We start from the raw sequence: 229,670 nt of genomic DNA, 5'->3' as shown, positions 1-229,670 counted from the left end.
CTGGGACTGATTAAACATCACGAGAATTGAGACGCTGCGGATTTTGTCTAGGTCCTTTTGGGAGCCACACAATGGTCCTTTCAGAAGACGACACAAAAAGTGTTTAAGGGAAGATGTAGCGAGAAGAGCGCGTCGGTCAGTCCCTTCCATATGTAGTGCAAGATGGCCTGAGAGAAGGGACAAAAGGCCAGGTGACAAAGAGGATACTAACTGGGAGGGTGGGGGTGTGGTAGATGTGTTGTGTTGGGCCGGACACTGTTAAGAACAAGTTTTATTTTTTCCTTTATTCACCAATGCTTTAAACACAATTAAATCTCAATTTACATATAACATTTACAAACAGGTGCTTTAAAACAGAGCATTATTGAAATGCGGTATGGGCTTAAACGAATCGAAAAGAATGAAGAGAATGCAAGCTGGTGGGTTTCCCTATTTTGCGCATCGTATATTCCTTCCTCAGTGTTCCTCAACCTACTATGTTGAGATTCCTTTCGATAAGCGGGTTATTTGTCTTCTCTGTTGGGTGAAAGTGAACGTCTTAACATTACAAAAGCCACTCATCTCTTGCTGAGCTCTAATTTTCATGTTCTATTCAGTCCGATGCGAGACCAAACAAGAATCGCAAGATTAACAAGAAATTGAACGAATTATCCCAAACAAATGATAAGAAAATACTTATTTGGAGGATAAATGTATTTTAATTCTTTTTATTCTACAATTTAAGAACTTGATATAATCTAACCATCAGTTGGTAAGTTAACAATAACAATTAAATAGAATTTTAAAAGAAGACAAAATGGTTAAACACTTAGAATAAAGAACGAAGACTTTTTGGAATCCAACACTTAAATGTGATGTAGTTTCACCAAACATGGCACAAGCTATTCTCTGATTTATCCGTATAAAAGATAAGTTTTTTCTTAATATATAAACTTTTGATTTAAAACAATACAAATAGTTAAAAAAAGCACTTTCTAGTTATAACACAGTTATACACAAACACCTTGCGAAACGCATCTGATAAAAACAAAAAACGTAAATACACCATACAATATGTGCAAACAGCATTTAACGATCAATTTTACACCTTAAGTAAATAAAAAACAACTTAAATCATGATCAATCCATATACTGTACGTCTATGAAATAGTTCGTGTGCTGACAAAGTCTCACCAAACACAGAAGTGGTGACGTGAGCCCGGTGTGTTGGTGAAGTGCTGGTATGTGGGGAAAAGCGCAAATGGTGTTTGTTGCTGTAACGACTGAAAACTTGGGACGCTGAAGGGTGAAGATGGAACCGTTTGCGGAACGAGGCAGCTTTCTTTTTCTGTCTCGGTATTGCAGTTTGGATACGGTTTGCCATCTCGGACCAAAATTGGCACCACGACCCTGCGGAGCACTGGAGGTTGATTGAGGTCATAAGCGCACTCCATCCGCGCTCTCTTCATTTTATATCTGTGGTTTTGGAACCAGATCTTCACCTGCGTGGGCGTGAGCCGTAACAGGTGAGCCAGTTGCTCTCTTTCTGGAGCGGACAGGTAACGTTGCTGACGGAAGCGCCTTTCCAACTCATACGTTTGAGCCTTAGAGAATAAAACACGACGCTTCTTCCTCTTTTCGTGTTCCTTTGCATCCAAGGAGAGCTCATCAGGCCCCGTGGAGTCTGGTGAAGCCTCGGGGTTGCTCTCGTCTGACGCTAAAAACATGAAGGTAAAAAAGATTAGACTTCTGTAGACCATCTTGCTTATATTTAATGCTAAAAGTAACCATGTGGAAAATATTAATAGGTATAATTGAATAGTCAGTTTGCTAAATAATTAATATCAGCTTGGACATTTTTATTAAACATTTAAAATTATAGGAGAATGTTTTAACAACTCACAGATGCAATGACTTCTGTCATTCTCAGTCCAGGACGAGTAAGGTGAGGCGGAGAACGAACCAACTGGAGAATGGGGTGCCATGCGATCAGTGTCGTTTTCTGGCAAATCCAAAATACTCCTCACCGTGAAACTGAACTTGTTAGAGATAGCCATTTGTACGCTTGTTTTCTGGTAATTCCAGGACTGATCCTCAGTGTTGTAGAGCTATCCCCGGTTGCGCAGTGCTGAAGTGTTGCGTCCGTTTTGAAGAAGCGACTCCAAATGACAATGATGCCGTGGTGTTTATATAAACAGCACTTGGTCGCTAATTTCAGGCCTCTCCTCCTTATAGGTGCTAAGTACCTCAATGAGTCGAGTACTTAAATCCCTGTAATGGTAGGTGTGAACTCGTCAAAGAATAGGCCGTTGCTTTTACAATGATGGTGGGTAACACTCTTCATCATTACTGATTCGTCTGAATTCGTGAAAAGTGGGAAACAGATAATGGTAATTGTTGAGGCTGAATCACGTCTTGGGTGGCAAGTAACAACAAGAACCCCCCCCCCCTCTTCCCCCCGCTCAAATAATATATCGGATATTTGCATACAAAGTGATCCATTAGTGTCCCATAGTTGGTTTTTCTAATACTTTTATTGACGTATTTGTTGCTTATTGTAGGTGTTTTACATCAACACAGGCTAAATGTGCACAATGTCAATCCAGCAATGGGCGGCATTTATGACAATAATTAATTGAAGATTAATACAGGATGTGTAGATTGACTCAACAAAGAAGAAAACTGTAAGGGGAAAGAAACACTGTTGTTTGATATTCTTGCTTACCCAGAATTCGCCGTTTTAACTCAATGCATATTTCGGTAAAATATTACATTACATTATTTGTTTTCTACAAGATAGCCCATCTCTTGGTAAACAACACGCAACGCAAGTATTTTCATTGGGTATATAAAGGTGCAGAGATAAATATTTCATTATGGGCTGCTGCATAGTCGAGTCTTGAACCTCACCACCAAAGTGCACCAGGCATCTCCGACTGCCTCGTCTCAGTGCGCGCACTGGATGACTGCGTAGACCCTCCCAAACAGAGTGGGTATCCGTTCTCGTCTAGTCGTCCTGGGTGGTCGGGCGAAAAAAGGAACACAAATACATGCCAACCAGCGACCGGGAACAAAAGAGGGAAATGTAGCCCCGCGTCCGAGACCCGTTGGAAGCATTTGTTCCAGTCAAGATTTTGCATTTGTTCAGACCCGAAATAATGCTTGATTGACGCCCCTGCACAATGTCCTTTAACTTTGTCGAATAAATCCTTGCTTGTTTCTTGTTGTCATGGTTTTGAATAGGGCCAAACGGGATCTGGACAACTATCTACTGCTCCACGTCTATTTGCTGCCTACGCCAATACTAAATTATCGGTTATGTTTGTAACCAGTATTTAAAAGCTTTGTTTCTCTCTTTTAGTTCCAAATTTCCCCCTGAAGGTTTAATAAAAGCCTTAAACAGACAAATTAAGGTTGCATTTCCTTTCTTTAACTCAGTCATTGCTTATTTGTGTATGATCCATAAGGTCAAAACGAAAATTAAAAGTCATAAATGTGTCTGATTATGTAAGTCAATCATCATGTTTAGTTCAGTAAATGCCAAATTGTTAGCAAGAATAAACATTTTATTAATTGTAACCAAATATTGCTATTCCTGTATAAAGCGAGTTAAATGTTTGCCAAGCTCTTTGAATTTAAGCACGCACTCTCAGAGAATAAATAAAGCCCCGTGTAGGCACACAGTTTAGTTTCTAATGACCTCTCGTATCTCCTTAATCTATTAGACTCCCACGGATAGAAGTATGCTTCAGGGAAAGTCTGCACTCTCAAAGACCCAAGAGCTCTTCAGTGTCAAATATTTACCCTTGTTGTTTGATTTCTTCAACCCAAGGAGAAGGCTACACGGAAAATAATATAAAGGAAAAACAACATTGTACAGTTGTTACAGTGGTTTTCTCTCGTCATTTTTTATATAAATATTCCTTATAAAAATTAACATTTCATGAAATTCACTTAGCTTGAAATGTAACAAATAATAGGTAGGCTAAATGCATATGTATGTGTAGGCTACAGGATCCAAAAAGGCTATACAAATATTTGTAAAGCATTCCAGCACCTGTACCATACACTTTCACTGTAGGGCGATAATTAAAACAGTGTTTTACACGAAACACAAACATGTACATGGTTTGATTAAATGGTTGGTAAGAGTTGCTACTCGTTTCTTTAAAGCATTAATAGGCTATACTTGAAATACAAATAGTTGAAATATGCCTGTTTCGTGCATATAGGTGGCAGACCATATTAGCTGCAGGAAAATGTTATTTTTATTTATTAAGGTTACAACACGACTAAATGACAGTGATTTACATTTTTATTTAAATTTACTTAGACCAATTGAATAAAAATGTTTAGAACAGAAAAATAAAGTAGTAGGATAGGAACTTTAGGTGGACCGTGGACGACCACGTGATTAGTACAAAAAATGCAGTTACATTTTCGGCTAAACAAGTTCCAGTTTATCTTTCTCCTCTTTTGCAAGTTTCTTGTAACATGCATTTTTGGATTAGTAAAAACTGAAATAACTCCGTAACAGCTTTCTGTTAAATTCCCTTATGAGGACATATAGCCTGCTTAAATGTATATAAATGTGATTTATTTAAATGTCACATATTAGCAAAATATCAAAACAAACCTCATTTGTTTGAATAAAAAATACATTCACACTTTCAAGTTTAAGTTTTGACGAATAATGTTTTTTTAGGGTAGTATTAAAATTGGTAAAATGTTAAATTAACTACACTCTACAAAAATCCGTAAAAATAGTGCTCAATAGGCCTACACTGTATTAATATGAAGGATTTTTTCGTATTAATTTCTACTGTTGTATTACATGTATTTTACATTTTGCACTGCATTAAATTACATTTTAGTATAAATGGAAATGTCCTCAAAATAAAGGAAAATGTACAGGTCATTTTCTGCCAGTAGGGCTAATTTATCAGTTTTTTACCGGATTTTTTACAGGGTTCTGTAGTCTGTGGTTATTATGGTATTGTGAACCTGAGGAACTCACTTCATACCTCCATTTAATTATCTTTTGATATTTAATAAAGATTTGATTTTCTGGAAAATTGGATGGCAATTTATGCTAGAGATGACACGCAACCGCTGATACGATTGTTATTTTAACCATAATAGGGATATACATTTCCTGACAATGCCGTTTACAACACTGTTTAGAGCAGAATTTCATGGAAAATTGTCCATGGCTACTGTCAGTTCTCAATGTGTTAACGGGGGTAAAATCTTCCATCATAGTTTTCTTTTACTTAAAAAATTATATATATACGAGAAATTCGTGGATAACCTTACACGCCCCACATTATGCCTTTCCAATATCTGAGAAAAATGCCCCTGGGGTCCAACAATCATTGCACCGCCATTTCCACAGACGAAGTCACATTTGTTCCTCATGTTGATTTAAAAGGGAACTCTTGACCATGTCTGGTAATTTTATGACTTAACTGATAGTTGTAGATGTGGGCATTAAGTTTAAGTATGATAAGGCAGTCGTATTTCAGCAGCTGTTCATCTGTGTGTCAACATGACTGCTTTGCAAACTGAGATGTACCTCATGAAGTCCAAGAAGCCATAAGAGAGTGAAAGGCACAGACCAATTTAGTTTTTACTGGCTCCCTCTGCAGGATGAATCCCTTATGTGCACGTTGTGTCAGATCTTTTGGTTTTAAAGTCCAACACAGATGGAATGATACAGCGTCGACACCGTTTAACTAAATCTGTGTTGACTAACATAAAACGTAAGTCACACGCAATAGGCTAGTAGCCCATAGCAGCTTCTGTAAAGATCGCAAAAACATTAATTTACTAAATTATATTTACTAATTAGACTATGACGTGAAACTCAAGCGAATCTTCCAGATCTTAATTTAAGCTTTTATACAATATAATCTTTACCAATTTAATGTAATACGAGTAGTAGAAGATTCTCATAAAGCTCAATAGTCGATTAGAATGACTAAAAAACCGCTTTGTATATTGTCTTTATCAATTTCTTTCAGCATACAGTCGCAGGAATAAAGATGCTAGTTTTCCTCAATGATGCCATAGCAGAACCATTTTAATATTTTAATAGAACCATATCTTTCTAACCATTTTATAGTGTAAAGAACCAATTTCCACTATATTTTGAGAAAACGTTCAGTGGATGTTAAAAGTTCTTTATGAAACCATCCACCCAAAAGTGTTTTTTTACGGTGTTGCGCTCGGTGCCCATTCTCTGCATGTTCTCTCTTTTGTGTACTAGCGAAATGTAAACAGCAGAGGGAGCTATTTCTCTAATAAATTTGAAAGAATGTCTGGTTATTTGTCTGTTTCAACCTGCATTTAGGTTTTACATGGATCTGCATTCAGATAGCGGTGAAACTGTAATGGAAAATGTTCTTTCTTTACACATATCAAGATCAGATTTGAAAAGAGTACTCTGTAAAATTTTACATTCTATAGGGTACTCTAAAAACTATGGGTAGGCTATGTCCACGGTTTGCTCAAATACGTACCAACCCGACAAATTAGAGTGTAGAAATACAATTAATGTGTTCAACATATTTGTAAATAGAATGTTAAAAACAACATTCGTTTAGATTACCTTTAAAATCATATTGTCATCATTGACAATGGACCAACATTAATGGGGAAACTAAACGCTGCCAAGCATAACATTTTAACCACCCTTACGAAATGTAACAATTGCAGTCAAAACAAAAAACATAGTTAAAGCATGGATTTAGACCATTGTTACTGTATTAAAACAATTCATAAGTACTAATCAATAAAAAAACACCACACTTTGCACCTCAAAAACATGGTTTATTTTTGTAAGAACAATGTTGTTCCACATCAACCGCAACAGTCGTTGAACTAATTAGTTTTAATGCATCTGCACTATTGTATCGCAATAAACCTCATTCTTTTCAAATATGAAAAGGTTCTATTGGTTAGTAATAGAAAACGAACTATATTAGACTGGAATGTAATCTTTAATACTAATGAAGACCACGTGGAGAAAGCAAGAGCAGTCGATGTGATCACTTATTAAAACCATCGTAAATATTGTTGGTTTTGTCCCTTTAAGCCTTAAAACTGGCCCCAAAACACCCATCGTTAACCTACGAAAGTCCTCATTACGTCGGAGTTAAGTCACAAGAGCAGTCAACCTTTTAGAGGTGTTAACCTGCAAAGCAGTTTAATAGTGTCAATTCCAGTGGAAACACTCTCAGATAATAGTCATGCTTTATTGATCCTTGATTCGTTGATCCTTTAAAACTGTAAATAATAACAATTAGGCTAGAGAGTAACATAATCCAGGTGTTTGGAAAATAGTTTAACGGCTAATTTATGACAGCAACAACGCAAACATATTCTGAATTTGCCATGCAACATTATGGTAGACTGAACATGCACACTTTTATATTCAAAGGTAGGCTATAATATGTCGGTTATTACTTAATAACTGCTGTGATAACAATTAATTTAAGATTATTTTTCACTTATATTATTTCCATTTCCAGTTATTTTTCTGACTTGTCACAATTTCACTTCGAATTTCACTACACACAGAGACTGAGGAAAACTGGGTCCACTTTCCCAGACAAGTTTTTCATATAGGTCTTCATTGTGACTCATTGGGAAAATCCTAAACAATCCCAAACAACCTTTTTCCTGAGACACCACACTTATTTACACTTACATTAATGCATTTGGCAGACGCTTTTATCCAAAGCGATTTACATTGCTTTATCCTATAAATTTTGCATAGGTATTTTCAATGCCCTGGGTTCGAACCCACAACCTCTCGTTGTTAACGCAATGCTCTTACCACTGAGCTACAGGAAAGCTCTAACCTCCAGTCCGAATATTTTGATTCACACAATTATCCACAAGTCATTATTATATTTATGATATTAAATAGGTCAAATGAAGATAAAGTAACATATGAGAAGGAACAATAAAATAGTTTTTTATTTTCAGGAAATAGATCAATGCTTAATGCGTAATGAGATGTATAAGGCTTTAAAGTGATTTTAATGGCGATTTTAGTAAGAACCATCAACCAAATGTCTACTGAGAAGACAAAAGTTCAGTTAGCCTTGATAACTTTTGAAAAATTAGCAATAATTTCTTCGTTCATTCATTACAGAACAAACGCAAATAATTCTCACTTGAGTTCCCCATATAGCGATTGTAACTTTATGATAGAATAAAACTCCATTTGCCTTTGCCATTTTTACTTATTCCCCTCAAATTTTGAACAGTGTGCACTGAACCATCGTTTGAATACAAAAATGGCTTTCGTTAAAAATACGTTACTTGAGGGCATAAGAGGTGTGACGACATTTTATTTCTTAAAGCCTAAATTCATAACTTTTTTTGCAACTCATGACTGTCATTAGCGGTGTCTGTGGCATTACACACATTAATCTATCCTTTTCTGTGCATATGTACATTTGGATGATTAATTTATTCCCTCTTTTCGTCATATCAAATTTCAAAATGCCAAACCAACCGTAATAAACACTATTGATAAAAAATGACCAAAAGGTTTTTTTCAGTGCAATCAGTTCCAATACATGAACTTTAGTCCTAACCATAGTTCTCGCTGTCTTTAAAAGCCATTTATTTTCATCACACACCAGAACCAGCATTCTATGTAAAACAAGGTATGTCAAAATAAATATATGCTGGATCAGAAACGGTTTAAAATGTTTAGAATGCTTAACATAGATGGCTTATAAATGACTCCACTGCATAATATTCTGATACGCAGAAACAACTGATTTGGTCTGATGCTTAGGAACAGAGAGGATGACAGTGACTTTGTCTCGAATTATGTGAATATGAGGAATAAATGCCGAAAATGTTTCAATTTTGTTCAAAAGAAAATATACTTTACATAAATGTATCATCCAAAATAATTACTACTGTTTATTCAGTCACTGTGATGGTCGTTGGAGAATCACCTATTTTCTTTTGCATTCATCCATCACGTTTAAAGAATATCTGCACATCATGGCCTCCCACCGTCTGCTGTATCCGTGATTGATGACATCGGCTTACTCTAAAGAACACAGAGAAGAGGGGATGATTAAGATTACTTCCGCATTTAGTGCTCTCTTATTTTCCAGTCCTGAAATTCTGAAAGGCTGCTTCTTGAAATTAGATCTTAAAGTACAAAGTCATGAATATCAGAGGGTCAGATGCACTCAAGATGAAATGCTAATGAGCGTATGGTAATTGAGATGTGTGTAATGAGTCAAAAACTCTCGACTTGCACTCTTTTGGACCATGTTTATTTACACATGTGCAACAAGGCTTGAAGATAAGACATTTCAACGCTATCACTTTACGTGTTTTACACTGCTGTATCAACAACTCGTGTTGACTTTAAAGTATAATAAATACAATTATTGTTATTATTATTATTATTATTATAATTATTATTATAAATGCTTTAAATGTTTGGATTTAAAGCTATGCATGTTTACATAAAACCAAAAAAAAAGGAATTTTTAACCGAATACAAATTCTGCTTTTTACTCCCCTGAGAAAATACTATTTAAAGCGCTTCAGACACATTGGATAGGATGTGATGTGTGGTGCTTCAAAGGTGTAAAATGAAGGATGACCAAAAAGACACATTTCTCCTATATGGGAATATTTTCAATGAAGTAAATTTGTGATTTTTTGCATATTTCCAAACTGAACCACTAAAATAATAAAGGGTGCGTTTGGACCGCGCGGACATTATGAATAGGAATACTGATGAGATAGAAAGTAGATATTCCGACATTTGCAATAGTTAAAGAAAAATTAAAATATTTTTGATGATAACATTTAGGTCTAGATAATAATTAACTATAAATTTTGATTAATGATAAATGACATGCATAAAGTTAATCGGTGCTGTTAAGTGTAGAGTGTTTTGACGCTATTGTCATGATTTATATCTTACAAATAATTGAATAGAAGATTTCATTTGTACGTTTCTTTTTAGTTTTTGTTATTTGGTGAATTGCTTTTACTTTTATAAACAATAAACACTTTATATTTAGTTTTAAATGTTTATATTTTGATGAAAAGCTTATAGGCTAAATGGTAGCTTTCGTGGCTCAGTGGTTAGTGCATGGCACTAGCAATGCCAAGGTCATGGGTCCGATCCCAGGGAATTGCACATAGTCAGAAACAAAAATGTATAATATAATACAATGCAATTCAAGTCGTTTTGGATAAACGCGTCAGCCAAATGCATAAATGTAAATAAATGTATAAAAACAATTAACCCAAAATACCGCTATTGGAGCATGTTGTCTCTAAAAGTAAAAACGTGCGCATTTAAGCGTTTTTTTAACTGTGCAATACCAATGAAAATCTATTATAGCTTTTTATCCCAGATTATGTGCCTATTTACTAATTTTGTGTTCCACAGAAGAGTCATTTACAACAATTTGAGGATGAAAAATAATGAGAGAGTGAACTACCCCTTTAATTATCATCGGGGTACAAACTTACCCGGTGGACAATTTCAATCAAACACAAATATAAGCGACACATCAGTTGTGTTACAAATATACCCGTAGATTAATTAAAACGAAATATCTACGAAATTCAAGTTTGAAACAATTACATAATTACAATGCTGACCAGTTGTGTCACTCCCAGTTGCAGGTAAACAATGTAAACGTGACTTCAATAGACTTCTGTTTGTAAGATTACGTCTTCAAAAAAATCTTCATGCCATAGATGCTCAAAGTAAACAACATTATTCCGATTCGTCTGACCAGACACATACTATGTTGCTGCAAATACACCTCCAGCTGTGGTTATAGAATGAACTTCAAACTGCTAAATTCATGTAGCCTCCTCTCACCTGAGATACTCAGTCATGCATATGAGTCAAATTCTTCCGACCTCTTCCAGGATCCAGCCTATATCTTGACATTGTAGATAACACAACAAAAGCATTAACTTTAACTAATAAATTACAAGTTCAATATTAACTGATACGCATCAATGTAATACACACCCCATTTTGTGATGCCAGCCAAAAAAATAAACAATAAAAACAAAATACAGATACTGTGCATACATCAGGTTATATCATTTAATTAGAATTTCATGCTGTTCTTATACCACCAGTTAATGCAATCAATTAATAATTGTTATTACTAAAGCCACCTATTAATAGCACATTCCGTTACAATTTCCAAGAACTTCATTATGTCTTGAATAATGCTATTCTATCCCACGCAAAAGACGTGGTGTGGTAAGAGCAGGCTGTCTTTCATATCGGTCTTCACACCTCATTAACGCAGTCCTTTCCTATCTTTCAGTGGTCAGTTAGGGGGCTAGATTTATGCTCTTCTTAAAACTGAAGCCAACGAACAAACTATTTTTGTTACCATGCGTTTAAATAAACAATTATTCTGGAGGATACATTACATTAAGCAGTAGAATCGGCTTTTCGCCCTGTCTGTGTCTCCGGAGACACTTCACCTTCGCCCAGCATGCGACCAGTCTTCAATCACTTTCTTTTGGGTTTTCCTTCTCACCAATTGTTCCCGTCTCCATCACTCGATAGAAAAAAAGCCACAAAAGCATGATGTTGACTGTGCTGGTAGTTCGTCCAATAGTACGCGTTTGATTTAGAGCGTGAAAATATTTTGCATCTCCCTGCATGTATTTATTCTACATATTGTTAGTTGTTATTTAAGGCATCTCAACGAATGATTATTTCTGGTAAGTGGCGATACAAAACAGCCAAAAGTGGCAAAAAAGTGGCAAAATCAGTGCAAATGAAACCATTCTAATGTAAAGTCTCGCAAAGCACTGAGAAGGAAAGTCAAATTGAGTATGAACACTATTAATAATTAGCCTGCATTTTGGGCAAGGTGGTCTCTCGCCAAATGCCTACAATTTAATGCTAGTTTCTTCATCCACAGAATCTTTTTGAAACGGATACAGAGGTCTTTAGTTTTTCAAGAGATCCGAACAAAGTAAGTAAAGCATCCTGTGGGACTTACATCAGAAATACTCGGGTAAACCCTATAACGCTGATAAGGTAACCACGAAGAAGCTTAAATGTCTTATGTCAACAGGAAACAACAATACAAATACCTCGCCAGAATCTTTGGCTCTTTGCAGTGGTTGCCAGACTGTTCAAATAGGCCTGACCTCAGCTAAACAATAACGAGCTTCACCTGACCACTTAAAAAATACTTTTTTTGGAAGGCCTGTTTAAAAACAGATTATTTATTAAATTAAAAAGAAGACGAACATCTTAACATATACCACTGTCAACATTAAAACATAAAAAATGTGTTATTCGTTTCAACAGCGTTATTTCAACATTATACTGACAAATAAGGAAATGCCCTTAGAATAAGCATATAAATAAAATTATAAGACTAAGCATATAAATCGTTCACACAGGAAAACAAAACATAACGTATAGAAATGACTGCAGATTACAAATGCATAGGTTTTTGGTTATTTATAGTTTTACTATTATGTTTACACATAATAAAAAGTACGCCTTTTAACACAGCAAACGGGTCGTCGACAACGACTAGTTACATATTTCGCACGAACTCGCAAGAATTTAATGACACAAAAAGTCAATGTCTTATATTAAAACAGTTCGCAATAGCGTTTTATGACATAAAATGCCAGAACTCACAGTAGAGTGTTTCATTATTTCGTTAAATTAAAAAAGCTTTAAATTACATTATAATTAACCCGTCTGACAGTTCCATAATCTGCATTCATGTCTTAATTTATTTCAGATCGAAAACAGCACGTGATTTCTAAAATAAATCTTCAAAATGATAGACTACCACAAGGTCAAAGCATCATTGCAACGATCATTTCAAAGCGATACGTGAAATAGGAAATCAGGCGCATTTTAAATCCAATTTAATTGACATTAGGAAAGAATCACAGGGCCCGTGATTAAACAAAAATACTGTTCCGCGAATTTACCTATTCTAGTAAAGGAAATAATTAGAAGTATGCTTATGAAACAAAATTACAATGCAATGTTGCAAAAAACTTACCATTCTTAGATCTGGCTAAAAAGAAAAGCAACACACGGGCAGCCCTGTCCTCTAGTTCAAAAGCGAGAGGGGAAATTTACACCAGTGCGAACGCCTGTCATGTCAAACTTGTCAGCCAATTAAAAACCAACATAGGAAAAACGCGCAGTGCGATTGGCTGGCAGGACCTCGCCTCGGAGAGCTGTGTAAAGGTCCAGCCCATCATTTTCTAGGATTGAAATGTAAGCCTGTGTTCACAGCCATCAGGAAACAGAAGGCGAATTTTCCTCTCTTACAGCTAATCGCTATCGCATCCGTCTCGGACTCTTAATTTTCATCCAGTTCGGCTTCAGTGCCATAAACCAGCTAAACTGGACTCACAACAGATCAGAGCGGGGCAACATTCTGAAGTTTCTTTTTTAATCGGGAGGCTAAACGCAATGGGTAAGATCCGCGATCCGTAGGCTATTGCATGTATTCCCTCACTTGTTAACGGATATGCTGAAATATATTTGAGAAAACGGTTATATTATTTAGGAATGTATGGTTCAGATCCGACTGGAACTTTTACATTAACTAACGCTTTGGTCGTCTTTTCGGTAAACAGAAACGTTGTTATAAGATACACTATTAGCGCTGCGAGAATGGCACTTTGCCGCGATTGAACTTGATCCGGTCGAAATATATTTGATGTTAAGTTTCTTATGATTTATGATTACTTTTGCTCTTGTATTTACAGAAGTTGTGCACTGAGGAAGTGGAACAATTTTGTTGCCTTCATTGCATAAAACTAAAACATAAAACTGAATCCTTCGATTCAAAATCTAATCTAATCATACAATCATACAATCAACATATACATTTTATAAAAAGTAATCTACAGTCTTTGTACTCCGCCTAACTGGCATTTGTAAATAAGCTTTATGTAGGCTACTTGAGGTCCTAAGTAAATGGTGATGTGTTTTCAGTGTCAATATATATATATTTTTTTCTTACTATCTACTACTAGAGCCAGCCTTTGGCGAGGTGAACCAGCTAGGAGGTGTTTTTGTGAACGGAAGACCATTGCCCAATGCCATCAGACTCAGGATAGTAGAGCTGGCCCAGCTGGGCATCAGGCCTTGCGACATCAGCAGGCAGCTCCGCGTCTCTCATGGCTGTGTGAGCAAGATTCTAGCCCGGTACAACGAGACCGGCTCAATACTCCCAGGTGCAATCGGCGGTAGTAAGCCTAGGGTCACGACCCCTACCGTAGTCAAGCATATTCGGACTTACAAGCAACGGGACCCTGGCATTTTTGCATGGGAGATTCGAGACAGACTGCTTGCCGACGGCGTGTGTGATAAATTCAACCTGCCATCTGTCAGCTCGATCAGCAGGATTCTGCGCAACAAGATCGGAAATCTGTCTCAACAGAGCCATTACGAGTCAAGTAAACAGGGCCCTCATACCCAGCCTCAGCCCACCCTACCATACAACCACCTGTACTCGTATCCTACTGCGATCGCAGCCACTGGGACTAAAGTACCAACTCCGCCTGGCATGCCCACTCTACCTGGACACATGGCAATGCATAGGATATGGCCTTCGTCTCATTCGGTTACAGATATTCTGGGCATTCGATCAATAACGGAGCAGCAAAGTAAGCAACCTATTTGCTTTTGATATGAAAAATCCTTGTATTAAGTGTGTGTGGGCATGTAGGCACTGTTAGGCCTGTGAAAGTGTGTGAGAGAGATTCTGCGTGTATGTGTGTAACACAGAACAAGAAAAGGAGTTTAGAAGTGAGAGAGAACATGAAAAAATTGTGTTTGTGTTGGAAGCGACAAAATTTAACGACATTAACATGCTAAATAATAATCACTACGCGTTTTATTGGACTCAAATAGGCCTATTTTTTATCATCAATAATATGTCATAAGAAAAACGGGGTGCTGTTTGCAGGGTTTTTTCAGAAGCTTCACTGATACATATTTTTGCACCGAAACAGATGGTTCAAGGTTTTAGTAATAATTAGGCAGCGGATGTGGAATATTTTGGACGAAGAAGACTCGGCGCACTACATAGGAAACCAAAAACAAAATAAGGTGTTCAGAGCTAACCGTGTTTTGCATGACTAGGCCAACAGTAAAATATTTTTTCCTCGATGCATTTAAAGTTTGACTCCATTTTCATCACCTGAAGGATGATTTGCACAGCAATGTTGTGATTTTTAATAACCATTGAAGGCATGACTTAAATCCGAACGAATTTTAAATAATATCCGTGACATTATTAAATACTTGTTCATATTAAATAAATCCAGTTGTTTTAAAAACATGCTTATTAACGAAAATTGACTACAGACATTTAAAGATGGGAATTTTCGATGTCCCAGTCATTTTTGATATCTGTTTAGTTTGAGTGGGCTTTGTACAGTAACGTGTGAAGGCCACAGTCTGTCCATATTTCATTGCAGTTTCCTATCTTATTTTCAAAGGGATAATAATGGTTCAAACGCAGGGGAGGATATTGCGTTTCGGCGGTCTTTATGAACCATTAATGTATTTTTAAATGAATACCAGATGTTTAAGGCAGCTTTTAAGAACCGAAATGAAGCATACAGTATTTAATTCAAATGTAGCCTGAGACTTTTTTCCGTTTACAAAATGTTATGCGGCAAACACAAATACATCTCGAGACGCTTAGTTTCGAAGTCGACTTTCAGTTTGTATTGCACTACCTTTTGGACCGTTTGTCATCATTAGAATCTAACCAGTGGGCCTACTAACGCCCTCTCTATCATCCTCTCTAACATCCTCTCTCTCTCTCTCTCTCTCTTTCTCTCTCTCTCTCACACACACACGCATACGCAAATCGCGATAGTTCATATTCAGAATTCATCTGTTCTTCATGCCACATATTTTATTGAAATTTGATCTAATGTAATTGTAGCTGTACCATAATCTTTTTAAATGACGTATCTCAAACAATCTCTTGATTAGTCAGTCTGTTAAGAAAACTGAAACATGCCATCGATTATACGTATTGCTAGAGTACGTTGATGCCGTGAAGGTATGGGGAAAATCTACTTTGTGGCCCTATCGAGTTACAACACTGGTGGGCTTGCTTTTTCCAATTTTAAACTTTAGGAACCGTGTATAATATAATATCCATTGGGCAAAAAGGGGAAACGGTTAAAGTAAATCTAATTTGTCCTCACAGGAAGACGCTTGGTAAATGTTCCTTGTCATTGCATAAAGGACTCCACAACACTTGGAGCTTTATCTGATGAATAAGCCATGCAAATGAACATGTCTGATGTTTGCAGGAAGTGCGCATTGCACTGTATATGTAACTCTTTGGAAGACTCAGTGTTTACTTTACTGGCTTTGTTTAAAACATACGAACATTTCGCCATTATGGTCATAAATTGCTTATGGAAAAGTGTCTGAGTTGTATGACGATGCAGAATGTACACGACTGTATTATCTAGACGCTTGGCACCAGTATTATTTAGCGAGCCCGGTGGGTTTGAGATGGTTGGCAGTGCAGCAAGCTACACAGGCAAAACTGCTGTGGCAGTTCTGTAGCCGACGCTTTTCTCCTATCTGACTGCAGTCTCCATGTCTCTGTTTTGCCCCCAAGTTAGTGACAGTTTGTCCTTCCCCGGTGCCAAACTAGAAGAATGGAGCGTTATTAAAAGGAGTAATTTTTTCACCAGCGAGTTCTCCACTAGTCAATTGCGTGGATAAGCCTCACTTAGAACCTGACGAAAAATACACACAAGTAAAAAAAGCATCTAATGTTATAAGAGAGACACAATCCAATGTAGAATCTGAAAAAGTAGATTCCAGAATTACTAATCATTGTCAAGAATAGATTTTTGGTGTGTGTGAGTTTGTTCAGCCTGTGTATTGTAATGGAGTATTTCTCTTTGGCGAGAGGGGGCATGATTGGCCCTGCACAAAGGGCACGAGTCACTGATTTTGAGAATTTAATTTCAAGTTTATTATTATTATTGCACATTGCTCGATTTTATAACAAATAAGGAACAATAACTTCACGTAAGTTTTCGCACAGAGATCTAACTATGTTGCCATGACTACATGAGGCTTTTTGAAAAATGTAAAGGACATTGTATGTAATAAATTAATTTAACATTTTTAAGTAGCCTACATTTTGAAAGTGTACATTTAAAATAATTGTAAAATGTAGGCATACACTTTTAAAAAAAACATTGTACCTATAGCCTACAACACTTAGACACTGAATAGAGTTTTGTTATCAACTGTAAAGCATAGGCCTAAATATGAATCTATTTTTGCTCTTGCTTTTTCTATGAAGAAACGGTAAAATCTACACGTAAATAATCTACATATTTGAGAATTGACTTTACTTGATCCACTATCCACTATATTATTTAAACATTATATATGTATTTAAAGATTAGTTATAGAAATAAACAATTTCATGTTACTTCTTTTTAATTTTTAATTTCAATGGAGGACATGATTTCAACACGAGCATATCTAAAACGAATCTTTTTAATACAGTTTTAATTTGTAATATGAAATAAAGCATCATTATAAAATCAACGCATGATCATATTTCTCATCAGAACGTTATCAGATAAAATATAAAGGCTAAAAGTAAAAAAGAAAATAATTATTAAACCGATTGGTTTTTGTTATCATAATGCATATTTTCATTTGAATTTACTTGTCATTGGCTATATAAATTTATATATATTTTAAATAAACATGTAGGCCTACACATAGTCAACATATTTTATTCCATCTGATTTTTCAGCAGAACCTAAAGCTTTATGGATTGCCAAACCTCTTCAAAAGAAAGCATATCATATCTTTGACGAGGGCACATCCTTAATAAAACATGTTCTTATATCATCATTATTGTTATTATGTGCTCCAACTCCTTGCTCCAAAGTGTGACTCATGGGTGGTAGCGTTACACACTTCAGCGCCGTGACATCTTGACAAAGGTTCTTACATTGGTCAAGAAGTCATTCACAAGTGTTTGGTTTCTAATGCGCTTGAAAACGGGTGGGAGAGTGAGCGGACAACGCGCGTGCCATCCAAATTATTTATTCGCGCCCCGCTGGGCAGCAACAAACAGATTGAGTAATCGTTTATTGTGGGGTCTTAGAGGTTTATGTATCGTGGAAAACGATGGCATAAATCTTTATAACCGATGCTTATATTATGCGTGTACTGATTGAAAGTCAAAAATTAGCGTGAAGCTTACATAGCTTTTAAGAAATGGAGATTGCAACCTTCAGAAATATGACGAATAGCATTGACTACTGAATTTTTATGTCTGTCATCTTGGATAAATGATCATCGAGTCAGACTAGATTATGCAATAGCTGAGGACAGAAAGTAGATAAATTATTTAGTGCAGTGGTTTAATGCAGTTATTCCTATACCAGAAAGCAAGATAACCTCTGTAAAGAAATAATAAAAGCGTGATTAATATCGAAAAGAGTCAATAATAAATTAATCATCATTCACTCGATTTTATGAGTGTTCAAAATTATATTAAGGATCTCTCCTAACTGAATTAAACATATGCGACTTTAAACACTACCGTGCAGTGAATTTAGCTAAATAGCCTACTAACATTAACCATTGTATTTATTAATAATGTAATTAGTTTACATGATTCTAGTTTAAAAAAAATGTTATTATTCAGATCAAAAGCAAATCTTAATATAACCTTTAATGTCCATATGACTTCGACATTTTTTGGACAGTTTTTGTATCACTTTTATTCGTTGGTTTCTCAGACATAATTGATTTCTACAATGTCGGGAGGCAAAAGGAATAATATATAGCATACACAATTATTGATGAATAAAAAAAGATTTTATTTTCCTGTGAGCAGTCACGTCTCATAGGTTTATTTCCTGCTCCCGAAATTATGTTGGGGTACCAAGATAAATATTAAAATATAGATAATCATGAATTGTATCCTACATCCAATGCAATAACAACAGAAGTTCGTTTAAGATAAGATAACCCGTGCGCTTATAAATTATTATCCAATAATTTTTGCACCAGCATTTCCGAGACTTTTTAGAGAATGCTAGGTAAATAATAACATTATGTTAATGATCTGTGAGTCTGTGTATGTAACATATCCTTTATATTTATGATGTATATTGAGAGCTAAAATGTTCTTTACATTTATATAGGTATCTCTTGCCATGTTCTGACTGGTAGCCTATGTGATTTAGAAAATCGTACAACTGGTTCAAGCTCATGGTCAATCCTTTATTAGTGATCAACAAAGTACATTTTAACAATTATCTTAATTATATAAGTTTTGACCTTACACCTCTGCTATGTGCCCCTGATATTAACAGTTATATAACTGTTTCATTAGATGTGCATTAGTTTAAACTGATTAAAAAATTATATATTTTTAGTATTTATTTAATTTATTTACGGTTATGAAAAAATTGACAAAATATATATATTTGCGTGTTTGTGTACTTAGGACTAAGGGTCTAGTATTTCATAATGAGTAAATCATGGCCAAATCCTAAACTCCTGAACAAAGGATTTCATCTGTGGAAAAGATATCCAGTAGTCCGAGACCACCCTGCATCACATTTTTTTCTCTTTATGTTGAAAAGGCTTGGTGAATTCCTCTCATGCTGAACTGATATTGACATTCTGCCAAAAGCATACAGGCATTCCTGCTGGTGTATTTCTCTAGATATAGCTTTTACTTCAAATGTTTTAAAATATGGTCATCCTCTCCGAGAATCTCAGATTCTCCCAAGAAGTCTAGGTTTCTTCATCTCGCTCTGTTATACTAGCTATCATGATATCTTTATGTTCATCTCTACGACCATATGTGATTTATCTATTCGGCACAAGTCTTATCCTCATTACTTTTTATTTTCAGACGCCGAATGGATTGCTCACAGTGAACAGTTGTGTCACAGCTCCCAGCATCCATCCTTACCACCATCTCACCCAAGTGTCACCCTACATGGCGTACAGCGGCACCACGTCGGCCTATGTGACCGACCCCACATGGCAGCCGCCCAGTGGCAGTGCTCTCTCTCCCCACAGCTGTGACATCACCGCCCCACTGGCCTTCAAGAGCATGGCTGCCACGCGAGACTCAGTCCATCCCGTCACTGCCTCAGCTCTGTGACTTTAGAAGGAGTGTGTGGGGGTCAAAGAGACAATCCGAAAGAACGGAGCAGAGAGAGATCGGGTAACACACAGTAACCCTGAATTTGTCACACTGTCTCTATCTAGATGGACTAATGTTATGCCTTTTTCTATATTTATGGAAGACTTGTCAGATGAGCCATGTACAATTATGAATGCCCACGTTCTCCCACAACAAGAGAGCGCAAGAGTCATATGCATATGCAAAGACCTTCCTATCCGATCTGACCTAAGAAGAGGAATTTTTACTAGTAAAAACATCTTCAGGTGCTTGATGGTGGGGTTTGAACATGGACTGAAAGTGGTGGGCATTCCTCATGAACTCGCTTCATCACTAGTCTGAGATAAAATTTCGGTGCTTCTCTCTGTGAATATATTTTGTATGTTTTCAAGAAAATGATTGAATAAGCAATCTCATGTTAAACTCCGACCAGTTTGCATTTAAATGTTTTTCAGGGTGTTATAAATTGCTAATGTCTAGATGTTCTGCTTTGTTCCTTTTTTATGTTTTTGATAAAAAATCACTTTTTTGTCTTTTTGGATACCCGTTTCACTTCACTAATAATGTATGCCAGAGCTCTTGGGAAAAGTTATCATGTTTATTTATTAGACTGTAAGGTACGTTAAATGAAGTGCAATTGAGACAGACATGGGGAGAAGAGGCACCATGTGGGACATTGAGGCACATTCTGACAGTGGGAGCGAACATTAATGATTGGTGAAACTGCACACCTCCAGACATTGCACATTGAAATTGAATGTATCTTATTAAAAGAGACGTGTAAAACCCCTGTGCAGTATATGTTTTGTTATTTTAAACAATTTTTAACTGAAACTGATCATAATGATAATTCTACACCAGTCGTGGATATGTCAGGTAATAAATATTATAACTGCTTCCAAAAAGAATAATATTAATTTTGATACATTTATAACGTAATAATTTCAACAAAAATAAATATAATTAATAATTTAAAGTATCTTTCATAAGTTTATTACTTTTACATTTATTAAATATATCCTAGATATGATCTGCTACAATGACACAATGAAATCAAATTATATTTATATATCATTTATATGTATTTTTTATGTTATTAACTAACATTTTAAATTAGTTGTCAATATAGCAAAACAGTATCACAAATATAGAAGTATATTTTGTTCTATTGTTGCCCTCCTTGACTTTTGTCAAATATTGGTGTATTATTAAAAGTCTCTGCTATTACAAAGGCTAAGAACAACACAATGTCTTTTCATTTAACGTTAGCACTCCTTTAACAGATATTCTAAAAAAGGACAATATTTTTTGCTTTCTAATATTCCTAATTACATTTTGATTTTCTTGAATATATATAATGTATTACAGTAATACTGAAAACACAAACACAAGTGCAGTAACACGAAAACGAACACGAACACACACACACACACACACACACAAACAAACACACACACTAACCATTGTTTGTCAAGCCTACCGACGCAGACACATTCCTGAGGCCTACTGCCTTTGAGCTTTGTTTAAAACCAAACTTGATGTGTATTGATAAGCTTAAGAGAAAAAGAAAAGCTTAAATCGCTTTGTTCCGCATGTCGAGCTTAGCAACTGATCACCCACCACCTCCTAACTTTTTTAAGTGACTTGAATGCAACAAAACACCTTTGGCTTTGGGAACCCGCACGCAAAAACACACCGCATCTACTGCAAAATGATATACGCAGTGTCCCCACATGTAGCAGTGCAAACAGTCCTTCTGGCACTGCAGCTGATTTGACTTGGAAAACACTTTCACCCCAACCCCGTGGTCACGGACCGTTGCCTCGGGTTCGAGGTGCTGTTTCGAGCACGTATAAACCACCAAAAAGGGCAGACAGAAAACCACCGCACATACAGTGCATCGCTCGTCACAAACCCACCGCACAAACTCCCCAGACCCTATTCTATTCAAATGAAAGCTTTGAATGCCATTTACCTACGAGCTGACAGCACTGATACGGACGTTGGCTTCGCAGTCAATACAAATGCATTTACTGGCAGCGCATATCACGGCCATTCATTCGAATGCGGGGTCAAGAGACGTAAAGCAAAGGCAAATGCGTGGAACAAAAAAACTGCTGGATTTAAAAACTCTGCCTAGTCAAAAACACTATTTAACATATTACACTACATATATCTACATATTACACTATTAAGACGATATTTTCATCACTACCGTGGTCTATGGTCCATCTCAAAAGGTAGTTGGAGTGAGAAAGCATTTGCATTAACGGGTAAATTGTGTTTGTGGGCGCAGCCTAAAAACATTGCGATTAATCTAACACCTCAGCACTTTGATCTTAATGGAACATTTGCAGAACCACACGAAGAAAGTCGATTTTGTCAAGGCAGCACAGCACACATGCAAAGTCATGACAGGAGGGAACATTACAAACACCTTAATCTTAAAGCCACCATTGAGAGAGAGAGGAAAGTGAAAACACACTTGCTCACGCGCACACATCTGTTAAGAATTAATTTCTATGGAAAGTCAAGTCAAATGTCACATGGTTATCTTTAGCTGACTGCGTGCAATCAGGCTGAAGACAGGAGCGTGGAGCACAGTAACACTGCGCAGGGGCTGCGGCGGGACCGGTCCAAGGTGCGAGCTTGATTTTAAAGGGCGGTTGACCATAAGCAGACTGCTTTCACGGGTGTGTTTTGAACGCAGAAAGTTAAGCTCTGTAACCGAGTGTGGATCTGGCCGTTTGACAACGATTTTTCCTTATTAAAGGGATAGTTCACCCCCCATAAAAATATTCTGTCATTGACTTAACCTCAGTTTGTTCCAAACCTGTATAAGCTACTTTTCTTTGTTCTTCCAAACAAAAAGGAAGATATTTGGAATTTACTGCCATACTAGGACAAATGAATACTTTGGGGGATGAGATCTAATTGGTTACTATGAAATTCTTCCAAATATCTTCCTTTGTGCTTAGCAGAACAAATACATCTATACAGGTTTGGAAAAACCTGAGGGTGAGTAAATGATGACAGAATTTTGGGTTGAACTAGCCCTTTAATAAAGTGTGACAGGTATAGTAGTATTTTTAGAAAATAATGGTATGAAATGAAAACTCCAATAACATCAGTAGCATAAAAAAGCTGTTGTGGAGGCCAAAACGTTGCGATCACATCTGAGCACTAGTCGACCCTTTTGGTCGTGGAATAAATGAATCATGGCTAACTGTGAATCACTATTCATGCTTCCCTAATCAATAATTAGCATCGCTAACAGGCAAATTAGTTTACAGAACGCTACATCCACGCCTCCAGGTGTCAGTGCGAGTCCAAGATGACCACTACATCGTCCGGCACCTTGTAAATAAAAATGATCGGGTGCACCTTTAACAAGCCCCATAAGAAACTATTACCATTTACATTCAATGTTTATAAAGGCCCGACACTAAAAGCAAAACTAAAAAACGGAGGGAAAAGATGAGGAGATTACAAAAAACTATAGTTAAATGTCTAGTAGAACGCTTCAAATAACCTGAAAGAGGTTTTTCAAACATTCAGCGCAAAGCAATACAATACAGTCTGAAAATGTGTCTGCATGGTGAAGTCTTCGTTGTCGTGACTCCATGAAATATTTATAGCTGTTGAAAGGATTGACTATGCACAACAATTCGTGATCTGAAGCAGAGGACGAGCAGAGGTGCTATAACAACCCAGACACAGGATTCCAGTACTAAACAGACTGGCTAAACGTTCTCACCCCTCTGTACGTAAGATGGGAACAACAAACCCCTTCACTGTCTAGTGCACGTTCTTTCAAACAAAAAATTCAGCGCCATTGATTCAAACCTACTTGGTAACTTACAACCGTCACTTTTAGTAAATGGGCTTGAGATAAAACATGACCTTTAAAGAGACAGATGGGAACGTGCAAGCAAAGAAATGTAAACTGGTCAGGGTGGAATGCAAAGGATGACTGCCATATTGTTTTAACTCATCCGACGAGTTATCTGTAACCTCTACACAATAAAAAAATGAGTGAAAATTACGGAACTTAGCTGCCAACAAAGACCACATTACCAAGCTTCCATATTTTTAAGATGAGAGAATAGAGAGGGAGTCCTTATTGTTTAGATTATATTTGCATTTTTCAGTTTTGTTATTTCTAGTTGTGCTGTGCTATGTTGACTCACCCTGCAGGCTATAGAGCAGATGAATGAGAGCTTGGCTCGGGTAGCTGCGATGACTGACTTCATTATTATACACAAAACGGTGAAAAAGATCACATCAAAAAAACTTTGGTGACTTATCATCAACAGCAATTGTCATCACAGAGACAAACCACAGAGATTTTCACTCCCACTGATATGTGTCAGCAATGATAACAAATAATTACAAGTTAAACCATTAAATCCAACAAAACCCCAAGAATCAGACTGAATATTACCCAATTGCAGCGTTTATACTGTGATTTTAAAAAGAGCGTGTTTTATTTTTAAAGGCACAAACAATTTTACTGATTTATCATAGTGCAGGATAGTTGATCACCAAAAAAACAACTGTTACATGATATTGACAAAATGTATTTAAAATGTAAAAGAAGAGAAACTTCTAAGTTGCTGCTTTATTGTAATTTTGTTTTTATTTGAAAAAAATATGTTAAAATCCCAACATTTTTTTAAGTCTTTTTGGCTTTAAAAATATTGTATTGTACTTCACCCCAACTTAGCTTTTGTAGCTCTCTTTGGTGCATTATACTGTTTGCAATGATCTGTTTCAATTTATTAACACAAATTCCTGAAATCAATAAACAATTGATATTTCAGATAAAATGCTAACCTTCATAAAAATCTTGTTTGTGCACTTAATTTGAAACACTTTCAAAGTTGTTAAAGGGATAGTTTAACCAAAAATGAAAGCTCACTTCTATTGTATAGACACAAAACCAATGCATGTCAATGGGTATCGCTGTCGATTGTTAACCAACATCCTTCAACATTCTTTTCTTTTGTGTTCTGCAGAGTCATACAGGTTTGAATTAACAAGAGGAAATGTAATGACAGAATTGTCATTTTTTTGTGAACTATCCCTTTAAAGCTATTGAGGTAAGACCTTGAGCACATCAGATATCTCAACAATTTAATACAGTTAAGTCCTGAGTTGTCTACCTATCAATACAGTAGATGTGTTCCTCACCTTCACTGTATTGAAATACTACTTCAAAACAGACACGAGAAATAAAGCCAAAGGTTTAGGCTAAAAACAGCACACTGAATCTGTTTCCTCTATTTTGTGTTGGTGAAGGTAATCCGTTTGGGTGTGGAGTGTTGCTGTTAAGTATGCAGGCATGTGGACAGGTAGCTCTCAAATACCTCTCAGTCCTGTCAAATATAAACATAAAATGTGTGGCAGATCCAGAAGGGTGACCGTGCTATCGTAAAGCGATGGTTGAGAGTGTATACAATTATTCATGCTTGAACGCAGCTGAAAATTGATGTTAAGTGAGCGAACAGCAGTGGATATTGTCACATGTCTGTGGAAACGTAATTGATCTTGAAATGTGATAGGTGACGTGATTGTTAGGAAATGGGGAAGGGATCTGTTTCATAGAACGTGGAGAGGATGGAGTACAGACCCCTGCAAAACAGCTGAGAACATCTGAGATCATCACCAGTTCTTCTGTAGCCACGCAGATACATATTCATACACCAGCAGCATGATGGCACCTCCTGCATTAGAATGTAAACATATCGATCACAATACTGCTTTATTTATTATTAACATAGGTAGATTGTGCAGTTATTTCTTATAACCTGGTCCAAGTCTCATTATCTTGGGAATCAGTCCTTTGTATAAGGCAAGATATCTGTTAAAAAAAAAGAACAATAGATTTGTGAGGAGAACATGTGATTCAAAGAAAAACATTTATTATAATATTTGACAATAGCAAGATAATTCATCCAAAATCAAACTTGAAAGAATTATTCTATTATGGTAGTATTAGATGTTTCTCTCTCAGTCGGTGATGCTCAAACAGGTATCGGGCACTAATAGCTGGCCTAGTTGTGTACCTGCCTTAATGCATTCAAGCTGATATCTGGCAGCAGGCCTGTCGCGGCCCGTGTCCTCTGCTTCTGCTGGTGTTAATAAGGCTTGAGCCACTTCCTTTCTGCCCCGCTGTCTGATTAGACTGACCCGCTGAGCGCCGCGCGCCTAGTTAGGAGCTGCTTAACAATGTCTCCCATAGGGACCACTAATTAGCCAGGACTGTGTCGCGTTAGAGGCCTGGACAGGATGGGGTACCCTCTCAGCACCCCTAAAACTAAAACAGCCTGAGTGTCTCTCGCTCTAACTCACACGCACACACACAAACGCTGCCGTGCCCGAGATTAGGCCTAAATTCTCTGGGCCTAATAGTAAACGAGTTGCTGTTCCCTTCGTACAGAGCGAACCAAGCCAATCAAGACCCTGAAGAGCAGTAAAACTACTGATTCTCTCTTACAACTTCCCGTGAGAAGAGAGGCAAGAGGGAATGTAACAGTCCGTGTTCACAATTATTTACTTAAATTTTTTGTATAATTAACAAACCCATTTGACATAAAACTGTTTTGTTATTGTTGATAAACAATCCAAATGTAACGCTCTTAAGAGTGCACAAAAATGAATAATGCATGAAAATCCAGTCAAAAGTATTTTGGCAATTAAACCCAGTAAGCAGTTTCCGTAACACACAATAACAATAATGCAATATTCTAAACAGTTTAAAAATGGAGTAACATTTTCAGAATGCTCAATACATGGTATACAGAATGTTCAAATGCATGTATTTTGTGAAAGCTAGTTATTAAGTGTTGAAAAAAGAATAGAACATTAAATTAAAGCTTTGTTTTAAGATACACTTAAGCATTTATTGAATTTATTTATCCAATTTATATCATCTAAAATGTTTTTTGTCTGACTATGATATGCCTTTTTATATTAGAGCCAAACAGACAAAAAATAATGACACAACAAAATATTGTCAAAATTCATTTTCATCAATAAGGAAAGAGCAAAAGTATAAGTAAAATAAAAAAACTAGAAGTTAGCACTGCATCAAAATCAACAAAGTGGTCACATGATTGTATGTATGAAATACACTCATAGCTCATAAGCCAGGAATGTCAAACTGAAATTCCATTTTAAGAAAAAGGTATCCAATTCATCACAAAATGCTAACATGCTAATTTAATATAAAACAAAACCACTAAGGAACAAATGACTGCAGGTCACTAAGACGCAGAGGTGTATTCACAATATTTTAAATGTTTGGGCATTTTTTAAACATTAACAGACATAAATCTATATCGAACTTAACAAAAGAAGTAACATATAGCTATTTTTTTAATCTGGGTATTTACTTTAATTGTTTATTTTGCTTAATTCCTACATGGAATACGATCATTCAGGAGCACAATATAATTGCACTGAGATTTAGAGGCAGCTTAAAAAAGTTCAGGGCTCAGGGCAAACATAAAATGTTGTGTAATTTTTCTTGTAGGTGAACGACATATCTGGTCAAATTTTGACACCTGTAGCTGTTCTGGTAGGCCTTACCCCTCCTCACGGTACACGAGGCCCATGGTCTGAAAGCAACTGCGGTATTTGATCTGCCCCGGATCAGTCTGAGGACCTTGGATACGACTTTTGGCGACATCAAACGGAATGTTCACACAAGACGACACCGTTCCCGACACCAAACCGATAGCAAACTTCCTCATTAACTCCAGCGTAGGGTCCTGGTATACAGAAAGAACAAGAATTCAAAGAGAAGAAATAAAAAAAGAGAGTGTGTTGTCTTTGTTTACAAAACATTGATAGTCACCAGCCTACACATTTCCTGTCTGCCACAAACAAGTATTGCATGGTACTGTAATTATTATTTAACATTTTTTTACGTATACAAATAAAACACAATCTTGATTCTGACAATCCCTCGGCATCAGTTTATTTTGCGATAATGTCTGGATGTACCTTAGCCTTTATAAACAGTTAAATGACAGTTTAACAGGTCCAGCCATAATATTCAAAATTCTTAGATAACACACACACAGTTGCTATAAGACGCAAATTAATATGATGAAGAAACAAATAAGGAGAGATATGGAAGTGCAGGTGAAAAGCAAGAGAGAGAGAGGGGGGGAAATAAAGGGAGCTTATATTATGGGATATCATCTCAACAGTTAAATGAAAGCTCAGATCATTTTATGGTAGCAGGGTGCGGATAAGTGTTTCATGAGAGGAGCAAACCTCAGCGATTGGCTGAAGAGGGTCATGTGACCAAGGGCAAACTTTGGGAGAGGATTTATAAACACAGTTCATGCAACCAGACTGGGAGGCATATGGGGACAATTTGGGTAATTGGACTGTGACTCGACACTTGAGTATTACTGTACCGAAAGGAGCCCGAACCGGCGTGGCTCTGACATCTAATTGGCCAGGATATTTTTTATAATTGACAGAAAGGTCACTTAAAGCAACAGACGCCGCGAGCGACATGCTACATCGACAGCTAAACCTCAACGCCGCATTTCATGGGAGGAACATTGCACTTTTTATTGATACAATAGAGATCCATCTTATATAAACACAATACCACTATACACGCATCACACTTTTCTTACATTTTGGCATCTGTGAAGGTTAACGGCTTAATACCAATAGAAAAGCATTATTGGTTCAAGATCAATCAAAATGGATCTTAATTCCTTTTAAAATGACGGCTGCTTTGAAAACACCGGAGAAAACGACATGCTCCACCTTAAACCGCAAAAACAAGCCCCCCCAAAACACCCAGTCAAATCAAGCTTGGTCAACTCCGGCCTGTCACGTGATTGATCACTGGAGGCTTTGAGCTTCTTAGGCAATGATGATCTTAGCACCAGATGAGAGAGGAATGGCAATTTTGGTAGAACTTCAACTGTAATTCTCCCCCAACAAATACCTCAGTCTGCTTCCAATTAGTTCATTTGAGTAAATCTAATGCTCCAGTTTATACATGTGGAGCGGGCGTATGGTAACGTTTCCATTAAACAAAATTAACTTTTGTTTGGGAGTTGAGCCCTGCCGGATGTGTAATCTGAACCTTTGAGGATGTGATGGAGAGCAAACAAGGAAGGTATTAGCTAGGTTTATCTTAGCAGCTCCTCTCTCTCTCTCTCTCCCTCTCCCTCTCTTTGTTAATGTGGTTAACTGATGCTCAAAGCTAATTCTGTCATCGGCATAAAAATATATATAATGGCTGTCATATTTTCTTGAAACAAAACATTCCAAATATTAAGAACCTACAAAATAAACGTTGCCGCCAATTGTACACATGTATATGTTGTACCATAAATGCTATACATTACAGTTTTTTCATGAAAAAAATGTTTGCCAATTGAAAAAATGTCGAAATACAGTAAATAACCGAAATTAAGCCTCTTTTGTATGTTTACCTGACTGGCAGGAATAGCGTCTTTAACGTTGAAGTAGAAACCAAAATAGATCATGTTGAAGACACCGTGTCGTCCCAAAGTGGAGGTTAGCCCCTTGTTAAGGCCACGGAGACCCAGGCCATCTGCGTTTATGATAGTTCGAGCTTGTGCAAATGTGGAGGGTTGCTGCATGGAGTAAGAAAGAGAGCAATAACATTAGAAACGTCAAGCTTAAAATGAACTTTTCACATCACAACGGCACAGGTGAGATTTCAAAATCAAGATGACAATTATAGAGCCCTAGTCTCTTACCACTTTGAATGAATCCCTGTTGGCCTGTAGGCTCACTTTCACCACTTCGAATGGATTTACAACCAGCGCCTCGGTTAGCCCGGACCCCAGGCCAGCCACAGAGAGGGCCTAGCACATTAAGGAAGCAGAATGACATTACAAGGAAATGTGATGCCAAATTTCAACGAAAAAGACATGTTAAAACTCCAGACAAAGATTATAAAGAAACAGCTTTGTGTATTTCTAAGATGACCAGTCAACATTGAAGTCATGTCGCACAAATGCCATAAACCGTCGTGAACAATGCTTCAGTGACGTGCTGCCTTTTCGAAACGTGTTTGGCCAGACCGAGAGCTTGGCTTCAATCCGCCAATGAATGAAACTGCAATCATCAATCAAATTAGAAAGGAAACACAGACAAGAATCAAGGATGGATGATCCGGCTCAGACAGATTGACTTTAGACAAAGATGAATCGCTTCATGTGTTGCAACAGCAGATTAACTGTACTCTGTGACCGGGAAAATGTTCAGATATCATAAAAACTCATCACATTAGCATTGGAGGTCTCATGTTCAGACTCAAATGTGGTTGGCATCTGTGTTATGGTTTCTTATGCCCATTCCAAGCACTTGACATACATGGCAGGGGGATTCAGGCCTACTTGTAAGGTGACAAAGGAGATCTTTGAGTATGTTTGCATAAGGTGAGCTAGGGATATTGCACACCCACGCCTTCGATTAAAACCTCTGAATGTCTCTGGTGCACATGTGTGTGTGTGTAGTCATGTACAGTATAAAAGCTATGCTGGAAGACAGCGTGCGAGTCTCATTAGTCCATGCTGGATTCCTCCAACTTAAACAGAAAAACCGCACATCAATTCTAGTAAGCCTGCAGCATGTTAACAAAGCCAGCCATATACTCATTCATTTTTTATTTGTCGTATTACTGCTCGTCTTCATCAATCATATCGAATTGTTTCACCTGGGGCTCGGAGGGGGGCGGGGCTACGGCTCAGTCACTCTCCTTAATTTGCTAATTCCCATGTAGATGATCTCACTCAACCTCCCGGCCTCGCACGCTCCATACATCACTCTGCCCAGCACCCCCGGGGCACCGTACGGAAAGACATCTCTAGTCAGGTTGGACGGAGACTGGGGTGATTGATAGCGCAAGTGAATGTTTCTCTCCAAAAAGGCTGTGGATGCGAGACGTGCCATGCATCAGAGGTCACCCGTCAAACCAGATGCTTGCTGATAGACTGCTGTCAAAGTTAATGGCTATCTCTCACATGCCTCGCCGAGCGGCGTTTGTCTCGATCACACCTTGTTCCCGCTGCCTGTAGGGCTTGTAATGAGGGGATTGCCAGTGTAGTATCTATAACTGTATGTGTGTGTATACATAGTCTGTGCGTGTGTGTGTGTTTATCTAGCTTGTATCAAATTACTCACCACGGCTTGCGATAAAGGAGTAAAACTCAACAGCTTCTTGTACTGCTCGAAGGTGAAGAACTGCAAAAAGAGGCCAAACTGTAAACATGTGTTTTTAGATCAAACACACACTACACAAAGCATGAGAAGCATCTGCTAAATGACTAAATGTAAATGAGACACTGAAGAGGAGGCTATGATTCTCTAGGGGTGGGTGAAAAAATCGATTCACATACTGTATGAATCGCGATTCAGTCCTATAGCGATTCTTATTGATTTCAAAAGATTTCAAAAAATCGATTTTCTACTAAATATAACAATTGCTGATGTTGTCGGAACAAAAAGGCGGAACTTTTCTTTGCGAGAGCAGTGCGCCGCCCGGACAGTCGAGAGATCGCACAGCTTCAGCTCAGCAACAGCAATGGCGGGGGTAATGGTCGTCCCATTTTTAGCGAGGGCAAGTTTTTGGAAATACTTCCAAAATTGTATCTACTCTATGGTAGGAAGGAGCTTGACAAGATGTATGCAATATGTATTCTGAGTACACTAAACGTAAAGACCCACATCGAACGCTATCATTCCAGCAAAATGGAATAAGATCTAACCATACTGTATATCACATTGAATTTTGAGGAAGAATCGTTATTAAAAAATCGTGAATCGATTTTTAATCGAATTGTGACCCCAAGAATCGATATGAATCAAATCGTCAGGTAGCAAAAGATTCCCAACCCTACCATTCTCAATTTTTTTATTTAATAACTATAAATGACAAATATCAGCATAGCTTTAGGATAGTTCACCTAAAAATGAAAATTATATCAACTTGCCCTCTTATGTTTAAAACTGAATGACTTGTAATGATAGCATGCATTTTAGCTGGCATGGACTCCACTAGTCGATTAATATGATTTGAGACGGTTTCTAAGATAATCTTGTGCGCTCCAATGGAAGCAAGGCAACCTAACCTTTTGTAAAAAGGACTTAACATGGTCAATGTCACAAATTTGCTTACATTTGATTAGTGACCTAAAACTGAAGAATCATAAATTTGACTTCCTTTAAAGTCACAACTGCTGTTTAAATGTTTTTTTAAATCCCCAACCTCCCATTATTCATTTAAGAAAGTCCCATATATTCAATTTGGCCAGAGTTCTGAACCCCACTATATGTATACACATAGACAAGCATAATGTTCACACCCTGTGCAAACACAGCTCAATTGCCACTCATTGATCTGTCGAACTCAACACTGTGCAAATATAAATACATGAAATCTTCAAAAAAATATTATCCTATATTATATTATAAAATAATTATAGTAATTATTTTCTGTCTCTGCAGAATATATCCTTGGTAAAAAAATTTTTTTTCATTTGGGGCTTTAATGTGATGCATTTTCGATGTGTCTCCATATTACATTCAGAGAAGTTTCTACTACTGTGAAGGTTAATAAAAAAAAAATGAATCTATCAGACGGTATATATGTGTTTGATTTGAATCACACAGTTAAATCAGCGATGTTCAAAGTATTATTCTTATGATTTGATAGAAATCATTTATGATTTTGCAGTTCCTTAAAAGCTTTCATCCAAGTAGCTGTTATATTTTCTTACAAGACAAATTTTCTCGCATTTTGAACCTGGGGAGTGTAAGTTTAAGAAACCACATACATAATAATGGAAAAGGGGTTCTCAACCTTTTTGACTCCTAGGCCCCCCACTATTTTCAACAACATTCAAAGGCCCCCTGCCGCTCACAAAAGCTAAAAATTTCTACCCAATACAATATTTCAGAGCTTGATATGAACTGGAAAAGGGTTTAATCAATATAAAAATGTACAAATAAGAAATATATTGGTTTTTAGTTGTTTTAAAATGTATTTCCATGCTTATTTTGTCTCATTTTAAATGATTAGTCAATCTGAGGCCACCTTGGAAGTCAGGAAGACAGCCCCCCTGTTGAGAACCACTGTACTGGTAGGACGCCATATCTATCTTTACATTAGTCATGGCTTGCTCAGCTTGACCGCTATTAGATAACAAAACATTTGCTGAGGCTGATGGAAGGCCTACAGTATACCTGTCCATTGATTAGGTCTGAATCAAAAGTTGTGGAGCATTAAATTGACTCATGGCAATTGACAATTTATCATCAATGTTAGGTCCACCAGTCCAAAGCTTTCGAAATATTGAGTTTAACTCCTTCCACATGTTTTTGATATAAGACAAATGTTAAAACGTAAGACATTAACAGTGCCAAGCATTTTGTCCCAGACACCCATTTCCAAGTACCAGCCACAGCGAGCACTCATCTAATCTCTGTATGTATATATGTACTGTTTACACATGATACTAAAGAGAGGCCAGTAGCAATATCTGGCCATGTAGGTCAATATTGGGAGTTCTCAACAGCAAACACATGTGGCATGACGACAAACACACAAAGGAGATGAGTGGTTTTGATCCTTCTGGCTAGAGCTGGTATGTTGAGGGCATGCGTATGTGGTCTGTCTGTATGTTTACACTCGGCAGGCCAGGTTGCAAAGATCAGAGCGTGCATGGTTTAAGTGATGAGCTTGGAGTCAGACATGGTTCCTGTTACCTTCACTGCTCTCTTTGGGGTCTCGGCCAAAATGGGGGGAAGGATTCCCTTGTAGAAGCCGTAGAGCCTGTTGAGGACAGAAATCCCTTATTAGAACTGACCCACATGATGAATGCACACGGTTTTAGGACAAATGACACACATAAACATCTGAACGTGTTGTCATGCATTGATGTTCATGCAGAGAATAGCATTTAAAGCTCATCACTCTCTTTTTGTGTCATGGAATTTTAACACATTATTTATATATTTATATTTAACAATGTCTTTTTGTGCTAATTTTATTTGAATAAATACAACACAAGGTTGGATTAAAAGAAACACAAAATGTCTTGTCCTTTACTCGACACAGAGATATGTTCAGTTAAGGACAAACTGTGTTGGTTTTAACACAACCATTTTTAGAGTTCAAGAAAAGCATTTGGATACCATTTGCAAGCAAAGAGGAAATTCTTTGCAGCTCACTGGAAGTAAGATTCAATGTTCACAGACTTTATTGGAACAGAATAAAGCAGTTTAAAGAGAATATAACATTTGTTGATCCATAGGTTTGATCTGGTGTGTGGTAATGCTTGATGATCTAAATAATCAGTGAAAACTTCCCCCATAAATCAAAAAAACATTTTTAGTGGAACTTTGCCTTTAAACTTGCATTAAAAAACATGTATGCAATTATTTTTTAAAGATTGTCTACCACAAGGAACCATGAAACTAAGCAGCAACTTTGAACTGACCCTTTACGTTTACATTACATTAAATTTATGCATTTGGCAGACACTTTTATCCAAAGCGACTGACATTGCATTGTACTATAAATTTGTTTTTGATCCCCCTGGGATCGAACCCATGACCTTGGCGTTGCTAGCACCATGCTCTAACCACTGAGTCACAGAAAAGCTTTACTTTACCAAGAATTACATAGTGACAGAAAAAGTACAGATCGAGACAATGTTGGAGCAAGGTCTTATGTAATTCTAAGGGGAAAAAATATTAAATGTAGGTCCAATTATTTTAAAAGGGTTTTGCACTGCCTTGAAAATATGATTACAAAAAAATTATATTTATGTGTTGCCATTCTCCCATCAGCTGTAGACTTTTCTAATTGAAATTAAAAGTAATCAAAAGTTTCAAGTAATAAAGTTAACTAAATGCAAAATAAATACCGGCTAAAAATTATGATTAAATAAAGACTGAACAAAAATTTAAAGTTGATTAAATAAATTATCCGATAAACCTTGAATTAATTCAGATTAATCCCTATCAGTCCACACAAGTCACCTTGTATGTCAAACTATCTTAAATTAAGATCTTAAATATATTTGTCAAATTTGTATGGTAACCATTCTATTTGTTGAGAAGTGATGGTCTGCATATGTATGTTGAGACCTGCTTTGATGTGACAATTCTATAGAAATCCACCCCCATCATCATGCATTGAGCTCAAAACGGCTTCAGCACTGTTGTTTCAAGAGTACTGTCTTCAAACCAGAACAGGTTAAACTGGTCCAAAACAAAACAAAAAATTGTACGCAAGAAAACAAAAGCCCCCACAATCAAAGAAACCAATTTTTAACTTTTAGAATAATAAAACGTTTGAGAAAATCAAACCGTATTTTACCACTTTTGTCAAAGCGGCTGATATACTCCAACCAAATAAAGTGCAGTTAACTGTCAAACTTTGATAACATAAAAAGAAAATAGCTTTAAGCAAACTTATGGAGTTTAACTCACATCTGCAAACAAGCACAAAAGCAATCTGTATGATAAGCAAATGATAATCTACATTTTCATTCGACCATTATAACTTACATCTTTATATATTTGAATATACTTGGAAAGCTGGGGTAAGTGTTGCATGAATTAATTCAAAATAAGATATCGTCATAAATTATATCAAGGCAACATGCATAACTCTCGCTGATAATGGTTAAACAGTGTAACAGCAAAACTGTATTAGTACATATAGTATATAATATATATCCAACTGAAGGAAATTCAAGTGGTGTAACACAAAAAAAGTTAATATCTTATATATATTTAATATTCCGTATGACAGTATTTTCAATTATCTCAAAAAATAACACTGGCAAGTCACAGACTGCCGCAATCTACTGAAACAAACAATGATCAAAATAAGTTAATTTTTTTTCAGGTTCCAGTCTGATCAATGCTTCAGCATGTTCCCACCACCCCCAAACACAGACATGTGCACTTGGAGAAGCAGACATTGTTTGGAAAGCACACACTCTTTTTCTGAAGCTGAAACCTGACTCTGTTTTTCTTTCTGTCAATCTCAAAGTCAGGACAAGTCCAAGCAAGAGAAACACCTGAGCTTTTCTTTTGCCTCCTAATTCTCTCATACAAAAATTCTCTCCAGTATGGTAGTACTAACAAACAGCTTTATTGTCTGTAGTATTCTAATACAAATTATTTGGGTTTATGCGTGACATAAATGGCTATAAGAAATTATGATACATGTTGCTACTTATCCCATTATGAATCTTTTTTAATACCTCTCCACCCTTTTTTATTTTTTTTCCTGTAGTTGCTATATAACAACACACGCCATATTGTAAAAATTTATATATATTAATATGTAACATGATATGATATAGATAATAAATCAATTGTTAGAGAGCTAAATTAGCTTCACCAGCATCCTTTTTTTAATAGTTTGATGCCCATGTTAAAATATTTTAAGGACATAATGAAAACATTTATACAAAAACGGATTGCATATACATATACCATTACTCTACAAAAGTTAAATAACTAATTCAAACATGTCCCTTTGTTGACCACTGACATTGTTTTCTCCCAGGGGCAGGAAATAATATGCATAAATATGGATTTTTCAATTGCAAACACATTTTACTTGTTATATCGCCAATTTGTAACTATTTGGTTACATCCTTGTGATATGTAATGCATGAGGTCACGTAACATTCATTTTTGAATATTGACACAACCACGAAAGGATTAAAAAAGAATGCGAGAGTTTCTCCGTATCAGCTCTAGCACGTATTGATATTGAACACACATGTGTGGACAGGGTGGACAGAGTGGCGTGACAGCCGCATGTGAACTCCTGTTGTTTTATTGTGAAAACAGCCCCAGTAGTCAACAGAGATGTTCTCGGCTGATTTAGTTGGGGTGTAAATATTATTGTTGCTGTTTTTCGGAGATGGAGCGATTAGAGTTAGCGCGGGGATGATCCGTCGTGACCAGCACTCAAAAACCTATGATCCAAGGCTTAGTAATACTACACGTCCCATAGGATGAAAAACAATCTTCGTTTCGCCAACGTGTCTGACGTGACGAGATGGCAACAAAGCAACGTTGTGTTGAATGAAAGTGCGTGGCAGTATTGAGGGTTGGACCAACAGCATGGGCTTTTGTCAAAGCTGTAGTGTCTGACCAAAACGGAAGCCCCCCTCCTCTCGCCCCCCGCTTGTGGCGCATGCAAACGCGACGGCCGCATGTTTCCCGGGTGTGGTCAGTCTAAGAAACATCAGGTGGTGAGATAAAGCTGCAATTTGTTACACACACACTCAAGACCCCATTTGACTACGCCTGGTTTGACTATACCTGAATGCCAATTTGACTCTAAATGTAAGCACGCAGTTGGCCCTCATAAGCAAATGCTTTTGCATTTAGATCTGTGTGGGTCCAGCTGCCGGTGTTTGTATAGGTGTGATTTGTCTTTGATTTACATAAAACCCCATTTCTACCATTCAGCACATGGCCACATCCTTCAACATAACAAAAGGAGAGGAAGGAAATGACACATTAACCAAATTGGATAATGGGGCAAAAATGTTTGATCCCTGTTATGGGGCCGACTCTCAATGAATCACGGCTGATGGGGAAATGTATGCTGAATGTTTAAGTTTTATTGTCTAGTCCTGTAATCTATGTACAGTTGTCATGTTATACTGCTGCGATTGTGTCTGGTAGCCCAGGTGACTTTGAGACATCCCTGTTCTTTTCCTTGTCAACAAGCTCATTGCTTTCCCTGCAAATATTGTAATTTGCCTTGTGAGTCTTTAACCTTGACATTGGTTTGGGAAGCACAACGGCTCCGCGCTCGTAAACCAAGAAGTTAGAAGAGGTGGTGACTTTTCTTGTGTTGACGTAACAAATCAAACATGCCAGGCAGAACAGAAAGATACCAATTAATCATCTGGAACAAAGTTTTGCCAGCAAGTAATATTTGTTTTACTCTACTGCATGTAATAATTTGAGTGACCTCACACAGAAATAAAAGAATAAATACAGAATAAAAGTGCTAATATATAATCAGCCAATTATTATTAATGTGGCATAAATAAAATCAGAAACAATATTGTAATTTTTAAATGGCCAAATACTGTTGTCGACAAAGTTGACAAGCACTTTTCAATATTTTTCATTGATTAGATATTTCCAAAACCAATAAAGGGGTAAGTAATAAGGATTCATGTAAATATTTTAATCAGAAAATATGATTTCATTTCATTGTATGCAACCAACAGGACTGGCTTTCCTGCACATTAACAGGAAGCATATAGACACATTATACCACAATTCCGTTTGGACATTTGTTGCCCAAACAGAGTAAAATACTTCAAACAATGTAGTACAATCTTTGTATTCATTCATTATAACATTCTATTTTGTACACAATTCTTGTTCAGCAAACATACAATAATCATATTCGCTTTTACAATAGGAGACCAATATCAAAAGAGCTACAGGTGGAAAAATATGTAAAAACAGATCTTGGAAAAGTTTCAAAGCAAAGGATTTACTTAAATGTAAAAATAATATAAATTGTCGGCTAAAATATCCTTGTGGGAAAGTTGGTGCTTCGGGAAATCCAAGTTCAAACCCCCGAATTGTGGTCCTTTTCCGATCCCCCTATCTCGGCCCCATTTTGCTTCATGTCCTCTCTCCAACGGTTCCTTCTCTAAATAAAGGTTAAAAATTGGCAAAAATAAATATAAAAAATTAAATAACTAATTTGACACAAAACATCCCAATGGATCGCTTCAGCTACCTGCAAAAGACCAGCAACATTTCAAATATTCCATAAATGGCTAAACAGGACACATACTGTGAAACAATTATGAACAATCAGGCAATTTATGAAAGTGATCTAAAACAATTACTACTCTCCCTCTGTGACGAGTCACACATGCTACATCATAACGCAGGAGAATTGTCCTAACATCAGTTCAAACAGACCCGAGCCATTCACAGAAGGATCTCTCGCCCTAAACTAATTGGTGTGTGGAAACAGAGGAGCTCGGGTTTCTAACGCACAGAGGAATAACCAAAATCCCCCAAAATAAAAAACACATCAAGAGCAAAAGTGCAATGCTGGCCCATATAGCACCAGCATGTTTATTTTCAATAATGATTCCACAACAGCGACTCCCCACCACCATTTGTGTAAATTAAAACTAAGTGGTTCAGCCTGCGGCTGATCATGTGACTGGCTACTGTGTGGCGATTCTGTCCGTAGCACAAACAGAAGGAAGGTGATAATTGGTTTTGGGAAAAGAAGAGCCGTAATCTGTAGGGGAGGCCTGCGGGATGCAGTTGCTGACAGCTTCGCAGAGAGAGAAAGGGCCACGTCGAGGCGGGTGAAAGACCTCACAGCGGTCGCTTGTAACGCATGCCGTTGCAGCAGTGTCACTCAGGGCTGAATGTGCATATATATTGTCACACCTTGCACAGATCCACAGTTAAACTGTCTTCTTGCCATAAACATACTTTCTTTAAAATCTGCACACTTTCTACTGGAACATACACACGTCACGGTCGCAGCGTGTGCATGGGGGGAATAGAGGGAGAAAGAGGAGGAGAAATATGAGTCATATGAGCTTTTCCTACAGAGAGAGGCAGCTAGCATGGCACACATTCAGCTAGTGACTGCCAAATGAATAATGTAAACATATGACTTCACCTGTTTGACATACGACATTTTCAATGGCAGGTTGGATTTTGTACACTGACTTTGCTAAAGTTTTGAACATCCCCTTTCACCAGGTGCATGTTGTTACCATGTATTTACTGCATACAAGAAACATCCGTGCCAGGTTTACACAAAACGCTCACACACAACATTAGATGTAATGAAACAAAGCAAACCGCAGGAAAGGTCTATTTAAAGACTTTAACATTTGCATTAAAACATAACGTTTTAGTTTATATTTTTTGCTACAAATTTTTGGTTGATATTAGTGAGAATAATATATTCAGCAGTGGCCAAAAGTAGTTTCCTAATATGGAAAGTTGACATCTTTGCTTTTATGCAAACACATTATTAAGGAAGTATGGCTGATTATTCACATGCGGAATAAAAGTTTAATATATCAGTGTACTGTGCATATTAATTTTGTATTGATATAAGCATACACGTGTTTAAAATTTATTTTTATTTAGGATATATTTTGATGTATTTATTTATATTTGCCAATTCTTTAAATCTAGATTAATTTTGGAATTAATCTAGATTAATCTAGATTAAAATGGCTCATTTGAATTCTGCCGAAGGCACTCAGAATATGTGTGCTACCCAAATAATGACTAAAAGTAAGTCTTTGAGAACGGGTTTCTCAAGCCAGGTGGCGCATTAGACCAGGGGCTCATCTCCTGTTTCCAAAATGCATCTCAAACTTCTTGAGAAAGCTGTTCTACTATGATAATTGGTGATGAAAATTAAATTATGTTCAATAAAATGAACTTGTGTTTACTTTAGCATTAGCTAAGGGATGATTTGCGTTTAGGTGGTACTTGAGACTGGAAGAGCTCCTACAGTACATTTACATTTAGTCATTTAGCAGACGCTTTTATCCAAAGCGACTTACAAAGAGTGAGGGAGCAACAAGCGATATGTCATACAGGAGCCACAATACATTAGATCTCAATACAAAGTTACTGGTTTCAACTAAAGCTAGACCACTACCTGTTGAGAGAAAGTGTTTTTTTTTTAAACCAATTCCGCACAAGGTGCAAACAACCTTAGTCTTGGCGATGTTTCTATTGGGAAGCTTCTTAAAAATTAATATTCCCTGAAGCAAACCCGGCGGCTTCATAGCTGCATCCATGTTAGCACGTCACGTTTGATGCGGTAATTTCACAGTAACGTTATGTTGTGTTCAGACCAAATGCGAATGGCGTGTCAAGCGCGAGTGATTTATATGTTAATGCAAAGAGCCAATAGATCTACTTGCTGCGCGAATCGCGTGAATGAAGCCCTGGTTATGAGATGATGAGGCGGCTTCTGCTTCCGCGAATGACGCGAATCACGCGAGTTGAAAAATCTCGTTCTCGCCCCGTACAGTGCAGTTAAGCTGGTATACATCCGCGCTAAAATATCAAGGTGAAAGTCATCATAGCTTGCGTAGTATAGACCCAGCTCCCAACCCAACTTTGAGAATAGATTAACGGCGACATTTTTTTTATCGCGCGATAAGAGTCTCACTGCGTTAACGGCGTTAACGCCGTTAACGGCCCACCACTATTTAAAACCTTTATTCTGTATTAGATTACTCGTGATTAATCTTTTGACAACCCTATAAGGAACAATTAAAAACATGTTGCACAGTTATACTTGGGGTATAAACTGCAGCTTAGCTTTGAAAAGAATTTAAGGAGGATTGGCATAAAAGACAAACTTTGTAAATACAAAGGTATGAGAATGTCTACAAAATATAAGAGAAGAAGAACAAATATTAATAACTAATAAAATTGTAGTTAATGTATGCATTAGCTCCAGTAAACATTTGTTTTTTGTATATTTAAATAAAACTGCAAGTTCTCTTATTTCCATGAGTTCGCTTATTTGCCAAATAATTTTGTCTAATCAATACCTAAAATTTATTGTCTATTTTGTACCAAACACCTGAAATTTTGATGGTTTAATCAAACCTGATGGAGCATTAATGTAAATTGTACAAAACACTACTGTACAAATATACAACCCCACAACAACTAGTTCTATGAAATGACTAGTTACTCTTACCCCTCATTCTGGAATATAGTTCTGAAGCAGTGTCCAAGGCCTTTATAGCTATTTGGATCTCCTTTCCCTCTTTGGATTTGAAACCTACGAGACAAAAGAACATTATTTGTTAAATGTTGTTAAAAGATGGCCCACACAGTACCTATATGAACTCAAATTAAAACAACAATAAAGAAAACAATTAAGAACAATCACCAGTTAATTTATCTATTCTGGACAACGTCACTTTTGCATCACATTTCAATGTTCCTTCACTTACATGACTGAAAGATCATAGAGCATGACCACCATGTGCTATCAATTATCCCAATGCAAGAAATGTGGGACATTTGCTAAATCTTTGCCAAGACACAAGTCTCAGAAGTCTATCAAAATCCTCACCTTTCTATTCTCCTGCTTTCAAGTCTCATTCTTCCCAAATCTGACACTGCCTTCGCTGTTCTTTCTAGCACAACAGAGAAGTCAAACATTTACTTAACCCATCCCTACCAATTAGTTCTTCTCCTCTCGTAGACCTTCTTCTAGCTGCTAACTTTGACGCTAATGTGCTAGTAACCTCCTGGTAAGAGTTCTGCGGTTCCATGTAAATTTTTAATACGATACAAATGGTCAAGAGATGTTTTTGTAGCAACAAGCATGCTAGTAACTTCCTAATAAAGGGCATACTGCACTGTGTAAATGTTTAACATAGTGTGGATTTGGGGAAACGGATTTACTGCTTTACCCCCCCCCCCTTCCTTTGGTTCATACAATATAAAGTCCTCAGCAGTAAGAAACGGACAAAACAACTGTAGGACATTTGATGCTTTAACACCACACACATAATGAATTGTCTATAGGTCTACATGCCAGGACAATTTACAGTTGGCCAGGTTGGGTATCTTTTTGGGCACAGAGAGACAATAAATAAACCAACCTTTGCCCCTCGAGTGTAAATATATGAACATGGACCGAGCTCTGAGGGCAAGACGGGGAATGAGAAAGATTCTCCTCATATGGTTTTGACTGCCAGGTCAAGAGGTTAGCAGTAAGTCATTCAGGCGGGTGCCTGATGGGGCCATAAAAGTGCCCTGTATCCATCGGATGATGGGGTTTACTGAGGTGAACAGCCTTTCATATCGCCAACAGATTAACATTTTAGAGGGGTGTCCAGCATTCAATATTCTAGATTCCCACATAGCTTGTAACCCGTGCCTAAGAACCAGTTAAAATAGCATCATAAATGGACGTCCAACACCATATTAAAGAGAAAGAAGATGATAGGGATGGGGCACAGAACCAAAAGATTTAGGGCGGGTGGAGCTTGTGAAGAAATTTAAATCTGTTTTAATTAAAGGCACATGAGAGCAAGGTCAAGAAACGAAATTGGCCTGTCCCACTGTAGGCCAGTTTCTAAGGTACGCAGGGATGGCCTGACCCACGCTAGCTTAGAGGTGGCAGGGCAACGCTCCACTTTCAGCAGCCTGACTCCACTGTTGACCTCGGGGTCACCTCATTTCCTCATGCCCCTTTTCTACCCTGTCATAAAAAGCCTTGGACCAAACGACACAGCCCGAAAGTGGGAGATAATGGCGAAGATGTAAACAGCTATCGGCAGGCTAAGACGCCTCAGGAAGCCCTCACTAAGATGAGTTGCAAAGAAAACTCCTGTAAAGGCACAGGAGATTCAGATTTTGCATTGGTCTTCAAACCAGAACGTCAAAAGTGCGTCTGTAGACAGACATGGTGAGTTTGCGATCTGGAGAGAATCGAAGAATCTGATTCAAGCGGCCTTGGAGCCAAGCTTTCAGTTGTAAAGTCAACAAACAGAGGACCTAGGGAAAGCCCAAGGGTTTTGTTAAAAGATCAAGCACTCAAAATCCCTCTCAAACTAAACCCAGAAAGAAAAGATACTCTTACAGGTGATGATTTCTGTGAGTTCATCAAAAAACACCACAACCTCCTGTACTCTGATATTATAGGTCCACAGCGGCATCATAGATGACCAGGTGAGGGTGAGGCCAAAGTGGAGATTCTATTGGTAAAATGAGCACCAGGGGTAAATAACCCAACCATCTCCACCCGACCTTAAACTCCCTGTAAAACAGCACACTCAGTGCACTGAGAAAGCAAGTAAATGAGAATATTATCCAGAGGAACACCTTCTCTTTGTATTTTTATAGAGAGAAATAAAGCATTTCAGATCCACGTTAAGTTATAGGGCCTTGTCCTCTCTCAGACCCTAAATGTAACGGGCCAGCACCGGGTCCGAGAGGGGGGCTGCACCCCTGTGGAAGACAAGCTGATGGGTTGAGGCCTTATAATGATGGTGTTAAAAGAAGGCATGTGGGAAGGGTTGAGGTTATTGGGTTGATCAAAAGGCTCGAGTTTGATGGTTTTGCCTTTAAAGGGGCAGGCCAAACTTTAAAAAAAAGTCTCTTAAATTTGCCTTTTTAAATATTGGGGTATTCACCCAAAGTACTGCGGAGTGGGATCTGCATTATTTCATTTACGATTGAAATATTAATGTCATCATAAACAGTCTAGTGTAATTGGGTTTGGATACTGGCGGTCTATGACTGTTTCCAGTCTGTAACAATCATAACCAGATATTGTATGGGGTATGTAAAGAAGTATGTTCCAAGGTGAAACAATATATATTTACTGTACAAAATATTTTTACCAATACAATTTGTTTACAGTCAATCAAATACAGTTTTCTCAACATGCGTAAATCCCAATGGAAAACGTAAATATTGCACTATAAAATGTCTTTATCATTCTATCAATTTAAGTTTTCCAAGTCATGATATTCAATGCTATTTACACAGTCAGCTAAGAATCATTAATCCGTCACAAGCTGCCTGTAAACAACACTATAATCAAACGCTGAAATGAAAGTAAAATTAGAAAAACAAAGTGCGCACGTGCAAGGTTTCTTTTACACATAATCAGCGGTGCATAAGAGAATCCAGAAGGCGGCATTAAAAGGAAATCTATTTTTTACAGCTAGACAGTTAATTTTAATGAGCAGGATCATAAAGATGGCAGACGTCCATTGCAATGGTACATGAGGTTAAACCTCTCTAACCTAAATGCTCCAACATGCCAAATTCCGACACCCAATCAAACTCAAAACAGAAAGGAATAATCGCTCTATAAGTCAAAAAGACTATCTTCACGATTTAGTACTGTACAGAGTAAGCAAAAAATATATATGTTTGCATTTTCACGAGCGTTCTAACATTATAAAATATACTGTAAACATTATTTTAACACACAATTTACCATTTTCAGTCTGTAGAATTTATTCTACCCATAAAATGAAATCACCATGAACAATTTCTTATGTGCTAATATGTACAACCAAACACTAAGACAACCTAAATTTAACATAAAGGGACTGTTTCATTTTGTACTTTGTAATTTATCTCCTTTAAACTTGGATTCTATTGTACTTCCACAGTAATCAGCTGAATTGTACATAATTCAACTGTAGAAAAAACTAAATGTCATCGATTCTTGAGTGATTTTGACAATATAAATGCAAAACCGAAAAAGGCAATGTTAGGTTTTTAGAAAACAAAGTTATCTGTTAAAACTCTTTTCTTTTGCCTGCTCAATGAACTTTTGCTGCCGGACCTGTGGCTGGAGGTGTCCCATAAAACTAAGCTTTTGGAGGCTTTGGAGGGAAGGAGATAAAGCAGAAGAGAAGATGGGGCAAAGGGAAGTGATAAAGCCATGGCGCTTGTGACACCGCATGCTTCCCAGTTTTGGTCTGGGTTAGGACAGCTTGGGTTTCAGTAGCACCACAGGCCCCACTGGACCCACTGTGACCAGGGTAATGAAGCCGCCTGAGGGGGCAACAAGGAATGACATCCTCACTCAAGACGATCTGTTCGGACAAAGTTTAACCTATCCAACAAACTGCTTCCCTCCCACAGCTTTGGGCCTCAGGTTGACAACCTCTTTTTGACCTCTTGTGAAAACGGAGATCTTTCTGCCTCTCTTTTTGTAAGACATTCTTAGCACAACTGAAACACACTGTGTAGCTAGCCAAATAAAATGACGACCAAACTTGTGGACTGATGAATGCGCAACAGCAAGCGCCTACTTTATTTTAGCAATATTTAATGGCCGTGAAATGAAAAAAACAATATTAATTATAAAGCATGATACGAGAATGTTGACTAGACAAATGGAAAGAAATCTGTTAACCTGGTAGCCATTTGGATGGTACTAGCAGATGTCTTACTTCAAACAAAATTAAGCTTAATGTAAAGATCTGTGTATCTGTGCGTGTAAACAGTGCTTTAAAAATGTTGTGGAGGAAGAGAACATCAGTTGTGGACACTTCTTTTTTCCACTATTTCTTCATTTTTATTACACATAAATACACTGCCCGTCCAAAAAAAGTCACACTCTAATATTTAATTGGACCCCCTTTAGCTTTGATAACATTTGATAACATAAAGATAACAGATTATCTTTATTATAAATATTTTAGCGTGACTGATTTATATGTTTTATATTAAAATTTATTACCGCCATTATGTTTCAATGGTTTTGTGAGAATGACCCTGTGGGGGTAAATGTATATAAAATAGAAATAATACACTTAGTATTTTTATATAGCCGAACTGACAGCATTGTGAACAATAGCAATGGACCTTTCTACACTTATTGAAACAGAGAATACAGAAAAGGTAACGATAAAACCTAATCATTGGTCGTAATCATTTTTTGGATCGATACCAAACACTGCCGAGCTTGACTTGGAGAGTTTGCTTAGTCCATCTTAGTTCAGCATAGTTATGGCTGCTTTGAAGTGAGGAGACTGCTAAGGATAGTGGAGACTCTTAGACAGCGGGATATTGGCAGCTATTACACAGACCGTCAGGACAGTGCAGCATGAGGTCATCAGGACTGCACCCAGCGGTTCCTCTGCCAGAAACATAAGTCTCTGAATTACAACCTTCCACTTGCGCTTCTCACCCCCTGCATGGAAGGACCATGGCTGCTGCAAAACAAAAATCTGAAGGAGTGGGTTACAGATGCTGTGAGGCGTCTGAAAGACGCTGGAGACAAATTAGTTTTCATCAGGCACTTTACTGCTTCTCTAAAACGGGTCATTTCAGCACACTGGGACATTTTTGCTTTATTTAGTATGTTTGTAACATAATGCATTTGGGTGAATGTGGCACCTCCTTAAAGCAGACCTGTTTAATACCAGGTCATAACATGCAAAGGCAGTCACATCAACAGGAGGTTACTCAGCCAGCACGAGGTCTGGAAGAAGAAGTCATGTTGTCCAACTCTCCACCCAAACTACATTTTAAGAAAATGCGAGTGGTGCTTTCCCGTTTACAAGTCGCTGCCACAATGCCACAATGAGCATTCCGGGTGATTATTAGGGCATTCATTTGAGATATAACTGTGTAGAAAAGTAATAGCCCAGTTTTACATTCAACAGGCAGAATGATTTGAGGTGTCATTCACATCTGGAGGATACTAAAAATGATCTTAGCAAAAATAAACACAAAATTAAGGGTTTGAGCTAGTATTTCAGTAAAAAAAACTATAAATTTGCATTGTTGGAAATAAACAATACAGTATATTTACAGTTTTTTCACTCCACTTGGTACTTAAAAAGGATAAATATGATAAAGGAACAAGTATCTATTAACCATATTAAACATACTTTCCTATAAACTAAATTATTTTATACTATATTTTAACCATCTTAAATCATATTTATTACTGACAAAAATAGAGTAAAACAAATACAAACTTAATTATTGTACTTGCATTAACTCATTTCCTTGAAGTGACCATGGCATGTACCATTCCCTAACAGACTTCTGAAAAGGCCCTTCAAAGGCGCATAAATGCCGTTTGTAAAATGCCCAGTGTCTTAATGCTGGTGCTGATGAGTGGGGTGATGAGAGGCAGGTGCAGATGATTAGAACTCCAGTCAGTGCGAGGGGGCTGGAGCTGTGGTGAGAGAGTCTGGCGTCTCCATCATAATAATGCCTAAACAAGTTTTTATTAATTTTTATCACTATACATTACTGGACACTATAACTATACATATTGTGTACACAGTATGACAATTAAACATAACAGAATATTAAAACATAACTAGAGAAATATAAAGAGAACGTTCACCTAGGCCGTCTTGTACACAGTATACACATTCAGAAGGTATTTTATTTCATGTATATATATACAGTTGAAAGAAAAAGTATGTGAACCCTTTGGGCTTACTTGGATTTCTTCATAAATTGGTCATAAAATGTGTTCTGATCTTCACAACAATAGAGAAACACAGTCTGCTTAAACTAATACAGCACAAACATTGTACGTTTTCATGTTTTTATTGAACACAACATGTAAACATTCATAGTGCAGGGTGGAAAAAGTATGTGAACCTTTGGGTTTAATAACTGGTTGACCCTCCTTTGGCAGCAATAACCTCAACCAAATGTTTCCTATAGTTGCAGATCAGACCTGCACAACGGTGAGGAGAAATTTTGGACCATTCCTTTTTACATAAGTGTTTCAGTTCAGCAATATTCTTGGGATGTCTGGTGTGAATCGCTCTCTTGAGGTCATGCCACAGCATCTCAATCGGGTTGAGGTCAGGACTCTGACTGGGCCACTCCAGAAGGCGTATTTTCTTCTCTTGAAGCCATTCTGTTGTTGATTTACTTCTATGTTTTGGGTCGTTGTCCTGTTGCATCGTCCATCCTCTGTTAAGCTTCAGTTGTCGGACAGATGGTCTTAAGTTTTCCTGCAAAATGTCTTGATAAACTTTGGAATTCATTTTTCCATTGATGACAGTAATCCGTCCAGGGCCTGAGGCAGCAAAGCAGCCCCAAACCATGATGCCCCCTCCACCATATTTCACAGTTGGGATGAGGTTTTGATGTTGGTTTGCTGTGCCTTTTGTTCTCCACACATAGCGTTGTGTGTTCTTTCCAAACAACTCAATTTTGGTTTCATCTGTCCACAGAATGTTTTGCCAGTAGTGCTGTGGAACATCCAGGTGCTCTTTTGCAAACTTCAAACGTGCTGCAATGTTTTTTTTGGACAGCAGTGGCTTGCTCCGTGGTGTCCTCCCATGAAGTCCATTCTTGTTTAATGTTTTCCGTATTGTAGATTTGTCAACAAAAATGTTAGCATGTGCCAGAGATTTCTGTGAGTGTTTTGCTGACACCCTAGGATTCTTCTTCACCTCATTGAGCATTCTGCGCTGTGCTCTTGCAGTCATCTTTACAGGACGACCACGCCTAGGGAGTGTAGCAACAGTGCTGAACTTTCTCCATTTGTAGACAATCTGTTTTACCGTGGACACATGGACATCAAGGCTTTTAGATATACTTTTGTAGCCCTTTCCAGCTTTATGTAAGTCAACAATTCTTGATCGTAGGTCTTCTGAGAGCTCTTTTGTGCGAGGCATGGTTCACATCAGACAACGCTTCTTCAGAACAGCAAACTCAAAACTGGAGTGTGTTTTTTATTGGACAGGCCAGCTTTAATCAACACATCCAATCTCATCACATTGATTGGACCCAAGGTTGGCTGACTCCTGCCTCCAATTAGCTCTTGGAGAAGTCATTAGCCTAGGGTTTCACATACTTTTTCCACCCTGCACTATGAATGTTTACATGTTGTGTTCAATAAAAACATGAAAACGTATAATGTTTGTGCGGTATTAGTTTAAGCAGACTGTGTTTCTCTATTGTTGTGACTTAGATGAAGATCAGAACACATTTTATGACCAATTTATGAAGAAATCCAAGTAAGCCCAAAGGGTTCACATACTTTTTCTTTCAACTGTGTATATATATATATATATATATTGTGGATATTTAACAAAAAACTAAATTTATATCTCAGTAAGTATGATAGAAAACATAATTAGCAATAAAGTAATAAATCATACTAATAAAAATTTGTAATAAATAATGGTGAAAAACAGCAGAGGAAAAATCTAAATCAGTGGATACACACAATAAATCAGCTAACTGGCAAAATCAGATCTCTTTAGGAAAGCTGTACTATATTTTTTTGTAACTGAGCTACTGTCAAGCCACAACAAAGTACCAAAATCTATTTTGTCCGATTTGTTGCATTTTCTTATTTGTAGGCTGTAATACAAATAAATTTCATCTTTATTATCTGTCCAAATATGATCCATTTTATTTCATCTACGCTGGCTGACATTTAATGTAGCTCGGTTTATTTAATCACAACTTTTCTGGACCTATTTTATATAATGCCAGAACACTTTGACCACACGTATGACTCAACTGAAGCAATATATTTATTATTACCGATACTGTTTATCCGACCCATACACAACCGTTAAAACCAACTAAAATTAAAAATATTAATAACACTTGTTGTCCAAAAAGATCTATACTAACCAGAGCAGTCATACTATACTCTGTACGCCCTTAGTGGATACTCTGGCCAAAACACGTCAGTGGTAAGCCACTAATATAAAGAGTTTTAACTCCCTTTCTAAACCACAAATAATAGTGCCCTGGAGTTATTTCGGACTGCCTCTAGATTCCCTTTGCAATGAAACATGCCACAACCAATTTTCTACTGACATTCTTCACTGTCATTGTGAGTAGTTACTGTCTGAACGCTGATTGCAGAACCGACTTCCCGAGATTAGATGGCCACAGTCGGATCCCTGCCTGCAGTTTCTTCCATCAGAGCCGCCAGGCAGGGCAGGGTAGGATTAAGACATCACTGGAGCACAGCTGAGCGGCATGCTGCTTTACATGGCCAGATCGGCTCTTGGGCCTCCGAGCTTTGAGCCCTGCTGTTTAAAGGCTGGTTTAGGGATTCCATCGAGGGTGCAGCAGGGTTCAGTCAGCAGTCGGGGGTGGAAGTTTGTGGGCTCGTCTCTCACGGTCACCCATTTCTGACAAGACAGCACGTCATCTGTCACAGGCCTCGTCAAACATCCTTTCCAGTGCAACCACCCCCACAGTTATGATCCCTTTCAAGCGTGCTGAGATCTAAGATGGTTGTGACATCGTAGTGACTGTCGTGAGGAGGGAACCCCAGGTGTTTTAACAACCCACTGGTGGACAGAACGGAGATAAGCGGGTGTACAAATGCATCAATACAGGGTCAGTTATGGTTGTCGTGGGACAAACATTCATATTTTGTTAATGTGCTGGTAAATCGAATACTGACTGGCTGAGGCAGTAAAGTTCCATGTTTAAAAAATTATCATTATAATTTTGGTATAATGCATTACATTACATTGCATTGCATTACATTTATTTTTTTTAGAAACTTTTTATGTTTCTAAAAATTAATAAAAATTACAAATGTTTCCTTTTTTTAAATCTTTAAAACACCAAAAAGAAAGCAGATAGAGACTGTAGGAGGGGCTTAAGGAGTGTTTGGGTGGGAGCAAGGCGACGTAACCGGAGCTTTCAACAAAGAGCAATGCAAGCTCATTTTTGGTCTCTAATGAGTGTGGCAGGGCGGCCGGCATGATGATCAGAGTCAGATGGGGTGCCCCGAGCAGCCGCCCCCTGCCGAAAGTGCCGCCTGACACCCTTTGTTACCTCCAAGTGAGCTGAGACCAGCCCATGAACCATGTAACTACGTGGTTTCCAGGTTAATGAAAAGCTGTAACTCCAGTCTCACTGTCTCCTCAGAAGTCTAACTAACCTCTGAAACCCCCTGCCCACATCCCAGCGAGCCCCCTTTGAAACAAGTCAACATTCCAACCTAGAAATGAGCAACCATCGAACACAAGTAAATATAAGATGCACGTTGACATGTCCTTGCTCACAAACCTAGATTTGTGAAGAATCGCTTTCATTTTAATATATGGTCTATGGAAGTCAGACACACTAAAGGAGTCCAAGCAGGCTCAGACAAAACTAAACCTCGTGAAAAATACAAGAACGACTTTAAAGTAAACATTAATTCAACCTTACAAAACAATCAAGATCTTGAAATACATTCTCTCAATGTTCTCTTAATGTTCGCCTTATCTACCACCAGATGTTTGTTTGTGTGTGCCTGAGATCTACGCGGCCCTTATTCCCCAATTTCCATCTCCCTCACTGCATGGCTCCAGCACCCTCATTTGCCCACAGTAAATATGTATTCCCAAGTATACATTTTGTCAGGTTCCCCTCAGAAAAAAGCCTTTGATTCCACGAAGGCGGGTCATTGAAGAAAGAGAAGTGAAAAAAAGCACTCTGGTTGGCATCCAATTTAGAGCAGCGGACATTAAAGCGGCAGCAAGTCACTAATAGGAGCCAGTCCTGCAGCTACAAAGCGTCGCTGAGGAGGTGTGCTGGGCATTTGTTCAGCGACTCTCTGAGACCTATGCTAATAGATTTCAGCTCTACTAACCCTTCACTACACCAATTAGCTTTCTTTAGTGTGACTGAAAAGCAGAAAGAGAGTGAGAGAGAGAGCGAGAGTGTGTATATATATCAACTACATTTCAAGAAAATTGATTGAGAAGAAAATGGGAGTGGAAAACTTGCCACTGCAGTTAATGGCACTGCAGTGTGGTTGCTAAGGTGTCCTTCTGGTTGCTAAGGTGGTTATTTAGCCAGCGTGAAAAGGGTTCACCATGAAACACTACTAAACTTACATTACACATTAACATTAAGCTTTTGAATCTGGATTTTTTGCCCTGTTTAATCTCATCATATGAAAACTGGAAATCACTTTGAAAAGTAAAAGCTACATTTTCTCTTTTGTTCAAGTGGAATGGTACAAGTTACATGCCAAATTTGTCAAAAATCTTCTGGCAGCAGTAAAAGTGATATTAGCCTTGGCAAACACCAATAATCATCAATAATCAATTTCAGCATTATGGTGTTGCACTATGAGTCCTCTTCCTCGCTGGAAGAATGAGAACAAAGCAGCTGTCAAAACTGGCCAAGCCTGAAACATTACGATTTGAGCTTATGAAAGATAGCTACACATATGCAAGCCATGCTCACATATGATACACATACACAGACCCACACAAAACAGATAAAACTGCTGCTCTTTACACTGGCCTTTCATCACTTCTTGAGGAAGAGGATTACAAAGAAAATAGAGCGTGCACTTTTAACCCTGACCCTGTGTGAGGAGAGAGTGGCCTAACTGTGGCCTTACCTGTAATAAACCCTTTACCCCAAACAACAGACCCTAAATCACTCTACAGGACTCTAGGGTATCAAATATCGCTTCATGCGAGCATACACATGCAGGCACCCGGCCGCAAACAAACACATGCAAATAGACACAAAGTAACACATACACACCACCTTGACAACGCTTCCTCCTGAAAAGCAACAGCATCTCATTATCATCTCCAAAAGTTTATTAATGAAAAACAAAAATTGTGTGCTGCAGTGTGTGTGTGCGTGAGGGGTGTTAGTCTCCGAACTGGAGGTCCTGGCAGGGGCACGCAGAAGCTGTAAAGGTTTAAGCGTGGGCCAAAACCTGTATAAGTTAAAGTTCACCTACAATTCTGTCATCATTTACTCACCCTCTTGTCATTTTAAACCTGTATTACTTTTTATGCACAAAAGAACACAAAAGAAGATATTTTGAAGAATGTTGTTAACTGGTCATACAGGTTTTGACATGAGTTAATGGTGATAGAATTTTCATTTTTGGGGGAATTAAATCTTTAAATAAAGAAACTAGAGGCTCTATTGTGAGGGCCTTGATCATACACGCCATAGTTTTTTAACTTTCCTTTCTTCTACACACAATCTGTCATGAATAACCAGTGGCTGAAAGATTCAGAGTTCCTCTGTATTAACATCTCTGCGAACCACAGGCTTCACAACAAGGAAAAGAATTGAGTGAAATAATGAGGTAAGTATGTGTGCAATTGAAGAACATTAAAAGATATTACTTAAACATTGTGGGGGAATAAGCAAATGATGTATTTCATTTTCCACAAAAGAATTGCAGCAATCGCTGTGAGTTCCCATAGAGGAAGAAATCCAGCTCAGAGCCAGCCCTGAATAACAAACAGAGAAACGGCGAAAGAGAGAAAATAATATGATAAATGATGTTTTACCTGGTCTTTACAACATCCAGCGGGTGCATCAAGCAAATCTCCACAAGACCTGCAGAGGATGAAAAGTGTAAGTAATTACATATCTGTTACACCGCTCTGTTAAAACTGATGTAAATCAGTCACAGAAAAGAGACATGAGTAATACTAATCGTGTTATTCACTCACAGGCCATTAAGCTGTCATTACTAAATGCCAAGTTTTCTTTCTTTCTCTTTTACTTTCTCTCGTCATATTTCACTGAGTACATTTTTGGTATACCAATCAAAAGTTTTTCATTCAAATATTCAACTCTCATAACGTCATACAGCCATTTTTTTGGCTGGGTAATCATCCCAAATAAGGCTTTATTTCCTAAAAACATAACTGTTTAAAGAGTTTAGGATCCTGCCAAGAACCAAGCCTCCCGAGACCCAAACGTGCGCTCTAATACCCAAATATTTCAGCATGTTAGAATAGTGATGTATTAATACTGTACACCACGAATCATACATTTGTAAATACAAATAAAACAACACAGATGTTTGCGAACCATGTGAGTGCGTGGTTGCTTGCACCGACGGTGCGAAAAGGAGCGTGTTTCTGTGTGGCTGTCTTCGGTAGACGGAGGTTTTTCCCCTCTGAAATTTCAATGTAACAGTCCCCCGATTTCACATCCGACAGGAGCTGCTTGGCCAGCAGCCACATTCGTCACTCTGGTCTTGTTTTTGCCTCCTTGCCACTCCACTGCAACTGACATGCGTGCGGTAAGGGATCTGGCAACAAAATGGCCTCCATGCAGAGATGTGGGACGTAGCGCTCCCCTAGCCTGCAAGTCCTTACCGTCATCCATTTTATTCAGTTCCAACGTGCTGATAGACTTAAAATCCCAAACTATTTTTGAATCTTACTTTATCTGGAATGGCCCGTAGAGAGGCTGCCGTAATGGCCCAGCTAATGCCAGGTTTGCAGTTTGTACACGCTCAAACCATGAGAGAGGGGCTGAGGGGTGAATGTTTCAAGTGATGAATAATGGCGATTTCACACTGCACGACAAAAGGAACACCTCGGCCGTGCTGTTACCGTGCAGATCAGGTTCCATTTAGTACAACAGTTGAAACCGTATCTGTGTTAGGACATGGCTTATGTAAATAGTTAACAGCAAGATTCAATGTGTGTTTTGAGCTAACCAGTAGGTGACAGGAAGAGGTGAAAAACATTTTTGTGCACAGGTAGCTTTACCACACTTTAAACAGACTAAGGAGGTGCTAGGATAGCGAGATTAGTAAAAATGTCTCGATGAGACTGCACCCGAGGCGTTTTTAAATAATTATGTGTCTGCATCGCAATTCTAAGCACCATTCTGCCATTTACTTTAATGGCTTCCCTCACAGATTCCTCTGTGTGTGTACACAGCTGCTGAGAAATACAGTCCTATACTAATTTCCTTCATTAAACGTATTGTCCATAAACAAGACGCTGCCTCCTTGGGGATTTTCCAGGAAAGTAATTATCGCGAGAAATACCAAAGACGAATTACAGTTTGCCATTGTGAGTTAATCTAGGTGCTGCTATACGGCAGAAGATCAGACAGGAACTGTCATAAAGCTAATGATGCATACAGAGGTGCTAAAAGGAAGATTAGAAAAGCTTGTTTTGTTCTTTTTTGGCATGTTACATGCAAGAGAACACGAGACCTTTGAACAGAGTTTGTGGCACATTCATAAACAAATCCTCGCTGGAAGCCGAGTTCTGTGGTTCAATTCACGTCATGCTGATACGAGCTGATGGGAAGAAACATTATGAGAAAGATGGCAATGGATATATCGCAGTCTGCTTGTCTCCCAAGGCAAAATAATGCAATAACATTTATCATTAATTAATCACGGCTGCCAGGGCATCACAGGGGAAAATAATGTTACACACTCATGAGACATATGTTTTCCATTTCAGCACTCTATCCATCCAGAGGAAATAAAAGAGAAAGAGGCCTGGGAGAGACATCTCAAAACCAAGGCAGCTGGAAGAATAGAGCTAAGCACTTTAGTCAATCATAAGGAATGGACACTAGGGTGGTATAAGCAGAACTTTATTGTTTCTGTCATATCAGTTGATAAAGAGTATGATAAGTACGTATGTATTACATTATGCCCTAAATCCTCAAATTAAAAGACTGAACTTGAGAATAAAAAAAAGCAAATAGGTGAGCATCCTTGTTGGTTCTGGACAAAAAATCCTATTAACTAAATAAGATGTTCAAGTAACAGTAGATGATACAGTATACTGTAGGTGGTCTTATTTTAGGGCTTGAACAACAAAAGAACTATCAACAGTCAGATTTAATCTTTAGGAATATGTTTGTTACAGGAGGAACGATAAATGTTAAAAAAGAATTGAGTTAAATGTAAAGAGGATGTCTGAATCTGTGTGAACCTTCTTGCTGCTCTAGAGTGTATAAAAGGGCCAAGGATCAAAGGTACGAACTAGTGAGTTGTAGGAAGCAGTGGGTTGCTGAGAAAGCCTGTCACTCATTTGAGTCTAATGAACACCATGTTTGGCGGTAAACAACGCCCTAGTTAAACTAGACACAAAAATTATCATCTTAAGAGTTACGGGAAACAGGAAATACACAGACAAGGTGAGAACGTGAAAGAATAAACCAAAGCTACCATCGGCATGTTCCATATGGATGGATCTAAGTGAGCAAGAAAAAGATTGGGCCAACAGATTGATAGACTGCAAAAGAGAAGTTTCCAATACACATGTAATTAAACCTCTAAAGTGAATAGCAGCTGTGCTCTTGAAAGAGAGGCCCAGAGCATCAGCCATAATAAATGGAAAGATGAGATGATTATGTAAGAAATTATTGGTTAAAATCTGAAACAAGATGGGAACAAGATCTTTTTTTTAGATTGAACCGCAAATCCAAGACTCATTAGACAAATTCAAGTTCCTATGTTGCCTAGATTTACAAGGGATAGTTCACACAAAATTGAATTTTTTTTTCATTCTCATCATCGTGTCTTTCCAAACCTGTATGACTTTCTATTTTTTGCAGAACACAGAAGAAGATATTTTGATGGACATTGGTAACCATGCAACATTGGACCCCATTGACTTCCACTGTATGGACACAAAACTACTTTGAAATTTTCAAAATATCTCCAATTGTATTACACAGATGGTGGAACCATGTTGCTGACTAACTAGGAGCCTTCATACCGCAGGAACAATTTTGTAGTTTTGAACTAATTGCCAGACGTATCCGCTTTTTGTCGGAACCGGACAGAATTTTAGTTCGGGATAACCTTTATGGAGGAACAATTTAGTTCCTTCTCCGAGGCCCGTATGATGAGATGGGTCAACATTAGACCGAGTCCTTAAGCACATTTTATCAGTAGGGATGTACCATAATTTCGACTGCCGAAATGGGATTATCGGTTTCGTCCGAAATAAATAAAATAGGCTGAAATAAAAGCCAAAATATGCCTCTCCCTTCAGTGCTCACTCTAGCTGTTATCAAAGGACCAGCATGCAAGCACGCCATAACAAAGGCTTAAAGTAATAAATATAATAAGAACAGCTTAAAACCAGCGGATAGAAAATGACACGCAAGCTCTGTGTGATGACTGGCTTTATGTTTCTTTATTGTCGGAGATCACACGCATTAACTTATGCGTGTTTTAAAGCCGAACATTAAACACAACAAACTCTTCATATGTGAATGATCAGCGTAACGATCTGTCAGTAACTGATGATGAGGCTCAAGTGGATCGTCATCCGGCAGGTGCTGATATCACTGAAGCTCATTATAAGCCTGTTTACCTGAACACCTCTGTGTTCTGCGTGTTTTAAAATGATTGTACAGTGCACCATATATAAACTTGTATTAGCAAGAGCTGCTCAGTTCGAAAAAAATACAATGTTTAGATGATTTGTAAAAAACGTATATTTGATTGTGTTGCAATGACCAAGGAAACTAAAATATTTTATATTGTTTTTCAAATGTTCTCCTTAATTTTTGTGGTTTTAGTGTGTAATTAATACAAAAAACTATTTCAAAAAGGTTTTTAAAGTAATTTTTGGTATCTGGATAGGTTTCGGCTGAGTGAAGACAAAATTTTTGGTATCAGTTTCAGCCCACAAATTTCATTTCGGTGCATCACTACTTATCAGATATTAAATCTGTCACAACAGATGCAAAACGGCAGCCTCATTTTCCCCACGCTACTTCCTGGTCCGGGCGTGTCTGTTGACAGTATTTGGTTTAGTTTATCACTTTAAATATCTACCTGAAACAACAAAGCAAATGGAAGTCGGCATAAACCACTGAAGTTGAAAAAATTTCAGCAGGATAAAAAGCCACGTATGTTTTCCAAGACAAACGGTGCCGATCCAAAAATCTCTGCGGGCTTTGCCACCCAAATGTTCTGTTGCACCATGGGATTTCTGTCTGTCAGCACATGCTACTGTTTGATCATGTCCCTGAAGTGCAGTGGGGAAAGTGGAGACAGAAACTCATTCTCTCTGAACTTCTCTGTAATAAAGTCACTTAGTCAAAGTACAGGCAGAAATGACCTGCCATCTGGTTGGTGTTTGAGGCTTAGTTCCGCCTCAGTGCGTGACATATCATTGAGTTCCATTATTTGGCGTGTCTTTTGTCTCTGAATCACAATAGCACTGACAGTTTCTGTCATCTACAGCTTCTATACCCGCAGTTACATGCGAGCAAGCAGACACACACACACATTGAAACAAATTGCGAAGGAGAGGCAATTGCCCTCAAGACACACTCACACGATGTTGCAAACCTTCGTCTGTGACAATGAAGCCAAAACACACACATATAGTTAAGAGTGCAATTCATCAAAAAGTGACATCGCTTATTTTGACAAGATGTTTGAAATTTAGTATCTACTTGTGTTGATAAAGTTTCACACACATGTGAAAAGTTCTTCAAGAATGCATGATACAAGAGTGCTACATGAAAATCTGTATAGCTGTTGCATCCGGTATTGATCTTTGTCGGATAACCAGGTTATGTGCCTCAACAAGGTTAAGATATGAGCATGTGATCTTGGGTGACACCACAGCAACTGTCTTTATAAAGTCCTGATATCTTCCCTGATAGGAGTCCATACATCACCTTGGTTGAGATCGCTATCTCCAGTTGGTTTTGGCTCGGGCAAGTACCCGACTCTTGCTCCCACGCAAAAGTGAGAAAGAAAAATAGCACGGTGACAGTAAATGATTGCTCAACATGCGCAGGTGCCATCAATCATCCGGAGACAGCCTGAGCGAGATTTTCCCCAAAGAAAAGGGTAGAGGAGGAGATGTCAGAAGAGGGAAGGGTGGTTCATAAAGTGTAACAAAAGCAAGTTGTCTGCAACCAACTACCAGTGCCATAACCTTTATCAGAGTTACTAGATTAACACAGCTGTTGGCGTTTCCACTTAAGCTATCAACTAAATGGGTAAGCATCACACTTGACTTGCTTTAACGCATGCAGAAAACGCCTTTAGCCGTGACTGCTTTAGAGCTATTGAGAGAAAACAACCACAATCCCTCACATTATGAGAGATTTGCATATTTAAATAATTGGAGCTAATTGCTTCCTCCTGTTATGTGTGCATTGGTTGGCATGACACAATGAATATAGTAGAATTTAACTGACAGATTGTTGTCAAAATGCCAAAATATAGAAGGCCGCTGGACTAGCCCACGGGCACATGAAGGGAGAGTTCACCCAAAAATAAAAAAATTCATCATTTATTCGCCTTCATGTTGTCCAAAACCTGTTTTTGTTAATTATGGGACACAAAAGAAGATATTTTGCGAATTATGTCTCAGTGGTTTTGTGTCCATACAATGGAAGTCAATGGTGGCCAATATTGTTTGGTTACCATATCTTTATGCTCTGCAAAAGAAGGACTCATACAGGTTTGAAATGACATGAAGGCGAAAAAATGATGAAAGAGTTTTCATGTTTGGGTCCACTATCCCCCTAAATTCTACAGAGAATGAATATACTTTTTTTGAGAAATTTGTGACTACGAGTCCCATGTTTTTTTTATCTTTAATCAAGCCCTATTCTTAAAAACAGACAATAATCTTTTTATATATACACACTGTTGATAAAAATGATGACATCTCACAAAACTGTTGGCTAAACACTTCTCCTGGAATGGCTTTTGAGCACACTATATCTCACTCATATCTTGAGTCTGTGATCTGAGAGGTGCATATCAGACATCCTCGATTATTAAGCGGCAAGGATTGGCTGTGTTCCCTTGCTGACACCTCCACGCTACACTTCATGAATGATTCTCAAAACACAGAGACGCAGGAATGCCAAACATACAGACGGTATGAGGAGAGTTGCACCATTTGTCATCCTGAATAACAATGATCTGATTAGCTTTCAGAAGTTTAAACCTCACACAGGCATTAGATTCCAACGCTGGACTGAAAATACAGGAACTAGGTGATTTGTGAGCAACGCATAACGAAGTTGACAAATATCTATATGCAATGATTCCGATTGTAGTATAAGTGAAACCTGTGGTTGTATCCACAAACTATAATTGACAGTATATAAAAACATGAAATTTTCTTCATTGCACATTTATTCATAATATATATATTTTTTTCATCACATTTACATTTATGCATTTGGCAGACGCTTTAAGCGACTTATTTTGCATTATCCTGCACATTTATACTTAGGCATATGCACTCCCATGGGATCGAGCCCACAACCTTGTGTTGTTAACGAGATGCTCATACCACTGAGCTACAGGAAAGAATAAATTATTATTTATTACATAAAATATTGAACATTACAATTTCCCCTAATTTCCATAAACGCTGTTTTCAGACCTGCATTTAATTACAGATTCTTCTCTAGTACAAATAACTCTTAAATTGAAGAACTCTGTGACTGAAAATAACTCATTTTCAAAAATAAGTTTTACATTTTTGTACTCATCTAACAAAAGTCTAAGATAACAATAAAATACTTCAACTTTATTCTTGTCTGTTTATGAAACTAACATTGGTTTATTTAATTTTTTTCTGAAATATAAAAGAACTTGCCTTTATCTTGGGTCTGTATTATTAAAAGAAGTGGATTGATTTTAGCTGCCACGTTAATAAAAAGTTATTAATTCTACTCTAAAGATGTATATATATTTACCCTTATTGTGTTAGTAAAGAACTCAATCAGATTAATACCACAAATATTGGTTGATTTTTTCATTTTTTATATTTTGGATTTTTTAGTATAAGTCTTGTTGAATGTCATTTTACCTCAGTGAAATGACTATAGTTTTAACGTAAGATAATCAATGGAATTTACATTTGTTTTACACATAGTGAACAACTTCAACATGAGCTTAACATGTGGCTGCAACAAACGATCGGCTTGGAATCGGCAAGACTTAAGACTGACCAGCCAGTCACCGGTCGCGGCCTATCATGCGAAAACTGTACGATTCTGGTTTCTGGCCGGTCAATTGGTGCAGCTCTACGAAATACAGTATGAATCTGCAAGGCTAAATAATAATTATCAGGTTAACACAGAGATCATTGCAGATAGTTTCAGTACAGGATGGTGATTGGTCAATTCGGCGTTACCTCAATCGCAAACCATGGATAATGGATGAACAAGTGTGTCACGTCAAATGGTATCACTTACTATAGTAGCAATATAAGAAATAAGAAATCAGTGATTATACAGAAATTTGTTAGACATGTGAGCAATTGAGATATGTTGACCTGAGGAGAATGTTGCGTTTGTGTAAGGAACAGAAGAGAATGCCGGAAATTCTGAAGGAACGAAAACCAAATACGAAGTCATTTGTCACCACACATCACTGCTCTGCTGAAACTCAGTGGAAGTCTTTTTTTTTTTTGAATGAACAGCTTTTATCTAGAAACACTTTTCAGCTCAGCCCATTCTACACTCTCTGTCATTCATGCAAAAACTGCATTGTTGACCACCGTCTATTCAAACCACATGTAATAAAAGGTTTGTTCGTTACTTGCGTCACAGAAATGGACTGCATTTGAAACTTTTTAGCATTTTTATACCATATTTTGATTTGTCTACTCTACATTTAGAAAGTAAGAAAGAAAGAAAGGAAACAAAAAAGGAAAAGGAGGAAAGAAAACATGAAAGAAGGAAACAAACAAACAAACAAACATGTAAAACAATGCTGCATGAATATGTAAATTATTTTATTCCATGGTATCTGATATCATCACATTAGGAAAACATATTATGGCATTATCATAGTAAAGTGCAAATTAAAATGTACAATGACAAAACCATGCTTTAAACGTTCATGATAGTTGAACCAAAATCAGAAAACATTTATTTTATTTAATTGCAAAGATTACATTTCCTAAAACAAAGATGAGGTATTTAGAGTTAAAGTCTGTTCTTTGGAATTGGACAATAACAGCGTGCAATCTACTATCAGCAAAAAAACGGATAAAAAAGCAAAGCTAAAGCAACAACCAAAAAATGTAACTACAGGTTTCATTTTCAGATTTCACCTTCTTTCTGATTGTGTTGTCTTTGCAACTACAGAACCAAACAGTACCTTTCACAGTTTTATTCTGTGATCGGTGTATCCTAACATTCAGCTAGTGTGCTTGCACTCTCATTTTTATAATCAACACCTAAATAATAAAGAACAACACAAAGCACAACATATGCAAAATCCCTGGTGCCATTTACATGAACATTTTCACAAAATAAACCCGGAAGGGGTTGTTGAAGACAATGCACCGTTTCCGCAAACTAGCCAGCCACACACAATCTCGTGCAGTCTGATGAGGCCATCACCATCAAAAAGGGGTGGTTGGGGCGGCCGGACACTTTGTTTGTGTGGGTGGGCATCAGTTTAATGCTGCTTTTGTGCAATTGAGGGTGTTTTTGTTTATTTAAGCTAGTTTTTTGTTAGATGCATGCAGCTGTAGACCAACTTCAAAGACCATGCTCATTCAATGGGAGCCAGCATACAGCTCAATGCTGTTCAGTCATAAATTAACTTATGCAAGAATTCTGTAAAAAAACACCAGGATGTTGAATGCTTAGTATTCAATGATCTAAGCGGGCTCTCAAATAGGAACCATGAAAAATAGTTTTGCTTACTATACAAAACTCTACAGTTCTGAGCTGCACATGTTGGTCATAGGTGTGCATAAGTGATTGTTTAACACATGCTATTATGTCAATCACCCTATAGGATGAGCTGTGTCATTACTGTCACCTAGTGGACACTCATGAGACAGAGTTGAAAGGGACACACATGATTTCTGATGGTATACAAATAGTCCCTAGACAGCAAATGACTGTCTTTACACACCATTTACACAAGAGAGAGGTGAAAGTGTTTTGAGAAGTAAAAGGCTGAGACAAAATAAGGACCAAGTAAAGCAGAGGCACACTGTGTGATCTTAAATATTCATTTAAGATTGATTCTAACGTGATCCCAACTAAAAGCCATGTTACATTGTACAAACTCAGTTGTCATTCTTTAGCATTTTTATGAGAAGCTACACTTTAGGATTGCATCTCAAAATTTCGGACAATTACAAATGTCATCATAGGAAATATTTGATCACAATGGTAATTCATCTGTCAACATGTCAAACAAGCAGTTAAAGACCACATATTTTAGCCTAGCACCATAGAAATCTTATAGGATTCTCAAAATGTTTTAGATGGCCAAATCTGGGTCAACATCGCAGTGTGTGCCAGGCATTTCTTTGACAGATTTCTGTACATCAGCATTTCTTTTTCCATAAATTAATGGTGTACACTGTGCACTGGTTTCCCAAGCACTCCCCCTGCCACTAGTCGGAAAAAGGTTTAATCACAAAATCTGACCATTAATTGATAGAAGCTTGCTAGACTGGACGGATAAAGATTCTGAAACAAACAGTGCAATATACAGTATTACCCTTTTTAAGCCAAAACACTTTGCTGTCTATCAACAGGTTTCTTTTTTATAATATACGTAAAGGATTTAATACAGTATATCAGCATGAAAAACAACATTACAATAACCAGTATCTTTTTAAAAATCTGTTTTATTATTTGTTATATTGGTTGTCTCATTAAATAAGCAAGTATAAAGTGAGAACATCAGAGCTGGAGACAACATGTGACGTCTTCAAACTTCATGCACCATATATGACCTGGACAGCAGACCTAAAGGGGTTTGTCCACTGCTTCAAAAACATGCACATATAGTCCATAAAAGCTGATAATGAACCCAATTATGGGCTGGGAACAGCAATAATAGAGTTTTAGTGGGGCAGTAAATTTTTTAATTACCTGTTAACAACCTGTGTCTCTTTGGACAAGTGCAGAAATAAGGCCCCTGGATCCATGTAGACCAGAGGCCCCGCTGGGGCACACTTCTTTAAGCAAAGACTCATCCCTGCCGTCCCATCACGGTAGACTGTGAATGAGGTGAACTCGGCTGAAGTTGATTGAGTGAAAAGATGAGCCTGGCCGTCCCAAGTGCAGATGTGCAGGATGGATAGACAACTAAAAACAAGCGTTTTGCCTGCAAGGTGTACGAACTGATAAGAGAGAAATGGAAAAGAACAACGGACATTCTTAGAGAATGATATGATCTTTTCTTTCCCCAGGGGGTGTTTTTTGAGGAAACTATGAAAATATTAAGAGGAAGTGAAGATCTTTAACAAACACCTTCACGCACCCGAATAGAAAAAAATATCCAGCAGGATAGATGTATTTATCTCGGCCAGCTTGGTTTGTAGTGATATACTGTAGTAGCGATGTTGAAGCGCCCCTCCCCGCGTTTAGCATGAGAGACTGAACGAGGAAGCTATTACTGAAGTGTAAACGCACTCAGCCAGCACTGGCCAAACACAAGAGAAACATGTTTCACCACCCAGCCTTAAAGAGAAAGACAGATAGAAACACACACACAGTTAAGGATCTCTAAATTGTAAGATGCTTTAGTTTAGTAGAATGGTACAAAGTACACACACACTTTCCAAGCGTTACATAAGCGATGCTGGGCAGCCATGGTGGCGGTTTGGGTCTGATGAGAGACTGTGATTATGTTACATACGGCCGTGGTTTGATGCAGTAATTATGAAATCAGGCATGAGGCTCGGCCCTTTGTGCATTTGAGTGATTGTGTATGCATGCATGTTTGTCAGTAATGAGGACCAAGACAGAGTGTGTGTGAGTGATTTACTGTCATTACAGGAATCAGTGTAATGAATTGGGGTGAACTGTGTAGTCAGTGCACTGTCCGATCTGATGACATGGCATGGTTGACAGCAGCTGGCAGCAGGTAACATGGCATCATTCCATGCCGCCCTCTTGCCAAGCATGCCGGGGAAAAAACTCATCATCACAAGCTGCATGTACATGCATACAATCACTCCTGCAGACACACGTTTATACAGAAAGCACATTGACCTGACATATAATCCAGCTCTAGCTTTCTCTTACCACAACCTAAATAATATTTCACATATGAAAAACAAAGCTCCCTTTCAAATCGCACCATTATTGCTGAGAAGCAGTATCCACACTACCAAAAAGTACTATAACCACTAATGAAATTCAGCATCACGCATGAAAACAAGCTCCGTAACTCCATAATTAAAGGGTCAGGATCCTAATACTGGACACCCTCCAAGCCAGCCCATTATGCGTTGGGCTTTTTTGTAATCCAGCAATTTGTCAAAGGATTCAGAAAATATTTAAAACTGTCAGGGTAAAATTGTTCATGAGCTTGTGGTATTATTTCAGAGATGTAAAGGAAGCAGTGGGTTGGGATGTGAAGGCGAGGCGAAGAGACACACTTGAGCAGGCTTGAGTTTAACACGGTACTCGAATAGATAATGCAACAAAATGAGCGAGTGGCTTACAGCAGTCTTCAAAGTTTAGAGTGTTGATTAAAGGCACCTTTGAAGGAGCACTTTATCCGGTACTTAAAACAATCTGTATTTACTCAGCCTCATGTCGTTCTAAGCCTGCGACTTTCTTCCTTGGAACAAAAAACTAGTTGTTTTACAGAATGTTCATATTGCTCTTTCTCAAACAAGCAAACCCAACATTGACCAAGGAAATTGTTATAGTGGTAGAGCGATATGGGTTTTTAATGGCTGATGCTGATAACAATATCAATAATTTAATTAAACGAGTAAATGTGAGACATACTAACGAAATTAAAAAAAATTGTGTATTGCGTAGTGTGTTATTTAGTATTAAAACAGACTTGAATACATGAAAAGGTCAACACCCTGACATTTACTTTGATTGTGGGCAGCTAAACAGTTTGATATACAGTATGAACTAAATACACAGGAATTTAAAAGTGTGATTAAAGGTCCAGTGTATGAAATGTAGCGGCTTCTAGCTGTGAGATTGCGAATTGCAACACAGCTCACTCCAGCGCATCCTTTCGAGGGGACTATGGCAACTGATACAGAATTAAGATATCGTCATGGTTTTGCTTCTTTGCCGAAGGAGATTATGTATTTACGAAACGCACTCTGAAGAGCAGTTTGTCCATTTTGGGCTACTGGAGAAACAGAAATTCTATTTAAGTGGACCCACGGTGTATGTAGATAGAAATAGCTCATTCTACGGTAAAAAAAACAAAATGCTTCGTTATTTATTTTCTTTTACACCTCTGAAGTCATTGTTATGTATATTAAATTGCATTTAGGTCAATAGATCCTCCAAAAAATGACACATTGGACCTTTATTGTGTGCCTTATACAATCTCATCCACCTCACACCTGTGTCAAATGCTTCCTTCACATCGGAGTGGCCTTTTTATGAACAAACAAATGCACTGCATTGAGGCAGAACAGAAGAAATTATCGTCCAATTGTAGAAAACAAAACAAATCCTAATATTGACCTAATATATCGGTAATGTATCGGTTTTAGCATGAATTGTTTTTTGCCTGTTTCTTGCAAGATCATATAGCAGTGTTTAAATGTGTGGGAGAACTGCAGTGGAGGGAAATATTTTCTATGAAATTACAATACATATATTTTGGTCTTAACCTCATAAATCTACTGTATGACCTAACAACTTTAATAACTTTAAAACTCCAAGTTCACTTGAAAAAGCAGTTTTTCTAAATATTTTATGTTCCACGGAGGAAAGAAAATCACAGATTAGAAACGACACGAGGGTGATTTAATAATAACAGGACATTTAACGTTGGATAAACTATTACTGTAAAGATGGAGAAAAGCTACACACGGTGCATAATAAAATAAACACTGAATCTAAAAGCGGTGGATGGTGACCACCAATAGCAACAGAGGGAGAGCGAGACGTCGGCAAATATTCCTCCGTGTGAGTGCGTGGGGTTTTGAAGATCCGCACAGATGCATAGGAGAAAGGGAGAAAAAACTCCTGTGAGCTTTTTCTCTGCCTCTGGCAGATGTGGACAATGAACTCTTGACACAGCCAAAGCCACTTTATGTTCAACATGTGTGTTTGTTACTGTCTCTGGCAGTCAGGCTGAATGTGTGTGTGGAAGATGAGCGTAGCAGCAGGATATGTGGCAATCTGGGAGGTTGGCCGTAATGACACACGAGGGACAGATTAGCTTCCTGTCTGTCAGAATTCCATCAGAGAGCAGCTGATTTACAGCCTGGACTGACCAGGCTGCCTGCCCTGTACCCAAAACAAATACACACACACACACACACACAGATACATTATTTATATCAAGGCTTTGAGAAAGCATACGCTCAATGAGATTTTGCCTTGTTTAATCCAATGAGTGCAGTCTCCATTAGCATTGCTGAATTTGTGATTTGCTAATCTATGATCTCGGAGTAAATCGGGACCAGTGTGTTGGTGTGTAACCGTGCTGTAACCCCTCAATGACACCCAGCATGCCGTGGCCTGCCGGTCCAGAATAGGGAGAGGAAGACGGACAGATGCATTAAACAACATGTCACCCTCAAACACAACAATGATTAATCACACGCTGCAAATTATAAGCACCTGTTCAACTGGCCACAGATCACCATCCCCTCTACTTCACGTTCATTCTGTACAAACGCCGCCGGACAGACAACCTTTCTCTTTCTCGCCTGAAAACACAGCCTCCTATACACATGTTTACACAAGACAGTCTATGAAGATACATGCTACACGAAGACATCAAATAGGTACAAAAAAGAAAAACAATTGTTCGGTCTTTTTGAAAGTGTCGAAATGTGTATGATCTGCAAATACACCACATAGTTAAAACTCACTATTTGGGACATTAATTTGTGTGTCAAGGATGTTATTCTTTAAATAAAATAAAATATGCTTTAAATGTTTTAATTTAATCTTATAACGTATTTAAAATATCAAATGAAAATTTTCAATGAAACAACAATCCTCTCTTAACCTTTGAAGTTTTTTCATTCTTTACCTGATCGATAGCAGCATTATAATTTTTTTGTTTAAAATAATAGAGACATTATACCAAAGAACGCTGAAAACCATGTATTTGATGGGAATTTACAGGAAAATACATTTTATATAACGGATGATGTCACACTGTACCACCTAAAATGCCACTAAAACACTTAAACATTTTAAGAGCAACTTACCAAATGTTGCTATTTTTCAAAAGGGTATGTACTTACAGTAGTAGGTTAGTTTTCCATTTATAAAACGTTTAGAAGAGTGAACTGTGCATAGTCATTATCCCTTAGCTAGTTTAAAAGCAATTCTCAGTTCAATCCATCTGACAGCATGAAACTGATACTTGAAAATGCCTTTGTCACAATGCATGACAAAAAAGTACAAGCAAAGAATAACAACTGCAACCCACTAAGCAGAAAGTTTGTCAAGAAAAAAAATACTGAAAATGTAAAATGTAGTTTTAGTACACTAATGTTGTGTTTGTAATTATTATATTATGTTATGTTATTTAATATTATATTACAAATTATGATAACTTGAGACATGACCACTTGAAAAGCTCTGTTTTAATCAATACAAAAAACAGCGTTTGATTCTAATATTTGTTGATTGATGACTGAAAATAAGTGTAATATATTATTTTACAGGATGCATACACATGCAAAGACACACACAAGCGCACAGACACACCTACACACACACACAAACACACACACATAGACACACAAACACACACACATGTGTACAAAATTTGTATTGTTCTATACCATTTCACAGTTAGAGAAAAGTAAATGCTGAGTTGTTTAGACTCCCACTTCAGACTTCTGTGCACTTCAGTGGCAGAGTAACTCACATATGAGCTGAAGTGGTGGTGGCCAGCTGCCTGGTCCCTAATGGACGAAGTGAACTGAACAACCTTCTGTCCACAGTCACCTGAGCTCATTACGCTGCAAGCGCAAACAGGCCAAACAGACACACAGGCTGATGTGAGGAAATGCCAGTGTGATTAATGGGGCCTAAATTGAGCCGTGCATACGGCGCCCCCATCCCGGTTAAACCAGTCACTTGCCATCAGCCTCAAACCACCACACTGTACCCATGAATCACACACACACACCTGCCCACATCAAGCATCATCACGTACATGATGTGGCCCCAATGCGGCGGCCTAAAGCTTTAAGTTTGTTATGAATGCATATGACATGAGAGGGCAAGAAATAAAAAGCACATTTCACAGGATGATTAAAGGAGGAATGCGTTTGTTTTCTTTGTACAAATTAAATGATAGACATATCAAAGGTCATAAAGAGCCCGTAGCTCATGGGCTGGCCATGTAAAAGGCTATATAATGCCATCTTACATAGCACAGTCTGTTCACAGACACACATACATATATCATACATACATACAGAGAAAGCGAGTTTCCCAGGGAAACACAGCAGAGAAAAGTGAGAGAGAGGGAGAGAGAGGCCCCCAGTACCTGCCTATATAGTCTCCTCTCTCCAAATGTTTATTTTGGACTAGACTGGTGGCCAACTGGTTGCAATTGACCCTCTACAGGGACGAGTTAGTGAGCGAACATGAAACTTTTCCTTTAGGGAGCAAGACAGAGGGGAAAGCCACACACATACAGCGAACTCAGACACGCAAGCGCGCATGCAAATGAGGAAAAAGACTTCCACAAACAAAACACAAAAATAACATAAATAATATGATGGAGCAAACAACAACCTCACTTTACTACCAAAGAGTTGCAACATAGAATGTGAGCATACTGAACATTATTATAAACATTTCAATGAAACACTTACTACTTAAGTAATAATATCACTATACATAACTACTTCATATTGTACACATGAAACTGAAAGTTTTTGTCAGTGTGCCATGAAACAACCAAGAGGCTTAGACCAAGCAGGAACATAAAACTCATTCGCAGTAAACGACACCCGATGTAGTAAAATCAAAGTAACCTGTAGTAAACACATAGTTCCAGCACACTTTAAACACTTTTATAAAACTTTTGAAAAATCACCACTTGATGCAAATACTACGGGAATTTTATTTTCATAATTTATTTATTTTATAAACTCATTCATTAAATTAAAATTTCTGTTTAGACACTTTCACATTTTCATAGTTTTTTCCAGAAAAGAAGATACTGTCGCTGTCCTTCCAAAACTTTGTATGAACATCTTTGCTGTTTTTCAGGAAATGTAAAAAATACTCTACTTTTTAAATGATTACATACTGTGTGGTCAAAGTGGACAAGCACTTTTTAAAACATTTTATTGATTAGATATTAAACCCAGTGAAAAACATGAAGGGTAACTAATAATAATAATTTATGTCAAAAAATAAACTGAAAAGTTTTCAAAAGGACAGCAGCGATAGGCATCATTTCACACATTGACTTCTTGTGAGAAAATCCCTTATTGCATGGGGCATGTTGTCACATAAAATGGGGTAAATGGTCATAATAAGCGCTAATGGGTCATTACATTACTTGACTATTACAAACTATTAAATTGAAACTATTGATAGAAAGTATAACAATTATCAAGTATAAAACAATCAATGAAACAGCAAGAACTAAAAACCTAAGAAATAAGATTTCCAAATGATACGTAGTAATATTAGTTAAGTTTACATGTGCAAAATATTTGGGTTATATACACAAGCACAGATATGAAAGGTAATACAAATGCAAGTTTTATAACATTTGAATACCCATTTTTAGTGTTTAAATATGTGATGCGTTATATAGAGGGAGGGGCGTGTTTTGCATGGATGACTAGAATTAGCGGCTTTGCCCCCAAGCTCAGCCATCCAATACCCACAGCCTAGTGTCTGAGAGAGAAAAGAGAGAAAGAGAGAGAGAGAATATAAATCCAGGCCTGGCCCTGTAGACTAAATAAAAGCTCTTAATCCGCATAAACTGCTCCATATGAGCATTACATCCCTGACTCCACACGGGACTCCTTGCCGAATGGAACTCATTTTGGGGTTCAAACATTACCAGCACTGCTCCTCTCCCATCCCGGTAATGAGCTTGCTACCCTTTGCTCCCTCCCCCTCCCTGACGACGGAATATACTTATGAGGAAAAATGTCTAGAGGGATGTTAATGTGGAGGCTGAAAAGTGCAACAGTTGCTGCTGTGTATGTGTGAACATTCAAAAATAATGCAGATGTCAGGTACATTTAGATGTATAACAAAAAATACTGATAACAATCAAAAACCTCTCCAGACATAATCACGTTGAATAAGACAAAATGCTGGTGAAGTATACAATAGAGTTCCAATGGCAATTCTATGCTACTTTAAGGGTACTCGTATGGCACTGTAGTCCTTTATTTGTAATTCTTGGAGATGGACAATTTCCCTTTATTTAATTATAAAATGCACTCAATCCACCTGAGCGTGAGGCATCAGGATGACTATGGTTGGCAAGTTACTCCAGGGCTCTCATTTATCACACCTGTCACATGAAGCCTAAATAAAAATGAATAAATGGGGAGATGGATAGATAAATGTGACCAATGGGGCACAATGCAACTTAAACAATGCCACAAACATTTAAGTACAAGATATATTTTGGAACATCATGACCTTTCACAACTGATGAGACCCCTGGTTCTTAAGGTAGTGCAATTCCAGATGTTCTGGTTTAGATTTTTTTTTCTATTATTTCAGACTTGCCATTTACCCAACAACTACAGAGGCAAAATGTGGATAATGTTTTTTACAAACATTCGTATATCTATAATATATATTTGGGTAGTTGACAAATACAACGTAAATGTGTCTTATGGTGTGACAGCAAAAAATATAAAACAAATATATTATTTTGTATTATTCATATTTATAATATAAAATAGCGTAAGAGGGATTTATCTTTATTGTTGTTGTTGTTTGTATTTTTGCCATCACACCATAGGACACATGTACAGTTTATTTTTCAACTACCCTTTTATTATTTCTCCTTATCTCATAATAAACAATTAAGAGTTTAAAATAGAGACTGTTAAGACATTTAAAAAGAAGAATTGCCCAAACAATGGCTAAATAAAAATGCGTTATTATTGCCATGTTATTTTGTGATGTTGCTTAATTTAAAGCAATAAAAAAGATGACATATAATTTGTATATTTACTATATTGTCATGTTTACTGGATTAAAAAAGTTGTAAAAAGAAATGTGAGAAATAGGGAAATGGACTAAAACGCTCTTTAATCTGCATGCGTAAACCATTCAGGTAAATCCGTCAGACACAGGAAACGTATTAACATTGACCACAGTTTACTCTGTTAACCACACTGTGGCCCTGAGGGACACGTCTGTAGGGCAGCGTCTGTTTACATGTACCAAAAACACAGACGCGCACACACACACTCACCAGAACATCACCCAACTTCTCACACAATTATTACCATTCGTTTTTATTCATATACACATCCATAAAAAATCAATTAACACACAGATAAACCGCTGCTGTGTGTATGACCGATCGTAAACAATTATTTGCGGAACATGGCTGTCAAATACATGCTCTGTGTGAGTTAATATTTCAGGCCGTAGTGAATGCAGTGAACACACAGCCTGACTAGTTCCCCCCAAAGGGTTCAGGCTTATGCAAACATCATTTACCACAGCAACATTCCTCTGTCGTTTAAAAAGGTGCGGGTACAATTTGAGTCACTGTATGAGTTCTAGTTTATTTACAGATCAAGTAGTTCTCACCGTCAATAATTTTATGACTGGAGTCAACAGAATGGGTATCAGCCTCCGTAAACTGCGCCATGTATGTGCCATGTGTGTCCTCATGACTGCTACTCATAAGGCTAACTTTACTATACGTCTCTTAATATGTAATGTAATAAGCGTAATGTTTTATACAGTTTTATACAGAAAATTCTGATTTTTTTTGTGCCTCACATTCTATAGATGGTTTCAGCAGCAACAACATTAACAAATGCTATGTGGCCCAAACTTAACCTCTGGTAGACCTCTGAACCCCCTTATTTTATTACAATTAATATAAAATAAAATAAATTAACATTAATATAAATTGTTACACTATATAGGCCGATAAACAAACACATGTCAGAAATTAACTTCAGACCAGACACGAACATCCGATGAAACCCATAATTACATTTCAAACGTTCTGAAAGTAACTGGGTTGGCAAAAAAGTTTGGAAAAATAGCTTTCTTTTATTTATTTGTTTGTTTATTTCCTTTTAATAACTTTCTTGGGTTAAAAATATGTTATAAGCAGGTAATTCAAACAACTGTTGAAATATCTCCGTATGTTAATCTCATTTGCAATGGTAAGCTTATAATAATGATTAATACCTTGATCTGTCAGATGCAATTTAGCTTTAGAGTTTTTGATGGAAATGTATTTGGACCATGAAAACAAGTGCGTATACAACCTGCAATTTTGTTTAAACAGAGGACGCACTGTAAAAAATGTAAAAAGAACAATTCAAATATACCCCAGTATGATTGATAAAAACAACCCATGGAACTCAGTTCGATTTTATTTATAGATATTAGCTAAAGGACAATTTATAAAAAAGACTACATTCTACCTATTTCTTAAGATACAAAGTTGACAACATTAAAATATTGAGTATTATTTACCCTGGAACGCACTGCATGCATCTACTTCAAGACAGGAATCAAGGAATTCAAATCATCATCATCCGTCATACTGGTGTTAAGCTACAGGTACATTTTGTTTAACGTGTTGATATCATTATGAATGCAAATGTTTACTCGTTTAACTGTAATACAGCAAAATATTTGTAATTGGTGCGCTGTGTTGTGTTGTAAGCACCTGCCTGACATGAGAGTGAGGGTTCCCTTTAGGAAGGTTCTGTGTTACATGTCCTCCAGTCGCGACGGGACCTCGCAACACACAATAAAAGGTTTATTTTCCGTGTTATTTACCAATCTTTTTTCTGGGTTTTGTGTGACCAAAGTTAGATAAAATCAACCTTCCCTAAATAAGTAATATTTAAAGTTTAATTATTCTTATTGATTGTTAATAATAATTAGGTAGATGAAGGTTGCCTGATGGCGAGGGGTAAAAATGACTGAATGATGAAGTTATTAGTCGTATAATATACTAGGTAGACTTTACCCAATTTCTTTTAGTTTGCTATAGCTCATACATATTTATATTCTTTACTCAATATTATAGGATAGAATTTACTCTAATAAAGTGAGTGGAACTTGTAACCTCAATTATATAGAGTAGATTCTGTGCTTTTTTTACAGTGTGGTAATTTAGGCAAAAGTTCTGGATTGCAGTTTTAAAGGGAAAGTTCACCCAAAAATGAAAATTCTATCGAGAATTACTCACAATCTAGCTGTTTCAAATCTATATACATTTATTTGGTTGGTTTAACACAAGGATATTTGTAAGAATGTTAACAACTGACATTTCTAGGATATCATTGACTACCATAGAGTGAAAAAATGTCAGTAAATGATAGTTGCTAACATTCTTCCAAATATCGTTCTTTGTGTAAATCAGAATAAGGAAAGTATAGAATAGAGTTCCAATGGCAATTCTATGCTACTTTTAGGGTACTCGTATGGCACTGTAGTCCTTTATTTGTAATTCTTGGAGATGGACAATTTCCCTTTATTTAATTATAAAATGCACTCAATCCACCTGAGCGTGAGGCATCAGGATGACTATGGTTGGCAAGTGACTCCAGGGCTCTCATTTATCACACCTGTCACATGAAGCCTAAATACAAATGAATAAATGGGGAGATGGATAGATAGATGTGACCAATGGGGCACAATGCAACTTAAACAATGCCACAAACAAAAAAAAATTATATCGAGAATTACTCACAATCTAGCTGTTTCAAATCTATATACATTTATTTGGTTGGTTTAACACAAGGATATTTGTAAGAATGTTAGCAACTGACATTTCTAGGATATCATTGACTACCATAGAGTGAAAAAATGTCAGTAAATGATAGTTGCTAACATTCTTCCAAATATTGTTCTTTGTGTAAATCAGAATAAGGAAAGTATACAAGTTTTAGAACAACTTGAGCGTGAGTAAATTATGACAGAATTTTTTATTTTTAGGCGAACTATCCTTTTAAACAAACATGTGCGCATCACTTATCCTGCACCTTTAAAACTTGAGTTGTTAAGGAGAGGACGACTGAAACATATGGCTGACCGATGTTAAATGGATAAGAAACTTCCACTTACAGTAAAGGGGGAGCCAAGCCATAGGGATGTAGGCAAGTAATGCTGAATTTATATAGCCACTTTTAAAACAGTGTTCAAAAAATGCCTCACAAAAAACATATGCTAACACAAAAGATAACAAAACATACACATGACCAAATAGATATATACCGAATAGTACAAATAAAGACCGCTTTAATTTACTACTAATAAGGTATCACTAAAACAACATTATAAAGATACAAAAGCAACAAAAAAAAACACAAAGATGATGCTGTTGAGATAAGCTATAAAGACAAAATAACAAATGACACAGTTAACATCTGCTAGTGTCCTGTAGGATGCCGACCCATCTGTGTTCTCTTGCCCCTGTGCTCTGACATCTCTCTCTCTCTCTCTCTCTCTCTGTAGAAGCTCTTTCTCCCCCCTACTTTTCTTCTCTTTCCAGGAACTATGTCTCTTCCATGGCTGGAAGGTTGTAATTTGTAACAGGCGACTCGGCGGGCTGAGAAGTCGCCCTCTTATCTGGACAGGAGATCACTTGCAAATCATATCAGAGAAAAGGGGCTGTTTAAATATAGCCCTAATTACAGCAATCATTTGTTGCTGTCTTTTTTTCCGCCGTCCTCTAGCCCTCGCTAGCATACATATTTTTTCCCTTTCTCTTCCTTGCCATCTCTTCTTTGCGTATCCAGTAAATCCTTACTTGTGGTGTGGGCTTGGGGGGGCTGACAGTTGCTTGACAAGGAATGTTTCCCTTTGTAAGAGCTTACTTCCTCCTCGCGCAGTTTTAGCCTAATTGAAACGTTTCCTATTGGGCTCAATCAAGAGGCCAATTACCTAATTATTCGCTTATGCCTAACTCTGTCCACAATACACCAATATGAGAGTGAAATAGAGAGAGAGACAGAGAGAAAGAGAGAGGCTGCATTATCTAGCCTGATTTTTTATCTAATTCAATACACTGTCAAATATTATTTGCTGTTTTAAACATTTATGTACGAAAGGCTTGACAAGTTTTTTACCATACTATTTTAAATTTTGGCGAGTTTGCTGTAACTTAAGCATAAGTTAACATATTCCGATTATTTTTTTTAACAGTGAACTAGGGCTGTTCAACAATAGATCACGACTACTCACATCCAGAATAAAAGTAAGTGTTTACGTAATATGTCTGTGCACAATTTTGTTTTTATAAACACATACATGTATATTTTTTAGAAAAATATAAAATTAATAAATGTTACATCATTTAAGTATACATATAAATATATATAATATTTCCTTAATATATACATTTATGTATACATGTATATGTCTATAGACGGTTTCATCGGTCGCACGCGCCGGCCTGACGTTAACTTCTAGTCTGTGTTTGGTTATAATATAACAACTAATTTTATATTTCATTTATATACATTTTAATTCATTTTAATATTTTATTGTGTATTCACTGTATTAGATTAATTTAAAACTACTCAAATGTTTTTTATTCTTTGCGGAGGAGGTCTTCCAGAAGTTACGTTTGGTCCACATAACGTTTGTTTTAGTTAAAATGGTATTTAAATACAAAATAAATATGTGCAGAATACAGACATATATGTAAACACAAAATTTGACTCTGTATGAAATTAGTCGCAATTTATCATTTAACAGCCCAACAGTACTCATTTCTTGTTTATTCCATTATAATCTTTGCATTTTATGCACAATCCTTTCTAAACCCTCAATGAGTTGTGAGAGCTTAATATAAAAAAATGCAATAGGAATAAGATTTCTATGCCGAGATGAACTGTAGTTATGAAATGAGAGCAAGGCTCCATTTAGGCAAGAGAAAGCATTTTATGAGCTCATAAGGCAAATGATTATCAAAGAGGGAGGGGAAATACGTCAGGGAGGCATTAGCGGATCTGGAATGTTCAGTCCCGGTTGAACCTTGGAACACATTTAATAATTAGACAGCTCATAAAACACAAATGTATCACGAATAAAGAGATTTTCTGACTTCCCTTTAGGTTTCACGCTAGGCTGTTTTGAACCATAACAAACATGGCCACCCAATGAATTCACGTGTGATGATCCAAACGATAAATCACATTAAGATTCAAATCTCATGAGCCGCGGAAAGGGCACAGAAGCTGCACACATAACCTCTTTTTAATATCATAAAACAAAAAATAAATATTCCAGAGGCCAGTACAGACAATGTAAACATATTGGCCTGTTAGGAAGCTGTATGTGTTCAGCTGTAAATTCACCCCCCTCCTTCACATCGCAGAGACCCACCTAAGCTCCGAAAGGTCATCTCTTCAACAAGTGTGGGCTGTTAAGCTCTTAAATCAATCATTTAAATATATGGCTAAATCAGCGAGCTGTCTGGGTTTAAGCACACATGCCGTAGCTTAATTCACCCGAGTGAAGGAGCTCAGCGGCCGTATTTCAGCCAACATGTGCGCCACTGTTGTCTAAACAAGCGCTGCAAGGCAGGCTGCAGAGGAGGGCTCTGGCTGCAGGACATGGAAAGCAGTTAGAACATCCATGCGCACATGCGCAACAGATACGCAAACACACACTAAAGCGGGCAACGGAGAAGCCTGGAAGGGTTGGGCTTGAGGTCATGGAAATGGGTTATAATGCAGTCTTTCACTGGGGAAAGTGAGAGGACCGGCTTTCCTCACACACATGTATACGCACACACACTTATGCATACAATGGTCAGTACCATCCATACACACAAACACACACATATCCATAAGAATGATGGAATGCTCTCACACTCACTGGGTGGGCCGCATGACTGGTGTACCCTGGGATGAGAGTAAGGGAGGTAACAGATTAATCCTATGGACAAACTCAACGTTGACTCACACACACATTGAGAAATAGTCACAATAACACACATAATTAATTGGCAAGCGATTTCATGACCTCAACTTCAAAAACTATCTCTTTTTAAAGAAATAGTTTACTCAAAAATGAACATTCTGAACATATTTACTCACTCTCGTGTCCTTCCAGTCCAGTATGCTGTTGTTTTTTGGTGCAGAACACAAAAGGAGAATTTTTTAACAATCTTGGCGTGGATCTTTTGCAACAAATATTTTGTTCCATTCAGAGCTTGACAGATACATGGGAAGGCACTGCATGAAGATTCTTTAAATGATTTGTGTTCCACATGGACTAAATGATGACAGTATTTTTTGAGGGAAATATTTTATAATGTGTGTGGAATTTTTTTTATATCACTGGTAAAAATACAAATTCATGGTGTAAATAAAAAACTATTTTCAGATTTACCACTTGTACCTTTGATGCAGCTTTTTCGTTCAGATCAACCAAAGTTCACACCAGAGCACACTGTGTATGTGCGTGTGTGTTTGTGTGTGTGCATGCGCACATCCACATCATCCACATCATCCACTTACTAAATGTTTAATGTCAGGAAACAGTGAGTGAGCAAGCGAACAGGATGGAAAGAACAGAGAGATAGAAGGAGAAAAGAGAGAACGAGAGAAAGAGAGAGGCTCGCCCAGGTGGTCCTGTGTGCTATAGCCGCTGGGCAGCGATCTGACGTGAGGGGTAGAACCTGAAACCCATGCAAATGTGATCACTCCCGCTCCTGCTGATTGGGGCGGCCGCGTATGATTAAATATAATTGCAAAAAACCTCTTCCAAATGCCTCAGTGGTTTCTAAAAAATGGGAAGGAAGGATTTAGAAGCAATTCGTTGTCTTTGAAAGGAAGTGGGGCGAGCTAGCGCGTGTGTGGCGGGGGATCGGCGAGGTTAAACACTGTGTGTGCGCTGCAGTGTGCGTGTGAGAAGAACAGGGTTGTTTTCATTGTTGTTTCAGAGAGCTGGTTGCTACATGCAGGGAATGGGGAGAAAGGGGAATATTTGCTGGCAGAAGTTCTGCAGGGTTCAGAAGCCTCCTGTCACATGGCTGATGATTGATGGCTCAGGCGTAACGCTTAAGTCAACACTGCATGAGCACGTCCAGGCCGTCCCGAGCAAGTGAAACCGCACCGAGGCTCCACTCAGCACCCATTTAGAGGTCAGCAGTCTCAGAGGAATGACAGCTCAGCCCTTACCATTATCTTATCAAAAACACCTCATGTGGTCAAAGCTGTAGCACAGTATGTCAGAGAATAGAATGAAGTCTATCTTGTCTATGCTGTAAGAGAGTGACACGACGAATGGGAAAGCTGCCATTAAGAATCATTGAAGATGTGCACTTGCAATGTTACATAAGCAACAGGCCAAAAAGAAAGTTGTGGGTTTGAATCTCAGAAAACACACATTTTAATAAAATGTAGATTGCATACACTGTAAGTCGCTTGCAGTGTTCACAAAAGGCATAAATGTAAATGGTGGTCACTTATGACCTTTTGCAACAACATTAAAGGGACTGTTTGACATTTCAAGCCTGTATGAATATTTTTCCTGCAAAACACAAAAGATGATATGTGGTAAGAGAAAAATGTTGGTAAGAGAAAACCTTGGTGCCAATTGACTTGCATTGGATTTGTGTCCATTCAATAGAAGTCAAGGGGGTCCAAAGTTTTTGGTTACCAACATACTTCAAAATATCTGTGTTTTTTGTTTTGCAGTAGAAAGAAGGTCATACAGGTTAAAATGACAAGAGGATGGAAAATGATAAAAGAAAAAAAGGTTTAAGGCAAAATGTTGAAGGTCCCTGATCCTGATAGGGCTAAATTAATACATGAACAAATTGCATAAAATAAAATGATGCCCAGTATCTGTCATGTCTAAACTCGACTATAATAACTCAAAGCAGATTCACTGCATGAGCTTCACTCTCTTCCCTCATATAGAAAGGTGCTGAATCCTGTCAAAGATCATTTGGATAGACTTTTCTGAATTTTGTTGAATCATTGGACACACCCACATCGTTCCATAATCAGTCACTGATTGCTGTTGAACAACACTGGACACAACAAGATAATAAAAATAAATCATAAAATAATATTAATAATCACAATAAACAATGCTCTTGCCAAGTTCATCATCATCCTGTACTATTCTCGGTTGCCAAAAATGAAGCAATCAGTTGAAATCTGAATCAATTTCCACTGTTGGTAATGAACTATTATATTTGGCGAACCACATGTTGATGCAGATTATTTTTAATGAACGCGTTCTATCACGTCACTGTCCTTTTGATCTTAGTGGATTTTAATGTGCTCAATTTTTTATCAGAACACTGATCTCTGTCAGTGTCAAGAACAACACATGGTTGTCAGATGAGTAAGAGAGAAAATAGCAGACAGAGAGAGAGAGAAAGAAATTGTGTTTGCACTCCTCCATTAGTCGGGCATTAATGGGTGTGAGAGACGATTTAGGGGGTTCAGGGTCAGTGAGAGTGGGAAGCAGGTGTCCCTAACTGATCTATGTGCAGTTTCACTTCAACACCTTGTCATTAAACAGACACACACAGATGCACCTTCCCCCGACTCAATTTATGCCTGTCCTGCCTCGAAGACCCAGCCGTATCTCTTGCTTTTTCCTTAGAAAGAAACATGAATAGCTATTATAAGCACCTAAAATAACAAAGCTGGGGAGGTAGAGGAAGGAATCCCACATGTTCCTGTAACTGGGGGAAAACTCTAGCTGTGGCTTCAGAGTGTGTTTGTCCATGTGTGTGTTCAAGCAAGTCAACATGAATTGGAGTTCAAAACCCATTTTTTCCTAATGTGACACATTTGTGAGTAAAAAATTCCAATAATTTTCATATCCACTGAAATTTGTGTCCCTACCTGTGCAAACCCAGCTTACCCCCCTGCTATCATAAAATAATCCTACAAAATGTTAACAACATTGTGTGAATATACTTAAAAAATTAAAATCACATTGAAATTCATTGTTGAAATGAAACTTTAATGCTTATGTAAGAAATACATTTTGAAACTTAGCCTGGTTTTCACTAACTTGGTCACATTTTTATATCAATGAGGTATGAAACTTTATAGACGGTTTCATCGGACATACGCACCTGGCTCAAAGCCAACTTCCGGTCTTGTGTTTGGTTATCGGTCCAGCTAGTGGCTGGTAAAAAACAATTTAATTTATATTAACATTTATTTGTATATTAATTGTATTCAATAAATTAAAACTATTTAACAGTTATTGATTCTTTGCAAAGATCTACTGGAAGATATGTTAGGGCCACATAACGTTTATGTTGTTTCCGCTGAGACCATCAATTGATATACCATAAAACCAAGCATGAGTTCTGCAATTGTACCATCACGTGACACAGTATGTTTCTGTACTATCCAAGAAAAACTTAACTGACTCAAATACTGTTTAATGTGAGATGCCTGTTAAAAAACTACCTAGAATCTTCAAGAGTCCTATTTTAGAAGTCATGTTTCAAACCAAAAACATTTTTTGGTTGAATTAAAATAAAGCACTGATGACGCTAAAAGGACCATCGCCATTTGCTCTCAGCTGAGTTCCATAAAAGACCGTACAAGTGTGGATGGAAAAACTACATCTTCAGAACTGGATGATCCGCCACATAATCCTGACGGTTGACAACACCTCACAACATGCTGTCATTGCCCCATTCCAAGTGATCTAAACATTTTACGGACGTCGTCAAAAGTCTTATCCATCACAGAAGCATAAAGATCAACATGAGGAATTAAAACACACAGATTCACTCAGCCCTACACGGAGCCACGTGAAGACTAAACTATACATTATCCAGAGCCAGTATTTAAAAAACACAAAATTAAATTCTCTATATTTAATTTTAAAATGTGCCCCATCTGTAGAGTAACTTACAATGCCTTAAATAGGCCCAAACGAGTGGAAATACCTCTCCGCACCAAACAGGGAGACAGAAAGAAAGTAAAGGCAATGTTGCGGTCTCTGACATTTTCATCAGCGTGTTTGTCTTCCCCTCTAAATGAATGGCAGATGCTGTGAGAAGCTGTGAGCAACAGAAAGGCCTTTCTGAACGGCCCCGAGATGAAGGCAAAGAAGAACACACACATGCGCTTTTCCTCACACACACCCATGCAGAAACACACAGATTTATGTTTCTGATATCTTATTACTGCAATCTCCAGTTGATTAAGAGCAGACCAGGCTGCTAAGCAGTGAGTATGGCGAGATAAGCCGTGCAGGGCGGAAGGACTCAGACTCCCGAGTCGAGGCGAAACGCTGGAGGTCTTGGCTGCGGCTGAGCATGGTAAAGGAACGCTGCCACAGGGGCCATGTTAACTCTGGCCACGGAGAGAATCTCAGCCTAGAAATTATCACTACAGAACATCGCAGTGCAGACAAGAGCATGGCACGTCATCACACGCACAGACTGCTGGAGGCTTGTCCAGGACTAATGGAACAAGGGCTTAGGAAGTTCATTTATATTCTAAAGTGCAAAGGAGCAATAGATCATTTTAGTTTAGCAAGGCTGTATGTACCATCAGAGTGGGGTAGGTGACTTTCAAGTCATGCTGGAATAATCATATTTACAAGATGAGTTCATATGAATGCCCACCACAAATTTCCAGTGTGAATTTTTTTACGCCTGCTGATGAAGCACTGCGATAGCTTGCCAAAGAACACTTACTCCTTTGACAAGTTTACGAGGCAACAGGATTCTGCGGCAAAACTACATTTCCCATCATTCTTTGTGGCAGTTCAGTGACAAAATAAAGCAATAAATCACACATATGTATTATGTACTTTTTATGTTCAGACACTAGTGCTAATGAATTTCATTAAATGTCATTAAAGAGTAATTGGAATATAGAAATATCAAAAGAAGTTAAGTGAAAATATTTCACCCAAAAAAACTGTCATCATTTATTCACGTCATTGTCATGTCATGTCATTCAAGACCTGTAAATGACTTTCTTCAAGTTCTGTGTCACACAAAAGAAGATATTTTGGCTAATATCTCAGTGGTTCAATGCAATGGAAGTCAGTGGTGAAATTGTTCTTTAAAATATCTATTGTGATCCGCAGAAGGGGGCAATCATACATGTGTGTATGAAATTACACTAAACTCTTAAAAATAAAGGTGCTTCATGATGCCATAGAAGCCTTTTTTGTCTAAATGGTTTCATAAAGAACCTTTAACATCCAAAGAACCTTTATGTTTTACTAAAGGTTCTTTGTGTCAAAAAAGGCTTGTCAGATAATAAAAAGTAAGAAAGAGATGGTTCGTTAAAGAACCTTTGACTGAATGGTTCTTTGTGGAAGCAAAAATGCTGCTTCTATGGCATCGCAGTGAAGCACCTTTATTTTTTAGTGTACGTACAACATGCATTTTCATTTTTGTTGAAATATCCCTTTAACAGACAACATTAAAGATTCTGTACTGTTCCAGCAATCCTGTTCAGCTCTTAAAAAACAGATGAACATTTATTACAAAGCTGGACATGGGAAATGTTAAATAATGCAATAACTCAATGCATTTAGATCAAGACATGCATGTGTAAGCACAAATGTGCCGAGCAATTTCATGTGAAGCCGACCCACAAGTCTTAATAAGCTATTTTCTTTTCCAACCCTCATCTTCATCATCGTCCCCCTCTCATTTCTTCTTCCTGTGGCTCTCCTCCCAGACCAGGGATGTGTGCTTCTCCCAGCTGCAGTCTGGTCTGATTGCCTCTGATTTGGGTTAAGTGATTATTACCCCCCCTTTGGTATGGGAATGGACACTCCCATAGGCTGGAACAAACCCTCATTCTCCGCTTCAAACGACTGAAATACCGCAAACATCCGATATTTTTACCTTACTTAAAGTTTGTTATACCTGATACTACATTTAGTGCTATTATATCTTATTAATGATGGGATAATGAGGGTAATTTTGTAGTGTTACAAATGTAAGGTGGATGTTTTACCTTTGAACAACACTTACTTTACCACTCACAGGTTTGTAATCTTAAAACACCGTTTATTAGGAATTAAAACATAAATTCATAAAACATATATGGTTATATTTGACACCTGCCCGATTATATTTTTTTGTTTATGACATAACCATTATTTTTTTACAAATATTTACATAATGTACATTAATAGGTATATAAAAAGTAATGGTTAACAATAAAATAATTGTAGATATGTACAAATTGTTGAAAGCGTGGCTTAGAAATACTGTAAAATGTATTACCAGATATATACATATATGCATCTAAGAATAGAGCCTGATAAAACATCTGCACATTGTTTAGCTGGACAATCATTAATAAATTGTTTACAGTGAAGGAAGTCTTTGACAAAGCAATTAAATATTTTTTTGGAAAGCGGAAGAAAATCATTGTTAACATGCAGATGACTAAACAACAAATCTAAACCTGCAGATTATTACATAAATTCACTGAAATGAATTAAATAAAGATTGTACGCAGATGCTTTTATGTTTGTTCTTTTCTTTACTGTAGTAAATTAATATATTGGATGTTCTGCCCATGACTGCACAATACATGATAATTTGCTGATGTTTGTATCCTGGCCAATGTAATAATAGCCCGAACATCATAATACTGCCACACACCTCAGAACAATGTGCTTGTCACCACAGCCAATCTCACAAAGAACCAGTTAAAAAAGAGAGCTAAAGAAAGAGGGCGAGCGGGGTAAACCTGTTATTTATTACCACAAGTTAAACTGTCTCTCACTGTGTAATTCTTAATTTTTTACTGCAGGCTGGGGTGAACACAGTGCATGTTTTGTTATTTTTTTCATCCTCCACTCCATAGATAAACTCTGTAGATTTAGAGCGGACATTTTCATCTCTTCCATGGGGACTCGTGTAAAAAACACCTCGACTTCAGCACAGCAATGACACCAGAAGATAGAACATAGGTCACTGGTATCCAATAAACAATTTCTTTCTCAAATAATGTCGTGTTTCATGAGTTTTCTTTGTTCAATTAAATTAAATTATCAATTTCACTATCAAAACAAGAAATTATGTACATCTCCATGTGTTCAAAATTAAATGTTAGATTTATTTAAAAACTGAATAACTTAGAATTGCTTCTTAGTTTATACACTATTTTTATAGTTAGAATAATTTGTTAATTAGTTAATTAGAAAGGCTGTGGAGACCAGCAGTAATTTCCATTTTGCAGTATTTGATTACGTTTATTCAGTCTTTTTAAACACTTTTTTGTAAGTTACAAAAGAGGCATTTAGAGATGAAAATATGTACATATTATATGCAATTGTAATGTCTAATATTTTTGAGGGGTGGAACAACTTGATAACTTAATGAATAATATTTATATTTTATTAATATTGATCACAGATTTAAGTCTAAAAGGTACCCTCAGTGAACACTATATGCTCACTGCAATATCAGAAGTTTATTGTCATATTCATAACATCAGTCTCACAAACCACGTACGCTGTACAAACACACACATACACCAACAAAAAAACATAAAACATTAAACATCTGCACAACATCTGCAACTCTCTCTATGGCCAAAAATAAACATTCTGGATAAATAGTATGTATACCCCATGTATAGTCTCGCAGACAGAGAAAGTCATTTGAAATGTGCTTTTCTAGCACATTTCCCCATGAAATTTAATTGTAAAAATTCCAAACATTAAACAAACTTTTATATAATAATAATAATAATAAATGCATAAATAATCTAAAGTGAAAACTATATCAATGATTTATAAAACGTATTGTCATATATAAAAAAAAAGGATGAAGTATATGAACTGAGCTGCTGCCAGAGGATCAGCATTACTAATTTCAGCCAACACTGGCATTGAAGAGCTCTGACTCATTTCTTACTGGTGCTAGACCACCAGGGCAACTTTCTCTCCTCTTGTATTTGTTTAAACTTTCACAGCTTGGCTCAGGTTCTCTTGGGCCATCTTTCACTACTTGTTTTTTGCTTGTTCACACCCAAAGCCAGCGGGCAGCGGAAGTCTCTTCCTCCATGTGACCCCTAATCCAAAATTCACCCCAGGGCTCCGGTCATGTCAGGGTCCTGACCCTCCCGGGCTCAACCGGCACCGTGGACGCTCTCACAGTTCAGGGGAGGGTTGGGTAAAGTTGACCTGTAGAAAGTAGACAGGAACGTCCATCTGCTTTGGACCTCTAGACCTTCAGCCTGGCAGTATTGCTGTGGGTCTACGAGCTGGAAAAAGGATGGGATAGGAAAATAGCTGTGGACAAGGCTGAAGAGATGGATGAGCTTGCAGGGTGGCCAATGCATCTGGATACCTAATGCCATGGTGCGAGCGGAGGCAATGAGCAGTGCTGGTTATTAAAGAGTAAAGACAGGCTGTTGTTTTATCTTCCCTTGCGTTTCCCCCACCATCCGTTTACACTTGGCAATAAATGTATTTAGCTCAAAACATATTTAAGTCATGATGTCATGGCCCTCTGGTAAAGAGCTTTTAATGGCCATCACTGTCAAAAAACAGCCCTGTGCCCATATGTGTGAGGTAAGATTCTTCCTCTCTCATGGTTTCTTTTTCTTTGGCTTCTTCGGGACTCCCATTCACACTCGGATGTCATTCCAATGGCCCGAGAGCAGATGGTTGGAAGTGAAGGTGAGTGCCGCATCAGCCCGGCTCGAAACTCCGGCAGCTTCTATGATCTGTGTTCCCTATCCTCCAGTAAACTTCACACCCGAGCCCTTCCAGCGGAGCAGCATCACCAGCCATTCGGCCAATGATAACAGGCCGACGCGCGTGGAGAAGCAATCTAAACACATAAGGAGAAGCTCTCGGGTGTAGAAATGCCTGCAGGCCCCTTTCCTCAACGTCATGTCTTTCCAGGGGCCTTCTTAGGCTTGGACATTAACTGACACTTAAGGAACCCCTCCAGCTCTCCACTAATGACTACCAGCAGCAATATGTAGTGTTTGCTAAGAAAAGAGTCACTGTTACTGTTGCTCATACCTAAAGTTTGGGAACCCCTAAATATTTTCTTCAATAACTTTGCTTCAACTAGCTTTGCTGTAATGAGAAGTGATATATTATCTTTCTAGGCTGTCAAATGAATTTTAAAACGTTGATAAAGTACTGATTGTTGGAGATTTTAATATCCACGTAGACAGTGCTAACGATCCATTAGCTGTGGCGTTTAAAGAACTACTAGACTCTTGTGGTGTAACACAATACATCAATAGACCTGCTCATTGCCTTAATCATACCCTAGACTTGATTATATCTCACAGAGCCGATCTAACCAATATCGATATTATACCTCAAAGCGACGATGTTTCCGATCACCATCTTATAACATATACACTGCGCACTGCAGAAATCAGTTGTATATCTCGTTATCGACAAGGTAGAACAATCACCTCAACTACTAAAGATAGTTTCGTAAAGAACTTGCCAGATCTGACTTCTCTAATAACCTTTCCAACGAATATAAAATTGCTCGATGACATGACCAGCAACATGGGCACTATTTTCTCTAATACATTAGAAGCGGTCGCACCTATGAAGTCAAAAAGGATAAATGAAAAGAACATAGCACCATGGTATAATAATACCACTCGCGCCCTAAAAAGAGAAACGCGTAAACTGGAGCGAAAATGGAAACAAACCCAATTAGAGGTCTTTAAAATTGCATGGAAAGAGAGTGCAAGCTGTTACAAAAAGGCACTAAAAGCAGCAAAAGCCGAGCACTTCCGTAACCTCATAGAAAATAACAAAAACAATCCAAGGTTTTTATTTAGTACAATTGCTAAATTAACAAACAAACAGACTCCACCTGACCTGGGTATTCCGCCGCACCTTGGTAGCAATGAATTCATGAAATTTTTTACCGAGAAAATCGAAATAATACGAGACAACATAGCTAAAACCAAACCTCCAAGTTTGTCGGAAGAATTAGTTTCAACCGTCACCCAAAAAGAAAAGCTAGAGTGTTTTTCTCCTATAAATCAGGAAGATTTAATTAAAATTATTGCAACATCCAAACCGACGACATGCTAATTAGACCCCATTCCGACTACTTTATTAAAAGAGTTACTACCTGCTGTAATTGAGCCTATTTGTAACATAATCAACTCGTCTATTAATCTAGGACATGTCCCAGGACCCTTTAAGCTGGCTGTAATTAAGCCTCTTATCAAAAAACCAAATGTACTTGGAAGCTATAGACCGATTTCAAATCTCCCGTACTTGTCTAAAATACTAGAAAAAGTAGTGTCAACTCAACTGTGTACCTTCCTACAAAATAATGACATGCACGAAAAGTTTCAGTCTGGCTTTAGACCGCATCACAGCACTGAAACTGCGCTCGTTAAAATTACAAATGACCTTCTTATTGCTTCAGATAAAGGTAAAATCTCACTATTAGTCCTGCTTGACCTTAGTGCTGCTTTCGATACTGTAGACCATAAAATACTACTAGATCGTTTACACCATTATATCGGTATTCAGGGACAGGCACTGCAATGGTTCAGATCTTACTTAACAGACCGATATCAATACGTCCATTTAAATGGGAAATCGTCAAATCTTACGGAAGTCAATTATGGATTACCTCTTTGCTTTTCTCCATATACATGCTGCCCCTCGGCAACATTATTAGAAAACATGGAATTAGCTTCCACTGTTATGCAGATGATACTCAGCTATATATCTCATCAAGACCAGATGATTCCTTTAAGCTATCCAAACTGGCAGAGTGCATCGAGGACATAAAACATTGGATGACTAGTAATTTCCTCCTTTTAAACTCTAGCAAAACAGAAATATTACTTATAGCATTAAAATTAAGTAAACAGAATATCTCCGATTACAGCCTGCAAATTGAAAGCTGCACTGTTACTCCAACAAATACAGTTAAAGACCTAGGCGTTATATTAGACGGCAACCTGTCATTTAAAAATCACATCTCAAATATCACAAAAACAGCCTTCTTCCACCTTAGAAATGTTGCCAAATTACGAAATAGTTTATGTGTTGCAGATGCAGAAAAGCTTATTCATGCATTTGTGACCTCACGGCTTGACTATTGTAATGCTCTACTTAGTGGTTGTCCTGTATCATCGATAAACAAACTACAGTTAGTTCAGAATGCAGCTGCCAGAGTTCTTACTAGGTCAAGAAAATACGATCACATAACCCCAGTTTTATCATCGCTTCACTGGCTACCCATTAAGTATCGCATTGATTTTAAAATTATTTTAATTACTTACAAAGACCTGAACGGTTTAGCACCTACTTACTTAACCGAGCTTTAATCACGTTACAACCCATCACGCTCGCTAAGATCTCAAAACTTTTGACAACACCTAGAATAACAAAATCCACCAAAGGTGGACAAGCTTTCTCATACGTAGCACCTAAACTCTGGAATAGCCTTCCTGATACTATTCGAGGGTCAGACACACTCTCCCAATTTAAATCTAGATTAAAGACACATCTTTTCAGCCAAGCTTTCACTTAATGCATAGTTAATGAACAGCAGCTACGCTAATTATTCTCTTTATTCTCTTTCCGCATCTGCCTCGGGATGCCCATCCCGAGGTAGGAAGAAGTTCCACCATGTCCAGACGACCGACAGATGCCCATCCCCAATTTGAGATTACACCAGATACAGCTGCAGACTGACTGACCATCCCAGCTCCATCTAAGGCAATTCCACCAGCTGCCAAGAGAAATATGACCATCGGACCATCCCAGCTCAGACCACTACATCCCCAACCAAGAGCAAAGACGGACTATTTGTCTTATTAATGCTGAAGTTACAATATTTGGTATTAAATGCTAAACCTAAACCACACGTCAGCAGTCTGAGTGCAGCTATGACACGTCAGAGGGGATCTGGCCCTCCCGGTTGAGCCTGGTTTCTCCCGAGGTTTTTTTCTCCATTAATCAATCATTGGAGTTTGGGTTCCTCGCCACAGCAGGGCAGTGTTGGCCTGCTCACCGGGAGACTGCATTCATTCATTTATTTATTTATTTATTTAGAAATTAGATGTTATTTATAAGAATGAACTTACTCGTTGTATAAATACCATGCACTGTGCTGTGTTTTAACTTTTCTGTTTTTCCTGTTTGCCCCTGTAAAGCTGCTTTGAAACAATACACATTGTGAAAAGCGCTATATAAATAAACTTGAATTGAATTGAATTGAATTTTGATTTTCATAAGAAAAAGGAAAGAAGGACAGACCTGAGTCATATCTTAAATATGGAGTGTTATAGATATTTGGGATGTTTTTTTAGACGTGGGGTTGTAAATAACCACCCACAATCCACCCAAGCACACTAAAGGCAACAAGCAATGCCCTAGAAACTATCCAAAAGACATTAGGATCTAGGGGGCGGGTTTTCTAAAGGTAGCAAAGCTCACATTTTCCAGGGAAAATAGAGATGTTAAAGGGATAGTCTACACACAAAAAATGAAAATTCTGTCATAAATAACTCATCTTCAAGTTGTTTCAAACCTGTTTAAATTTCTTCGTTCTGTTGAACACAAAGAAAGATGTTTGTATGAATGTTAGCAGCTGAGATCTCAAGGGAACCATTGACTAACACAGTAGAAAAATTATGTAAATTGTTTGTTCTTTTAAACACAAAATAAGATATTTTGAAGAATTTAGGAAATTAAACCTTAGATATACCAATGTTTTACTTCCCCAGAAATCTCAGTTGCTAACATTCTTCTAAATATCTGTATTCGTGTTCAACAGAACAAAAAAAATTAGCGGGTTTGATACTTGATTGTGAGTAATTTAAATATTAAATAACACGCTTTAAATGACAAATGACTGGTATCACTGATCTTCCTATTCTTTTCAATAGACTTTTACTTCACTGTGGCTATCCTGATAAATGCCCTTGACTGTGCCGTAAAGAAAATGCTTGGTTCCCTCTCTGTCGGTCTCTCGACGTTGTGTCGAGAACGACAGATGGGGTTCGCCCTTGAGAACCAATCGACTCTGACTACTATAGAAAAGGCCAATGAAATTTGGAGCTCCACGAGGGTAAGGCCGACCCGGGTATAATGCAGGATCTCCGTGCCACCACTGGCAGCGCTCTATGGGCGACCAAGGCGGTGGCACGGACCCTGGGTCGGACGATGTCCACGGTAATGGTCCAGGAGAGACACCCCCGGTTATACCTTGTGCAGAAGGGTGACACCAAGGAAGTCCGCTTTCTCGATGCACCCATCTCGCAGGGTGGGTTGTTGGTAACACCGTTGAGGACTGTGCTCAGCAGTTTTTGATGGTAAAGCAGACAGTGGCACCCCGGTAGCAGAGGTCGAGGGGGAAACCTCGACCCCATCAGCAACCTTCTCGCGGGGGATGGACTTTGACGGGATGACCCCAGGGAGGACAACATCAGGCCCGAACCTTCACAGCCACGGCTCTGATTGGTCGGTACGGGACGACTCCTGTCTCTTCACCAAAGGCTTGTCAGGGCCTGGCACCCACATACTCGTTCTTTTTTTCTCTTTCTTTTTCCGTTCTCCCGGGTGTCCTTACAGCCGATCGCACACTCCACACTACACATACGACAGCTGTCACCACTCTCAAACCGACAGTGCGTGCCATTGTCCCGCCTGGCAGGTAAAAAGGCGGAGCCAACCTTCCCTCCGGGGACCCCCCGCGACAGATGGTTAGCTCCGCCAGCCGACGAACCACCCCCTGTGGGAATGATGAAGTAGACCGTCCCCTTGGTCACCTGGTGCTCCGGCATCTAGATCAATTGGGATTTCAGGTCAACTGAGAAAAGAGCAAACTCTCCCCAGTGCAGAGCATCCTCTTCCTCGGTATGGAACTAAACTCTGTCACCATGACAGCGCAGCTGTCCTCAGCACGCGCCCAGTCAGTGTTGAACTGCCTGGAACACTTCATGCACTCGGCAGTTTCAGAGGCTCCTGGGACACATGGCATCCTCCGTGGGGGAGGACCTGCTCTCTCAGGGGAAGGGCACGTTCTGGCATCCCAGATCAGACCTCTGGAACACCCATGTCTTGTCTCTAGACGGGACGAGAAGATCCAGAGATGGCTACTCCCCCTATACGGCTGAGACCATCACCCAGGCTAGGGCCCTATCTACTAGGCGGATACACATTACATTTTACATTTACATTTACATTTAGCAGACGCTTTTATCCAAAGCGACTTACAAAGAGTTTAGGAGCAATAAGCGAAAGTTCATACAGGAGCCATAATACATTAGGTGCCAATACAAAGTTACTGGTTTCAACAGTAACTCCTCTAGACGGTGCCTCTTCTCGTCCTGGTGTCCTTCTCAATGAGAAAGACCCACTGAGGTGCTTGATCAGGATTGTGTTCCCCTTCTCACGAGCCTGGAGACTAACATCTCCCCTCCACACTGAAAGTGTATATAGTCGCTATTGCCACTCATCACGAATCAGTTGATGGAAAGTTTCTAGGGCAACACGACCTGGTCACCAGGTTCCTAACGAGCGCGAGAGGGCGGAATCAGCCTCACCTCCACTCCTTACCCTCTTGGGACCCTAACGTGGGTCCAAGAGCCCCTCGGAGGCTCTGATCTTCCTCACCTGAGTAAGACGGCCCCCCCGTTGACGCTCGCTTCCTTCAAGAGGGTAGGGGACCTCCAAGCATTCTCTGTGTCCCCGGATTGCCTTGAATTCCGCCCTGGTAACTCCTGAGACCCAGGCTCGGAGACGTGCCCAAAAGTTCCCACTACTCCCCTTCGGGAGTACCTCACCAACCTTCTTTCTTACCCAGCCACTGGTTAAGAACAGGCATTCCATCCATCACTAAGCAAGCACCCCCTGGGGGTTGGCTGGGCAGAGCAGCCTTCCCCCTTAGGCCGGGATACCATATGACCTATCACAGATAGTTCTAACTGGACCTTGTGCTATCAGACGCAGTAACACCCCCACCGTGGGCTGTTCCGTCTGCTATACCCTCATGACAGTGGTTCCCTCACATGGTAACCCATGAGCTTCCCCAGTTGGACCTCCACCTCGCAGTTAACTACCCAGTCCGCACGTTCCATGCGTTTCCCTCCAAGGACGAGACCATACTTATATCCACCATATTCCTCCCCACGGGTAGGAGGTGGCCTCTGCAGCGCTTCTCTGATTAAGAGTTGCGCTCACCCGGTGTAAACCCAAGCCGGACGGCCTCTCCGCAGTAGAGAGCTAAGGCTCCGTCCATGAAAGGTTACCGGTCAGGGCTGTACCCATCTTTCTCCAAGAAAGCTCTGGGACCCCCCGACCACCACACTGGAAGGTTACAGTTTCACGAAAGCTTAGAGCTGACACGCCCAGGCTTGTTGCCGCCGCTTCGCTGAGATTGTGACGCGTTACAGCGTTGTGACAACGTCGAGAGACCGACAGAAAGGGAACGTCTTGGTTACGTATGTAACCTCAGTTCCCTGATTGAGGGAACGAGACGTTGTGTCACCTATGCCACAAACACGTATCGTATTCTGCTGCAGTCGTGAGAGGCTCTCAGGCTCTTCAGAACAAGAGGTAAATGAATGCTGCACCCCGGCTTCGTTTTATACCGGATATCCGGGGGAGGAGCCCGGCATGCAAATTTCATTCGCCAAATTTCATTGGCCTTTTCTATAGTAGTCAGAGATGATTGGTTCTCAAGGGCGAACCCCATCTGTCGTTCTCGACACAACGTCTTGTTCCCTCCATCAGGGAACTGAGGTAACATACGTAACCAGGACGTTTCTGGGTAAGCGGGGCTCACTATGGTTACGGCCAGCAGAGGACCTAGGATATGCATAGCCGTGAAAAGTGTAAATTCTACTACTGCACTACGGTGAAACTCGGAATGAGGGTCTTTGATTGAAAACACACATCAACTTTTTCACGTTCAATGACATCCATGTTTATCAGGTTCACTACAGGTAGGTCTCTTCAAAGATCAATCACCTCAGTTGCTCAGTTGCTGCTATCAGTTGCTGCTATCAGCTGATGTCACCACAAAATGACAGTAATCAGGTGTTCAATTTGATTGAAACATATAATAAAACTCAAATTCTTCCCAAATGTACCACTTTGGAGTCCGTTCGGAGTTAAGAGGATATTCACAGCATTCATTTGAAAACACCAATCAGTGAATTGTTTCTATTTAAACAAGCTTATGAGTAAAACAACCTCATTAGCAAGTGTCCATGTATCGAATGATTCAGTTCAGATGAGCCAAATGGCTAATAGATCAGTTCAAGTTTCCAAAAAAAATGACAAAGTCTTTACGCTCTAAACCAAAAGTTGGATCGAACAATCAAGCCTTTATCATAAAACCTGATAAAAGATTGGAATGATCCTATCAGTTAAGGGGTTTAGGGTACTGTTCAAAGGAAGTCAGGTCTGAGGGCAGCTCAGCATTCGTGCGCATGCAATGCCGTCCGGCACGCAGACAATTGTTCCCAGCAATTTCACTTGGCACGAAACGGGAATCTTGCAGATCACGTTCAATAGAAAACATGCAGCAGAGACAAAAAAAAAACAGCCAAAGCGAATTTCAATTGTATATTCACAGGAGAATATAAATCACGGTCTCAACACTGCATAAAGTATCCAATCACGGGTTATATGTCGCAATTTAATCCATTGATCTCGCTATAAGGCAGTTGCTCGAATGCTCTTAATCGTGTTTTTGATAAAATCAACCAAACATTGCAAATTTCATACTTTTCAGGGAAAAAACACCATGCTGCTGTTCTAATCTGTTTTGAATCTCTACCTCTTCCTTACACTGATATCATTTGATAATGTGAAAGTCTATCACAGCGGCATGACTAATGATTGGGCAGACATCTTTTCTCTCTCTTAACCCTCTTCTGGTAACCTAGGTTATGGGGTTTAAACATAACTGATTAAATTTGTTAAAATTGATTACTCCACCCAAAAAAGAACATTCCATCATGAATCCCCCCCTCCCCAAGTTGTTCCAAACCTGTATACATTTCTGCACACAAAATAAAGAACATTTTTAACAACTGACATGTCTGGGACATCATAAACTAGTAGGATAATATAAAACAGTAGTCAAAAGTGCCCTAGAACTGTTTGGTTAATTACTTTCTTCAAAATATCGAATTTTGTACTATGGTAGTTAAAAATGTTGTTTTTCCAAATATCCTTCTTTGTGTTTATCAGAACAAAGAAATTTATAAGGGTTTGGAACAACCTGAGGGTGATTATATGATGACAGAATTGTATTTTTAGGGTGCAGTATCCCTTTAAACTTCATTCATAAATGTAAACCAATTGCGTAAAAGACACCTGACGGTAAAGTATACTGTACAATATTATCCAATATGCAGACAAGATATTGTGGAAAAAATAAAGTTCTCAATATGTGTTATAATATGGTATAGAAATAATTAATTGCTCAATTAATTGATGAGAATCAATTATTAGTATTTCTGAGAATGTACAATTCTGCCACATATAGTTGTATCTGTACGAATTCAGCGACTCTCTCATTTAGGCTAGGCTTATTCCACCGAGGTAGGTTCTGCTCATTGAGAAGACAAAAGACAAAAAATTGAAGGAAACATGGAAAAAAATAACCTTTGGCACATATGCCAATCCTCAAAAGAAAGAATTCACCTAAACGTTAACATCAACCACAAAAGATACACAAAGAAGACAAGGAAAAGGAAGAGCTCACCTCGCTCAGGGCCTGTACCAGCCCCTTATCCAAACACAAACAGAGGCTCACAATAAACACAGAGGAAAAGAGGTAAAAATTAAAGCAAATCATGTAGGGTCATGGGAGGATGAATTAAGATCAGAAACGACATCCATGTATATGTTACAATGGGGTTTTGGAGGCATCTTGACTTGAAGACCAGCAGGAAGCGACAGTGACAATGAGATCTTTTCTCCATCATAAGAGACACAACCATCTGCTCCATTCCCATGCCACAACAAATCACAGCACTACAAGCACTGAGCTGACCCAGAGCTCGCCCGCAGGAAAACACACTTGTGTGCCTGCTTTTCTCCTAATTCAAGGTAATACGAGTGATTTGCCTTGCTAAATCAAAAACAAGTGCTCATGAAATGAATTTTGACTTCGAAAAAATAGGAAAGAAGCCAAGCGGTCAGCCCCGCTTTGGATTGGAAACAGTTAAGGGTGCTTTGATCACGGAAATAAAATCAAAGGGTTGACGATATACCTTGATGGTCAAGGAGCAGAGAATTTGACCGTACAAATGACTCGACACTGAGATGGGAGAAATCAAACAAACTCTGAGTTTGCTTCTTGCGGCGTGACTTCCAGAAAAATAGGATTTATCGGTTAATCTGATCTCTCGAATACACGAACACACACACAGCCATCCAACTTGAAGACCACAGTGGTGCTGGCGTGTGCAGGGGGCGGCGTCTAGCATGGCCTTGAATGGCTCTGATCGCATCACTGCAAAACTGGTTCTGACAGAGCAGCGCTGGAGGAGAGACCGGCTCTGCCTCTACTTCGCTCTGTTGCTCTAGAGATGCTATCATTCCTCCCGCAGACTAGATTTCTTGGGTGACTTCAAAGCTTGTTCACTAAGTGTTTAGAAGAATGCGATGGAAACAGGAAAATAATGTTCTGATTTCTGTAAACTTTATAACATCTGCTTTTGCTTAGTGTTGCTACAGCGCAGAGCGGCGCCTCCACTCTGCTCTTTACTCGGGACATTTTTTCCCACAGTTTAAAAAGCACCTCACACGCTGTGCAAAATCAGAGCAAAAAAAACAAGCAAGCAAGAAGCAGGAAGAAACTCCTAGTTTGAAAAGAAAAAGCAAAAGGCAAACAAGAAAAGGAAGCTGTCAAAAGATGTCAAAAAAGCGTTTTGGTGGCAGCAGAGGATTTGATTGTTTAATTAAAAGGGCATGTGCTGTTCACTAATTGTTAAAAGTTCAGGGTCGATTACTAATTCTTTATTAAAAAAAATCCACATTTTGAAATAATTGCTAACTATACCAATATGTCAATTATGGAATAACCAAAATATGATTATTTTAACTAGCTGAAGGATTTTTAGACTAAAAAACTATAAATAATAAAAAAGCAACTTTCATTAATTATCATTTTAGCGTTTCCAATGTAGGCACCCTTTGCTTAAAATTTATAACATTTGCTTAACAATTTATTAAACAGATATAGATACACAAATATTTGGAAGAATTTCAGTAACCAAAAAGATTTAATCCTCAGTTGACTCATAGTATTTATTTTCCCTAATATGGCAGTAAATGGGGGATGAGATCTGTTTGGTTTCTGACATTCTTCCAAATATCTTCCTTTGAAAGAAAGAAATTTAAACAGGTTTATATATACTTCCTCTTATATACTATTTTTTTATCTCAACCCCGAGACGCCACGGACCGTTGGCTTAATGTCTGATGCATAAGGCACACTTTTCTGGAAAAACATTTCAGCATGTTCAAAGTCGTCATCAGATTTTCACAGGATATCCGGGAGACGTGCGCATCGCGTTTTTTAACGGTCCGCCAGCCCAGGAAACAACATGAACCCGTCTGATCTAAGAAGCAAGCTGTCGTGTTTACAACGGTGGCAATAAGAGTTCATTACAATCGACTAAATAAATTCTTAAAAGTATGCAAGGTTTACAGAATAAACTTATAATCATTTTGTTGCTGTTAACTTTTGACACGTTCATGAATTTACACCGGTCTGTTATTGCGGGGAGATTTCCACGACTCTAAACATGACACGACACAAAACAAAACGTGATTAGTTTCTTTCCCTGTCAGTCATATGGCCTCTTTGGCGGGCCTTGGCCAAAGAAAGCGGCGATAAGTTCCACGGGACTAACTATTTCTTAACCAGCCAGTTTGGCGATGAATTTTCAAGAATTATAAATTGTGATGAAAATGATTTTATAAAAAAGTCTTATGGTTGACAGAATAAGACATAATAACATTCAATAGACTGATATTAAAAAGCGACCACGCACATCTAGAGATCTAGAGATCATAATATTATATGTTATTATCACTACGTACATTTTTACCAGACTATCTTAACTAAGCATTGTGTGTGAAACAGGATTGAGCACTAAAAAGTCAAGTGACCACCTACTTTAACTGCATAATCATAGACACTTGGAGGTCTTAGGACCAAATCCCATTTCAACCCCTTACCACTACACTTTCCCATACCTCTCTGTTTACCGCGTTCACGTGAAGGGGTAAGGGAGAAATCCCAAGAACGCTGGGTTAATCAATTCGTGCTCCGCCTTACGAGGTGTATAGTGAGCTGCTGTTGACGAAAAGTTCAGGGTCACTTTTTAGGCTGTAATCCATGAAACTGGTATGACCAAATCTGACAGCAGCATTTTGGAAGTTTGTGACAAACATTGACCCATCTATGTACGATCAGTGACGTATTATAATGATGTAGGCCTATATAAGTGCAGTAGTGGTGTCCTATTTCTTAGAGGAATGTTTTTAGCCCTTCCCTTTGCCAATGTGTTTCAAGGGGCAAGGGGAAGGGGTACAAAATAGAATTGGGATTGGGCCTTAGCAACACACTAAATGAGTTAGCCCCACAACCACATAGCAACACCTTAGCAATCACCCAAAAACACTGTTAACCACTGAAAACACCATAGAAACTAACCAGAACACAACTGCAACTGCTCAGACACATTGCAAAGGGCAAACACCACTCACGTTTTTATATAATAGTTGAATGAACACATTCTTTATATTAAATATTTTATATACACATTACTATATAATCCCTCATAGTACGGATACATGAGAATACAAATAGGAATCATAATCTTTTAACATGGTCTTCAGTAAGAAAAAACTGATGAAAACATCTGTGTGCATTTGCATTGTCAGTACTCATACAAAATGAGCATGTGCAGGTACAACTGCACGCTACCACACACATACACTCGCACGACCTCCTTACGCACACCACGAGAGACACGCAAGTACCTCTGGCATGCAAAAAAGTCCCAATGCAATTTGTACGCTGGCCTTCCCATGCTTATAGGGTAGCATGACAAGACTACTATGTATACACACAACATCCGACTCCAAGCCTGAGGGCTTCTTTTACTCTCCCTAACTCAATCATGCTCGAGTTTCACTCTCGCCCATGCGAACACACTTATTTCCTTCTTCTGACCTCTCCCAACCAGGCTGTAACCCACAGGCTAACAAATATACTTGTTTTAATGTTCACAGAAATGTGTTCCACAAAATATTCAATACACACATTGATGGATGGATTATAGGATAATGTGAGTACAGACCATTTCATCGGACGCATGTGCCTGGACTGCAGTTAACTTTTGGTCTGTGTTTGTTTATCGGTCTGGATAGAGTCTAATAATATAATTATTTATATTTTATTGAATTTATGTTAATGTTCATTTTTTTTATTATTTTATTGTATAATAATTTTATTAAATAAACGATTTGTTGAACTTTGCTGTATGTTAATTAAATTAAATTAACAATTTGTTGAATGGGTCCTGTAGTTTTGTGGCATGTAAAGAAACTGTACTGGACATTGACATCTAGCGGTTGAGCTTGGTTTCGCAGTCTAAATTCAAAATATTGGAAAGGCAAGTTTGGCCAAGTAACGGTTCTTCTCGGTTACTTTTACTTGATGTCAGAAATCATCTACAGGCACTGTATTGTTTGCGAATGTGTACCGGAAGTTAAGGGTAGTCCACGAACGTGCGCATAAGCAGCAACATTTGTTTTTATGTTGTTGCTTTGAAACTGTCTATATGATAATGTGAGTCGTTGGCTTGTGTATCTGGTGAGGTACGTAAACCACTCAAGTTGAACATTAGCTTTTACAGCACTGGACACTGTCATGAAAATCAAAGCACACGAGTGTTCCTACAAACACAAATTACAACAAACTACAACACTACTTTCTACTGCAGAGTTGCCTTAAGCTCCGATCTGCTATATTTTTTTCTGTGTTGGAGACCTCTCAAAAGTCAAGAGATTGTCTTTGTAATCGGATTTATGAAACACTGTTGATCGACACTGTTTGTTTAGCTCCGAGACTCAAGAATAGAATAGATACAATGTTAACTCACTCCATGTTAGCTAGAGGCTAATTAAGTAAGGGCCATCCAAAAAACTGTCTGAGTTCACTTCTGTGGTGACAACTCATCTGCTCTCTGTCATCACCCAATCTATTCCCTCACCCTGTCATATTGCTGTTGCTCGCACATGACATTGCTGTAAATAAACGTACATGTTTAAGGTTAATCGTTCACACATGTTTCAGCACAAACATTTAGGGGGGTGCGTTATAAACAACACTCTGGGCAACTGTGTTTAGAGGGTCAAGCGTGTTGACTGGTGCCAGGTTCTGTTCGTTTGCTACATTTCGCAGGGCTGACTTGAGGTGGGGGGGCCCCACATTGTCTATGCTTAGCCTAAGTTACAGTAAAGCGGAAGTGACCCTCCACACTCTTACAGTGAGAAGCACGTCAATCTGAGTGGAGGTCATTAACGTGCCTGTCAGGGGCACGTGTGGATAGGGTGGGTGATTGGGGTCTTGACCCGCTGGGCAGCAGTCCACAGGTCTAAGGATTGAAAGTCATTTCCTCACTTTCCTGCTCCAGGAAAAACGGCAGACCAAGGAAAATAAATGTGGGGGGAAAGGGGAGAAAACAAATTAAGGTGAACGTTGAGAAGGTGCAATCGGCAAGTATGGGCGAAATTAAGGAACTGGATAGTTAGAAGAACAGAAAATCAGAGGAAATGATACTTCCATTCTGAGTTCATAAATGTTTAGAAATATTCTAAAGTTTGACATTAAAATTAATGACTTTAAAAAATAATAATGACATCTTACTGCAATAATGAATTTCTTACCACAAAATCATCAAAAAATTATATTGAGAGGTCTTGGATTGCGTCTTTGTCAGTAAATTACTGAGTCTTATTATTAAAGCATAATACCTTTCATCTCTCATAATTTACTCAACCCATAATTTACACAATGCGATCCAAAGTACTGTATATAAATAGAAACCCGTAAAAATAGGGCACAATATACTATATTAATATGAATAACTTTTTTTACAGGATTTTTTTAGTGTACTATTTCTAAACAGTTATTTAAAAGAAACTATGCTGCCAAGTTATGGATGGATGTGCTTTTTGGACCATCCAAAAATTGGTGAACGTCCAATGGCATTACAAAGAAAATGAGAGCAATCTTTTGTAAAGTTGTCTAAGCTGGTGTCTGGTGGATAGAAATATTATAAAATGCAAACAATGATAAAGGTGTTCTTTCTCGTAAAAAAGCACAAGATTCATGTCGATTTTTATATTTTATAGGCTATATTTGTATTTATATTAAATATATATTATTTTGTTCATTTATTTAGACCTTATATTTCAGCACATTATAAAGGTTCATAAAAATATTTAATTCAACAATTTAGGAACATGTAAAAAAAACGTTAACATTTGAATCTAAAAACATATTTATTTGCAGGGCTATATACAAACACCAACATGTATCAGCCCTAGCAGGCCTTCACCCGGATGCCAAAAAATAGAGAACAATTTAACCAAACAATAGAGACAATTTTTTTAACTTCTTGAAATGCTGCATGATCGGCGAATGTCTGAAATGAGAGTACCGCGTTTCGAAAGGACACGGAGCTCTGCTCTCGAGGTACTTTAATGTCATACACAGATCGGTCTGCGCAACCTGCACAAAACCTCATAATAGTTATCATAACTAGTGTCTTGCTAATAGCTTTGTAGTTCGGTTCGTAGGTGGTCAAGACACTTACATACCGGCAATTACAACCCCTCTGTCAACCTTTCATATGTGAGAAAGACTGCTTACGAGGAAGGAGCCAAACACAGTGCATCCATACTGACCCGTCGCAGTTTGCTTCCGTCTGCTTCCATGTGTTTTTAAAACTTTTTACATGTGATTACATAGCGTGGCAACAACTTTTTTATCATACGCTACAGAGAGCCGTAACTTTCAATAAAAGCATTACGTTCGCTCCTCTAAAGACCTCGCACTCTGCGTAAAAAGCACACGAATTGGGAGCCTCTTGGCTTTCGATAAAATGCTGGGCTGCCAGGTGGAGAGGTTACCATGTAAACGTTGTTTTTGAGTAGTGTCGTTACGCGGCTTGCGCTATCCCATGTACAGGCCAGGACAACCTGAAATATTCATATATATTATTATGTTTTTAACGATCAAATGTTGGTGAAGGGTAAGACACCTGGCGAGCCAAATGATTTTTTAAAAGAGCCACATGTGGCTCGCGAGCCATATAGGTCCCCAACCACTGTACTATAGTATACTACAGTATTTTTATGGACAGAATTATTTATTACTGTATGGTAATTTATTACTGCATTGAAATTACATTCCTCAGAAAAATACGGGGAAAACTACAAATTTTATGACACTAATTTATCCAACTGTATAAGGCTAATGTCCTTTTTCAGTTACCTGTCTATTCAGTGATGACATGCACTTATTTATGATGATAACAGTTGTACAACTGTTTGGCCTCTGCTACAAAACTTTAAACCTCTTTAGCATTGGTGCAATGTGCAAAAAAAGTTAATGTACAGCCCTGGGAGATTAAGAGATAATAGATTTTTTCCTATCAAAATAGTTTACAAGGCTAGAATGCCTTTATCAAATGCCAAATTTCAACACTTTTTGGCGCTGATATTTTATACATATTTGGAAATAGTTTTTATTTACATTTTGGCATTTAGCAGGCGATTTTATCCAAAGCAACTTACAACGAGGAAACAAAGAATCAATTCATCAATGATAGATCTAATGTCACTCTATTGAGGGCAACAAGCATTTTCTAAAATCTTCCACACTCACTGCTGCTGAAAAAGTTTGCCCATGTCTACCTTTTAAAAGAAATCAACAAAGCTCATTCCTGCTAACTGCTCGTTCATTCATTGAGTAAGCATTCATTTTATAGCCTGTAGCCACATAGTGCATTTGTTAATAGAGATCTAGAAAGACGAATAAGAGCGATGAAGTCATAGTGACATCTTCCATCACCATCACTTCTACCAAGCCCAGTCTGTCCCCAACCCTCAGACTCTCACTTCCTGTTCCTGCCTCCCGGTACAATGATGAATGGCTGCAAGCTCCATTCAATTACGCCCTGAGTGCGAAGAGATGTGAACAATGGGAGCTGGCCTATGCAGTGTGGCGCAGGACCGCTGCATTCTTAGCAACAATTTAGCTTAATTAGCATCAACTCCTGCCCCATCCATCATACTCCTTAAGAAACATAAACAAACTGTCAGCTCTAGCGTAACAAACAGATCGCCCAGCTACTTAACACAAATTATTCTTACATGAAACGCCGCTTCTCAGGCAACCTTCCCCCCTCCAGGCCATCTGGGGGAATGAGAGGCTATTAAAATCGAAGACATATGTTCAAGTCAAGTTCAACTCCCCAGACTGTTGCGGCTGATGCGGTGACAGTATGCAAATGCTTATGGGGGGAGTGGGGTGTATTGATGGTGCCGTCTGTTGCGCGAGGTGAGATTTTAGATGAAGATATAATGAGGTTGAGAACAGGTGTGTTTGGTGTCAATCTACAGATCAAATATTGGAGAACATTCTAATTTCGTAAGGGAGGCTTTAGCTGCAAGCTGCAGAATTCTCTAGTTGATGTTTTTGAAGCAAAAAAATGTTAAGAGTGCTGGGAAATAATAAAGCATTGCTATTTTTCCCCCGTAACATTTGGCAGTCATCATTACACAGACATGGACGCCTACCAAACTATAAAAGTCAGGCATAAAAAACGGGATCAGTATTTCTTTTACTTTTTTAACATTTTGTAATTTATAGGACAGTTCTTGTTTATATTTTGGAAAGTAGAAAGACTACAAGTATTTTTTTTGAAGGAGGTGAGTATTAAAACAACTGCAACAACAGCACTAATGCCAATTTTCACTTCATTTGCTATGAGAGATAATCTTCAAAACAACCTCCACGTAAAGGGGCTCAGAAACTGTTTTACCAAGATTAGCCACGTTTTTTTTATCTCAAGGTAAAACACTATCTGACATAAGCAATATATTTAAATATCTGTCTCTGGCTTCTTTAAACTTGTTCTTAGTTTTCAATCAACTTGAGGAAAACTGTTTGAGGAAGTGGAAGTAAACAAAGCAAAACAAATTACAAGTCGAATATAGATTACTATTTTTTTTGCCTTGAACACAATTTCAAATGAAATGAGCAGCTAAAACCTGAAGAGTGCAGAACCTGTAAAGTTGAACAGGCATCTTGGGAAATGTCAAGCCCAACCCAGATTTCACACCCTGCCGAGCTCTCTAAATTTGTCACTTTTCCATTTTCTTTTTGATGTTATGCAGTGTGTGAAATGCTTTGCTAATTAACTAGGAAGCTTGGCAGGAGTGCCTTGTTGTTTTTAGTGGATCTATGGCAAACCTCACTCGTCTGGACTGAAAGAGACTGTGCTAACTCAAGAGTGACAAATACACCCTCGCTCCTCCCCCCAACCTACGAAAACTAAACAAAAATGCCCTGGAAGCAAACAAAATGACAGAGGGCTGTTCATTTTTCATTCGCCCTTAAAGTGCCTTTATTGCACATTAAACATAACACTTTAAGTAGGAAAAAATTGTCAGTCTCTTATGGAATCATGGGATTCCTTGCCAAGGTGACAGAAGAGGGTAATTCTAAACAAATTAATTATCTGACAAGGCCAGGATGATGTCATTTGCTGTTTGCTCATTAGTGATTTCAGAGTCAGGGCCAAAACTAATTTTAACCATTTGTAAGAGCAAATATGAAAATTCTTTCTTTTGAAAATTTAAAAGTGATCTTAGATTAGTGTAACGTGAAGTACAGAAGAAGGGAAAATAATATGGTTCTCTAGCATGACTAATAAATGGACTGTGTCTGCCATGTAGGCAGCTCAGTGCCTCAGCATGACGTTTGATTCACCCACATGCAAAATGTTAATTTCGCTCTCGTTTTCCCACACCACTCAATTTCTTTTCTTGCTCAAAGACCCTCCTGATGATGGATATCACTTATGAACTGCTCAGCTTCTGAGACTGTCAGCTAGCCCACTTGGTTTGAGATGCAACAAATTTCCATATTTTCACATGCTTTCAAACTGATTAGACCATGACAAATCTTGACCTTCATCAATGTGCCAGTCAGAGTTCATAACACATAACCACCACGTTAAGTTTCGAATCTCAGAGCAAGCGCAATTCTGTCTGTCCTTTATTTTGTAATTTTATGTCAATGCATGAAATGAGTAACTTTCACCAACCACAAACTAAAAAGCTTTTTTCTTCCTTTTACTGTACATTACCGACATTGTACCACATCTAAGGAGTGTTGTTTTAAAAATCAATCATTGCACAAAAGAGGCAGCCGGTAGGAAGTTTCTATGAACTGTACTTTTTAAATAGTAAATAAAAATATTACAATAAAAACATTCTTACCATATAAGGTTAGATTCAAATAAAAATGTTAGCCGGATTATTACTTTATGCATTAACCGAAATTTGATGATGCAATATTGGACTCACCCACCTGTGGCTCCATGGAGGGTGGCAGAGTTTAATGGGTTAATATAGAGATCAATTGGTAGGATACATATGCAATACAACCACTTTAATTAGATTTTAAAAACGGAACTATTATTTAATACTACTATTTACCAAAATATGTGATTTTATAAATGTCTAGTTGTTTGGTAATGCTAAATATGCTGCATTTAAACATATCTGAGGACATAGAATGCACGTTAACTGTATATATGGTCAGGGGCATAAAGAAAAGACGGACTCTGAAATTGAGGTGCTCATCTGGCAGAGTTCTCAAAGAAAGAAAACAAACCCAGGTCCACTTCCTCAAAAACAGATTCCCGCAAGCTGGCCCAAAACTGCAGCCTAGCATCAGGATGTTTGGCTTACAAAATGACTTTGCCGCTCCCACAGCCATTCAACCTAATTGCCCCCTGGGCAATTATTGTAGCCATCTCTCCAGCCATTTTGCAAAAAAGTGAAAGCCACAATGTTACTGTGAATACATATATTTGTCATAATTATTACATAGTACTGTTATGATACCAAAACCATTACTGTGCTATGCAGCATTGCAAACGATTCTTTCAGGATATAGAAAAGTCCAGATCATTCTTGTAATTAAATCCTAGAGTGGGTGGGTTGGGAAAAATTACTAAACAAAACATTTCCCTAAGCAATCAAAACACAAACAGACCCACAAAAACGGCAGCGACCTGCACATAATCACAGTGAGACATTTCCTCTACGGCAGGCATTGCCACTCACTCAATGCCATTTATAAACACGGAGGGGGGCACAAACAGGGAAAACGCCGGCAACGTCAGTATGTATCGGGTTGGATATGAGCTGATAAATTGGTGGCTGCAGAAAAGTGCCCCTTGGGCTCCATCTATTCAGTCGACTGAGGCGGAAAGCGCCGTTTCCAAAAGCACCCCAGAGCTTGGCTATGCATGACGGAGCTTGACACCAGAGCCATACTGGATTCCTCTCTACATGGGCGGCAATGTGCTCTTGGGAAAGAACAAGTGCTTACAGAGGAGATATATCTCACATCTCATCTGCAGCCCTTCTGCCCACATACTTACACACACCTGCTGAGCCACCATCAGATTATGAACAATGCACACCACAAACGCAGTGAGAGCGTTCCCACAGTATGTTGCTTTTATCACCGGTAGAACGGTGCCTCAAAGATAAGAGCTAAATGACCCATCTAATTATACAAAATTATTTAAACATTTAAGCCCATAAATCAGATAAACATCAAACTTTTCAAAAAATAACTCATTGTACTGTATTGTTCATCATACTGACTTCACTGGACATGTTGCAAGTACAGTACGACAACCACAGTGTCAAAAATACAGCCGTAATTGTATATGTTGAAATATAAATATTTTATTATTCATTTTTATTAATATAAAAAAACCTGATGGAATAAGCATCATTTAGGACACAACTGTTTTCTACGACAAATGCATAAAAGCAGATATGATTGTAATCCACAGTCCTCTCCAAGACAACCAGTGTGTTCTTCCAGAGCGCTTTTCTGCAGAAATCATCTGTCATGTCTCATCAGAGGCTGCTGCAGCCCCAACGCTGCCACAGTCGGCAGACTGATAGCTTAACCTTTCCACCATACTGCACTTCAAAACGAGCAGAGAACCCCCAGAATCCCTCAGAATGTGTGGTCTTCTCTCCGCACCACTGACTTCTGCATGTATGTCTCATTCTGTGGAGCTAGACACCCCTCAAGGATAAAGATCTCTTTCCCTTCGCCAAAGATCTTACATTCTACCCTACCAAACCTTTGGGAGCCACTTGGACGATGCCATGGACACGTTCTCAAGACTTCAGCGCCTGGAATAGAACACTCTGGTCAGCCGTGTCAGACTGCGGTCTGGATGAGCAGTACCACCTGGCTTGGTGTTGCCCAAGCATTAGACAGTGATGTGCAAATAACAGATTGGAGTGTTTTTGGAATGTTAGCTAAGCCACTGGCTAGTAGCCATTCCACTTGTGGGAAATTAAATCAGCGCTATTCGATCACGTCATATGAAATCCAAAGGGATTCGAAGAGTTGATATACTGAGACTTATTTTGAATGAGGCTGAAACCATCACAGGAATCACAGCAGGAGCCCGCGGACATAAGGAACAGGAAGTCTTCTTTTTTGAGTCAAGGGAAAATTGACGACACCAGATGGTCCACTGGACTGAAGGAGAAAAAATACCTATTTGGATTTTTCCTAAGTACTGATTTCCATAACTGTACACAATGTAAATAGTTCTTAGATCCTGAATGACTATCATCCATTCCTTACAATAGTCCTAGATAATCATAGATGAATAAAACATCGCTATTTATAGAAAAAGCTTTTAGTTCTGATGTATCATCCATATTTAAAGTCATCCCCTGGTGAAAGATTTAAAAAGTTTGAAAAGGAGGACTGCCAGGAACAGTAGCTTTAAAATAGCTCTCTACTGCAACCTATCTCAAAGTGTGGCAACTACAAGGAAGCCAGCAAAAAAGGGGGGAGTAAAATCAGAAGAGTGATTTGATTACAGTAATATTATGACAGCCTAAGATTTACAGGCTGACCAAAAATTTCAGTGGACATATTATTTGAGTGGGATGCAGCATTTTTCCAAGGCTGCAAAAAAATATTCCCATCAAACTCAGGATATAATCACGGATCAGATCAATCTAAAACAACTCTTGCAGCACAATTTTCATTTCTCTTTTTCATGATTCAGTTATAAAAAGCTCTTGCTAAAACCCTCTATTGGATTAACCTTCCGTCAATTGTTGAAGATAAATTCAAAAACCAATCTGCGTGAAAACCATGCCATAATGCCCTCCCACTTTCCTGTCGGCATCCACCCTGCGCCACTTCGTAACATGAGCGAACAGGACATACCATTTAAGACATAAAACCGGGGCACTTTTCCATGACCCAACATCATTTTTTTATGTCTTTATTCCATTGTATAATTGCCCTTATTTCAAACATAATAATCGAAACCACTTCATTTCTTCCCCCACCCCTTCTCATTCCCTCCTGATTGTGACATCTGTGTCTGTCTTGATTTTATTGAATGAAGCACTCCTTTTGAAAGGATAATAAATGTGTAAACAAATTCAAAACAAGCCTTTCTCCTAAGCTTTGGTTCTCATTATCAAATTGTGTGGCTGCCTATGCCAAGGTCCCCCTCCTAGGCAATGTCATCCTTTTACCACTCAAGATCAGCCGTAATCAAAAGTGTCTATAAATTTGAGCTTCCCTAATTAAGGCCTCCTCGCCAAGCGCGCAAGCGGGCGACTGGGCACAGATCTCTCCCTAAGAGACTCAAATTGGCTCCCAAGCACAACAAATCACATTATGATTTCAGCTCTTGCCCGAGCGCGGCTCATCTTGAGTCAGTTAACCCAGTGGAAGCGGCCGCCTCTCTGTTACGGACCTAGGCACTGACGTGGAAGGTATAAAAAGAGAGAGCTCACAATCGAATCAACAAACTAGTAGTCAAGCTCTAAACAGGATAAAATGCACACATGGGCAATTTTATTATGAATTTTATAATGAATAAAATGCTCTTGTAAACTCTTTTATGTTCAGACTCTCATATATATTTTAACACACACACACAAAGAAAATGTATATATGATATATACACACACACACGCATATATATATATATATATATAAAAATGTGATACTGTATATGCTTTCATGCAGCAGTTTTTTTACAAAAAAAATCATTTCTTTAAAAAAAATCTAGATTCAGTTAAGATTTATAGATTACATTTTGACTTTGATTCATTTGTGATGTTTCCAGTTGACCGAAAGCACTCGGAGCTGTTTGGTTCTCTTTCATATGAGAAAGGAAAGTGCTAAAAACAGAATCTCTGGGCAGAGATACACCCAAGGTTTACAGACAATATAATGCAGAAACGGGACAACGGCTCGTCTCTCAAGCAAAGAAAACCACTTGTCATCTGCCACGGTTAAGTCATTGCAAATTGCAGCATGGTAGATAGAGAACCAAATTAAAAAATTTGAATTTAAGCAGTAAAATGACTGCTCCTAAGGAGGTTATTTATAGATACAGCTTTATGGGAATACTTTCATTCTAGACTTGATCTTTGCAATGCTGTGATCACTCTATCAAAAGCTCTTCTCTAGCCAAAGGATATCTCAGCATTCTGAGCTAATTACAAGGTCGGTCGACAGCCAACCGGACAGCGGTCCAAGAAAAAGTGAACGCTAACACGCGAATACATGCATACACACCCATGTATGCATACAGAGTGTATCATCTACTGTGCAGTTTCATTTTCCTACAGGGTCATTCAAACTATGGCCCTTGACTACTTAGACTAAGTGCTCAATTAAGCATAGCTTGTTAGCCGGTTTCCTTTCCAGCTGTTATTGTTGCCATATGCTGTTTCACGGTACTGAATGTAATACAGTGTATTACAGTATGACAGTAAATCTCTTAATATTTTTTGTCCTAAATGTTTTGGGATCTCTGCAGTGCTCTACGTTAACTTTTTGCTTATAGCACTGGTCCTACAGAGGTTTAAAGTTTTGTAGCACTGGCAAAAAAGTTGAAGCACAAAAATAAAATGTCCTTTGTCATCAATAAAAAAATTGTGCAGTTCATCACATGAATAGGCAGGTAACTGACAAATGACATTAATGTTACACAAAGATGGATAAATTAAAGCCAATTTGTAAAAAAAATTCTACATTCTGTGCTTTTCATTTCTACTATACAATAGTGGTATATTTGTCCACATAAATTACTGTAGTACACTATAGTATTACTATAGGAAAACTGGAGTAAAATTCCTAGATACAATAGTGTTTTTGAACCTTACTATTGTATACAGTCTTTACTAAAGTTTATAAATTTACATTAGCAAATACTTTAGTACACTTCAGTATTTTATCATCTGAGCGTTCAGGTTAACGGGACTTATATTTTGACGGGTCGTCGGAAAAGACGCTTGAGTTGTGTATTTGACAATAGTTTTGAATTTAAATGTTCCTGAAATAAACTTTCAGAGCAAATCTGGAAATGAAATTCATATGTTCATATCCTCATTCTACACTGGAGATGCAGACAAATCTACGAGTGTCACGCGTGTAGCACGTTAAACTGTGTGGTCCTTCACTAAGACACGCAAAACAGCCAGATGATATACTTAAATAACAGGATTCCACGTCCGCAAGTCCACATCTAGTTATATGGACTCAATGCAGCCAGGAAAAACTTAGCAAAATAGACTAAAACTTAGTGAAATAGCGGTGCGGCATTGTTTAATGTCACACACAAACAAGCACAATGAGAAACACACTTCACACAAACTGGCCGCTCTGTCTAATGCCCCAGACAAAACTGTATTGCATGCATGCTACACTGGCTAATATATTATCAGCACAGACCAATTTATTTGTGTGATTTATATATATAAATGAGTTTTCATACTATGTCAGACCATCTAATTTTCTCTGTAAGAGTGTAACAGTGTAAGTATTTTTTTAAGGAGATAGTTCACCCAAAATGAAAATTCTGTCATCATTTACTCATCCCCTTGTCACTTCATAGTCTATGTCTATGGGACTTTCTTTTTTCCGCAGAACACAAAAGAAGATATTTTGAAGAAACTTGGTAACCGAACAGCAATGGAAACCATTCACTTCTATTGTACGGACACAAAGCAAGTTAATGAGTACAGTCGCTGTTACACAACGTTATACAAAATATCTTCTTCTGTGTTCTGCAGATGAAAGAAAGTTATACAGGTTTAAAATGACAAGATGGTGAGTAAATTATGAAAGAATTTTCTTTTTGGGTGAACTATCACTAATTTATCAATCAACTTTTCTTTAGCAATGTGACAAATCTGTTAGGGCAAAATTCATATTTATAAAAAATAACTGGGATATATTGAGTTACCTTTCTACTGTAGAAGGGAACCACACCAAAATGTGACCGTCTAATCGTCTATGGCGGACCACTCCTAAAATATTGCAGGCACCCAAGTTTGAAGGGAGGCTTTTTGACGTGATGTTGTGATTTGGAGGCTAAAGGTCAAGTTTCCCCTTATCTTATCCCAATGGAAAAGCTACTGTTTTAAATCATAAAAATCTGTATTACGTTAACTTTTAATCAATACTGTATTACCTATTGCCAACATTTTAGAAAGAATGCATGACCTACAGCATTAGTCTATTACAACAAAGTAACAAACTTTCAATTCTGAACAATAACACCAGAATAAGTATTACTTAAATAAGGAATTTATTATTGACTATAGAAAGTACAGATTACATTTTTATCAGAAATGGATGTGGTTAATAAAATCCCTGACTAGATCACTACCAATGATTTTCTGAGTATATTGCTTCCCCGTTTGTCTTTCCTGTCCGCACCAATGGCCATATTTGAATAATTTCGCCCGGAAAATGAGCACGAGCACTGGCCCGGGGACAGCCTCCCATGTTGAACAATCATAATCATGCTACTCTTACCATAACACTGCAATTATCCCTATTGCTTACAGCAACACGACATGCGTGATGAATGAAATGTGTGTATTCGTGTGTGCACGAGCGTCGCATTCTACAGTAGAGAAGCCTCTCACGCATACGTCCCTGTCCCGTTTCCTCTGCTCAGTTCAGCGTGCGACCTCCATAAATCATGTCATTAAGATAACGTCAGCGGTCCCTGGCTGGCTCGTACATTACTTGAGAAGACCAAATTCCATTTGCTCATAAAAAGTCCTCTCTCTTTGACAAATAGCTGACTTAACAGTGACAATCCGCAGCAGACTTTAGTTCAACAGTAGTTCTTACCAAGTGTGTGGATGAATGGATCAGAGGACTGATATATTATCCCAAACCACATCAAATTTCTCGCGACTATTTAAAAGATGAATCTGTCCGCAGACTGCACACATTTGATCAGATACATAGGCTCTATTAAAGACTAATTCTGTGGTTGGTCTCAGGTTCGAGCAAGTACCTGTGGGAGGTATACGATCTGTTTGGAGAGTCTAAGCTCCTTGCTGCATATGTTACGATTATACTTCATGCCTGGTTGCAGTCAACTGATTTCTTGTGACATTATGATCCTGCACATTTCCTCCAGTGGTAATTAGTCGTAGCAGTCAATAAATCTCCTCTGTTTGTTTTTCTAATGTTTATTATGGTTTAATTGCATTTTTTTGCTCCATTTCAAGAATGGTTTGCTAGCTTGTACTACAAACGTAGTTGTGTTTTCTTACTGATAACATGATTTTCCAAAAAGTGTGTTTCGCTGAAACGCTTACTGTACCAAGTGACAGAAGGACATAATATTAAACGTGCAGCAAAAAGTTGCGTGTCTGTCAAAGAGATTGTATACATGTATAAGAAGGTGATTTAGAGGCACCATCTAAACCAACATTACTTCAAACATGAGGTCATCTAAACATCTGTCCACAACATGTCCTAGCGGAGTTCAATCAAAGCCCTGCTCAAGCATGTACAATTGTTTCTGGAAATAAATATTAGGCCTAATTCGGCTCTGATTGTAGCGGCCAATCGTGGGCCACAGAGGAAACAGTCATTTTGTGGCAAGTCAATACTCTTCCCAGGGACCCCCTCTCAATTGCCATTATTTATTTATTCTTCTTTTACTCGTTTCTTGTTCCTTCCTATAGACTCTGTGTGGATGTATTTGTTCAATGCTGCCTAAACTTTATTTCACAGATTCGAAGCGATTAGATGGAGAGTGGGTGAGTGTGTTTTAAGTGAGGGTCTGCTGTGAAGGGGTGGGCTGAGTTCAATTATACTTAGGCTGTCTGTCTTTTCTCGTCACACTCCATTTGCAGTCGGCGGATACGTTTACACAGAAACTAATCATAACTAAAACATTTTTGTGTAAATCTTACCAAATTACTCGGTATAACAGGGACAGGGAAAGGAAATCAATACCAGAAACACTTTAGGTAACATCTGACCATTTTTCCGGACCTTCTGGCTATAAACTGAGATAAATTATGAAAAGAAAATAAATCCCAATTAAGATTTTTTTTCACATTGGGCAAAGTTTACAATATCCTGCTAAGTTTTTCACCCAATTTTTAGAATTGCCCTGTGAGTAGACTAATAGTGATTTTTCATTTCCTGATTTAAAGGGGTGATTTCATGAAAAAACTTTTTCCATGTTTAAATGTTAAAATCAGGTCTCTTGCACATCTGCCAACTCAGAAAATGTGAAAAAAGACAAATCATTAACTTTTTTTATGTGAGCCTATCTCTGCAAGCCTTTGAGAAAAACGAGCGCTTCAGAAATCACTCTCTTAATGACGTAAGCAGCCGCTCTTAATATAATATGTCCACCCCTTGTTCTGAACGTGTCCACCCATTGCGCCGCGGCCATTTTTGTCTTTGCATGTGTGAAGTTGTAACACCATGGCAAAAGTAGAAAAGCTTATGAAATGTTCTGTTGCTGGCTGAACAGACCAACACGGAACACTGTTCCCAGTCTCGAAACAAGAGAGGAATGGATTTATTTAGTTTTCAATGGAAATCATCCACACTGAATGCGGCAAAGCTGCAAATAAAGACATTGTAAGTACCGGTATTTTATAAGTAAGACCCCAGGGACCTGTGGCAACTTAGAAGTAGGTAAAATGTCACTGCGATACGTTTGTCCGTTCACGATTAGAAAGCCATCTCTGTTGCTTGTAAACATGCGACGGGATTATCCTGCATAACGTTAATTTGACTTGGAGAAATAGCTATGCGAAACAGGAGTGCTTGTCGAAGACAATGTGTTTGGTGTTTAAACACGAGACTTTGTTTCTCGTTCGCTTTATGTGACCGTACTTTATTGTTTTGTCGCTGGAAGCGCAGGCTCACAGCCCTGGCTGCGTTTTCTTCCCGAAAGGGGCGGAGACTAGCAGCTCTCTTCAGTTACAGAGACACACACCAAAACAGCGTGTTTCTCCTCACATGCAAAAGTGGGCATGTAGCGCATAGTATATTAAAAGATCTGTGGTGTTTTTTTAAGCTGAAACTTCACAGACACATTATGTGGACCCCTATGATTTATATTACATTTGTGTAAAACTAGAAAAAAAATCACCACTTTAAAGGCATGCCAGTACATCTTAATATAAAGCTGTCATTTTTTAAAAACACGTAATTTCTGAAAAAACGTAAAGGAAAGAGCTTTGGGTAGACTTAATTAAATGACAAATGATAAGTTTGTCAAACACTCATCCTGTTACTCTTTGTGTTTTATAACAAAGTTTGTGAAAATTACCAAGCTGTTGTAATTTACTGCATTAAAACATTTGTATTTTGGATGATGACAACATTTGGAGAACACCATGAAACAGCCTACAAGGCCAAGAAACAAAGAACAGGAGATGTTTTCAAGGGTTCTTCTGTAGAAGTTTGGTGCTTGACCATGAAGTTAAATACAATGCTTCCCTCTAGTGGTAGTCAATAAAACATCAACATCCCATTTAAACAAAGAAGAGATCAACAAAATGAACAATTTCAGGCTTAAAAAGGCCTGTTATCTCATCTACTGTATATTGTAATAACATTATGTCTGAGTGGAAAGGTTGTGAAAATAAATAAATAAGGGATAAATAAAACACACAAACACAGCAGTGACATTAACTCCTTTTGTCCTTCAAAAAAGTAATTTCAGAAAACCTGGAAAATCAAAACAAGCCAAGGCTGGTAAAAGCAAAAGGTAGACCCAAGCCAATTCCTGTGACCTGTTCACATAAGTTAACTTTGCTCCCCCTTCGGTCTCCTTAACAATCTGCTGGAGTGGATGTGACAATGTCAGGGGGGTTAAAAGAAAGAAAGAAGTACAGTCCCTGGTGATAACTAAATGTTTTGCAAAGTTCCCAGTGAGGTGTTAAAATTTAAGACCAACTGAAAAGTACCCTTAACTTTTCTCATGACAGATAAAAATAGCTTTAAAGGGATACTTCACCCAAAAATGAAAATTCTATCATTCGAGTTGTTCCAAATCTATATAAATTGATTTGTTCTGATGAACACAGAGAGATATATTTGGAAGAATTCTTAAAACCAAAGATATCTTGCACACCACTCAGGAAAATTACATAATAATTGTAAAAGCAAAATTACATAATAATTTTTTGTTTTGTTGAACACAGAAGAAGACAGTTCTGGGGCACTTTTGACTCCCATTGTATTTTTTTCCTACTATGGTAGTCAATGGGGGGCAAAATCTGTCTGGTTATAATCATTTTTCCAAAATATCTTCATCTGTGTTCATCAAATTTATATAGATTTGGAAAAGTCTCGAAGGTGAGTAAATGATGACAGAATTTTCATTTTTGGGTGAAATATCCCTTTAATGTAAAGATGTTGCATAACTAGTAAAAAGCTTACACAGAATTGACACCAGACACTAATTATTGTGAATCTGGTACACATTTCCTTTCAGGATACTCCAGGAGCAGGATTGGCAGATGCTGAGCTAAACTGTGCAGTTAAACGCATGATGACACCATGCTGTTGTCCATTATACATTTTACTGTTCTGTCTTCCAGATATAAACTGAATTTCCCTCAAAACTAAATCCTGAATAAACCAACACTAAGTTGTAACGCAAAAACTAAATTTAATAACATATCTTTACTCAAAGAAACCCCTTGAACTTAAACGGAACTATTTGAAACGGAACTATTTTACGTGAACGTGTGTATCCTACTTTTAACTCCGACAGACATCCGGTTGAAATATTGTTTAATCTATCATATTTAAAGTTACTGACAACAACATTTCTTTATTTTATTCAGGCCAAAACTAGAAAACATATGGGATACATTGAGCAGCAAACGCAGCTTTGAGAGTTTGTCAACAACACGCGGTGAAAGTGCAACAGCAGCGCGAGAGGCTACAGATTTGTATAAACAAAGTCTGTGGGTGTCTGGGTGAAAAAAAAAGTTTGTTACTCTTACCTGCTGATCCACCTGCAATGATTTGATGAGACGCTTCTCTCCGTAAACTCTGCTTTTTTGATGCCATTGTGTCGGGGCCTGTTTCGAGGAAAATAAATGTTAACACCGTTGGCACAACTCGCTTTTGTCGTCTTCAGTAAAATATAAACTTTAATTTTTAACTACAGTCTTGAAGAAATACAGGACCTAGTTCAAATGTAATTTTCCATGTTAATGTCCCTTATTGTATGGTGGACATAGTTGTGTGAATGAAATGTGTGTTTTTAAACCTTACTTTAGTTTGAATGTGTTTAATGTTGATCCTCGCTTTCTGAAGAGCAGCGCACGTGAACGCTGCAGATCTCGTCGACGTTCTGGACACTGACAGCACACGGCGCGAAATATGGAGCAGGGTCAATGTGTGTTATTGCTCAAGCAAAGTGATTCAATTTTAACTATGAAATGCGATCCAGTTGTAACTTGATGCCCACCAAGGCTTGATAAAGTAGAAGATAATACAAACACACTGTTATCTTATTGGATACATATAATTAGCTTAGCTAAATACACATCATAGTATTTGTTTTTTGTTTGATATAAGTCATTATAAATGTTCTAAAGCTGTAATTAAAAAATAGTTACAGTGTTTCAACACATAGGCTCCCAGAAAGCCTCTAAATCTTGTTTTCTTTTCTGAACTGTATTAGCTTATTTCCAAATAAAACAATGACAAACTTTGTAAAACTCTCTAGTGTATTATGTAGTTATGATGTCGATTTCAGCCATGACATTGGATTAAGAGAATGCTGCAGTAAACCACATTAAATATTTTAAACACATCTCATAGCAGACACTTCTATATTATACCTGCATGAATTAAGTGTTTACATTTCTGACTATTTTTGGGGTCACAGTATTTTTTATACAAAGGTATTCATTGGGACTGGATACTTGTATTTGAGAATCATCTTATAATTAACATTTGTTTCCAAAAAACAATTTAAGCAATTCAAGCACAAGCCTTTATATTAAACTTTTTGTAAAATAGCCTATATGAAACAAAATTCAAGTGTGTCAAAACATCTGATTGGTTCAGACAAGCATAAAACATAAAATAAACCGTATGGGAAAGTAACCACTGATACTCAAAAATACCATAAGCAACAAATACTCGTCAATGGCACATCAACACTGCAAATATTGATCAAAACTGTCAGCTGCATAACTAATATTTACCTAATTGCCATTTAGCATTTCAAGAGTGTCATGGCTCTATTCCCAGTGCTTAAATTTTGTGAAAAGCGCCTTTATAAAACAAAGCTTGATGTCTCATAAACTGAAAGCTCTCATTATAAATGTTAAGAAAAAATATACTGTAAAAATACATGCTTGAGAGGGTTTGGGATTCTTCCAAAACATGTGGATCTGCAGAGAGCAACAATGAAAAGCAAACTTTTCCTAATTAAATATAGCTTAGAGAGTCTGGCTAAGTAATGAACATATAACTGCATTACCTTAGTCTATACACATATTTTCCCTGGTTAATTTTCAAACGTGAATTTATTGCAGGCTATTGGCAGAAAAATACCATTAGCACATTGACCTGCCTATTTAAAGAGCAGAAAACTCCACCCCATCTATATAAATGTATGGTGGCAAGCAATTCTGTGAACCTTCTCAGTTTTTCATTAATTTTTCCTTCAATTTAAGAACAAAGGATTCTAAACAAACTGCTATATTAAAGCAGGGACTGCGAAGAACAACTGAGTATCAAAAATTAGGAACTAATATTTATACTGTGCACAAAATATAATTTACTCCTTTGCTTTTATTATAAAGGTCAAGCATACATATTTTTTTACTAAACCTCTAATAGAAAATGGCAGATTGAAAGACAGCAGCACAATGAATGTTTTATTTATAACAATCTCTATGAGTTTGTTTGTACCACCACATTTTAAGATATCTTTGCAGTGACAAAGTAACAAAAGAATACCTAAACCACTTTCTCAAATTTCTAAAAAAAATAACTAAGCTGGTAAAACAAAAGAAGTTGATTACACTAAAACATGTTAAAAAAAGATAAAATAAATAGTTAAAATACAGAAGCAGTGGTTTCGTAGAAATTCATACAATAATTCAAGTTACTTGTTTTATTATTGTAGCTGTTTTCAAAATTTCCTCCCTATAATCTTTCCTCCCTATAATCTCCCTATAATCTTTATAATTATTTCTTTGAAATGGCAATATTAAGGGTATACAGTGAACTTTTTCAATGATCTGTTTTCAAAACAGATTAGAGTAATTCACACTGTACTTTTTGACAGCTAAAACATGTTATATCTTTCAATGTAGCATTGTATTGATACAATAAGAAATATATAGGAAAAGTATTTTTTTAGATCTAACTGCTAAAATATACAGAAACAATTAAAATCATGACAATGACAAACTCTGGCAAGTAACAAAGTTCATGAAAACATACGTTCCTGCACATGTCAACATTTGTTGACACAGATGTGGGATGTTCCGTCATTATGTTAAAAGAGACAATGTTTTGCGAATAAAAAGTGTCTATGTCCTTCTGCATCTCAATATTACTACTAACAGTTTGGCTCAGATTTAGCATTACATTTGGTGCGAATGGGCTGTGGTACTACAATGGCATGTGACGAAAGATTTCTGTAACAATCTAAAAAAAAAAGGAGTTAGTGCTGATTATCATGTGATTTCCTGCATGGACAAATTTAGTTATGCAATAAATGAGAATCAAACCCGTTATAGATGTGAGACATCACGTTACTAGACATGCCCCATTTCAGCTGGCCATTTCAATAAAATCACATTACACTCAGTTAGAAAATTAGAGCTATATAGAACAGTTTACCATGCAAGCATAACCATAGCTAGTTGGTTAGCTTCTTTCCAACATACAATATGTAGTAAATTTACTCAAGATAATTATCAGTGTAATGTAAAGTGAATACACTGTTAGACTTCAATGACTAACAGTACAGTACCTTTAAGTAATGTACCATTACACAGTGAAAATATCCGGAACAAACATAGAACGCTAAAATTAAATTAAATTTAAAGAAAATGCACAAAAAATATTTGACTGTAATTTCACAAGGCATCCAGTTAAGACCAAATAAGCTTCAATGTTTTTGTATTTCAGACAACAAATACAAAGTTGGAGCTACACTGACTCAGTGGGTGGTTTACAGCATGTCTCCATTTGTAAAGCCACCCTGATCAAGACGTGTGCAATTTCACATACAACGCAGTCTCACAGTAATTCGTGACATTGTCACAAACTGTAATTCATGTTCAACGACACAAAATTTCCCCCTTTTTTCTTGTCACACAACACGACTTTCAATCTAATCTTAATACATGGTATCTTTCATATGTATAAACATGTATCAACGCAATCTCAATCCATATTTTACAAGGTGGCTCATTCGTGTGAATACCCATTTCCTACAATCTCATTCGTATGTTTTGGAATGATTTGACTTTGCCCCTGTGACGTTAGATTTACGGGCGGGGTTAGGGTTGCCATTTATCATCGCTTTGCCATCTCGTGAAACTCACGTTTTACTTAAATTAGCCTTTGCGGCTGCAATTTTAGGGTTTGGGGTGAGGTAAGGTGTTGGTTAGCCACCTCCTTAAATATATACGAGTTATTTTGATATCAGAGAATCACTTTATAAATGTAAATACATACATACCGGTGTATGGAAAGTCGTGCTGAGTGACACGAAAAAGGTTGTGCTGAGTGACAGGAAAAAAGGTGCAAATTTGTGTCCATTAACACAAATAAATAGATTCCAAATGTCGTGCCAATGCCACAAACTACCTTGAAACTGGGTTGTCACATGATAGGTCAACTATGATATACTTAACTATTAAACTTCATACCATAAACTCATCATAGTTTATGATATGAACTTAATAATTAATACTTACTTCATACCATAAACTCCTCACAGTTTATGAACTGAACTTAATACTAACTTTCCAACACAACTGTGAATCATACTATTGCTAAATAACTAAATGATCTCAATGCAGTTTAATAGAGTTTGAAGAGCACATATGTAACTATACATGACTGCATGCAGTCTTTTTAAAGAACTGTCAATGTATCGACGCGTTTATAGAAGAGTGGGGCCTTTAGTAGTGTATGTCATTGATGGAAAGTGTTTGCTGTCTATGTCCCATAGCCTTCTGTCTTCTTGAGGTCCCAGTGCAGAGCCTTGGGACTGGTTGCTGGCACCTGGTAAACTGGAGGTCCAGTAATTGATATAACTAGCCAAGAGAAGAGTCATTTCAAGGATCTAAAAAAAGTAGAGAGAACAAGCAGGATTAGTGAAGAGAACAACTTTAGTAGTTAATTTCTTCTCTATTTGTGACTTGGAGTACAAAAAAGTTGCAAGAATGGTGCTCATAAGCACATCCCAAAGTTATTCTTATAGTATCTGAATGCCATACGGTATGAGAATGATACAGTTATAAAGCACATTTGAAACCCTTAATAAATACAGTGGGGCAAAAAAGTATTTAGTCAGCCACCAATTGTGCAAGTGCGCCCACTTAAAAAGATAAGAGAGGCCTGTAATTTTCATCATAGGTATACCTCAACTATGAGAAACAAAATAAGAAAATAAAATCCAGAAAATCACATTGTAGGATTTATTTCCTCTGTAAAATAAGTTGGTCACCTTCAAACAAGCAAGATTTCTGGCTCTCACAGACCTGTAACTTCTTCTTAAAGAGGCTCCTCTGTCCTCCACTCGTTACCTGTATTAATGGCATCTATTTGAACTCGTTATTAGTATAAAAGACACCGGTCCACAACCTCAAACAGTCACACTCCAAACTCCACTATGCCCAAGGCCAAAGAGCTGTCAAAGGACACCAGAAACAAAATTGTAGACCTGCACAGGTAAGCAGCTTGGTCTGAAGAAATCCATTTTCTAATAATTGCTCCCACAGTTGAAGACATACAAGACCACTGATAATCTCCCTCGATCTGGGGCTCCATGCAAGATCTCACCACGTGGGGTCAAAATGATCACAAGAACTGTGAGCAAAAATCCCAGAACCACACGGGGGGGACCTAGTGAATGACCTGCAGAGAGTTGAGACCAAAGTAATAAAGGCTACCATCAGTAACACACTGCTCCGCCAGGGACTCAAATCCTGCAGTGCCAGACGTGTCCCCCTCCTTAAGGGGCTGGGGGACCAGGACGACTGATCCGTGTAAAGGAAAGAATGAATGGGGCCATTTATCGTGAGATTTTGATTAAAAACCTCCTTCCATCAGCAAGGACATTTGAAGATGAAATGTGGCTGGGTCTTTCAGCATGACAATGATCCCAAACACACCGCCCGGGCAATGATTGAGTGGATTCGTAAGAAGTATTTCAAGGTCCTGGAGTGGCCTAGCCAGTCTCCAGATCTCAACCCCATAGAAAATCTTTGGAGGGAGTTGAAAGCGACAGCCCCAAAACATCACAGCTCTAGAGGAGATCTGCATGGAGGAATGGGCCAAAATACCAGCAACAGTGTGTGAAAACCTTGTGAAGACTTACAGAAAAAGTTTGACCTCTGTCAACAAAGTATTGAGATGAAATTTTGTTATTCACCGAATACTTATTTTCCACCATAATTTGCAAATAAATTCGTTAAAATTCCTACAATGTGATTTTCTGGATTTTTTTTCTTATATTGTCTCTCACAGTTGAGGTATACATATGATGAAAATTAAAGGCCTCTCTTATCTTTTTAAGTGGGAGAACTTGCACAATTGGTTGCTGACTAAATACTTTTTTGCCCCACTGTGTACCAAGACGAAAAATATCCAGGCTTGTTCATGGGGGAAGGACGAGTTTAATAACTTGGCTTTCAGGCACTTTTAAAGTTCTAATTTTACCCCCCACGCTTGAGAACACGTTTTTGTACTTGGACAATGAATGCACAAGCAAGCGCTACGACCACGGAGGATGCACAGATTTCATTCCGTGTATTAGATCTTAATAGCCCCTAAACAATACACACCTTCTGCGTGCATTTCAAAGTTTCTTCTAAAAAGTGGTGGGGACATGTCCCACCTGTCCTACCAGGAAATTACATCTATGGTTCACCTTTTGTAACTTAGTACTCCTTACCTTTGGTTTAGCCATTGTGAATAAAAGTTTATCTACAGTCTTCTTGCCCAAAGCCTGGTCTTTAATCTGGCTGACCACAACCATGAAGTCCTCCCTGCAGCCACCAAAGGTGATCACCGACTGGTATGGATATGTGACTAAAGGATGCTACAGAGGAACAAACACACAAATGATAAATGTCTTATTAAAAGACAAACACAATAAAGTTATTTCACAGATCATGCACGTCACATTTGATAGAAAGGAATGTTCTCGTAGATTTTGTAGAAACCTATTTACGAATAATGAAAAGGTTCAACCAAAATTGATATGAAAGAGCAAGAGCTGCAGGAAATGATGGTCTGCACTGACCCTGTTTATTGCCATTGAGTACAACAGGACCTAGCAAACATATAATATGTAGTGGAGAAGGCAGGCAATTACACCTTTTGAGAAGGTCCTGCTCAGTAAATATTTCAGATATGTCTGTGGCCAGACAGATAAAATATACACTAAAGGATTAGGAGTAAATGTTGTAATGGAAGCAACAATGCACTGAACCAACAGAGGGCTCTACAGTCCGAAAATTCTGCGATTGATTACTCGCCCCTCAAGTAGTTTAACATCCCTAGGACCTCCGTTTTACCCCAGAACGCAAATGTTTTGGAAGCCTTCTGACTCCTACATAGATTGCAACGTAAACAAATTTCAAATTGCTGAAAGTGTGTGAAGACATGGTAAAATAGTCCTAGCGACTCCAGTGGTTCAGTATTAATTAATATAATGCAACGAGGATACTTTTTATGGCCAAACAAACAAAAGTAACGACTATATTCAAAAACATCCTGATTTGAGTGTTGCCCTGCCTTCCAATTCGCCTACTTATACTATCCCTAATGATTATTTGGTCATAAGATGTGTCGTTTAACATACAAATTTAATGAGTCGGATACTATTGTGTATTTGTTTTAATGTCTGACATCTGAATATGTCAATGAGAATGGCTTTCCTGGGCACTCAGTTGTATTAAAATACAATATGTGACAGTTCTAAGAGTAGCTTCTTACAATAGTTGGTCTACTCTTTAAAAAAAACGAACTTAGCTCTGTATACTGTGGCAGGCTATATGACACCAGTATTTTTTAATTGCAATTATGCTTTTTGTTGTCATTATGCTGTCCCAACTGCTTCCATTGTTTACCCCATCTGTAAGTCACTTTGGATAAATGCGTCTGCTAAATGAGTAAATGTAAAATGTAGTCTGACTCTGAGCGCAAACGTGGCGCTGACTACATCAAGAATTGATTCTGAATCGAATCGTAACCCTAAGAATCGATTCTGAATCTAATCGTCACCCTAAGAATCGATTCTGAATCGCATCGTGAGGGACCAAACTAATAATAATGATTTATGGCGAAAAAATCATGAAATATGGAGATATGAGGTTTCAGAAGGACAGAGGCAATATGACTTTAAGTCTATAAATAAGACTAATAGTAAGTTTATAATATGTAGTGCAAAATAAATATGTTATGGTTCTACGCTGTGGGATAGTTGTATTATAAGTGTTAAGTGTAAGGGTAAGGGTGCTGCACACATTTAAGATCTTAAGGTGACGGTAAATGACCCAAAATATTTTGTGCAGTTAATAAAGTTTCTTACTGAAATGTTAAGTGTGTCTCCACATCCACACACACTCACCATGGTGTAATCCAGAACACTCAGTCCATCTTCATTAACAGCCAGCCACACTTGAGTTTGGTCTATTGAAGAAGGCGGCAAAGGCTACACAAACACATTAACATGAAGGATTAAAATGAATCAACTAGGTATGTCTGAAAATCGTTATACATGGTCATGGATCGGTAGAAAAAGAATCCAATTTTGGTAGCAGCTACGGAAAGTGTCACCTTGAATACTTCTGAACTTACCTTGGCACTGAACAGCTTGGCCCCGAAAAGAGGCCATTTGCGGGCCACAGTCAGATAGATTCTCACACATTCTGAGCCTGTGCACCCACGCAGAACAGACCACTTAGTGGCCAAACGCACCGCAAGGTCCCTGTGGAACAGAGTGGCCATTAAAATTGATTATTTAAAAAAAATAAGAAAATCTGTAATGTGTCAATGCGAGGCATCAACATTATACACATATCCAAATAATATATATTAAATTTTATTTTGTACTGTTTGTAGTACATTAGATTAGCCTATATAATCAAGTGAAGTGAGATAACTAATGCAAAGTGCAAATAAGAATATTGTGAATTTACCTGAGAAGTTCCATGCTGCATTCCTGCTTGTAGCGTTTGGGGTAAAAGCGCTCTAGCACCTGCAGAAGTATCTGTTGGGTCTTCGACTGTGGAGAACTAGCAGGAGACACTGCAGATCGATCTAAATTACCATGCTCAATCTAGAAGGTAAATTTTATTCAGTGCGTTTGACTCCAAGAACCTCAGATATCCTGGTCTAAACAAACACAAAAACTCTCTACTGCACCCACCTGTGCCATGAGCGCAGCTACTTCCAGGCCCAGCTCCTTACTGACAGGAAAGTGCCCCTGTTGTACCTCTTCATTTACTTGACAAGCCAGCAGGAGGCGCTCTCGTTCGGTTTCTCCCTTAGCCTGGGCTCGGAAACAAAGCCTAAACGCAAGATTGAATCAATTTACAACATGAACAGGACAAACAAATGTTTAATTGACATATTCTGAAAATGACCACAAACCTGCTTTTGTAAGTCAAACGGACAATCCGAGTTCCTTCATATTTTCCTGGATGAAGTTCTTTCAAAGCCTGTTCCCATTTGGAGATAACGTCACAAATCTGTACCAGATAAAAACCTCTGGTCAATCAAAACTGTTTGATTTCCATGCGACATAAAAAGCTGCTCTCTGCAAAATGCATTCTGTAAAATGAAGTAAAACTATCAAACCTTATAGCTGGGCTGCAAGCAGTGTTCAAGATCTTTTCCAGAGGGGTCGTCAGTAAATAGCGCAAAACCTGAAATCTGGGGCCTCCTCATACCTGTCCTCTGATTCAATGTGTTCAGGAATTCCTCTACAGTGGTAGAACCATCAAACCCTACAACCTAAAGAAAAGAGAGAGATGCTAATATGACAAGACATCATACCGTTGAAGTAGCTGTGAGTTTGAACGTAATCTGTTCATTTGTATCTGGTCAGTTCTGTGTGTGTACCTCATAAGTGTTGTTCATGAAGTGCACAGGAATGCTGAAGGGCAGAGAGTGATGATAAGGATTTCTCAACAAAATAGACAAAACCTCCATCCGTGAGGGTTTTGCCTCTCTCTCGCCCTTCTGTAAAGTTCTCTCCACTGATCGCTGACAGTACACGGCATATTTTCCAACTTCAGTTCTGTTGGAATATAGACAGATATAGATTTTTTGATACATGGAGATTTTAAAAAGATAGGGGATGCCACTCCAAAGAATGAGCTTTAATCTTCTATATTTAAATTATTTTTTGCTAATTTTAGTTTATTTTCAGCAATTTTTTATGGACTTTTGTAATTTTGTTATTATTAGTTAAATTATTATGTTGCTTTAAGATTAAATTATTTCTATAATAGTTATTATTTAGTTTCACGTAATAATTTAACCTAAATGTATTTCAGATTCCTGAGCCAGCATTTCTCATCTTTGTTCTGTTTTCAAAGAAAAAAACCAAACCAGATAACTACATTTCAAAAGGTCATTATAGTAAACTAAAACTAAAATAAATCTGTGTATTTGTATGATATAAAATATTAGCCTAAATATTATAAAAATAATAATAATGTCACCTCAGGAATTAACTGAAGTACTTTTAAATTGAACTATTAACTGAAAATAAATCAAAATTTAACTAAAATTATTTAATCTTATATAGCAACATAAAACAAAATGACAAAAGCACAAAAGATAATTGCTGAAAATAAACATAAAAAATAAAAGCTATTTTAAAATATGAATAAAACTACAATAAAACTAAAAGCAAACCGATAACAACTCTGCTTCAAAGCATCTCGCTTCTACTACTTGTTTTTAGAAAGGATATCTTCAGTCAACCTCACTAAATGAATATTATCTGTTTTATAACAATATAAAAGTTATAATTTAAATCATTATAAGAAAGATCATGGATTAAATCCATATTTCTATATATTTCAATATACATACGCATATTTGACTACAGATAGGCTGGTCTCTGAGTGGGAGTTTGCAGCAGGGGCAGACTTAACCAATAAGCGTTTCCAGCCGCCGCTTATGGCCCCAGGAAACCAGCAGCCACTCACCTGGGATCTGCGTTGCGGTGCAGGTACTGTCTCAGGTACCAAAGAAAGTGATGTTGAGGCATGAAGAGAGCCACACACAATGATAACAGCTGCCAGCACTGAAATAAGAGAGAGGATATAAAATGTTTTACACTGTGATGATAATTTAAAGTGTGTGGATATAATGACACTGACCTGTGTCAGGGAGTAGTTGTGAGGAGTACGGCAGTTGGTTTGTTTGATCAATTGGCAGTACATCTCATTCTGGAGCTCTGGATGTGTTAAACACACCTGCAGTGCATTCTGGGCCAACGAGGTATGGTAGTCAATGGAGGGAGACTCCACCAGCACATTAATGAAGAGCTGACATGACTGCAAGGGGAAATTAAAGACAGACATATTGTACGTTGTAGTTTGTGTATTGACTGTGATGTTGCATTTTGTATGTTATGCCAACACACCACAGTGTCTGATAAGCCCAGCACAGCCAGCAGATGGCGAGCCCTTTACACAACCCGTTACCATACACAGCTGGTTCTGTGGTCGGTACGCTATGGCGGCGCATGCAACAACACGCTTTACTTTCTTATTAACATTCCATTTCAGTCTTTACAGAAATCCTTACAATGCAAATTAAATGCAGCTGTCAAACCCCCCCATTCATTACTTCAGAGTGGGAGTCATTTTCTTTCAGTCTCAAATGACTACCTAAAAAGCCCGTCTTGATCTTCAAAGAGCGCAATGCTAGCTCCTGAGAATATGCCATTGAACTGTAAATAGGGCATAATGTCTGCAAGCCTCTAGAGAATGAGGATCTCAATAGAAAACGGGAGCCTGAGGAGACGCGACGAGAGACTGAAACGAGACGATCTCTCCAAACACTGTCAGCGATCCTCTTTGAACTCAGAAGGAAATGTTTGGGCCTGTCCTCAAATTGAGACACATTACAGCGCTGGTGCTGTTTCCCACACAAAGAGCGCAACTAGTAAAGACTGGTGATTCTGATTTTAAACCAGACTTTGCCAATGGGGAACAATGTTTTTAAGAAGAGACGTACAGTAATGTGACCAAAAATATTCCCAAAACAAATTTGACACAAATTTTTACATTTTGGACACAACTGTTTCACGGTTTCCCTCTCTTCTCCCTATTTTTTTTTCCCCGTAGCACTCCATCATCCTCCATGTTCCCGCACCGTTTCCTCATCGGTAATCCCTGTTCCAAGTCCCCAACTGTCCAGTCCGACCGCTCCAAGTCCTCGCCGTTCCAAGTTACTGCCGGTCCTGTCCAGCCCTTCCGTAGAAAATTTTGGGGGGCTCCCTCCCCCAGTTCATAAGGTATAGGTGTGAGGATGCGGCTCCTGGAGGGGGGGGTAATGTCACGATTTCCCTCTGTTTCTCTCGTGTTTCTTCCTAGGACTCCATTCCCCATCATCCTCCACGTTGCTGCACCAGTTACTCGTCTGCAATATCCACACCTGCCCTTCATCAGCCTCATTACCCATGGATTCAAAATACTCAATCTGTTCCTTTGTTCGTTGTCTAGTAAATAATGTTATGTTTAATGTCAACGTCTTTGTCTCCCGGTCTTCATGTACTTATTAAAGTGTGTTTTGTTTTGTGGATACTTTTTTTTCATTATGATTTATTAATTCAAAATAAAAATAAAATGTTTGAACTTTTTCCCTTAGTTTGTATACACTAATTTTAAAGCTGCAATCTGGAACTTTTGTTGCCACCCCTGTTTGAAATAAAATCGCCAGTTATAAAACTTGTAGTCTTGCCAACTACTTTTTATAAGCATAGCTTAACTACTTCTTTAAGTTATGAGTACTGTAGCTTATAGCTAGGCAAAATACAGTTTCAAAGCAGCTTTCCCAACATGGCTACACGGCAGAAGAGATATGCCTCAATCAGAGCCAAATCCAGTTTGTTATCTCCTCAGTTTTAATGAGAACAGGCCTATCATCCCTGTCTTTGATCCTGCTGTGGAAGACACAACTCTTACACACATATAACAGAAAAGCACCACAAACTCTGGAAAGTAGACAGGAGGATAAAACCAGTGGAATCACGACACAGATAGACATTCACCTTAAAAAGCTTGAGAGCCTCCGTTTGAAGTGCTTCAGAAGGCAGCGTGGTGAGGGGGGAGCGCAGACCCTCCTTACTGAAGCAGAGTACTCCACGTTTCCACAGGGCTGAATCTGCACACGAACACAAAACACATTCAAACTCAAATTAAAACAGAACAACACCTGCCAACCAACATGACTTCGGATCTGGGTGCATACACCCTTTGGGGTCTAGATTAGGTAACTTAATCTGTAGTGTTACTTAACATGTGTTTCCAGTTGCTAGATATTTAAGTGACCTCTCACCTGGGTCTCCATCTATGTCCAGCAGCTTGCCAATCAGCTGCTCATACTCTGTGCCCACTCTTAAACTGGCACAACTGCCTGCCGCAACGGTCAGGTGGTACAGCCACGTGTCCTGAAAGATGGAACGTAAATAAAAATGATGGAATACACCAGATGACTAGCCAGAAGTATAAAAATCAATTTGACACAAAAATCAATAGGCTTGAATAGACAAAACATAGCATTTGTAGTTACAAGATAGAATTCTAAGCCGATTAATAATTTTGGATAAAAACATTTAAGTGGTAGTCAATATTGGGTTTGTTTTGTGGTGTATTTGGTACCTTTTCTTGTTTAGTGCCAACGAGTAGGTAGGTGGGACTTTGCTCCTTGGGATGGGCCACTATTGTGAAGTGAGAGGATAGGAAGCCCCGCCCACCTGCTTCATAATCCTCATCAGAATCACATGACCTGTCCACTTCTTCTACTCGTGCTTCACGGACACGAAGCTGACCCAATGGGAACTGAAACCAACACACATACACACGCTTGACCTCAATATACAAGTGTCATACAGTGTGTATGAATTACTTTAACATTGATAGAAATATAAGAAAATATTATTTTTACTTTAAAAGATGGCATAGTGACAGCTACTACTTTGCTACATGTTTAATTTAAAAATAAAAAGTATTTATTGTGTTAGAAACCTAAAGGTATCTACCTTGTCATCATGGTTACGATAATAGTAGAACACTTTTCCAATCAAAGCACACCACACAAGCTTTGAGTGCCCATGTTTTACCTGTCAGAAAATTAAAGTTATGATCAGACAAAGATGACAGAAAGAAATATAAAGGAAGGATCTGATAACATTTGCCATGTTCCTAATGTAATACTACTATACGGTTTAATGTGCAGTTAACAATGCTTACTGTTTAGCAAAACAGTAAAAAAAACGGAATACAGTTAGAAGTTTGTATATGAATATTGTTTAAAGATGTCTTTAAGTGATAGTTCACTCAAATAACGCATTAGCATCGCTTGCTCTTGTGGTTGCGAGTGTCGCAGAAGAGATGAATTTGTAGACTAAAGCCAATACTATTGTTTCATTGTGCACAAAAAGTATTCTCGTTGCTTCATAAAAGGAAGTTTGAACCACTGTAGTCACATGGACTATTTTAACGTTGTCTTTATTAACTTTCTGCACGTTGTGTTGCTGTCTATGGGGGGAATCAGAAAGCCCGCTCAGATCTCATCAAAAATATCTTTATGTGTGTTCCTTAGACCCGAAGAATGACTTGAGGTTGAGTAATTAATGACAGAATTTTCATTATTCGAGTGAGCTATTATTTAGAAGCATTATTTAAGCTTGAGGTGTCACTTATTTGTGAGGAAGATATAATGAAATCCCCCTCTGATGTGGTTCCCCTCTTACTGCCACACGCACACACACACAGTTAACAGGGCCTCCTCCTCACTAACATTCTGCTGACATCAGCTTTGTCCCAGCATTTACCAGCCTCACCATGAAATGTCAGCTGCTAATTCCCCTTTAGTCATCAACACGTTCACCGTTACTGTATACACATGTCTAAAACCTAACCGTTAAACAAACATATAGCATTCCAATTTCGGACAAGATTTATAAGCAATAGTCAAACAGCTCTGACTAAATTAGGACACTTAAAGCAATAAGTCCTGCAAAGCAGTGGGTTACAGGGCATTTTATAACAGAAAAGGAGATTCCGTTTGTGCCTAACAATGCCCCTTAGCTGTTATAAAATGCACTGTAACCCACTGCTTCACAGGGCATATTGCTTAGTAAATACTTAAAATGGAGACATAAGATTGCAAAATGAAAGTACATAACTTTGAATAAATCATACACACTGCCACAGATGACAAAATGCAACCAACCAAAAAGGTCTCTTTTTTTTCAACAGCAGTAAATAGCAGTAAGTCCACACCAAAGTATTGCTTCTTTTTTAAAGTTTTGGTCACAATGAATGGACCCACAACTTTGCATGTCAAGTGCTTCTGGAAGAGTTTCACATTTGAGGAAGACTCCGGTGAACTCTGACCTTGGTTAGCCAGCCTCGCACTGTAGGCTTGGCCTCCTTATCCATAGAAATGGGTCCACTGGCCTGAACCTTGAGAACATTCTGGAGAACTCTGATCCACTCCTCTAGGATATTAGGAGAGTCTGCCGCCAGGTAAAATGTCTTTTTCTCTGTAATTAACTAAACCACAGAAACAAGATAGAGATGAACAGAGCTTTAATATATGTGTAAACATTTGTAGTCTGTGAGTCTTTGCTTTGATTTTGTAACGATTAAATGAATTCTGACCAATCATCTGGGCTATTGTGAAATATCCAGTAGTATTTATTTCAAGTAAATTAGATAAATATTGTCATAATTAAGTATAAAACATGTCCAGATGACATAGAATACATTCTACAAGACATTGTATGACCATGATATTCAATCTCTCCAACGATGTAATAGAGGTGATTACGCTGATTAAAGATTGAAGAAAATTATACATAATTCCCCATTATTAGTATTACAACTTTGAGAATCCAATAATGACTGTGCTTGTAGGCAAAACATCCCCTCAAAACACAGGCGAAAAGCATCTGATACCCATATCAGACTGTTTCAGAAAAGCCCCGGGTTGACAGATTTCTTAGAGGCTGTTTATGTGAATTGGTGTGTGTGTCTCACCTGGAATGTCTGAGCTCCCTCTCCACGGGCTATCTGACACGAGGAGTTCAGCTCCATTTGGCCCTGAGGTTTACGGATCACGTCACTCTGAGAGCAGAACAAAAGAGAGATATCATCAGTGCTGAAACTCTAAACTTCCTTCCCTCAAACTCAAAAAAGACATAATTTGTGAAAAGTATTCTAACCGGAGACTTATAGTACAAGATCTCGCCATTTCTCAGTATAAACCAGCGTCTCTTCCATGCCTTCACCAGACTGCCCATCTTCAGCAGGTAACCTGCCTTCTCTAGAGTTTCCTATACAGAAAGACACATGATATGAGTAATATATGATTACTGTCAATCAAATAAAACGTTTAACATAATTACTTGATTGATTAATGCATTTTTAATGTATATTTATATTTTCTGAGAAAAGCCCACAAAATAAGAGAATTTAAGACATTATTGTCGCACATGGGTAAAACACTAAAGAGAAATTATAAGAGGCGGCATAAGAAGTCAATATACTGTATTGTTTATTATAAAGATCTAAATTAAATAGCACTCTTGGAATATATTGTTTGTCCAGTTATATAAGTAAACCAGAAAGTTTTTAAAACAATTACACAATGTAACAAATTTTAAGAAGTTGTCCATCCATCCATCCATTTTCTAGCGCTTATCCGGGGCCGAGTCGCGGGGGCAGCAGTCTAAGCAGGGATGCCCAGACTTCCCTCTCCCTAGACACTTCCTCCAGCTCTTCCGGGGGGACACCGAAGCGTTCCCAGGCCAGCTGGGAGACATAGTCCATCCAGCGTGTCCTAGGTCTTCCCCGGGGTCTCCTCCCGGTGGGACATGCCCGGAACACCTTCCCGGGAAGGCGTCCAGGGGGCATCCGGAAAAGATGCCTGAGCCACCTCAGCTGGCACCTCTCGATGTGGAGGAGCAGCGGATCTACTCTGAGCTCCTCCCGAGTGACCGAGCTTCTCACCCTATCTCTAAGGGATCGCCCAGTCACACTGCGGAGAAAGCTCATTTCGGCCGCCTGTATCCGGGACCCACAGCTCATGACCATAGGTGAGAGTGGGAACGTAGATTGACCTTCTTCACCACGACAAACCGGTACAGCGACCGCATTACTGCAGAAGCTGCATCGATCCGTCTGTCAATCTCCCGTTCCATCCTTCCCTCACTCGTGAACAAAACACCCAGATACTTGAACTCCTCCACTTGAGGCAGGAACTCTCCACCTACCTGAAGTGAGCAAGCCACCCTTTTCCGACTGAGAACCATGGCATCAGATTTGGAGGTGCTGATTCTTATCCCAGCCGCATCACACTTGGCTGCAAACCGTCCCAGTGCATGCTGAAGGTCCTGGTCTGATGGGGCCAGCACGACGACATCATCCACAAAGAGCAGAGATGAAATCGTGTGGTCCCCAAACCCAATGCACTCCGGCCCCTGGCTGCGCCTAGAAATTCTGTCCATAAAAATTATGAACAGAACCAGCGACAAAGGGCAGCCCTGCCGGAGTCCAACATGCACCGGAAACAAGTCTGACTTACTGCCGGCAATGCGAACCAAGCTCCTGCTCCGGTGGTACAGGGACCGGATAGCCCTTAGCAAAGGGTCCCGAATCCCATACTCCTGGAGCACCCTCCACAAGATGCCGCGAGGGACACAGTCGAATGCCTTCTCCAAATCCACAAAACACATGTGGATTGGTTGGACAAACTCCCATGAACCCTCCAGCACCCTGAAGAGGGTATAGAGCTAGTCCAGTGTTCCACGACCGGGACGGAAACCACACTGTTCCTCCTGAAGCCCTCAGCTTCAGCTTCCTCAGTGAAAGACGTGACGGCGGGATTGAGGAGATCCTCGAAGTATTCCTTCCACCGCCCGATAAGATCCCCGGTCGAGGTCAACAGCTGCCCCCCTCCACTGTAAACAGCTTTGGTAGGGAACTGCTTACCCCTCCTGAGGCGCCGGATGGTTTGCCAGAATCTCTTCGAGGCCGACCGATAGTCCTTCTCCATGGCCTCAACGAACTCCTCCCAGGCCTGAGTTTTTGCCTCCCCAAGCATCCAGGCTGCCGTCCGCTTGGCCTGTCGGTACCTGTCAGCTGCCTCTGGAGTCCCACAAGCCAGCCAGGCCCAAAAGGGCTCCTTCTTCAGCTTGACGGCATCCCTTACTTCCAGTGTCCACCACCGGGTTCGGGGATTGCCGCCTCGACAGGCAACGGAGACCTTACGGCCACAGCTCCGAGTGGCCACGTTGACAATGGAGGTGGAGAACATGGTCCACTCGGACTCAATATCTCCAGACTCCCTCACGATCTGGTCGAAGCTCTGCCGGAGGTGGAAGTTGAAGATCTCTCTGACAGGCGATTCGGCCAAACGTTCGTAACAGACCCTCACAGTACGTTTGGGTCTGCCGAGTCTGTCCAGCTTCCTCCCCCGCCATCAGATCCAACTCACCACCAGGTGGTGATCAGTTGACAGCTCCGCCCCTCTCTTCACCCGAGTGTCCAAGACATACGGCCGTAGGTCAGATGAAACAACAACAAAGTCGATCATCGACCTCCGGCCAAGGGTGTCCTGGTGGCATGTGCACTGATGGACACCCTTATGCTTGAACATGGTGTTCGTTATGGCCAAGCTGTAACTAGCACAGAAGTCCAATAACAGAACACCACTCGGGTTCAGATCAGGGGGGCCGTTCCTCCCAATCAAGCCCCTCCAGGTGTCACTGTCGTTGCCCACATGGGCGTTGAAGTCCCCCAGCAGAACGATGGAGTCCCCAGTCGGGGCGCTTTCCAGCACCCCTCCCAGAGTCTCCAAGAAGGCCGGGTACTCTACACTGCCATTTGGCCCATAGGCACACACGACAGTGAGAGACCTATCCCCGACCCGAAGGCGCAGGGAAGCGACCCTCTCGTTCACCGGGGTAAACTCATGGCGGCTGAGCTGGGGGCTATAAGCAAACCCACACCAGCCCGCCGCCTCTCACCATGGGCAACTCCAGAGTGGTGAAGAGTCCATCCTCCCTCGAGGAGAGTGGTTCCAGAGCCCAAGCTGTGCGTAGAGGTGATCCCGACTATTTCTAGTCTGAATCTCTGAACCTCATGCACAATCTCAGGCTCCTTCCCCGTCAGAGAGGTGACGTTCCATGTCCCTAGAGCTAGATTCCGCGTCCAGGGATCGGGTTGTCGAGGCCCCTGCCTTCGACTGTCGCCCGATCCACTTTGCACTGGCCACTTACGGTCCCTCCTGCAGGTGGTGGGTCCACGGGAGGGTGGTCCCAAGTCACTCCTTCGGGCTGAGCCCTGCCGGACCCCATGGGGGAAGGCCCGACCACCAGGCGATCTAAACAAGTTTGACGTAGTATAACTGTGCTCAATTCAGTCCCCCAGCGTTCGTATAGGTTTCAGAAAGTGTTTTTCGAAAATGAAAATCTGTTTCGTTACGACTTTTTCTTAGTCCCTTATTTGGACAATTCTCCCGGAAAAGCATGTCCACGCGTCAACCCTCCTGAGGGAAAGAAAGAGCATGCCCACACGTACACCACGGAGAGCGGAAAGAAGCGTGCGCACACGTCAACCTGCTGGAGCAAGAGAGGAAGAGCACTTTGTTCGCAAAGTTCAGCTGTGTTTGTTTGTTCACTGCTTTTTGGTGAGGAATGTTATATAAATGGTGGATATAGCGCTCGATTTGGAGATCGTTTGAAACTGATGGATGGAGCGGTGAGTGAAACGGAGTCATATGTCTGAGTTTCGTTGGCAATGAATGGGTACGCACGTGCTTTAGTTATTTGTGACAAACATTCCCTGAAAAATCTCTTTACTGTAATATTATGACGATTATTAGAGGTAAAAATTCGCTCAAAGATGACTTACCGGCCCGACGCTCTCGCAGGAGTAAGAGGATGTGCGCTGAACCTTGTGCTCAGGCTCAGAGTAATCACTGTCAAGAGAGTACGCGTCTGGAGGAATAGCATAGTCACTCTCAGAGCTGATAGAGGACATAGACACACCTGTGACAAAAAAGATCCAGATTCAACAGATGAGTTTATGAAAAGATTAAAAGAGACTTTCGGTGTGCTTTGCAGATATTCTCACCTCTTTTCACAGCGCGAGGACTACCGGGGGTGCTGCCCTTCTTATCTGGCCCCAGAGTGGATGTGTGCAGACTGGCCAATGAACTGCTGTCATCCTCTGATCCAGAATCATCATCAGGGAGAGGGACACTGCTTATTTGAGTCGCCTTCTGAAAGGGTGGAAGAGCATCGAGACATACAGCCGACATTCTAAATGTTCATTTAATCAGCATTTATAGATGTTTTGATGCCATCCCAGTTCAGTGTCTGTTGAATTTCAACAAAATCGCACCTCCGGAGTGACAAAGTCATCCAATAGTCATGATTCTGCCTCATCATGTCAAGTCTTTCTTGGTCTTGTGGCAGGGTCATGGCAGAGCCTTAGGTTTTGTGTGGAGAGGAACATATTATTGTCGGTCACGACATAATATGCGTTCTCTCCGGTCTCGTCTATGGCTCTGCCACTCTCGTTCCCTCGTTAGCTTTCCATTTGTGTTTCATTACCCACATTGTCCCTTGTTAATTATCCTTTGTTAGTCACCCTATATTATGCCCTTGTGTTCCCTGTTCTGTGCCGATTCGTTTTGTATTATGCCCATGTTATAATCATGTTCCCCTTACCTTGCCTTGTGGATACCTTATTGGATTACACTGCCATGATCCTTGTCTAGTTCATGTTTATTGTTTGATATTTTGTTTGATTCATCTACCCGACCTGTTTTGTCTCCATTGTGAGAAGTTTTTGTTTTTCTAGTTTTGTATTTAGTATACACGTACAAATATTACTGTTGTATTGCAGTTATTTACATAAACAGGGTTCTAACAGACACAGAACCTTGTGATTGATTTAATTGCAATGTATTATGGGAGACTGTATGAAAGTTTGTCCTAAATGAGAATATTTTTTTTGTGTAACATTTTTATCTATTTATGCTGCTCATTTTGTTTAAGACAGTCTGTTTAAGAATAAATAGTCATAATAGTTATATTGATGATGCAATCTTACCCCTTTAAGTGTGGCATACACAGGGACGCTCATGTTCTTATAAATAAGGTCGGTGAAGGGGCCAGCAATAGCGTGTTGAGCTTGGGTGGACACTGAAGAAACAAAAGAACAACATGTGTACAACTCACACAAACTTTGCAAATCTGTAAAAAGTTCATAAGGCCTGTGTGGGCATTTCAATATAATTTCAAAAGGCCAAATTTACAGAGACCAACTTAATAGCCAAATATGTTGTGTTAATGTAATGAGCTCTTTTTATTTAGCATGAAAGACTCATTTTGTTTATAATGAAAGAAAAACACAAAGGATTATTTTGAAGTAAATCCCCACTCTGTATTAGAGCTTAACAAAGTGCTGAATCCTCAACTCTAAACAATATTTGGTTATTTACAGCAGTTACAATTACATTTTACATCCATTTTTAATTGAAACATAGAAACTGTCTTTAAATCTTTTAAACCTTAAACTTAAAGCTGGGTCAAAGGGTCCCAAAAATGAAAATTCTGTCATGATTTACTCACCCCCAGGTTGTTCCAAACCTGTATAAAAGTCTAAGTTCTGCTAAACACAAACTAAGATATTTGGAAGAATGTCAGTAACAAAACAGATCTCATCCCCTATTGACTCCCATAGTATTTATTTTACATACTATGGCAGTAATTGGGAGATTAGATCAATTTGGCTACTGACATTCTTTCAAATATGTTGCTTGTGTTCAGCAGAAACAAATTGAGAAATTGATACAGGTTTGGAACAACCTGAAGGTGAGTAAATGATGACAGAATTTAATTTTTTGGGTGAACTATCCCTTAAATGCAGTGACAATACAGAAGGAATACAGATGAAGGACCTACAAGGGGCATTATACAAGTAAAGGTATATACCTTGACTCGCAGGCAAATTTTGAAATGTAAGCTCATATACAAATACACACTGCACGTTTTGTGCACTGATCCCACTGCAGCATCCACTTTCCAAGATCCAATCTCTTTAAGAGAGCATGGGCGGCTGTGAAATAATTACAAACCGGTTTCATGCTTTCATCATTGCTGATTGAAGAGCGGGGCTTCTATTCTCACCCTCTACTCCCATACACAGACATCCTCAACAAACCTTCTTAAACCTTCAATAAACGGAGGTAACACCTGCACAGGTGTGTTCCTCTCAGGTATGAGGAAGTGACATCAAACAAGACATGACCTCTAATTGACAGATCTAAGAGCACAGCATTACTTTGAGTTGCAGGAACTGCCAGTAAGTTGCAGGTGACAGAAGTTGGTGATTAGTTGACTGACCTCTTGCAATAGTCTTGGTTCCAAGACTGGCCTCTGAGACTCTCATTCCAGATTTAGCTACTGCATAAATACGGCTCTCCTGAAAGACAGAAGCAAACAGTAATGTAAAACAATACATTTAAATTGTTTGAAGAACATGTAATTGGCTCTATCTTACCCAAGAAGGAAATCTGTGCAAAGGCGGTGTAGGTGGCTTAAGTGCTTCTGGATCCATCATCTCCAGTTCCTTTTCCAACCCTTCAAACACAACTCCATCAGAAGACAGTTCTTCCATCTCTGCTCCTTCCACCACCCCCTCCATGCTCTCTGGAGGTCTTTCATCAATGTCAGTCTCCTCCAGCCTATGTGTGGAAGGCAAAACCACACTTTGGCAGGACGGAGAGGTGCTGTTTCCAATATCAATGTTGACGTTCACCTGGTGGAAGCGCTCAATGCCAGGCTGTGGCTGACTGTGGTGCTTTTTCACTAACTGGATGCTGTCTCGGGGTGTCAGAGGGGTGCGCACTTTGGGTAAGGTCATGCTGGTGCCTGAGGGCAGGGTCATAGGGAAGGGGATTGACAGTGGGAGGCGGATTAAAGGAGGGGAGAGGGGTGCGGGGGGAGGGCTCTTAGGAGTTGGGGTGGGTGTGTCAAAGCCCCCAGGATCCGGAGTATCATAAGCCGAGGACGAAGAGGAGGATGATGAGGAGGATCGGAGGCGCTGGGACCGGAATTTGCTGTTGAGTTCATCGGAAGAGTGGTCTCCTCTCTCATGTCCTATTCCAAGAGAAAGCTCTGCCCCCTCTCCTCCCTCGTTTACTAAAGCTGAGGTGTAAACCTCATCTTGACTAGACTTGGGAGAGTCTACTTTATCGTGTAACGTGGGAAGTAAGGATGCACTATGAAAAGCAGAATCACAGCCTTCAGTCATTTTTCTCTTGCCATCTGCAGTAAGAAACAGATTGCTTAGCTTTAGGTAAAAAAATAAAACAATACAAGAGCTTCTAAAAAGTGACCTGTAGGCAACAGAAAAGCTTACAGAGAAAATATTAATAGTAATTTAGACAAATAACAAACTAATTGCCAAATGGCAAATGTAAGATGGTCGGAATGACATTATTTTATTTCACATAGAAGATATAGATGAAGCACCTATGGATGCAGCTATGCGGGACCCAGTCAGTCTCCATCCTTCTTCCTGGACAGGAGGTGTTCCTGGGCAGCTGGGAGGGTGTAGGGGGCTGGAGGGAACCATATGGGCATCCAGCAATGGAGACATGGGCCTTTCAAGAAGAGCTGACAGAAACACTAAAATGAAATGCACACTAAATTAAGCCAAAGCACATAGTAAATCAAAAAAGTATAAAAAGAAACTATACTTACTTTGAAGCTTGTCTTGCAGTATAAGGATCTGCTCTGCCTGTTTTAGATTTGCCTTCTTCAACTGCTGGTTCTCTGTTTCCATCTAGACGGGACAAGATGAAAGGATAGGCTATTTGTCTCAAAGACTTGTTTTCTACACAGCTCTTCCGCAACTCACCTCTCGTAGCTTAAAAGTCACCCAGTCTTTGATTTTGGCAGCCTTCTCCTCTATAATCTTGGCTTCTTGGGCACGAACCAAGTTCTAGACACAGGGAGGAAAGGTTTTGTGCAACTGAACGTTTCAACGCATCCTTGAGCGTTTAATGGACATATATGGCCATCTCTCTCTCTCTTTGTGAGGTCAATTCATACCTGCTTCTCCAGCTGCCCCTCCAGTTTCATTATAATCATGTCTTTCTCCTGCATTTGGGTGCTCAACTCTTGATACTGTCTGTACAAGGTGTTTTCTGATTCACTGGGTTGCATGTTTGCAGATTTGAGCTTCTCCTCCATAATAAGGACCTATAATGATAATCTTAAATCATCCTTAATCTTAAATCTTAAATCATCATAATATTAAATCATATTATTTAAAGTCCCCCTGTGGTCAATAATTTAATCCTTTAAAACTAATCTTTGACCATTAAGTTAACATATGTAAACATATTTTTTCCTGTGAAAATCAATTTTCCTGCCTTAAAATAGCTTAAATAATACACCTCAACGGCATTAAGTTTACGCAGATACATGAATATGCAAATGAGCTCTTCCTCCACTCAGTCGCAGTATACAGTTCCAGAGGCTGCTAAACCTGAAAGTGAGAGCTGACACAGCAGTGCAGCGATCGATTCAGCCCGAATATATGCGCGATCTTTGCATTTTTATGCGTCAAAGCGAGTTAACGTGATTGGATAAAGGTTTATGACATCATCAACCAAGGCAGTTTCAAACTGCATTTTTAACTGCATTTTTTTGTCTTTGGTAAGCTGCTGTTTTGTGAAGAAAATACTCAACAACGGTTTAAAATTATATATTTACACATGCTTTGACTTAAAGTAAACTAAAAACACCTAAACATATATACAACATTAAAAACTTGATTTTAACCACAGGTCTTTAACATTTAAAGAAGAAAGGAACCTAAAGAAATAAAGGGGAGATGCTGTACCTGTTTCTCAGCTTTCTCAGCCCTCTGGTCAGACTCTATCACTTTTTGCTCCAACTCTTGCATCTATAGGAAGGAACAGAGAGGATCATGGGTAGTTATTTCATGAAGTGTTTAGTTAAGACCACCTGTACCAAGACCTATACACTGAGAGGTTGAGCCCAAGACAGGTCCAATACAGTGGTGTAGTCTACGTGATACGCAGGTATACGCCGTATACCCACTAGAAAAGATCAAGAATTTCCGTATACCCACTTAAAAAAAGCGCAAGGTTACGTAACAACATCGTTTGTGTCAGAAAAGTACGACGCACTGACTTTTGGTGCAACCAGGAGATATGAAACCAAAGGAGATCAAGGCAGCATTTACACTATCAGTGTTATCGTAAGCCTGCCCTCGAAGCTACTGGCGCTTCGTGCAGCTGCAGCAGGTGTTACACATAATGAGTCCGACGAGGCTCATGCGATGCTTTACGTGGGGTCCCCACTCCTCGCGTTAGTGTTCCGGGGTCGCAATGTGCACACTGTTCGCCCGTGTCTTACTTTCTGTCTTTAACTCACCCCACTTTTAAAACCACTGCAAAGTCTTTAATAAAACAAGCATATTTGTTACCATTAACATAACTGTTAGTCTTATTGTGACTGTTGGCATATTAAATTTTATCTAACTTGCCAACTTCACAAACATTAGTTTGTGTGTTGAATCAATACATGAGGGAGAAAGGGAGAGATAACTTATACTACAATGTTTATAATTGTTTTAGATGATAAGAGATGAGAACTCCTTACAAGCCTTGTGAAAGTCAAGCTAGAGACACTGCCAGCAATCTATAGGTGCAACAGGTGCTTGATAAAACTGTACAAATGTTCATTGTTAATTATTATAGTTAAATATCAATGTCAATAATAGATGCAACTTACACACATAAAGTGTTTGAAAAATCTAGTTATTAGGGACGAATATCAGAGTTTGATTTTAACCATTTTTTTCAATATGATTTACTGTGAGTCTCTGACTTGACCTTAGTCAAACTAAATCAAAATCTAAAGTTTATACTTTCACAAGATATTCTTTACATTATGTAGTTGCCCTGCTTAAAAAAACAATAGAACCCTGCTCAAAACACAAGAGATGCAGATGGGAATCAATAGAAAAGGCATAAAATAAAAAAATGATAAAGAAATGTGTTTCATAATGGTATTTAAATGGAAACCACTAGAATGTATGTAATACTATTTTTAGCAGGATGGGTTTGTGTAGAAATACTTAATAGCTTTATCCCGTGGATCACTAATGTGCATTGAAAATTGCCAGCTGATAAAACCTAAGCTTTAGTGACTGTATACATAAATAAAACTCTTAACTGACTGATTTAAAACCAGCAAGTCCCCCCAGCTGTCATTGGCTATTGAAATCTTGCTTGCAATTAATCTTTCTTGATTACATATAGAGGCATACTCTATCCTTGAATTCGTGCGTGTGGTGGTGCTCATGGGTTGTCGACCTGGGACGGATGAGTAGGCTGGGGGGGAATCAGAGTATACTCACTACAAAAAACTAGACTACACCACTGGTCCAATACCAAAATAAAATGGCACACAAAGTAAGTGTGGTCTTGAAATTAAATCCAGAATGGTCAAACAATGGTCTCAAGACTAGTCAAGTATTTTTTTACACAGAGGGACATGTGTACATTATATGCTAAGGGAGTCTGAGGTAATAATCTGTCCATCAAACTTTGAACATAAGTACCTGTCATGCCTGTCAAGCTTACACTAAATACGGAGTGCACAGTGTGGGTTCAGGCATGCTCATCCCACAAACCTCTACAAGACTAAATTTTTGCTTACATATGTATTCTTTATGCGACCATTTTTAAGCATCAGGTTATGTTTTTTTACAAACTGAAAATAAAGTTGAAGTAGAGTAGGCGGGGCGAGACCATGGTTCGAGTCCGGTGAGTAATTGTGAATGAGCGCGAGCTGTGCGCACACCGGGCTCGAATCACGTAGGAGATAGGGAGCATATAACAGAACGAGCGACCGGACCGTCGAAGAGAGAGGACCGGGCCCGAACATGTTTTACGTTTGTATTTATATTTATATTTGTGTTTGTTTATGTTTTGTTCGCATCGGTCGTCCGTGAGGGGCCGCCGGCTGTTAAATTACTTTATTAAATGTTATGAAATGTCTTCTGGTTCCTGACTCCTTCCTTCCCTTTTATGGAGATTTATTACAAAAGTGTAACATGATTGTAAGTGACAAAATTTGTTCATTTGTTTAATGCTGTTATGTTGAGTTATGTTGACTTAACGAGGTACTCAGAATTATACATAGGATTTTTCTCTCATATTTGCCGGCCAAAAACCCCTAATTTCACATACAGTGTTATACGACCAGAAATAATCTTGCGCAGACTCACTGATCGAAATTCTAATATGGTGCTTTGTGCAACTAGTCCATACCACATACAGTATGTTAAGCAGGAGTTTGCACCAACAAGACTTCACCGTGAGTGGGACTACCCACATGTGATCTATGCTTCACATTTCTATCAGGGTAACATGATAGAAATTGAAAACAAGTATCCTGAAAATTTGTTGTTGTGTGTCACGCACTGTACCGTGTGGACGATGCTGTTAGGACAAAACTCAAAATAACATGGAAGTTATGCGATTTATCGCTTGTAGAAACTGTATTTCTTCTGAGTTTGCAGTCTGAGGTAAAAATGTCACTCTGCACCATCATCTTTACTAAAAACCATAAACAGATGCAGCCTGTAATACAGTGAGGCCATTCAACTTTTTATTTTGTTTAGTTTGGGGTGAAAAGTACATCTGTGATGTAAATATAGATTCGAGAAAATGGATGACACAGTTTACATCTATTGAGATGCTCAAACTTTCGCCTGCACGTTTTAAAAAGCTTTTGAGAAAGCTCACATTTTCCGGACCTCACATGCCTTGTGCCCATTCACCCATTATAAGGAGGACAAGCACACTAATAGATTTCCACTGTATGGTGGAGTCCTTCTTTTGTTCAAACTTCTTTGTTCATCTTTTTGTTTCCACCCTTCCCCATTCCTCAAGCCGAAAATCCAAGTGTTCACAGAATGCACCCACACAACACGAACATTCCCCAAGCATTCGGGCCAGCGGAGCAGCCTGTGAGGTCATTGTGTGCAGGTTTCACTTTTCACCTCGGGGTCAGCAAATGTACAGGAATTAATAGATGGCGCTGCGACACATGTGAAGAGACACAGGGACTCACCGACACTTCATCAATCCACATTACTTTGGGAACAGTGACTATTCACCCGACCTCAGGTTCGCCTACCCACCCAGCAATGATCCATCGAGCATTAAACTGTTTTCCAACAACCATGTCTTTTAAGGTTTAGATATGGAGTGGTGGGTGTATTTTGGCCTGGATAGACCCAATGTGAAGTTCAAATCATGATTCAGCAAAGGTCTGTAGATGGACTAATGGAATAATATACGGTTGACAGGCCACATGTTAAACAGGTGGAGTCAGGGCAGCAGGTGACAGACAACCAGGTATGTGGAACATTTACCAACTGTTCTCTTGCAGTTGCTATGGAGAAATGAGCTCCAAAACTTTCTTATACAGCTGAACACCACGTCAGAATATGGAACCAGGGAATGAAAATTATTTATAAATGCCTCTTATGCATAGTATCTTACTCCAGTACCATGTTCATGTCGCCCTGGTCTTCCCACACAGAAACTGCTGTGTGTACCATTTTAGACAGAGACGCCAAAGGTCTAAAGCAACCATGGCTCAATAATTAATTAGGAGACATAAAAAAGAGAAAGAACAAGGAAGAAAGGAGGGTGCGTTTAAAGAATATTTAAACAAAAAAAGACAAACAGTGAGAAGTATTAGAGCAAAAGATTGTAGGACAGTCTGATTGCTATTGCACGCTAATCTTCCTGTCTGGTTCATTATAAACAGCTCAGAGAGTGCAGAGAACTAGGCCAAATCAAAGCTGAGAACTAGTAGACTGAATGTTTTATATCTTCTCTCCCAATTTAAACACAAACACATGCAGCACTCATTTCTAAATCATTGTGGGATACAGTATGTTCGTAATGGCCCCTGATGTATCCTGCACACTGTGGTGGAAAATGGACATACTACATACACGACAGTAATAGAATAGTAGTAGTCCATGTGCACTTGCAAACAATGTTTGTCTGATTTCATTACGTGACGTACTCACACACCGTTACAACAAAAGAACATGTGTACGTAAACGGAACAAAAAATGTGCTCCCTCAAGCCGGAATAAGAGATCACACCCCTTACACGGTTCGGGGTCAAGTTTTTCCTCTGCAAAGTGGGTCAATGTGTAAAACACTCCTAATGCCACCCAGAGAAACAGATGAGAAGCGTTTTAATTCTTCTAAGCAGACACCAGCAGCAAACACTCAGGACTTCTCTTCAACAACACAAGCAGAAACAAAAACCCTACATGATTTGAAAAACGGGAGAGTGGGAGAGAGTGGAGGTCAGGGTGATGTGAGAGTGATGACCAGAAAGCAAAGAAACTTGATTGAGGATGTTTGGAAGACAATCCAAGACTTAACGCCCCTGTGGTCTGTGTGTTTGGACAGTAAACACCCCAATGGGACCACCACACGTACACAGACATAAACCCACACAACATCAGACTTACCTCCTGGAGTAAAAAGAAAAACATCCCTGATGCTGTTGGACCAAGTTATTGACATCAAGATAACCATGTATACGCATGGTTTACAGACCAATCTTATATTGTTTATCTCTTCATCGGTGAAGTCATGTTTATTCCACTCCGTGTTTACAGAGGGGACGTTTTGCACTTAAACTGGTTAGAAGGTGTTCTGGTGTTTTAAATGGTTAGTAATCTTCCCATTTAATGTGTCATTTAACATTATTAATGATGCTTTGAAAGGCAAGTTTTTTAAAAACACCAAGTATTAAATTTAACTTATCCCGCAGCATTTGTGCAATGGTCTTGAATGACCCCACAAATTATGTGGCTTGTTAAGAAGACTGTTTTAATACCATTCAAGAGTTTAGGGTCATTTGAGTAAAATGTTTTTCATGATGAATGTTTGAACTTGAGTTGAGCGGAGGAAAACAGAAAATAGAACATACAATTCTTGCGTTACAATATGCAAATTCAACCTTATTTTTTTAGATTGATGGCTTGGTAAAAATAATATCAAAAACGCAGCTCACATAAGCCCAAAATACAGTATGTTGAGTTCAGTATGTTATGTTACCTTCAATACTGTTTAAAAAAATCTAAGAAGCTGGTTCTTAAAATCAGAACATACTTATTCCAGGCAAAGGTCGACGTCTTTGTAGATGCTAGACTACAATAATTAATATTTTTTTCTGATTAATCCACATAATTCCCGTATTACTTCTTTGATATTTCGTAGTTTTTATAGGTTAACGTCTTGGTTACGTATGTAACCTCAGTTCCCTGATGGAGGGAACGAGACGTTGTGTCGAGAACGACAGATGGGGTTCGCCCTTGAGAACCAATCAACTCTGACTACTATAGAAAAGGCCAATGAAATTTGGCGAATGAAATTTGCATGCCGGGCTCCGCCCCCGGATATCCGGTATAAAAGGAAGCCGGCGTGCAGCATTCATTTACCTCTTGTTCTGAAGAGCCTGAGATCCTCTCACGACTGCAGCAGAATACGATACGTGTTTGTGGCATAAGGGACACAACGTCTCGTTCCCTCCATCAGGGAACTGAGGTTACATACGTAACCAAGACGTTCCCTTTCTGTCGGTCTCTCGACGTTGTGTCGAGAACGACAGATGGGGTTATCTATGGAAAACGCCACAAACGCTGTATCGCGTCACAATCTCAGCGAAGCGACGGTAACAAGCCTGGGCGTGTCAGCTCGACGCTTTCGTGAAACTTGTAACCTTCCAGTGTGGTGGTCGGGGGGTTCCAGAGCTTTCTGGGAGAAAGATGGGTACAGCCCTGACCGGTAACCTTTCACGGACGGGGCCTTTGCTCTCTACAGGCGAGAGGCCGTCCGGCTCGGGTTTACACCGGGAAAAGCGCAACTCTTAATCAGAGAAGCGCTGCAGAGGCCACCTCCTACCCGTGGGGAGGAATATGGTGGAGATATGATATGGTCTCGTCCTTGGAGGAGAACGCATGGAAGGGGCGGACTGGGTAGTACCGCGAGGTGGAGGTCCACCTGGGGAAGCTCATGGGTTACCCTGTGTGGGAACCATTGTCATGAGGGTATAACAGACGGAACAGCCCACGGTGGGGGTGTTACTGCGTCCGATAGCACAGGTCCGGTTAGAACTATCTGTGATAGGTCATAAGGTTTCCCGGCCTAAGGGGGAAGGCTGCTCTGCCCAGCCAACCCCCAGGAGGTGCTTGCTTAGTGATGGATGGAATGCCTGTTCTTAACCAGTGTCTGGGTAAGAAGGAAGGTTGGTGAGGTACCAATTTTCTTAGCCATGTGTTTGGGTAAGAAGAAAAGGGTAGATAGCACACTGACCCAACCTCTTGGAGGGTGGGAAGGTGCTTTCGCAGGCATACGCCCCACCGGATGCCAGTGTTTGGGCGTAGTGTTTGGGCGTAGCCCAACCCGTAGCTCTACAGATGTCTGCTAGAGAGGTGCTTCTGCCAGTGCCCAGGAGGTGGCTAAACTCCGGTGGAGTGAGCCCACACTGCCAATGGGCATGGGAGATTCTGAGATCAAAATGCCGTCGTAACGGCATTCACGACCCAGTGCGCCAGACTCTGCTTGGAGACAGCCTTCCCCTTCTGCTGTCCTCCAACACAAACTAGGAGCTGGTCAGAGCTACTGAAGCTCTGCGTGCGGTCCAGGACACAACACGGATGGGGTTGGGTCTTCCTCCCCAGTGGGGAGCGCCTGCAAGTCCACCACTTGGTCCTCGAAGGGAGAAGTGGGAACTTTGGGCACGTATCCGGGCCTGGGTCTCAAGATAACGTGAGAATACCAGGGCCGAATTTAAGGCAATCCGGTGACACAGAGAATGCTTGGAGGTCCCCTACCCTCTTGACGGAAGCGAGCACCAACAGGAGGGCTGTCTTACTCAGGTGAGGAAGATCGGAACCTCTGAGGGGCTCTCAAGAGGGTATGGAGCGGAGATGAGGCGGATTCCGCCCTCTCGCGCCCGTTAGGAACCTGGTGATCAGGTCGAGTTGCCCTAGAAACTTTCCATCAACTGAGTCGTGATGAGTGGCGATAGCGACTACATACACTTCAGTTTGGAGGGGAGATGTTAGTCTCCAGTCTCGTGAGAAGGGGAACACAATCCTGATCAAGCACCTCAGTGGGTCTTTTCTCGTTGAGAGAGAGAGACACCAGGACGAGAAGAGGCGCCGTCTAGAGGCGTGTGACCGCCTAGTAGATGGGGCCCTAGCCTGGGTGATGGTCTCAGCCATAGAGGGGGAGTAGCCATCTCAGGATTTTCTCGTCCTGTCTAGAGACCAGACATGGGTGTTCCAGAGGTCTGATCTGGGATGCCAGAACGTGTCCTTGCCCTGAGAGAGCAGGTCCTCTGTCAGGGGAATGGTTCAGGGGGAGTCGCTGTTCAGAGCATCAACTCTGAAGCCAAGTGCGGTTAGACAAGTGTGGTGTAACCAATACACTTGGTGCTCCTCTTCCCTGACCTTGCACAGTGTTTGTGCAAGGAGGCTCCTGGGGGGGGAAGGTGTGCTTCCGCCCGTCCCGTGGTCAGCTGTGCGCCAGGGCATCCGTGCCGAGGGGGGCCTCGGTCAGGGAGTACCAAAGCAGACAATGGGTGGTGTCATGGGAGGCAAAGAGGTCTATCTGTGCCTGTCCGAACAACACCCAAAATGAGCTGGACCGGGGGTGGAGTCGCCACTCTCCGCAAGGCGTATACTGACGAGAGAGCGTGTCGGCTGTCTGGTTCAGTCTGCCCGGGATGTGTGTGGCCCGCAGGGAGCGGATCACCTGCTAACTCCACAGGAGGAGGCGTCGGGCAAGTTGTGTTAGTTACCGTGAGCGTACACCACTCTAGGCAATTGCACAGCGCAGACGGGGGCCCGTCCAGCGCCCCGCGTCTGCGTGCCCGTTGCACACTGCACCCCACCCCTGCAGCGAGGCGTCCGTCGTCACCACGACGTGCCTCGTAACCTGCCCGAGGGGAATCCCCGCCCGGAGGAAGGTCATGGAAGACCAAGGGGTTAGGGTGCGTCGGCAGCAGGGCGTCATCACCATGCGCCTGCTGCCGGTGTGCCACGCTGTCCTCGGAACTTGACTCTGTGGCCAGTGTTGAAGCGGTCTCATGTGCATCAGCCCGAGGGGTCTTACCCCCGCGGAGGATGCCATGTGTCCCAGGAGCCTCCAGTTCCAACACTGACTGGGCACGTGCTGCGGACAGCTGTGCCGTCATGGTGACAGAGTTTGGTTCCATACCGAGAAAGAGGATGCTCTGCACTGGGGAGAGTTTGCTCTTTTCTCGGTTGACCTGAAATCCCAATCGATCTAGATGCCGGAGCACCAGGTCCCTCTGTGTACAGAACAGATCTCACGAGTGTTTGCCAGTCGTCGAGATAGTTCAGGGACAGACCGAAAGGGAGGACTCTGTACTGATATGCCCACCCCTCGAACTCGAACCATGGGAACGGGGCAGTGTCGAGGGGATCGAGACATTAGAGTAAGCGTCCTTCAGGTCGATTGCCACAAACCAATCCTGACACCTGATAGATGTCAGGATGCGCCTCTGCGTGAGCATCTGAACGGCAACTCGTGAAGGTGCTTGTTCAGGGTACGCAGACCTATGGCAACCCGCCGTCTTTCTAGGGAATGATGAAGTGCAGGTTGTGACCCACTGAACGTCTTGATTTTGGACGAACTCGATGCCTGTTTTGCCAGAAGTCTCTGGGAAACTGGATCGAGTAACCAAGACGGACCACCCGCATTAGCCAGCGAGACAGTGTGGGCAGCTCTTGAGCTCCCAGGGACTGTACAGGGTGACCAAGGGGGCAGTCTGCTTCATCATTTCCACAGGGGGTGGTTCGTCGGCTGGCGGAGCTAACCATCTGTCGCGGGGGGTCCCCGGAGGGAAGGATGGCTCCGCCTTTTTACCTGCCTGGCGGGACAATGGCACGCACTGTCGGTTTGAGAGTGGTGACAACTGTCGTATGTGTACGACCTCGCGCCTCGCCAGGGCGTGAGGTCGGTTCGCCGAGCACAGTCCAGTGGAGTGTGGGATCGGCTGCAAGTACACCCGGGGAGACCGAAAAACTCTGTGAGTAAGTGGGCGCCAGGCCCTGAAAAGGGCCCGGCTTTGGTGACGAGGCAGGAGTCGTCACGTGCCGACCGATCAGAGCCGTGGCTGTGATGGTTCGGGCCCGATGTTGTTCTCCCTGGAGTCTTCCCGTCAGTGTCCCTTCTCGTGAGAAGTTTGCTGACAGGGTGGAGGTTTCCCCCCTCGACCTCTGCTTCCGGGGTGCCGCCTGTGGGGGCACAGGAACCGGAATCGATGTCGAAGGGGTCCTGGGTTGCAGGGAAGCAGACGTCACGCGGGATCTCGGAGGCCTTCAGGCGGCCGAGTCGCGGTGAGAAAAATGTGGTTAATTGCCACTGTCTGCTTCACCGTCAAAAACTGCTGAGCGCAGTCCTCGACGGTCTTTACCAACAACCCACCCTGCGAGATGAGTGTATCAAGAAAGCGGACTTCCTTGGTATCACTCTTCTGCACAAGGTATAGCCGGGGGTGTCTCTCCTGGACCACTACCGTGGACATCGTCCGACCCAGGGCCCGTGCCGCCGCCTTAGTCACCCGTAGAGCGCTGTCAGCGGCGGCACGGAGATCCTGCATTATACCCAGGTCGGTCTTACCCTCGTGGGGCTCTCTCAACACCTTGGCCTGGCGGACCTGCAGGATGGCCATGGCGAAGAGAGAGGAGGCAGCCTTGTCCGCGGCATCGCAAGCCCTCGACACCAGTGATGCCGAAGTCTTACGTGCTTTGGACCGTAGGCGTGGCCGATTCCCCCCAGGTGGTAGCCGTCCGCGGCACAGGTGCACCGCGGGCGGACGTTCCACTCGGGGGATCTCGACGCAGTCCTTGGCTGCCCCACCATCGAGGGAAGTAAGGGAGGTGGAGCTGGTTTTCACTGGAGCGGTCCGAGAGTGGAGCGCTCCAAGTTTTACACAGCTCCTCATGCACCTCCGGAACCCCGGGTTAGCATGAATGACATTTCTGCTTCCTCCTAACTCGACCGCTGGGGGTGGAGCTCGGATTCGTCAGAGTCGGATGTCAGTCTCCCTCCGATGCTGCGAGCGACATCTCATCTATGTCACACATCGTTCCCGATGTGTGTGCGTGAGAATCCGGACGGTATGCCACCGCCGTTTGGGGAACGTTCAGAAGAGCGAATCGGGGTGCGATCGGCCCGTGAGCACTTAGCTGGCGGGTTTACGTTTGCAGAGTTCCCCATATCACTAACGCTGCTAACGTGGGTGGTCATCGGGGCCGTAGCCACAGATGTCACCGCCGGGTAGCAGACGAAATGGTGGCTGGTTCCCGTAGGAAGACAGCCACCCGTGACCGCAACTTCTGAATGACAATCTGCCCGCAGTGCGCGCAGATGTGTCAACGAACGCTGCTTCAGTGTGCTGGACGCCCACACACCTAATGCAGCGATCGTGTCAGTCCCCTGCCGCACCCAAGAGAACAGCGGGACATGTCGTTCTCGATGTGTGTGCGTGAGAATCCGGACGGTATGCCACCGCCGGTTGGGGAACGTTCAGAAAAGCGAATCGGGGTGCGATCGGCCCGTGAGCACTTAGCTGGCGGGTTTACGTTCGCAGAGTTCCCCATATCACTAACGCTGCTAACATGGGTGGTCATCAGGGCCGTAGCCACAGATGTCACAGCCCTGGTAGCAAACGAAATGGTGGCTGGTTCCCGTAGGAAGACAGCCACCCGTGACCGCAACTTCTGAATGACAATCTACCCGCAGTGCGGGCAGATGTGTCAACGAACGCTGCTTCAGTGTGCTGGACGCCCACACACCTAATGCAGCGATCGTATCCTTTCCGCACCAAAGAGAACAGCCGCGCTGGAGAATGCTCAGTCAGTCCTGAAAAGGACTTTTAGATAAATCTCACACCCTCGGAACTGCCGAGACGCCCAGGGGAAGGTCGCTGCAGGTAGGGACGATCCGCTGCTACACGTCGTAGATCCGGCAGTAGAAGAAGACGAAGAATTCATTGAATTCGTTCAGTTCGTAGTCATGAGCGAAGGCTCTGAAGAACAAAAGGTAAATGAATGCTGCACGCCGGCTTCCTTTTATACCGGATATCCGGGGGCGGAGCCCGGCATGCAAATTTCATTCGCCAAATTTCATTGGCCTTTTCTATAGTAGTCAGAGTTGATTGGTTCTCAAGGGCGAACCCCATCTGTCGTTCTCGACACAACGTCGAGAGACCGACAGAAAGGGAACTATTATTCTTAAATTATGAAAAAATATATACAAAATTACCAAATTGTGACCCTTAGATTTTTTTTAAATAGTGTATAGACCACTTTAGAAAAAGTTTCTACAAATGTTTCAACAAAATAAAACCAACAAACTTGTATATATACAAAACATACAAAATGTATATATCACTGCTGTCCGTCTTAACTAGTGACTCCATATTTGGTTTTTTATTTCCTGCCATATATCATATGTATTTTTAGTCACCCTTTATGTTTGTCACTTGGTTTAGCAAATATCTAACCAACAAAAGTATTAAAACATTTTTTAATTTTGACAACACCGTATTTAGTCATTTAACAAGTGTTCCATTTCCTGAAAAACACTTAATTTGGACATCTCAGGTTTTGGAAGGACAGAATGATTTAATTATATATGTAAGATTAAAACAATCTTTTTGCAAAGTGGTCTATAGGAATGTGGGTATGTAAGAATGTGTGCCAGTAAGAAACTACCAAGCAACATAACATCCTGGCAACTACTTACAGTAGCAATGCCCTAGAAAATGCATAGCAATGCATTAACAAACACTACAATGCAATAGCAACAGAACAGTCATGCTCTGACAACCTCTGGCACTGTGAATGCAAGTTTTACACAAGCAAGCCAGACGGATGTCAAAATCCTGTAAACCACGTTCACACTGGCACCAAAATCAGATTTTTTTGCTCATATCTGTTTACTGGATGACAGAGTGAACAGTGCAAACCAGATGGAATCTGATCTTTTTTAATCTGATCTGAGCCACTTCCATATGTAGTCCTAAATCAGATACAGGTCTGATGTTTCGCAATGCGACCTCAGTCTGAACGGTCATATCGGAATTCATGTGACTTTTGGGTCATTGTAGATCGACTTGCGTCATAATTATGCGCTAATATAAAGCTTAACATGCTATTCTGTTGACGGAAGTGCACTTTACAGCTCAGTTGCCAAACATCAAGCATCAGATTATAAACATAAGCACTTGCAACAAATGATGATAGAATCGTTATAATACGAAATTCTTTCACTGGATACAGCGCGATGCAACGTGCAAACCGGCTTAAGGCTTGCATTGTGAACGTTTTTCACTGATCTGCTAAATAACGGAGGATTCATTCCTTTATCCATGACACACACACCTGTATATCCACTCAAGGACTGACACGAGTCAGTGGTTTCCCTTTGATTTTCCCTGCAGGGCTGGCTGCCAAGTTTGACAGTTAACCGTTTCTTGCGAGACGAAACACTGAAGTCAATGCACCATGACCAAGCTGTAGAACAGGAGGGAGAAATGGAGGAGACAAGGAGGAACAAAATAGCTCCTTCCACTGTGACTGAGGCGAATAACCTTTTTAAAGTAAATGAGCAATACAATCTTTACACTACATTTACGAATTTAACTTTTTACTCATTCAGTCTTTTATATTTTATCAGTATGCCCATGTATGTGGATATCAAACCCATGACCTTGACATCACTAGCACAAGACATTGTGATGTTCTGTGATGTAACCATATACCATGGTATGTGCATGACACTCAAAAAATTGGCAACAATCCAGCTCAAGAGTTATTTGTATGGTCAAATAAGCTATGAATAAAACACAATTTTTTTATCATGTGCATAACTGCAATACAACAGGGTGAGTTCTGAAAACGAAGTTACCCATAATTCCCTTTACTTACCCTTTCAGCGAGTAGGTGTCGAATGTTTCCCGCTTGCAGACGAAACCTAATGAGCTGCTCCTCCAAGGCGATGCATCTCTTTTGCCAATCCACACAGGTGTTGGGCACTGCTGCTGTGGCGGTGATGCCCTCCATCACCTCTATCATCTGTGCCCGTGTGCCAGTCTGCCAACCTGAAACACAGATGTAAACACGTATGAGGAACAGCAGTGGGAATTTGACAGGTGGAAAATGAACTACGTTTACTTTGAGGGTTTGCTTGAATACAATGCACATAAAGCTCCTGCATTTTCCACAATTGACTGGTTCTGAGAATTAGGCTGCATTAATACCAGATTGGAAGACCAGCATAAATCAATTAACACTAGCAAATCCCCTTAGACTTGTTAAAGTGATCAACATAAATATTTCTCTTTAAATTTTATATATTTCACTGTATAACAATAGCATTATATAATTTAACAAGTATTACTGTTTTGAATACTGTATATCAGCACTCTAATGCCAAAGGCCAACCAGTTCATTATCAGCATTAACAATAAATAAAAGATATTTATCCAGCAATAGTATAATAGTTTAATGTCAGGAACATTCTGTGATGTTTATTGTGCCGTTGGAGAATAGATTTTTATTCCATTAGACAATCGAATACAAAAGAGGCCAAAATCCATGTTATCCAAAGATATTTACCATAAAATGAGAACACTGCTGACATCATTGGTTTGATGGTAAATGCTCTGGGGCCAAGTGTCTCACTCACATCTCTTGTATTGTTTCCCTCTCTTCAATGATCTCACTTTTAAGCCATTACCTTGGTAACCACTAAAAAGCAAACTTGAACTGTGAGCACAAAAAGATGACACATTTCTCTCTCACTGTACTACATATAGTATAGACACCAGCATGTCCAATAAGTGAGAATATATACTAATAACTCCATCTACGCATGTTTAGACAGTTTACCCAGAACCCCAAGCAATCTCTACCCCATATTCAGCCACCTAAATATCCCTGCTCAAGCAAACCCTTCTTAATTACAAACCCAGTGAGAAACAGGATCCTGGCCCACACAATGGAGTCTTTCTGCATGACAGTCCCATTACAAATATGAGGGAGGGGGTCTTTCTCTGTCTCCCCAAAAAAAGGATAAAGAATGCGGCAGCTCAAAGGAGAAAAGCTCTTGAATAGTTGAAAGCGAGGGTTATTTTTACCTGACAGACCACTATAGTTTGTAGGTTCCAAGCACATGCTTGAAAAGTTCTGTGTTGGTAGCAACCTAGGCAAACGTAGTGACAAAAGTCCTTGCAGTCCTGCGGTATGCGTGGTTGTACGCACTGTATATCAAATCATCGCTGCAGCTTAAATCGAGCCTTTCACAAATGCACCCTAACCTAAAGGTTTGAAAACGGCTAAATATAACAACCCTATTCAGATGGTGAGGACATACAACGAAAGGTTACAATGCAAAATAATATATTTTTGGCAAACTTCAAAACAGTCACGATTGTCGTTTCGACAATATAATAGCCTCTGTAACAGACAATAAACAGAATGTAGTTGCTGAACGAGACACAAGAAGTCTCCACCGCTGCAGACATTTAAACTGCAGAGCGGCGCAACTGTGTCTTGTCACGCTCTGCAATTAGCACAGTCGTAACTACAGCCCTGCTGACAAATTACAGAAGCGGCGCACAGAGAGATTCCTCTAGCTGACCAAAGAGCCATAACTCACTATCCAGTTATATACAGACACGACTGAAGTCAAAACCTGAGGTTTGGGAACTACAGCCTGGCGGAGGCAGGCATGGCTGTCAGAAAGCTAGGTCAAAAGAAGCCAATATTCCTCCTAAACGTCAACTTGTAATGCCAAATATTACAGCAACATGCAAATAGCCGATTTTGCACATGAACCCTCTGTGCTAATGCTTTAGGAAACAAGGCATTTTGCACTCTTGGCTTGTTTGTTTGACTGGGGGAGGGATGGAAGAGAGAAAAAGCACAACACTCTTACCCTAATGGTAGAACACTGGTCTTTAAAAGCATCTAGCCTTCATGTACCTAAACTTTGAACTTCTCTTTGCAAAGGGGCAAAATGTGTGCTAACATTGTGATATCAATGGCCATATCTGTATCAGCCTATTTTTTTTGGTTTTTATTATACTAACTTGAAAATAACAAAAAATGTATTACAATTTTAATTAACTTAAACTCAATCGTTGGGTGTGTAATAAAAAAAAATAAAAAACAATTATGAATCAAAGAACTTAGACTTTTAAAATGTGGTAATAGACTGTTGTTACCCCCCAATGGGTTGAAACAACTCAGCATAGGTTAATTTATAACCCAAGGGTTGGTTTGATTTTACACCACAGTGCAGGATAAAAACAAACCAACAAGTTTATTAAACAAGTTGACTTATAACATCCAGATTAAAAGTTTGTTGTATACATAATATATGCCTGTCCACCGTGCATGCATTTTTTTGCGTTTATAAACTAGTGATAGACCGACATATCGGCCGATATTTGTAATTTTTTTTCATCACTAGTTTAATATGTGCACAGACATTTTAGGACCCTTTCACAAAATCTTTAAATGTGATTCTCATAGAATGAATTAAAAAGTTTGAAAAATTATCAACATAAATCACCATGAACATAAAAAATGCCCTTAAGTGAAGCACTATATCCCACCATATTACTAATTAATAGGAATGTAATGATTCACGGTGAGTCGGCTAAAAAAAATCATAGTATATGAGATTCAACTCGGTTGAGATGTTAAATGAATCGCAATACACAGTTTGACCAGCAGGGGCAGATGTGTTTACTGCAACCCTGGAAATTGTGGATATGCTGATATTTCGTAAATGTAAAATAAATCCAAGAAACCCGCAAAGTTTTAGTTTGTATATATTAAAGAGACTTTTTTATTTTACATGAAATTTTCTCAACTCGTTAAGTAAAAATGAATTGTACCGTGAGATCAGTATCGTGAATAGCACCTCATCGTGAGCTGGGTGAATCGTTACATGATAATTAATAGATCAATTACATGTGAAATAAACCTGCACATTAGTCACACATCCCAAAACGCAGAATCAGATTTTATGGAACTACATCACCCCAAATACACCAATGTGTCATGGCAAAATCCTCTTGTAACGGCTCATAAGGCTTCTTCTCTAAGTCCATCTTATAGCCAGAAGCTTTCCACAGCAGTGTCTCCTCCTCAAAGCATCAAACAACCATAAAAGCTCCTACATCTCCACGCGGCAATAAAATGTGGATGCCAGATCACTGCAAAGCTTTACTGACAGATTCCATATACTTTAAAGCGATGCTCCATAAGGAAACAATAATAACTATTTTACAAGCAATCATATGCGCCAATTGATATCACAAGAGAAAAAATCTTTAAGTGTGTGGGTCATGTAAGGCCAGCGGAAAACCAGGACACATTTCTGGTGCATCATTTAGTGAAACACAACCACCTCTGTGATTCCAATAAACACATATCATAGTTTATGTACACACACACACCCTAAATCTCTGCTGAGCATGCAGCTGCAGTGATGTAAGTGATTAAGTGATTGAATGATATCATCGCAACAGTTGTGTGAAATCCCCTCTGTTTTTTTCAGGATTGTGTGTGTTAAGACCAAACTGGTTTTCCAAGAATTTGGCATCTCAATGGAATGACTCAAATCAGCAGTTTGTGGTAATGTGATTCCCTTATTGCAATGAACACGACCTGAACACAATCATTTACATTTATGCATTTACCAGATGCTGTCATCCTATGCGTTTTACTGCATCAGTGTATCTATTCCCCAATTAAAGCTATGACCTTGCCATTGCTAGTGCCATGCTCTTCCAGTCGAGCTCCGGAAGAACAATAGACAGTGACATTTGAGTTTTATCACTGCTGAATTTGTTTGAATATTTAAACCATAGTAAGTGCTATATGCTATTTTATCTGTGTGTGATCTCCTAAATTAATACTTCAAGTAGATATTACAGGTTGGAGCAGCCTTTAAGCTTTCCAACTATTTGCTCTCACACAGACTATACATCTCACAAGAGAAGCCGCCAGACTCAGCTAAACTGAGCCTGACATCTTTTGTTTCAGCTTCTCCAGTCTGCAACAAAGTTTTCCATTTGGTGTCCATTCAACAATTTATGGCCACCCGTAACATCAGCTTTGGAGGTCTGACTAACTTAAAAGGCCTGCATGACTAGCCCAAAGTGGTAAACAGAAAATGGCAAAATAAATGTCACTCTAGATGCGTTTTGTGCTTCTTTTTTTAAGCTTAAATGAGTACAACTTCACAGAACGTCTCCGTGGTTTCTCATTTCCCTGCTGAAAAAAATGGAAAACCAAGCCAAGCTGGTCACCCCCCTAGACAATCTAGTCAGGTTTGTCTGTTTTGAAGGTTGTCAGCTGTTCAGGCTGAGAAACCAACTAAAAGCCAACTTGGCCAAGCTGACCAGCCCACCAAAGAACTTCAGGCTGGTTTAAGCTATTCAGCGTGGCTTGGTTTCTGAATATTCTTTATTTTACCTGGACAGGTTATATGCCACTGTCTGTTTTATTTTTGGAGCTGCTTTAAATCAATAATGTATTGTGACCAACACGCTACAGAAATAACACAAACTAAAAATGAATTGACAAACAGTTGTGAGTGTGTCTATGGCTTTGGCATCGATGCCACTATGAAAAGGCACTTCTGAATATAGTGCATCGCCACATCCCTAGACTGCACAGATTTCATATTTAGGAGTGAGAACATCTGCTGTAAAATAAAACATTTAAGTGCTGGTATAAAAAGATTGGATTACACAAATGTAGATGAGCTATGAAAGTATCCAGCAGTTTAAATATATTTCCTGTTGCTTCTTTCTTCTTATCCGGTCTACAGAAAACCAAACCTTGTATTCAGTCTAATAACTGGCTTCTGTAAACAGGTCACACTCATTATCAGCCTGAGCAGTAAATGAAGAATTTGGTTCCAAAATGAGATAACTCCGTTATGGAAATTTTTCAAAAGTCATGTTTTATATTATGTAACCATGTTTTTATTGTGTTAGTTAGCTGTATTTTTTTTATTATGGCTTAGATCAAAACAAATCAACTGCCGTATGATTGATATTAATTGGAATGCACAATAAAAAACATGATTTTTGAAAAAAAAAACGGAGCCGTCTCATTTTGGAACCAAAATCTTCAAATATAGCTGAAGAGATTCATCAATGCTGAGGTGTAAACATAATCAATATGATCATCTACAGTATACCTGCCAATATAACTTTGTAATGTAATTTATTTAATTTAACGTCATGCAACATCCATGACGAGAGAGAGAGAGAGAGAGAGAGAGAGAGAGAGAGAGAGAGAGATTAAAAATTAACAATAAACTTTAAAGTACAAAGACTGTGCTGAACTAAATGCGCGTGCGAGGTCAAAACCAGATGTTATCAAACTCATTCATTGTAATCAAAAACCCAACGTGAGCACATTTGGACATGCACATGTAAAGTTGCAAACTTAAACACTCTCAAGTTGTTTGTAATCACCATCCGTATTCTCTTTGCTTTGCCGTATTAGCATCGAAACGGTTACTGAAGATGACACGTGCAGGAAATATTGGGATTACTTTTGTCCGAAAATCGTACAACTCACAGGTGTGTCAAACTACTGAAAATGTCAACATTAACGTAGAGATAAACCGCCGATCATGTCACCTAACCTACATTGGGGTCTACAGCTGTTATACTGTTAAATCATGTCATGAACCAGCCGTCGAAAACAAAACCTGCACGAGAAGACGCGAGTCCTTTCAGCCTACCTTGTGATTGTCCTTCTGTTGACCGCACGAGTTTTCACTTTAATGTTTCGAGCACGTCACATCGTTGCGCTTCCAAAGTTTGTCAACTCTAACCCCTCCTGTAAATCTTTCACTCGTATCGCTCCGTCTTGAGATGTGTTCAGCGCTGCTCTGAACTCAGCAGACGTTACAGCGGATCTCCATTCAGTAAATTCATCCTTTATTCCTTTAAAGAGCAGAGCGCTGGGCTCAGATTACGCCGGGAGCCAAACCCCCTTAATGCGCGTGTGTGTATGCCCTGCACACACAGGAAATTGCATCAGGGGCCACCACTGTCCCACAGTTCTGACAAGTGTTCAAAGTTTTCTGACTCACTTATTATTTGAGTGGAATGTTATTAAATCATTCTGCTTAGTAGGCTACAGCGTGCCTATACTGGTTCAGTTCTATACTGAATAATGTGAGGGGACACACAGATGTATTTCATGAGCCTAAAAATAAATAGTCTAGTGGATTAATAGGCAACCTTTTACTTTTACCATATAATAAATGTTGATTTATTTTTTATTTCCTGTCTGCTATTTCTATTAATCACTAATTTACTTATTTTATTTTAACACTGCCACTTTTGAAACATTTAAGCAGTCGTTGTTATTGTTTAAGAATAAAAGAGAAGCATCCATACGCATAAAACAAATGAAATGACAAATCAACAGTTTTAAGCATTCTAGAACTACTCATGAAAGTTGCCATCCTTTGCCTTGAGTTCAGCATTTTCTGGGCATTCTATCAACCAACCTCACAAAAAGCCAAATGCTTTTTAGACAGTATTAAAGGAGCTCTCAAGTATGGTGGGCACTTGTTGGCTTGTTTCCTTGTTATTCATTCCAAATCGTTCACTAAAAAAGTTTACAAGATTAAATGTTTTAGTTTTTTCTAATTAACTAAATTAATGCATATGTTACATTATACTACACACATTTTTAAGCATTTAAGCAATGTTTTAAATGAACAGGTTTTTTATGATATTGAGATTTAGTCCAATCATCCAAACAATCTTCTTAGTTGAGATTTTTGTTTAATCTAAAAACAAACAGTTACTATGGTTTGTATTCTCTCATTATTTGTATCTTCTAATGTGCTTATTGTTGTGATTTAGACCAGCTTCCAAAAAAGTTCTCAACATAAATGCATCAAAGCAACAACATAAACAAACATTACAGCGCATGCTCTTGTGGCCCAAACTTAACTTCTGTTCCGCAAAGAAAAGAGTCCCTGCAGATTACTTCTGATAACAAGCAAAATAAATAGCAAGTAAATCACAACCGTTACTTGGCTAAACTTAAATGTCACAAAGTTACACGACCCATTCAAGAACTTGTTATTTTAAAGTGGTCGTATAACACGGCTAAAACGAATATTATCGTTTATTTTAGATGTACTGCAATGTGTATACATGATTTAAGGTTCAAACGCTGTATATTCCACATACCGTGCATGTTTTTATCTCCCGTTGCCCCGCCTCTTTAAAACGCGTGGATTTTTACAAAGCGCATCGCTCTGAAAAGGTTTGCTTTGATTGACCAGTTAACCAACATTAGGTTCCAAAGCAATTGTTCTGACAGGTATGCTTGCATATACATTTGGGCGGTCTTAGTCAACTCATACCACGAAACTGACCTCTGCTAACATTTGGGGCAGTCCTATCCTAATGGTTAGTGTTAGACTAGTGAACAGAAGGTTGCCGGTTCGATCCTCAACCTTGAGCAAGGCACTTTACTAATTAAACCCCACTTGCTCCCCAGGCACTGCAGTGATAGCTGGCCACTGCTCTGGGTTTACGTGTGTTCACGACTTGGTGTACCTGTGTTCACGACTTGCTGTAAGTGTGTTCACTACTCACTTGATGGGTCTGGTCTGGGTCACCATATCTGACAAATAGGTCACTTTCACCTCACTTCACTAACAGAGCTGTAATTCCTTGCTATTTACCATGTAGTGCCAGCCAAAATCCATTCCCATTGTTAAAGTATAGTGAGAAGGAATCATTACAAGGCAGTAAAACGTTTGTGGGAGAGCAATTAGAAAGTTTGTGAGGGGAGTCTACATTCTTGTAAGTACTATTGCATTAATTGGTTTCCTCAAAATAAGATACAAATTCCTAAGAATTAATCTATATTCTTTAGTCATTAAATATTATAAACAATTTAAGAAAGATGACAAAAATAAACAATCTGAAGTGGGTCTGGCCTGAGTTTTCTCTGCACGACTCCAATGACCACCATAAATATTACTTGTCAGTGAGCAGAAGTTGAACAACCGCCTGCTATACTGATTTTGGTACTTACTGTGAAAAAAATACTGTGGCTACCTGCAGTGCTGCAGCCTTTAATGCTAATAACGGCTGTGTTATATTTCCAGCAAAATTTCTGCGGGTTATTTTGTCTCTACTGTGGTTTCACAAAGCAAACACCCTTGTATATAAAGTCCACAAATTTAGCTTGGGTCTGCTGCAGATGTTTGGATAAAATAAGCGGTTTTCTCTCTCTTTCTCTCTATCTAGTATGGTTGTGTGTATATAAAGCATTTGTGCTGAGGTAATTGTAAGCCGCACCCTTTTGTGTACAGTTCAAAATCTTGACTGGAGTGTCCTAAAGTCATGAACTACTGTAGCTCTGTGCTAGAATACTGTTGCGAAGTGAAGTCCTGCATACAAAGTTTACGAAAAGACAGATGAGATACAATCAATCAGCATATGGATCTACATGAATTTGCATACGAAAATAAAATAAAACATATCACTTCCACCAGTCCATTATCCAAACTTACTTTTCGTCTTCAGAAGGACTGAAGTCTATCCCAACATCAGGGCGTAAGCAGAAAAAACCCTGGACACGTGGCCAGACCATCACAGGGCACTCACAGATACAGACACACATTCATAGTAAAAATGTAAATATATATTATAAAAATTAAACAGCAGGGAGCAAATCAGACCTATAGGAGCACCTTCAAGGACTTCAATTTTTTTTTGACACTTCAGGACACTTCAAATTTTCCGTTTAAATACCATTTTCAGTATTTATATTTCACAAGTTCACCTACACAGATAACAGTGATATTGAAAGGGATAATGATAGAGCTTGGTTATGAAGGTTATGCGTATTTGGGGTGCTGTCCGGGAAGCGGGCTCCGAGCTTGCCAGATCTATCCGAGCCCGAAACACTCTACCTTGGTACAGGTGAGTGCGCCGAGCTCGGAACCGGTCTGAACCCAGAGCACACCCCCCAGGGTTCCTGTGGGATAGTGAGCTTGGGAGAGGAGCCGGGATGGAGGAGGGATGCTTAATCTTAGGAGAACGAGCAGGTAAGATGGTTTCCCTATTTATTAGCGAGTTCGCTAGTGCTGATTGGGTATACGCTGTGATTGCTGATTATAGACCAGCCGGCTGATTATATGCTCCGGCTCCTCCCGAACTTTGTTAATTAAACATCATTTCACGAGTTCACCTACACAGATAACAGTGATATTGAAGGTTATGCGTATTTGGCGTGCTGTCCGGGAAGCGGGCTCCGAGCTCTTGGTACAGGTGAGTGCGCCGAGCTCGGAACCGGTCTGAACCCAGAGCACAACCCCGTAAAGCGAGAAAGTGGGACAGCCGCCGGAGTACGCATACCCCCCCAGCGTGATGCTGAGCGCTGCGGAGGCGCGCCCTGCGTTTGGGTAGAGACGAGAGGATGAGGGCTCATTAGGAGATGTGATTCGTTATGAAACGAGAAAGGGGTAGGGGTTCCTCCGAGGATGGTTGAGACTGAGAAGATGAAATGAGGGTGCCTGCTGCAGTGATGAGATGTTTGAATCCACGAGTGGCTGGTAGTAGTGCGTAGGAAGAGTTCCTAATATTGGGGTTTCGGGAACCATCCGAAAAAGAACATGGCTTCATGGGTGTCCCTGTTGTTGAGACTGATACTGGAAAGAGACGATTGAAGGAGGGAGCCGACTGTCGCAGAGCGCCTGATCATGCTGTGATGCTTGCTTCCGTAGAAATTTGTGGACAGCAGAAAGCGAGACGGAAGCACTGGCCTCTGCGGAGGCGATCGCTGCGGCGACGCTGGATTCTGCGCATTAGGTGGAAGCACTGGCCTCTGCAGAGGCGGTCACTGCGGTGATGCTGGCTTCTGCGCATTAGTTGGAAGCTCTGGCCTCTGCGGAGGCGGTCATTGCGGTGATGCTGGCTTCTGCGCCTGAGATGGAAGCACAGGCCTCTGCGGAGGCGATCGCTGCGGCGACGCTGGCTTCGGCGCCTTAGATGGAAGCACTGGCCTCTGCGGAGGCGATCGCTGCGGCGACACTGGCTTCTGCGCATTAGATGGGAGCACTGGCCTCTGCTGAGGCGATCGCTGCTGCGACGCTGGCTTCAATGCTTGCGAAAGAGGTTATAGGTTGCCTTGCATCCCGGCTAGCAGACTAGGTACGTTGAATGCCCTTGATAAGCATAGATGTTTGGGAGCTGGCTATGGCTGCAGATGGCGAATTGAATATGAGTTTTGTGGAAGAACTGGAATCCATTCATGTAACCTTTAATTGAGCTGGCCTGGAGGTTTTTTGAAGAGTTTAAGAAGGAGATGTAGGAGGTGATGGTGAGGACAGAAAAATCGGGTATGGGAATGTTGAACGCCTGGTGAAAAGACTTGAAGCTTTTCCATGCAGTGAGATAAGATTAGAGCGTCCTGAGGGAGACGGCTTGGATGATGGAGTTTAGAGAGGCATCGAGGAGGGTTTTTAGGGGGTGGTTAACCGGAATATCAGCTCCGAATAGGGAGGTACCGGTGTTGGCAAAGGGTCTGCTTCGGGCACCAGCAGCCTGAACTTCTGGAAGGTAAAACGAGAAAGGGCATCAGCAATCAGATTTTTTGATCAGGGAATGTGTTTGGCAGTTAGAATGAACTGGTCACAGGCTGAAATCCAAATGAGGCGTCTGAGGAACGGCATTATGGCGGGGGAGTGGGAGCGGCCTTTGTTAATACAATGAACAGTTGCCTCATTGTCACAGTGCACGATTATGCTTGAAGCTGACATCTCTTTTCCCCATAGGTATGCTGCGCCGACCAGTGGATATAGCTCCAAAAGAGCTGAAGATGCTAAAGCATGAGGAATCTCTAAGACCTGGGGGGCCAGGTGGACGCGAACCAACGGCCTTGGTAAAAGCCTCCGAAACCGATGGAAGGGGCGGCGTCTGTGAATAGGTGAATATCAACAGGGGAAGAGGCCATGTCACCGTAAAAAAAGACAAGCCGTTCCATTGTCTGAAGAATTGTATCCATAACCTCAGCTCATCGAGGCAGGAGCTGGATATGGATAACGAGTCCTCTAAAGTGTGTGCGGATGACGCGAGAGAGAGGAGGTGTGAAACGAACGGGCGGCCTTGCGGGATTATTCTCATTGCGAAATTTAGATGGCCGAGAACAGACAGAAGCTTGCGTTTTGAGCATTGGGGATTTGCTAATAGGGAGGACGCGATCACGATCGTTCTATCGATTTTCTCTTTTGACAGAAGACTGGAATTTAAGCGAGTCTAATTTGGACGTGCTCGGACCTGAAGTTTTGTCTGGGGCGAGGGGAACGCCGAGATTTTTGAAAACCTGCTGGATTTTTGCTAGATGTGCAGCCGGAAACGAGTCGGGAGACGAGATGATTAAAAAATCATCGAGTAGGTGGATAAGGTAGGGAAATCGCATAATTGTTGGAGAGAATCCAGCAAATTGCCTCTGACAACATGTCGAAAATTTTTGGGCTGCTTCTGCAGCCAAAGGTGAGACGGACAGAGAAGTAAAATTTATTGCGCCATCGAATAATGAAAAGGTGCCAGAAGTCTGGGTGGATTGGCATGACTTTAAATGCGGATGTGATGTCAACTTTAGCTAGCCAAGCGCCACGACCGGCATGTTTTATTAAAGTGATGGCTTGATCGATGTTATGGTAGTGCAGGGAAAATTCCTCGATCGGAATGAGGCTATTAATGCTAGCGAAGGCAGAGCCGTGTGGTGACGAGAGATCGAAAATGAGGCGCTTTTTTCCAGAGAATTTACATGTCGCTATGCCAATGGGGCTGATGCGAAATGCAGTAAAAGGGGGAGCGTCGAAGGGGCCAATAATGAAATTTTCGTCGATCTCCTTTTTAATGAGGAGATCGACTGACTCTGGTTCGGTGAACGCGGACTGGAGACGCTGCAGGATTGCGGTTTGTGGATACGTCGTCAATGACGGGGGTCTCGGACATAGCGTCGAACTAAAGTTGATGTTTAATTTTAGGAGAACGAGCAGGTCAAATGGTTTCCCTATTTATCAGCTAGCTCGCTAGTGCTGATTGGGTATACGCTGTGATTGCTGATTATAGACCTGCCGGCTGATTATATGCTCCGGCCCCTCCCGAACTTTGTTAATTAAACATAATTTAGTATCAGCATTTAATGTAAAAATGTTTTGGTCATGGGAAAACATGTGGTATATTTCTAACTATATTCCCTCAAAACACTTCACCAACCCCCTCTGGAAAAATCTATTTGTTGTTTTTGTTGCTTCATCTTATGAATGTCTCGTTGAGTTGACTTAACTCGAGGAGTTAACTAATATTTTTAAGTCGACCCATGAAAATGAACACTCTTTGGCAGGCATTACAGAACTGGATATAGTTAGAGCTATATTGATTTAGCTCTGATCCTATCTGTCTGTCTGTGTTTAATGGTGTTTTGACAAAACATATCCATTTATTATTAAGCCATAGGCAGCTTTCATTCAGACATGTCTTAAAATACAGGTCAAGTTTGAGATCATTTGACCGAAATGTTTATCATTATCAAAACTGTGTGTGTGTGTGTGTGTGTGTGTGTGTGAGAGCATTTTGAGAACATTCTTTAATGTATGCAAACAACAAGGTACAGGCATGCATATTAACACTAATAGCCAAGCACAGTTAATTCTGGTTTCAAAACAAGTTCAAGGGATAGTTCTGTCTTCATTTACTCACCTTCGAGTTTAACCCTTGACTACCACAGTAGGAAAAATTACTTTATAATTGAATACAAAAAATATTTAAAAAATGTAGGATAGCAAACAGTTCTGGGGCACTTCTGTTTACCATTGTCATTTTATCCTACCAAGGCAGTCAGCAAAAACTAAAATTACAGTAATAGACTTCCAATTGATGTCTCTGGGGCAAAAGAAGCATACATTTGAAGCCAATATTTTTCTCAATGCAACGTCTTGCGCCGCAGATCTTTTTACAATAAGTGCATTAGTTTTGCTTGGTAACAAGGCAAATTAAAATTGCGTGCTGTGGAAATCGACAACATTGCTTTTATTCAATCCGGAGCATTTCTTACCAAGTTGTGAATTCTGCTTAGAGTCATTAACCTGAGATCTATATAGATAGAGAAAGACAAAAAGAGAAATTTTGATTGCCCTCAGTTTTTAAGACAAACTATGACAACTCTACAAGCATTCAATTAACTTTTTTATATGTGGACTGGTGGACTATTGCCAGTCCACGTACAGATTGCGTGCATGAATTCTGTATTTAGAATAAAGGAATTGGTCACAGTGTGAGTCAAGCACAGGATGAGGTCACCCGGCAGTAGTCGGACATACGCTTCATTCACGTGCCATTGTCATCACTCACTCAACTAACTTTTAAAACAAACACATCCTCTCTCCATTTATTATTTGCCTCTCCATCACACTCTCTCTCTGCTGTCCTCAGAGATTTTTATTGCAGCTTGGCCAGCCATTCTGGAACCTCAGAGGGAGTGGAATATAATGGAAACTCATCTTTAAAAAATGGAGAATCTAGCGTAAACCATGTTTAACAGTAACAATGTGTGGCAGTGGCCCAGGCTGAGAGAATCTGGGGATTCCACCAGTGGTGATGGATTCAGGTTCATTCACTGCAGAATTCCTATATGTCACTTGTTGTCTGTTTTCAGTTTCTCTGAGCAAGTATATTTTTAAAGTGTATTCTGTGTTCAGGAGTACAGCAGGTGAACATCGGTTCATAGTGGCCACCTTCCTGCAAAAAAGAAAAATCAATCCAGAACCAAAATTGCCATTCACAGACAGATGTCAATTGAGAATCTTTAAAGGTGCAGTTTGTAACAGTTTTGCAGTAAACTATCCAAAAACCACTGAGCTAGGGTTATATATTTTGTTCAGCATAGTATACTTACAATATCTCAAATGTCTCCAACTACTTGTTAATCGTAAGAAAATCGCCATTCTAAACAGTGACACGGGGCTGTGCAGTCGCCTGTCAATGGCGTCACATCCGCGTTCCCCTTTGTTCCCGCCTTTATTGGCGTAGAAACCGCATGACAATAGTGTCGTGGACAAATGCGGAAGTAGTGTTTAGCGTCTAGCAAGCCACTTACTTGTTTCGAGCAGTCACTTATTTACGGGTCACAATTATTTGCAACAATTACAAAACTTTCCCTCATCTGCTAACATGATTTCCCATTTCTGTCTGATTGATGGCCATCAGGTGGAGTTGAAGATAACAGATCCCTTCATTCCACGCTCCTTCACACCGTCATCAAGCTACGGCATTGTTGTTGTTTTGATAGTTTTTGATCATTTAACAAACTGCACTTTTAAGGTTTTAATAAAACCCCATTCACACAAGCACGCTGATCCCTGAAAATTGCCAAAAAAATGCCAGAGTGCTTTTGTGTGAACGCAAATGCATCCCGGATAGAACCAAAAAATTATTTCGGAAAGGGTTAGGGTTAAATTCTCTGCCCTGTGTGAACAAAAGTCAGTAACAATGACGTAATAGGTGTAGTGATGGCACACATCTATAATAACTCGTAAATAATTGAATAATAACCTGTCAGTAAATATCAGTAAGAATAGTAAGAGAAGCCCCTGAATATAATAATTTTCATATAGGCAAGCAGACGATCACAAAACACAATAATTGCAAGACCAGTACTCTGGTTATTAAGGTTTCGCCGTCTCAGTGCAGTACGTGACTTTTTGGCAAATGTTTTCGACGTTTTCATCTCCCATTATTCGCATTAACTATTTTTCGAAAAAAGGAAAAACCACCTCAAGCGAGCGTAAAAACTTTTTGTGAATCAAAGGTTTTAATTCAAAATTTGTTTTTTCCATCACTCGTTTCTGAGGCGAAACTTCAAAATGCGAATAAAACCAGAGTGATGGAAACCCGCTCTCACCCGAACATTTATGTGCTTGTTTTTCTCAATAAAAACATTATAAATATAAACAGCATGATCATATACCGACCTTAGCGTTTATTTGTGGTTTTTATAGAATAATGTGCAATATGCTTAGGTCCTAGAAGCAGGTTTTTCATCGATCTGCATATGATCTTATTCCGAAATGGTTTCAAAATCTTCATGCTCAAACTTTATTTTAAAAAACATTACATTTATTTTTAAACTTGCATTGTTGTACATCATATTACTGATACAAATATTATACAGTGCCTTTTTTATTGCATTAGGCTATGTTTAAAAAACACTGGCTCATTAAAACTGGCAGGATTCCGTTATTTGTTCATTAAAGAAATCCACATTACATAACTTTGTAGAATATTACGCTTGTCTTTACGGGAGCTTCAGGGGATGTGTGTGAACCCACGCACAGATTCCAGAAAATCACTGGCAGTTTGAACAAAATCTAACAATCCCGGGACAAATTCCCGGACACATTTTCCGTGTATTTTCCGGGATCTCTATGTGAAAGGGGCTTAAAGTAACTTAAGTTGATGTTAAAGGGACAGTGCAGCCAAAATGACAATTCAGTTTTTACAGAATATTCTCACGGTTTGGAGGTTATTAATCTATAAAAGTGTATTGGTTCTGTTCAACACTCAACTAAACTCAACTTTATTTATATAGCGCTTTTTACAATTTTCATTGTTACAAAGCAGCTGTACATGAGACACATTGAATACAAGAAAAACAACTAAAGGCATATACCTGTAAAAACAAGAAAAAGGTGAGAACAACAAAAGACAGACAATCAAATGCTCCACTCACACAATATGCATACATACTTACACACATTGGCATAGACGCACACACGCAAACACACTCGCACACACGCACAGTGAAAGCACACATAGGAGAGAGAACCACAGGTCAAATTTTAAATGGACTATAAATTCTTATATGCAATATTAATTATGTCTAACTTCTAAATTCTAAAGCAGCCCCCTGGCCTGGCAAATAGTGCAAAACAATATGCAAACGGTGGCGAGGAACCCAAAACTCCAATGGAAAAAAAAAACTGAGGAGAACCCAGGCCCAACCAGGGGATTCCAGTTCCCCTCTGGCAAAAGCTGCTGCCTCTGCACAAGCTCAACAGTGCTTGCACAACAAGGCTAAATAAAAAATAAATAAATTTACGAATAAGGTAAATTATAGATTTAAGATTATCATTAACAATCTAATAGCATTTGAAGTGTTGTAGAAAAAATTGTGTCAAGTTGCCGCGTCCTTTATCCAGCTCTATCATCTCAGCTCTTGTCAGGTCATCGCTTCCCATTCTCAGCTCTGCCATCAGGTCTGGGCATGAACTGCATCCTGTGCGGTAACACAAAAGAACACTTTTGAAGAACGTGGGAAACCAGTTCTGGGGCACTATCGACTACCATAGTAGTTTTTTCATATACGGTTGTCAATAGTCCCCCTGAACTGTTCAGTAACGAACATTCTTCCAAATATACATATTTTTGTGTTTAGCAGAACAAACAAGTGTTTAGCAGCAAACACAGGTTTGGAACAATGTGAGGGTGAATACCTGATCACAGAATTGCCATTTTTGGGTGACCTATCCCTTTAAGTATATAATGGACCATTAAAATCTTCTACATAATTTGAGAGTTAAAAAAGATGCTTGACTGTCCAGAACAAAAAAGAAAGGATAAGCATGCAAGTTATAAAATATATTTCCAAAATAAATATATATTAAGGGGGGGGGCTGTCCCTTTAAATGCAATATAACATTTGGCTCACTTGCAACTCAATTTATGCATATTTGGAAATGGGTTAAAACACACAGCCTTATCTGAAAATCTGGTTTACAGAATATATTATCTTCAAACAATATGTTCTTTGGATACTGGGATTGATGCTGGATAAAGTAAGGATCAACACTCGTCCATTTAGTCTGGGTGTAGACTGTGGAAGTACAGCCAAACACTTGTTCCTAAATCACAGGCTACAGAACTGATGGCTGTTTATCACATGCACACAAGCCCCTTATTTTTGAACCTTCTACTTTATTTTACTGAACTCTGCTATTGTCTCTATGTCTCCCTGAATGTGTCTCCTATGTCTGTATCTGAGTATCTCCTTGAGCTCTGACTTGCAGTAAATTATAGCATAGACACACAGAGCTCAGTTCGAATGCTCTCTTAAATCTTTTGGATTAGTTTTTGTTACTGAAGTTATCTAAGCCAAAAGGTCATTTACACACACTTACACAAAAATACATGCTCTCTCTTTCCGGCACACTATGAAATATTTTGAAAGTAAAATTATTTAAATCTACAGAAACACTTTTTTATTGTTTAACTGCAAGTTACTTAGACACAGATATACATTTTTCAGAGGAATACATTTTCTTTTGTTAAAACTGCAAATTTGCAGGGTTATGTTGTCTGGGAAGTATATAGCACTATATAATTTATCATGTGTTTGAGTTAAAATATTGTTTAGGTTTTACAAAATAGAATTAAGCTAATAATTTATAATAAATTAACCAGTTAATGCATGGTGGTGTGCAGATATAAATTAAAGACATGATTCACCTAAAAAAAGAGTTGCAAATATGCAAGATCAAAATTCATTTTATTGTTCATTAATTAATACCAAAACTGCAGTCGGGTTCAGTAACAAAACTAAAACAAAGGAAATAGCACAATAAATTAAACATAAAATAGTTTTTGAACATTAAAGAAAAAAGTTCTCTTTGCAAATGAAATACAGATCCCAAAATTCTACCTCAAAAAATATTTATACAATTTTTGATAGTGAATATCTGGCAACCCCAGCTCTCAAATATTTTATCAGGATTTAGTGTCTTTACAGTATTTTCTCAAACATTTAACACAATCACTAGGTTTTTGTCTTTAGCTTCCCTTGCCATGTTAGAAAAGTGTGAGACCTACACACAGAAGCACACATGCACAAACCCTTGCATGCTTTCCTTTTGTAGCTTACACTGATTTTGTGTATTCATGTCTGATTGTCATTACACACTCGCACACTTATATTCTAATTTAGCATAATTTAGTATGTTCAATAATCTATTTCCTTCTTTACAACCACTGGCAGGTTCCCACAATGTAGGTAGATCATACTTTATCCATCTTCATGAAACATGTACTAACCCACACACACACACATATCAATGTCCATCACCCTGTTACCCCCTAGACAAAACACACATGGTTTTTCTCAGCTCCCGAGGACTGATGACCGTCACATCTCTCACTATACAGCAGACGTGTTTGTGTTACGGAACACCGAAAAAACAGTTGATCTTACTTAAAAAAGCATGCAAACTGATTCCCTTAAAATAATTTATGGTATTCAAATGGTATTGTTGAGTTCAAGTAACTAAAAAAATTAGTTCAGATGTACTCTTGACTTAGTGTGGAGTACTCAGAATTATCTATTATTACCAACTTAAGAATTTCCATTGGATTTATTGCACTGAAAACCCGGACTCAATTTTGATTACTGTGTAGATAAATTAAATTTTACTACAATTAGAATATGTAATTTATCCATAATTGCAGTTTTAAATTCACTAAATTAATTTCTTTATTTCACATAAATATTATTCTAAAAATGCATAAATCAAACACCTTGACTTGTGCAAGACAAAATGAGCAAGAGGAGACTGATCTCTATGCTCATTGGTAAAAAACACATGTAGCTTCGCAGACCCTAATCAGTCATATTTGGAGTCATATTTGATGAACAGCTGTCCTTCAATGATCACATTGCAAAGACAACAAGGTCATGCCGATATGCCTTATTCAACATTGGAAAGATCAGACCCTATCTCACGGAGCATGAGGCACAACTCCTTGTCCAGGCCCTGGTAATCTCAAGGTTGGACCACTGCAATGCTCTCCTTGCTTGTCTTCCTGCAAAGGCTATCAAACCACTTCAGCTGGTTCAGAACGCAGCAGCACGCCTCGTCTTCCAACAGCCCAAAAGGGCTCATGTGACTCCCCTTTTCATTTCTCTTCACTGGCTACCGGTTGCAGCCCGTATCAGATTCAAGTCACTAATGCTTGCCTACAGGCAGTGGTGGACGAAGTACACAAATCATGTACTTGAGTAAAAGTAGAGATACCCAAGGAAAAATATTACTCAAGTAAAAGTAGAAGTGCTGCCTTTAAACTTTTACTTGAGTAAAAGTACAAAAGTATTTGCCTTCAAATGTACTTAAGTATCCAAGTACTATTATTTTGATTAAATAAAATAATAAAATATATTTTATGTGCTTTTCTTTTAACATGTCGTGGGTATATACAGAGTATATTTTTTCAGCATAGGCTTAGTTAGATCAGTCTTTGGAAGCTTTTGAAAATAACAATAACTGTTAATAAGGAGAACTCCACTCCACCAGTCAACTGTTTTAGCATCATACATGCACCAATGCAACATTTTCTTATAATATAATCCTTGTGTTCCTAACTTGTAATAATTACTTTAATTAGCTCATTGTTTCCTTCTTTAAATTAATACACAATGTAAGCTATAACAGCATGATTTGTATCATCTTAAAACTGTACATTTAGATAACTTAGAAAGTCACCTCTGATAACAGATCACTCAAAATATTTATGTAAATTAAAATGGCTTACCTCTATGTGTTCCCTTATTGGAAGGAGAATTCTTGTATGAAGAAATTGTACAGGACCGAGGCAGGCAGAGAAGGCACTTATAAATGATAGACTCGTTCTTCTTTTCAACGATTTTTCAAAAAATCGCGTAAATAAGTCCATGGGTTTTGTGGCAAGTTAGATTCTTCAGTTTCTTTCATGATTTCACTAAAGACATTGGCAGTCGAAATGTTATGTTGTTGCAGACAGTTGCACTGAATCTGATGTGTTTAATCGTATTTTCGCGCTAAGTAGATAACGTGACCAAGGCGACAACGGGGGCAAAACAAAACAAATTCAAAATAAAGCGCACAATGTACTGTGATTGGTGGCTCGTTTTACCAGTTAAGTTTTTACTGACTTATAAATAAAAAGGAACGACTGATTTTGAAAATGTAGTAGAGTAAAAAGTAAGATATTTGACTTTGAAATGTAGTGGAGTTAAAGTAAAAGTCTACCAAAATTGAAGTACTTGAGTAAAGTACAGATACACAAAAAAACTACTTAAGTACAGTAACGAATTACATTTACTTCGTTACTGTCCACCACTGCCTACAGGACTATCACTGGATCTGCACCGGCTTACTTCCACACTCTCCTGCACTTCTACACCCCATCAAGATCCCTGCGTTCAGCAAACCAGTGGTGTCTTGTATTGCCTTCCAATAAGGGCAGTAAATCGCTCTCCCGCTCGTTCTCATTCACAACTCCTTCCTGGTGGAACCTTCTTCCTAACTCTGTCCGTTCAACCACATCTCTCACAACATTTAAAAAACTACTTAAAACCCATCTCTTCTGTGAATACTTGACAAACAAATGAAAAAAAAAAAAACACTAACCCTTTCTCTCAACAGGTAGTGGTCTAGCTTTTGTTGAAACCAGTAACTTTGTATTGGCACCTAATGTATTATGGCTCCTGTATGAACTATCGCTTATTGCTCCTAAACTCTTTGTAAGTTGCTTTGGATAAAAGCGTCTGCTAAATCTCTAAATGTAAATGTAATCACATGCACCTATCTTCTAAACAGTGGTAACCACAAAACCGAAAAATATGTCAAACTCTTCTAAATATCTAAGAGAAGTGAACATTAAACACTATCAAGTTTTATCAACTCTCCTAATGCAATGTGGCGCAAAGCATGCTGGGAATCTTTTCTGCGTACAGACAGGATCTGCTCTCCTCTGCCTCTCGCTGGTGTAGTAAAGTAATTGCTTCGCTTGTCGCTACTTGCTTGATTTAAGTAAAATATACTTAAGGCGAAAAGTAAGTTGTTTAATTTCCCCTGCAAGTAATCATAACTTAATAAAAACTAGTAAAATGTATACAATTTGACAACTAAGTAAAGTTAGTGAGGACAACAATTTGATTTTACAGTGTGGAGGGGCATCACGGGAAGCTTCAAGAGGGAAAAAGATTTGATTTAGGACCTGGTAATGCTCCAGAAATGCTAGAATTTATTGGAAAATTATACTTTTGCACAATTTGCGAAAACATGATAAAAAATATAATAAAGGGAAAACAATTGATTTGTGCGTGTGTGTCTGTCTTTACGTTTAACTATTGTAAATGCAACGATATTTTGAATATATTTGAAATACTCATTTACTTTTATTTTGACCTGCCGAAAACCAGAAGTGTAACCAAAGCGCAGGAACCAAGCGCACATGTAGAGGTTCATGCTAGTTTAATTCTTTATACTCCCTGCTTTGTGGTGTTTGTTACAACTGCGTATAAGTTGAAGTATATTTGACTTTGAAGATTTCTTCAGGGAAATGACTGCCGTTGGTTGAGAAGCAGGCTAAAGTGGTCAGTAATACTCCATATTCTTTATTGTTATTTATGTAATGTTTACAATATTTGATGTTGTCTTTTATTTCGTTTACTTGACCTTTTAGTTCTACGGTGTTAAAGTGTTAATAAACATCTGTGTATGGAACCGGAGTCTCGCATTCAATCGATGGGCGGCATAGTAGAACACTTCTGCATCGGTAAAGGCTCTGAGCGGACGAATACGGGCTAGCTGTGACTGCGTGCGGTAAAGGAGAGGTCACCTTGTGAATGGTTCGTGTGAATCCAAAGGGGCAAGTGGACAAGGCTACACAAGCAAGCACGTCGAAAGGAGTGTTTCAAAAGTAGCGCAAGTACTGCCATAATAGCACACGGACGTTTCATTTGTGTTTTTTCCCCTTAAAGCAGCAGTCGTCATTATTTTGAGCTGCAGTTTATTATCTAGTAAGAAACAAAGAAACTAAGCAGATAAGTAAATTAACCATTCTCCCAGTTGAATCTAAGAAGTTCTAAGTTAAATTCAAAGTTTTGTTCTTACAAGTAAGTTTTCATATTTAAACTCTAACGAATTATTATTATTTTTCTCACTTTGTTAATTGCCTTTTATTTCTCATTTATTGAAGTGTGTTATTATAAGACTGTAGTGTTTGATGTGCAATATTCAAAGGTTAAGCTAAGGGAATCAAAGAGATTTAGCTTTACATTTCATTTTATTTCATATTTGCACACATTAGAGAACAGAATACAGTTTATTCAAATATATCGCACTTAAAACTCTGCATTTAATATGTCACACTCAAAGGAAAACACTTTTCTTCCTACTGAAGAGGTCACTCATGGAGACTTTCAAGAAGATAGTGACGCAGAAAAGACTACCCTATCACAGCAAGCTGACGCTGATGAGCAAGTTGAAGACACATCGCAGAAAACACAATCTCAGGTTGGTGCAGATGACACACAAAGGATTCCTAGAATTCGGAAATCTGGACGCACACAAAAGCTCACTGAAAAGGGCAAAGCTCTGTTAGATGACAAATTGAAGGATCTAACTGTAAGTTTTGTAAAGATGTACAGAAGATGGAAGTATCATATCAATGGCTTAAAACGGTTCATTAAGAATAATGATGCTGATGATCTGATTGATGAGATTGTAAATGCAATCAATACCATTCAAGTTGACATGGACATTACTTACCTCAAAATAAGAGCCATTTCAACTCCTGAACCTGACATTCAGAGAATGAATGACACATGCCAGGCATTTACTAGGATTGCAAATACAAATGTTCAACATTTCCGCAGTGGTGATGATTCACAAATCATAACTTGGCTTGATGCTAAATCAGTGTTTGAAAGCACAGTGTCTAGTGTTTCCTCCATTCAAAAAGCTAAGTCAAAGGTTCCTTCCCAAGTATCCAGACACTCTTCTATCCTGTCCCTTAATGCAAAACAAGCAGCAGCTGAAGTTGTGGCTACGCAAGAAGTGATGAAGATAACAAATGCACAACATCAACAGAAGGAAGAAATTCAAAGACTTGAGGTGGACGATCAAATCTTGAAGGCTGAAAGAGAAGCTATAGAAAAGGAAATTGAAGCAGAGAGTGCTAAAAAAAGAGCTCAGTTCATAGCAGAAAGTGCTGATAGAAAAATGAAGCTGGAAGGAAAAAAGAGAGAAGTACAACGGCTAGAAGAACTTAAAGGGCATGTTGCGGCTCAAGCAAGACTGCAGGTTTATTCAGAATCTGTCGATCCTCCACTTGCACTTAAAAACCCTTTAATGGATCAATTTTTTCCCTCTCAAGCACCAGTCTCACAACCTCTACTTGCGCAACAAGCCAAGCCCAGTCAAGTCCACCACCCTCATGAGGTCACAGCCACTAAAACCCCTCTCCCATATCCCTCCATGTACACCTCATGTTCTGTTCCACAGCCAACCACTCAAGCCTTTTTAACCTCTCATGAAGCTTCCAATGACCTTGTGAGAACTCTTGCTGAAGCAATCACGGCTAATCGAGTTCCAATCCCAGAACCTGAAGTTTTCAAAGGAGATCCTCTCAAGTACACTGATTGGAAGCGTTCCTTCTTCACTCTGATTGAGCGCAAGAACCTGCTAGCTCAAGAAAAGCTATTTTTTCTACGCAAGTATGTTGGTGGCTCAGCCAAGAAATCTATTGAAGGCCATTTCCTTGTAGGAACAGAAACAGCTTATCGTGCTGCCTGGGACATACTTGAAGATAGATTTGGTAATCCATTCATAGTTGCCAAGTCATACCGTGACAAGATACATGCATGGCATAAAATTGCCCCCAAGGATAGCGAAAATCTACGTGAGTTTGTTGATTTTCTGAGCAGTGTGGAATCAGCCATGCCATATGTTCAAGGTCTACAAACTCTCAACGACTGTGTGGAAAACCAAAGGATTACTGTCAAGCTCCCGGATTGGTTGAGCTCACGCTGGAATAGAGAAGCAACAATCTATCAGGATGGACACAAAATGTTCCCGGACTTTAGATATTTTGTAAGATTTCTCAATATGGAGGCTCGTATTGCATGCAACCCCATCACATCATTATATGCTGTGAAGTCAACTGACCAAGAAAGATCAAAGCCAACAGAACGAGAACAGTCTAAGTATCTAAAAAATAAAAACTTTAGTGCTAAGACTTTCACCACTAATACAATTGAGAAGACAAGCAGGACATGCATGTTTTGCAAGAAGAAAGGCCATACTCTCCATAGGTGTCTCAAGATTAGGGAAATCCCGTTGAAGAAAGAGTTAAGTTTGTACAACTGGAGAAATTGTGTTTTGGCTGCCTTAGGATAGGCCATAACTCCAGAGCTTGTACATCCAGGAGTGTGTGTGACTTATGTGGAAAACATCACCCTATTTGCCTACATCAAGATCGTGGGAAGAAAAACCAAGAACAAGCTGTAAGAATAAAACAAGAAAGGCCAAATGAAAACGGAGGACACAACAACCAACAGTCTGAATCAATTGAAATACAGCAAGCTACCTCAAGTTGTTCAAGAGAAAAGCAGCACTCACACTTCATCTATTCTTCCAGTCTATGTCTCCACGGCAATGGAACCAGACAAGGAAGTTTTAGTGTATGCGTTACTTGATAGTCAAAGCGACACAACCTTCATCCTGAAGGATGCAGCTGTTACATTGGGTGCCAAGAAAGAGTCAGTAAAACTTAAAGTGTCCACGATAACATCAAAAACAAAAGTGGTGAATAGCCAAAGGGTGCAAGGACTACAGGTAAGAGGCATCAGCTCTGACACTAAAATCAAACTCCCAACAACTTATACCAGAGATTACATACCAGCAAACAAATCCCATATACCCACAAGAACTACCGCAAAGTCCTGGCCTCACTTAGAATATTTGGCAGATGAAATGTCTCCTGAGCTTGATTGTGAAGTGGGATTGTTAATCGGCTATAACTGTCCACAAGCCTTACTTCCCAGAGATGTCATCTCGGGCAATGAAAACCAGCCATATGCCCAAAGGTCTGTGTTGGGTTGGAGCATTATCGGCTACAGCAGCACTGAAGTTGATTATGATCAGGAGGATGAACTCGGTGTGAGCCACCGTATCATTATAAAGAAAGTTCAGCCAGCTACCAAGCCCTTTACTGAGCTCAAGTCTGAGGTACATTTTGTTTATAGAACTCAAGTCAAGGAAATGATCTCTCCTGGAGATATACTCAAGGTCTTTGAGGCAGATTTTACTGAGAAGTTCAGTGAAGAAGTTCTAATATCACAAGAAGATATTAAGTTCTTGGTGAAGCTGAAAGAAGGAATCAAGAAAAAGCCAAATGGACATTACGAAATGCCATTGCCTTTTAAGGAAGAGAAACCAAGCCTGCCAAACATCAAAGTGTGTGCAGAACATCGACTCAGATGTCTGGGAAAACGTCTTAAGAAAGATAATCAATATCACAAGGATTAAGTGGCTTTTATGGAGGACATCATAGCAAGAGGTGATGCTGAAAAGGTTCCAGAGTCAGAGGTAACCGATCGGACCACGTGATATATCCCTCACCATGGAGTTTACCATCCTCAAAAGCCAGGAAAGATTTGCGTGGTATTTGATTGCTCGGCTAAGTTTCAGAATACATCGCTGAATGAGCATCTACTCACCGGGCCAGACCTTACAAATACCCTTGTAGGGGTCTTGTGTCGCTTCCGCAAATGAAGAGTAGCCATCATGTGTGATGTCGAGCGGATGTTCCATCAATTTCATGTCGCACCAAGTGATCAAGACTATCTCAGATTCCTGTGGTGGGAAAGAGGCGATATGGAAGCTCCAGCTTCAGTGTTCCGCATGAAGGTTCACTTGTTCGGTGCTGCATCGTCACCTGGATGCGCAAACTTTGGACTCAAACACCTGGCTGCAGAAGGTGAAGGCAAGTTTAGTGAAGCTACAGTGAGGTTTATTCAGCGCAACTTTTATGTTGATGATGGATTAACAAGTTTGGACTGTGAAGAAGAAGCTATCGAGCTTGTTAGAGAGGCAAGAGACCTCTGCAACACTGGTAAACTCCACTTACACAAATTCATTACCAGTAACAAGAAGGTGCTTGCCACAATCCCAAAGCAAGAACTTGCGGAAGTTGCAGCTGACCTGGACATGGCCTTGGGTGAGCACAAGATGGAGCGGGCTCTCAGGGTCCAATGGTGCATTAGCTCAGATAAGTTCCAGTTCAAAGTGAGGGTAAAAGATCATCTTTTCACCAGAAGAGGAGTATTGTCAACAGTGGCCTCAATTTTGGCTTACAATTTTTGATCCTCTTGGATTTGTGGCACCTATCATTCTAAAAGGTAAACAGATTCTACAAAGGATGTGCCAAGACAAGGTGGGATGGGAGGAGCCGCTTCCTGATGATCTCAGGCCGCGTTGGGAAGCGTGGCTCCAAGACCTTCATAATCTGTCAGTGGTAGAGATACCACGGCAATACATGCCATTGGCAGCTAAGGAAGTTGAGCAGTGTGAGCTTCACCATTTTTCCGATGGCAGTGTTTCCGGGTATGGAACCCTTACCTTAGGGTTGTTTCGAAGTCTGGAAAAGTCCAGTGTGCTCTCGTTATGGCGAAGGCAAGGGTTGCACCGACGAAGTTAACAACGATCCCATGACTGGAACTCTCAGCTGCAGTCGAGGCCACAAGGTCGAGTGACCTGCTAAGGAGAGAAATGGAGATTGAAAATTTACAGGAATACTTTTGGACCGATTCCAAGGTCGTCCTTGGTTACATTAACAATAATGAAAGGCGATTTCATGTATTCGTAGCCAATCGGATCCAGCAGATCAAATTGAGCACAGAACAAAGTCAATGGCAATATGTTTGCTCAGAAAATAACCCGGCTGATCATGCCTCTCGCGGACTCATGGCAAAGGAGCTTGTAGAGTCTAACTGGTTTACGGGACCTCGTTTCTTGTGGCAAAAGGACCTCCCTAAGGAAGAAGAGTTTAAGGTGAGAGAACTCAATGAGGGTGACCCAGAAGTCAAAATCGCACAAGTTCACACAACTGAAGCAAATGAGGAAAAGTCCCTATTAGACCGACTTCAGAAGTTTTCAGACTGGAAAAGAGTCACAAGAGCCATAGCAAGACTTAAGCGTCTTGCAAAGGATGTGAAAGGTCTTAAAACAAGATCCAATGAAGTTACAACACTTGAGGAAAGAATGGAGGCTGAACAATTCATAATCCATGCAGTTCAAGAAGAAGCGTTCAGTGATGAAATCAAGGCTCTTAAACAAAAGAAAGAGGTACAAAGTTGAACCCTTTCAAGGACAGTCAAGATATCCTGAGGGTGGGAGGTAGATTGACACAAGCAACACTCCATCCTCATGTCAAACACCCAGCTATCCTCCCCAAAGGACATCATGTATCTCGATTGTTGATAAAGCACTAAAGTGGGGTCTGGGAGAGGCAGATTCGGACTGTGAGAAATGTCCTCACAGCCATCCTAGACCAGTCTGCTGGAAGATTGGACAGCTCTTCATTAAGAACATTCCTGTACGAAGTGATGGCTATAGTGAACAGTCGACCATTGACCACGGAACATCTTAATGATCCTTTAGGACCTGAACCCCTAACTCCAAACCATATATTGACAATGAAATCGTCAATAATCGCACCACCACCTGGTGAGTTTATAAGGGAAGATCTCTATCTTCAGAAAAGATGGAAGAGAGTTCAGTTCTTGTCCAATGATTTTGGACCAGGTGGAGAAAAGAGTATTTGCTGAATCTGCAGCAGAGGAGCAAATGGAACAAGGACAGGAGAAATGCTAAAGGGAATGACATTGTCCTGTTGCGAGATGATGGCACACCAAGAAATCAGTGGAAGCTGGCTAAGGTCTTCCAAGGATCTGACGGAAGAGTCAGAAAACTCAAACTGTTACTTAGTGACACAACTCTAGACATTAAAGGCGCACGCTCACATAAGCCAGTTTACTTAGAAAGGTCAATACACAAAACAGTACTATTGCTTGAGGCTGAATAAGTAGCTTAGTTCTTCAATGACATTGTTTTGTTTGTATTTGAAAGTATATGTTTGTATTTACATCAATGTTTTACAATGTTCTGTTTAGAAAGTTTTTTTTGTGATGTGAATCACACATTGTGTGATGGTGGGAGTGTAAATGCAACGGTATGTTGAATATATTTGAAATACTCATGTACTTTTATTTTGACATGCCGAAAACCAGAAGTAAGCCCCGTAACCAAAGCGCAGGAACCAAGCGCACATGTAGAGGTTCATGCTAGTTTAATTCTTTATACTCCCTGCTTTGTGGTGTTTGTTACAACTGCGTATAAGTTGAAGTATATTTGACTTTGAAGATTTCTTCTGGGAAATGACTCTGCCGTTGGTTGAGAAGCAGGCTAAAGTGGTCAGTAATACTCCATATTCTTTATTGTTATTTATGTAATGTTTACAATATTTGATGTTGTCTTTTATTTCGTTTACTTGAACTTTTAGTTCTACGGTGTTAAAGTGTTAATAAACATCTGTGTATGGAACCGGAGTCTCGCATTCAATCGATGGGCGGCATAACTATAGACGTGAGAACATTTAAAAAAATATCCAAACCTAACAAATATTTGTTGTTTGAGAACAATGGAGTGGTCCTTTTCATTTGAACGGACCATAAATGAGCCGAATAATTGTAAAAATTACAAAAGCCTGGGTCATGCTGAAGGAAACAAACATTGATCTGGTCTTAAACACATTTTTAATACTTCTGTTAATATTGTTTATTGCTTTCAGTTTATAATCGTTGTATCAGTTCATAATCGTTGTGCATGTTCTTAAATGGTTAAATTGCAAAATAAAGATACTCTAAAGTCAGAAGTTGTGTACTCTATTATGGGTAAAATGTTCTTGTAATAAAGTTGAGTAACATCTTTGCATTCTTGTTGCAACAAATTTTGGTATGGAAATTTTGAGGGATTGTGATTTTGCTTTATTGGTGTGTGTACTTGTAACGACTGCAATGAGGTGTAAAGCCCACACAGGTCTCATTTCCCTAATTCAGTTCACCACCTGTTTCCAAGTCAGTGTCAGCATTTCTTATCCCTCTGAAACCCTTTATTCCTTTGCAGTCTTGTGGTTGTCCCACAAGACCTCCCACTCAACACCTTAACACTTGTCTTTCAGACATAAAGAACAAAACCAAACTGATAAGCATCTCGCCCCGTTTCTAAGCGCCCTTCCCATCTTGCTTTTACAATTGGCAAGCATCTGTCATGTGGAATGGTAGACATTTTGAACCTGCAATGTCTGGACTCCAACTGAATCAGTGTCTCCCACTGGTGCATCCATTTGGAAATCGCAACATGTTTATTGTGTTACAAACATACGTGTTGTATTCATGAACAAATCTACAATGAATATGAAAACACTCTTTAAAAAAGAGTAAGAAGAAAAAACACTCTGGATGAAATGGGAACCAAGCACTTGGGCCAGGAGCGGAACTATACATTTTCTGAGGGGTTTGCGAGATCAGTTTAGATGTCCCCCTCTTTGTGGTTCATTAATATTAAATGAAAACATAACAATATAACAGTAGCCTATTTTAAACCTACTTTATATTAAAGCTTTTTTTGAAAAATGAAAGAAGGCGATAGGCCTACCATACATTACATCACAAATAAATAAAATATATTTCTATTTTCCCCATACTTTATAACATTTTTAGTTTGTGGTTGATATTTTATGAAACTGAATATCGTTACAGTAAAACAAAGACAAACTCACTTACAATGAAATATATATATTTTTTAATTAAGAAAAGTTCTTTTGCGCTCTTGTCTCTGTCATCCTGTCAATCATCGCGCTGTTTCTCTGTCCTCATGCAATCTCCCGGTGCTCTGTGCGTCGCGCGTCAGCTCGTGATGTTTGCAGTAGAAGCATTTGCTTGCGTTATATGAAGAACACGGGCCTGACGTTCAAACTGCACAGCTCGCGTTGTATGGGGAAGACGCGTCTGACGTTTAATTTAACAACCTTCTCAGACTCTATTATATTATTATAAAGCATTCCCAAAAATAAATGTATTCTTTAAGCGACAGATATTAACCTGATATTAAAGTTAATATACTGTTTCATATTACAATTCAATTCAAGTTTATTTATATAGCGCTTTTCACAATGTGCATTGTTCCAAAGCAGCTTTACAGGGGCAAACAGGAAAAACAGAAAAGGTAAAACACAGCACAGTGCATGGTGTTAATAGAACAAGCAAGATCATTCTAATAAATAATATATAATTAATAAATAAATAAATGCAGTCTCCTGATGAGCAAGCCAAGGAGAAAAAAACCTCTGGAGAAACCAGGCTCAGCCGGGAGGGCCAGATCCCCTCTAACCTGTCATAGCTGCACTCAGTGACCCCGACAAAATGACACAGAGCAAATATCCAAGAGGAAGAGGGAGAGCCCACCATCTGCAACCCAGAAAGTCCCACTCACCGAAAACCGTGCAGGTTCAACCCGGTCCCACTTCACGATCGACACCAGAAAACAGAGGAACAACCAGGGAAAATAGTAATGGCATGTTGTTTTATTCCTCTGTTGTCCGACAACGACCACAAAACAAGGCCAAACCGGACCCACACAGCCCCAGCAGATGAATCCTGGCGGAATTTCTTCCTACCTCGGGATGGGCATCCCGAGGCGAAGGCAGAAGGAGAATAATTAGCGTAGCTGCTGTTCATTAACTATGCATTAAGTGAAAGTTTGGCTTTAATCTAGATTTAAATTGGGAGAGTGTGTCTGACCCTCGAATAGTATTAGGAAGGCTATTCCAGAGTTTAGGTGCTACATATGAGAAAGCTCGACCTGAGTATCATCTGCATAACAGTGGAAGATAATTTCATGTTTTCTAATAATGTTGCCAAGGGGCAGCATGTATTTGGAGAAAAGCAAGGGTCCTGAGGTAATCCATAATTTACTTGCGTGAGATTTGACAATTTGATATTATGATATTAACTACCTCTCAGGCAAGGTTAAATAACTTAAACAGAGATGAAAGGATATACCAATATGTATATCCACTTTGACATTGTTGTCCTCATTTAACTTTCCTCATTTAACTTTCAATTAACTTGTTTTTCAATGTCTTGTTCTGTTCTGCGCCTCGGGATGTTTCTTTGCTTAATCCATTTGGTCTGTCATAGAGTGAGGAGTAAACATAATTACTTGATCAAATATAATTCTGGAACTTGTCTAAAATGCTAGACAAAAATGTAAAACGTTTTATATAATTGTATGTAATTAACATATTATATAATTATGATTTATCAAAAAAAAACTTCTGCCCCTTGTGCAGCGCCCCTATGCACCGCATATACTGCATACCCCATTTTGAGCCACTACCTTGGGCCACTGATTGACCTCCCAAGTAGTAAAATGGATTCTGAAAGTGTCAAATCTTGGATCCACTTTTAGAAATGTTATTTCATCCCATGCATTTTCAACAACTTTTTGTCCTCCATTTTCTTGCAGAGTTTTTACACTTACAACAATGAAGCCAAAATTTGTTTATCTGTGATAAAGGAACAAAACTTATCCATTGGTTTAAACTACTTAATTGAAGATGCAAGTTTTTGTGTCCAATATTTATTTAAGTATGAAAAGGTGATATTTTCCAGCTTGGTGGGTGGGTGGATGGATGCCTCTTTTAACAGATGGACCTACTATATAATATATATATTTATATATATATAAATATATATATATATATATATATATATATATATACTATACATCAACTATATAATATTAACCTTGAAGCCAAATATTCCTTGTCGAGGCTAAACAAAGAGTGAATCTGAGGTGTGTTCTTAAATAGGGAGTAAATGAGAGCAGTAAAGAGGAACAGTTTAAACTAGAGAGAGAGCGAGAGCGAGAGAGAGATAGGTGTGGGGATGATATCCACAAATCTATTGTACTGTACAACAGACATTGTTCTCTACTAGGGCACCTGTTTGAACTTGAGACTAATTGATAACAAAGATGAAAATAAATAAAAAATCATAATAAAGATATCAATAATTATATTTTTGGGCACACCATATTGCGGCATCTTTCAGTGGAGTAGCTTATTGTCTTTTCGAAGGTACACACATAATCTGTACGTGTTCACAGATATCTCAAGAACCATATCTTATGGATGTCAATATATTGTCATCTTGAGATGGTAAAGAGGCATTAAGGGCACATTTATAAAGTGGGAGAGACAGACAGATGGTTTATTTAGATGGATGGGGGTATAGTGCAGTGATGACTTTAGCATACACACATGGAATAAGCTCTGAGGAGGAGTCAAAAAACTGCAAATGTACAGTGCAGAGTGACAAAAACAAGTCACAGCTGTATGTGCGTAAATAAGTTGAGTTGACCTCATAAATTTCAGACTGTGGCATAAACACATATTGTTATTTTCTTTTTTCATTTTCTTCTTCAGAAACGTCTTCACGCACGCAAAACGTGGCCTTCAAGACGAAAAGTATTTCTGGCAGTGAATCTGTATGGCTGCTGTTCTTTATTTTACTGCAGCGTTGGCTTGAATTATAGCCCATTGAAGTTATAGGTTGTGCTATAGAGAGAGCAGGTAGGCTACTGTAGATCTTAAAAGCAGCTGCATTTGAAAATTACATTAGAAACTTGATAACTATACAATAAAGACAAAAGGGTAGAATGATCTATTGCAGTGAGATGTGGAGGAATGCCATGTGTGTAGCGGGTGTGATTAATGCTCGGCCTGGCTGATGTCATCCTGCATCAGGGATAAGACAAAACACACTCCAAAAACCACTGAAGAAAACATGATTCTGATTTACAGCACTCGTGTGTGTGTGTGTGTGTGTGTGTGTGTGTGTGTGTGAGAGGGAGAGAGAGAGAGAGAGAGAGGGAGAGCGTATTAACTGTATTGTAACGAACTGTTAGTTGTTATACTGCCCCCTTATGTTCAAATTCAAAATATCATTTATTGCGAAAAATAACCACACGAGGGCGCTTAAGCTGTTCATGAATCGGCTTTTAATAAGCTACTGTTCCAGAAGAAAAATGTATTGCTCAGAGCTTGCTCTTTTAAAGCCCAAGACTTCTCAGTCATGTGTATATATCATCTTTGTCCAAAATTTCTATAGGAAAAACAAAGAAATGTAGCAACATACAGTAGGTGTACAGAGCTCCTATTATTGAACGCTACAGGGGTTTTCAATATTTATGATGCGAGGGGCCCCCAAGTACGTCGAAACTTTTATACATATGCATCTTTTATTGTTGTATATAGAAACATTTAAGCTTTTTTAGACTTAATAAATGATTGTCTATAATAAGTGACATAATGTTTATATGCTCCCCTAGCTGTTAGTCGTTTTGGATAAAAGAATCTGCCAAATGAATAAATGTAGGCCTATATGTTAATGTATGAGTAATGTTGAATGTATTTACCTGAATTTTTTTTCTATTAAAATGTTTTGTACAGTAGAAATTGTTTTTAAATCTTTTCAAAGACTACTTTACAAACCACCAGAGATTGAGATCAAGGAAACTGTAATGCGAAAAAAAACGTGTAAAGTAGGCCTATGCATGTAGCAAGATAGGGGATTAAGTAGAGCAAGAAATAAACACATGAAACAGTAATAATGTTAAGCAGACTTTTACATATTTTGATATGTCTTTTTATTTCTCTGATTTCTTAACCCTTTTTGGAGGACCCCAGTTTGAAAACCTCTGTCTCAGAATAGCGTTCTTCCAGTCCATATGTTTCAGAAAACAAGACCAAAACAGCCGTGTTTCATTGTTGTATTTATTTCCAAGTCTGTTATTTACCAAAGCAATGATACCAATATATGACATAGCACATGATGGTTGTGTCTATGCGTGTGGCTTTCTTTTTGCATTTGCGCTTCTATTTGGTAGTTTACGTAAATATTTACTCTCTCAATGTACCATCAAGACGTCTGTTGTTTTCATGATGTGCATGTATCCATCTGCATATGATGTGTGCGGTTTTGATGAAGAAAGCATGATTTTGTATTTTCTCCCGAAAACGCATAATGAAGTTAAATTAGCTGATCACAAATTCAAGAAAATACCCTGTAGTCTATTTATACAAGAAGGATGAGATGAACAGACAGTCATGTTGACTAAGAATCAAAAACAGCGTGTTTGTCTTGTCTCTTTGTGCTTACCATATTGTGTTTCTTTTGTCAGTTGTGGTCAATCCCTAAAAAAGTACTCGCCCTCTGCCTTTCATTTTTCTTTTTGTAGTTAACAATGCTATCCTACTATCAATCCTACTTTGAATCAAATGTAATGAAAGAGGCGTTTTTCATATGTAACCCCCCTCCATCCAGTTCTAAACAAAACAAGAAAAAATCCTCCAGTCTTTTTTCCAGGAAAGACAGTTACACAGAATGGGACAGTTAATGAAACAGGCATCGTTTGTAGTCCATGTTGAACTCCATGGTCGGGGTCTTGACCTCAGTATTAACTGCTCCCCCGTTCGATTTTCAACTGTTTTAAAGAAAGGGAAGAGAAAAAGACTACTCTCTCTTTATATGCCCTCTTTTCACTGTCACCTCTTATTGAGCAACGGACACTTTGATCAAAGACTAATTACTGTTCCCCCTGACCCTCTGCTATCTATTGAATTTGCTCAGTTTGGAGGACATATCAGCATGATGTTGTCTTTCTAATGATGGAGGCATTCACATGCCCAGTGCTGTTCCCTTTAACAATAAGGAACATGCTTGTTCTGGTTTGTTCATGTGTGCATACGCACACACACTTTGTTTTTGTTGTGTGTTTGACCCAAATACTATAGAGAAGTTAAAGCCCAGTTACAACCAGGACTAATAAACCAAAATCATTGTCAGCTATATACTACATTTTTATTTAGTAAAATACGTCATTTAATTTAATTTAATTACTTCTACATTTCAATTACAAAGGCTATGTACATACAGTTAAGGAATACATTTCAAGACCATTTGAAAATTATTCTTAATTTTTCAAAATGTACTATTTATAGATACGTGTTTAGATAAAACAATCATTTTTGTTTAATTCTGTGAACTACTTACAACATTTCTTCCAATTTTCACATAAAAATATTTTTTTTATTTGTATTAATTTGCAGAAAGTGAAACTCAGAGAAATAGGTCAAAATAATAGTGAAGATTTTTCAAATACTGCAAAGAAAAAAGATAATATTCACTCTTAAGCAATACAACAGTAATATTTGTATATGTATTTAGTAAAAGTAAAAAATATGTGATGGAACCTTCTTTCATGTGTCTTGCTGTCAGTTTTTTACATTGCTGTTGGATGACTTTGTCACTCCTTAGGTTTGATTTGGTTGAAATTCAACAAACACACTTGCCCCAATACATCTAGAAATGCTGATGAAATTTAAATTTGGAATGTTTTTTTACAGCTATTCAGCATACAAACAGTTAATAATATATTACTAATATTATATTATAATATAAAAAAACATAAAAGAGATATATTTTCATTGTTCATTGTCACATCATACAACACATTTAATGTTTAGTTGTCAAATACACATACATTTATATCTATCTATCTAACCTAACCTAAACATCAACTTCAATTATACTCCAAACACCACATTCATAAAGCCAAGCCATTTCTAAGGATCAGAATATCATAGAGTTGGAGGTTTGCCATGTAAAGCAGCCACCCAGAACACCCTAGGAACTTCACAGCAGTACCCTGGCACCCTTAAATGCCCATAACCCACAAAAACATGATTTAATGCCCACCTTGGCATACAATCAAGATCTGCACAACTCACATTTTCAAAACTGTAAAAAATCGACTGTGCAGTCTGATTGTTGACCGCAACGTGCTAAAAGTGCATTCATACGCATTAGCAGTTGATTCCCCAGGATGCGTAACTAAAGTTGAAGCCTGCAGTGAATGGCGGAAATATAGCCATACCCTATACAGTAAACACATACCAGATTCAAAACCCCCATTTCCGTCCCTTTTATGGATTTTTTTAAATGTACCATTTGTAAATATATATGTTGCTGATTGGTCAAATCCAAACAACACATTTTCTGTCACGTTTCCTTTAGTCAAAATGATTCCATTGACAGACACTTAAGTGGTTCTTAAATCAAAAACCAGCAGGTCTGGAGAAACTGGAGGTTTCTTGACTAATGGAGAACTGTACTGTGGTTTTGGTGTATGTGGAGATTGATGCCAAACTTGTTCTCATATCCAACTGTTTTCACATCTGTGTCACAGCTGTTGTGCTGGCCGGGGTACCGGAGAACAGAAGTAGAGTGGAAAATGGGCTAATTGTAGAGTATATATATTATAAATGACTTTTGTTCTAAACTGAACTAGAACATATTTCTATGTAACATACACTCAACTAAAGGATTATTAGGAACACCATACTAATACTGTGTTTGACCCCCTTCCGCCTTCAGAACTGCCTTAATTCTACGTGGCATTGATTCAACAAGGTGCTGAAAGCATTCTTTAGAAATGTTGGCCCATATTGATAGGATAGCATCTTGCAGTTGATGGAGATTTGTGGGATGCACGAAGCTCCCGTTCCACCACATCCCAAAGATGCTCTATTGGGTTGAGATCTGGTGACTGTGGGGGCCATTTTAGTGAACTCAGTGAACTCATTGTCATGTTCAAGAAACCAATTTGAAATGATTCGAGCTTTGTGACATGGTGCATTATCTTGCTGGAAGTAGCCATCAGAGGATGGGTACATGGTGGTCATAAAGGGATGGACATGGTCAGAAACAATGCTCAGGTAGGCCGTGGCATTTAAACAATGTCCAATTGGCACTTATAGGGGGCCTAAAGTGTGCCAAGAAAACATCCCCCACACCATTACACCACCACCATAATTGCATTAATGAGAAATTGAACAGGTGTTCCTAATAATCCTTTAGGTGAGTGTATATGTACTGTAAGACCTATGGGTGCGGTCATTATTTGTCTTCCTAACAAGTAAAGAGCCAACTATATTGAACACAATAAAAGGTTACAGGTACACATACTAATGCATTTACAAACAGAATTTAAATAACATCAGCGAACTGACCCATATTCTCTGTTTACAATATAAAAACCAATCCTAGGAAGATTAGGGCAAATCATTACATGAAGAGTTCACGATAAACATCTATCAGAAAGTTAATAGTTAGTACAAAAGATCTAAATTAAACTTAAAATTCTGAGTCTGGCATTTCAAATGCAGATTATTGATATCAGCAAAATTGTCCTAGGTATGGTTATATTATACCTTAAGAGGCTTTTAAAGGTTTTGCTGTGCATGCATCAATAACTGCTGTTTGTCAACTTTCTCAGGTTTCTAACAATATAAAAGACAGAAACAGTAAAATTGAGATTTTAAAATTTTGACTGCAATTCATTTTGTGTACAGCAGGTGACATCTAAGCTCTACGGTCAACACACAACTTGTAATGAGTTCCTATTCAAGAAACTTGAAAAGCTAATAGCGGCCAAGTGCAACTCAACAACGCAGAATAAATGACAGTGCACTAGGTCACTGTCTGCAATACATGACTCTACTGTATTACCAGGAATCCGAATCCCTTTAATAAAGAACAAAATCAGCATCTTAAGACTCCCAGCGCAGAAAGTAATGTAGGCTCAGGTGTAAGTCACACTATACAAATAAATGCACCACACATGAGGCCAGAGATGTGAGAGAGTGTTAGAATAGGCCTGTGTGCTGTAATCTTTACGGCCAGCGTAACACCTCGCATCTCATCTGTGGGTATTCGCTCTCAAGAGCTGAGGCAGTGTGTATATTAAAAGCTTGCCTATGGGAATTTTAGTAGAGCATAGAGCACTCTAAACTTCTGCGGAACTAAGGTTTTTTTTATTGACAGGCAAAGATAAACTGAAATGCTGCTCTGTAAGTTAACCAGAAAACTTAAGGTTATTAAGTTGTTAGTATCGTGAGGAGGCAATTTCAGGCATTTCTGTGTTGGAATGAGGAGATACTGTACATATAGATGAAGGTAAAATCTCCATAAATGGGAGTAAAAAGGTTAGTTACTGCAACAAATTTGCCTTTAACTGTAAGCAAAAATCTTAGAGAGCATGTTAAGAAAAAACAATGCATACAGGGATGCTTTTAATATTCATGAAGCCTGGGGACAGATTTATGGGTGGGCCCCCACCCATACACTTAATTGTTTAGGGGGCTCACTTTGTCACATGGGCCCATGGTTGGTATTCCCCCTGTTCCCAGCCAATAACACCCTTGACCATAACAGACATAAAGCATATTATTTCCAAACCCGAAAACTGGTATTCAAGTTCTGTTTATTTATACAGCATTTCCACAAGGCATATCGTCATAAAGCAGCTTTCCTACCTGAAAACTTTTAGTGGGGATTTCATAGGCAATGTTAAGAAAACCCCCCTCAGATGGTAAGGGCAAAAGAAGGAAGAACTTTAGAGGAACGAAAACCCAGCAAGGGGAAGCCGTCTTCCTTTAGTCAGCATTTATTAGAAGGATTTATTTTGTCATGATAGCCAAATAACTGAAGCAGTTAAGACAATACAGTGTATAGAGTCTTGTACAATGTTCTTGGGAGGGAATAAACATTATTATTTAGATTGCAACGTTTCAGTTTAAATATGAAGAACAACCAGTCTGTTCACCATAACTTGCCATTTTCATGATCCACAGGGTCAAGAGACTACAGTTTGTCAAGGTTATACATGTGTGATGAGGTACCGATCCAGGATCAGCGTCACCTGGGAAACGGCCCGGCAGCTAACGCTGATGATATCAGCTGATGCTGATTAGCTGCCGGGCTCAAAAGCCGTGTGCTCCCAGCACTCTGGGTCCTGGCTCTGACAACGCCTGAAGCTGTGTCTGATCTTCCCTCCCCGAGTGAGACCGAGAGGAAGGCCAGCGAGCGAAGCACCGAGGAGCAGACTGCACGAGCACGGAGCGGCAGAGAGCACTTCAAGCAGCCCGGGTATCACCTTTTTGGACAATGCCTTTTACTTTGTTTAATAAATACCCCACCGGGGTTGCTCTCACTGCCACTGTGTGTTTCGTGTCTCTTACCCCGCCACACTGGTGGAGAATGCGGGCTTAGAGGTAAGAGACCGACTCGTAAATCGTGTGTCTTAACCACCGTGTTTTCCGGGGTCCAGAGAAGGACGGACAAGCTCTCTCTCTCCGCGGTCCAAGAGGGAGGAACCCATGGACGACGATGAAGAGGAGAGAGAGCGAGAGATCGCCGGCGCCGAAAAGGGACGATCCTAGCCGGCAGAGGAATGCGGCTTAGCCGACCGCGAGCGCTGTCCAGCTGCCAGAGAGCGCTGCCAAGCTGCCCGACCGAGCTGTCCAGCCGCCAGACACCACTGCCCAGCTGCCCGACCGAGCCATCCAGCTGCCGGAGAGTGCTGCTTAGCCACCCAAGTGCACGGCCTAAACGCCAGAGAGCGTGGCCCAGATGCAAGAGAGTGTGGCTCAGCCGCCGGAGGATGCTGCCCAGCCGACAGTGGACGCTGCCCAGACGTCCGAGAGCGCTGCTTTGGCGGGGGTCCCCAGCGTGGAATGGCGAGCAATCTCGTCCGTCTTCGAACCCATCGGACAGTCCGTTCTCCAGCCAGAATGAGTCGGACTGGCAGGCGACATCTTCCCTCCAACCCCTGTCATTTTCCAGAGGCGCCTGCACGAGCTGCCCGGAGACCAGGTTGATGCTTGGGGGGGAGGGGGTGTGACGAGGTACCGATCCAGGATCAGCGTCACCTGGGAAACGGCCCATTCAATATGATGTGGGATCTTAAAAGTTATAAATCCGGTTTTTGTTGTTACACCATCTTTCTTCTCTGTGATTGGTCCTAAATCTTACATATACCTCAGTATTTCACTATTTGTATGAAGGACAGAGTCTAAAAAGATTATAGGTTTCTCTATGTAGGTGAATCATCAGTACTTTTAATGTTCCAGATAATTTAACCAAAGTATTGGATTTCATCGAGTATTCGATAAGGTATGTGACCTGACAATAGTGTAAACAGCTTTATGAACAAAAATATCTGCTGTTTCAAAACCTAATGAGCTATTTTGCTCGCTGTAGAATCTAACAAGGGATTTATCCATTGGCAGGAACTCAGTGCTCCATGCTGTTAATGTCATTACATGGACTCCAATTAAGACCAGTTAGCATGTTTTCATGTATTGAAATTCTTATTATCAGAAACATATATAAGAAACCTATTTATGAATATTTCATACACAAATCCTGGCTAAATAGTAAACGGTAATTAATTTTTTTCATATCCCTGGATTGTAATTGTAATTTTCCCTAAAAAGTAGGCAGTATAATAATGGCCTACCTTGTAGAACAGTTTTTGCTTTGGAATTGTGGCTGTGCTGACCTCAGTTTCTTTTTAGGCAGCACACTAGATTTAAGAATATAGGTCTAACAATAGAATAAGGTTGGGTGATGTATACAGCCTCAATGAACAATTAGTCCTTATATTGCAAAATTAACTCTATAGTGACAATGAAAAAGATTTGTGATTACTTAATAAAATTTCTCAATCACTGTTTGTAAAGATGGTTTCATTGGACACGTGCCTGGCCTGAAGTTAACTTCCGGTCTGTATTTGATTATAATATCACAATTTATTGATTGAAAAATTGTATTGTTTATTCATTGTATTAAATTAAATAAAACAACAGATATTGATTCTTTGCAGAGGTCTTCCGGAAGTTAAGTGTTGGCCACATAACGTTTCACAGATAGCAAGGATATTTGGGCCACATGTGAAAATCATCTGTCACATCATTTGTTGAATTTTATTGTACATCAATGTGGCGGGGCGGATACAGATCCAGGATCAGCGTCACCTAGGAAACAGCCCAGCTGAGGCCAAAGAAAAAACAGCCTTCAGCACTCCTAGGGGCGACTGGCAGTACCGAGTCCTACCATTTGGCCTACATGGAGCCCCCGCGACGTTCCAGCGGATGATGAACATCGTGTTGCGGCCCCATCAGAATTATGCAGCCGCTTACATCGACGATGTGGTAATCCATTCAGAGAACTGGGAAGAGCATGTGGATCGACTCCGGAGGGTGTTCGACGAGCTTCGTCGGGCTGGACTCACAGCCAATCCGAAGAAGTGCCACCTGGGATTTACGGAAGCCAAGTACCTGGGGTATCAGATCGGTCGGGGACTCATCAAACCCCAGGAACAGAAGGTAGAGGGTATACGGGCGGTAAGCCGACCAACCACCAAGACCCAGGTGCGTGCATTTTTAGGGTTGGCGGGCTACTATTGGTGTTTTATACCCCACTTCTCTTCGATAGCCAGCCCCCTGACAGAACTGACGAAGAAAGGACAACCAGAGACCCTGGACTGGATGGCCGAGGCAGAAGCAGCATTCCGGATTTTGAAGCAAGCATTAACCTTGTCACCGGTCCTGTACGCCCCAGACTTCAGCTTCCCTTTCTTCCTCCAGACGGACGCCTCCGACAAGGGTCTGGGAGCCGTCCTATCTCAGGTCCATGACGGAGAAGAACATCCGGTCACATACATCAGCCGTAAGTTGACACCCGCCGAGACCAGGTATGCCGCAGTGGAAAAGGAAGCCCTGGCCGTGAAGTGGGCAGTCCTGGAGCTGCGCTATTACTTGCTGGGTCGAAGCGTCACCTTGGTCACGGACCATGCCCCCCTACAATGGATGGCCCGAGCGAAGGACACTAACGACCGTGTGACCCGTTGGTTCCTGGTGCTCCAGGACTTCCACTTCACGGTACGACATCGGGCCGGGGTCGAGAACGGTAATGCGGACGGGTTGTCACGGATGTGGTCCGGCTGGGCAGGTCTGTCAGGCGACACTGCCCTCCCACCCTTACTAGTTTCCCAAGGACCCAGGATACAGGGTCGACGCTTGGGGAGGGGAGTGTGGCGGGGCGGGTACAGATCCAGGATCAGCGTCGCCTAGGAAACAGCCCGGCAGCTAATGATGACCGCCTACACCTGAGGCTGATTAGCTGCCGGGCATAAAAACCCCGTGCACTTACCACTCGGGGTCTGGTACCTCACCCGATCTAACCTGTTTACTATTGTGCCAGCAGATACGAGCGAGTAAAAGGACTAGGACCAGATTGCACGAGCACGGACGACCAACACTCAACACAAGCACCCCCGGGATATCACTGTTTGGACATTCTCACTGTGTGTTTGAATAAACTCCCCTCTGGGGCTTGTTATATCTGCAGTTTTGTGTCTGTCGTGTCTCTTACCCTGCCACAATCAATTAATTAAAAGCCGGTATAAAAAATCTGAAGCTAGAAGGTGCACATTCTAAACAGATTTGTTCAAAACAACAACAGCGGCATAGCTTGATGACGCTGTGAAGGAGCATGGAATAATGGGAACTGTCGTCTTCAACTCCCCCACTAATAATCAGCCCCTGACCGAGGTGAGTGCACCAGCTCAAAACCGGCCTGAACTCAGAGAGAAAATAAATAAATATGCATAGCTAGTTGCAATACAAACCTATGTTTCTATTGCACAATGCTCGGATGGCATCATCACCATATGAAATACAGAACTGTAAACACCGGCAGCTCCTTTCCCAAATAACAACAAGGGGAAAGCAGTGTGGTCGACTTCATGTGGCACTGCGCGGACTGATCAGCGTATGACATCAAAGTACCTCGAGAGCCATTAGAAACCATTGCTTCCTCTTTCCGGTGTGATGACCTCAAGCCTTTCCCAAAATGCACTCCCATATACCCTTGTGGCCTCGTGCCTAGTGCCCTATAAGTCTGCATTTCCTGAAATCACCAACTGTGGACTAGGGGGAGGTCCATAAGACCAGAGTAAATATACAGTAAACATTACATACGAAATAATGAATGAATAGATAGCATAATGGAAAGAAGTACTGTATTTAATATGTGTGACAGTTATTGGCCACAATGTTGTCTAGGCAACAACAGCCACTTCCATTTCCTGTTAGTATGTCCCAGTGCATATTTTTTTGCTACACACTAAAATGTCTATACTTTTCCATTACAAAAACAGAACATAATTTTAGGTCATTGTATAAGTAAGCAAATTGGGAAGCAACATGTCTGAATAGGGAGAGGCATAGTCTGGCCAGACACAGACTATGAAGACACAGTGTGTGTCACTGGTTAAAATGGCAATTTTCTCATGATTTACATATAGTTGGAAACATTAGAGATATCTAAGTACTCAGCTGAACAAGATATCAAATAGTGGCCTAGAGGTTATTGGATATTCCATTCCATTCCATTTTCTACCGCTTATCCGAACTACCTCGGGTCACGGGGAGCCTGCGTTATTGGATATTTTACTTCAAAAATGTTAGAAACTGTAAATAAACAATTTGTTGAATGGGTCTTGTAACCGAGTAACGGTTCTTCTCCTGTTAATACTAGGCCTATTTTTAACTTTGAGCTAATGTAATCTACTTGTTATTTATTTTGCATATTATCAGAAATAATCCACAGGGACTCTATTCTCTGCGGATGTGTACCGAAAGTTAAGTTTGGGCCACAAAAGTTTGCGTGCCCAGATAACGTTTGATTATGTTGTTGCATTGAGACTGTCTATATGACAATGTCAAGTTTGTAGTATTTAAAAATATATGTTAAAGATTGTTGCTGTCAGTCGAAAACGTTCTACAACACAGTTACTTAAAGGAAATTGGATATTTGCAAAACCCACAGACAAACATGAAGGGTGACCAATACTAATGATTTATGAAAAAGTATTCAATATTTATATATATTAAAATTGAGATTCAAAGTTTCCTATCGACAGCAACAATACAGCATATGTATATGCATATGACATAAATTTTACAAATAAACATACCTATATACATAACTATACTTTATGTGTTAACGTATATTTTCATATCAGCAAAATTGATTAGAAAGTTGTTGTATTGTGCTTTAAATACAGGTTTCAAGACTATCTCAAAATAAAAAGATTTTGCGTGGCTCAGTGGTTAGAACATGGCTCTAGCAACGCTTAGGTCATCGGTTCGATCCCAGGGAATTGCATAGTCAGAAACAAATGTATAGTACAATGCAATGTAAGTTGCTTTGGATAAAGGTTTCTGCCAAATGCATAAATGTAAATGTAAAAACTACACCAACATGTAAGAGTATGTGCAATCTGTTGTTTTATGCAGAAAGATCAGAATTTCCATTTAATATGACTCAATAAAATACTTTAAAGTCCATTAAACAAGAATCCATCAGAGCTAGATAAATGATGTGTACTGGGCGTTGTTGAAGCCCACGAAGCATCACAGCAAGACACAAAAACATACAGCAAGCTTAGAACACGAGACACAGCCTTTATACAGCAGCTTTGCTCGCTGACACTTACCACATCAGTCAAGGTGAAATATGAAAATAACATCTCTGTCGTGTGTATTTGTGTGTATTAGCGTATATTTGTGTTCATCGGAGACTGCCATCATTCGTGTTAACAAGCCAATGCCTGTCCATACATCAACATGCCTTTACGTGTGTGCGTACACTGTTGTGTCTGTTTGCACATGTGTAAAAGTGCCATGAGTGTATGTGTGTCCTTTATTCAGGTAAAACTGCCCCACCTTCGTCTTTCACAATTTGAATGAAAGAGCAAAAAGGCTTTGGTTGTAATTACAGTAATTAATGATTTTTTTCTGCCTTTCCTCCAATGAAAAGTGCTCTGACCTCATACACCTTTCACAGCACAGTTGGATATAGAGTGTTTTTCCCCTCTGTTCCGTAAGGAGATCCCCCTGTTTATGTTCAAATGGGTGTTGCACTATGTTCTTTTTTTCAATCATTGGCTCTTTTATGCGCTTGACTTCCCCTGGGTGCGTACAGTAAGTGTGCGTGTGTGTGCCTTTGTGTACATGCAGAAGTACCTTACTGTATAAAAGTCTTTATAAATACCCTTTGTACTATGATCATGGCTGTGTTAGTTCACGGTCCGCAACATAGGACAGTCTTTATTTATGGACAAGAATGATGTTTAAATTTGCATATTTCTACTATGCAATAAAAATTTACCCTACTTGGAATATGAAAGTTCACTTTTGAGTAAGGAGCTCAAATGTGTGAAAAGTAAATAAAGTAAAAACGACTCAAAAGGTCATTAGTGCACATAACGAAGTACGCCAAAAGTTCATGTATTAAATTTAAGCGCCCTCTAGCGATTGTTGTGAAAACGACCCCATCTGTTGTTTTTGTGCAGTCAGATAAAGACGCATTTATTTTTTCATTTTGAAAAGTATTAATGGTTTAATTAATATTTATGGATTCAAAGATATTCTAAGATATTCTAAGATCACCTAACCCCAGTCCCTCCCCTTACCCTACCATTTGTCAGCCATGAAACACAACACATGAGTAAAAGTACAGTCACATGTATTTATTCCATAAAATGAACAAAAGATTTTAAACACATTACAATAAGTTGTGTTGCAAACCCTCTGAACTGAAGCCATACGATAACTTTATACAAGGAACTCCGTGAACGGACATCAACACATCTTCAAACAAACCGGAACATTAGCATGATATAATAGATAACGAGAGCCTCTAGCATTTCACATTCAAAGCTGAAGTAATGACCCTGTCTGTCACACAACAGATAAAAGCCAATTATATTTTACTATTAAGACTAGCGTAATGTGGAGCCAGATTTTAATTAAGGAAACACACCAGAAACCGGAAGACAGCAGATGGTGATCGCTTTTAAGAGAAATATGACCATCGGACCATCCCAGATCAGACCACTACATCCCCAACCAAGAGCAAAGACGGACTATTTGTCTTATTAATGCTGAAGTTACAATATTTGGTATTAAATGCTTAACTTAAATCACATGTCACCAGTTTGAGTGCAGCTATGACACGTCAGAGGGGATCTGGCCCTCCCGGTTGAGCATGGTTTCTCCCAAGGTTTTTTTCTCCATGAATCAATCATTGGAATTTGGGTTCCTCGCCACAGCAGGGCAGTGTTGGCCTGCTCAGCGGGAGACTGCATTCATTCATTTATTTATTTATTAAGAAATTAGATATTATTTATTAGAATGATCTTACTCGTTGTATAAATACATTGCACTGTGCTGTGTTTTAACTTTTCTGTTTTTCCTGTTTGCCCCTGTAAAGCTGCTTTGAAACAATACACATTGTGAAATAAATAAACTTGAATTGAATTTCGTGTCATACAAATAGTTTATAAAATATTTTAACTGTTTTGGATCTATATCGTGTGTTTTATGTTATTCAATAAATAGACGTGTTACGGTACTTGCTCAAAATGCATGTGTAATGCAGTATTTATCATCTCTGGCCCGCGAGATCCATTTTCCTACCAAGTTTAGCCCCAACTCGGATATAAAACACCTGAACAAGCTAATCAGCGTGTTTAAGAATAGATGAGTTCAATTTAATGCGATGATGCGCAAATCTTTCAGCGTATGAGATTTAAGTACCGCGATTGTGATTCATTTCTTGGTAAGAAAGAATCGCTCTCGCTGTATTTTAATGCGATATCCATTAAATTGAATGCGTCTGTTCCTGAAGTCACTGATTAACCTCTTCAGGTGTTTTATCTGAGTTGGGACTAAACTCGACAGGAGAGTGGATCTCGCGGGCCAGAGTTGAGAACCACTGGTGTAATGTATCACAACATTTTGAAATGAAAATCAAACCACGCATGCTACTTTTGCTAAATAATACCCCAACATGTCATGATCACTCCTTCCTAGCAGCTGTATCTCTTGTTCTGGCAACATTATCATGCCAGGCCCATTCTTGTGTTTTTTTGGAGGCACATGGCTATTGATTGTGCCATGGTGCTCTCCCGTCCTGCGTCTTAGCCCCGCCCCCTTGTTTCCTTATTCATTATCCTATTATCAGTTCACGCCCTTCACCTGTTGCCCTCGTTATGCCTCTTTTGTTCCTCTACTATTTAATGCCCTTGTGTTTGCTGTCCTGTGCTGGTTTGTTTGTCTTTTTCCCTGTCTTGTCCGGGTCCCCCTGGTTAAGTTAAGTTTTACTATGAAAAAGTATTTTGTTCTCGTGCTCCCATTCGAGGGATTTTTTTGTTCAGTCTTGTTTTCATTCTGTTTAAATAAATGAGTTTGGTTGAAGAGCTGTCTGCATCTGGGTTCTGTTTCATGACACCAAAACGTACAATTTATAATGACGGTAGGCGATAGTTTTGCCTGCAGCCATGGGCGCATTGGCCATCTAGCAATTCCAGCAAATGGTTCGTGCATCAGTGCATTATGTTATAAGGCGAGCTAGGTTTTGTGGGCTGCTCCTGCTCAAAGTCCAGGGCTGCTTTTTAATTCGAGTCCGCCCCTGCCTGCAGCGGGGAGAGGCGCTAATTTAGTTAATGCTCATGTTTGTCTTCTGAGGAAGGGACAAACGACAAAAACAGTCATATGGGTTGGAGGCAGGGGCGTCGCAACCGTGGGGGATGTGGGTGTTTTAACACCCACACTTTTCCCGGTGAAAGGGTTAAACACCCGCACTTTTTTTGCAGTTTTTCAGCAGTTTTTACAAAACGCCTTACAGCAGTCACTCCAGCGTTTCTCTGTCCGCTCTGTGTCTGCGCTCGATGCGGCTGCTTCCTCTCCTCTCCCCTCCCACTCAATCAGAACACCGGCTTTGAGTGTGACCGGATGATGATTGGCTGTTCTGCCTTAAGTCCCGCCTCTCTTGGTGTGTTAGATTTATCGGTTAGCTCGTGCTGAGGAGGCGGGAACGGTTATGGTTATTTACGTCTTCCTTTTCCAGCGACTTTGAATGAGTGTTTATGCTTTCAAAGTTTTTAAATAACCTTGATATGTGTTTGGGGAGATGTTCTGTTTATGTTTTGTTGATATGTCGAGTGTTTTCTGAATTATATTTAGTTTTTAGACTAATGCTAATTGGAAATTGGGATATTGTTCAGAAATAGCTAAATTGGGTTATTTATGTGGCATGCAATGTATAAAGTAACTGTGATGAAGAAGGCAGGGAATTGACGAGGAGGAGGGACAAATTGTCCTTGTTAAGCACTGTATTTATGGGTTTATTGATTTTGATATTTTGAACATTGCTTTTTTTGTTTAGCTGAATACTTTTGTGGATACTTACCTATTATGTTTGATTGTACCTGTTGAAGAACTATGAACGAAAAGTGTATATTATTTTAATGTTTAAAAACAGAAAATTGTTACATTATTTATACCACCAGAGAAAAAGCTTTGTGTGGGCGTTTTTTTATATCTCCCCTTTTTAAGGTGCAAGTAAGCAAACTTTAGCGGTCACAGTCCTGTCAGACCAATGTCACTATCAAGCTTTCCACTGTCTTCCCCCCTGTGATTATTAAAGTTTTTCTGATTCATTAGCAAGGTTGTGTATTTTCACAACAGAGTTTTGACTTATTTTCTGTGTGTTCCGAATGTGTTTTTATACTTTACTAGTATCACACATTTAAATGGGAAGCTTTTTATATCTTGTATGTTATACCTTTTGTACCTTTCTGTCATTACGTTCAACGTTTTCATTGTTTACAAACAAAACACATCCATCCCCCGCACTTTTGAAAAGCTTGCTACGCCCCTGGTTGGAGGATGGGTTAGTAGGTAGTAAAACTTATTTTATTTAGCAGTGTTTATAGTTTTAAGTGCTTTAAAGAGGAGATGCATATCGTCGCTGTTACCTGTAAACTGAAACCTCGCAACTATATTTTCATGATTTGAATTTTTCATAAATCATTACTTTTGGTCATTCTTTGTTTGAATGTGGGTTTTGCAAATATTTAACCAATAAAATAAAAAAAATAACTTGTGATCTTTGACAACACCGTGTTTAATAACTGAAAAATGCAGCATGTTTTTATTTCCTGTAAAGTGGCAGTTTTGGAGATAAAAGCTTCCAGTCTGACAGTGACGAATTATGCGAAGAGAAACATGCACAAATATTTATATATGTCTACAAACTGCTATAAAAATGTCAAGTTTTTACATCTACATTTATGCATTTGGCAGACGCTTTTATCTAAAAACAATTTACATGGCATTATACTATACATTTTTGTCATTCAGACATTCAAAACAATAGTTCACCCTAATCTTTATATACACAACTTGTTTTCAGAATAGTGTGACTTGAAATGATTCAGCATGGACTAATTCTACTAGTAAAATACTTTATAATTAGGACGTGCAGGATAGACTTCAAAATATTAATTTTCACATACTATGATCTGAGCTGCACTAATTCTAATTGTCTATGCTATTTAGAACAGATAATATGCAAATTTGACCACAGCACAATATAGACGGTTTCATTGGACGCACACGTCTGGCCCGAAGCAGTGTTTGGTTATACAGTAATAAGACAATCTATTTAATATTTAATTTAATTCATTTATTTCGTTTAATTCCATAGTCCATTCACTGTGAGGCTGCATTGTTACTAAACCACCATCAGGGTCTTTCAATATCATTCGACACCTATTACAAAAGACAAACACAAGATCTGCACACACCCCCGTAACCCGTTCAATCATTACCCTCAACCTAAGTCACTGACCTCTTTTCTTATGAATACAATACAATGATGACAGAAGAAACACATGTACTACTTTGGGGGACCCCAGTCTATAAGCAGAGGCGTTTACTTCTGATAGCTCAGCAGAGAGAGAGTTTGAGAAGATGAATGAAGGCCTCAGGTAGAGAGAGAGGTGTTTCTGTAGTGAAGAGTTGGTTAAAGTTCAGTTGTGAAGCCATATACAAAAGACCCCCCCTTCAAATCCCCATCATCCCTCTTTCCTCCGGCCGGCCTCCCACGAGTCTTTGCGGCTTCTCCCCCAAAACACACACGTTCAGAGAGGGAACCATGTAAATCTGGCTCCCACTGGGAGAGAGAAAGGTTGGAGGAAATAAATCTGGCACGGTTCACAGTGAGTTCAGCCAAGTCACCAATAAGAGTCTCTCTTACTTTCTTGCTCACTCTGTCTTTGTTATCTTTCCATCATCAGTTTACTCATGTACTAGTGAATCTGCTTTTTATAGTTCCTTCTTAGTAAGAAGTACAGACTTGATCAGTTTGGATTAGGATGAATTTTGTTGTTTGTCATTATACCTGTAACTTAATAGTTCACTGGATAAAGAACATTTTGTTATAATTTACTCACCTTCTTATCATTTCAAACCTTTATGACTTTCTTTATTCCTCAGAACACAAAAGAAGATATTTTGAAAAATGTTGGTAACCGAACAACGCTGGTTCTTATTCACTTCTACTGTATGAACAAAACCAATGCAAGGTGAATTTTGGGGGAAGTTGTGAACTACTCCTTTAACTTTACAAAACGGGAAAGACTTATTAACTTTATTAAGCATTTTGGGCTGATTTTGTTTCGACAAACCCTAACGCCATGATGCCAGGATATTGTGAGTTGTTGCCTGTTATAAAGTCTCTGTGACATTCTGTTCCCTAGATAGGGCTCAGGTCCCTCCCTTGATGCATGTTTTAATGTCCCCTACAAAAAAATCCAAACGAAAGTCATGCAAACTTTAAAAAGTAAATCAATCTATACCTAAATTAAATACAGACTATTAAAAAATGCAAAATAACTGTAATACCCAGGGATTTCAGCTTTCAGAACCAAGTGCACTTTATAACTAATGATTAAAAACATAGTATACTAACTGAATGTAAAATATTTATTGATAGTGTTTGAGAGAGATTCTGGCAGCTCACAGTAGCCAGCCATGCACGTGTGTGTGTGTGTGTGTATGCTGAGTCCTGGGAGTGGGAGAATCCACATTGTGCAGATTGAGGAGTTCCAGACGGTTAATGAAGACGGATGTGAACACATGTATCACTGGAACAGTGAGATCTCCGACCTCTGACCTAAGACAGAGCAAGAAAGAATAGTAATACAAAAACAACAGCTTAAAAATCTCCAAACATCAAAGCTCTCCAACAGTTCAAATAAAAGCAGTTTAGACATCGCTTAGTTTGGAAAAGTGTAATATCTGTTACGTTCCTTATGAGCATGCATATAGATGTCAATATAGGTGTGCCCGTCTAACACTATGTAACTGTACAGTAATCCCAGTATTTCAATCTGGACAATGTGTTCACACTCTATTTGGGATGAATATCGCTGGTTAAAATGGAGATCCTTGCAGATCTATGGTCCATTGTTATTATGACCCACCCTTCCCTAAACTCTTCCTATTAAAACATGAGCCAAGACCCTAAGGGAACGACTGTGGTGTTAAATTACCAGCAGTCTGTAATTATACTCACACATACACAAGATCTTTTACACAAGATCATGTATAGTCGAAGCAAAAAAGTCGCTTGTACAGACGTACCGTCTGAAGGATTATATTCTCCACATCATTCGTAATGCCTTGTAGTTGATCGAAATTATGCAAACGCTCACAAAAACCATGTGAGCATGTTAATCCGGTACATGGGCCGCTTGGCAAGTTCCCCGACCGGCTGGCTCGGCTAATCAGCTCACTTAGAGCCCGTCAATAGCGCCGATGACAGAGGACTTAAGCTGAAGTCTTATTTAAAGACGATCCTGGAACAAAACAGCTTTCTTTAATCGCGGCAAATAACCCAGGGGTGAAGGGGTCAAAGGTGACAACCCCATCGGAGAGGAGCTGGGTAGGGGTTGAGGTTGAGTCTCCGCAGCGCTTATGGCCATAGCAGCTGTAATAACAGATGAGACAGAACAGGCCAGCACACTGAAACAAGATTGAAGTTATGATCTGTCTCTCCGAAGCTCAAAATCCAGTGCTTTCCTCTCTCAATTAGGTACATATGGCCTCAAGGCCTTAGGTCGGCGCATGTGCGTGTGCACACTTATATTCACTCGAGCTTTCCTGCTGAAACCATTCTCTGCTTTTCAGAGGAAACGATGAGCGTGAAAACTGGTCTGAATGAATGGAAATCACAGGACATAATCACAGGACATAATCACTGTAATAAACCTAAAATTTGATTTTTCGACCTCAAAATAATGTCTCTAAAATAATTTCCGTGGCAGAACAATTCTGCAGTATTGCGGTCGCTGTACCGGTCTGCTGTGGTGAAGAAGGAGCTGAGCCGCAAGGTGAAGCTCTCGATTTACCGGTCAATCTACGTTCCTACTCTCACCTATGGTCATGAGCTGTGGGTCATGACCGAAAGGACAAGATCCCGGATACAGGCGGCCGAAATGAGCTTTCTCCGCAGGGTGGCTGGGCGATCCCTTAGTGATAGGGTGAGAAGCTCGGTCACTTGGGAGGAGCTCAGAGTAGAGCCGGTGGTCCTCCACATCAAGAGGGGACAGCTGAGGTGGCTCGGGCATCTTTTCTGGATGCCCCCTGGACGTCTTCCCGGGAAGGTGTTCCGGGCATGTCCCACCGGGAGGAGACCCCAGGGAAGACCTAGGACACGCTGGAGGGACTATGTCTCCCTGCTGGCCTGGGAACACCTCGGTGTCCCCCCGGAAGAGCTGGAGGAAGTGTCTAGGGAGAGGGAAGTCTGGGCATCCCTGCTTAGACTGCTGCCCCCGGGACCCGGCCCAGGATAAGCGGAAGAAAATGGATGGATGGATGATGAACAATTCTTAACTGGACGAATTCTATTCCCGGTGCTACCTGAGCAGCCTCATAGCGGCTACAACCACACTCTTTAATAGTGATGTGAGGATTGTGGTTATATCCGCGGGCGCTGCGGGTAAGGAAATAAGAAATGTAGATTCTGATTAATTGTGGTTGGGTCACAAGTGGATAAGATCAGTCATTAATTATGCAAATGTCGTACTACATTCTCTAAAATATGAATGTGTTTTAAATGTATTTTCATCAGGTAGACAGGCACTAATTTCCAGACTCTCAGTTAAAAATAAACATGTCGCGAGGATCCGAGGGAAAATTAAAAAAGGAGAATTAAAATCAGCTTCAACTGCACTTTACTTGGCTCCGATGTTTAATAGTTTATCCAGTCATTGAACATTATAGTTTGTGTGTCTGTGTTGCAATGATTTCCAAATAACATTTCTGCATTCAGCGGTTTCATCAGTTTAGTAAATAAATTCAAGTGTATACAGCGAAGTGGTAACAGACAATTGTGCTTATCAACCACATTGGGTGAACCGTGAGCAAAAGTTCTATAGTGTGGCTTTAAGACTACTACTCATTCAAAACTGCATAAACTTGCATGTAAACATGACAGGCATTGAACACGGCTGTATACTAAATGTTTTAAGAAAAGTTCACCAAAAAATGACTTTCTGAAGGCATTTTGAAGAACGTTGAAAACCAAACAACATTGACCCTAATTGACTTGTATGGACACAAAACACTTTCTCCAAATATCTTCTGTTGTGTTCCACAGAAAAAAGAAAGTCATGCAGGTTTTTGAACACATGAAAATGATAACTGATTTTTTGGGGGGTGAAATATCCATTCAAGTGACACTACTTAAAATGTATTTCTTAAAAAATCCTGAAAATAAAAATCAGAGAATCAGATCAGAGAACCAAAAATTATTCAGAAAGTGGGAGCAAAGGCATCCTACCCTGAACGAGAATGTGAATACAATTGTAATTCATGTACCATTGTGACTGTTCAACCTTGTTGGGTGTGAAAATATTCAATCCAAAGTATGTAGATTTGGCAGTTGAGAACCAGTAGGAGGGTTGGGACCCAATTTAACCCAAACTCACCAATCCCTTTGATATGATCATTAAAATAATCAGCTATTGTCTGTGTTTGATGGGGGATTGGAAAAGCTCTCAAGACATCACAAAAACATACTATTGCATGCAAAGAAAATCTTTTAGAGAGGCTGGCGGGGGGCGTGTGATCCAGTAATGAGCAGCACACATTAAAGACCTGTTTCTCCTGAGAAAACCAATCTGCATCACTGAGACAGTTATTAACCCATCTGAACCCATCCACCTCTCGCTGTGCCTGATGGGCCCTACATGATCATTTTAGATGATTTCTCACTGACCAATCATCCACTGGCAAACTAATTCTACACCACAGCACACAAACCACAGCATATATGTGGATACATACAGTACTACTAAGATTGTGAGGAATGGTTGTCATGATAGTTGCAAAGTTGCAGAAAGCACCTAAAATATATATGTCTTTTATTTTGTTGATGAAATCAGTATAGGTATTTTAACATGTTTAACACATTTCTTGCGTTTGCATATTTTCTGTGGCACTTTTTCGCATCAACCATATCAGTGTACACTAGTGTATCATCCTATACACTGACCTTATGATAATTAAGCTAATTTTGATAGGTTAAAGTAATGTAAAAACATTTAAAAATGTAAAATAGCGCACTAAAATGACTTGTAAAGCCAATTTTGTACTTAAATGTACTTAAAAATGTAATGCTACAGTGTAGTAATTAATGGAAAACTGTTGAAAATAAGATGAATGGGGAGATCGAGGATTGCTGGGAAAATAATCACACGAGTGGCTTGAGCTTGAGCTGCTTATATCATTAAACCAAAATTGACAGGATTAGAGCCAACTTCTACCAAACGTACGCTTGGAACTTATGTTTTGGTGTAAACTGGCCTTACATTTTAAAATGACAGTTTTTTGTATGTATATTGATTCACACACGTATAATGTAATGACAGACAAGGCAGGCTTGTGTGATATTTGTAGGTAGTGATATTTAGATGTATGTTCCTGTTTTTAGTATTACCATAAACTGTGAGAACATACATGCATGACCACAAATTTTTGAGATTTTTTGAGTGTTTACAATTCCTTTCAAAAAATAATATCATATGATAAATGCTCAACAGCTATTCAAGATATGAATATTTTATACCAACACTTGCCTGGTCTCTGAAGGAAAGATAGATCCCTAAAATTAAATGATATCCCTTCAATCGCTGTGAAATACTGCTGATCGAGCAGATTTCTGAGGTCTGCTAGGTTCTAGCATGTGGTCTGATGTTGACTGATTGCGGCCAGTCAGCTGACAGGAAACATACACCAGGCCTGCCCTGCGCAGCTAATGGAGAACATACTCGAAGAGGCCATAGAGACGGTATCAACTTCTGACCTCCTGCATTCTTCAAAAAAACCATATTCGATCATGTACACTTTATTGAACACTAATATCGGTGATTAAAACTCACAATCTTGGACGGAGGTTTTATCCACAATTTTGTCTGTCAAACACTCTGCGGCTGTTATGTTCCAACTGCGTTTTGACCACCAGCATGGACAAGATGAAAAGGACAATAGAGCGTCTGTCTCAGTCCAGCTGTGCGGCTGACCCACAACTTCCTGCTCAGAGATGGTCTTCAGCCAAACCTCATGAGAGATGGGGAGAGAGACAGGCTTTGTGAGAGAGACCGTTGTGCTGCATTCTGCCTTTTGGGTCCAATTGAGCAGTGAATGTAGATGACAGAGCAAATGACGAAATCACAATTCAGATCACTTTAACATCTCAATTTTATATGGCATTATTGGACACTTAAGTATGTTGATAATAACTGTAGTAATATAATAATGACAATAGTCGACAATGTGATCTCATCAATGTCTCAAAATTTTCTCAGATTACCCAAAATCCTCAAGATTTTCAGGAAAATCTCTCAAAATCAAGCTACGCAATTCACATTAATAGTATACGTGTCACTGTTTCTCAGAAATGGTCTCATTTGTGTCTTGTTTTGTTTAAACCTAAAACCCTATCTAATCTACGAAAGAACAAGAAAAACCTCTGGCATAGTACTGGCATAGAGACATTTTGTTGTAATATTGTGTAAGGGCTTTTTGGATCTGCTTCATTTTGTCTTTGGTAGCCTAACTTATATACCTCACTCGTCTGTGACACCTGATAGTGCGGGTCCATTAGTCACCTGTGTTTACCTCAGGTGTGTAGCGGAGCCGTGGGGGTTGAGGATGGAATGGTTAACCATTTCCACCCTTTTGAAAGCGGGCGGGACCAAATCCGGTCTTAGAAGGTCTATGAATTGGGTTAGGAAAAAAATCAGCTTGCTCACAGTTCATTCATTCGTTCACGCCACCCTGAGGATATACGACCCGGGTGAATATATTTCATCATTTACAAAGGAGAGAATGAGAAAAAAACTAAAAGTAGGAAAGGGAAAAATAGGTTGTTAATAAAGAAAGGATCTGAATTAGACAAGTATGGACTAGCAGCCCAAATTTGTAGCTCCCTGTGTCTTTTCATCATTGGTAAGGGAAAGCGTATTGTACGTTCAGAATTCTCCCACAGCTTCCAACATACCTCCTCTCCTGTACTCCGTCTATTCATTCATTCGTTCACAATACCTGCAGCATCAATAAATATTCACAAGCTCCACACTGCAGGGATGAAAAGGGCTGGAAAGAAGCTTGGGTGAAAACAAAAGACGATAAAGGCTAAAGGAGTGAGGAGAGCGAGGCCGTGGAGAATCAAAAAGAATAAGAAGAAAAGGTTGTGAGTTGGAACTAGACGAGCTTACCAAAAGCTGGGCAAGGTGTTGGAAGAGGGCCAAGTGGGTGAAACAATACCGTACTCGGTCTGCCTAGTGTGCGCTCTATACAGACTCACTGAAGCATTGGGCTACTGGAGGACAGAAAGGCAGCTGGAGCTCTGAATTCCCTCCATAAGAAGTTAAGGAGTGGAATACAAAGAAGCAAAAGACGGTAAATCTTGGCTGGAAATAACAAGCAAGACTCAGCACTGGCAATCAGTTTCTAAGAACTTCTTCGTTATACGGGTCTAGATTCTTCTTTTTAGATTCTCAGCGATAAACAGTGTGCATGTTTATGTGCATTTATGGGAATTTCCTTGTTGAAGAGAAAATCAGGAAACAGACAACTTTACTAGACAGCTTTAAGGACTTACTGGAGATATCTGTTGTGATTCAATAAAGTTTACTTTAAAGTCTCACATGCTTTTCCTAACCTTGACACAAAGTACACAAACTGTGACAGTCAGTAAGTGCATAGAATAAGCACTGAAGCAATACATTTCTAATTTCACATTTAAACATTAAACTTTGTAATATAAAATTTTTAATATTGAAAGTGAGAGCTCTTCTTTAGGGGAGACATGATATTGCTACACTGTCAAAATGGCAATTTTATGGAGTTTTCTTTATTATTTAGCTAATGTTTCATGTAGTCTTGAAATTTGCTTAAAAAAATTAAAATCCACAAATTAACTGCCAATTTACTTGAACAACATGTACAAAAAAATGTTTGCAGAAGGAATCTAAACTATAGGAGACTTCAGTAAATCCGATTTTAGAATCGTCCTGAAGAAACAACTGACAAAATACGTACTTAAAATTTTATGATTCCACATTTCTCTTTTTTTTAAAACCTAAGTATAAATTTTTCTTATTTGCCATTACTACTAAATAAAAGTGCTGTTTTTACTTTCAATCCTTAACTGTCTTTCTCATTGCTGGACTTCTGTGCCTCATCGTGAAAGATGAAGGTCAAGGCGAAGAGAAAGAGGGACAAGGAAGTTTTGGGGGGTGGAAGTGTTAAAAATGTGCTCGGCCCCCTTGACATCAAAGCTTCGCTCCCATTGTACATGAAGTCCAATAGAGGCCATTGAACAGAAGGGCGAAAAGAAATGGGTTAGACCCCTGCTGGCTAACTGACAGCTGTGTGTGTGTGCATATGCACAACAAAAGTTCCGATACCTACATTGAACTACTTACCTACATTACACCACACATATTTCTCTCTTTTCAAAGTAACTTCACGCTGTATGGCACCTGTATTGAAGTGTCGCATGAAAGAATCGGTTGTTCCAGGATCCGTGAAGGAATGAAGAAATTCTACTCTCGTATCTCCTATATCTTACTCTCACACCCCACCCCTTTCCTAAGGTGTGCTGAAAACATCCCGCATGAGTCAGAGTTCTGGAAGTGACACTTGATCGCTTTCTTCATACGAGGGCCAGTGTCTATGCACACTCTCACCTGAGCTAAACTGACAGACGGTTGTTCTGAGTTTACTTAGATGAGCCCACTGCTGCAGAAACATGGAATGTGGGTGTGCTGGGGTGAAATGACTTTTAGCATGTTTGCTTCTAAAGAATTAACTGTGAGGAAAATGTGTGGAAGGTACATGTGAATGGAAAAAGGGGTATACAGGCAATGGTTTCTGTTTATTTTTAGTGTTAGTAGTCACTATTATTATTTCTCATACTTATGTTTATGTTTTTTTACAAACATCCTACCTTGATAATTATATTTCAAAAAATATTTGCATAGATTACAAGATTGTGCTTCTTACTTTAAAGCTCTTCACAATCTGGCTCCATCATATTTTACTGACAAGTTAAAAAAGTATATTCCCGCCCTACTCTTATGTCCCTGTGTCACTCTTTCTTGTCATGCCTGCCGTTCGCCTAACCACCATGGGGTCTATAGCATTAAATATTGGAACTCCCTTCCACAGTAAATATTTGACATTCATTGTATCACTACTTTTAAATCATTTCTGGAAACGTAGCTTTTTAGATAAGCTTTTCCTGATTAATTTTATTGTATGAATATTTGTTTGTGTTGATTTTATTTGAATTATTGAATTGTTGCTGAATCAACGCTGTAGATTATATTTTTTGTATTTTATGTTTATAATTGAGATTTAAGTTATCCTTGAGTGTTTGAAAGGCGCCTCTAAATAAAATGTATTATTATTAATATTAATTAGTAATTCAAGATAACATGTAAGCACAATTATTCTAATTCATCTAAAATCATAGTGGCTTAGTTTTCGATCGAACAAGTTAAGATTCAAAATGCTGTTACACAACTCTTGCTTCTTCTGAGCCTCATTTAACTAAGAGCAAGTGTAAAGAAAATCTGCAATGAGACGTTTAAAGGGTTGATTTCATGAAAAACAGACTTTTTCCATGTTTACGTGCTAAAATTGTGTCTCTTGTGCCAACTCAGAAAATGTGAAAAAAGACAAATCATTAACTTGTTTTATGTGAGACTATCTCTGCAACAGACGCGATTTCTTTAAGACTGCAAGGGAAGCTCAGCTTCCCCTATAATTGTCAAAAAATGAATGGTCAAATATATGTACTATTATGTTAACATTTTATTGACTAAAAATGCGTTAAACACGTTCATCTCGAATGAAAACAATTTCGTTCAGAATCAGCTGCTTAGGTCGGCTGACTCCATTTCCTTCTCATTCATTCCCGTAGCGTACAGTGCATTACTCTGTTGAAGCCCAGCGTCCATTGACTTCAATGGGGCTGCTTTAAACAGTTTTTTTCAGTGCTTAGAAACAAGACGGTCATTGGATAATGCTGCGATTATGTCCCGCCCACGGACGATCAGCGTCTCTGGGATGAATGGAGGAGTGGGCTGGCCCAGACTCCGAGCGTCTGCGTGATGATTGGAGGGTCTGTCATCTCTTTTTAATCCACTTAAAAACGTATTTCTTGTTTTTTTTTTAGCTTGTTTGCTATACACATTTTCACATATCAGCTTTTAGACATTTTTTTTTGTTGTTGTTATAAATCATAAATGACAAGGAGGCGGCAGCTTCTCGCAATGCAAAGAGACGGTTGGTGAGGGCGTTAGCGTGGTCTTCAGATTATGACGCGTATCACTCTGTGTCTCCATTTCCAACTCAGTCCCATCGCGGATTTTGCATGTGTAGTCGAAAGACAAACTGCTGCAACCTTCATCGTATATTTCACACAATTTCACACCACATTCATTGTTTCAGTTTAACATAATTCCCACATTTCCTCCCGTTGAGTTAAATATATATTTATATATATGAGATCGTTTGTTCATTAATTCATATAGTCTGAACTAGACAGCTAGCAAACTGCACACGATGGCAGACAGTGCTAATATTGTCGCCCTGATTTTGGCAAAGCCATTAGAAAGTCTTCCTTACGAGGAGAAACTTAGAATTAAACAGCAGGGCAGATCAACACCTAAGATTGATTTAGTGCAAAAGATAGGGAAAAGTAACAGGTCTTTTCAGCTCTCCTGGTATGACAAAGTTAGCTGGCTGACTGGAAGTGCTGTGAAAAAGAAAATGTCCTGCTGGCCATGTCCTGAAAAGTTATGGCCATCACTTTGATTCAGGGAGACTGAGGTCTGAACTTCAAGTCCTGTATTCAGATCAGGACTTGCAGAGTAACAGGGGAAAGCTGTGTGATTACTTGGTGTTCCTTAAAGACATGGAGATGGACAGTGCAATGCCTCAGCTTTACAAACTGTTCTCATTAGTGGCAACAATTGGAGCTACATCTGCAGGTGTAGAAAGGAGCTTCTCCTGTTTAAAGCGGCTCAAGTCCTACACCCGTAACACAATGGGCCAAGGCCGTTTAAGCAGCCTAGCTCCGCTGTCCATTGAGAGGACACTGGTCAAGTCACCGGAAAAGACACCTAGTTGGTACGACAGGGTTACAGAACATTTTCTTGAAAAGGAAAGGGCAGAATTTACAATTTTTATGATTTAGGCCAAAATAAGCTTCCCCTCTTTAAAAGATCAGCAGCCGCCACAGCTCTGCAAGCCTTTGAGAAAACGAGCGCTTCAGAAATCCCTCTCTTAATTAAGTAAAAAGTAGTTATTATTATATTATTTCCCCCCTTGTACTGAATGTCCACCCATTGCCCGCCGCTATGTTGTTTTCACATGTGTGAAGTTCCAACACCATGGCAAAAGTAGCAAAGCTTACGAACTGTTCTGTTGTTGGCTGCACAGACCAACACAGAACACTGTTCCCAGCCTCACGGGAGACAAGAGAGCAATAGATTTATTTAGTTTTCAATGGAAATTATCCACAGTGAACGAGGCAGAGCTGCAAATAAAGACATTGTAAGAACTGGTATTTTTTAAGTAAGAAAAATTGTTCCGAAACAGTTTTAGATGTTCGAAAAAATCTTTCCGAAACCTGTACGATCGCTGGGGGAGTGCATGGAGCAAAGAAATGCTACGTAATATGCCCAACTTTAATCATGAGAAGACACCACGTTTTACATTGTGAAGAAGTCAGAATGCATGACACATCGTTGCAGCACCCCTTCAATCTTTTTCAACAGAATAAGTACTCGAAAGGCTTCTGGTGCCTGTTGCATGTGTATGAAAGTTTGCAATTGAAAACAGAGCATATGCGAATCTACTTTACATATACAGTTGAAAGAAAAAGTATGTGGACCCTTTGGGCTTACTTGGATTTCTTCATAAATTAGTCATAAAATGTGTTCTGATCTTCATCTAAGTCACAACAATAGAGAAACACAGTCTGCTTAAACTAATACCGCACAAACATTATAAGTTTTCATTATACATTATACATTATCCGTGTTGAACACAACATGTAAAAATTCATAGTGCAGGGTGGAAAAAGTATGTGAACCTTTGGGTTTAATAACTGGTTGACCCTCCTTTGGCAGCAATAACCTCAACCAAACCTTTCCTATAGTTGCAGATCAGACCTGCACAACGGTGAGGAGAAATTTTGGACCATTCCTCTTACAAAAGTGTTTCAGTTCAGCAATATTCTTGGGATGTCTGGTGTGAATCGCTCTCTGGGCCACTCCAGAAGGCGTATTTTCTTCTGTTGAAGCCATTCTGTTGTTGATTTACTTCTATGTTTTGGGTCGTTGTCCTGTTGCATCGTCCATCCTCTGTTAAGCTTCAGTTGGCGGACAGATGGTCTTAAGTTTTCCTGCAAAATGTCTTGATAAACTTTGGAATTCATTTTTCCATCGATGACAGTAATCCGTCCAGGGCCTGAGGCAGCAAAGCAGCCCCAAACCATGATGCCCCCTCCACCATAATTGTAGACAATCTGTCTTACCGTGGACACATGGACATCAAGGCTTTTAGATATACTTTTGTAGCCCATTCCAGCTTTATGTAAGTCAACAATTCTTGATCGTAGGTCTTCTGAGAGCTCTTTTGTGCGAGGCATGGTTCACATCAGACAACGCTTCTTCAGAACAGCAAACTCAAAACTGGTGTGTGTTTTTTATTGGACAGGCCAGCTTTAATCAACACATCCAATCTCATCACATTGATTGGACCCCAGGTTGGCTGACTCATGGCTCCAATTAGCTCTTGGAGAAATCATTAGCCTATGGTTTTACATACTTTTTCCACCCTGCACTATGAATGTTTACATGTTGTGTTCAATAAAAACACGAAAACGTATAATGTTTGTGCGGTATTAGTTTAAGCAGACTGTGTTTCTCTATTGTTGTGACTTAGATGAAGATCAGAACACATTTTATGACCAATTTATGAAGAAATCCAAGTAAGCCCAAAGGGTTCACATACTTTTACTTTCAACTGTATCTGGCTATAAATCCCAATTTATTTGTGGATTCATTTAAAAAGTTAAAATACAACACTATACTGTATATTTTGTTAAAGTTATTTTGAGACGAAAAACTGATCACAAGTCTAATAGGCCCTATGTTTTTACTATTTACTCTATTTCTTTCTCTCACAGTCTCTCTTATAACCCCAGGGTGGAGACTGTTTCTTGGCTGGTGAGGAAGCCATTAGGCCGCCGTGTTGCTCTCTCCTCAAGTTAATCCGCTGTGACAGCTTCACTGTTTACCAAATCCACACTCAGTGAATCACAGAATGGGAGGCGTAGCACCGCTCGGCTCCATTAACCTCTGACTCTGAGCACTCCAGCAACAGAGCCGGGCCTGAGGGAGGAAACGACACCTGTCCTGTCCTCATGGGGTCATTCTATTTAAATCATCAAATTTATGAACTCTTGTAGGTCAAATCATGCTTTCATTTCATCACTAGTCTCTCTCAGAAATCATGGTAGTTGGCAGGAGCCTAAGCTACTGCATGCATTACAAAGGCCTTTAGGGAGAAAAACAAACCTTCATACTTCAAGCTCTTCACAAAACTTAAAAAAAAAGGTTTAAATCCACATCAAACACCAAATGTAAAAATCGCAAAAGATCCACAAAGATCTAAATCTATCTAGTATCTTCTAAATTAACCTGCAGATCTCATCTGAACCTCTGAGATCACACTCATCACTTTAACCTGTTATCAGATATATGCTCCATCACACTTCTACACTTCTCATCAGCTATCACTCTTATGTCAGCGCACACCCTGAAGCTTTACCCTGCTCTGTCCTGCATCCCACACATATTGATACACTGCTATCTTACAGAAGTCTTATCACCGCTACAAAATATTAAAGCAATAGGCCTACATATTAGTCTGTGCTACTTGTATGCTTATGTAGATGCTAATTTTAATGTGTAATAAAGGCTATCTTAATATTTAATTATTTAAAAAGAGTTTAAACTAAAGATAGATTAATGTCTTGAGGTGAAGTTCAACTGTGTTAGTATGTTTGTTTAAAGTGGCCCTGTAATGGTGTTTCATGCATTCTGACTTCTTTACAAAGTTAACATGCTTTCTTCTCATGCTTAACATGGTCAACTTGTCAAAAAACGAGTTGTGCGTATTAAGTAGTATTTCTGTGCTTGATACACTCCCCCAGTGATCGTACAGGTTTCGGAACGTTTTTTTTCGAACATCTAAAACTGTTTCGCAAAAACTTTTCATAGTCCGTTATTGGACAATTCTCCCAGAAAAGCACGTGGCACGGCCACATGAGAGCAGGAGAAGGAGCATGCGCAGACGTCACTTTCACTTTAAGCAGTAGAGAGAGAGCATACGTTCGCAAAGTTGTTTGTTCACTGCATTTGGGTGATGAATGTTATATGAACGGTGAATATAACGCTGGATTTGGAGATCGTTTGATACTGATATATGGAGCTGTCCCACCGCTAAAAGATGTCACACATGAACCACATGCGGTGAGTGAAACTGATGCTGTGTTTTGTTGACAAAGGGTGCGCACTAGCATTGGTTCAGCCTACCCCTCCCCACCCCCCCTCCCGCATGCGCCGTATGTTTTCGGAAACAATCGTAAAGCTGTATATATCTTTTATAAATGTGATCAAATGAAATACTCTTTAAAGATACGAAGAATGCAATACTACTCTATAGGTACTCAAGATTAATATGAGATTGGCAGAAACCCTTTTAGTTTGTTTTACTTGTTCATTTAGAGGAAAGGGTTAATGTACTGTAAACACAGCTGTTTTGTGGTGTAATGCAGGTAATTGACAGTAGTTGGCAGTGTGTGATACTTCCTTGAAGAAAAAACAACATACAGACCAAAAGCATGTATTACGCTACAAAGCGAGTGAGAGGAAAATGGTAAATTAGAGAAAAAACAGCAATACGTAAGAAGAAAAAAAGCTAAAGAGAAATGAAACTGCAGAGCTTAGACTTTCCTGTTCATATCAACCTACTCAGTATTCCATATTATGTTTGTATAATGTTAGGCCATAAAATCCACTGTTATGAGTTTATGATTTGGTACATTTACATCTGTTTTCTCAGTTTTCTGTTGTTTTCTATGACTAGTTTGAACAGGAGATACACCAAGTCAAAGCTGTCATATCTATAAGAACAGATCAAATCAGAAAAAGATTCTAGTCACATATTTTAAACTGTACCCAGGGTTGCCGGGAAACCAAAGTCTATTTCTTATTCAGTTTTCGCTATCTATAATAATCTTGCAGTTTGTACTCATATGTTAATCAAAAATTGTCTGATTTATTTCTATATTTAATCTGAAGTGAAGTTGATATTTAAAATAACTTACTATTTCTTAAATTTCAAAAGAGCAACCACTGAGCAGAGAAAACTTCCCCTCGCTTAAGAAAACATTATTATTAGTAATCCTTTACTTTGTCACTGGGTTTTGCATATCTAACCAACAAAAAGTATGAAAAATGAACTTGTCAACTTTGACAACACAATATTATATCATTGAAAAGGAACAGTGTTTTTTTCATTTCCTGAAAACAAGCAAATTTGGACATCTGAGGTTTCAGAAGGACTGCGACGGTGTATTAAAATAATGTATTCTGTGTCTTCTTTATTTTTTAGAATTGCATCTCTTTACTACAGTAAATACTGCCTAAAGCTGCTTTGCAATGCAAAACTGCGTAAAGCACTATATTAATAAAATTGAATTGAATTGATTACCAATTGAAATCACATCACATCGTGTAAGTAGTGGACACGGTGTAACAGAAGTAACAGAAATAAAGTAATTCAGTCATTTAAACTGAATGTGGCTACACTGGAATCATATCAATCAGGTTTTTATGTAAGAAGATAATCAATCAATACGGCTAAATCAATGGACACACACACACCCATATACAAACATAAACAATGACCGAAAGGCAGTGAGCCAGGTCACAGTGAAGTATGACAGATGAGATTGTGGCGTCTCCATCAGCACCCCTCCCTCTGAGCAACCACTCCCCACCCTAACCTTTGACCTCTGTGAGCACACATTGTCATCACCACATCTTCTGCAATGTCTAAACACAGGGGTCAGGAACCCAGTTTCAACACACTCGAGACAGTCACCAAACTCTGCGTGAAACGTAGAGCGAATGAGCGGGCGAATATTCATGCACATGACAACATCGTCAACAGCCTCTCAAATGTGGCTTCTTCTGCTTTTCATCTGTATTTCAATTCTCTTGGCAAAATGCTATGTATAGAGTGACACGTACACACACAAACATGCTTCTGCTAAGTCTGAACACATTACATAACACAATATTTGCAAGCTAGGTGCATCTGTGAGTTCTAGTGATAATGAACTGATTTTCATTGCCTTTATAACGTGACAATCTGTTAAGGAACGCTGCTGAAAAGTTTACACTACATTAAATAAACAGTAGCCTACTATTCGAAGACATGTATCCAAGTAATGTGGGGCAGATGTCACCATATAAAGATCCGATGACCATTACAAAAATAAGTACACATGTTCTGCCTATTAACCAATGCAGGGTTAGCTGAAGTTCACTTGTATTTTTAAGTATACTTTAAGAAGTAAGTATAATAGTATTTCTGTACCTGTAAGTGTACTATTTATTTACTACCTGGGACTAAATTGGACAACTTTTTAGTTTATAAAAGTATATTTCAAGTGTAACAGTTGTTAACTTTAAGTACACAACTAGTTTGCAACCAAGTTTTTCGTACATTTATTACAAGAGAACTTACAGGTATACTGTTCAGTGCATCAATAGCTCATTTTAAGTTTATGAAAGAAACAATATGTTTAAAGTATACTCTAAATAAACTACTTGTTTAGTTGATTTATACCTTAAGATTAATTTCTTGAGGTGTACTTATTATCAAACTTATAGTTTATTATTTATACAGTATTTATGAATATGAATATGAATATGAATATAAGACAGTGAAAAAAGTATTTCTATAGGCTACTCAATCAAAAGTGTAAACAAAAGTCAAGTATAATTAGAATACTTCTGTCAGCATGCATCACTTAAGAGTAATTTTAAGTAAATAAAAAGTAGAATGAAGGTATACTTTCTTATTTTGGATTGAAAGAATAGCACACCTGAATCAATTCCTTTATGCAAGTGCTGTCATATTTCTGTATTCTAATTGAGTCAATGAACTTACTCATTTTATCATCAGACTCCAAAAGGTACATGCACAAAATGTTTATGCTCTAGATTTCCTATTTAAAATTACAAGATGATAACCAAAAAAGGAAAATAATGTGACGAGGTCATGTGACATTGTAGCATGCAAAAGTTTAAAATGTTGACAAGCTTTAACGATTTAATTTATTTTCTTTCTGTCATAATAATTCATGTGACCACAGGTGAAAAGTACACAAGATGACAAAAACAAAGAGCTGAAGCTGAAAATAAGAAACAACCCATATTTGTATCGAAGCAAAATAAAGCTGTCGCACATTCAACAGCTGAAGCCTCTACATCTGCCATTATGAGCCCCGTGGTACATTTATGGGTCCTGAACACCCCCTAGATACCTCAATAAATACATGATATCCTGCTAGTCCAGAGCACACATGTACAGTCCCACAATGACAGCCTCTCTCTCTTGTACTCTTTCCCCTCTTAAGTCCCTTTCCACAAATCACACACAAATGTTTATAGTTTTTCCACAAATTACACAAATAAAAGAAGCCAGAGAGGAGAAGGGAGGAGGGTGCAGAAGAGAGACGTTTGGACATGGTACAAACAAGGGCATCAGGCCAAGAAGCTTTGCTTAAAGTCAGAATTTGACTCTCCCTCGAGTAAAAGAGCTCAGGCAGATGGAATACATTGTCTAGAATGGTCAATGAGAAGCCGAGAGGAGATCAGAGATGAATTTGAGAAGCAAGTTATGAAAGTTGCTTTAGGTTACTAGCCATCTTCAAATACAAAACCAGCAACTTTAAAACTTAAAATCCACACAAAAGCAACATTTTTTAAGTTGGAAAGCTTAACCTCAGACAAGAAGTTACTGCCTATTTCAGCTGGTTTTGAAAGTCTTGTGCTAATGATTCATCAGAACCTCCCTCTTCGTCTAAATGAGAAGTGACATGTTATTCTGGTACAGCTGCTTCAGCACAATCTCTGAAACCGCTTTTAAAAAAGATGCAAGTGATTCCAACACTTTCCCAATCAGGGGAAGTTTCACAACAGCACGCAAACATCCTTCAGCCACTCAAGGGAGTCTGCTTAGTTTTGTTCATATGCTTAGTTTGTGTATCAGAAACAGTCTGGTAAAACGGGTTTCAATGGAGATACTGGTGAAACCTAAAATGAATGCTGAACTTTCCCAAGTCTTTGTCTGATAGATTAACCCTCCGTGTATGGATCATTAGGAGTCGTTCGCATGAGCAACATGGCCTTGATTTACCAAGCGAACGCACAAAAGGGAGAAAACATCTGTCTTTTCTCAAACAGACAAATTATGCATGTGAACGTAACTCTATAGGTAACCCAAAACCAGGGGAAGGAGCCAGGAGCATGGTGAATAATGAAGTGGTATAAAGTGTACCATTGTGAGGAAAGCTGCTCATTGTTAAGGCAAAGGTGTTGAAATCTGTAATCGTGGCATTATGACGCTTCACCCTGCCTGGGAAATCACGGTACAATTGTATGCTATAAAGCAGTGATTAAAAAAAGGTTTTATTTAACAACATCAAACAGACAATAAGTGAAAGTTATCATTTCAGCTATGGTGTGATTTAACAGCGATTGAAAAAAAAGCTTCATGTCGGCTACCTTTCAGTTGCCGAACATTATGTGCCAGTCAAAGTTTAGCTTAGTAAGGCTGGAAATCAATAATAAATTAATCATTTATTGTCTCACCAGCAAATGCTTTGTCTCTAGGAGATAACTGATGTATGTGCCACAGCTTGGTGCAAACCGTGTATCGGGATCTACAATAAAAGTCTTGATATAACGTAGATTTCATCAGATGAAACAGAAGTTGCTTTTCTGACCTCCAGCACTATCCTTTCATACAGGAGGACTGGTAGCTAAATTGAGAAGATCAAGCACAGAGCTGAACTCATGGAGGAACCTGGTATTGAACCCTGAGGTCAACACATATAATCAAAATGATCTGTTCTCTTATTACTTATGAATTGTGCTTGTGGGCGTGGAGCCTACTAGACTTTCACCTGTTCTTTAAGACTCCATGCAGCTGGATTTCTAGCTGGGATTGAACTTCTAAACCTATTTCAGTTGACTAAAGCGGCAATGCAACATGCCCCAATAATAAAATCAAAGGTCTATTTTATTTACTATGTTAGGGTGACTGGATGTCCGGTCCCATTGCATTTTAGCTCTATATGACTTAATTTTTTATGAGAAAAATCATGCTTTGTCTCATATTTCATCTTTTCTAATATTACAGACAGAACGAATAGTTCAGGTGTGTTCAACTTGCGGTGCAGTGCAAACCAACATCAAGGATATAACATCAAAATACTAGAAAAATGATTCAAGAACATAAAAGCTGTTTGTACATATTCATATTTGCCTGTATAACACTGTATTTTACATCAAACTCTTGAAAACCATGAACACACTGGCAAATCTGAATAAAGTTATAAAAATACATCTAAAGGATACATAGTAAAACATTCAGTTAAAACACAAAATTAAATCTTCAGTTCCTTAAACAAGCTGTGATTATACAGTAACATTCAAAAGTTGACTGAAATGTATTATTTGATCTTATACATTTTAAATTATTTTGTAAACCAAAAAATAATCATAAAAACATAATAGCTTTCATTGGAAAATTTTATTTAATGAAATGATTTGGACTGAATAGTGATGAAATGACAAAATCAGAGCCCATTATATCACTGATGTTCCTTCTAAAACCTTGTTTCTTCATATTTTGTGCTTTTTTCATACAGTTTTATTATTAGTCGTCCTTTATGTATGTTTGGGTTTTGCTAATATCTAAACATAAAAAGTAATAAAAGTGAAATTGCTCAGCGCCAATAGCCTGGTTAGTGTGCCGAAATATATCACTAGTACGCTCGCGGCGAACGAGTTTGATTCCCATCTCCTGTGGTCCTTTGCTCATCCTACTACCCTGTCTCTACCCAGCACTTTCCTGTCACCTCTCCATCATAATAAAGGCAAAAAGCCTATTAATACAACTTTAAAAAAAGTGGGTAACACTTCAGTATAGGGGGGTAATTCTCACTATTAACTAGTTATTATTAGCATGCCTATTATTGTAATATTGGTTGTTAATAAAGTAAAAATAATATTCTGCCATACCATACTCTACATCCCTAATGCAATCCTACCCAATACCTAATCCTAACAACTACCTCACTGACTACTAATAAGCAACAAATTAAGAGTTAATTGATAAAAAAAGTGGTAGTTAATGGTTTGTTAATAGCGAGAATTGCCCCACTGAAGTGTGACCAAAAATGGAATAAAAAAAAAAGGATTTCAGAAGGACATTAACAATAGATGGGAACTACTTCAATACTGTATAAAAGTTTCAGAATTCTGCAAATTCATCTTTGAAGACACTAAAATCTATAATAGCTTTGATTTGTTTTGGTTTCCTTTAGACACATCATAATTCTCATCATAACATCATTGTTTTGATTCGTTTTTTATTATACTACCATCTAGGAAAACTATTAATAAGTAATGAATAAGCAAACTTTTCAAACGGGAGTGTATGAACTCTTAACATACCCCATTTAAGCAAAAGTACATTAAAATAAATTGTTCCTGTCCTGTTTTAGTTGTTGGAGGACAAAGCAAATTTCAAACTGTGCATGTTGACAAGTTCAAGAAAATGCTGTGTTTTCAGTGAAATAAATGTGCTAGATGAAAGACAGACAGCTATGCAGACAGACAGGCAGTTACCGACAGTCAGATGAGTGACTTTGAAAACACATGGTTACATATAAGAGAGAGACTCAACTCTGGACGCTCTTCTTCCTTACTTGGTAGTGCGGACCGTGTAAGAAAACTCAGCAGGCCCTCAAAGAGTCCGATGCAAGCACACAAACAAGACACACATTGGAAAGACTTTTACATTTATGCACATCTGTGCTCGAGTGTTGACGTAGTAAAGGAGAGCGAAGCTTTTCCATAATTCCCTCCTCAGCAATGCCGTGCTCATTAGCTCACAGAGCTCTGCTGCCAGAACATACTTGTCGCTACAAATCTCTCACAGATTACACGCCAAGAGAGAGCCCAGAAATATGAAATAGCAGCAGACTACCCATTTGGGGAAGGGGGGGGGCTTGGAGCTGAGGGGCAGTAGAGGCCGTCCGAGAATCAAGAGAGCCATGCATCATGATGCAAGGTATTACAAAAGCCAGATGGCCGCCTTAATGTTGAAAATATGCTTTGTTTTTGTTTGTTTGCACTCCGGTGATCAAACATTTACAAACGCCTGGCCAAATAGAAGAAATTGCATTTTGTTGCAAAAGTTGTAGACGTCATTTGTTTACACACGTACGTTGAGTCCGACTACAGTTGGAAGGAACATTTATATTGTCCAGGCCCAGAGAAAAAAAAAATTGCTTTAGAGAAAGTTTGCGATATGGAAAGCTACATTACATTGTTGTACTGGGACAGTGTAAAGTGTTTTCAAAAGTATAGCCCATAAATATATTTTAAAGTAAACTTGGAAATGAAGTTGAGAATTCATCACAAAACAGATGTCTAGAATAATGGATTAAAAGTGACAATTAATGATGATTTCATCAAAGTCCAACATGGACCTGAAAGGCTGCACGTATTTAGGAAATAGCTCTAGTTGGAGGAATCGGATCCATCTATGGGGAATAGCTCAAAATAAAAGCCTCTGTTCTCCCATATCGGGCCTTACATAAATAAGATATCACTGCAGGCACAAGGCACCATGGGAAATAGCCAATCCAGTCTTGTAAACATCAGCCAGTGACTTCTGGCAGGCTTGCACTCTCTCTGGAGGCGTGCAAGCCGAGAGGCGAGGAGAACAGTTCAGGGCTGGAATTCATAAATAAATCACTTTTTTGGGAGAGGATTATGTGTCCACAGACCCTTTCTACATCCACCCCCCACCAAAATAAACAAGACGAGGCAGAAATAGCTGCTTCCAAGCACCACTACAGGAAATTATTTTAGCTTGTTGGTAATTTGGGCACTTACTTTTCTAGTGTCTGAATTACAGTTAACCCTGAAACATTCAAACCCACGCCCCCTAAAAAATACACACACACCTGGCCTTCGGAACATGGCTCTTAGCCAGAAAGTGCTTGAAAAACAAAGTTAACTACCACCACCAGATTGCATGAATAAATTCTCATTTAAAATGGTTAATATAATTTGTTATAACGCAGACAATCGCTACATAAATACTAATCTGTTTCCCAGGACTTGTTTTGTTGGGAATATTAAATCATTAACAAATTCCCAAAGGAAGCACTCTGGTTCTATTTAAACTCACTTATCCGGACGCTTCCCGTAATCACCCTCCTGAACAAACATGGGGAGCCAAAGATTGCTCAGTCTGTCCGGCCTTGACTAGTGAAGGTGTTAATGGTGAGAAAGAATGTAATCGAATATTCAATACTGAAGGGTCACTATTCATATGAATTTTTTTAATTGACCACTTTTAGTATCGTCTGTGGTTACACTCTCTGTGATCGTACCTAGTTTATGAGTTGGCTAATTCGTATGAGTCGTACAAAATTGTACGATTATAAAAAGAAAGCAAAAGCTCCTCCCCTAACCCTAATGTCACTGCCGTTAAAGCAAATCAATTATAAAAAGTACAAATAAGATTGAAAGAATTTATACGAATTAGCCACCTTTTAAAATATAGTAATGAATTGTAGTGAGATTGTGTTGTAGCTGCAGTGTTATAATTTGCAATGGATACAGTATCTCTGACCCCAATGTCATGACATGTCAACTGATATAAGAGAGAACTACTTACACACAATGCACATTTCTTATATTAAGCCTGTGTTTTAATAAAAATGTGTTCTAATTTCACTTTTCACTAGGATTTTTTTATTTTTTACAATAAAATCATTCCTTCAATGCAATATATTTAAAGTGTACCTGAGGTATCCTTGCAATAGTTCCACTTTAGCACAATCAAATATATATTTAGTTGGAATGAGCACTGTTTACGGCACAATTAAAGTATATTAAGAGCAAAATTAGTTTAATAGACTGTAAATTGTCACGAATGGGTGAACACAAGGACGGAGGACCCAGGCGAAGTAAAAAAAGGGACTTTAATAATAATAACAAAAACACATGAGGGGGTAAAATAACAAACAAGGGTATAACGACATAAATACAGGAACATGGACTAACTAAACTGACACTAAAAATAAAATTTACCATATATTGCAAAACACTAGACTACACTAGAACTCACGCACATAATTCTAAATGAACCAGCACAGGACAGAAAACACAAGGGCATTATAAATTAATCAAATCAAGAGGGGAACAGGTGTAAGGCATGAAATAATTATCAATCCATAATGAGCATACGAGGGGGCGGGGACAAAGACGAGACCGGAGAGAGCACATATTAAGTCATGACAACAATAATATGCCTCTCTCCATACAAAACAGGAGGCTCTGTCATGTTCCTGCCACTAGATCAAGAGAAAGATGACAAATTGGGGCAGAATCATGACAGTAAGTATACCAATTAAGTATACCACAAATACAATCGCAGTGTATTTTTATTAAGTACATAAACTCGAAATGGATTGGTAGTATACTTAGCATGAAATAATGTAGTATTTCAAAATAGATTTTAGGATATTTCTTTTCACTAGGGGGTACATGAATGAAATTACGATAAAAAATTGACCTGCCTGATTAGACATATATATATTTTCACCTTCGTCAAGTGTGATTTGTATGGTTTGGTACAACACAATGGACATCACAACCCACTTTTGCCACTACGTCACTAAACTCTGTATCTTCACATCACGCCTATCAGACAATACGCAAAAGCACACGGGGATGGAAACAGCACGCTGATATTTATTTAATATGCCATAATGTTTCAGTTTTCATAGGAACATTAAGACCTCGGCAGTATTATGCTGGAACCATCTTACTGTAAACAGGACATTGCAGAGGTGCTGAATATAAAATGAAATGGATTTTCCTGTGTGGGCACAGAAAGGGTTAAACAACTGCATTGCTGTGGGTTGTGCGTGTGCGCTTATGTATATACAACAAGACATGAAACAGTACGCAGTGCTTATGAACTCCTCTGCATGTTCCAGAGAGATAAAAAGTGTGTGCGAGAGATTTCTGCACCTTATAGAGTAACCTCAGAACATCCTGCCCCATTTGTCAGCAAACACACACACAGAAACTTACATATTAACAAATTCACTGTACATGGGAGTCCAAACTAGTTAAATTATATAATCAATATTAACATTTGTGGGAAGCATTGTATTGAAAGATTTACATGAATTTGTTCCTTTTGATAGCATGCACATAAGATACCATTAACTTTATAAATGACCAAAGTCAACATCATATAAACCCATAGGAAACAGGCTTTTGTAGTAGTAAAGATGCTTTGAATCTATATGCATTGCAGCAAATAAAATCTTACTATTACATAATCTTAAATTTCTTTTTTAAAGCTTTGTTTGTTTATTTGGAAATTTCACATGTATCACCAAAAAAGGCTGTTTATTTCCAGGTTTCTAATGAAAAAATACATATTCTTATTGGGGTCTCAGAATTTTGGAACCTACCATACATGCATGAACAAACAAATATTTATATTAGACACTCAAATCTTAAAAGACTTGTTGCAATTAGTCATTTACGTATTATGACTAAATCCATCATAAACACCTTATAAAATGTGGTGATTATCCCCAGTCATTCAGAAACCATTCGAAAAAACATCAATTCAGAAATTTGCACCATTGTTTTTAAGCAACAAATTATTTAGGATCATTGAGGCAGATTGTGAATGTTTTATTTATTGTTGAGCTTTAAGGAAATGATACACAGAACAGAAATGCTCCTCAATGGGTTGGGAGGATTGAATTCATATGGCGTGAATATAAAGTAAACATGAAAAGATAAAAAATCCATTAGATCTAAACCCACAACCCTACACAACATTTACAGAAGAAATAGTTGAAAGCATTAGAGAGACTAAAACAAAAATATAAAAATAACCTCATTGCTGAAAAGCACATTTATATCAACTGATCATATATGTCGGAGATATGCTGTATGGCAGATATGTAGGGACAAGTTTGTTTGTG

The 229,670-nt window shown here is 39.2% G+C and overlaps 4 protein-coding genes across 6 annotated transcripts; 1 reads left to right on the top strand and 3 right to left on the bottom strand.

Annotated features, from left to right (window-relative positions):
* Positions 1-1,164: 1,164 nt before the first annotated feature.
* nkx2.9 (NK2 transcription factor related, locus 9 (Drosophila)) lies at positions 1,165-2,036 on the bottom strand. The gene is made up of 2 exons (XM_056768624.1): positions 1,883-2,036; positions 1,165-1,696 (listed from the first exon to the last, which is right to left on the bottom strand). The coding sequence occupies exons 1-2, from the start codon at positions 2,034-2,036 to the stop codon at positions 1,170-1,172; spliced, it is 681 nt and encodes a 226-aa protein (XP_056624602.1). The 3' UTR covers positions 1,165-1,169.
* Positions 2,037-8,600: 6,564 nt separating this feature from the next.
* On the bottom strand, positions 8,601-117,782 carry slc25a21 (solute carrier family 25 member 21). 2 transcript variants are annotated; one of them, XM_056767679.1, is made up of 12 exons: positions 117,538-117,781; positions 117,264-117,341; positions 54,071-54,119; positions 42,010-42,093; positions 33,999-34,065; positions 31,416-31,475; positions 29,987-30,094; positions 29,696-29,860; positions 27,816-27,997; positions 26,033-26,085; positions 25,855-25,948; positions 8,601-9,058 (listed from the first exon to the last, which is right to left on the bottom strand). In XM_056767679.1, exons 2-11 carry the CDS (start codon positions 117,328-117,330, stop codon positions 25,887-25,889), a joined length of 897 nt encoding a protein of 298 aa, XP_056623657.1. In that variant the 5' UTR covers positions 117,331-117,341; positions 117,538-117,781; the 3' UTR covers positions 8,601-9,058; positions 25,855-25,886. The 2 variants fall into 2 exon arrangements, with proteins under 2 accessions (XP_056623657.1, XP_056623658.1); XM_056767680.1 differs by lacking the exon at positions 8,601-9,058 and adding an exon at positions 24,765-25,600 and having other exon boundaries at positions 117,538-117,782.
* On the top strand, positions 13,314-21,023 carry pax9 (paired box 9). The gene is given in 5 exon segments (XM_056767681.1): positions 13,314-13,475; positions 14,041-14,673; positions 16,659-16,725; positions 16,727-16,799; positions 19,947-21,023. Coding segments are annotated over 5 exon segments (1,032 nt in total). The 5' UTR covers positions 13,314-13,471; the 3' UTR covers positions 20,202-21,023.
* Positions 117,783-119,089: 1,307 nt separating the features above from the next.
* plekhh1 (pleckstrin homology domain containing, family H (with MyTH4 domain) member 1) lies at positions 119,090-160,921 on the bottom strand. Of its 2 annotated transcripts, none has more exons than XM_056768603.1 (30): positions 160,690-160,921; positions 154,842-155,014; positions 141,645-141,707; positions 140,849-140,998; positions 140,655-140,738; positions 140,498-140,579; positions 140,267-140,422; positions 139,293-140,059; positions 139,136-139,214; positions 137,841-137,932; positions 136,857-137,004; positions 136,635-136,771; positions 132,944-133,054; positions 132,759-132,845; positions 132,114-132,272; positions 130,754-130,834; positions 130,374-130,553; positions 130,051-130,162; positions 129,764-129,876; positions 127,866-128,042; positions 127,692-127,789; positions 126,595-126,772; positions 126,331-126,486; positions 126,124-126,221; positions 125,900-126,041; positions 125,670-125,809; positions 125,329-125,458; positions 125,099-125,182; positions 123,419-123,565; positions 119,090-121,585 (listed from the first exon to the last, which is right to left on the bottom strand). In XM_056768603.1, the coding sequence occupies exons 2-30, from the start codon at positions 154,986-154,988 to the stop codon at positions 121,403-121,405; spliced, it is 4,281 nt and encodes a 1,426-aa protein (XP_056624581.1). In that variant the 5' UTR covers positions 154,989-155,014; positions 160,690-160,921; the 3' UTR covers positions 119,090-121,402. The 2 variants fall into 2 exon arrangements, with proteins under 2 accessions (XP_056624581.1, XP_056624582.1); XM_056768604.1 differs by having other exon boundaries at positions 140,267-140,410.
* Between the last annotated feature and the right edge of the window lie 68,749 nt (positions 160,922-229,670).

The sequence above is a fragment of the Triplophysa dalaica genome, chromosome 15, assembly GCF_015846415.1.
Source record: "Triplophysa dalaica isolate WHDGS20190420 chromosome 15, ASM1584641v1, whole genome shotgun sequence".
Lineage (NCBI taxonomy): Eukaryota > Metazoa > Chordata > Actinopteri > Cypriniformes > Nemacheilidae > Triplophysa > Triplophysa dalaica.
The sequence above is the reverse complement of the archived record's forward strand: the minus strand, read 5'-3'. Positions and strand labels throughout refer to the sequence as shown.

Coding starts and splice junctions, on each gene's coding strand:
- nkx2.9 (XM_056768624.1), bottom strand. CDS start 2,036: ATGGCTATCTCTAACAAGTTCAGTTTCACGGTGAGGAGTATTTTGGAT. Junction 1,697..1,882: donor TGACAGAAGTCATTGCATCT/GTGAGTTGTTAA, acceptor TCATGTTTTTAG/CGTCAGACGAGAGCAACCCC.
- slc25a21 (XM_056767680.1), bottom strand. CDS start 117,330: ATGGCATCAAAAAAGCAGAGTTTACGGAGAGAAGCGTCTCATCAAATC. Junction 29,861..29,986: donor ACAGGGATTCATTCAAAGTG/GTAAGAGACTAG, acceptor TACTCCATGCAG/CAACCCTCCACATTTGCACA. Junction 27,998..29,695: donor ACGCTATTCCTGCCAGTCAG/GTAAACATACAA, acceptor TCTGTATACCAG/GACCCTACGCTGGAGTTAAT.
- plekhh1 (XM_056768603.1), bottom strand. CDS start 154,988: ATGATAGAGGTGATGGAGGGCATCACCGCCACAGCAGCAGTGCCCAAC. Junction 140,999..141,644: donor CTGAGAAAGCTGAGAAACAG/GTACAGCATCTC, acceptor TTATCATTATAG/GTCCTTATTATGGAGGAGAA. Junction 140,060..140,266: donor CCGCATAGCTGCATCCATAG/GTGCTTCATCTA, acceptor TTCTTACTGCAG/ATGGCAAGAGAAAAATGACT.